We start from the raw sequence: 240,907 nt of genomic DNA, 5'->3' as shown, positions 1-240,907 counted from the left end.
AGCACCTTGAAACTCTTTATTCAGACATCACAAACGCGAAGTAACTGAGGTTTTTCATAAAACATTGGCAGCTCTCTCCCAGGTCGAAGTGGCCCCAGCATCTCAGTCCAGTTCTGTCCATGGTCTTAACCACGCCCACCAGTCTCGGCATCTATTAAATAACATGTTCCACTGATTTCTAAGCTTTTACGTAAATCGTACTGCGCTCAGTCACTGAGGATTCATTCAGTGTAGGGTTTTTTTAAAAATCCATGTGGCTACATCTAGGTCCAGTTAATTTGCTTTAATTTCTGTACAGCACAGATCGCGTGAATTAACCACAAGCGGCTGATGGACTGTGCTGGTTGAGGACGCAGGTGGGTTTCAGTTCTGGCTGGTGAAGCACGCTGCCCTGCCCTCGCGGGGGCTGCAGCTGGGCAGGATCTGGAAGCCCCTCCACTCCCCCTTCCCACCTCCCTGCCAGTCCTCAGGTGCTTTCCTTGTTGTTTTTCTTAATCAGCGTCCATGCTTATTTTCACTGTTTTCGTTATGAGGTGCTTACAGAGAAACAGAATGTCACACCACGCCTTACTCATGGACATTCAGGGTGGTGGGCAGCAGCACCTCCTCCCTTCCTGGCCCTGGTTTAGGGGGGCCGAGGGCGTGGCCGAACGGCGCTTGTGGACGATTGCGAACATCCGCCCCGCGCCCCCTGCCCTCCCGTGACCTAGGCTCCTGGTTGCGGTCGCGTTCGCCCGCTGCCGGCAGGTCCTCTGTGCACGCCGGCCCGGCCCCGGCCCCGCAGGCATCCGGGCGCGCAGGGCGTGGCCACAAGGAGGAGCGGGGCTGTTGTGAGAGCGTGGACGGCGGCAGCTGACGAGCCCACCCCCATCCGGCGGCCCTGGCGGAGGTGATTAGCGTCCAGGTGGACCAACGGGGTCAGGTGAGGGTCAGGTGAGCGCGAGGCCGCGCTGGGTGGGCTCCCCGCCCGCAGCAGGACCCAGCAGCCTGGGGCCTGTCCCAGCGGGGAGCGGTCCTGGGGCTGCGGGGTTCCAATGACGCCTGAGCGGACCCCGTGGGAAGCCGCGTCCTGGCCCCGCGCTGCACCACCCCGCGGCAGCTTCGGAAGCGTCGGGGGCGCTTTATTCCAGAAGCTGGAGGGGCGGGGGCAGGCGTCCGGGGTCTTGCCCTGGGAAACCCGGCAGCGACTCGGTGAGACGGCGCGGTGGGGAGAGCGGTCCGGACGGGGAACCGGGGAGCCCCGGCCCACGAGAGTGAGCTTGGTGTCACCTCCCTGCACGCGAAGCGGCCCAGCTGGCGAGTGCTCGTACCCTCCGCCGGTCGGGCTCGGGGCCCCTAAGACTCCGGGCTGTCTTGTCCTGGTGGGAGGGACCCGTCGCTGTGGGGCGGCCCCTGTCCCCAGCTCACCCGGCCACCTACCCACTCCAAGTCCCAGGCACTAGGCCCCCTGCCTGCCTCAGGGAGATCCCCTGCTTGGCACCTGATTTCAGCTGCCGATTTCCTAGGCCTCCAGGAGTCCCAGAGGCAGTACCCCCCCAGCACCCCAGACCACGGCTCCCTCCACCGCTGTCCGCTTGCCCCAGCCCCCAGCGCGGGCCCCTTTCTGTCCAGGTGTGAGGTGGCCCAGCGGGCCTGGCCCGGGTCACGCTTGCCTGGGCTCTGCTTGTGCAGGGCCTGGGGGGAGCGCGGTAGCAGTTGGGGGGGAGTCGGAGCCAGTCCCAGCACCCGCCCCCCCGACACATGATGTGGGGGTGGTTCTAGGCCCCCTCAGCTGGAATCCGGTTGGTGACCACATACGCCAAAGGCCCAGCCATCACCAGGCGCCCCAGCGGATGTGTCACTGCTGAAGTCGCCATTGCTCCCAACCCAGTCCCTCCTCGGGCCCCCTCCTGTGGTCACAGACCTAGAACCCCGAGAAGCCTGTCTGACCTAAGCAGGGCTACAATCCATCTGCTGCCCCCTGCTCTGTTGCTTCACACCTCTGAATCCGCTGCCCCTCCCCTCCTGCTGCCTCCACACCCTCAGCTTGACCTGGGAGAGCCTGAACCGCTCCAGCCTGTTGCATGGTCCGTGGCTGCCTCCTGCCCCAGGCCTGGCCCAGGGACCTGTGTGGTCACCCTTTTCCCGGGACTCACCCTGGAGTGCTTCGGGCTGCAACGGCTGGGGCCCAAAAATACAGGGTCTTGCAGGTGCTTCCTGACCCCAGGTGGCCCAGCGAGGCACCGTGACAGGCAGGGCAGAGTCCTTCCTCAGGCCACACCAACCTCCAGCCCTACTGCTGACCTGCTTAAGTACCTGTGACAGTTGCCCCATGGCAGCTGCTGCTGGAAAAGGGGCAGCACCTCGTGGGCTGACGAACCTGAGATTGACCCCGACACACCATTCTCAGGTCGGACAGTCCTGGAGGCACTGCCCTGGGGCAGCTGACCCGTCAGCAGGCATGTTCCTCCTTGAAAACCCTCAACCCTGAGTCACAGGAGCTTCCGGACAAGTGAGGGAGGGGCTTAGGTCTGCATCCCGCCCACTTGGGAGGCTCCCAGGAGGCCTCCAGGCCACACCTCAGACTGGCACCCAAAGGAGCCCAGGTGCCCAAAAGGCCCAGGCGACCACACGGGGCCGCTGGTCCATTCCAGCCTTGGAGCAGTCTGCCAGAGGTTCCTGGGGGTGGGCTCATCTGTCCCTGGAGGGCACACCACTCGTCTTCTCAGACTGGAAGCCCCTGACGTCTCCAGCTGCCGTGTTCACCGCCGTTCCCAAGAAAGTCTTGGACCTTAGATCCTGGTCCTGTTTCTGGGCCTGGGAGGCTCCCTGGGATTGGTCGAATTGCCTCTCCTCCCGGTGGCACCCCAAAGATGCTCCCTCAGAGCTGTTTGGAAGGTGACCCACTTCCACCACCCCATGGGGTCCTGGCAGGAAATGGCCCAAGAACTCCCGTAAGCTGTGACCTCGTCTGACGAGGGAGCCCCAGCCTGAGGGGGCAGGGCTCTGCCCTAGGCCACCACTGACCCTCAAGAAGAGGGAGGAAGCTCTCTCCCCACCCTCCAGAGGCTGGTGGCTGAGTGGGGTGCGGGCAACTGGGCCCTCTCCTTCCGGGCCAGAGGGCCTCGCTCACCCGCGTCCATGGACATGTGCTGGGGGCTGTGGCACAAGCGTGTGCACGTGTGGGTTTGACTGATTCTCTGGGAGCCGGTCAGCCTCTAGCTGGACTCAGGGGGGCCCTCCCAGGAATGACCTAGCCCCTGCCGGCTCCTCATGAACTGTTTGCCCCATTTCTCACCTGGGAAGATCGGACTGGACAGAATGGCATCGTCCCCACCTGAGCTGGCCCGGCCTGCAGCAGCCTCCAGGCTCCAGGCGCACACACAAGAATGAATGAGTGAATGGGGGCCCTGGAGATGTGGGAGAGGGTCCACTCACCAGGTTGGGGAGGAGAGGCCCCTCCTGCTGACGTCGGCCAGTGTTGCTCCTCTGACCCTGGTGCCCGGCCACCTCTTGGATAAGCTCCCGCCTTTATCTGCTGTCCTTGGCCTGGCCCCAACCCAGTGACTTCCTGTCCCCGCCCCACAACACGACCAGCTTTTCCATGACATGGCCTTTGTGAGTTGGGGGAAAAGGAGACCAGGGGGGCAGGAAAGGGGCAAGAGCTGGGCTGCGAGGCGGAGGAGGAGGGAGATTGAGGGCATCTGCCAGCCCCACTGCGGCAGCCCAGAGTGCACACCTAGCCAGGCCCGCCAGCGTCCTTGCACTCGCGGGGTGCCCTCGCCCAGAGCAGTGACGGCAGGGCCGGACGTTGTTTCTGACCCTGAGCAGTGTGGCTGGCTCACTCAGGCCCTGGCCAGCTCCCCTGCAACTAGGGTTCCTGCCGGGGGCCAAGACCAGTTCCTCACTCCCCCTACAGCCGCCCATGCGCCGATTTCCGCCCCCACCCCCATGGGACAGACACGTGGTGGTGAGGAGGGGGAAGTGGCTGTGGAGGCTGCTGACATCTTTTGAGACCCGGAGCCCAAGTTCCGGGCTAGCTGGCCAGGAGCAGAGCCCGGAGCTGCAGGCCCTGAGCCTGGGCTGCAAGGAGTCAAATACAAGACCAGGAGCATCTGTCGTGCTGGGAGGAGGGCAGGGCCCAGCAGAGGCCAGGCTCCTCGATCCCTCCCTCCCCACGGTGGCCTCACAGCCCTAGCGGGCACTGCAAGCCCAGGTCCCAGGCAGGATAGCACTCCAGGGCCCCAGCCAACCCATCACAGCTTCACTTTCAACAGTTTTATTTCACAAAATGTATAGACAAGCTACATTGGCAACACCTTTTTTAATTAAAATAAGTCATCTCTGCTCTGTAAGCTCCAGGAGGCAGGAGGTGGGTGGGTGGGTGGGTGGGGGTGGGGTGAGAAGGCTCCAACGGGGCACTAACCAGCGGAACCCCCTTCCTCCTCATCACTGCCGTCGGGGACGGCGTCAGTCCCGAAGTAGCGGTCGCCAAAGTTCCCTGAGGGAAGAGGCAGGTCCTTGTGGTGGGGATGCAGCCCACCCCCCCGGAGCGCCCCTGCCTGGACCGGGCAGCCTCACCGATGCCAGGGATGATGCGGAAGAGATCGTTGACACGCTTGTCCACCGCCGTGGTGATGATCCTCACGCGTGGGAATGCGTAGGCCACCGAGTGGACACCCATCTCCGCCATGAGCAGCGACAGCAGGAAGATCTTGTCCTCAGGCACGTCGTGGTCCTGCGCAGCCAGGGAGTGAGCCCCGCCCAGCTGCTGCCCAGTCCCCCTCCCCCTCCGCCACTCACCAGGAGCACCCGCACCGCCATCATGGCCGCAGCGCCGGTGGACACGGTGCAGTCCATCAGGATAACGTGGTCATCGCTAATGTCCTTGGGGAGCCGCAGGTAGTGGAGCTGCGGGCGGCCACAGGGTCAGAGCCCAAACCAAAGGCCGCACCTTGGGCTGCCAGTGCCCCTACCCCCTTCTCTTCCCCGCCCCTGCCATGCCCTCATGCCCAGGACCACAGCGCCTGTATGCGGCCCCACCTCGGGCTCCCCGGTGAGCTGGTTGGTCTGGATGAGAATGGTACCGATGCGCACATCCTTGCACACGGCCCGCAGCGCGGGTTCCATGGTCTCTCCCGCCCGCAGGATGGACACACCTGTGATCTGGGGAGCACGGGGCTGAGCTGGCGGACCACCCTTCTTGCCTCCCCAGACCCACCCCCAGGCTAAGCCGCTGGTACCTGCTTCCCGGCATAGCACTTGCCCGCGTAGTCTTGCCCTTGTGGGGTCTGAACCACGCAGTCCTGCAACAGAGCGGAAGGAAGTGGTGAGCCTGGAGCGCACTCCCCCAACTCCCGGAGCCCCCAGCGCCTCCCGGCCCCTGCCTGCCGCACACCTGGAAGGGCAGGAAGGAGAGTGCGTGCTCGATGAGCAGCCGCATCAGCCTCTTGGAGTAGAAGATGAACTCATCACGGCTGGTCTCCTTGTCCCTGGGGGCCACCATGGGTTCAGCGAAGGGCCAGAGCCGCCCACCCCGCCCCGCAGGAGGGCCCTCACCTGATGATGGTGTGCATGCCCCGCACCTGCGGCGTGCTTTTGAGGACACTCAGCGTCCGGGGCAGGGGGTGGCACTGGTGCGCCGAGGCTAGCGCAGCCCTGGGGACACAGACCGATGGGGAACTCAAGAAGGTATGTCTTCTCCCCAAGCCCCGTCCTCCCACTGTGGGCTGTGGGGGGTGATTGTGGTGGGAACAGCGGGTGTGTGGCTGGTCTGGAGGGAGGGCCCCACCCCGAGATGCTCTCCCCCTTAACAGCCAGGCAAAGGTTAAAGGACACAGTGGGAGACAGAGCAGCTGACCATTAGACAGAAAGCAGGGGCTGTGGTGTGAGCCTCCCCTCTCCACCGGGTCCAGATCCCCTCCTGCAGGACTTGGCAGTGGGAGGGCTCAGACGTCGGATGAACCTCAGCCCCCAAGATGGGCAGCTGGTCCCCACCTCAGGACACCTCTCCCTGGGGAAACAGCTGAGCACTGGGGCCAAGCCCCACCTACCCCTTCCCCCCAGGTGATGCTTGAGCCCCTCAGGAAGGGGCAAAGCTGGCCTAGTGCCCCTGCTGCCAGGGCCTGGGGGGAGCAGGAGGAGGAGCTGGGGGTGGGGGGGAGGGGCCTGCAGGCGAGGCCAGGCACACAGCGCAGGGACAGGCAGGCGGCACCACGACCAGAGCACTCTGTCCTCACATATCCCAGCGCAGCTTCCTCTGCTCGCCAGGTGAAGAGATGAAGAGGAGGTTCGGGGAGGGAACAGGGCAGGAAACCCAAGGGTTTACAGAAAAGAGGAAAGAAGAAAGAGAAAAGACCATTCAGCAGGGAGCATCGGTGGTCCCCGTGGCCACTGCCGGCCTGAGGAAGAGCAGAGCAGGTAGCAGGTGGCGGGGAGACGCCTCCAACCTTGGCCCCAGTGGGCGCCAGCGAGCCGACACCACGCTGCCCAGCGGGCCCCCGCCCGCCCACCCGCCAGCACTTCCGGGGGCTGAGCGGGGCGGGTGGCCGCTGGTCACCACTTCCTTGGCTGACCAGAGAAAGGAAACTGAAGCTGGCTATGTGGAGGTGTTTTCTCGAATTTGAAACCCTGGAAATTTTTTCTCAGAACAAAGGCTTCCAGAGGACCTGTTGTGACAAGACTTGCAAGTGCCCTGGTCTGGCGAGAGCTGAGCAGGGACTCATGCCAGGGCAGGTAGCTGGAGGGGCCGGCAACCGGCCTAGAGGCATTTCCAACACCGCACGAGCTCTGGGGCTCAGTCTGGCACTTTCCAAGTCCACAGAGGGTGCCGGCTGAGGGCAGGTCACTCATGCTGACCTCCGTGTGGGGACAGGTGCTCACCCGCCTCGTGGCAGGACGTAGATGCAGCCCCAGGGCTCCGAGGCCGCCCTGCCACCCACAGCTCCTCCTTGCCTCTGCGCCTCAGCTCCAGGGCCAGGGCGGCCAGGAGGCCTGTGGCTAGGGCCTCACCACCGCCTGGGGGAGTAAAGACTGGCCTCTCAGACCAAGTAGAGTTGCTGCAGACCCAGGCTCTCTGGCTACTGATAGACATGCCTGTGGCCACCACCCTGGGGACCCAGCAGTGCTGGCTCAGGGCAGCTGTGCCCTCAGGCCAGACCCCATACAACCAGCCCCAAGTTAGGCAAGAGCCTTCAAAGAGATCCCACCGGGCTAGGGTCAGGGTGCTATGTGACCTCAGGCAAGTCCCTTAACCTCCCTGGGCCTTAATTTCCTCAACTGCTGGCAAGGACAGGTGGAAGCAGTGGTGGAGGGAGTAGATGTGGTGGGACGGGAATTGCCTGCCTGCCTGCCTGGGTGACAACCCAGACTCTGAGCTCCCTGTGGACGTTGGAAATGCCTCTGTCCATGTGGACAGGTGTGGGAAGTCTTACCTGACACTGAGCTCACGCTGCGGCAGCAACACAGGGAGACACAAGGGAACGGGGCGGGCATCAGTGACGGCAGCACTGCTCACCTCACGGTCACCAGACAGCACAGCCAGTCGCCACCGTGTGCCTCGGCCAGCCAGGCCACCCCCACCCAGAAATGGACAAGCCACAGCCCCACGGGGGAGCCAGGACCCCCGGGGCTGTATTCTGCAGGCCGCAGGCACCCCATGAGGAAGCCTGTCCAGAGCAGTGGGCAGTGCCCATGGCTGGCCCCGGGTGTGTGGCCTCCCAGGATGCTCGAGACATGGGACTCAGCACCAAACCCAACCGTCGCCCAGAAGGGCTGGGAGGGACAGGGAGGACAGGGAGGACAGGGGCATACCCCCCTGCACAAGGCCCAGCTCAGGCTGGGAGTGCAGGAGACATCTCTGTGCCCCCTGCTTCCTCAGGCAGCCCAGCAGCCTCTGGCAGCACAAAGGGCCAGGGGCCGGCACGTAACAGGGCTGACAATGGAGGGCCAGCCTGTGGCAGGGGACAGTAACTGCAGGGGCTGCATGAGCCGTGTGGCTATGGGCGGTGACAGTAGGGGGGTGGGCCACAGCGGTGGGGGGACTCGGCGACTGGCTCACCTCCTCCAGCTGGCTGTGCACATGCTGCACAATGAGGTCGATGGCCACCGTGTTTCCGCTCCCTGAGGCGGGGCAGGATGGGACGGGGTGGGGGCGGTGAGGTTTGGCCCCACCCCACCCCCCGCACCCACACCGGCGGGCCCACAGCTCACCCCGGGGCACCACGATGTCCGCCACGCGCATGGTGGGCTGGATGTACTGGTCAAAGGCTGGCTTCACAAACTTGTTGTACTGCTTGATGACACCCTCGATGTCCCGGCCCCGCTCGCTGATATCTCGGCGCAGCCGCCGCACAAGGCGGATGTCAGAGTCCGTGTCCACAAAGATCTTCATGTCCAGGAGCTGGAGAGGGGCGAGTCACTGGGGGCCCGGCATGAGGGGCTCCAAGGCCCTGACACCAGCAGGGCCAGCATGGGCCACACGGGACCCCCTCCTGCAGGGCTGGCTGTGATGGCCGGGAGCAGACTGGGCCCCCGGGGCACCTCACAGGACTGGACGGTGCTGTCTGCACGTGTGGTGTGGACAGTGGTGGCTGTGCGTGGTGTGCCTGGGTGCTGTCTGCAGGGGCTTCAGTCAAAGAGCACCAGTTGTACGCAGGCTGCCAGGACACTGCTGCCTGGGGAGCTGCCATCCGTGTGAGTTCACTTGTGGGCGCTCACAAACTCCAGGGGTCTGGGGGCCTGGTCCCTCCCACCACACCCACAGGGCAGTTCTCAGGCCTGGTGAGCGCAGGGCCTCCTGGCCCCACACTCAGCACACGGCAGGTGACGCCTGAAGGGGCCGTGTCGGGCGGCAGGGGCCACTGTGCCTGAGCACAAACTCAGAGCCAGCACAAGGAACGAGAACAGGAGCATGGCTGGCAAAGGCCTCCCTGGGGCCTCGGCGGGGCCGGAGAGGGCGCCTCCTGGGGCATGGCCTGGCCGGCAGCCTGCCACACCTGGAGCAGCTGCCCAGAGCCTCGCAGGGGACAGGATGCCCGCAAAGGCAGCATAGACATGGGAGGCCGCTCCGTCCCACACAAGAACGCATGCGTGGGCAAGTGAAGCCTCTCCCACCGACATCGCTTTGACCTTGGTGACCACGCTGACCCCAGGAAACAGCAGCAAAAACAGGGATGAGAAGGGGTGAGCGAGAATCAGGAGAGGCCACTTCTCACCTGACGCTGGGACGACAGCACAGCACAGGGACAGGACACGTGGCTGGGGCCCACCCGCAGGAGGCAAGTTTAGGGCGAGTCCTACAGGAGGACCAGGGGCCAGGCAGGACCCACCTCCAGCAGCGTCTTGTCAGCAAAGGCCATGATGCCCTCAAAGATGATGACATTTGCACCGTAGAGCGTTTTCTGCAAAGGAACCGCGTGTGTTGAGGCGGCTGCGTGGCCCAGCACCAGCCCCATGCAGCCGGGCCCACGGAGCCTACCCAGTCCTTCTTCCGGCTGTGAGTGGTGAAGTCATAGATGGGCACCTTGACACTCTTGCCCTGCTTCAGCTTCTTGAGAGTGGAGATGATAAGGTCGAAGTCAAAGGCATCTGGGTGGTCAAAGTTGAAGTTGTTGTGGGCGGCCTGCTCCTGCTGCTGCCTGGTGAGCACCTGCGGTGGGGGGGGAGGCCAAGCAGCTACAGGGGGAGGAGCAGCAGCTGGAGGAGGAGGAGCACCTGCAGGGGAGGAGCAGCTGCAGGGGGAGGAGAAGCAGCTGGAGGAGGAGCATTTGCAGGGGAGGAGCAGCTGGAGGAGGAGGAGCAGCTGCAGGAGGAGGAGCAGCTGCAAGCTTAGGCCCCACATGGGGGCAGGAGCTGTGGGCCTCAGGGGCAGAGCTTGCCCAGGCGGGACATCCTCACCTTGTAGAAGGAGTCCATGGACAGCAAGACCACCCAGGGCACATCCAGGGCCTCGATGATCATTCTAGCTACAGTGGTCTTCCCAGAGGCACTGCCACCTCCCAGGCCTGTGGGAAGGGAGAGGAGACCCTGAGCAGAGTGTCCCCGGCCAGCCCCACAGACTGGTCCCAGGGGTGCCCGTCACCCAGCATGCTGCCTCTGCCCACAGGGACCAAACTGCCCTTTCCAACTAAGCCGCCAACCTCCCTCCCTCATGCCCCGGCCGACATCTGACCGGGGACCCAGGGCAGCGCAGGTCAGCAGAAACACTGGCCAGGGCGTCAGACAGTGGGCCCTGCCTGACCTGTCCGCTCAGATGTCAGGGCCAGCGGCAGCCTCAGCCGCACCCCCACCACCCGTGCTCACCGATGGCGAAGGCCTCCTTGGACTGTGTGCCATGCTCGTTGTACCAGGGCGGCCGCCCCGCCGTGTAGATGGTGCGCTTACTTGTGCGCAGCAGGGGCGGCTCAGACTTGCACTGGCTAGTGGTGCGCTTCCGGGGCGAGCGCCCAGCACCCACGGTGGGGAGGAGCCTGTCCAAGGATTCTGCGTTGCTGCTGCAGAGGAGGGGTACACACTCACCTTGACCCTGGGCCACCAGCCCACCACCACCCCATGCTGGGTCTGGTGTGACCGGTTCAGGCAATGCCCCCGCACAGGCACTGGCCTCGGCCAAAGTGAGCTGACCCAACTGGGGGCACAGGAACCCGGGGCTACCCAACCGCAGGGCTTATGGCCTCGGACTGTCACTGCCCACAAATCCAGAGGGACAGCAGTGACAATGGGGACACAGGGGGACTGGGCATCAGCTGGGCTGGGTAGGGCCCCTGCTGCCCCAGGAGACGAGAGATGGGCGCGCCCAGGACAGTCAAGGCCCCTTCGCACACAAGGACTGTGTTCCGTCCCAGCACACACTCTGGGCGGCCCTTCCGTTTCATAAGATCCAACCCTGCACCCTGTGGGCATGCAGGGAGAGGGGCTCCTGGAGAGAGGGGCCGCTGACAGGAGGGCTGAGCAGGCGGCAGCATGGACAGACCAGGAGGGAAACTTGGGGCTGGGAGACCAGGAGCAGCGCCCTGTAAACTCCAGGGAGAGGGGCAAAGGCCCCCAAAGGCCAGAGGGTGGGAAACAACATGGGAGAAGACCCCACCCGCGCCTGCACTCCCCATGCTGCATCACAGCTGAGCTGTGCTGACTCCTCTGTCAGTTTCTACCCCAAAGGGCATGGACGTGATTACCAGCCCAAGGCCTCAAACCCTGCAGGGACAGCGGGCTAAAAAGCCGACAGGTGGGCTGTGCTGGGAGGCTGGGACGCAGAGCTGGGCGTACAGGTGGCCGAGGGCCAGGGCAAGCTCAAGCAGCAGGCACTTCTAGCTGCCGCCTGAGAACGAGACTGGGCTGGTCACAGCATCAGCTTGCAGACCTGAACCAGAGGGTCCCCAGCAGGTGTGGCCACCACAGAGCCCCCGCAGGCTAGAAGACTGTGGGGAACCGGGGGGGCACCAGACAACCCTGGCAGGATGTGCATCCACCCACAGCTGCACGGAACACAAGCAGGAAAGCCTGAGAAGGCCCCGCACACAGGTGTTGAGTACGGGCAGGTGAGGTGCGATCCCGTTTACGTAAAGACCAGCGAGTGAAGGGTGCGCACCTGCACGCACGTGTATCTGAGTGCCTGTGAGAGATGGCTGTGCACGTGGAAGGCCAGAGGCAGACATGCCAGGGCCACCTTGGCTGCACAGACCTGGAACCAGGATCTTTGCCGTGTCTGAGTATTTTACAAGCACACGCCCCTTCATCACCAAAAACCAAAGCAAGCCTCCGTCTGTCCTCGAAGCTCCTTGTCCCGCTGTCACCGCAACAGCCTGCAGCTGCAGCCAGGGCACCGGCTGCTTCAAACTTGACCTCAGGCAGACGCCCCACCAAAGGCAGGGCTAGCTCACCCAGGGTGTGACAGGCGCCTGGGATGGCCCGGGGACACCGATGCCCCTGCAGCACAATGCTCCCAGGGCTCCTAGCGTTTCCAAAAGCTGGGAGGAGGGTGTCTGTATGCATATGTGTGTGGGGCGGGGAGCGGGGGCAGCAGGAGGAATTAGCTCAGGTCTAACACGTGACAAGTCACACCAGCAGCTCTCGAGGGCACGGAGGGCGATGTCAGCACAAGTGAAGGCAGAGAAAACCAGCCGTCCCGGGGGACAGAGGGCACTCGGCGGCCCGTCCTCATCATCGGGGCAGCGTGGAGAATAATTAGCCCGTCTGTGTGCTCCGCTTTGCCTCTGCGGCTCTGGAGGCAGCAATTACTCTACCGCGGAGCCAAGTGCAAACAACAGAGGGACACCAAGATGACTGCCACCCGCACCCTCCCTCCACCAAGCAGGAGGTGGACCGGGCACAAGAAGGGGTGTCTTCAGGCCGGGATGCACTCATCCCCCAACAGTGAGTCCCCCGCCAGTGACCGCAGAAGCAGGGGATCACTGCTCTGCCCCAGAAGCCACAGTGAGCAGGCAAAAAAGGACAGGACAGGCCTCTCTTCTGCCTCCTACTCCGGGAGGAGACACCAACACAGAAAACCGGGTTTGCAGAGGAGCCAGACCTCATCACCCCCACAGCCCAGCCCTTGTGCTGACCACACTCGCGCACAGTTGGGCTGCCCTGCAGGACGACGTGGGACCCAGGAGGCCTGGGGCTGGCGCTATTCCCGACCCCTGCTTTTCACCCGTCTGCAGGCCTGGACCCTCATGACGGCTCCCGGTCCTGCTGAGGTAACGACCACCGCCGCCACCAAGGACAGACTGACAGCCTGGGACAGACACCTTCTCAGAGAAGAGTGCCGAGCAATGGTGAGACTTGAAAGTAGGCGAGGAATGGCTTGAACAGAAACCCGCCCACTTGGGGCTTGTGGTGGCCCTGACCAGCATCAGGCCAGGTCTGCGGACAAGCCTAGCTCCACTGCCTTCTCCAAAGCCTGGTCTCTCTCCAGGAACAAAGCCACCCCGTGTCCTCAAAGTGAGCCTCTCCCCACTTTCATGAGACCACCTTCGAGATGGGAAAGTCACACAAGACCATGTCTCCCAGCTCACGATGCACAGGGTGCTGCTGGCCACGACGACAAAAAGTAATTTCAAACCAGAGGACTACAAGCACAAGGGACACAGGTCCGCCAGCACCTGACAGCCTCAAGCAAAGCCAGCCTTGCAGGCGGCAGGCCTGCCTGGCCCCCACGAGCACCTGCCCGTCCTGATGTCCACTAGACACAGTTCACCAGGCCGAGGCATCCTCACCGGGTGACAGCAGGCCTGCCACTCACCTGCCTTCTGTTCCAAGGCTCCAGCACCCCGAAACCCTGATGCCTGGGTAAGCTGGGGGACTGCTCATGACTGGGACGCCGGGGAGACCAGGACGGAGGAGCAATCCCAGGTGTGTGCAGGGGCATCACCACGCTGCCTCTCAGACCCACAGTGGCCCCGCAGGACAGCTCGGGAGCTCCGTTGTGTGGAGGAACCCTGTCTGGCAGAGAGTGCCTGCTGGGAGGCAGGGGGCCAACAGAGGAGAGGCCCCAGGAGCCCCTGAGCCGAAGGAACAGCACTTGGTGCTGGCCTCAGAGGCCAGGGCACAGGCATAAGAGGATCACCAGCGGGGGGCTGTGCGCTCGCCCGATATTAATAGCACTGACCCTGCTGCAGAGAATAGCCAGGCAGCCCTCGGGTGTGAACTGCCTTCCTGTGCTCGGGCTGGCCCACTGCCCGCTGAGGACCACTATGCCCCCTCCCAGAAAACCCTGGAGAAACCTCCAGGCCCCTGGCCTGCCAGCTGCAGGGCCAACCCCCCAGCCCCCACCAGTGGGACAGGGGACAGGGAATCTGAGGTGTCTCTTGGCCAAGCCAAGCTGAGTATCAGGGCTGAGCCGGGCACCCCCCTGCCCCCAGGTGCCTCCTAGAGGCATAAACAACCTGAAACTCTACCCTCTCCAGCCGAGAATAACTGCCTGCCCCACCCCCTCCACGTAAGCTCCAACACGTCCCCCTCCCCCAAGGCCTCCAGGCTCTGTGTTGAGCTGGGGACACAGCCACGCCCTAGTCTGGCCGCAGGGTCTGGCCGCAGGGTCTGGCCGCAGGAGGAAGAGCAGGTCCTCAGGGTGGGCCGGGGCTGCAGGAGCTCCCCTCAAGTCCCAGGTCCCTGGCCCCCTCCCGTGATCAACCCATCCCACACGCCAGCTTCTCTTCGCGGCTTCCAACAACACTGAGATGGCTGGCAGGGGCTCAGGGGAGAAAGAATTCCACTTGAGTTTATACGCGGGAGGCACTCCTGGGAGCAGCCTCCCTGGCCGCCCAGGTAACAGGTACCTGGAGGCAGGACAGCCCATGGGAGCCTCTCCCCACACCCCTGGCCCTGGGCAGATGAACAGCGGACAAAACCTGTCCAGGGCAGGCCTACAGAGAGGGGCCATGCAGCTTCTGCCTCGGCCTGACACCCAGTCCTGGGTTAGGGAAGTTTACCAGGTGAGTAAGATGGGGCCAGAGGGAGGAGGGAGGAGGGAGGAGCTGGCCCACTGGGGCCTGGGGGGGTGGTGCGTCCCAGACTGGCTCAGGGACAGAGATATCAGGGCAGCTTTCTTAGAGCAGATAGAGAACTGGGGCTAGGCAGGAGGGGTGGGGTTGGGAGGCTGGAGCTCTCAAGGGGCTGAAACTGGCTCCAGGTACTTGCACTGCCCCCACCCTACCCCTGAACCGCCCCCCCCCCCCGCAGGATCCTCTCCTTCTCATTGCCCTGGGCAAATCCAGCCAGCCTCCCTTCACATCCACAGCGGGGTCTACCTGGACCACAGCAGGAGACAGCCTGAGGGGTGCACTGTCACCACCACTAGGTGCTCCACCAGAGCATCTAGTGCAAAGGGAGTCCGAGGTCTCTGTCCTCACGAGACTGACCTTCTAAAGGGGCCAGCAAACAAGGAACCAAGCAAGGTGGACTGACCATACCAGTGTGGCTGCAACCGCAGTCAGAACCGCAGCTCAGAGGCAGCTGCACTGACACCTGGACACTGACTGGAGCCGGCTCTGGACCCTTGGGGGCAAGCCAGGACTGTGAGAAGGGAGGTCACGTGCTTGAGAAACATGGTGGAGAAGGCAGGGAACAACGTGTGGGAGATTTTCCCAGGACATCCTGAGGCAGTTCCAGGGCAGGCCTATGGGCCTCTGCAGAAAAGTGCTGTGGTCTCCACACACTGCCCACGAGTCCTGGCTCCCCACCTCCATCCGCTGGGGACCACGCTCTGAGGAGGGGATGGCCTCTGCCTCCCCACAACCATGGGGGCCCTGTGCCCACTAAGTAGCCTGTGCACAGGGCAGGGCCCAGACTGTAGCTGCCACCAGTCTGTCTTCGGGGAGTGCTTTTCTCAGGAGCTTATCTGGTCTCCAGCTCAAGCAAAGATTCTTTGAAACTGGCAGGTGTCAGACTCAGGACCTTCCTCTTCCACGCTGTCGCCTTGCGCCAGGCTCCCAGTCAGACTGGGGCTCACCGGAAGGGTGTGAGCCTGGAAGAACTCAAGACGCTCCTTCAGGCCCAGGGAGCCTCTTCCTGCCCGCAGCTCCTGGGGGAGAGCCGAGGCAGCAGTGCACCCTGCGATTCCAACCCCCACCATCCGGCCTCTCTGTGGGCGGGCAGCACTCAGAGTCCAGGCCAAAGCATTCACCAGGCGGGCTGGAAAGGTTTCCTTTGGCCCTACTCTGCAGCCACCACTGAGCCTGGCCTAAGGGACAGTTCAGATCCGGAAGCGAGGAGCCAGCCCTCACCTGAGCACTGCTCCGCGTTACCCTCTGGGGCCGAACCCTAAATGCTGCGAGCAGGAGCCGCCATCCCCGCCCCTTAACAACCTCACTTTTTTAAAAAGCCCCCAGGGCCTCGAGGGTCCCCGTGGGGCGGGCAGTCGGAAGGCACGGAAGGCGCCGCCCAGCATCACAACCCCTGGCCTCGGGTGGGGCAGGGGCAGGGGCAGGGCCGAGTCCATGCGGGTCCCGGAACAGACTGACCACTTGGGAGCTTCCGCCGGGCGCCCAAACCAGTCCCGGCGCTCACCGGCCCAGCACGCCGTCCGCTCGGGACAGACCAAGGCCCCGCGCAGGGCCTGCTCACGGGCCCCTTCCCACGGCCGTCCGCGAGGGCCGGCCCCTGCCAGGCCCTGCGGACCCTCCGCTGGTCCAGGCCCTGCTCATGGGGCCGCCCCTCCCACAGGACGCGAGGGGCGCGCCGCGCCTACCGGTCCTCGCACGCGGTCTCGGTCTTCCCCTCTGGCCGATTCGGCCCGTCTCCAGCCGCGGGGAGCGGCGAGGCCTGGCGGGGGGCGTCGGCCGAGGCCGGGGGCGCAGCCATGAGCTCGGGGGCCTCTCCGCGGGCGGGGCGGGGCGGGGCTCGGGGGCCGGCCGCGCAGGCTGCCGGGAGCTGTGGTTCAGCGCTCCGCGCCGAGAGCTCGCCAGAGGGCCCCGCGGACTACAAGTCCCGGGAGGCCGCGCTACGGCCATGGGAGAAAGGACCCCCAACCCGCGCTTTACCACAAACTCAGACGTACAAAACCCCTGGAAAAAAAATCAATAAACATTTATTTGATACAGTCATTTTTAATACATACAGGTGATGGCCCACCCCCGCACCACTTGGGACCGAGGGGCGGGAACGAGGACCGGGGACAGATGGTCACTAGGCGGGCAGGGCCCGAGCTCACCGTCAAAACATCTTGCAAATAAACACTTTGTAGATAGAATATATATGTATATATATGGTTACAAGTGATAGCTGGAACCTCTCTTCGAAATGCACTTATTACGGAGAACTGGCATTAGAAAACCCAAAGTACAGGATGTGTGGCTGCCACGCTGGAGGTGCTGGCTGCCCCCAGGCCCTCAGGGTAGCTGCCTGGGGCCCTTCGAGGGGGCGCACGAGAACAGGCCCCCTCCCCGAAGGCCAGGGTGCACCCATTCTTTCCCTTCCAAACAGAGAGACAGGAGGGGGGCGACCACTGCGAGGGCCACCAGTCACACCAGGGGACACTTGTCTGCCCTTGCACAAGCAGAAAAGTGCATCCTATTTGTGTGAAGTGTCGGTCTCTTGAGTCATCCCTTTCCTGTTCTCAGGGCAAGGGGGTGGGCTGGGCCAGAGGTAGATCTTCAGAAAGGGACCTGACATTGTGCCCTAGGCTTGGGTCTCAAGCAGAGTCCACGCCCACCTGGTGAGGGGGGTCTGCCACTTGGGTCCCTCTCGCTGAAGGTGTCAGTCAAGGGCAGGTGGCTACCTGGCTGCATTCCCACCAGTGTGGGAAGTGGGCAGATCCCACTGAGCCACCCAGGGCTCTGCCTCAGTGGGAGGAGGGCTCTGCACACCAGCGAGCCACTGCCACCCACCAGCCAGAGCAGGGGGAGCAGGGAGGGAAAAGGGAGGGAGAGCCCACTTTTGGCAGCAGTCCCCATGCCCACTTTAAAGACAAAGAAGAGGGTTAAAGTGCTAAACATTAAGTTACCCAAGATCCCACCTCTTCCCACACATCTCAGAGGGTTCCCGTGCCAGGGACCACACGTGGACTTCAGGGGGTGACAATGAAACTCATCCCCCAGCCGAAACCAGCCCCTGCTCTCCAAGGGCCAACAAGTACCTGAGAGGCCAGGGTGGGTGGCTGTCCCTAGCAGAGGTGTTGAGGTCCCACCTTCTCCAGCCCTCGGTGACAAGGACAAAGGGCACGTGGGGCTCCTGCCAGCACCTGCTCCCCGGCCCACAACGAGGCTGCTCCTGCAGTAGCTGCCCAACCCACCTCTACCTCCACCAGCTGCACACCAGTGACACCCAGGAACACAGGAAAGCAAGCCCTCTTGCCCCAAAACCCACGCCGCTTGCCTAAGCTTCGATGCTGGACCAAACCTCCATCTGCCCAAGCCTCCACCCATGGATCTCATCAGGTGCCAGGGAGTCCACGTCTCTCCCCTCCCCACATATCAGGCCAGGACGGCCTTAGGTCAGAGCATTCTAACCAAAGGAAGAAGCCGGAGACGGGCAGCATGGCAACTCAGCCCTAGAGCCCTCCTGGAAACTGTCTTCCGAGTGCAGGGTGAAGAGAACTGAGCCCACACTGGAGCCCCTCCTCTCCAGGGGCTGGGGGCAGAGGGCTGCCCAGTCAGCACTGCCTCCCTGAGCAGGGGAGGGACCCCAGCCCGGCCCCCAGAACCACCGTCGGCACCAGGAAACCCTTAGCACCAAAATGTCAGATTGTTGTGAATTTTTGTATAAAAAACAGAATAAAAAAAAGGTTGTCACTTGTCACAGCCACAAGACTGGCATCCACTACACCCAGGAGACACACGCACACGGGCAAATATCAAAATTCACATCATCCAGGATCGGCAAGGCCGAGCCCTCAGCCCACCCCCACCCCCCAGGCTCCATTCAAATTCAGCGGCTCTGAGCATCCCCCGTCCCTGCAATGCCACATCGGAACGTGGGGCCCAGGCAGGAGCCCAGAATCCATGGGGCTGCTTCCTCAGGGTGCCTGGACTCCACCTGAACCAACCTGCAGACCTCACCATCCTTGGGGCAGCAGAGGGAGCCAGGACAGAGCCCTGGAGCTGCCACCACCCTGCTGTGACCTTGGCCAAGCTCCCTTGCCAGCCTTCAGCTCTCATTTCAAAAGGCCACACAACCAGAAACGAAAGAGCAGGTAAAAAGGGTGCAAGGAGGCGCCCATGGGAGCTTGGCCATGGGCCAACCCAGACCAGCAGGCAGAAGGCTGCTTCCCACAGTGGTCACTACTCAGAGCCAAGCCCCCATTCCCTGCCCCACATGGCTGTGGGCCCCACATGACTCCAGAACCCAGCCTGGCCCATCCCTAACCCAGCAGGCTGCCCAACCTAGGCCAATGGCATTAGCAATGCTGGAGGCTGAGACCAGAGATGGCTTCACGGGGCCCCTCACCACTGCTCCCGCGGCCCTGCAGTGGGAGAAGCAGAGCCGCTCTCTTGCCTCAAGCAGGGAGCACTACTGGGGATGGCAGAGCAGGGCTGCCTCCCACCACCGGGCCAGTGGGACAGGGGCTCGGGCCCAGCAAGGGTTGTACAGCAGGGGAGGGTGGGCCCAGAGAGGTAGAGAGAAGTGCAGGAACCAGAAGATGGCTGGGGGAATGTGGGGGGGTCATGGGAGGAGGGACCTTGGTGGGGGGTTGGGGGGTCGGGTAGGGCTGGATGGGGCGGGGCACAGTTGAGGTGGGAGGTGGAGAGTTGGGAGGGCTGTCAGATCAGCACGGCAGCTGTCAGACTTGGGGTCTGTCCTGGGAGGTAGCTGTGGGGTGCTGGGGTTCCAGTGTCAGGTCAAGAAGTGAGGCAGCCCAGAACCACAGGGCACCAGGCACTCCCAAGCCTTGGGCCCAAGGAAGCAGGTAGGGCATGAAGCTCACACACCAAGGGCCAGAAGGCCATCTGCCCGCTCCACGCTGCCCCCAGGGCACTGAGACCCAGGCCACAGGCCCTCCTCCTGGCCATCCAGGACCAGACTCTGCCGGCTGGGAACGTCCCTGCAGACTACTGCACCGGGAGCCCCTGCCCGGCAGCCCCAGCCCAGCGTGCCCTGCAGTGGCCTATACAGGGGAAGGGCCACCTTCGAGGGAGAGAGAGAATGGGCTGGCCGCCCCCACTGGACAGATGAATAGGCAGGGGTGGGGGGTGGAGACCTGGAGGATGGGAGGTTCCAGAGCCCCACCCTGGACACAGGGGCTTGGCCAGCGTGGGGACTGGGCCCCACCCACCTGCCAAGCTCCAAGCTCACTTCTCAGGTGCCTTGCTGGCTCCCACCTTCCGGCCAGCGGAGCCCCGGGCCCCCTTGTCTCTGCCTCCTGGGGGCCAGTCGTCCTGGCGAGGAGGTGTCCTGGGTGCCAGCTCCTCAGGGGGCCGTTCCTTGGGCTTGCGGCCCCGCTTCTTTCCACCAGCCAGACTCTTCTCCTCCTTCTTGGGCACCGGAGAGTCCAGGCCTTTGTGTCTGGGAGGCGGGTCTGCCGAAGTCCGGAACCAGTTCTGGGAGAGAAGAGCAGTGATGGAGAGACTCTGTGGCCGAGGACACCGAAGGGCTGAGTGGCCGGGGACCCAGGGTCTGGGGCTCCCAAGCCTCTCAGCACTTCCAGGGAAGCCAGATGCCACTTGCTCTAAGACCACACGAGCTGCCACCCGGACACCCCTCACCCAGCCTGGCCCCTCCATGGGGCCAACTGGTCTAGCCACAGGCCCAGCAGGGCTCTCACGCCAGGACCCCGTCCCTGCCCCACCTCCGCGTGGGTCTTGAGGATGTGGTACTTGACACCGCTCTCTGAGCCGAACTCCTTGGGACACAGCAGGCAGCAGTACTTCCCCACCAGGTGGTCCCCCTGGAAGGCAAGGGGCAGTCTGGCCCCAGAGGTTGGCGCCCACCCCAGCCCTTGGAGGACCAGAAGTACCCAGATGTAGCCAGGACCCCCCACCTACCCCTTTGGCTACAGGATCAGGGGCAACTGCAGCTTATCTGGACAGGTAGCCAATGGGCGGGCTTCAGGGACCCACAAAGCCACTCTGGCAGGGCCACCAAGTTGCCCTGATGCGGGGGAGGAGAGGGACGAGGAGAGGGTAGGGAGAGGCAGGTGTCCCAGGGAATGCCCTCACCCCAAGCCCAGGTCGGTGTGCCCACCTGTCCCGGTACAGACAAGGAACCCCCATGGCGGGACAACAACCCAGGACTGACTGGCCAACAGCTAGGGCTCGGGGTGGTGCGGGTCCTGGGCTGGGTTGGCCATTAGCCCCACAGGGGCAGGGCGCACACCCAATGTGTGGGGACCCCAGGGGGAGCTGGGAGCACTGAGGACACATCGTGCCCAGGAGAGGGCCTGTGGACTGACCTTGCTGCAGCTGGCCAGATGGGCCTTGAGGCCAGACACACTGGAGTAGATAGCTTCGCAGCACTGGGGGCAAAGGGCAACCATCGGGGAGGGCCTTCCTGGAGGTACCCCCACACAAATGGACACTCCTTGCTCCAGCCTTTGGGACCTGGGGTCCCTCTGGGGCAAGTGGCAGGCTTGACCCCAGGAGTCATGAGGTGTGGGCAGGCCAGGCTATGAGGACTGAGGTCGAGGCCTCTCAGCCTGCAAGATTCCATCTGAGGCCCCTGTGGGGGCCACGTGGAGGGCTCCCCTCCAGGCCACATCTGGGCCCTCCATCCCAACTCCCAGTGTCCACAAGCCCACCCCAGCCTCCCCAGCTCACATCATTGGGGCAGTTGACATGGCCCTTCTCCTTGACCTCGTTCTTCCACGCCTCCAGCAGCTGGGGGTTCAGCACAGGGAGGCCTGGCCGAGTGTAGTTGAGCTGCAGAAGCCAACGGGCACCAGTGTGAGCGCCAACCGACATGTCCAGCTGCTCTGAGAAAGTCCTCAGCTGGGTCCTCCATGGACCGGAGGCTTGCCCAGGGGGTGAGCAGACAGCCCAGTCACAGGGGGCTTCAGGCTGGGGCATGTCCTGCTCAGAGACCAGGAGGCTGTGGCTCACCCTCGCGGTCTCAGGCACCAGGTCATCCTTCATCCGCCGCTTGGTCCAGTCCCGGGCCAGCTCATCCTCCGCGATCTCCTGCAGGTGGAACACGGCAACCTGGGCCGACGTGCGGCGGATGCGGCCACTGGGGGTCCGCTCGACACCCAACAGGTCCTCAGCCTCGGAGGGCTTGTCCTCGGGCTCCTCAGGGGGCTGCAGGGTGAGGAGGCCAGGTGAGCCACAGGAGCCATGCGCTTGGAGGTGTGGGGACTGGGGGCACATGCCACAGAGAGGGAACACATGAGCAAGCATGCTGGGGACACGGGGGCCCATCCAGGCTCACTGCCCCGGTATAGGTGGCTGGCAGGAAGGGAAGGGACTGCAAACGCAGCAGGCAGCAGATGGACATGTCTGCCCAGTGCCCGAGGGATGGGGGAGCCGGGCTGCGGCCGCTCACCGGGGCCATGTGCTCTGAGCGCACGTGGTAGTCGTGGCCAGCCTTGGAGCGGTAGGTCTTGCCGCAGTGGGCGCAGGGGAAGGAGGGGCTCTCCACCTCACAGGGCGGTTTCCCGCAGCGTCGCTGGTGGTACTGGTAGCCCATGAGGCTGGAGAAGGCGGCCCCGCAGCCCTAGGGTTCCGGGGTCAGGTAAGTGGCCAGTGAGGGTCGGCCGCATCCTACACGGTGCCCACACCCGGGCTGCCCACTGACCTCCTGCGGACAGCGCAGCCGCCCCATCTGCTTCAGCACCTTCCGCAGCCGCTCCCGCTCCTCCTGCTCGCTCCCCTCTGAGGCCTCGGCATCCGAGGGCTAGGGGGCAGGCCCAGCCTCAGTGCCCCCTGCCCCCACAGGACCCCTGTCCCGCGGCTGGGGCACGGGCATCCCCGGTCAGGTATGGGAGCCACTAAGCCCTGCAGTGGTGTGCTGACGAGAGGTGAGTGGTCAGTGCTGGGCAGGTGGGTGGGTCGGAAAACAGCGGTCAGTGGGCGGGGCTGGAAGGCAGCTGGGCCCACTGGTGTACCTTGGCGCTGTGCTCAGCCATGGTGTGGTAGTTGAGGCCGGCCTTGGACTTGAACTGCTTCCGGCAGTGCTGGCACTTAAGTGCATCCTGCAGCTGCAGCCAGGACCCACCTGTGAGAAGCTGGCCCCGGGGTGCCCCTTCCCGGCACTCCGGGGGCAGCCTTACCTTCTGGCACACTTCCATGTGCTTTTTGAGCCCCACGAGGGTCTTTCGGGTGACCACATTGCAGGTGGGACAGACAGCCTCACCTCGTTCGTGGATGGCTCGTTGCCACTGCTCCTCAGGGCCACCTGTAGGGTCAGAGCCAGAGCCTCAGGGCCCACACTCAGCCTCCGTCCCTGTGGTTCAGGATCTGCCCCACAGTCGAGACCTGGCCTGGGCCCCACCACATGGCAGCCCCCACCTGGGGCTGGGTGGGCCACAGGGGCCGGCACCTCCTTGCTGACAGCGCTGGTGGGGGCCGGCACCTTCTTCCGCATGTCCTCGGGGCCCGGCCCCTCCTGCTTCTTGGCACGGTGAATGCGGGATTTGTCTTCCGCCTTGGCTAGGCCTGTGTGCACATGTAGGTGGAGCAGGTGTGGGCCAAGGGTGCCGGCACACCTGTACATGTGCTGAACCCCGCAGATGCCTGGCTGGCCTGAGGCCTCACCTTTGAGTCCGAAAGTCCCTGAGATGGACGGCTGCTCCCCTGTAAACTTCTTGGGTGTTTTCTGTTTCCTTCCTGACTCGGGGGAGAGAAAACAGGGACCAAGACTCTGGTCAAATAACCATCGGGAGGCACCGCCCCTGTCCCAGCCACTGGCCCCCGCCCTCATCTTACTGTGCTTTGTGCGCTCCGCACCCTCCTCAGGCGGGGACACAGAGCCCGAGGCCCTTAGCGCCTCCTTGCCTCCCAAGGGCCTGCTGCCCAGAGAAAGGGGGCTGCTGCTGGATTCTGTGCTCTGCTGGAGGGCCGAGCTCTGGCCGGTGGTGGCTGGGCCATACTCCCCGTTCTCCGGCCTCGCCTGCTTGGGTGGAATGGGGCAGGCATCCAGGCCATCTGCAGCCCTGCAGGGAGCAGGGAGGTGAGGGACAGGAGAGTCCACTCTGGGCCCTGTGACCCCCAGGCTGCAGCTGGAGGCACCAACCCCAACTCAGTAGGAGCCCCCGTACCTTTTCTTACCGCTGCTCCTCCCCGCGGCTCGAGGAGCCTTGTTCTCAGACTTGGTCAGCAGCACCATCTTGCAGGGCGGTGTGTGTCTGCTGATGGCAATAGGTCTGCTGACCGTCACTGGCTTACTGACCACAATGGGCCTGCTGACCGTCACCGGCTTTGTGACCGGCATGGGTTTTGTAACTGTCACGAGCTTTGTCATCGGCACTGGCTTGTTGATGGTCACCGGTTTGGTGACTGGCACCGGTTTGGTGACTGTCACTGGCTTGGCGATTGGCACAGACTTGGTGACAGGTATAGGCTTGTTGACTGGCATGGGCCGGCTGACCGTCACTGGCTTAGTGGCTGGCACAGGCCGGCTGACCGTCACTGGCTTGGTGACTGTCACAGGTCGGCTGACCGTCACTGGCTTGCTGATGCCGATAGGCTTGCTGATAGTGACAGGTTTGCTCACTCCAATGGGCTTGCTGACCCCAACGGGCCGACTGACGGTGACCGGCCGGCTAACTGGCCCAGGCTTGGGGGCAGGCAGAGGCCGGTCCATGTGGTTCCAAATCCGGTGCTTCTCTAGCTGGGTCTTGGAGGTGAATGCGGCCTCACAGAAGGGGCAGGGAAAGGTGAGCCTTTCTGAGATGGCACCCTGGGTGGAGAGGGCAGGTGTGGGGTGGGGTGCCCAGGCCTCTGCCCAGACACCCCTGAGCCCACAGCCAGGGCAGGGCAGGCCCCAGGCCTCCTCTTCCCCAGCCGCAGCCCTTACCCCTTGGCACCGCTGGTAATGGTACTTGAGCCCGTAGATGCTGGGGAACTCCAGCCAGCACCCAGAGTTTGGACACTTCACCCTCGAGTGCGCCTTGAACTCATCTTTCCACTGGTTCATCAGGGAGAGCTGGGCGTGGGAGAGGCCAGGCTGCTGACCCCACAGCTGCCCAGGCCTCTGCAGCGCCCTCCCCAGGCCAGAGCCCTGCAACCCTGGATTACAGTAGGAGGCAGGCCCCCTGAGGAGCCTCAGTGCACCAGACTGTTCCTTGAGCCCCACAGACACGATCCACTAGGCCCCAGGCCCTGCCCTGAAGCCCTGACACACAGAGCGGCCGGCTGATGTAGGCTGAGGGCTCGCTGCTGCTCGTGCAGGAGGCGAGGCAGCGGGCGTGCCAGGCAGACCCCCCAGGAGCCCCACCCAGCCCTCAGGGAGCTCACAGGAATGTCTCGGAGGGCCTGGCTCTCAGCTTTTGGACGCCCCTTTTTCTTCCCTTCTGTCCTGTCGCTGGCTGAACTTCCGGAGTCAAGGCAGAGTGGGCCCTGACTGGGCACCGTCTGCCCACCCCGGACCATCGGCAGCCCTGCAGCACACAACACACCGAGGCTCAGAGGCTGCATTCCCCACAGCCTCATTAGCCACCCAGGGGGCTAGTCAAGCCTGGAGCAGGGCATGGGGGGCAGGAGGCCACAGGCAGCCAAGGATAAGAACCCAGGACCCTGGGCTGCCTCCACCCTGGGAAGCTTCTTAGGAGCCCAGGCGGCCAGCTGGGCACCTAGAAGCTGACATCCACGGAGGTGCAGACCCAGCCCCGCTGCCCATGACCACCTGGCCTGACTCTTCTTACCTAGCTTTGGAGGGTCGTGGAGCATGGGAAGTCGGACCTCGTTCCGGCTGCCATCCTTCCCAGGTCCAGTCTTGCTGGACCCTGGAAGCCGGCGGCCTCCTCCAACACAAAAAGGATCGGTCATCTCTGCAGAGCAAGTGAACAGACCTATGAGGCCCATGAGGCCCAACTCAGGACTTGAAATGGGCTGTTCTTGAATCCTGCCCCCAGGTAGGTCCACTCTTTGGCCCAAGGAAGGGGAGCCGACCTACCTGTGCTTTTGGCCACAAGGGAAGCAGGTGATGGAGTGAGGGGTACTTCTGGTTTAGGGAAGGGGCTGCCCAGCCAAAGTCTCCCCAGACCCAGATGACCCAGGAGATACCGTCAGCTTGGAAAAATCTAACCCTCTTCTGAGACCCTCACCAGCCCCACGGGACTCCCTCTGTCTCCAGACACACAATCCCGGAGAGTGCGAGAATCAGAGAATCACGTACCTCCTACCTAGTGCTGGGCTGTGGGTGGCCCCGGGAGAGGTGCGGTGCCCTGGAGGAGGGAGGCCAATAATACCCCTCTGGGGGCCAATTATTACACCGGTGTGGCTGTTGGCCTATAGGCTGTGCTGGCCCGGTACCTTGGGACACCTTCCCCCACAGCCCCACCCAGACCCAAGGCAATGCCCCTGGACAAGAGCGGGTACCCTTGTATCCTTCTCCCCAGAACACAGATGGAAGGCAGCCAAGGTGGGCCCTGAGGGCCCCAGCCCACTCTCCAACTGCACACACACCCCTCCAGGGGGAGCAGACCAAGGACCCCGCAGCACCTGGTTCTAGTCCCTGTGCCAGCTGCATCACCCTACCTGACCCTCTTCTCGGCCCTGTTTCCAGCTGGGGGCCCTCCCACCAGAAGGAGGCCTCACACTGGACCCCTCAGCCACCCTCCACCTGGCTGACCTCCTCCTCATTTCCACCCTCAAGAGACTATCCATCCCCAATCTACAGGCCCCCCAAGCACCACTCCATAGACCACCAGCCACTGGCCACAGGGAACATTCCACTGCCCCAGGCTGGGCCTCTGTGGGCCTGTTCTGCTGGGGTCCCTACACCCTGAGAGCTGGGGGACTCTGAGTTCACTGAAGAAGGTAGTAGTGGTGGGGGTTCTGTGGGCAGGTGACCCCTCCCCTGGTGGTTTCCAACTAACATATCAGAGGGGATGGGAAGGAGCTGGTGTGCCTAGGAGGGTCCAGGGGCCATCTGGGCAGAGATCAGGAAAGTTACTGCCCACGGCCATGGAGATGCCTATACCCTGAGCCTGGGGGAGGTCTAGAGGGGTCGAAACAAACTTCTTTGAAGTCCTCACACTGCTGCTTCTGAGGTGACATGCTAGCATCAGTCACCCCAGCCCCGTGACGACCCCAGCCGTGGGGGCTGAGGGTGCCTGCTGAGCCCACCTTTCCAGTCTTTCTCCAGCTTAGGTGGAGAATTCAGAGTTCCCGGGCCTGGGGCAGAGGCTGGACTAGGAGTCAGAGACCCTCCTTCTATCTAGACCCTGTGACTGGCGCACCAAAAAGAGAAAGGACTTCCACCCTCCCAGAGGGCCCAGCAGGGTCGTAGAGGTGGGACCCTCGCCGAAGGGCTGGGGGGAAGGGGTGCCACGCGCTGACAGCAGGCGACGCTGGCAGCGGGACCGCGGCCAAGGCCGCTCGGCCCCGGGACCCCAGCCCAAGCCTGGGCGCGCAGATGAGGCGGGCCAGGGGACGCACACCTGGAGACTGGCCTCACCACCCACCTGTCACCTGTGCCGCGTGCGGGCCCGGCCTGGCTCCGGAAGGGCCGATCGCGGGCGCCTTTGGGGTGGGGGGGCCCAGAGGCAGTGAACCAAAATGGCGACTTTTTCTGGAGAAGGAGAAGGCAGGGACGCGGCGCCGGCGCCGGGCGCGGGGCGCGGAGCTGGGGTACGGGCGCGGCGGGGGCGGCAGGCTGGGGCCCCGGGCTCGGCCCCACGACCTGCGCTCGGGGTCAGGGTCGGGGGCGCGGCCGGCGCGGAGGCGGCCTGGGGGCGCGGCCGGGGGCGCGGCCGGGCGCTTACCTGCGGCGCGCAGCGGGCCAGGGCCGGGCAGGGGCCGGGGCCGGGCCGGGCCGGGCCGGGGCGCAGGGCGCGGGGTCCGGGCGGCGCAGGCTGCGCGCCGCGCTGCGCACATGCGCGCTCCCGCCCCTCCCACCTTTGACAGTTTTACTGTGGGGGGGAGGGGGCGAACTCTCGCGGTATTCCTGCAGCCGCTCCGCGACGGGGAGAGACGGGTCGGGGGAGGGGGCCCAAAGGGATAGCCCGCTCGCCCGGCTCCCGATCCGTTGCCTGCATGTGCTGAGCCACCAGTGCATGGTGGCCAGTTGTGCCGCTCGCAGGGCAGGAGGCGTTTTCCAGGCAATGGGGTAAACTGAGGCACGATAAGGCGCTGGGTACTGCCCCCTAAGCCCAGCGCGCAGGAACTGAAGGGACTGAATGTCTCTGAGTCCTGGCCCTGGGAAGGTGCGGCTGTGGCAGCCGCTGTCCGTTGGGACCTTGAACTCTTGGTCCCCACCGGCCTTCCCCCTGCAAAGCAGGATCTGGCCTCTTTTCCAACCTGTGACCATGTCTTCTTGTGGCCACCCTCAGGGAATCGCCTGGCCCCTGGCAGTGCCGAGGCAGTTTGAGGCCGTGGGCTTTATTGGGGTTACTGACCATTGGAGCAGTGTTTGTCTACTTTTGGGGGGGTAGTCCAAAATCAGCGGCCAGCACCTTGCTCCTCTGTGCCCCAGAACTGGGCTCTTGGCCAGGAAGGTCGTTTCAAGTCTAGGGGTGATGGGGCACCAGCCTCACCGAGACTTGAGAATGAATGAAGCAAGGAAGGAGTTGTAGTTGGGAAACAGAGGCACAAGGTGCACCCCTTCGCTGAGCCCCTTCCACCCGCTCTGTCCACACTGGAGCAGCTTTGGCTACACAGCTTGTGGGCAGGGCACAAAGGACAGGGGTAGATTTGGGGCCTGCTTCTTTCAAGGGACAAAGTGCCCACAGTGGGGCAAAGGCAGGGTGGGGCCCTCAGTGGGGAGGTAAGTTAGTCCTTCCCTTGGAAATCAGAGCCAGAGAGGCCCATGTGATCCTTCCCTCATCCCTGTGCCTGGGGTCAAGACATGCAGGACTTGGGGAGAGGGGTCAGTGTGTGTGCCCTGAAGTGCATCCAAGGCTGCCAGCTTTCCCTGTGTAAGTCATGTATGATGCATCTGTGTGACGATGTGTGTCAAGCAGTATTCTGTTTGGTGTCAGGGTATGTCTGTGTGTCCTGTACTAGGTGAGAAGGATGCCTATCGTGTTTTAGCATTCAGGTGATGTAGTGTGTAGGAAGGTGTCTGGGTCTCAGCCGGTGTTTGTCCAGGCAAAAGCGTGTCTGGTGATCAGGGCATCGTGTTATGTCATATGTGTTGTATATGGGGTGTGCTGCACCTGGTGTTTTTCTGTCTGTTAGGTGATCATGGGATGCTGGGACACTGTGTATCAGGTATGTTGTGGGTCTGGATGCTGGTGTCATTGTCTCTGTGTATGAGCGTCTGTGTGTCCAGACTGCAGCGGTCAGTTTCTGCCTCTGTGTATTTGCTCGTCTGGTTGCTGTGTGGGTATGTGTATCAGTGCATGTGCTGCCACACGTGTGTTTCTTATCTAAGTGCATTGCCCTGTTGGGGTGCTAAATGAGGACCCCAGGAGATAGCTACTTCAGATCTCTGAAACCTGTGAATGGACTTTATCTGGAAAAGGGCTTTTGAAGACATAATGAAGTTAAGGATCTAGAGATGAAGAGATCATTCTGGGTTATCTAGGTAGGCCCAGTGACAAGTGTCCTTGTAGGAGGGTGATGATACCACGGAATCCAGGGTGGAGTGATGGGAGAACCCGGGATAGGTAAGGAAGTGTTTTCCCCTGAGCCCCGGCGGGAGTGCTGTGCCGCTGAATTTCAGGCGTGCGGCCTGAGGAACAGTGAGGAAGTCCATTTCTGGTGTGTTAAGCCTCCCAGTTGTGGTCATTGGTTACAGCAGCCCCAGGAACCTAACACACCTGTGTCCGAGCGTCTGGGTGCGGTCCACAGGGCTGAGCCCTCCTTCTTAGCCTTTGCCAGCTAGCCTGGCAGGTCCGGGCGTAAACAGGCACCCCGCCAGGATGGAACACCACTGCCCCCTGGTGGCCACAGCTGGAGACAGCTGGTCCCTGACTCCCTACCCCACATGCCTGGTTGGCCAGAGCGGGACACCACACTTAGGTCGCTTGAGAACCGGGTTTATTTCTGGTCTTTTTGTCAGAATGTAAAAAAGTTAGCACAGAACAAGGAAGACAAGACAAGCATGGTGGGGCCAAAGGGACAAGACAAGGAGGGGGAAGGAGGGAAGGGAAAGGGCTCCCGGAAAGGGAGCTGTCCTGATGGCAGGAGGTGGCCAGGGGCACTTGGGGCAGCCAGACAGTATAAGGAGCTTCCCGTGGGGGACACAAGGGATGGGAGGCACCAGGCGAGTTGTTCGAATTCCACTTGGGACCTACACACCCAGCCTCCCATCCTGAGGCCAACTCAGAGCACAGAGAAGGGGCTAGAGGCTCAGCCTCATCTGTCCCTGAGATTTTCAGAGTCCCCTAGGGGAGTAAGTGGGCAGAGGAGCAAGAGGGTGGGGGTGCCAGGACCACTCTTGCTATCCCTCTGCTGGGCAACGCCAGCTAGCCCCAGACCTGGGACTTTCTGGCCCACAGGGCAGTTGCTCAGATGCTGGCTGGGTCTCCAGTGGGTGGGGCATGGGATGCAGCCATCAGGACAGTTCTTGTGTGGACCCGGGATTTCCTGGGAAAGGGACAGTGGGAATGCCCACCCATGACTATGCCTCAAAGGTGATCTCCGTGACCCTGGGAGGAGAGGGATGTTTCCAAACCAAAGGCCAGGACACGGCTGAGCCCAGTGCTGGGTATGGGGTGTGGGGTCCTCACTGTGCCACTCGGGTCTCGGGTGCGTGTCCCAGTTCCCGCAGGTAGCCGAGAGTGTGGTGAGAATTTATGAGAATAAATGAGTGAAAGCACTTGGCCCGCTGCCCTGCCAGGCCAACACTGATGCCCATCCTCTGGGCCGGGGAAGGGGAGGGCACACACCAAAGGGAGCCTTGGCAGTTTGTCCCACCTGTGCAGGCAGTCCTCTGGGTGCTTGGGGAGGGCCTAAACAGGGGGCAGACCTCCAGCCCTGGGAGAGAGCAGGATGCCTAAAGGACATGTGACTTAGCAGGCGATGGAGGACAGACATTAACGGGGTGAAGGGAACATAAATAAGCAGGCTCCCTGGGAGTCTAGGGGACGTCCAAACCCTCTCTGGCTCCAGGTGGCTGTCCTGCATGCTGCCAGCAGCACCAGGGGGTGGGCCTGGGCTCAGGTCCTAGGACGAAGGGCCACACTCAAGCAGCCCCTGCCCGCCCAATCCCAGGCACAGCCCAGAATGCACAACCAGAGGTGGCTGGAGGTGGCAATTCTGGTCCCACCTGTCCACGGGACTGGCCTCAGCCCCTGGGGCCTCCTGCAGGGTCCCAGAAGGGCTGCGCAGCCAGCTCTGCCTCGTCCTTGTCAGGGGCTCCGGTCACAGTGCTGAGGTCTGGGGTTCAAGCCTCAAGCAGCAGCTAGGACATGTTTCCAAAGGAAGCTACGGGGTGGATGGGGGTAAGGAGGGTTGGGGATCTCCAGCATCATCCACTCTGCCCTGAGTGCCGGATGGACCTTACTGGGGTCCCGCACTGCTGAGGTCAACTCACCCACCCTACTCTGGGACCTCAAAGCCCAGCCCCTCCCTCCCTGCCCCCCCAGGCCTTTCCAAACCTCTCCGGCACTCCTGGCCCCTCCCACTGACCTTGGCTGAGCAGCTGCAGGCTCCGCCCCTCCTCGCGCACCTGCAGGCGCAGCACCTGCTGCAGCACCTCCTGCCGTTGTGCCTCCTGTGCCAGCCCCATCCGTTGCAGCTTCTCTGCATTCAGCCGCAGCAGCGCCCGGCCTGGGGGGTGGGGAGATGGGTCGAGCCAAGGTCAGCATCCAAGGGGCTTCAAGGGCAAAGGCAGAGAGAGAGAAGGGGGAGGGGGACACAGAGAGACTCAAAGACAGGGAGGGAGGGAGAGAAGGAAAGATGGGGTGGGTGGGGGGAGGCAGAGACACAGAGGGTGACTCAGAGAGACAGGGAAAGAGAGGGAGACAGGCAGAGGAGGACAGGGATGAACAGAGACTGGCCAGAGCAAAGCCGGGTGCAAACTGAAGCAGAGAGACTGGGAACAACGATGAAGATGATGCTGCAAAGAGACAAAGACCCAGAGGAGAGAACGACACAAAGAAGACAGAAGCGGGGAGGGGCAAGGGGGCTCTCTCTCTAGTGCCCCTGGGTCCCTGGGCCTCCTGCACCCCAGCCCCTGGAGCCCTCCAGCCCCCAGGCCCACACCGGTGATGGCGTGCTGAGAGAAGGCCTCCACGTAGACGAGGTAGTTGTGGGGACAGTGCTTCTTGAGCCACTTGCAGACGTCCTGCTGACTCCACAGGACCACCGGCCTCGTCAGGCCACCCAGCGAGGGACTCGTGTGGTATAGGCCATAGTGGTCAGAGTACCGGCCCTGTGGGGAGAGGGGTGGCTGGTGGAGCAAGGTGGTGAGGAGGGTGGGGGCTCAGGGGGGTGTAGCAGGTGGGTACCTGGGGGGCCTCTGTGCCTGGCTGTTGCAGGAGCTTGACTGGCCGGCCGCCAGCTGCCCTCTGGCTGCGGGAGTCGTGCCATGTGAGGCTGGTGCCTGGCGTCCGAGGCAGGTGGCAGGGGATGCTCTCGGCAGACACCGTGTGCTCCAGGAGGGTCCGACAGAAGCTGAAGTGGGCAGTGGCTGCAGAGCAGGGGTGCTAGGTCAGAGTGGTCAGGGCCAGGCCAGAGGCTCCTTGCCCGGAGCCAGCTTCCTGCTCGGCCCACTTTCCCTCCGCTGCTTTCCCACTAGGGGTTCCCAAGCCCCCAAAGCAGATGGAAGCTTGCGAGAACTGTCCTGAGGACTCCACCCAGCCCAAAGCTGAAGAACTGGAAACACCTCTCCCAGTTAGAGTCCACAGTCTGTGCTCTGGGGAAAGGATAGATTCTGTTTAATTAGAGAGAGATATGCCCACCAGGAAGTCCAGCACTCAGAGCCAGGCGAGGGGCTACCCTGAGACAGCCCAGCGCTGCCTTGTCTTGGGCTGGCACGTGCCACATCAGACCAGGGCCCGTGCACAGGACTTGCCTATGAGGAAACTCTGGCCCCATAGTCCTGGAAGACCCTGTGTGGTGGGGAGACCCTCATGGGTGAGCTACCCACCCCTTGTCATCAAAGGCACTCAGTCTATGCCACCAGACCTGGCGTTGGAGGCTTGGCCTCTGTCCTGTTGTGCTCGCTGGCTGTGACAAGAAGCCTGAACTTTGGGCAAGCTGACGGGGTTCCTGCTCCCTTACCTCCCACAGGCCCCTGGCCCCAGGGCAGCTCCTGTGCATGGAGGGTGTCCAGAGGGCATGGGCTGCTTCGTAGAAGCGGGCAGGGTGCAGCCAGGTGCTCAGGGACCAAGGGTGATGCCTTGTGCTTTATATTCCAATACCAACTTCATTACATTCATCAAGTTTTGGTTTTCCCGTAATTTCTGTGCTGGTTGCTGACATGACTCCGGGGAGGGCAGGCACCTGGATGGGCCCCTCCCAAGATCTTGCACAGGTCTTGGTACACAGGAAGTGCCCAGAAACATTGTGAATGAATGGCTGGATGCAGGAAGGCTCTGCTTGGTGTCCACAAGTCAACAGAGCCCTAGGGAGAGACAGGAAGTGGGACCCAGCCTTGCCCCCATCTTTATAGCACATAGGCCCACCAGCAGGATCAGGCTCCCCTTCCAGGGTCCTTGACCTAACCCATTCATCAGGAGAGTGAGAGACCTTCCCCCAACAGATACAGCTCACCCCCCCCACACACACACACACTGAGGGCAGGGTTTGGTGATGTGCCCAGGAGGTCTCGGTAATGGGGGAAACCCACATCTTACTCCCCCTCCTTCCACCCCATAAGATGCCTCCTTCCTCCTCATATTTGCAACTTTGTGAATCAGAAATTTGAGGTCTGGGGTATGAGACAGGGTGTGGCCAGTGTGGCGGCACGGAGGTGGCTTCTAGTACCATGGGAGAAGACTTGTTCTAAGCCAACACCGGTCAGGGGACAGGCGCCTGGGTGACAGGGCTTCGCCTAGCTGGGCCTCATACCAGCCAGGCCCAGGCCAGAGAACCAGTTGGACGCCTCTGCCTGTGCCGCACCTGTCCCGGGCCCGCCAGACCCCTCCCATTTCCTGCCTGCGCTCAGGGGGGATCTCCATCTGTTCAACAGTCCGTCGCTCCCTCCCAGCCCCAACCTCAGAATTCCAGTAGGAAATGGGGTGGGGGCTCCTGAGACCGGCTGTGGCCTCGGCCACCACTCTGCTCCACTGCAGGGGCTGGGGAAGATTTTCTCCGCGCAGAGGAAAAAGTGACCGCAGGGTGGTGCTAGCCTGGGGGACAGGAGCCCCCGCAGGTCACCTCCCCCTAAGGCGCGCTGATCCCTAAGGCCTGACCGCCGCCCCTTCATCCCCGCCCCAGCGCAGGACAAAGACACCAGGGACCCTGTTCGGCCAGGACGCACCCACGACTCCGAATGCAGCCGCCGTTCGGAGTCCGCCAGGACCCGCCCCTGTCCCTCTAGGTCCTCAAGCCCCCAGCCCGCGATATCCCCCGCTCCCGGGTCCAGTCCCGCTCACCGTCCACATCCCGGCGCTCCCCGAAGCCGGTGCGCACAGCCCCGGCTCGGCCTCGCGGGGGGCTCAGTTTGGTCCTCAGCTCCGTGAACATGGGGCCCGCGGGTCCCCAGCCCAGCCCGTGCACACGCCCCTCGCCGGGCGCAGGGCGGCCCGTGCGGCCAGCGGGGAACGCGCGCCGCCGCCCCGCCCCAACCGGCCCCGCGCCCGGCGAGTCTGCGCGGCGAGGCACCTGCCGCTGAGCTTGAGAGCGGGGCGCGCTCCGGGAGCTCCGAGTTTTGTCGGCGGCGCGCGGACCTGCGTACGCGGAGGGTGTCTGCCGCGGCGAGGGGCATCCGTGCGCACCCAGGCATGGGACTGTGCACCTACAAGGGGTCCAGGCTCTGAAGGATCTGAGGCAGGGACGTAGGGGTGCATTAGTTCCCTGTGTGTGTGGAGGGTGGGGGGGTATCCTACCTGCTTCTGGGACCCTCTGCCCACTGGGACCCAGGTCGAGGGCCCAGACCCCTCCACCCCCATGTCCCTCCATTCTCCCACGTCGGTTTACTTACTTATTCCTTTATTCGTGCATTCTCTGGGCCTCTCCGGAGGGCTCTCCTTCAAATAGCCACTCACTTTCCTAGAGAAGCCAGTTTGACCCTCTCTTGCCCCCCACCACACTATGAAGGTCAGGAGGGCAGCTGGGGTCTCTCTCTTTCCCTCTGTAGCCCCAGAATCTGACTCAGTGCCCACGGTGTCACTCCAAGGGGCTCAGCTGGGAAAAGGGAGGAGAGAGAAACTCGGAGGAGGCCGCAGCAGACAGGAGGGATGTGTCTGGTTCATGACCCCTGTGAGAAGTGTTTGGGTGGGCTGGGGGCTACCTGGTCCAGCAGAAGACCAGACTTGTGACTAGCTTTTTGCCTGCTCTGCCAAAGAGACCGAAGGCTCTCCCCAGGTGTATGTGGGGGCCAGAGGATGTCCTACACCCACCCCAGCAAAGGTGCACACGGACAGGCAGACATGCATGCATAGGACAGTCTTGCGTATCCACCTAAAACATGAACACAGATGATCTGACTTGCACCAGTGCCCACCAACACACTCAGGTAGATTTGCACTGAATCCACCCACATGCTGTGACCGCCTATGCCCACACACTGACTTACTCTGTTGCATTTATTTATTTTCATCAATTAGCTGCTTAGGGTCTGGGTTCCCACCGTCATCGGAACCACCAGAATCACCGGGATGTTCAGGGTATGGTGGGGGTGTGAGTGGGGCTTGTATAGGTACCAGCGCCAGGACCGAGCCCAGAAATCTGAGTGCGAAGAGCCAAGGCAGCAGTCTGCACATGGGGGCACCGCAATCACCGCAATACACACCGCACAAGCTTACACACTGGCTAGGTGTGCAGCCCGCTCAGATGTGTTAGGCCCTGCCCCAAGCCAGGGCGACTCTGAAGGGCAGGGTGGGCGGCTCAGGGGTCCCTGACGACGGGGCTGGCTTAGGGTGGAAGGGGACCCATGGGTCCTGCTCGTACAGGCACGTCTCGGAAATGCATCGAGAACAGGCAGTGAGAAGGGACGCCCCAGGCTCAGCGCCGAGGTCCTGCGGAGCTAGTCCAGGAAGATGTCACCAGCCCACCGCGCCGCGAGCAGGCGCTGCCGCGCGAGCGCTCGCCGCATCTCGGCCTCTCGGTAGCGTCCAGAAACCACTGGAAGCCGCGGGAAGTCGCGTTTCGGGAACTTCCGCCCGAGGAGTCCGTGGTGGGCGGGGCTCCGCTCTGCTTCCGGGGCGCGGGTGACGCAGGCCGGCGGCCTCTTCCTGCGGCGGGGCCTGGGACAGCTGTGGTCTTTCGCCTCGGTCGCGGCCTCTGTCCCGTTCCTTCCCGGTCGTCGGTATCACCAGCGCCATGAACAAGAAGAAGAAGCCGTTCCTGGGCATGCCCGCGCCGCTCGGCTACGTGCCGGGGCTGGGCCGGGGGTGAGGCCTGGGGCGGGCCGCGCGCTGGGCGCAGGGGCCCGCGCAGGACCCGCCGGAGGCGGCCGGGTCGGGGCAGCCGCCGGCGGCGCGGGGAGGGCGAGAGTAGTGCTTGCGTGGGGTCTGAAGGGTGCCGGGCGGCGTGGCGCGGTCCGTGAGGGAAGACGGGCGCTTTGGGTTAGGACAGACCCGAGGGAGGCGCCTGCCGCCAAGGGGGGGAAACCTGGACTTCGCGCCTCGGCTCCGAGCCCGGTTTTCGTCTCCGAGGTGGGTGGTGACACCGTCTTGCTGTCGCAGGGGCGAGGGGCCGAGTCCCTGTCACGTAGTCAGAGCGCCGGGGCCACCCTCCCCAGGCCGGGCAGACCCCCGGCCTTGTCGTGAGCATACCTGATTCTCTCCCCACCGCCCCGGCCACTCGCTGTGCCGTGTTGGCCGTCATGCACTGCTTGTCCAGACTCCCAGCTCCCCAAGGCCGGATGGCATGTGTGAGGCGTCAGAGTCCCCCGTGCCTGCCACACAGATGACTGCCATAAATTGAGTAAACAAGCAGTCATTGTCATCCTGTTTGTTGTTCGTTTGGTTAGGAAGGAAGACGGTTGTTTCTCCCTTTGGGCATATTATGGGTGAATTATGTTATGGATGTCACAATCTGGGGTACACACAAGTCTAAGATATTGACACCATCTTCTGAGAACCTGTAGTTTACTAGGAGAGATGTGGTATTTGCATAAATAAGTACACAGAGGAACAGATTTAGAACTCGGGTTCTAGCAATCAACATTTGAGCCAGTTTGGGGTAAGATTCAAGGTTAGGAGACACTGATGTTTTCTATGTTGGGCAGTTGAGGAAAGATATGAGGCATGGAGGAAGAGGAGGGAATTGCCAGGAGTCTCTGTGAGTAGAATGTGTAGTGGGTGGAGGTCACAGGAGCCAGAGCTCCTGCAGGCACTGGAGAGGCAGAGCTGTGCTGAAGCAGAGGAAGGTTACCTGCGGGGGAGCTAACTTGGTTGCCAGCTGTGATGGGAGGAGGGATTTTGGAGGTAGACCCGAAGGACTTGGTGATGGCGGGGAGGAGGCAAAGCTCATGCCGTGGTGCCCAGGATGCACCGCCACTGTCAGCTGAAACAGCTCAGAGCAGCTGCAAGGTGGTCACAGAAGAGGAACTCTGACTGGGCCAAGGGGTCTGAGGTCCTGCTTGGATTTGGAGAGGAAGGTGATTAGCAGGTTGTTGAAAACGGGAAACTGGGACTTGGATGAGGAGAGGGTTCTGGTACCTTGGCGAATCTCTGTCAAGGAGGTTGGAGGGTGGCAGAAGATGGCCTTGGTAACCACCTCAGGTTTCCCTCCTGAGGAGAACAGATCTTTGATGTTTGGGAGCACGGCCTTGTGTGGTTCCTGCCACCGGCACCTTGGGAGGTTTCCCAGAGGAGTTGGAGGTGCTGTCACATGGCTGCCATGGAGGGAAGAGCCCAGGGACAAGGCCAGCCAGATAATCAAGCATCTTGGGGTCTCCTGCAGTGCCACTGGCTTCACCACCCGGTCAGACATCGGGCCTGCCCGCGACGCCAATGATCCGGTTGATGACCGCCATGCGCCCCCGGGCAAGCGGACGGTGGGGGACCAGATGAAGAAGAGCCAAGCTGCGGACGATGATGACGAGGACCTGAACGACACCAACTACGATGAGGTGACCCGTGCTGGCTGGCTGGCCGGCGCCCACTTGCCCCACTTCTCACCCTACTTCTCACCCCACTTCTCACCCTGTGACCCTGTGCGCTGCGGGCACTGGGGGTGGCGGGACACTTGCTATCTCAGCTGCTCACGGACTGGGGGGCTCGCTCAGTGTGAGGGGGAGCAGGAAAAGTGGAAAGAAATATACACTGTCTTCAGAAGAGGTGCGCTTGCACATGTTAGAGCTGCTGTGTTGGGTTTTGTCTCGACCGGGCTTTAATAAACATTTTAAGTGGAATTGGTGGTAATATCTGCTTTCTTTTGCTTTAGCAGTCATCTTCTTAGTTGGTATTTGGTCAGCTGATGTTTTTTACAGGCGTGTTATGACAGATGGCATTTCTCCCCAGAAGAAAAGATTTTTAAAAATTCAATTCTGAAATAAATTTTTTTTATTTTGTTGTTTGGTGGGGGAGGTAGTTAGATTAACTTATCTGTCAATTTTTTAGAGGAGGTACTGGGGATTGAACCCAGGACTTCATGCATGCTAAGATGTGCTCTGCCACTTGAGCTATGCCCTCCCACCTCAGTTCTGAAATAATTTTAAATTTACAGGGACTTCCAAAAGTAACATGAAGAATTTCTGCATCCCCTTCACAAGCTTTTCCCCATCTCACATGACCCAATACTAGTCTTGAGGGAGGTTGAAACTGATGCAGCATTGTTAACTAACCTCCAGATCTTTTCTGAATTCTACTGGTTTTTCCACCTCTGTCATCATGCTTCTGGCCCAGGACCCAGTCCAGGATCCCACGGTGCATCTGTGTCCCCTTCTGTGTCTCTTCTGATTGGTGCGGATACTCTGCCTCTCATGCCCTTGGCTCTTGAAGAGTACTCATCAGCTCTTTTCTTATCCCTCAGTTTGGGTTTGACGATTTAAAAAAATGCTTAGCAAGCATTTTGCAGCCATACGTGCTCTGTTTCTGCTGGTGGGGGCTGTGCTGGAGGAGAGGCTGATCTCTGTTGTGTGCTTCTCAGTTTAACGGCTATGCTGGGAGCCTCTTCTCAAGCGGGCCCTACGAGAAGGATGACGAGGAGGCGGATGCTATCTACGCGGCTCTGGATAAAAGAATGGATGAAAGGAGGAAAGAGAGACGGTAAAGCTCTTCACACTCTATTTATCCAACTTCTAAAAAAAGTTTTACTTTGGTTTATTTCAGACTTGGAGAAAAGTTGCAAGAATAATATGTGTGTCTGCTCAGCTTTGCGGTCACCTGCGTCTTTCTTTAAGGCAGTCACACTTGGAAAACCCTGGGCTGTTGCAGAGTAGCCTGGGGACTGGAGTGGAGAGCTTTCTAGAAGTCAGCAGAATTTGGGGAATTAGTCTGACTACACGTCAGGGTTACCATCTTCGAAATGTGTGTGGTGATGTTGGTCACTGTGTACTAGGTAAATTAGAGGTTAACTGAAGATGGCAGGTGAACATTTCAGTCCTTGTGGGCAGGTGCTGTGTCTGGAGAATCTCGGTCCACACAGCAGGGCTGGGCTGGGCTGGTGGGGACAGACTGCGTGAGCCTGGGGGAGCGAGGCCCAGGCAGGCCGAAGGAGGATGTGCCTTGAGTCTTTGGGGGTCTGTTGAGGGAAGACCGCTCTCCCGCAGGGGCCCTCGGGTGGATGTGCTGCATTGAACTTAGTCCAGCACGTCTGCTGTGTTGATGTCACCTCCGTGGCAGCTTTCTGATTCCTTGTCCTTTCTGGGGAAATTTATGCAAAGTCAGCACAAGGTCTTGCAAACTATAATAAGTTTTATTACTTTATACTTTTTTAAAATGTTTTATTACAGAATGAATACATTCTTATTGTAGACTATCAGGGCAGTGAGAGTAATTGTGGATAAGAGGATAACACTTACTTGTAAGTCTGGAATGTAACGGTTAACATATTGGCTCACTTTTTTCTTTCTGTTGCTCATCATACGTACAATTTTGTTACTTCCCATAATATATGTAGAATTTTAAAAATTTTCACGGTTTTTTTTCAAGATTTTTTTTTTTTAGAACTTTTTTGGTACTACTTAATTAATTAATTAGTTAACCAATTTTGGGGAGGAGGTAATTAGGTTTATTTGTTTATTTTTTAATGGAGGTACTGGGGGTTGAACCCAGGACCTTGTACATGCTAAACATGTGCTCTACCACTGAGCTATATCCTCCCCTCAAGATTACTTTAGAAAAGAGAAATACTGCTTTTCAGTGGAGGTTTAGAAAAATGTTATTAAATCAGTGTGAGTGAATTTATATATGTATGTATACATACATATATAGTAATTAAATGTGCATGGTTCGTGTATTAAAGAAGGTTTGATTCCAGTCTTCTGGCATTCATTCATTAACACATAGAAAGTTGTCGTATTAAGTGGTTTTAGGGAAGTGTAGTCTTTTGAGAAGTTTTTGCGGGACAGACAGGTAGAGGGAGCAGTGGGGCGGACACGCATGCCCTGTGTGGTCTCTGTGCTGCACACAGTTTGCACATTTGCTTCTTCTGCATCCGCAGGTGGTCTTCGCTGGGCCCCTCAGGGTGTCTTCACTCCAGCACCGAGTAGTCCGTCTTTGTTAGCCAGTCCACATCCCATTTTCCCTGCTTGTGCCCAGAACAGCATAGAACTGCCTTTTCCGGGCCAGGACACAGTCGGAGCCACCCCTCAGCGTGTGTCCCGCCTCCGCCCATCTCCTCAGGGTGCCCTTTTACTTGTTACGCTTTCAGCATTTCCTGAGGAATGGAAAATTGGAGCCTGAGGCTTGATTAAAATCTTCGGCCAGAAACGGAACGTCTTCGGCCAAAAAACCTGGCGGGGATGTCTGTGTGTGCTTTCTGTCAGGAGCCATGATGTCAGACTCATCTCCAGCCCACAGAAGGGTGTTTGTCTTTTCTAGGCATTCATTTGTCGTAATACTTTCACATTCCCACCTGACCTTCTAGAGGAAAGTGTACATCTCAGTGTTGGGAAGTCTTAGCTGCTGGGCTCATGTCCACTCCAGTTTACCCTGCTTGGTTGATACTTTGCCAGTTTCCCACTGCTCTTTGTGTTCACATCTGACCTGGTCCTAAATCACCAGCAACCTAGGAGCTCTCAGTTCCTGGAGGCCAGTTAGCATGTGGGTGAGGATATAGACCATTAGTTCTGGCAGACGAGCAGTGGACAGCTGGTTTGTTGCAGGTGACTTGACTTGGAAGGGTGGGAGACAGTGACAGATTGAGCAGAGAGTTGGATGGACAAGTGGAGCAGTGGTTCAGATTTTCTTCTGAGTTGAGTATTCATGGGATGGCCCTACGGAGTTTTGTAGAATTTTAAAGCAGTAAACACACTTGTGTTCAAATGCAAGTATTTATCAGAGTAAGACAGTGGTTTTTTTTAGTGAATTTCTGCATGTTTTCATTTGGTAGAGAATTGAATTATTTGTGAATATATCCATTGTTGCCTTAAAATATATTTGATTTAGGTGCTGAGTGTGTGGAATTACTCTTTTGGTGATTTAATTAGGATTAGTAAAATGACTGTTTCAGTATGCACATCCAGTATTTATAACCTATGCACGGATTTTACTTCCTAGGGAGCAAAGGGAGAAAGAAGAAATTGAGAAATACCGTATGGAACGCCCCAAAATCCAGCAGCAGTTCTCAGATCTCAAGGTGAGCAGATGGGTGGAACTGTTGCTCACACGCTGCCCAGCAGAGAGCAGACTGCTCTGGGGTGAAACTGATGAGACTGTGCTAACTTTGCTTTTTGTTCAGTTCACATGGAAGGAAGGTCCCTTCTTTGTGTGTTTACTTACACGTATATGCAGGCAAAAGCCTCTCCTCACCAAAAAAGTTGGGATAAATGAGTTTACTTTCTTTGTAACTTTAACTCCATTTAGATGTAGGGTTTTCTAAACTGTGTCTTCTGGGCTTTGACAGTTTGCGTCTGAGTGAAGTAGAGCTGGTCCAACAAGTTGATTTTCCAAATGAAAGAGATAACTGTCTTTACATCAAACTCTTTTCTAGGGCATAATGATTTGGGGAACAAGGGTCTGGGAAAGCGTAGTTTTTCTTGTGCATGTGAAATTCTGCCAGAGAATTAATGTTTTGGGGGCCGACGCTTGCAGAGGAAGTTGGCAGAAGTCACGGAGGAAGAGTGGCTGAGCATCCCTGAGGTTGGCGACGCCAGGAACAAGCGCCAGAGGAACCCACGCTACGAGAAGCTGACCCCTGTTCCCGACAGCTTCTTTGCCAAACACTTACAGACTGGAGAGAACCACACTTCGGTGGATCCCCGACAGACTGTGAGCATCTGAGGAGGGTGGCTCCTTTCTGGTGGGAAAGATGAGTGGTGGGAGGGGCGTGGGGTGCTGGAGTTGGAGGAGGTGCTCCTGCAGGTCAGCAGCTGTGCTGCGCAGCAGTTCCCGCATCAGGCTACATGGAGGGATTTTGGAAAGATGAGGTTCTCCCATGTGAAAACACAAGCCAGCATCTTATGCTTTCTCCCCTCAGCAATTTGGAGGTCTTAACACCCCCTATCCGGGCGGACTGAACACTCCATACCCAGGTGGAATGACTCCTGGACTGATGACACCTGGCACAGGCGAGCTGGACATGAGGAAGATTGGCCAAGCCAGGAATACCCTGATGGACATGAGGCTGAGCCAGGTGTGGTTTGTGTCCCGTGTGGGTTCCTGTAGATCATATCAAAAGGTTTTTTGTTTTGATTCTTAAGCGGATATATATTTGTGAAAAGTTCATCTTTTGAAGTGCTTTGTCACAAGTTAAGCAGACCAATGATGACATACTGGTCCTTGTCCCTTTAGGAAAAGTGGCAGGACTCTGCACTCTGGCCGGCCTGTGTAGCCACCTATGGGGTGGGCGCAGGGGCAGTGCACTGAGTGCCAGCAGCGGAGGGCCAGCCCCCGGTGTGGTTCTCCTGCTCCCTCAGGCCTCAGGCCGACGCAGGTGATGGAAGGCTGCTTGACGGGCGCCAAACGAAGGCCACATGGCTTCCCACTGACATACCAACACCCTTCCCACTCCAAAAGCAGTGATTGTGCATGCTTTCTTCCTGCACCTAGCAGTTGTGCTGGTTCCTAGGGGCGTGCTCTTTGTTCAGTGCTCGTGAAAACCCTGTCTCATCCTGACGTGCACATCAGAAACCGTGAAGGAAGTCCTTTTCAAATTTGACTACGTGCAAATTACAAATGTTTGCATAATAGAAAGCACCATAAAGTCAAAGGAACCAACACACTGAAGAAGAGTCATCATGCACATGAAGCCCAGAGGCAGAGCAGCGTGTGTGTAGGGAAGCGTGTCCACCCAGAGGCGTTTGCACACGCCAAGGACGTGTCCAGGGCTCCACACCTAAGCCACCAAGGAACGCTTTGTGTAAACATTTTTAAGGAAAATTTTCACACATACTTAGAAGTAGAAATTAGTAGAGTGAGCTACTCAACCATTACTGTTTGATGCAGTGGTAAATTTTTAAATTTTTATTGGATTTTTGCTGTACTACTTGAAATTTTTATGGTGAGCAAATGTTTTGCAGTAAAAAGAGCTTAGAAACTTACAGATCTGAAAAACTACATTTTCATGTTACTAAGTATGTATTTTATAAATGGGAGAGCAGTTCGTTGTGTGTGAGTATCATGGTTTAATGTTTGATGGGCCTTTTGGGTGGTTTCTATTTTTTTTTTTGCATTTTTGTATGGTCAGTTCACAATGTGTCAATTTCTGGTGTACAGCACAATGTTTTGGTCATATATGTGCATACATGTATTCATTTCCATGTTCTTTTTCATTATAGGTTACTATAAAATTCTGAATATAGTTTTCTGTGCTGTACAGTATAAACTTGTTGTTTATCTGTTTTATACATAGTAGTCAGTATCTGCAAAATCTCGAGCTCCCGATTTACCCCTTCCCACCCAGGTTTCCCCTTTTCCTGTGATCACAGACCCTGTTTTGGTGAGCTCCTTGTTTTTCTATCTTTGCAGGTGTCAGTAATCATTTTTATAGTATCTTTAGTGAAATTGTTGGATCTGCATATTTTCACTTAAGTGCAGAATTGTCACTCAGAGACAAGACATTTCACACTCAGCGTCATGGGTGAGCATGCCTGGTCACACCAGGTCATGGTGATCACATGGTGGTCACACCATTGGCAACCCTGGTCAGAGGGATGTTGTCTTTGTCTTGGCCAGTCTGAGGGGCACATCCCTCCCACAAGCCCCCCACTCAGTCTGCACTCCTGTTCGGGGTGGAGCTGAGCCTCTCTCGTGTGCTGGTCCCTGGCGCCCCTTCTGTGAAGTGCCTCTGCTGTCAGTTGCCCGCTTCCCTCTCGACATTGTTTTATTGCCAGTATCATTTATGTTTTCGTGTGTCTTTTTTAGTTCATTATTGCTTTCACACTTTTGTGTGGAATATAGAAATACTTTCTGTAAAAAAAAACTTTATTATGGTACTTTTTTTTTATATATAATGTAAAGTTTACATTTTTAAGTGTATAGGTCAGTGGCATTAAATGCATTCATATTGTGCAGCCATCGCCACCATCTGTCTCCAGAACTTTCTCATCTTCCCAAACTGAAACTCTGTCCCCATTTAGACACGAACTCTCCATCGCCTCCCCCAGCCCCTCGTAACCCCATCCTGCTTTCTGTCTCTGACTTGACTTCTCTAGGAACTTCAAATGAATAGAGTCGTACAGTGTTTGTCCTTTTAGGACTGGGTCATTTCACCGAGGCTCACTTACGTCCTCAGGGCTCGCCCACGTTGCAGGACATGTCAGGATATCCTTCCTGTTGAAAGCTGAACAGTACGACACTGTATGCCTGCACACAGCACATTTTGTTTGTTCACCTGTCACGACGCTTGGGTTGCTTCCACCTTTTGGTGGGATTTGGGGTGGCTGCGAGCCGTACTGCTGTGAGCCTTGGTGTACAAGTGTCTGACCAAGTTCCTGTTTTCAATTCTTTTGAGTATATACCCAGAATGGAATTGCTGGATCGCGTGACAATTCTAGGTTTAATTTTTGAAGACCCACCATACTGTTTTCCACAGCAGCTGCACCGTTTTAGATTTACAGCATGGCAGCGCTGCACAGGGGCTCCAGCTTTTCCACGCCTTTGACGACGCTTGTTGTTTCCCGGCTTTTTGGTGGTAGCCGTCCTGATGAGTGTGAAGTAGTGGTTTCCATTCGCATTTCCCTGCTTGGTGATTTATATCTCTTCCTTGGAGACGTGTTTGTTTAAGGCCTTTGCCCATTTTTTTTAAAGGACTTTTTTCTTTTTAAGAGAGCTTTTAGATCACAGCAGAGTCTCGAGGAAGGTACAGAGATTTCCCACATGCACACACACAGTCTTCCCCGTGGTCAACATCCTCCACAGAGTGGTGCGTTTGTTAAATTCATAAATCTATGTTGTATCTCATCATCACCCAAGTCCATAGTTTGCACTGGGTGTGAACATGATTCACGGTGTTGTGTGTTCTGTGGGTTTGGACAAGTGTGCAATGACACGTATCCACCATTACAGTGTCACACAGCCGCTTCACTGCCCTCAAGGTCCCTTGTGTTCCGTCTGGTCCTCCCTCTCTTCCTCCCTCTCTTCTACCAACTTCTCATCTTTTACTATGTCCATAGTTTTGCCTTTTCCGGAGTGTCGTATGGTTGGAACCTTTTCAGACAGGCTTCTTTTACTTAGTTATATTCATTTAAAGTTCCTCCATGTCTTTTTGTGGCTTGAAACTTACTTCTTTTTAGCTGAACGATATTCCACTGTCTGGATGCACCCCAGTTTATTTATTCATTCACCTGCTGAAGGACATCCTGGTTGCTTCTGCGTTTTGGCAGTTGTGAATAAAATGCCTGTAAATGTATGAGGTTTTTGTATGGATATGAGTTTTCAGCTCTTTTGGGTAAATACCAAGGAGCGCAGTTGCTGGATCGTGTGGTAGGAAATCGCCAGACTGTCTGCAGAGTGGCCGCTCTGTCCTGCATCCCCGGCAATAGCGAGCGAGGGTTCTTGCTGTGCCACATCCTCGCTGGCACTTGGTGTTGACAGGGTTCTGGATTTTGGCTGTTCTGATAGGTGTGTAGTGTTATTCCATTGTTGTTTTAACTTGCATGTCCCTGATGACGTGACGTGGAGCATCTTTTCATGTGGTTTTTTGTCATCTGTGTATCTTCCATGGTGATGGGTCTGTTAAGGTTTTTGACCCGTTTTTTCATTGAGTTTGTTTTCTTGAGTTTTAAGAGTTCTTTGTGTATTTTGGATACCAGTTCTTTATCTGATGTGTCTTTTTCACACGTTTTCTCCTGTCTGTGACTTGTCTTTTCATTCTCTTGACAGTGTTTGTCACAGAGGAAATTTTAAATTTAATGATGTCCAGTTTTTCAGTTTCCTACACGGATTGTGTCTTTGCTGTTGTATTTAAAAAGGCATTGCCAAACCGCAGGTCATCTAGATTTTCTCCTGTGTTGCCGTCTGGGAGTTTCAGAGTTTCGCACTTTACCTTTAGATCTGTGGCTCGTTTTGAGGTAACTTTTGTGAAGGGTGTGTGGTTTGAGCCTGTGTTCATTTTTTTGTACCTGTGTGTCTAGTTGTTTCAGCACCATTTGTCAAAAACTGTTCTTTCTCCATTGCATTGCCTTTGCTCCTTTGTCAAACATTAATTGACTGTATTTATGTGGGTCTCTTTCCAGGTTCCTTATTCTGTTTCGTTAGTCTGTTTCTCTTTTTCGGGGGTGGGGGCAGCAATACCACGCTGCATCGGTGCAGCTTTATCGTACGTCTTACAGTTGGGTGGTGTCCTCCAGCCTTGTTCTTCTGCTTCAGTGTTGTGTTGGCCTCCTCTCCGTGTAGACGTTAGAATCAGCTGGTGTGGATCCACGAATAACTTGCAGGGATTTTGATTGGGATTACAGTGAATCTTCAGGTCAAGTTGGGAAGAACTGACTTCTTGACGATGTTGAGTTTTTCTGTGCATGAGCATCTAATCTTTCTCTGTTTATTTAGTTTTTCTTTGAGCTCACTCATTAAAGGCTTGTGGTTTTCCTCACATATACCTTGTATGTGTTTGTAAGGTTAGTACCCAGGTGTGGGTGATGTTGGGGGCACTGACCCGTACGCGACGGAGGGTCTTCGCGTCCTGGGATTCAGCCAGCAGCTGATCGTTGTAGTGCTGCAGTACGTGTTTAGTGAAAAATTGCAAGTGCGTGTGGACCCACGCAGTTCAAAGCTGTGTTGTTCGAGAGTCCAGTGTTTCACAATTTTGGGTGCTAATGTAAGAGCTGTGTTTTTAATTTCAGATTGCTTGTGTTCGTTGCTGGCGTGTAGGGCAGTTGTTGACTTTTGGATGTTAACCTTGTGTCCTGCAGCCTTATTAGCTCTTGGAGGTTTTTTTTGTTGATTTTTTCGGATTTTGTACATAATCAAATCATCTGCAAACAAAGGAAGTTTTATTTCTTCCTTCCCATCTGTATGCCTTTCATCCTTTTCTTATCTTGTGTTTTTGCTCATTTTTCACTCAGGTTTTTTTGTTGTTGTCACAGTAACTTTAAGACTCACAACTAGAGAGAATGATACAATGAATTGCTACGTGAAAACTTAAAGAACGTTAACTGAAATAGTCTTACTTTATGATTTCTGGGTTTCACTCATTCTCAGGTGGACCTTTCTTATGTGTTCATTTTAGTTTTTTCCCCTAAGACTTTTACGGTTTCAGTTTTTGAATAGAAATCTTTGTTCTGTATGGATGAAATTTGCATATTTCATTACAAACTATTGTTTAAGTTAAAGTTGTTTTTACTTTCAAAGTTTCCATATCCATTGGTAGTCAGGACTGCGGGAAGGGGCTCCTGGGACCCTCTAAGGACTTTGTTTCAGGCATTCCTGGCTCTGTCTGACCAGCTCTGCCTGGCCTGTGTTGCAGGTGTCTGACTCAGTGAGTGGGCAGACTGTGGTCGACCCCAAAGGCTACCTGACAGATCTGAATTCCATGATCCCGACCCACGGAGGCGACATCAAGTGAGTGCCTGCAGAACCACTGGCCGGCGCAGGCTCAGGTCTCCTGGAACATTTTGGATTTCATTTGAAAAATAAGCAACCAAAAGAGGATGTGGATGGTCTAAGAAATACATAGTGGAGTAGTTCAATTTTCTGTTTAAAAGTATCTGTGTCCATGTCCATTCACTGTGGACATTAAATGTGTTGAAATGACACTCCAAGTCTCTGCTCGCTGAGCTGGCGAGCAGCTTGCTAGTCGTGTACCAGGCCTCTGACCTCGACCTGGTGCTCAGGGCCTGTTTGCGTGTGTGTTAATAAGCAGGCTTGGAAGGGTGCTGATGGAGTTTTGAGTTGGTTTTATCACTGGGGCATCAGATTTGCTGGTTCGGAAGTCATGTCTGTAGTGGCCCCTTGGTGGGCCAGGCACACCCTCAGCAGGTGGCGGCCTGACCCTGTGCTTTCTTGCCTCTCAGTGACATCAAGAAGGCGCGACTGCTCCTCAAGTCTGTTCGTGAGACGAACCCTCACCACCCGCCAGCCTGGATTGCATCGGCCCGCCTGGAGGAAGTCACTGGGAAGCTGCAAGTAGCTCGGAATCTTATTATGAAGGGGACAGAGATGTGCCCCAAGGTAGGGCGTCCTCCTGGAGGGAAGGCTGCCCAAGCCCCCGAGGGACCCTCAGTGTCTATGCCACATGGGCGCCTGTGGGAGTGAGCTTGGCTTAGAGTCAGCTGCCTGCCTTTTGGTGTTTAGGCTGCAGGCAGGTAGGGCAGGCGAGGGAGGAGGGAGAGTGGGAAAGGGTCTCTCCTGCCTGTGTTTACGCGGAGTGAGTGCTTGACTGGGCTAGTTTAGTAGCAAGATAACCTTAACCAGAAAGAGCAGAGTCGGTCAGCCCGTCTACCTCCCCTGACGTTAGAGACCTAGAGGCGAGTGCTGACGCTTAGGGGCCCACCCCAGCACTTTTTCTTGGAGCGGCGTGGTTAGATAAGCTTCAGAAGGCCCTGTGAGACCCTCTGAATGACCGTGTGCTTGCTATGAAGACGGGGGTACCCTTGACTAAGAAAGATGCCCCGTGGACCCCGGCCCAGGACATGAGGCGTGTGTGGGACCCCCACGGCCACCTGCCTGTGCGTCTCCACCTGGTCCGTGGGTTGACGTCCTATCCTGGAGGGCAGGCTCTCCTTTCCTTTCAGTGTTGCGGCACGTCTTTCCCCACCGGACACAGACATGTCATGGCCACGTTCCCATGCGCTGGTGTTATAGGGGGTCTCAGGTGCAGGCCTGTCTGAGGCTGAGCTGATGGACTTCCATTTGACTGTAAAACCTGGGTGCCGTGGATCTGATGAACCCAGCCCTCCTGTTTCCAAGGCCTCTGTGTGCGCTTCCGGGGGTGCCCGCTGCTCTGTTGTGGCCTCCAGCCTTGGACACTTACTGTTCTGTCCTTTACTCTACAGAGTGAAGATGTCTGGCTGGAAGCAGCCAGGCTGCAGCCCGGGGACACCGCCAAGGCTGTGGTAGCCCAAGCTGTCCGTCACCTCCCGCAGTCTGTTAGGATTTACATCAGAGCAGCAGAGCTGGAAACAGACATTCGTGCCAAGAAGCGGGTTCTTCGGAAAGGTGAGCCCCGCTTAGGGAGGCCTGTCAGGAGCGATGCGCCTGTGCTGTGTCCCCATGAAGAGTGTTGTGTCCTCCACTCCAGTGCTGGGCTCCTGGGGGCAGCTTCTCTGCTGCTTCACTCAGGCTTCTGCTGGACAGCTCAGGAATGGTTAGCGTTCTCCAGGCCTTTTTCTGGGCTGGGTGGCTTCTGCCCTTGGACCCTCTGTCAGGGAAATTTCCACCCTGACTCGGGTGCTTGGGTTGAGATCACACTCCTGCCTTTTCCTGCCATGCAACCCGCAGTGAGTTGGGCAGTTGCTCTGGCCCAGTTCTTCCTCAGGTGCTGAGCTTGGACAATGCTCGTCCAGGGCTTGTTTCCTGGGCCTGATGAGGTGGTGTGCAAAGGGTGGGCAGAACCGCACTGAGCAGGATGTTAGTTAAACTCCTTCCCATCTCATGACATTCCTGCAAGGCAGCGCACTGGCAGTATGTGCCACTGGCTCATGTCACACTGAACGGTTTGCATGCCCAGGAAACGGAGTCGACCCAGGAGTACCTGCCACGGTGGAGCTTTCGTGGGCAGTGTGTTTTTTGTGCCTGTGGAATTGAGAGCAGAAGAGTGTCACTCCTTCCCCAGAGCTGTGTACCAGGCGCTGCTCGTGATCTCTGGTCTGCCGCAGGTGCTGGTCAGAGGGCTGCTGTGCAGTGAGCCTGTGCAGGTGGCTGTGCTGCCCGCGTTTGTAGCAGGGGAGAAAGAGGTGCATTTTGTGGAGTTGAGGGCCGTTTTCCGGGGGAGGTTTCTGGCTCTTGTTCTTAAGATGTGTGTTTGAACCATCAGAGAGAGGCGTGTGCCCTCAGTCATTCAGGGATTACCGGCGACGTCTCTGACTCTACTGTCTGTTTGATAGGGGCCAGGTGTTGGCCACCTCACATGTGACCCTGACTGTGCGTGAGTGTGTGTGTGATTTCAAGTGTGTTGTCCTCTCTCGGGTCTGGTTTCTTGATTGTAACCCTGTTGCATGTTAAGTGCTCAGAGCCAGTCTCAAAATGAGGCCAGAAGCAGAAAGTTAGCGCCTGTCTTGGTTTATTAAATCAACTTATCTCTTTTCAGCCAGGAAAATAGTTCTCTAATGACAAACACATTAAACTCTGGGTAATTAGCAATATTTATTTAGGAACGCTCTACTGAATTTTCCCTGCCACAGTGTGATGAATGGTCGAATGTCTTTGTGGCCACTCCGCCTTCACCATTTCCAGTTGGCTTCACATTTGGAGAGGGGATTGGGCATGAAGGTGGGGCCTTCAGGGGAGCATTGAGTGCCTGGTTTCTGGGCTGTCCTGGGCCTAGAAGGGAGAGGGCCTCCTGGCTCTGCTGGCTCAGGTTGGCCGAGGTGGGGACAGCACCCAAGTGTCCTCCCCTTGGGGCTGGGCTGGAGAGCACAGTGGCCTCTGTCCACAGGCTGTCTGGTTCAGACTACTCTCGGCCTCTGGGGACACCTTGGCAGGAGCCAGGCTGCTCAGCTGAGGTTGGTTGTGACACTAGCCCACAGGCTGTTGATGAAGTGCCCCGGAGGAGTTCCCAGTCTTTCCCCAAAAGTGGAGCTGGGGTCCTGGGCATCGTGCCCGCTGCTGGGTGAGGTTAACGGGCCCAGCTGAGTGTTCTGTGCCTTAGAGACTGAGCTGTGCCGGGTGGGGAGTGCAGGAAGAAGATGGGTAGCTCTGTGCTGGCTCCCTCCACTGGCGCCCTACCGGGTCAGGCTTCTTTCTCTGGACGTTTCTCTGAAGGCGCGGTGCCTTCAGTGGTCTTGCTCTCTTGGGTTCCTGTTAACTTTAACTCCGAGAAATAGGGATGTTCAGTCAGGACTCTGGGCTCCAGTCGTGGTGTCCCCTCCTGTACATGGTGGCAACTCAATCCCCTGTGGGAGTCAGGCCACTTCTGCAACCAGGGCTGGTCCAGTGGCCCCAGGAGGCCTGGGATCTGGGCCCGCCTCTGCTTTCAGGGCAGTGGACCCACGGCCGTGCGCCTTCGTGGACACATCTGCCCTTGGCATGAGAACTCTCAATGGCAGAGTTCAAACGTGGGGATGGAGTCAGGCTCTCCCAGGGCTGGTGACAGGCAGCCCAGAGCCACTCGAGCATCAGCGCTCCTCTGTGGACCTGTGTGTCCTGTCTAGGGGAGGGCCCAGCTGCAGGAGGTTGTCTGTCATGGTGTCTGTAGCATCCTGTTGCTTCAGGGCGCTTCTCTTGCTGGTGCCCTGCGTGCTCAGCAGATGGCCTACAGCTCTACTGGGCGGTGGACTGGATGGTGAGGTGTGGTTAGGTCGGGGAGAATTGGGGGCCAAGCCCTTTGCTGCACCTCTTTTGCTGTGAAGTGAGTTCTTAAATACGTGGTGGGTAACTCCACAGACGGTGGTGCTGGCAGAGCCCTGCAGGCAGGGAGGGCCAGTCCGACCCCATAAGAACCAGCGCCTGCCCCTCCAGATGGGACAGGTCTAGGGTGTCGGCTTGGTCTGGCCTGGGGTGTACTCAGCTCAGTGGCCGGCAACGTCAGAGCCTTGTGAGGGGATCCTGTGTGGCTGTGACCCTGTCTCCATGGCGCTGTGCGCGGCCCCACAGAGCAGACGGTGGGCCTACTGCACCAGGATGTGAAGCTTCCTCCTCAGAACCCAGACTTCCACCGGCTTCCTTCCGGCTCCTGGAGGCACAGTCAGACCTCTGCTGCTGCCTGAATCAGCGTAGGTCCGTCTTCTAGCCCTCTCGGTTGATCAAGGGGACAGTTGGGTGAACATTGGATTCCAGGTCAGGCAGCTGTGCTGGTGCGCCGTGCAGAGCCCTGTGTAAGGCGTGCCGGTGTCTCCTCCTTAGTCCTGAGGTGATGAGTGTAGGGCCGGGGGAGGTGCAGTGGGTCAGCCAGTGCTGGAGCATCGGCCCCAAGGCCCGGGCAGCCCACCTGGCGCCGTGCCTACCTCCGCTCTGCCTGACCCAGGCTGCGCCGCATCTGCTCTAGCTGTGTGCTGGTCTCAGAGAGTGACCAGTCAGTTGAATGAACCAGGTCACTTGTCACTCAGCGTCCCTAAGCCAAGGGTCTGGTCTCTGCCTGGGCCCAGCAGCCAGCCAGGGGCTGCCAGTGTCTGCAGGAGAGAGTAGCTTTGTCCCACAGTTCTGGAGGGGCTCTGACTCCCATTAGGCCTCCCCTGAGGCCCCTTACGGTGCCCTGGCTGCCCCTGGGAGACCAAGTGTTGTTGGATACGTGAGGTCAGAAGCAGCCTGGCTGCAGCCTGGACCTGCTGCAGAGCTGTCTGCTGCCCTGCTCACCCCCCACCTGCAGCAACCTGAGGTTTTCAGGAAGTGGGTAAAGGGACACCCCGAGGCACTGTTGACCCCTGCAGAACCCTGCCCCTGCAGGCTGGGGCATCGCCCACCATGGCAGGTGGCTCTGGAGTGGCAGCTCATTGTGCATCATAGAGGGAGGTCCCTGTGAGCCCTGAACCATGGGAATCTCTGAAACCCACTGAGGGTGGGCCCCTGGGCTTCACGGGGTGTGTCCCCACCTCTGGCCCACTTGTGTTGAGCACCTGGGTGTGTCCTGCTGCTTGCTCACCAGCGTGACGGCCGCCAGCCAGGGACTGGCGTGGTGTGCTGTGCCCTGGGTGGCCGCTGACTTGTTTGGCTGTTGGGGAGAAAAGGGGCACCCTGTTTTCATAGGGCCTATGAAAGGGAGAAGCCCCATCTCCCTAGACACAGGAAGCGGGCTGTTTCTGCTGGACGGACTCTCAGGGTGTCACACCCTGGCTTTATCCAAGTCCCCCAGTTGGCCCCAGTCTTTGCCCAACTTCACGTGAGAAGCTTTGTGGGTCCGCAGATTCTGCAGCATTGAATCTGAGGTCTGCTTTCCCTAGCCTGGCCCATGTGTTTTCAACAAAGAAGAGCTCTGTTGGAAGCTGCCTTAGAGGTGTTCTGGTGTCGTGCCGTCATCAGCTCTGCGGTCCCTGTCCCTCTGCCCGGGGCTGACTGGAGGGCTTGCTTCGCCCTCCCTGGTTATCCCACTGCAGGGCTCCGCTTATCTGCCTTGTGTTTGGGGCTTTTCAGTTAGTTCATCTGAAGGCTCTGCTGCTTAAACAAAGGTTTGGAAGCTTCTGGACTGCATGATGTGGTAGCCTCTTCTGAGAGTGGGTCCCCTTCCCCGGTGTCACTGCGTGTGCCTCTGAGGCCCCCCTGCTGTCAGCGTGGAGCAGCTCCTGGTGCCTTGGCTCTTGTGCTCCAGGAAGGAGCCTCAGATGCACACAGCCTGGGCAGGTACAGACCCCAGAGCCATGTCCGCTTTCTGTTCTGTGGTGTCGGCACGCCCGCGCCTGCAGTCTGTGCAGTGGGCCTTCCCCGTGCGGGGTTGCCGTCTCCCATCTGCACTGTTGTTTGTCATCGACTGTTAAGTGTGGGTGGGCCTAGAGGTGACACACAGCCCTCTCTGCTGCCCTTGCTGACTCAGGGTGTCGGCGCTGGCCTTGTCTGTGTCTGTCCCAGACCTGAGGGGTCCATGTGAGGCCCCGGCCTGTCACTCAGGCCAGAGATCATCTGGCCCCGCCGGCAGCAGCATCCTCGGCGACACAGACACGGTGTGTTGCTTTCGCTTCCCCTGTTCTGTGACCTGGTTTCTTGTTGGCCCTCTCCCAGCCCTTGAACACGTTCCAAACTCGGTTCGCTTGTGGAAGGCGGCCGTTGAGCTGGAAGAGCCTGAAGACGCTAGAATCATGCTCAGCCGAGCCGTGGAGTGCTGCCCCACCAGTGTGGAGGTGAGTCCCCGCCCCGGGGCCTGTGCCTGAGGTCAGCGTCCAGAGTGGCCTCAGCTGGGCATTGAGCTCCGCGAGGCTGTGGTTTCTGGATGGTAAGGCGGTGTGAACCCACGGGCTACTGCCCTGTCTCACGGCTGCTGGGCAGCGTGGTCGCTCGAGCTCTTGGTGGAAGTGCGGGGGCAGCATCCCAGCTCACCCCTCCCACTGCAGAGAGTGCTGGGCTGAGCTCTTTCTGGGCCTTCCAGTTCAGCCCAGAGTTTGTCAGTGGGACCTGGGGAGGGAGGGACAGAGGAGACCAGTGGGTCTTGCTGCCAGCCCAGCGTGGGGTCAGCTCTGCCTCAGAGCTACTTGGATTACTTTACTTTTAAGCTTTCTGGTTCACAGCATTCTCTGCAGTGATTTTTAGTTTTCGTTTTATGATATCCAGTATGTCTTTAATTATCCTAAGGGGTATTGTGAAATTCTCCAAACAAAATCAATCTTAAGTTATTTACATAAAAATAAATAGAGCCCATACACATTTTTGGTGATGAAATATCGTGGAGTCAACAGCTGGGGTGTGAGAGTTCCAGACGGCTGAGCACCCCTGTCCTTTTAGCTTGTGAAGGCAACGGGTCCTGCTCACTGTCCTGACACCTGCAGTGAGCCTGGCACCCTGGGGACCTTTAACCAGTGCATGGAGCGTGTGACCGAGAATCTGTCAGCTGTTCACATTAATCAGTCACTAGATAGTCAGAAGCATAACCATTGAATAGTCACCAGAGGAGGTGAAAAGTGCTGCTGTGTGCATTAATGGGCCCTGTTTAAATGGTCAAGAGCTTTTACAGAGAATTTGTGCAAGTGTGGGAGGCCTGTTGGGGTCCGTGTGACCTGGCAGGTTGCAATGAGTGCTGTCCCTTCTCCCCACACAGCTCTGGCTTGCTCTGGCGCGGCTAGAGACCTACGAAAATGCCCGCAAGGTCCTAAATAAGGCCCGTGAGAACATCCCCACAGACCGGCACATCTGGATCACGGCTGCCAAGCTGGAGGAAGCCAACGGGAACACTCAGATGGTGGAGAAGATCATCGACCGGGCCATCACCTCCCTGCGGGCCAACGGTGTGGAGATCAACCGGGAGCAGTGGATCCAGGTGAGGTCGGCACGGGCTTGGGAGTGGGGACTGCGGGATGTGACAGATGGCCCTAGAGGAGGGCCTTCCCTGGCTGACCACACGATGGCTGAAGCGGAGGGCAGGAGGGCGCGAACATCTGCAGAGATTCCCCAGCCGCTGTCTTCAGAGAAGTCAGGAGACAAGCAAGCAGGCACAGGTGTGGCCTTTCCTCACGTGATCACATGTGGCTCTGCATGGAGTTAAAACCCAGAGTGCGTCCGGGGGTGGGTGCTGCTCTGAAGAGCTTCAGCACACAGACGCTTGCAACCGGCCCCGCTTTCTGAGTAGAAATAGTAGGATCTAAAAGAGAACGAACCTAGGGCTGCTTTCACTCTCCCTGTCTCCTGACTTCTCTGCAGACAGCGGCTGGGGAATCTCTGCAGATGTTCATGCCCTCCTGCCCTCCGCTTCAGCTGTCGTGTGGTCAGCCAGGGAAGGCCCTCCTCTAGGGCCATCTGCCACATCCCGCGACTGGGGCGCTGCAGGGCAAGCCCCTGCGCTTCCCCCAGTGCTCCTCAGGCTCGGAGGACAGCCCAGGCCTCCTGCGCCCTCCCTTCTTCCTGCCCATGCTGCCATACTCCCCTCAGCGCCCCCCGGCCCCCGCTGTCTGCCCCTGAGCTGTGTGGGAGGAGGTGGCCCCCCTGTTCTGTCCCCTTCCTGGGTCTGGGCGCAAGGCCTCGTGGGCACCTCCACAGTCTGGTCGTCTGGGCTCAGCCGCTTTACCTCCTTAGTGTTTGAACCATGTTCCCATTTTCGATGCTCTCATTCCTCTGTGTGGATCCCGGTGTCCAGCTGGTTTCACCCTCCTTCTGCCTGAAGGGCTTTCTTTAACATTTCTTACAGTGCAGCCCTGCTGGTCAGTTCTTCCAGTTTTAAATGTCTGGAAACAGTCTTTATTTCATCTTTGTTTTTGAAACATACTTTCTCTGGGTGTGGAATCCTGGGTTGACTACTTTTTTCTTCCAGTGTTTTAAAAGCAGTACTCCCCCACCCTCTGACCTGCATTACTTTTAGCAAGATGTTTGCTGTCACCTTTTTGCCTCTTTATATAGTATCTTTTTTCCTTTAAAAATAATTTTAATTAAAAAACTAAAAAATTTCTAAGTTAAAAAATTTCTAGCCTGTTTTAAGATTTTTTTCCTTTATCATTGGTTTTGAGCAGCTTGTGGTTTGCTTTAGTGTAGTTTTTTGTAACGTTTCTTGTGTGTAGAGTTTGTTCAGTTTCTTGGAGCTGTGAATTTATAGATTTCATCAAATGTGGAAACTTTGTGTCCACTGTATTTTTATTTATTAGAATCAGGCTTACCGTCTAGTTTCATTTATGTTGCTTTCTGTGGAATAGTCCTGAACTACATTTTTAAAAATTAATATATTTGGAGAGGATGGGAGATAGCTAGGTTTATTTATTTATTTTTGGAGGAGATACTGGGGATTGAACCCAGGACCTCGTGCATGCTAAGATGCGCTCTACCACTTGAGCTATACCCTCCCCCCACCGCGAGCTATTGAGTTTTAAAATTATCTTTGTTTCCTTTTTTAAAGCAGTTTATTAAGCTATAGTTCCATAAAATGGAACTTTTATGGAACTAACATTCCATAAAATGTACCCATTTAAAGTATACAGTTCAGAAGATTTTAGTGTATCACAGGGTATGTGGTCGTCACCGTGATCCAATTTAGAACTTTCTCATCACCCAAGAAGAAACCCTGTACCTTCCCCCTAGCCCTAGGCAGTCATTGTCTTTCTCTGTATATTTGCTGCTCCTGCTTTCCCTGTGGATTTTAGTTTACTGGACACTTTATATTAATGGAGTCATACACCATGTGATCTTTCGTGACTAGGTTTTACTTAGTGTAATGTAGCATGGATGTGTTGAATCTTCTGTCCATTTTAAAATTGGGCTTTGCTTTATTATTTATTATCTATTTTTTACTGAATTGTAAGAATTCTTCATGTATGTTCTGGATGTGAGTCGTCTGTCAGATTGTGTGGCTTGGAGACTTTGTGGATGGTCTTTTCGCTTTCTTGGTTATACTGCTTGTGGCACAAGTGTTTTAAAGTTTGATGTAGTCCAATTAATTTTTTTCTTCTGTTGCTCATGCTTTAGGTGTCCTACCTAAGAAACCTTGCCTAACCCAAGATTATGAAGACTTGCTCCTATATTTTCTAAGATTTTTATTTTTTTGGTACTTACATTCAGGTCTATGATCCATTTGAGCTAAAAGAGTTGGACTCCATCGTTTTTCATGTGCGTGTCCAGTTGTCCAGGCACCACTCGGTCTTCCCCACGGAGTGGTGTGGGCACCGTTGTGGAGAACCAGGGGGTCATAAGTGTACGTGTTTTCTTCTGGGTCTCCGTTCTCTTCCGCTGGCCTGTATGTCTGTCTGTACCAGCGTCAAGCCACCCTCCTTACCGAAGCTCTGCAGTAAGCTCTGAGATCAGGATGCGGGAGTCCTCCTGCTTTGTTCGTTACAAGATTGTTTTAGCTCTGCTTGGTTCTCTGTGTTTCCACGTGAATTTTAGGAGCCAGCTGGGGTTTGGACAGAGATTGCATTGAATCTGTAGGTTGTTTTGGGGACTGTTGCCACCCCAACAGCAGTAAGTCCTGCAGTCTGTGAGCATGGAACATCTCTCCATTTATTTAGTTCTTTAAAAAGGTTTTCAGTAGTGTTTCCGTGTACTGGTGTTACACTTCTTTTGTTTTACTTATTCTAAAGTGTTTTATTATTTTTGATGCTGTTATAAGTGGAATTTTTTTAAAATTTCGTTTTCAGGTTGTTCATTGTTAGTATATATATATATATTGATCTTATGTTCTGTGACCTTGCTGAAATGGCTTATTAAATTGTAATAGTTTCAGTGGATTCTTTGGGATTAACTGTATACAAGATTACGCCGTCGGTAAATACAGTTTTGCTGCTGCTTTTCCGGTCCGGTCGCCTCTTAACTTCTTGGCTTCTCGCCCTGTTAGGACTTGCAGTCCACGCTGAAGGGCAGCGGTGAGAGCGCATCTCTGCCCATTCTTGGGGGATGACTGGTCTTCCCTGTTGGCTGTGGTGTCAGCTCACACAGCTCGCCAGTTCTCTGGTCAGTTACAGAAGTACTTTCATTTTGGATAATTTCTATCACTTTGTCCTTGAGTTTCACTAACCTTTCTTTCTGTGATGTGTAACCTGCTGTTTATCTACTGAGGGCATTTTTCATCTCGAACCTTGCAGTTTCCACTTCTAGAAAGTTTGCTCTTTTTAAAAAGCTTTTCTCTCCCTACATAACATTCTGAACACATCAGCTGCAGTTACGATGTGTTGTCTCAGTGCCCTTGTCTGCTCACTCTAACGCCTGAGTTAGTTTGGGTTGATTCTGATAGTACTTTCCCCTCGTCATGAACTGTCTTTTCTTGTTCCTCTGCGTGCCTGGTCATCCCTGATTTGTTGCAGACACTGTGCGTTTTCCTTGGGTGCTGGACGCCTCTGCGCCCCTGCGAGTGTTCTGGGCCTTGGTGCTGGAGTGCAAGTCATGTTACTGGAGACACTCTGCCCCTGTAGATCTTGCCTGGACGCTTTGCTGGGTGGGGCCGAGTGGTGGAGTAATCCCCTCTGAAGGCGGGGCCTCTGGGTTCTGCCCCGGGCCCTGGCCCCCGGGGGTCTCCATTTCTAGCTGGGGGACCCGTATCTCCAAAGGTTGTTCCCACTAATCCTTCTGGATGATTCCTTGTCAGGGGTCATGCACTGGTTTGCATCCAGTAAAGGCCCGTGGGACCCTCTGCAGAGCAGACGTTGGGGTTGTCACTGTGCTGCGCTCTCTTCTCGTGCTCTGTCCTACTCTGTCTTCCGGGGCTCTGAGCTCTGCCTTCTTCTCTGGCCCCCTTGGGCTCAGCAAGTGTGGCCCCGGCTGTTCCAGGATCTCAGTCCTCACTGCCCTTTTCTGCCGCTGTCTGGTGTCTTGAGAGCCACCGTTTCACCAACCTGGTCTGGGTTTCCGGGCTGTGTGCAGAGGGAGGAGCTCGGCTGCAGCAGCAGTGGGTCCTGAGTCTTCCGAGAGCTCTTCGGATGTGGGCTTCCCACCCCGCAGGCCTCCCTGAGCACCCCCTCGGCCTCCAAGGGGCTTGGGGGAGGGCTGTGCTGTGCTCGTGCACGTCCAGGAAGCTCCAGCACGTCCACCTGCCTCTGCCTTCTCAGTGGTGTGCTCGCCCTTCACCCTACTGCCTGGCCGACTTAGGGGGTCTCTGGTCGATGGAAGCAGCAGGGGGGGGCTTCCATTCCTTCCCACTGCAGACAGCACCCGGTATCCCAGTGCACGCACCGTCGGGTGTACCCCCTAAGGGGCATTGCTGGCTCAGCGTGTGTGCGTCTTATTCTCATAGAGAACTCAAAGTTGCCCTCCACAGAGGTTGTCCCCACGTCCCTGTCCGCAGCCACGTACAGATCCTCTGTGCCCACCTTGACCCCGCGAATGTGTCTGCACACATCTCCAGGCTGTCCGTCTGCCGGATGTGAAGTGAGCATCTCCTGCACTGTTGCTCCTTCCCACCTGGTGTGCTGGAGGCCTCCCTGGCGTCTGTGTGTCGTGCTCTGGAACCACCACTGTCTCTTCTGCGCAGCCTGAGATTTGCTCTCTTGAAGTCAGGAGGTTTTCGCGGGTCAGCCTGCCCCTCTGCCTGATGGAGTGCCCTTGTGACTGGCCCCTCCCCAGGTTTCTGCCTCACCTTCCATGTGCCGGGGCCCCCTCACCCCTGACAGTTCGTGTGTCAGGTTCCGAATGGCTCTTCCTCTTGTCTGTCTTGAACCTTGAGCTCCAGGCTGACAGCATGTGTAAGCATGTCTCACGCCCACTGGGTGTCTTTCCGTGTAGGAACCTTGTATGGTCCCCGAGTTGCCTCCCATTGTGCTGGGACACAGTGGGTTCTCACGTGATGTTTGTTGAGTGGGTGGTGCGAAGGGAAGGCACATGAATGAATGAGGCAGACATGGCAGGTCCTTGGGGTGTCAGGACCTTGGGAGCCCACGTCACCTGCAGGCCTCGCCGTCCGGGCCTAGCAGCCCCTCATCGGGCACTGCAGCTGTGGGTGTAAGCCCAGTTTTGTATCCCTGTTTCAGGATGCCGAGGAGTGTGACAAGGCGGGGAGTGTGGCCACCTGCCAGGCGGTCATGCGAGCTGTGATCGGAATTGGGATTGAGGAGGAAGACCGGAAGCACACGTGGATGGAAGATGCCGACAGCGTGAGTTTGGCTGCCGGGGCTGGAGCCTGTGTTTTGGGGGAACAGGTTGTGGTTTGATGGTCTTGCTGATCTGCTGATTTTGAACGTGGCTGCAGCTGTCAGGAGGGCGGTTTTCTGTGGACCCAAGTCTGCGTGCAGAGCTGGAGTCTGAGCCGTGCCGACCTGCAGAGCCAGCAGGGCTCCAGCTCACACGGCTCACAGCCGGTCACCTCTCGACGTCTGGGCTGTCCCCACCCCCGTTTCTGCTGTCAGTTGCACTTCAGAAAGCGTTTGCACGTGAAGCCCTTGCCGCCTTTGAGATTATTTCTTGGAGTAGCGTTCCAGGGAGGAGACGATGGGGTCAGAACCGATGCGCACAGCTGAGGCCTTTAATCCCTTACACGTGGGCTTCTCTTTTTTAGCCTTTTATTTTAAAATAACTGTAGACTCACAGAAAAGCTGCCCAACTGTGTGGGGAATTCTTGTGTGCCCTTCACCTAGACTCCCCCACATTTACCCACTTTGCCGCATTAGACGTGCGCACACGCCCCTTATTTCTCCCGAGCCACTTGAGAAGGCGCTGCAGGTGTGTGAGGCTTCTCCCTCTGAGTGCCACCATGCGTGTGTCATTAGAAGAGGACATTTCTCTTCACATGCACAGCACGGCTCGGATTCGGGGAGTCCGTGCTGACGTGGCGCCAGGCTGTGATCTGCAGTCCTGGCCCAGATTTCGCCAGTTGGCTCGCTAAGTGCCTTCTGGCCAAAGGAGAAACCCAGCTGTGTTCTGGCTGAGTGGATGCCAGGGTCACGTCCTCAGGGCTCTGTGGCCCTGATGGTCTCAGGGAGGGCTTTGGTCTGTCTGTGTTTGCTGTGAGGCTGATTTTTGTGGGGCCCCTCGGTTTGTGCTCTGGTCCTCCAGAACCCTGCTCTGGTGGGCTGTGGGGGGCACATCCAGCTCCGACCAGCTCAGGTAGTGTCTGGAAGGCTCCTACTTTGCCCTTTCTAACTAGGCCGTGTCCTGGGGGAGACACAGACTACGTAGGTCTCACCAAACTCTGACGTGCCCGTCTGCAGGTCTATTACTGACCTTTTTGGCCTGTTATTACTGTGCTGTTTGCCAAATGGTGATTTTCTGAGTATCGTGCTTCTGCATCTGTTAGAGCTGGTGAGCTGGACCTCTGCCCTCTGGAAGAGCTCTCCTTTCTCCCTGCTCATGTGGACGGGGGGTGCCCGCAGGGTGCTGTGTGACCGGGGCCTCCTGTGCACTGAATGTACTCAGATGCCAACCGTCGTGGTTTAAAGGCTTTTGTTACGTGGGATTTAAGACAGAGAAGTACCAGCAGTGACCCGGCAGGCTCCCACAGTCTGTGCCCTGGGAGAAGGTCCCCAAACACGCAGAAGAGCCCAGCTCCCTCTGGTTGTTGAGCCCTTTTAATTCTGAGTGTGGCCGGGAACGCTGCTTCTTAACTCCTCGCTCTAGATGACACTTGGGCCTCGGTGGGCGTCACTCTGCGGACGACAGGTTGTGGGGGCAGAAAGCCCCGAGCCCTTCCAGACTTCCTCTCGCTGTTTGTCATCTCTTTGGTTAAACCAGACAAGCACAGATACCCTGAGTGCTTGTGGCTCTGCAGTGAGAGCTGAGGCCCCTTCTGTGCTGGGAGGTGTCAGGCAGTTCCTAGTGCCCCTCCCCCGGTCGCTGTCACTTGGTCTTGTGGGGCCACCAAGCCTTTGTTTCTGGCCCCCAGGGCGTCAGGCAGGAGTCAGGGAGGGCACGTGGCAGCTGGGACTGCGTCTCAGCTGGCGTCCTGCTCAGGCCTTGCCCCCAGGGCCCTCCTGGTTTCTCTGGCAACTGAGTCAGATCGAGGCCCTGTGACCAGGGAGAGGGGCCCAGCTCTCTTTCCCTCTCTGTGCCCACCTCCACGCTGGAGGTGCTTGAACAGCACACTGATCCTCGGAGGGTAGCTGCCATCTGGGAAGTGGCCCTGGGGGGCTGCCCCACTCGCTTCGTTCCGGGCCGTTTTGATGCCCACACCTGCAGAGCTTTGTTCTGACACTGTGTTCCTAGTGGCCTTTCCCTCACCTCAAGACCCAGAACCCTCCTCGGCTCGAGAGCCCTTTCAGCGTCTGCTAGGGGTGGTGGGGGCAGCCAGCAGGCACCCAGCACTGACGTCTGTGCTGGCCATCGCCGTGGTCCCGAGTAGGGTTCGTGAGAACAGCTGTCGGCCTGCCCTGGCGGTGTCAGGGGTGGTGAGCACCCAGGGGTGATCTCACAAGGAGAGACAGGCTTTTCTGTCGTTCCCTTGATGCAGACCAGGGAGGAAAGTCGTAAGGAGAAGACGCCTAGAGGAAGCAAGGGTGTTTATGGCAGTTCTGTTGGAGTGGAGGGTTTTTTCTTTCATCTTTGCGTTTTACACGTTTCCAATGATTGTTACTTTTAAAATGGAAAACACACTGCACCTAATTGTACAGAGGAGCAGTGTGTGTGGCGTTCGTCCCGCCCATGGCTGGCGCACCTCTGTCCCAGCCCTGCTGCTGGTGGGGCCTGTGTGCGTCTGTTTTGGTGCTGCTCTGCTCCTCCACGGGGCCCCTGCTCCTGGACTGTGCATCTCAGGAGACTGTCCCGTGCACGGTTTCTGTCTGGGCCACCCCTCCTCACACCGTCTCTCTGCTTTAGTGTGTGGCCCACAATGCACTGGAGTGTGCCCGTGCCATCTACGCCTACGCCCTGCAAGTGTTCCCCAGCAAGAAGAGCGTGTGGCTGCGAGCCGCCTACTTCGAGAAGAACCACGGCACCAGGTGCGTGGGGCCGCCGCCCTGGGTGCTGGGCGCCAAGTTCAGGCCCACGGGGGGATGAGGGCCTAATTCAAGGTCCAGCCCTCTGCAGTGAGGGCAGACCCTCCTGTGGCACTTGGGACTCTGCCGCCGGGGCTGTCTTTGTGGGACCTTCTGCGACAGTATTGCCCCACTTGCAGAGTTGAGAGACCAAGGCACCGAGGGGTCCTGTCTGCCCAAATGCCTGCAGCGGGGCTGGGGGTGCCTGGTGGTCCGCGGGGTCCCTGGGGCGAGGCTGGAGCCTGAAGTCCCACGTGTGTGCTGGCCTGGCCGGGACAGTGTGGGTGGTGCAGGCGTGTTTTTCATTTAAGCTGTGCTGCATTTGGGTTTGGACTGTTTTTGTGCTCTGAGGAGGTCCTTGACAATTTTCTTTAATTGTACTCCTTAATTGAAAAAACCTTTTTGGTCTGCCTCGTTAGCTGTAACTGCTGATTAAATTTGATGTTGCAACGTCTGGAGTCCGGTGGGCAGCCTCTGCCCAGCCCATCTGCTGCCGTTCCCTGAGCTCGGGCCCTGCTGGTCCCCGGTGCTTTGGCTGGGCGCACTGAGCCCCTGTTCTTTCCTTTCTTTTCCTTTTGTCAGTTGTGGCCTTTTCAGGGTGTGTTTGAAGGCTGCTCCCTCCCCACTCCCACCGGCTGCCATGGTGTCTGCAGTTTGCTCCTTCGGGGACGTTCTCAGATGACCATGCTGCCTCACCCTGTACACGTTCACCTGGACAGTCGAGTCAGGAGCAGGGGCCTCTCCTCAGGTGTGGCCTTGGGGGTCCCCCTGCCCCGCTTTGGGGGCCCTTGTGCCTGCCACTCACGGAGTGATGCAGCGAGTCCGAGCACCCAGGACCTGGGGGTCTCGGTTCCAGCGTCGGGCTGCACTCGGGGCAGTGGCTCCGTGCACTCGCTCTGTCTTGCTGCAGAGCCCTGAGGAGGTCGGCTGTGCGGGGGTCATTGCAGAGGGGTGCTGGGCAGCTCAAGAGTTGGGGACTTCTCATGAAACCCAGGCTGGAGGTCTTGCTAATCATGACCTAAAAGAACTTTCTTCCAATGAGACAGTTTCTCTGGATGCCAAAGAATAGAGTCAGGGCATAATCTTTATTGGCGGATCTTGGTTGGAGATGAAAAGGCCCCGTCACCCAGACTCGGAGTTATCTTGCCTCCGGGACATGCAGCTGTGAAAGGCTCTCTTGAGAAGTTCCTCTGTCGGGCTCTGCTGTTTGAACAATGCATTGCTTTGTAGCACCCTCTTCAGTAGTTGATTTTAGAACCTTTATGGAGAGGAAAGATTTCCCCACACTGTCCCCATTGTGAAAATCTGGTAAATCATTTATGGTGTCGAACTTTGAAGCAGTAACTGTCTCTTTGGCGCCCAAGGTGCGGCTATGAGTGGCCTGTGTGCCCTGGTGGTGACCGAGCCCTCTCTCTTGCAGGGAGTCCCTGGAAGCCCTCCTGCAGAGGGCCGTCGCCCACTGCCCCAAAGCAGAGGTGCTGTGGCTCATGGGTGCCAAGTCCAAGTGGCTGGCAGGGGACGTGCCCGCGGCAAGGAGCATCCTGGCTCTGGCCTTCCAGGTGGGTGAGGGGCCGGCCACGCTACGAGGGGGCGTGGGCACGCGGACCCCGCCCTCAGTGCTGCCTGAGGCCCGACGGCTCCGGTGTCACGTGCTCTCCTCAAGCCCTCCTGCCACTTGTAGGGAGCTGACCTGAGAGGGAGGATGGGTGTGGTCAGGACGCGTGGGGCTCTGGCTGCTCTGCAGGCAGCTGGTGCTCTGAGGGGGCCTGAGAGTAGGAAAAATGCCTCTTGTTTGCCGCTGCTCAGTGTGAGCACAGGCTGTGTGTTCCAGAGCTCGGAGCACAGGGCAGCAGGCGGGCCAGGCACCAGGGGGAGCATTGCAGCCCCCGTGATGGCACAACGACAGCCGTTCTCCTGCGTGAACTTCGAGGTGTCCAGGCCCGCGGGAGGAGGGCACCGGCACGTGCATGGGGTCACCCATGGGCCACCTGGTGCTGCCCAGGCCCCTCAGGTGGGCGGAGTTACATTCAAACAGTTGCACCAGGCTGGCTGTGGTGCCTTGAGCTGTGTGTTTTTCTAAGGACCTGACTTTTATTGTCACATCTAATATCCTGACGCTTTATGACAACACTTTATGTGTCAGTGGTTTGCAGCATCCTTTTTTATATATTGTAGAGTGTTATGTGAGTGTTACCCAGGCCAGCATGGTAACATGTCCTTCCCTGAGTGAACACCGTGGAAGGGACAGGCCTGGGTCTGGCCTTCTGCTCTGTCTGTCGAGGGCGCCCCATATTGAGGGCACTGCCCTCTCAGGCAGTCACGGTGCTCTCCCCCCACCGCTGGGGCAGCGCTGCCCGTCTCCACTCGGAGGTGGCTCTTGTCCCCTTACCTGTCACCGTGGGCTGGGCTGGGTCTGTGACGTGGTCAGGCTGACTGTGGCCAGCAGGTGGCCTTGCTTTCAAAGGGTGCGAGGGCACCGCCCATGTGTCTGCTGGACACTGGGTTATACATGGCCCAGACCTGACCCTGGTAGCCATCTCCACACCACCAGCGACACCCTGGGCTCATTTTGTCCTACTCATGTGGACACACTGGGACGGCCAGTTCCTCATCACCAGGCTTGGGAAGGAGCAGGCCTGGGTGTGGGAGACCCACAGGCGGAGGACGTGGGTGACCGCCTTCAACAGGCTTAGGGTGGACCTTGGAGAAGGTGGCTCTGCCTGAGTGTCGTGGGGACCTCATGTCTGGACTATTGAGGTTCTGGCTCGTCCTCAGGCAAGTCAGCGTATTGGCGCTGGACTCTGCACTGCTCTCAGCCCAGGACACACTGGGGTTGGCTGCTTCTGCCCCGGGTTGGCTGCTTCTGGCTAAGACTAGTCTGGCCCTGGCCATGCCTGCCCTGAGCGGCCACGCCTGCCCTGAGCCGTCTTGACGCTGCTGTGCTCGTCCTCCAGGCCAACCCCAACAGTGAGGAGATCTGGCTGGCGGCCGTGAAGCTGGAGTCTGAGAACAACGAGTACGAGCGGGCCCGCAGGCTGCTGGCCAAGGCGCGGAGCAGCGCACCCACCGCCCGGGTGAGCAGGGCTGCGCGCCCACGCGGCCCTGGCCCGCCCCACGGTGTCAGGAGGGCAGTTTGAGGCCACAGCACTCGAAGCTCCTGTGCACACTAGGCTGTAAGATGTATCCACAGGGTGGGGCACAGCTCAGTGACAGACCACGTGCTTGGTGTGCGCGAGGTCCTGGGTTCCATCCCCAGTGCCTCCGCTAAGGGAAAAAAATAAAGTGTATTCGCGTATGTAGCCCCAGCTTGTTCCAAAAGGTGGGAGGCGGCCTCCAAGAGTCCATAGCGTGCAGCAGGGGAGCCGCTGCAGAGGTGAGCTGTAGTGCGAGGCTGGGCCAGGGCTGGGCGGACCTCGTCCCGTCCTGACACGCCTGCCCCCAGGTGTTCATGAAGTCTGTGAAGCTGGAGTGGGTGCTGGGGAACATCGCGGCAGCCCAGGAGCTGTGTGAGGAGGCCCTGAGGCACTACGAGGACTTCCCCAAGCTCTGGATGATGAAGGGGCAGATCGAGGAGCAGCAGGAGCTGGTGGAGAAGGCTCGCGAAGCCTACAGCCAGGGGGTGAGCCTCGGCCCCGGAGGTCAGCGCCCTGGGGTGGGTTCTTGCCCCTGACGTCTTACAGGAATCAGAGGCCGGTGCTCAGCGACCTGCTTAGGCCTAAGCCAGAGGAGCGGTGGATGCGGGGCAGACCCGTCCCATGACTCAGTCCTGTGCTTTTCCCTTCCACAAAGCAGTGTGCTCGTGAACTTATGCCCCATACATGTGTGTGCACAGCACAGCCACGCATGTAAACACGGCTGGGCCTCTGGGGGCACGAGCAGCCCTGGCTCAGCCTGAGGAGCTGGCCACAGCTCTCAGGCTCCCAGACACCAGCTGACCCTCTCACTTGTGTGTCTTGGCCGCAGTTGAAGAAGTGCCCCCACTCCACACCACTGTGGCTGCTGCTGTCCCGGCTGGAGGAGAAGATTGGGCAGCTGACCCGAGCTCGGGCCATTTTGGAGAAGTCTCGTCTGAAGAACCCCAAGAACCCCGGCCTGTGGTGAGTCCCCTCACGCTCTGAGCTGACCTTACCCCCTTTCTCAGGCTGCGTCTGGGGTGCAGCGTTTGCACCTCAGGCTCTGTGGGAGAGTGGCAGGTGCTCGCCATGAGGAATCCTGGCCCCTGCCTTGGGCCTGAGGAGAGCTGGAGGCAGTGTAATTTGTGCTCTGATGGAGGGTGCCCATTGGAGCCAGGAGTTAATGGTGGGGCATTGCGAATGGACGAAGCCGAGAGAGTGGACTCCACAGAAAAGGTGTTATCTGGGAGAGGCCTTGAGGGATGAATAGGAGTTTGCTTGGTGAAGATGGCATTCTGTCCATAGGAAACTGCCCACAAGGTGCAGCTTTGGGCTCCTGGGTGTCAGCACCCGGCGTGCCCATCCGTCTTCACCCTGCCCATCTTCACTTGACCTGAATGACACCAGGGTCCCAGGTCTCTGCTCCCGTGGCAGCTGCCGGTGGGCTGATGGTGGAGGACACCAGCGTCTCACTTCCCTGATAGATGAGCTCTGCCTGGCAGGGCAGGAGCCTTCAGAACTGCAGCTGGACTTGTCGAGCTGCCAGTGGACGGTGCTTGACCTCCCTTGTGCAGGTTGGAGTCCGTCCGGCTGGAGTACCGCGCGGGGCTGAAGAACATCGCCAGCACGCTCATGGCCAAGGCGCTGCAGGAATGCCCCAACTCTGGTAAGGGCCCCCCGGCTCCCAGACTTGCGGGCAGTGTGCTGCTTGGGCCCCAGGTTCAGACAGACTGAGATGTTTGTTTGTGTGAGTCATCTTACTCAAAAGTTTCCATCATACTTGTTTTTTTAGACGTTTGAACTCGAGTCTCTGTGTGAGGAGTTTGACCTCATGTTCTGATGTGCTACTATTTCTTGTTGTTTTACTTTTTATTTTTTTTAAATAATTGCCTTTATTATTTTTTTTTGATTTATAATCATTTTACAGTGTTGTGTCAAATTCCAGTGTAGAGCACAATTTTTCAATTATACATGAACATACATATGTTCATTGTCACGTTCTTTGTGAGCTATCATAAGATCTTGTATATATTTCCCTGTGCTATACAGTATAATCTTGTTTATCTTTTCTACAATTTTGAAATCCCAGTCTATCTTTTCCCACCCCCCACCCCCTTGGCAACCACAAGTCTGTATTCTATGTCTGTGAATCTATTTCTGTTCTGTATTTATGTTTTGTTTTTGTTTGTTTGTTTTTTTAGATTCCACATATGAGCGATCTCATATGGTATTTTTCTTTCTCTTTCTGGGTTACTTCACTTAGAATGACTTTCTCCAGCAGCATCCATGTTGCTGCACATGGTGTTATGTTGTCGGTTTTTATGGCTGAGTAGTATTCCATTGTATAAATATACCACATCTTCTTTATCCAGTCATCTGTTGATGGACATTTAGGCTGTTTCCATGTCTTGCCTATTGTAAATAGTGCTGCTGTGAACATTGGGGTGCAGGTGTCATCCTGAAGTAGGGTTCCTTCTGGATACAAGCCCAGGAGCGGGATTCCTGGGTCATATGGTAAGTCTATTCCTAGTCTATTGAGGAATCTCCACACTGTTTTCCACAGTGGCTGCACCAAACTGCATTCCCACCAGCAGTGTGGGAGGGTTCCCTTTTCTCGACAGCCTCTCCAGCATTTGTCATTTGTGGACCTTTGAGTGATGGCCATTCTGGCTGGTGTGAGGTGATACCTCATTGTAGTTTTGATTTGCATTTCTCTGATAATTAGTGATATTGAACATCCTTCATGTGCCTATTGATCATTTGTATGTCTTCCTTGGAGAATTGCTTGTTTAGGTCTTCTGCCCGTTTTTGGATTGGGTTGTTTATTTTCTTCTTGTTGAGTCGTATGGGCTGCTTATATATTCTGGAGATCAAGCCTTTGTCGGTTTCATTTGCAAAAATTTTTTCCCGTTCCGTAGGTTGTCTTTTTGTTTTACTTATGGTTTCCTTTACTGTGCAAAAGCTTGTAAGTTTCATTAATTTGTTTATTCTTGCCTTTATTATTTTTCTGTTTTGTTTCACTTTTTTGGAGGGGGGAGATAATTAGGTTTATTTGTCTATTTTAGAGGCGGTACTGGGGATTGAACCTAGGACCTCGTGCATGCTAAGCATGTGCTCTACCTCTTGAGCTATGCCCTCCCCCCATATCTTGTTCTTTTAAAGTTTAATTTTTATTATCTTACCCCAAGTCTGTAAGGAGGAGCGAAAAAGAGGATGTGGAAATCACCTGTAAGCCCACTATTCGGAAAAAGTTACACTCTGTGTTTAGTTTTATGCTTTTTTTAAAAGTTGATAGTTTTTGTGAGAATTTTCCATCATCATTGAATCTTTATGGTTGTAAATTCTTCAGTGGCTTCACAGAACTATCTGTGTGTATGCCAGAAGTGCACCGCTTCCCCAGTGGTCAGTCTGCAGTCTGGTATCAACCCCAGATTGTCTTGCTGCCTGAATCCTTAGTAGCATTTCTGATTGTTTTGTTGCAAAAAATTCTTAGACATGAAGTCACTAAGTCAGTAGGAATGAAACCTTGAAGGCTGTTGGTACTTTCACCTCCTTAGCTCCCAGAAAGTCGTCCTGTCTGTGCCGGCGGGGCTGCTGTGGTTCCGAGCGGCACAGGTGGCCTCTCCCGTTCTCCCCAAGCCGACCTATGAGCAGATGTGCGGGAGGCACGGCTGAGGTCTGTGGACACCCGGGTTAGAATCCTCAAAGGCCGTCCTCGGTCAGCCGGTGTGTGGACGGGCACATTTCTGAAAGCAGGGGTGGGCGTCTGAGTGGGTGTCTCTGTGTCTGAATTTCAGGGGTCCTGTGGTCTGAAGCCATCTTCCTGGAGGCGAGGCCCCAGAGGAAGACCAAAAGTGTGGATGCCCTGAAGAAGTGTGAGCACGACCCCCACGTGCTCCTGGCTGTGGCCAAGTGAGTGGGGGTCTTCATAGTGTTGCTGACCCTCTCGTGGGCGTCTCCTGGTCCTGGGAACAGGGTGGGCTCCCCGGTCCTTGGCCACCACAGCTCCCTGACGGGGCGCGCCTCCCAGCAGAGGCCACGCGGACGTGGGCTACCTGGATTGCCCGCGCAGTCCCGGTCCCCTGGGAGGGCGGCCTCTTCTGGGCCACTGACCTTCCTTCCCCGCATCCTGGTTCCTTCGCATGGGTCTGCTCTGTCTCTGCCACTTTCTAGTGTATTCCTGCGTGTGCCTTGGGTTGCAGGATGGACACAGGCTTGCTGATGTTGGTCCATGCATAATTTGTTATAAGCAAACCTCGTTTGGATCAAAGGGCTGTGAACAGGAAAACTGTCATCCTGTTAGGGTGAGAAACCAGACCCTCTGACACATGCTACCCCAGGAACAACCCAGGGCCTAGTCAGGGTGCCCGGAGGTGCAGAGGTGGACGAGCCCTCTCCCTCAGGGTGCGCAGCCCCACGTCGAGAGGTGAGCACGTGGCCTCCCGCTGCGAGCTCGTGTGGGCACTGGGTCTGGGAGGCGCGAGGAGACTGGCTGAGGTTGTGGCTGGTGCGTGGAGGGTCTCTGCTCCCTTCTAGAAGCAGGACGGCAGCCTGAGAGGAGCAGGGCCTTCGTGCAGGGCCGGGGTTGGGTGTGGTCGGGCTGGGAGGGTCCTCGGGATTCTCACCTGGGCGAGGGGGCGTATGGGGCCCAGGAGCTCCCATCGCTGTTGCCGCCTGGGCAGAAGCCTGGCCCCCCCCCAGGATGCACCCGGGCGCCAGGGCCCCTCCTCAGGTCCTGCCCAGCACCTCCCCCGCCGGCTGCTGTGGGGGCTTCCCATAGGCACTTGGGGCCCAGCTCTGGCCGCCAGGGCTCCCCCTCTCCTGCCTGTGCCTCCGCCTCCACGGGTGACTTGTGTGTGATGCTCTGATAGGGCTGCCATAAAACCTCGTAAAAGGCTTTGTAAAGTAAACAGGACCCTCCTTGCTCTTCCCAGGCTGGGGCTCTGTGTGCTGCTATCTGGGCTTTGTGCTCTTAAATCACAGTTTATCTAACACTAAGCAATTAAGAATACCACAAGGCTTAAAAACCAATCAAGCTATCAGAGTAGCTGAGACCAGCCCTACAGCTGCCTGGAGGGTCCGCGGTGCACACACGTCCCTGGTGCTGCTGGCTGCGGAGTTGCGTGGAGGGGGCAGCCACCCCGAGTCCCGGGCTGTCAGAGTGCCCGCTGTCCTGCCCCAGGCCCCCGCCGGCGCCCCCGCCGGCCTCCCTGCGGGCCTACGGGGGAGGCTCCGTGAACCCCTGACTTGGCTCTGCTCCTGGGCCTGGTTTTCCGGGGTCTGTGTCTGCTTGGGTTCCTGCTGGAGCCACCTGATGGGGTGGAACGTTCCAGAAGGTGAACGTTGAGGAGCGGGCAGAAACTCCCCTTTTCCTGATCAGTTTTTGTTGGGTTTACTTTCACCTCCTAGTATTTTACTCAGAAGAAAGTAACAAGTTAAAGGGGTTTGAGGCTCTTGCTCAGCGTGTGGTGTTTAAGACACGCTTAGGTCAGACCTCGAAGGATGGTCTCGGGTAAGCGGCCGTGAGTGGTCTCCAGGTGTCCAGGCCTCGTTCCTCGGCAGCCCTGTCGGGAGCCCAGGCCCTCTGGGGAGAGGATGAAACTGGTGGTGTCCGAGCCCAGTTCTGAGCCGCCCGCAGCCAGTCACCAGGCTGGCTGTCCGGCCCACACGTGGCCAAGCTGTGGCCCGAGGAGGTGCTGCTCCCGTGGCTCCTGACAGCCCCTCAGCACTATCTTGTGGCTGCTTACTCTGGGTTCCCGGCCTTCTGCTCCCTGGCAGGCTGTTCTGGAGCGAGCGGAAGATCACCAAGGCCAGGGAGTGGTTCCATCGCACGGTGAAGATCGACTCAGACCTGGGGGACGCCTGGGCCTTCTTCTACAAGTTCGAGCTGCAGCACGGCACGGAGGTGAGGCCTTGCTGCCTGCGCCCCTCCTCTTCTGGGGAGCTCTGAGGGCTGCTTCCTGGCTGTCGCCTTGTGGCCTCCCAGCCTGAGACTTAGAGTTCTCGCCACTTTGAGTGGCCTGTTGGCATCTGTTAATGAGAGGGTTGTGATGGGGGTCGGGGTCATGGCAGAAGTAGGACTGGAGCTTGAGGCCTGGGGGCCGTTCTCGTGCTTCGGTGGTTCTGTCTTGGCAGGAGCCCTCACGGAGCCCGACCCTGTAGGAGGTGTGCACACGGGGTGGGGCAGCCAGCTGTCCTGGGGTCCCCACAGGATGTGGGAGCCATCTCGGGAACCTGGCCGGCTCCTTGTTAGGGGTGGCGGCACTGGTGTGGGCTGAGGGTATGCAGGGGCGGCCTGCGGGCAGCCCTGCCTCATGTGCCACGGCCCCCACCCAGGAGCAGCGGGAGGAGGTACGGAGGCGCTGCGAGCACGCCGAGCCCAGGCATGGGGAGCTGTGGTGCGCTGCGTCCAAGGACATCGCCAACTGGCAGAGGAAGATTGGGGAGATCCTGGTGCTGGTGGCGGCCCGCATCAAGAATGCCTTCTGACTGCAGGGCCTCGGGGTGCACACGGGGGGAATCTGGTGGGGAACAGGGGCTGAGGGGCCCTGAGCGGTCCATCCTGGTCTTTAATTAAAGGTTTTCTAGGTAGTTGTGGGGTGAGTGACCTGCTGGTTTTCTCTGAGTCCCATCCCCCCCCCCCCCCGTGTGTGCTTTGGCCACTCCCCAGTGTGGCCTGGGCTGTGCAGGGCTCAGGCTCACTTTCGAGGAGGCATCCTGCAGACAGCCTGCGCCCCACGGAGGACGCCCAAGGGAAGAAGGAGCCTCACTGAGGCTTTGTGGAGAAGGTGCTGGGGTCACGTTCTGGGGAGAGGCCGTGCCTTGGGGGCAGCAGGTGGCTGGCCCTCCTGGCGACTCCAGTCCGTGTCCCCTCCTCCCCCCGTGTGTGTGCTCTCCCCAGGGCGGGCAGAGGGCCCCATATCACAGGACTGCAGATGTGGGGGGTTTGCAGCCTCACTGAGAGCAGACAGGCCTGGCTCCCCGCAGTGCTACTGAGGACGTGAGTATGTGGGGAGTGAGTTTCTCCCATTTGCAGGTGAATTCATTTTTGCTAACTTATAATCAGCAGTTTTACCCTAAAGCACTTGTAACTGCTTCTCTCTAGACTGAAAGTGTATTCGTTACTTGGGAGCCTTGAGTGTGTTTTCATCATGTAAGGATGAGACTTTCTTGGGCTCTGGATCCTTGCATGTGTGTTTGGTTGGAAATAGCCAGTTCTCTTGGAAGGGCTGTGTTGGCCATGGTTGGAGACATGTGGCCAGAGGTCAGAGGTGGTCCAGAGGCTGTGGGCCACGGAGAAGAGGCGTAGATTGTCATGTGTGATAACAAGAAGGCCAGCTGGCTGTTGTTCCCACACATTCTCATAAGGAAAGGTCCCAGGGGGGCCCCTTGGTGCCTCATGGTGGGGTGAGCTCTCTCGTGGCGGCCAAGGTTGGGGTGCATACCCCTCCACGTCAGCACCTGGGGTGTGGGCATCTGTCCGGAGAGTGAGGGCCCTGCTGGGTCCACCTCCGATGTTCTGGCAGCCCCAAGGACAAGGCCAGCCCAGGACTGGACCAGACCGCCCTGTGTTGGGGTAGGAACTGCTGTTGCCCAGGCAGGCGACCTGGGCTGGGCCCCGCTCATATGGGCCGACTCTGGGGGTCCGTCCTGTCCTCACCCAGAGAGGCCAGTCCTGGGGAACCATGCTGGAGGGTCTTAGGTGTTTTCACTGAAACTTGGGAGTTTCCTTTGATCTCTGGTGGTGGGGGGAGGGATCCCGCCCCTTACACTGAAGAGTGAGCCCTGAAGAGTTTAGAAGCTTGAAAGCCAGCCTGTCCCTATCAGATGTGGAAACTGAGGCCTAGGAAGGGGCAGTGACTTGGCTGCGGCCACAAGGCAGCTGTGCCCTGAGTCGGGTGTGGCTTCTGGGGGCACTTCCTCCAACCTCCAGTCAGGTGAGGCCACCCGTGGGGCCTCTGAGAAGTTCCTGAGCATCTGGATTGTCCAGGGAACGTCTCCTTTCTCCTTTGCCTGGGGTGCTTCCCTCAGCACCTTGAGGTGGCGGTTACATCTCTCTTCTCCCTGGGAAACACCCCTTAGCTTTTCTTCGGCTGCTGCTTTCCAGTCCCAGCTCAAGGCGAGCAGGTTCCTCGGCTTCCTTGCTCTGAGGCCTGGGGTGGGGAGGTTGGGGGGTTGGCTCCCTGCAAGCCCTTTTGGGCCAGTGGCCATGCCCACCTCCCCAGTGATAGACCCCTTAGTCCCTGCAGGGGTGAGTAGCAGGAGGCACCTCTGCAGTGCTGGGCCAGCGGGGAGCCTGGGAAGTCCCACGCCTGGGACCTGCTGGGGCAGGACCCCCCCCCCCCCCGCCCCATGGCAGGGGAGGGAGCTGAGGTTGGGGGGTTAAGTCCTGCTCACCTGGTTCTGCCTGAGGCCAGGTTCCTGGAAGAGACAGCACCTGCTGACCACTGAGGAAGGCCCCTGCCTCTCCTCCCCTCCCCCAGCAGCGGGGCCCTGCACTGCCCTCTGCTCACCCAACACGCTCCCCCTCCTCCCCCCTGGGCAGAGCAGATATCCCGGGTCTGATGGCTTAATCCAAGAGCCACTGGGTGGGAAGACAGCCCAGTGGGGCTGGGCTCCAGGGTCAGGTTAATTGAAGAAGCGATTGGATATGGGGTGGGGAGACGTTGGGGGCAGGGCTGGGATCCTGGGGCCTCCCTCTGCTCCCTCCCTTCTTTGCTCAGAGGAGCCAACTTCAAAAGCCTTGTCTGCCTGCCGCCCATCTGCACGCTTGTAGCCCGCCAGGGAGCCCTGGTGGCCCGGCTTGGAGCAGGACCTGGAGTGGCAGCTACACTCCCCACCTGAGGACCCCAGGTCATGTGCGAGGCCCTGTGGTGGGAGTGAGGGAGAGCCTGACCCTGAGAGGCCCATGGTGAGCAGCTGCGGGCTACTGGGGAGGGGGCTTACTCCGGCCAAGGGGCAGGGAGCCTGTGTGGCTGGGAGAGGCGCCCCACTGGGAAATCCCCCTGGGTTGCTGTCACTGAAGCCTGGCCCTGGGGGCCCTGGGGGCCCCTGCCTGGCCTTCCCACCACTGTTGAGAAGACTCCCTCCTGGTGCCAGACAGGCCTCCCCAGGACTCCCTGGTCAACCAGGCTGCCCCACTTGGACAGCACCTCCAGCATCTCCAGCTCTTGTCCTCACTGTGACCTCTGACCCTCAGCAGGCAGAGGGGCGACTCAGGGCGGGGGTGCGTGGGTTTCAAGACCTGGCCACAGCCAATTGCATCTGCTCTTCTGGGTGCCTCAGGCAGAAGCCCCCCCGCGGACTCCCAGCTCTCGTCCTGTGAGGTCAGGCTCCCCAGCCAGGGCTGGGAAGCAGAGTCGAGTCCTTGCCTGAGTCCTGAGTCTCACTGGGTTCACATGATTAATGTTCTGGTCACTGTGGAGTCCAGCCTGGGTGCTGGGAGCCGGGGACACGTGGCTCTTTCTCTTTGATGTTTGGGCTTGTGCTGAGGGTGGGTCTCTTCCCAGAGAGCCAGTTCCCTCCATTCTGGGGGAGGGGAGGTCTGCAAGTGGAATGTTTGGTGAGGCGTAACATGGCCCCTTCCGCCCTTAGCCTCGGGCTTTCCCCAGGCCTTCCCCTTCTGAAGGGGTGTGGCCTTGAGCTCTGAGCCCTCACCCCTGTCCTGGTTGGGTTGGGGGTGCTGCCCAGCGGTAGAAGGGAGCAGGTCTGTTCTGCTCTCCTGCAGCGAAGGCAGAGCAACAGCCGTGCAGCCACTGCCCAGGGCACCCAAGGCCCCGCAGTGTGCTGGGGATTAGGGTGCTCAGGGCCCAGCTCCGGTGGGGGTGGGTCAGGGCATGGCCGGGGCGAGGCTGTGCTGAGGGTACTTACTGCTATGGCTACCCCAGACCTAGCCAGCCCTGCCCTCCACAGGCCTGTGGGCACTAGAGCCCTCACACCTGTGCAGACCAGAGGTCCAGGTGCTCCTGCCCTGGGAAGCCTGTCTCTTTCCTGACCCCCAGCATTCACCCTGCGATCTCTGCATGAGTTGAGCTGTCCAGCGTGCAGACATTGTCCATCCTTCCCTAAACCTGCCAGACCCAGACCCACACCCAGAGCATTTGCTGCATGGCATGGTGATATCTCCATACCAGCTCACAGATTGTTCTGGGGTGGTCGGGGTGGGGTGGCCAAAGCACATTGCCTGGGGTGTTGCAGGAGGGAAGCCCCCTTCCACAGGCCTGGGTGCCCCACCCTGACCCGGTGTCCCTTGCAGGGGCCCCCCAAGCCTGCACTCTGGGCACTCCTGCTGGTGCTGCTGGGGACCACACAGGGCCGGGCCGGGCTCCGCACCTGCAGTGTCCCCGACGTGCTCCGCCACTACCGGGCGGTCATCTTCCAAGACCTGCAGGCCGCAGCGAGGTGGGTGGGGCCAGGGGCCGAAGGGACGGGGCTGGGCTCCAGACACCTCCATTTCGTTCAGAGAAACCTGACTGGAGCTGCGGCCTCCCGACGGCGGGGCCGGGTGGGAGCCTCCTGTGGGGCCCAGAAGGTATGGAGACACCCCCACCCAAGCCCTCCGTCCCCCTGAGGCCCCTTCACAGGGCTCGTCCTCCAGTTGCTTATTTCCTCCCCTCCCAGGAGCACAGCATCCTACTGTCCATCCTGTCCCTGGGTCGGACCCTACGTGGGGCGGTGGCCCGGGGCCGCCGTCGGGCACTGGAGAAAGTGGCATGGACTGTGGCCATGCGCACCGAGGCGGTGATGCAGCGCTACTGCTGGACGCTGCGCCAGGTGCGCGTCCCCGAGACCCCCATCCCATTCGCTCCCGCAGCCCCATGGCCTCACAGCCTGGGGGCGTGAGTCGGGCCCACACCGTGCTGCGACTCCCCCAAGGGCTGGACTAGAGGGCGGGTGGGCCTGGGGACCCTGCCCACTCCCTGACCGACGCGTCTCCGACAACAGAGCTGGCGGCCTCAGACGCGCCCTTCCCGGCGTCGAGGCGGCCGGAGGTGGCTCCTGCTACACGCCCTGGACGCCATCGCCACCTGCTGGGAGAAGCTCTTCGCACTGCGTGCAGCGGCCACGCAGCAGGGTGAAGAACGAGCGAGGCTGAGAACGAGCCTGACGGGGGCACAACCAACGCATCGAAGCCTGTGCTCCCCACAGAGCCCATGACCAGGAGACCCGATCCCACCTGGCCATGCTGGTCCCAGAAGGGCCCGCCCCCCTCGCCCCAAGGAGGCTCCGATAAATTGAGCTGGTGCTGCGGTCTGGTCTTCCCTTTCTTCACCTGCTCCTGTGGGGCCAGGCGGGGCTGGGCCGCCCCAGATCTGCACCTTGGTGGGGAGCGGGCCCTGGAGCCACCGACACACGTGGCGGGGGCCTGAGGAGACACTTTTCCTCCACACCTGGGCAGGGGCGGGAGCGGGGACAGTGCTCCCAGGCTCAGGCAGCAGGGGGCAGCTCGGGACCCTGGACGCGACTCCTGCTCAGTCCACGCCTCAGGCTTGGTGGAGGGGGGGTTCCCGCCACCCGGGGACTCCTGCCGCCCTAAAATGTGGCATATCCGGCCTGCTCCACTCTGGAATGGGGGAAGGGGTGGAAATGGAGGGGAGGGGAAGGCTGAGCTTTGTGCATTCAGAGCAAAACAACCGGATAAAGGAAATGGGCCTGAAGGGAAGCTGGGCCAGGCCGTTTCCTGCAGCCCCGGGAAGGGTGGCGGCAGCCCCCTCTGTGGGACTGGACAGGCTGGCCAGGGACACACTGGCTTGTGTCCTGGGACCCAATGTTTGCTTGGCGGGGTTGGGGGTCGCTAATCCCTGGACTCCCCCACGTGCAGCTGCATAGGCCTGGAGGGATGGCCCCCCTGTAATGAAAGCCTCTGGAGGAGAGGAGACAGTTGAGCAAGCAGAGCACCTGGCCAAAGGTGGAGGGCCTGGTGGACACAACACCTGTCATCACTCTTCTCCTTGACAGGTGGACGTACCCCGGAGGCACTCAAGCAGGCCTTCCCTCTGGGCTACCCCGCAGAACGAAGGCAGGCAGGAGGTGCAGAAAGGTCTTCCTGATGGAGCTGGCACAACTGCCCCGACCCAGCCCTGCTCTGTGTGTCAACATACGCAGTCTGTGCAGCAGGCATGACTGTTCTACAGACCAGGGAGCTGAGGCTCTGGGAGGTCACAGGACAGCCAGAAAGCTAAGAGCTGGGATGAGAGCCAGGCCCCAGCAGCGCTACACCGCACATGTGCCCTGGGCACAAAATGGGGTCCTCAGTGTGATTCAGTGACCTTATAGGCTCCCAGGCCACGAGGTACAGCTCACCTAGGGGGCCATGCTCTCTGAATGTGAGGGTGACGCCTGTGGTACGTACGTACGTACACACACACACACACACACACACCCGCACGGAGCATTCTCACAGCACTTGTGCTCCGCACACTCCCTGGTGTGGTCAGTGGGCTGTGGGGAAGGGCGCGCTGTGGGGGCTCCAGCTGGGGCTCGAGCATGTGAGGGGGGAGCTTGGCAGTGCCCGCCCAGCAGGGTCTAAGCCGAGGAGGGACGTCAGAGGCAGGGTTGAGTCAGATCCCTGTCCCTGCACTGTGCGTGGAGGTGGCGTGTGCAGGGGGCCTGTGTGGTGAGGTGGGGCTGAAGGAGGTGGGCCTGGACACGAAGGGGTGAGGGGAGGTCCAGCCAGCCCTAAGGTCCTGGCCTCAGACTCCACTTGGGAAACCCTGATGAGTGTGGTGAGGGGAGCAGGCCCATGCCTGATGGGCTACTCCCCTCGCTGGGCTCCCGCCAGGCAAGCCTTGGGGTGCAGTCAGGTGTCCAGCTAGGAGGTAAAAGGCCCACTCTGGTTGGGGCACAAGGCATGGCACAGCTGAGCTGGGCCTGGGGAAGGTCAGTAAGAGTCCACAGGCCTGGGTGCAGGGACTAGCTCCTGGCACTTGGGCCTGCCCTAGCCCGAGGGCCTGGGGGGAAGAGCATGCCTCTCCTAACAGCATCTGGATGTGGCTTCCAGGGCCGCCCCTCCATCCACCCATGCCTGAAGCAGGTGCAAACCAGCCACAGTTTTGGGGCAGCTGTGGGGAGGGGTGGGGCCTCAGAGTTATGGGTGGACAATCCCCATCTGAGTCCTGGGCTGCAGACACATGAGTGGACAAGATACTCCTGCACCCTGGCCCCACTGTTCCTTCCTGGGGGCTCCTGCCAGAGCTGCCCTAGAATGTGGATGTGAGTGAGTGTGTATGCGGCGTGTACGTGCAGGTGTGTGCAGGTGTGTGTGCTTGTGTGCGTGCACACACGGGTCCAGGCTCCCTGACCTGGCGCAGCCTCCTGCCTCCCGCCTCCCCTTGCCTGGCTGAGCTTCCCTCTCAGGCAGCCCCTCCTGATTTGTAACCCTGGTCTGCCCTGGGTGTGGGGGCTGGAGGCCTGTGGCCTGAGCTCTCAGAACCCAGTGTCCCCCACCCCCATCTCACTTCTAAGTTGTTCTCAGCACAACACCCCCCCCCCAACACACACAGTGTCCACCTTCTGCACCTTTTCTTGAGGCCTCAGTGCTGGGCAGAGGCTCTGCACATCTTGCCCAGTCCTGCTTCTGCCAATCCCCAGATGAGGGGCCAGCCTCTGTCCCCACATCTCAGAAACCATCTGCATCAGTCTCCTAGGGCTGCTGTATAACAAGCTGTGTGGCTTAACAATAGAAGTTTCTTCTCTCAAAGTTCTGCAGGCCAGACGTCCAGAATCAGGATCACTGACCTGAAATCTGGTGTTGCCGGGCTGTGCTCCCTCCAGGGGCTCCAGGGGAGCATCTGCTCTTGCTTCTTGCAGCTTCTGGTGGCTCCAAGTACTCCCTGGCTCGCAGCTACATTGCTCCGATGTCTGCCTCTTTCTTCTCTCTCTTACGAGCATCTTTGCCACTGGATTTAGGGCCACCTGGATGATCTCCTCACTTCAAGATCCTTAATCACATCTGTCAGGACCCTTTTTCCAAATAAGATCCTGCTTACAAGTTCTGGGAGGTGGATGTATCTCTGGGGCCGCCATTCAACCCACTTCAGCATCTTTCTTCATGCAGTTGGGAGCAGGGTGGGCTTCTGGCTTCTGGGACAAAGGTCACTTGTCCAGGCTGGGGACAGACCCGGTCTGGGGCAGGCGCAGAGCCACACTGAGCTGCTGAGAGACACAGAGACATGGGATGGGGGGGGAAGCTGGGGCCGCCCTGCTCAGACCCCATTAGAGGACTCAGAGGTGCCTGCTCCTCAGACTCCGACACCAGGGCACCCCGTGAGCTGCTCTGATGTTCACTGGCTGAAACTGACCAGAGCCGACAGACATGGAAGGAGACTAAACCGTAGGGACAGAGCCATTGGCCGTGGGGCCACGCAGGCCAGACTGTGGGGGTTGTGACCTGGTGGGCAGGCCCTGTCTTTCGAGGAATCGAGGCCTCGAGGCATCTGCCAGGCCTGGGTGCACTGCCCTCCCTGTCAAGAAAGGGGCCCGAGCCTGGTTCTTCCTCCGTAAAACGCTGTTTTTGGGGCACATGCGTGGTGGGGTTGTCCTAGCCCACACACGTGCCTTCTCAGCTGCTTCCATGGAGGTGGAGGGGTGGGGCCCAGAAGGAGGGGCTGTGCCAGGGTGGCAGATGGGGCCGCAGGGCACTGGCCAGGGAGCCAGACCCCCCATGTGCAGTGCCGCAGGGAGGGGCCAGGCAGGCTTTGAAGGGTAGTCTGGGTCCCACGACCTCCCCAGACTGGGAGCCTTTGAAAGAACATCTGGAACACGGGCGACAGGCTAACTAGTCTCTGGATTTGAAAACCAAAAAGTGAATCCCAACTTTGCCACTTGTGTGTTCCCCGTTCCTCACCCTGCTCCTCTCTCTCCCCACCCCCACCTCCCACCTCCGCCCCTTCCCAGGCTTCCAAGGGGCTGCAGGGTGGGGTCTGTGCCAGCCCAGAGTGCTGGCCCTTCTGAGGGCTGCAGACTGCCTTTGTCCTGCCCTAGGCCAGCTCCTGGGCTCCCCGGCACCTCCCCCTCCCCTCCCCCCTCCCCTCCCCCACTGGCCACCACCCTAGCCCCGCTGAGCACCAGGAGGTGGTGGGTGGTGGAGGGAAGGACCTGCCATGCCAGGCCCTGGAGGCGCACTTCCCATTTTCACGGAGCACGGCTGTGGGACAGGACGTGAGTTAGCCAGGACTTGCATCTGGTGCCGGGTGCTATGCGGGCCCTGGAGGAAACACCTGCACCTGACCTAAAAGGGCATCTGGCCCTTGCCTGCGAGCCCGAGTGTGGGGTCCCCCAGCCCCGCAGGCATGCAAGGAGGCGCCTGCCCCAGCTGTGGCTGACGCAGAAACAAAGAGGCTCCCACTCCAGGAAGCAAAGCAGAGACTCACGGGAGGGGGAATACCAGGTGTTGGAGACCATTGTCCCTGCCAGTGGCCTGCGGGACCCTGGGGGGCGTCCAGGCTCAGTCCCCATCCTGCCCCCTGCCTAGGAATAGACCCAGCTTTGTAAACACAGAAACAAACAACCAGTGTGCTCTGCCCCCCCCCCCCCCCAGTTAAAGTTGGGAAGAAGCAGCAGGGATCCTGCACCTGCTGAGTGAAATGAGCCCTTGTCTGGGGGGAAATGAGGAGGTCAGGACCTGGAGGCCGGACTCCCTGGGGTTGGGCGCTGGTCCTTGGGTCACCTCCGGCCTGGAGGGGCCCAGCTAGGCCTCCCTCCATGGCTCAGTTGTGGCTTGGGGGTGAGGCGGCCAGGACGCCCCGCCAGGTGAGCAGGCCTGTCCTCCTCAGCCCCAGCGTCCCCTCCCCTGCCCGGCCTGCGCGGGGCGCGAGGCCAGGGGTTCGGCTGCGGCCGGAGATAAGCGCCGCACCAGCCGCTGCTTCCTGCGCTTCCTCGCACCGCTGCTGCCGCGGGCCCCTTCCTGTTTTCTCGCGCGGGCGGGCTGGGGCGTGGGGATGGGGCGGGGTCGTGGGGAACAGGGCGGGGTCCTGTGATACTGGGCAGTGCCGGACTGAGCGCGGGACTGTGGGGCACACAGGGCGGGGTCGTGGGAGATAAAGCAAGGCTGGGCTTCCCTGGGAGGCTGAGCGCCGGTGCAGAAGTAGAGGGGGTGGGAGGAAGCTGAGCGGGGCCGTGCTCTGAAACACAAAGGAGGAATCCCAGTGCTCCCCCCTCCCCCCCGCCCAGTTCTGGGCAGGGAACTCGCACACACTTGGCCAAGACCCTCTGTGGACTGGACTGGAGCCTGCTCCTTGGGGCCCCTCCCCAGTCTGGAGTGAGCTGAGGATTGAGTCTTGGTGTTGGGGGCCTCGCTGGGGTTAGAGGTCAGCTGCTCTGACTTTCTTGGGTAACTGCTCCAGCATATGGATTTAAGGTACTTAACCTGTTTGCTCAGACTTAGAGATACGGATTTATGTTACTTTAATGAAAACACATCCACATAAAACCTTGCACAGGAATGTTCATAGGAACACTAATCACAGCAGCCAAAACGTGGAGACAACCTAACTGTCCTTCAGTTGACGAGTAGGTAAATGCAGTAAGGTTTCTCCACACAATGGAATATAATTCAGCCCTTAAAAGGGACAAAGTAGTGATTTATGCTACAACATGGATGAACCTTGAAGACATGATGCTCAGTAAGAGAAACCAGACTCAAAAGGGCGCTTACTGTGTGATTCCATTTATGTGGAACGTCCAGAACAGGCAAATCCACAGAGACAGAAAGCAGATTAGTGTTTCCCAGGGGCTGGGAGCAAGGAGGATGAGAACGAACAGCTAATGGAGATGAGTTTCTTTTTGGGCGTGATGGAGAAGCGCTAAAAACTAGTGGCCATAGTTGTGCAACCCTGTGAATATATTAAAACCTGATGAATTGTCCACTTAGAAGTGTATGTACGGGGAGAATGCAGCTCAGTGGTAGAGTGGGTGCTTGGCATGTACAAGGTCCTGGGTTCAATCCCCAGCACCTCCATGAAAAAGAACAATAAAAAAATAAATGAATGAATAAACCTAATTACCCCGCCCAAAACGAAGTATATGTAGGGTTTGTAGGATGTGAGCTGAGTGGCTGGACTGTCCAGTGTTTGTCCAGTTGAGTGGACAGTTGGGTCCCTCCTTACCCACCCAGCACAGTGTTACTGGGGTCGGTGTATGAGTGCAGCCTTGGTCCTGGTGTGGTGTGTGGCTGGTTGTGTGTGTGGTATTCCTGAGGGTGTCTGAAGTGATGACTGTGTCTACTAGGGAGAGAGGTAGACCCTACCTGCTTTCAGCAGCCCCTCCCTGACTTCCTCCTCAGGGTGGCTTGCTGGGGAGGGTTCAACACCTCAGCTCAGGTCACTCCAGGGCCAGGCTGGGTCCTGGGTGTGGGAGCTGGGGCTCATGCCAGGCAGGGCTGCTAGAACTTCCCGCCAGGAGCTAGGTCGCCTGGGTCTGTTCCTGGCGGGCCTGACTCAGCGGGAGCTGGGGGTGGGGACTTCCCTTCTCTGACCCTAAGGGAAGCAGGTGGGTGGAGCCAGGAGGGGGAGGGGGGGTAAGGGGACGCCTGACCCAGGGCTGGAACCAGCCAGGCCCTGGGGCCCTTGGTCCTGCCCAAGAGGGCTGTCCAGTCCAGCAGGGGTAGAGCCAGGTCCCTTGGGGAGCTCCCCAGGCAGGGTGTCCTGGGAGGGACCTACTGAAAACAGCCACCCTCTGTGAGTGTGCACACGTGTCCTGGCCTGATCCTGCTCCTGGATGCCCCTAGCCCCAAATTGGGCCCCCCTGGGGGAAGGGCTTCTGGAGAGCAAGCCACTCTGCCCCTCCCTACTGGGGCGGTGCGGCCTGTGCCAGCCTGAGGTACCTTGTGGTCCCCATCCCCCAACCTGAGGGTGGGGTGAGGTGCTCAGAATGATGTTAGAAGATTGACCCACGAGAGACAGACAGCCACGTCTGCCTGTCTGCTGCCTTTCTCTGGGTGTGTCAGTGGGTGTCTCTGGGCTGGGGGCACAGGTGGGTCCAGGCAGGGAGGCCGTTCACATGGCCTAGGCTGTAGGAGAGGCTGGGCTGGTCCTCCCTTCCCCTGGCCTTGGCCTGGGGTTGGGTGGGTAGGGTGAGGGGATGGGAGGATCCACACCTGGGGCAGAGGTTCCTAGACTCTGGCTGTGATGGTCCCATCCTGCAGAGGCTGTCCCCATGGCGGTGGGGGGTGGACCCCCAGGATCCAAGGAGTGGGTCACCCAGCCCCTCACCAGGGGCTGGCCCAGAGTGGGAGTTGGGGGCCCTGAGCTGGGTGTGTGCACTCTTGAGTGCTGGGGGCCTTCATGCTCGAGTCCAGGACTCAGCATTGGTGCCTCAGAGCCCCCCATGACGGATGTGGCTGGATGGACCACCCTCATCCCTTTGTGCCTCATTCCTGCCCCCTCCTGTGGACCAGCCCTGTCCTTGGTGTCTGTGGGCTGTTTCTGTCTTTCCCTCTGCCCGCCCAGGACTGCTCTCTCCACCTCCGAATCCATATCCTGCCCTCCTCAGCTTGGTTGTTTCTGTCCCTGTATGTGTGTCTTACTGTGTCCCTTTGTCTTTGAGGTTTCTGGGTCCTGCTCACAAAGGGATGGGGGATAGGGGCCCAGGTGCCACTCGCCACTCTCCCACTCCGCCAGCTGAGGTGTGGGGCTTGTGAGTTAACACAGAGCTGATGTCACCTGGTCTCTGAGAGGCAGGACACCTATAGAAACAGCCCCACACCCAGTTCACCTCTCCACACGCTCAGGCAGCAGGCCCACGTGCATGGACATCCAGGCTTACACACAAGCACTTGCACACCCATGTGCACACACACAGCCTCAGACACACTCGGTGTCACACGGTCACCCTGATGGCTGGGCATGATGAGTCACACGGTCACACTGTCGCCACAACACAGCCATGCTTGGAGCCTCATGTGCTCACACGTGTCATCAGATTCAGGCTCACTGCGGGCCCAGAGCAGCACACAGCACCTCCGTGTCTCAGTGACCCAAATCCCAGGGGAAAGCACTGCACATCGGGGTTGTCAGAGGTCAGCTGGACCCCATATGCTATGGGGGGGTGGGAGCCGGGACTGAGGGACACATGACCCCGCCTCTTGGCTGAGAAGACCTGTCGGGCCCTGAGACATGTGTGAGTGTGCAGAGGGCTCACTCAGGACCCCGTCCCAGGAAAGAAGAATCGCCCAAGATGATTGTTGTGAACTTCCCCTGTGCCCACGGGCTCCCTAGTGAGGGGGACCAAGGAGGCACGTGGAAAGAGGGTGTCCAGTCCTGCTGGGGGGGTGGGGCCAAAGGGCAGTGTGATGTGTTTCAGGGTAGGAAGCTTGAGATGTGAGGCCTGAGCCCCTTGCTCTGGTCAACGACTCTGTGTCTCTGGGCAGAGCCTGGACAGATCACCCTGGGGAGCATCGTGGGTTTGTCATGGTGCTGCCCTCTCTGGGGACACTAGGTTGAGACTGATGGATGGGGGCCCTAGGATGTCATGTCTACATACAAGGTCAACCCCTCCAGCCTCCTTGGGAGAGAAGCACTGTCAGGGCAGTAGGGCAGAGGGGCAGTCGCTGGGCTTGAAGGAAGTTCTAAGGAGGAGATGAGGAGAATGAGACCTGGGTAGGGGGTGAAACAGGAGGGGAATGAGGGCTGGGAGGGTGCGGGGCGGGGGCCCACAATTCCTGCCTCCCACCCACTCTGTCTAGGGTAGAGTCCTGTAAGGATGGAGCAGTGCGTGGTCCATGCTGGGAGTTGGGCTCTCTGAGGGAGATCTGGAGGGAAGGACACGTACAGGGCCCTTGGGGGGAGTGTTCCTCCCTCCCTGACAACCACAGACACGGGAGTTCAGAGGAAAATGTGGCGCTTTATCGTGGCCGCGCCTGGCCCCAGGGGACCCAACTCCCAGCTCTTGCTTTACAGCAAACGTTATTTTAAAAGCCCCGCTACATTGGTGCTTTGGATCACTGAAACCTCTTGGGAGAAAAGGTTTAAAAGTTTAATTAAAAATTAAATATATTGTTTTCTGTATATAAAAAAAGTAAAGTAAAAAATACAGCCTGGTTCTGGAAAATACACTGCAAGAAAAGGATGAGGCGCTTCAAAAACTTAACCTGTCCTAGGCCTGGGCTTCCTGGGAGAGCCCTGGGACAAGTGGGAGCCACCCCTGTGGGCCGCCCTGGGCGGGTGGCCAAGCACCAACCTCGCTGGTTCCCGCGGGCCTGCTACAAGCAGCGGCGTTAGACACCTGTGAGAGAGACAGAGTGGTGATGCACGGCGACACCAGCGCGCGCCGGGCGGCCGGCGGCCTAGCCGGAGATGCACGCGCTGTAGTAGACGGCAGAGCTGGCGTCGGACAGCGCAGCGATCAGGCTGCTCTCCTCCGGGCAGGACATGGCGCGCGGGCCCAGCTTGGCCAGCGCCACGTGGTACGGGAGCCCGGCGGCATCGGGTCGAGTCCGGCTGCAGTTGAGGTACTGGTCGAACTCGGTGAGGTCCACGTCGGCCCACAGGTCGGCGGTGGGACCCAGCGGCTCGGCGCCCTCCAGCGGCGGGGCCTCGGGCGGCGGGGACAGCGGGCCGGGGTACGGGCTCGGGCCGGGCGCGCCCAGGGCGCCGTAGTAGAGGCCGGAGAGCGGCGCGGCGGGGGCGGGCGCGGTCCTGAGCGCCTCGGCCAGGGGCGCCCCGTAGCAGCCGCCCGGGTCCCGGGGCAACTCGGCGGTGGCGTAGGGCGCGCGGAAGGGTCGCAGCGCGCAGTCCTCGGGCACCGCAGGCGGAGGGAAGAAAGCGGCGTCGCCGGGCTCCAGGCCGTCCAGCGGCGAGCGCTCGGGCGTGGGCAGCCCCAGGCCGTCGAACTCAGCGCCCAACGGGGGCAGCTCGCGGAAGGCACGGGCTGCGCCAGTCGCCACGGGGAAGGGCTCGGGCGGCGGCGGCGGCGGCGGCGGCGCCAGGCCCGGGAGCAGGAGGCCGGGCTCCGGCCGCCGGGCCTTGCGCGCCTGCTTCTTGCGGCGCGGCCGGTACTTGTAGTTGGGGTGGTCGCGCAGGTGTTGCACACGCAGCCGTTCCGCCTCCTCCACGAAGGGCCGCTTCTCCACGGTGCTCAGCTCCTTCCACGCCTTGCCTGCGGGCCACCGGCGCGGGTCAGCAGGCTGCCGTCGGGCGGGCGGACGGCCGAGCGCAGCGTGTGCCCTGGCCCACCCCCGCGCGAGGTACCCCCGCCCAGCCTGCCCGCCCGCGCCACTCACCTAGCATCTTGCTGAGCACCGCGTTGTGCAGGTCCGGGTTCTGCTGTGCCAGCCGCTTGCGCTCGTCCTTCGCCCACACCATGAAGGCGTTCATGGGCCGCCGGATGCGTGACTCGTCAGCCGCCTGGCGCTCCCCGCGGCCGGCCGGGCTGAGGCCATAGCGCCCCGGCTCAGGGCTGCGCGGCGGGCTGCGCGGCGGGCTGGGCGGCGAAGCGGGCGCGGCGGGCGCGGCGAGGGCGGCGGGGGCGGCGGGGAGGCCGCGCTGCTCAGCGGCGGCCCCGGATCCCGGGGCCCATGCACAGTCGCGGCGGGCTGGCGGGTCGTCTTGTGCGCCGTAGCCGGGCGGCGATCTCTGCATTCCAGCTGGGCGCGGCTTGGTCGGAATGGAGCGCGGGAGCGCGGAGAGTGGGCGGCGGTCGGGGCGGCTGTGGCGACGGCGGTGGCCTCGCGCCGGGTGGGCACCCAGATATAGCGGCGCGGGGCCAATAGGCGGTGGGGCGGGCGGGCGGGGCGGGGCGGGCCGGGCCTAGGCTGCCCCCTCCTCCTGGGGGCTTCCTTTCTTCTCCGCCCGGTAGGATTCCGCTGTGGCCTCCTAGGCACGGCGACCCCAGCATCCTCCCCAAAGGAGAGACCCCCGAGTGGGAAAGGGCGGCTGATACGGCCTGAAACTTGGAAGGGGGTATGTTCATGGGGCTGTCAGACTTTCAGAGACGAGCTGCCCCCCACCCAGAGTCAGACCCCCGACCGGTAACTGGGGGAGGCTGCCTCCCCAATAGAGTCTAACTCCGAGGGCAGGACGCCTTGGGAAAAGTGCCCTGTGTCCTGGGGGAGCTGCCCTGGGGGAGCTGCCCTGGATAACCCCAGGGCGTCATGCTTCTCCATCCTCCAGCCACACGTGGAACTTGCAGCACTGGGGGCTTCGAGCCCCCGCAGGCCTGTTCATGGGGTTAAAGGGAAAGATGGTCTTGGCATGCCCCCGCCCCTACTCCCGAACTGATGGGAACCAGGTGGGCCACAGCTGAGTACCACTGGGAGGGAGAAGGTAGATGCTCTGGACCCATGCCAGAGCCAGAGGGGAGGGATCTAGAGTGGGTGGAGCCCCAGGTCCCACCCTCCTCCCCAGGGCCGGTTGGGACCAGTAGCAGCTGGGTTCCCCTGTGCAGCGGGGCCAGCGCTGCTGCAAAAGAGCAGGACTGGACCCCGGGTTCCGGCAGGTGGGGGGAAAGGGGCCATCAGACGTGGGAGGGTGTCCAGAGGAGCTTCCAGCCTCCTTGCAGTTGCCTCCCCACCAGGAGTCTGGGCTCCAGAAACTGCAGGGTCTCTCCTGGGGCAGTCTCCTTCCCAGTCCCCTCCTGCTGAGGGTGGTTCTGCTAGAGGTGGGACGAGTGCCCTCAGCAGCCCTGGGGAGGGATCAGTTTTCCCTCCCGCACATCCATTGGTAGCCTGGGAGGAGCCTCACCCCTCAAGTGCTGGGAGCTCCATGGTGCGTGGCCACGGGTGTCGGTGACCCTGGGTCTGTGTGGCCAGAGGCTCTCAGTACTCTGTCCCTGGTAGTCCCTTAAGGCCACATACAGTCAGTGCTTGTGAAGGGGGTGAGTCCCCTGTGGATCCTACAGCTCCCCCCTCCCATATCTGCTCCTGAGCTGTCCTGGGGAGAGGCCAGTGCCCCACAGGGGTTCTCACACGGACGCTGTTGGGTGTGCGCCCTGTCCCCAGGTCAGGTGTTTCACGTAGGGTTGGTCCCAGACTAGTTTCCAGATCTCCCAGGCCTGAGCGCCTAATTCACTGATTCAGCCCACGCTGGTGTACTGGGGCAGTCAAAGTGGCTTCTCTTGGGTCTAGAAGGGAAGACTGACTTTTTCTGGGAGGCAGGCAAGAATGGGGGGCCCTTGGGGACAGGTGTACAGGCCTCTGCCCCGGGGCCAGCTCCCCTTTGACCGCTGTGGGCGGCTGGGTGGGCCGAGCAGCCTGCAGGGATTGTGGGGAGACATGAGTGAGGAAGACTCATCACCCAAGGGGCGGGTGCTTAGCAGAGGTTACTTCTCCCTGCAGTCTTCTGGGTGTGGCCTGGGGACGCCAGGGACTGGTTCAGCCTGGGCAGCAGCTAACCTGGGATGAGGATCACTGGGTTTGGGAAGGAGGCCTCCAGGGTCCTCCACTGCTGCCCCCTACCGTGGGATGGAGTTTTGGTTCCCCTAGGGGCCCCTGACAGCCCAGAGTTGTTCAAGCTGGGAGCCTAGTGGTGGGCAGTGCCCAGAATTACCTAACCCCAGATGGCTCCAGCCCTCTTGGCTAAGCTGTGGGACTCAAGGGTCTGGCTGTCACGTCCTGTGGGCTGGGGCTGGGGCTGGGCAAGGCAAGGGCGAGCCTCCTGGGGTAACTCCTCATCTCTAGGTCAGGTACCCTCCCCTGTGTGCTGTCTGGCAGGGGTGCTAATGGTGGCTCTAGCCCACTGTCCAGACAGGAGAACGACGGGGTGGGAGCTGCAGTCAGGGTGGCCCTGACCTGGGAACCTCAGGGCCAAGGGTACTCCCCAGGGCTGCAGGAGGGCTGGCGAGGGTGGGGCCGGCTGTGCCTCAGAGGTGTGTGTCTGCATCTGCGTGTGGTCTGTGTGTATGTATCTGCCTGGGTGTGAGGGTGAGACTGGTCAGAGTCCCACTAGGAGCAGAATGGAGGCTGTGGCTCTCAATACCCACCATGGGAGGGTTCCCACGATTTCTCTGGCTGCCAAGCTGTGGCCCCCACTTCATCCACAGTGGAGGTGATTCAGAGTCTGGGGTGTTCCTATGTCTTCAGGATCACCTCAGGCTGGCCTGGTCCAGGTCTGTTGCCACCCACCCTTGAGGAGGCCCTGTCTGCAGCCCCCATCTCCCTGGACAGAAGGTGGTATGGAGGGCAAGCTTGCGCTGTGAGTGAGGGCTGGCCTGGGTGGCCAGTGGACACTGCTTTCCTGGCCCTCTGCCTACTGCCTCCCTCAGCCTAGACCAGACCCCCAGGCTCCAGGCAAAGCCCACAAAGGATGCTGGGAAATCCCTCAGTGACTCTGGGTGGGGGATTGGCTGGGCTCTGGGGGTGGCGGACCTCCCAGGCGCTGCCCGGGGCATAGACCTCACAGGATCCCACCCACCCAGCCCCGGCTGCTGCCGGAGTAGCTGGGGCTGGGACCAATTACTGAGTCCCACAGGGCTAGACCCTCCTGCTCCCAGAGGTGGGGGTGGGGTCCAGGTGGAGAGGACTCTCTGGTCTCCTGACACCTCAGCTCTGGAGCCAGGCTGCCCATTTCAGACCCTACCTTGTGGTCCTGGAGGCCAGGGCTCCAGGCCTAGCCTGGGTCCTCCTGCTCATCCTTGAGGCTGCGCCAAGGACTGGAGGAGGGCGGGGTGGGCATGAGGATTCTGGGGAGGCTGTCCAAAGGCCTAGAACCAAGCTGACACAGGTTTGTGCACAGTGCAGGCATGTCTCACAGGGGCAGGCCTGGTGCAGGTGGACCCTGGGGCTCGTGCCTGGGGACAGCGGACTTGCCTGGCCCCATGCCTTCCTGCTCTCAGTCCTGGGTGCTGGGCCTGGTGTGCAGAGAGCCGCTGGGCTTCCCAAGCACCATGGGCCTCACTCCTGGGAAAGAGCAGCTGGGGTAGAGCTGGAGAAAACTGGCACGGTGCCCACACTTGCCAGGCGGTAGCTCTCAAGAGTGCTGGGATCAGTGCACAATTTGCCCCTTTCCTGTGACCTGGGGGTCCCAGGCAGGGCTGGGTGTCTGTGTGCTCAGTGGTGGTCGGGCTGTTACTGTGGGCGTCTTGGCTGCATGGAGAGGACAGCGCAGTTGCAAGTATAGGGGTGTCGTGCAGGGGTGGGGTCTGCCTTTTGTGTTTGGCTAGCAGGACCAAGAATGGGGCTTCTCTGTGTGGGAGGGCACAGGGCCTGGTGGGTGTGGAGGCCCTGAACGCAGCATGTGTAAGGAGGCCCCCCAGTACGGTGGCCGCAGGGCAGATGAGCTGTGGACTGTCCAGTTCAGTCACTTGGGTGGGTCTCAGGTGTCACAGAGGCTGTTTCCAAATGCTGAGGATACTGTGCTGGACAAGAGTTGGGGTGTCCAGCTATGTGAGCCCCGGGGTGTTGGGGCCATGCGTGTCCTCGGGTGTTGCTGCGTCCTGTGTGGGCTCCGCTCGGTGCTCAGCGGGGGCTCCGTGGGAACAGGGGGGGGGGCCCAGGCTGCCCTAGGTTTCCACAGCAACAGCAGGGAGGAGCCAGGAAACACCAGCTCCGGAAGGAAGGCCGCAGCTGTGAGGAGGGAGCCGAGGGCCAGCCTGGCTGAGCAGGCGCCAGACACTCTGTCTGTCTAGTTGTCCGGCCCGGCTGGTCGGCCAGGCCCAGTGCCCCTGCCCCCACTCTGCCCCCCAGGCTCTCAGTCTGGGCTCCGGGGCAGCTGCTGGTGAGCCTGTCTTTATTCAGGTACCAGTGCCCGGGCCTGGGTCTGCAGGGGTCCTGGTCCCGCTGGAGTTGTGCCCTGGTCCCCCTTGGTGGCTCTTGGTGGAGCAGATGTGGCTCTCTGGGTGCCCTGCCTGGGGCCTGTGTTGACACACTTGGGTATCCCAGCCCCTACCCTGCCCATGCTACCCTACCCCTCCCTCTCCTGCCAGGCTCTGCTGACAGTCTGCATGTGCCCTGCAAATCCTGGGAAGAAGGAGCAGAGACCCCTTGGGGGGGGGGTTGTCACTGGCCCAAAAGGCCCTGGTGGGCACTGCAGTGTAGGGTTTTTTTGCTGGTGCCCTGGCTTTGGTAACAAATGGCTTTGATGACCCAAGCAGTTGGGGCTGCCAGATGGGCTGGGAGGCAGGCCTGTGTTCTTGGGGACCATCTACCCCTTCTCGCTTGGGGACAGGAATCATCCATCCTTCTGTTCCTCCATCCACTGGACACTGACCCACCACGGATTGGGCCCCATTCCAGGAGGTAGGGATTTGGCAGTGAGCAGAACAGACCCGAGTCCCTGCCCCTGCCCGTGGGAGAGAGACAATTAACACGTCCGCAAACAGGCCAGGATACTGGGTGCCAGGCTGCTGCCAGCTGTGGGGGAGAGGGGCCGTGTCAGGGTGCTCACTGCCTGTCCTTTCTTGAGGGGCTTGTGGGCCAACCCTGAAGGAAACATGTGAAAGAGATGAGAAGATACACGGGAAGTGTGTTTTTTTTGCAGGGGGAGCAGCATGGGCAAAGGTCCTGGGGCAGGGAAGTTTGCAGAAGGGAGGGGACGGCTGAGGGGCTATGTGGGGCCTGGGAGGGTCTTGCTTTCTGACCTGAGGAAGACTCTGACTCGAGTGGGTTTTGAGCAGAGCAGGGTATTCTCTGACTTAGCTCTCTACAGCTTCAGTACAGCTGCTACGTGGGGACCCTGTGCAGGCTGTAAGGGTGGACTCACCAACTCCCTGCCAGGAGAGAAGGGCAGGAGTCTGCTCTGGGATTGAGGCCTGGCCAAGGTGACCTCCCAAGGTCTGGCTCCTCCTTGGTGATCCGCCTCTCCCAGGAGTTTTCTTTGTCTCCCTCCGGAGGTCAGGGCCGGTGTGCCTGGACCCCTGGGGAGGCACTGCCTTAGGGACCCCTGTGAGTCAGATCGCCTGCTTTCACCGCAGCCCCTGGCCCTGCTGTCGCCTGGGGGGGCCCCTGGGGAGGGGGAGGGGAGGGTGGAGTGGCCGCCAGGCTGGCGGGCTGGCAGGGCAGGGAGGGCGGTGTTTCTGGGAATTGTGCAGGGGGAAGCGCATTGTTAGAGCTGCTGCTGGCCTCAGGGGGACAGGCCGCCTGCCTCCCGCCCCCAAGCGCTGCCTCTAGGGGAGGGAGCTGGGCCTGGGCCAAGGCTGTAGGCTGGGCTGGGGACTTTCCGAGAGGCTGCCCTGGGCGGGCCATTCTCCCCATTCTGCAGGCTGGGAGACTGAGGCCCAGAGAGAGGGCTGCTGTGCTGGCACATGGGACAGGGACTCTTGCTGGATCTAGTCCCCGGGGTCACTGCCCTGCCCGACCTCAGTGGCTGGGATCTGAGAGAGGCCTCAGTGGGGTTGGCTGGGGCCAGAACCCCACAGAGCCTCTGTGGTGGGGACCTGCAACCTCAGGGTGGGCTGGAGGGTCTGATGAAACGGGGTGCAGAAACAGCTGGGGGCCTGGGTTGGGGGACAGCTGTCCACGGGGTGGCAGGGGCTGGGTAGGGGTTTCCAGGGCTGCAAGAGCTCCCTGCCCCTGGGGCCAGGGGAAGAGGGGGTGGGGGCTCCATGTGAGTTTGGCAGCACTGGCCTTCCCACCGAGCCCCTTGCCTCAACCAGAAGGGAAGCATGGGTCCGACCTGCTGGGGTCACGGCTGGCTTTGGGCAGGTGAGCAGTCGGGGACACAAACAGAAAAATAAATGGCCTGACCTTCCGACATTTCCACGGACTGAGGACTGGGGAGGTGCTGGCCTCTGGGCTAAAGGTGCAGCCAATCCCATGTGTGACGGACCCCGAGGGTGTTGTTGGGGTGTCCCCAGGCCCCTGTTGGGGCTTTGTCTGCCCCTTCAGAGCTCCCAGGAACGGGCCAGGTCCCCTGCAGAGTGGGGCTCCTGCCAGCAGCCCCATATATCTCTCTCCGTAAAGGGGTCAAGTATGGAGGACCCTGCGGGAGGGGACACCACCCCTAAGGAGGCGCTGGGGCTGGGCGTCCACCCTGGGGGGATGGGGGCAGGAGTGGGGCTTCTACCAGTGCTTCTCGGACCGGTGTGGGAATGGAGGGGGCCCCCTGGCGGTGGGCCTGGGTGTGTCCAGGAGGGCTTGCTGGCAGAAGGAGACTGGTAGGTCTGGGAAGGTAAACTTGGCTGCCCAACCCCCGCGCCCCTGACGGCTCAGCCCCTGCTCCTTGCTGATCCCTCTTCACTTCTGACCTCTAATCGGAAGGCCCACCCCCCCCCCCACATGCTCATGGCTCAGTCTCCAAACCCAGCCTGGCACCTGGCACCTCCTCATCGGGTCCACTCGCACCCACTCCTCTGCCTGGGCCCATCTCAGCAGGAGGTGGAGGACCTGGGGGTCCCAGGGAGAGGGCCCTGCCTGGCTCTAGGAGGGTCTGTGTGTCAGGTGTTTAGCCCAGAGCAGCGAGCGGGCCCTCTCTGGGGATGGGTATGGGGCTCGTCTTTGGGGCTCCCCTACTGGGTGGTGGCCAGTATGTGTTGGTTCTTTCCAGCTCCACCACCCCAGTGCCATGTTCCTTCTTTCACCTATTGGGTGTCTGGGGGCCAGAGACACGGCAGAGGAAGGAACACAGGCCCTGTTCTCCAGGCTGAGCAGTTCGTGGGAGACAAGACACCTCACAGGCAGTCCGTCTGTGTCTGTGTGTGTGATCTGTCCTGTGCCCAGTGTGTGCACACGTGGGTAGCTTCACGCATCCCCATGTGACTCGGGTTGTATGCCTGTGCACACCTGAGACACAGCAAAGAGGAGGTGGCGTCAAGTCGGGTCTGTGGGTATGGCCAGGTTCACACAAATGCCCTAGAGGAGAACCCCATGGTTTCATGTCATCCTCCAGGGTGGCATAGGGGGGTCTGTGTGCCCAGGCAGCTTGCTGGGGGGAGTTCCTTGGAAGAAGAAGTTCCCAGGGTTGGGTGGGGTCCACGAGGGGCCTTGAGTGGGCCATGAGCGTCCTGAGCAAGGTTCCGGGGTCGTGAACTCATGAGGGGCCCTGGGACCAGGAACTTCTAAGGTGGGAAGTGGGTCAGTCAGTGCTTCTCCAGCTTGAGCCCTGGTGAGGGTGGGACCTGCTTACAGCCCCCACAAGTGAGGACCACTCTCCAGGACTGACCACAGTCCCACTCTGGCTGATTCACGGTTGTGGCCAGAACCAACCGGCCCTCCTGGGAGGAGTGGTGGATGCCTAGCCGGCAGCCGGTCTGTGGCTCACTCCCACCACCTAGAGGCTTCTGCGCAATGTGGGTACTGCAGGTTGCAAGGCAAGGTCACCCCGCGGGACTCCCACTTCCCACTCCCCCTGCAAGGGGTCACCTCCCCCCGCCACGGTGGTGGCTTCTATGCAGGACTGCCCTGTATCAGGGTTCAGGGAAGGGCTACGGCTCCCAGGTCCCCAGCTCAGAAGCACCCTGCCTCCTCTGCCACCCACCCCCACCCAGCCGTCCTGTCCATTTGCTCTGCCCTGTCACCCGTCCTCCCCAAGCTGGGACCTCCTCCCACAGGGCCCATTACTCTCGAGGGCCATGGCGTCCCTTTGTCTGCAGCCTCGGGGCTCCAGCCGAGGTCCACTGAGACATGCGAGGCTCCCGGTGAGCTGTCTCTGTGGCCCTTGCCAGGGACCTCTGAAGTCAAGGCTTCTCCTGAAGGAGGGGGGCCCAAGGTGGGTGGCCTGGATTTCCACTCTGGCTGGGCAGTGGCAGGGCCTGGTGCTCAGCTGACAGCACCTCCTCGCCTCTGTGTCCTCGCTTTGGTGCCCCATCACGGGGCAGTGCTCAAAGCGAGACTCAGTGTTACCAGAAGACCAGTTACACGGACACACAGTTATCATATTAGTTCCTAAAACATGTGATGTAGAAACTGAGGTGCCTCTTACCACTGCAGTCCCAGCAGCACTGAGTGACAGCAGGACGTGGGGGTGTCAGCGGGATGACCACGGCACAAAGTGGCTCGAGTGTGTGCTGGGCTCAGTCCCAGCACTGTTACTGCTTCCTTTGTAACTGAAGGGACAGTATCCCCCACCTCCCGAGATCAAAGCAAAGGAGACGGAGAGACCTTCCCACTGGGTTTCTTTTCTGATGGGAAGGTTGGTCCCTGACTCCCTCTCACCCGCCCCAGTCCCCCGCAGTCAGTCCCTGTCCTGCGACTGGCTCTGTCCCTCTCAGCAGCCTGGATACGGGCACAGGGGCTGGGGTACAGACTCCTGACCACCACTCACCTACCTACCAGCTCTACATTCTCTGCACTCTCAGAACACAGCTCCCAGCCCCCTTAGCCCCCGCCCTCCTCTGGGTGCCCGATGCTCAGTGCTCAACCAGGGCACTGGAGGCTGGAGGCCTGTGCCTCTGCTTCGTGTGGTCAGAGGACAAAAGCCCCAGGGCCCCACCCCTGGGGATACAGAAGGCAGGGGGTCTTCCTTGTTAACCAGCTCCCGGGGTCATGTTTGAGAGTCTTTGTGGTTTAAAACACCCAACCCAGCCACACACAGAAGCCTCCCTTCCTCAAAGCCCTGGCACTGGATGGGGGCAGCCCCTCGCAGGGTGGTCTGCCCAGCACGGGAGGGGCGAGTTCTCAGGCTGGTTTTCCCAGGTGCCTGCACATCCAGACCTTTCCTGAGCACTTTGTCCTCATCTGTCCTGTGGAAATCAGGTTGGGATTGGCCTCAGGGCTGGCTCCTGAACAGTGACCTGCTCCCGGGGGCTAAGCTGACCGACCAGACCCTGCCCTAACTGGTGCCTCCACCGGGGCCGGTCATGTGGCTCAAACCCTTCCACAAGCCCCGGTGATGCTTCTGAGAGGCCTGTCCTCATCCTCTCCTTTCTGACTCCAATCTTAGGGACTGGAAGCTGTTTGAGGTTTCTCGGACATGTATTTGCCTGCTCCGGAGGGCCAAGGCCAAGTGTTCTGCTCCATGTGGGTATCCCTCTGCTCCAGCCTTGGTCAGAAGCCATGGCTGAACTCAGCATTTCACAGCGCCCTGTTATGGTGCTAGAGGGTCTCCCGAGGGGAAATTACCGCCAATCAGTCCTTCAATCAACTTAACCCTGTGTGTCAGGGGGGGCCTAACTGGGCAGCCTCCATGTATACCTGCCTGTGTGGGGGCTCCTTCCTCTGGCCAGTGGTCCATTGAGAGCAGGGTTGAAGGGTGTGTGCCTCCCAGCTTCCGTGTGTCCCTGGTGTGGTCAGAACCTCAGAGGCTGCAAACACTCAGACCAGGGGATTTTGGCTATGGAGACTTGTTTGGTTGGGCTGGGCTAGAGCTATGGCCCCAGTTTACAGTGACGGGCAGGATCAGAGCTAGTGTGGAAACTGGTGCTGTGTTCACCCATCACAGGTCTTTGCTGCCTATGAGAAATTCCATGATTTTTCTTATGATTACTAAGGAATCTCATAACTGCCCATGTTTCTCTTCACTTCGGCTGCTGGGAAGCTGTCATGTCTAAATGCCACTGGGAGTCCAAGGCATGGTCATCTGGACATCTCATCTGCCACCTGGTCTCAGTTACTTGGCCTGAATTTCAGTGACTGTGGGGCCCACAACACTAGGCATCAGTCCCCTGGCCTCTACCCTCCACCAAAGTTGTGCCCCTTCTGGCAGACCACCTAGCTTGTGCATCATTGAGGAGGTGGCAGACGTCTGGTGGTTGTGCTGGCCGTGCCCCTCTACCCAGCCTTCCCGAGGCAGGGCCATCCCTCCAGTTGAGTGCAGTCTTGTCCTTCCCAGGGCCTCCACCAGCAACGGGGATGACAACCCAACTGCTCGTGCTCTGTCCCCTACCCGCTCTCAGTGCACGACGTAAATCAGCTCTCATCATCCTGACAGCTGCCCTGTGAGGCAAGCACTACCACCATCCCCGTTTCACAGACGGAGAGGCCGAGGCACAGAGAGCCCGGGATTCGCACCTGGTAGCTGACTTCGGAGACAGGGGCCCTGCGCACGCCTCTTCAGGCCCCCTGGCGCCTTCCTAGCCTCAGCCTGGGCGTCTCCCAGACCCAGCACCCCGCGACTGCCCCCTCCACCTCCCTGTGCACGAGGCCCCGCGGCCAGTATCCAGGCCCGGAGAGAGTAAACGGACTCCAGCGTGCCTCTGACGCCCCGCGCAGTCGTACCCGGGCCTTCCCAGCTAGGAGCGCCGGGCCCCGCACCACCGTCCCCAGGCCCCTCTGGACCCCGCGCTGCCTCAGCGCCCTCCGCCGGCTAAGCTGCCCGCGCGGGGGCTTGTGGGACTGCGAGGCCTCCGGCCTCGGGGGCCTCCGGCCTCGGGGGCCTCCGGCGGCCGTCCGTTTCAGGACTACACTTCCCAGGAAGCTGTGCGCGCTCGCCTGGCCCCTGGGGGTTGTGGTCCGCAAAGGGGAGAGCGCGCGCAGGGTGGTCAGGCGCGGGAACTACGTGTCCCAGGATGCAGCGCGGCGTCGCGGGGGTCGGGGGTTTGAACGGAGGGTCTCCCGCCCGCGGCAGGGCTGCGTCTGCTGCGGCGGGTGAGGGAGGCGGCGGCGGCCGGGACTGGGGTCCGGGCCGGGAGGCTGAGGCTGGCGCGGCGGGCGCTGGGGGCGCTGCCCCCGAGGCGATGATGGGCAAGGAGGAGGAGATTGCGCGGATCGCCCGGAGGCTGGACAAGATGGTGACCAAGAAGAGCGCGGTGAGGGGCGCGGGCCGCCAGGACCCCGGGACCCCCGCCCGGCCGAGCCCCCGCCGAGCCTCCCGAGCCCCCGTCAGGGCCGGGGCGACCACCTGAGGGGCAGGACGAGACCCCACCCCGGCAGAGACTCCCCGGATGCGGGGAGACCCCCGCCCTGGGCTAGCCCTGCCCTTCACCTCGCACCCACGGCAGAGGCCGCGATCCGGCCTGGACTTTGTCCCGGGAGCCACCCGCTCTGGACTCAGACCCCAACTGCCAGGCTCAGACTCTGCAGGCCTGGGATCCGCCCGCCTCCCTGTCCTCTCACTCCGGACCCCCTCCGGAGGCCGGGCTGGCGGAGACCCTCCTCGACCCTGCCCCTCCAGACCCTGCGGAAGCCCTGTCCTGTTCAGCCTTTTCTCTCTGGCTGCCCCGCCCCCCTTGCCTTCCTTCTCCCGGGCCTGGGCATCTTCGCAGGCCCCCTCCGCCCAACTCCCCACCAAGCCCCACCTCCGACTCAAGAGCCCTCTATCCCACCCTGGGTTTCCCACGCCGTTTCTCGGCCTGCAAGAGTTTGGAGTGTGAGATTGGACACCCTTTTCCCCCTGGAGCTACAGCGCCTGCCCCTACCTCTGGCTGGCCTGGGGCTGCGGCCCCCATCATCCTATTTTCGCAAGCCGGCCAGAGGTCTTTCCTGGTGGGAAAGCCCTTTTTCTTCCTTGTCTGTGCAGCTCCCCTTAGAACCAGGTTTCCCTAATAAATTTTTTCCTTAGCCAGGACTCAGCTAGCAGCAAGTGGGGAGTGGTTAGACACCTTGGGGTAAGAGCCCTAGGAGGACCCTGAGCCTGGCTTGGGGAGGCCTGGGTGTGAGACCCCCTTGCTAATTGTGCTCACTGACCTGGCCGGTCGTTCCTCGGCCAGTGAGCCTTTGGAGGAGGCTGTGCCGCGGCCTTTGAGAGGGGCCAGGCTGCCGGGGCTCCAATGCCAGTCCCCCTCAACCTTGGGACCTAGGCACCCTGTGTACCCTTACAGAAAGCATCTTTGGTGGCTAGTACCTGCCTCCAGAGGGTGGAGAGGGGTCCTGCTGGCTTTGAGAGGCTCAGTAAACATGAGTAAACATGACCTGCCCTTTCCCCAGACTGAGCTTCTGGGCTGGGGTGGAATCACCCCAGGGCAGTGTGCCTGCACTGGTGGTTTGGGGGTGGTGTTTTAGGCTGAGCATGGTTGAATCTGGGTCTCCGTTGACCTGGGTTCTAAACAGGGTTTTTCACTGGGGCTGGTAAGGGGGCTGGCTACAACGTTTTCGTTCATCCATCAAGCAGCAACAACCCCCGTCCCCACGATGTTCATCCTCCTCGGAGGCTGTGGGCAGCACAGAGCAAGGGTGTGGGAACATCTATAGCTGTTTCTAGAGATGACCACAGAAAGAAGCTGCTTCCCCTCAGGAAAGAGACAGAACAGACATCCCCCAGGTGGGGGCAGAGATGCATCATGGAACCCACAGAGGGCTGGGTGGGGTCAGGCAGGACTGGGGTGGGGTGGGGGGAGGGAGGAATCCAGGTAGATGCCCAGGGGAGAATGGGGCAGGGGGGCAGGTGTGGACTGGGAGGGAACTTGGGGGCTCAGGAGAGTTCCTGTGGTTCAGGCAGCCTCTCCCCAAAGCTGAGATGGACAGCCCAGGAAGGTCAGTGGGGGTGAGAGCCAGCAGAGACTCCTGGTGGGTCTCAGCGCTTCTGAGGCCCCTTGGGAGAATGGGGTCCACCACTGGGAATTGTGTTTATGTCTCTCTGGTCCGGAGGCCCCAGAACGCGGGTGTTCTGCACCCTGAGGCTCCTTGGGGAAGATGATTGCCAAGGGGCACTGTGCCCTTGGCTCTGGTGACCACACGTCCCCTTTGAGGAGGTTACCACAGGACTGGACTCTGCACAGCCCAGGGGCAGGGGCTTGCAGGGGGGGATGAGGAAGAGGCTGCAGCTGGAGCAGAGACGCCACCTTGATTTGGGAGGGGGCAGGTTTGGCCCCTCCCCAGGCCCAGGCTGCAAGACGTCTGAGGCTCTCACCACCTTGGGTGGCCGCGTCAGATCCTCTCTGCCTCCTTCATGTCCCTAGAGACACGCACATGTGAAGACACATCTGTGGGTTAAGAAGTGAGGCTTCTGCGGAGGAAAGCAAACGGGGAGGGTGGGGTGGAGCCTGGGCTGCTGGCAGCCTTCAGTGGGAGAGGCCTCACTGAGAAGATGTCATTTGAACATGGAGGGAGGGTGGGCTCAGGCGTGTCGCTGGCAGTGGGAGCAGCAGGTGCAGAAGCCCTGGGGCAGCCAGCTTGGCCCCTGGGGAGCTGAGCCTGTAGTGGAGAGGTGTGGCCACCTGTGCGGAGCCTCCCTGAGCAGGCCCTGAGGAAGCAGGTGTGGGGCGTGGGTGCGTGGCAGGGGAGGGTGCCTGGGGCTCTGTTGCAGTAGTCTAGGTGAGGTGGTGGCTGGCCCCAGGTAACTGGGCTGGAGAGACCAAGGAGGGGTGTGTGCGAGGCAAGCAGAGGTGCCTTGAGGGTTTGGCCTCAGCAGGGACACTGACCGTTCCTGGGTTGGCTTGTGGGGAGGCTGCCTGGGCCATGTGGGCAGGGGCTGCGGGCTTGGGCAGTAGCAAGTGCTCCTGAGGCTGCACCTTAGCCTGGTGTGGTGCTTCTGCCGAGAAGGGCTGCAGCCCTTTGCCCTGACGAAGGTCACGGCCTCTGGGCTTGGACTGAGTGGGAAGCCGCCTCCCTTCTCGTGCTTGTCCTCCCTGGGCATCTGCCCCAAGAGGGGTCTCCGAATCATCACTGCCTGTGTCCCCCCTAACCCTTGTGTGCAGGAGGAGGTGGGGCTGCCCACCAAGATCTCAGGCTTTTTATGAAGGTTCTCCCCTCTCCTTCCAGGAGGGCGCCATGGACCTTCTGCGGGAGCTGAAGGCCACGCCTGTCACGCTGCACCTGCTGCAGGTAGGCCGGTGCCCCCCCAACCCCCGCTCCCAGCTCCCAGGCGCGTGGCTGGGCTTTCTGGCCCCTGCCCTGGGCCTTGGTGGGCACGAGCGCCTGTCCTTGAGGAGACTGTCCCTGCCTTTCTCTGTTACTCCTCTGTTGCTCAGTGAGGCAGGGAGGGGCGTTCAGGGGTAACCCACTGTGTCCCTCACTGAAGCTCCTGGGTTCCAAATGGGACAGTCACCCTTGGGAAGGGCTTCCACCTCCCCTCGCTGATCCCAGCCCTGCCCTGTGGGAGTCCCCGAGGGTCTGTGGGGACGTTCTGACCCTCACCCCAAGCCCAGCTGCTTGCCTTGCAGTCCACCCGGGTCGGCATGTCCGTCAATGCCCTGCGGAAGCAGAGCTCCGATGAGGAGGTTGTCACGCTGGCCAAGTCTCTCATCAAATCCTGGAAGAAGCTTCTGGGTGCGGGTCAGGCAGCCTTGGGCTGAGTGCTGAGGCAAGGGGCACCCAGGATGCACTGGCCCCTCGCTGGTCAGCACTGGGTAGGGTGCTGGTGGTGCTGTCCCTGAGCCAGGGACACCTGGGAGTGGGGAGTGACAGAGCTGGTCCAGGAAGCACTGACTCAGAGAGTGGTGGGAGGGGCTGGGAGGGGTGGAGTTGAGGGTGGGGTGCTGCACCGAGCCCTAGAGGGACCCAGTAGGGCTGGAGGAGGTCACATGGGGGCGGAGGAGTGTCTGGGCAGCTGGAGGTTGGGGACCTAGCGGGGGAGGGTGGTAGGAGAGGAGAAGGGAAGGGGAGGGGGAGCAGGGGGTGGGATTGAGAGGGGACAGTGGGGTGCCTGGGGGTTGCAGAAATGCCTTGAGGTTCCTGTCCCTTGCAAGCTCCTCCTGGACTCTGTCCAAACCCTTGGGAAACAGCTGCATGTCCTGTGAGGCCATTGAGCTGTGTGTTGGATGAGCACGTGTGTTCTAGTGGCAAGTGGGACGCTTCTCGTCCTGTGGGAAGGGCCCCAGTGCAGGCAGGGGCTGACTCCAAGGCTTGCTGTGGTGCCTGAGGCCCAGCTGGGGTGGGCCTGGGCCTGGCCTGCCTGCAGGGAGCGGCCTTTGTCCAGGTTCAAACGCTTCATTGTGGAGACCATCGCTCTGGGGTGAATTTCATTCTCAGGCGTCACTTGGTGAATGACAACCCCCTCTGCCAGGACAGGTGGTGGGGTGGACTCCGGAGAGGCCCCACAGGTGGCCTGCTTGAGTGAGGGTGTGAGTGGGAAGTGGGGGGGGGGGCCTTCCCAGGCCCTTCCTTGGCTGGGGGAGGGCCCTGGTTCTGAGCAGGAAGCTGTGGTTGGATGCGGGGTCTGTGGGCTGGGGCTGGCGGTCTGGCTGAGCCTCAGTGGGGATCTGCTCCCCTCCCTGGCCCGGCCCTGCCCTTTGGGGTCTGCCTTCTCCTGGCCAGCCCTCCCCTCTGTCCTGGTTCCTGCAGATGCTTCAGATGCCAAAGCCAGGGAGCGGAGGAGGGGTGGGCCTCTGCCCACGTCGACGTCCTCCAAAGAGGCCTCTGAGGCTAAGGATCCCAGGTAGCCCACTTGGAAGGCAGGCGCGCACCTCCCATGGCCCTACCTTCTCGGCAGAGTAGGGTGCTTGAGTTCCAGGTGCCCTGGGGGGCTGAGGCCATGAGAACGCGTCAGCCTTTTCAGCTTCTTGGAGGGGATTCTCCCCAGGAAGCCATGCCCAGCCCGGTCAACCTCTTGCCGGACACTTTCTCTCCAAGGCTTCTCTGGATGCTGGGTCTTTTCAGCCCCAAGCATCTTAGGGGGAGGCCGTGTCCACCTGGCTACAAGGCGCTGACACACACCCCGAGCGGGCCTGTGGGAACCCACTGCTCATGTTCCCCAGCTCCAGGCCCCCATCCTGGGTCTGGTTCTCGTTGGCCAGCTCTGGCTGCCCCGCTTTGGCCTGCTGTCTCGCTGCTGGTCCCTCCCTCCCTGTGAGTGCCCCAGGCTGTGGTTTGGTGCAGGTTTTGGGGCCACTGAGGTCTCACTGCTCTGGCTGCCCCCGGGAGGCGGTCATAGGAATAGGCTGTATCCGAGAGGCTGATTTGCCCTTGACCTCTGGGCAGCAGCGGCCAGGGGCCAGGGAAGTTGAGCTTTGGATTCATGGTCTGGCTGTGCCAAGACAGGGGCTCATCCGCCCAGTGGCACGCCTTGTTTGTTCTCCAGTAAGCCACCTGCTTCCACTGACTTCGTGGAGGTCACAGGGTCACGAAATGCAGGAGTGTGAGAGAAGGGATGGGTGGACACAGCCTGGTGGTCAGGCAGCCTGTGGGGGTGGCCAGACGTGCGAGGGCATCCATGCCAGTTGGCACAGCCTACAGAGTGGCACCTAGGCTTGGGTGACCCCCAGCCCCATCTGCCTCTCCCTGACCTGGCAGTCTGTGTTGGGCAATGTGGTCCCGGGTTCCAGGCCTCCCTGAGGGCAGGGACCCTCACAGGTGGTGCTGCCCCCATTGTGCCCCATCTGGGAGTGTGCCCCTCAGCCAGCCTCATTGCCTCTAGCTGGCTGGGCAGACCCCATGGACATGCGGGCCCGGACTGTGGATGGCCAGGGTTGTGGGGCGCTGTCAGGGTGCAGCAAATAGGATTTGGGGACACTGTGCCTGTCATGTTGGCTTTTCTGGGGACTGGCATATCGTGGGGGTTCATGTGGCCCATGTGGGCCTGTCTCTCTCCAGCCGCAAGAGGCCGGAGCCACCTAGGATGCCGTCGACCCCGAGGATCACCACGTTTCCCCCAGTGCCAGTCACCTGCGATGCTGTGCGCAACAAATGTCGTGAGATGCTGATGGCCGCCCTGCAGACGGGCCGTGAGTGCCCAGGCCCGGGCCCCACAGCACACCTTGGGGTCCCGATTGCTGCAGAGGCCTGAGTCCAGGAAGTCCTTGGGGACGGCCCTCTCCGCAGCTGATCTCTGCTGACGTCGGGTGGGGGAAGGGGGTCTTTGGGATGAGAGTGCCTGGGGTCCTGAGTTCTGGCTGCTGGTAGCTGGGCAGCTGAGGGGCAGCTCGTCAGGGCTCCTTCTTGCAGATGACCATGTGGCCGTTGGTGCAGACTGTGAGCACTTGTCAGCCCAGATCGAGGAATATATCCTTTGTACCAGGGCTCAGGGCTGGGGTTTCTGGAGGTCACGGGGCCAGCCAGGCCCAGCTTCCCAGTGGCCACTGCCCTGGTGCCTTTGCCAGGTGCTGGGCGGTTGGGCGAGTTCACTCCTCTTGGCCAGGAGGGCCCTCCCAGACCCGCTGGGGCACTGTTTGTGCCTGCACTGGGGCTCAGGTGTCTGGGCCTCAAGCCTGCAGCTGAGGCTTAGCTATGGGCGCGCTTGCCCCTAGGCCCACCTCCGACATGGCTGCCACAAGAGGCCCTCGCTGGCCTGGCGGGGTGGGTGGCGGGCAGGGCATCGGCCTTTGGTCTGGTCCTTAAATGCTTGCACGCATCTTTCGGGACGTGGGGAACACGGACATGAAGTACAAGAACCGCGTGCGGAGCCGCCTCTCCAACCTCAAGGATGCCAAGAACCCCGGCTTGCGGCGCAACGTGCTGTGCGGTGCCATCACGCCCCAACAGATTGCTGTGATGACTTCGGAGGTGAGCCTGCCGAGGGGCGTGGGGGGCTGCCCCGAGGGGCTGCGTGCTGAGCACGCGACACGGACCCTCGCCCCAGGAGATGGCCAGTGATGAGCTGAAGGAGATCCGCAAGGCCATGACCAAGGAGGCCATCCGCGAGCACCAGATGGCCCGCACGGGCGGCACGCAGACCGACCTGTTTACCTGCGGGAAGTGCAGGAAGAAGAACTGCACCTACACGCAGGTGAGCCCGCACTGCCCCCAGCCCATGCCTGCCCAGCATGTGAGTGGCGCTAGGCCACCGTTAGCCTTTTGGTTTCTGAGTGGGCTGGGGAGCAGTGGTTCCCCTGGGGACCTCCCCCCTGGCCGAGGACCCCAGGTCCCCAGTAAGCAGGGTCTCTGGTGGTGGGTCCCCTTGCTTGCTCTGAGGCACTCAAGTTGGGGGGCCTAGCCCAGGTAACCCAGGGGGCCCAGGTGCTGTGAGGCCAGCCCTGCCTGAGACCACGGGTGCGGCCTCCCCGGGTTGTGACTCCAGGGAAGACCCACTACTTGGGGCCTCCAGCTCCTAGTGACTGAGGCCCTGGGGCTGGGGCCCTGCCCACCACCGCCCTCCCGACAGGTGCAGACCCGCAGCTCCGATGAGCCCATGACCACCTTCGTTGTCTGCAACGAGTGTGGAAATCGCTGGAAGGTAGGTGGTGAGCCCAGAGCCCGCCCCCTTGCTCTCTAGAGGTGGGTGTCTCCAGCCTGTGTGGGGTCTGTGGTGTGAACAGGGGGACAGCCATGCCACCAGCCTCCTGGGAGCTTTGGAGATGGTGGATGGAGACCCTTCTGCCCTGGGGGAGCCCCGTGGCTGGACCCTTCCACCCCACCTGTTTCTTGCAGTTCTGCTGAGCCCCTGTGCACCTGTGCCTGCAGCCTTGGGCCGAGGCCAGCACTGGCCACCACCTCCCCCATTCCCTGCCAACAGATGCAGCTTCTCTGGAGACCTGCCCTGTGCCCACCTGGCCTTCCTCAGAAGGCAGCACATCCTGCCCCACCCCACCACTCGCCTGCAGTGCACCTTGTCTCTTTCCCCCAGATTATTAAATGTTTCTTTTTGCCACCGTTTTGTCCCTAGCCCTTGGGTCCTGGTGGGCCACGCACAGGCTTGGGCTTTGAGCTGGGCCCCCTATCCCCCACATCTGGTCTAACACCCCACCTCCACCTGGGCTGCAGGGGCAGCCCTCCTCCCTGGGGTCAGGGGTCACTTGGCCTGGTAAGGCAGGGCCTGGGAGGCCCCATGTGAGGCTCATGTGGGAAGGGCCCTGGGCACACACAGGACCCATGGTCTCATGACCTCCCCCTACACTGAAGCTCAGGGTCCAGGGATTGTGGGTGGGAGGCCAAGTCTGGGCCCCTTCAGGATCCCCTCCCTGGCTCGTTGAGGCAGTGTGGATGGGGGTGGACTCCCGACCAGAGTCTCTGGGCCCTGGTTGCAGCTTTGTGAAGTGCTTCACCGACCTCAAATTAAGGGTCAGGGCGGCAAGCGTGTGCCTTGTGTGGCCTGTACAAGGCACGGTACAAGTGACAGTGCCTGGCACCCAGGGACGTCACCCCCATCAGTGTCCTGCCCTAGCTGGCCAGCCTCTGATACCCTGCCCACCCATCGCCTGCCCAGTGCTGCTTGTATCATCAGCCTTGGTGCCTTGGTGTTGAGAGGCTGTGGTGCCCTCGCGTGGGAAGGGGTGAGCACAGCTGCCCTCTGGGCTCGTTGCTGACAGGTGGGCCTGGGGCAGAGCACACGGGACCAGGCCCCTTCCCTGAGCAGGGCTGCTCCCCTGCCGGGGGTCTGGGACAGCTCGTCCTCTAACCCCCCCACAGCGTGGACAGAGGAGAGACTTTGGTTTAAAAGCATCTTCAATAATAAGATCCTATTTTAGGGGGGAGAGGGGTGGAGTTAAATATGAAAACAGTTTTCTTTTTTTTTTCATAAAACACACAGTGAGGACCATGTTTCCTGGTTTAAACTCTAAAAACACATAAAAGAGATACTGGGTCCTGCTCCCTTGAGCCTGGTTCTGAGGTTCTGGTTCTGGGATCCTGGGGTGCAGATGGCACCAGCTGGAGGTCTCATGTCAGAGAACTGGACAGTTCAGAGGTTCTCTTCCCCACCAGGGCATTTCTTGGGGCCCCCAACTGCCTGGGGAGGAGGACCCAGTGAGGTTTGTGGGTCCAGGGTGTTCCCAGGGAGGGTGCCTCCTCTTACCACGTGGGACCCCAGCAGGAGCACTCTGCCGGCCAGTGGGGGCTGGTGCGGGAGGGGGCGCTAGGGCCCAGAGGCCCTCACATCTGCCTCTCAGGAGGACTTTGGGGCACTAGGACCCCTAGGCAGGGAAGGGGGCTTCTGCCCTGCCCTGCACCTGGAGCTCCTACCTGGGACTGCCCCAGGGGTGCTGGGCCCTGCAGGTGTGCCCGACACCTGCTGACATTCGTGAGAAGTCTCTGCCCACGGGAGAGGGCCCTAGTCTGGGCTGCGAGAGTGGGCAGCCTAGGCCTCGCTGGAGGACGGGGAGCCCCCCCGGAGCAGCAGGGCACGGTAGGCAGGGGAGCTGAGGAAGCGGGGGTAGGAGTCTCGGTGCATGAGTGTGTAAATCTGCAGTTGTGCGTCGTCGAACGTGTGTGCCGACGGCTCCTGCATCTTCTTGTTGATGCCCTCCCGCACCCGGGAGTCCAGGCTCACCTGTGGGTGGGACAGGGCACCGCGGTCAGAGGGTCTGGGAGGCCGAGGCCCCCGCCCCCGGCCCCGCGCAGCACACCTCCTTGGGGGACAGGATGGACACGTAGTCCTCATAGATGAGCCGCGCCTTCTCATCCACCACGTGCTGGTTGGCCTCAGCCTTGAGCTCCTCGCAGGCCAACCAGAAGAGCATGTTCTCCTCGCTGTACTCCGTGCGCAGGAACTCCCGGAACACGCTGCGGCCAGCCGGGCTGTGCATCAGCTTGTCGAAGGACCGGGCCCAACTCTGCACCTCCTCGGGGCTTGGTGCGGTGCTGCGGGCAGCCGCCACCTGGCCAAGTCAGGCCTGGTCCCCTCAGCCCGGTTTGGCCCCCTCCCCGCCCTGGCAGACGTGCACCCCCGGGCCACTCACCAAGCTTCGCAGCTGGGGAGGGGCTGTAGCCTGCTGTCCCGCGAGGCCCGCCATGCTCGCCGCCGCTCTTCGTTCCTGGTGGCAGAGAGAAGGGTGGCACTGCCGTCCTCTGCACGTGTGTGAACGCAGGATGTTCAGCACACAGTAACACCAGCACGTGTAAACCCACTGCAGGTGGGCAGCCCTCGGGTCTGCTGCTTTCCCAGCCCATCTGGTCCCCGGGCCCAAGGCCCGGCCAGCAGCACGACTGCCTGCTCGCCTTTGGGACTTCACGGGGCCCTGATGTGCCCCTCCCTCCCTGGCCTGGCCACGGCACCCCCCTGCTTTCTCCCAGAGACCCCAGCTGCTGCGGTGGAAGCCCCCAGCCTGTGTCTGACCCCTGACTCTTCCTAGGGGCCCTTCTCACTCCCTTGGCTTCTAGTACCCCATCATTGTGGGCTCCCAAATCCATACCTCCAGCCGGACCTCTCTCCAGGGCCACTAGGATGGCTAACAGACAACTCAAACCCAAAGGTCCAGACAGAACTCTGTCCCTACCCTACTGCCTGCCAGACCTCATACTGCCCACAGCTAAACTCTCAATGAGTCCTGACTCTTCACAGCCTCCCGGCTGTACCCCAGGCCACCCCTCTCCTGTTTTAGGCCTGGGCTCAGGCCTCGGTTGCTCGCTGGTCAGCTGACCCCCTCTTTGGGGCCCCTCAGCGCTGTCTGCTCAACAGCAAAGGCTGGAAGCCTGAAAAGAGCCAGGCCTCCACAATGAACCAAAAACCCACAGGTTCCCGACATGCCTAGAAACCAGTTACCCCCTAGACACCCCATGCCCACCACCTGTACTGTCCCAGGGCCACATCTCTGCTAGAAGCGACCCCACCTGACACAGTTTGTAGGACGTCCTTCTGTCTACGCCTGCTGTAGGTTCCCAGAGTCAGCCTGGGCTGGCTTATGCTGCGTGCGCACACGCGCACACGCGCGCACACATGTGCTGGCCAGGTGCCTGCACGTGGACACATCCTTGAACACACCAGGCATGAAAGTCACACACACACAGGGGCCTGGGCACGGGCTGCTGGTCACCAGGATGCTGGATGAATGCTGTGGGTGGCAGGGTGTCCTACCTGCAGGTGACACCTCAAAAGCCACTTGAGGGGCTGGGAAGTGGGATCCTGGGTCCCAGGTCTGCTCAGCCCACCCCTCCCCACCAGGCACCGCATGCATCCCCAGGCCCACGTACCAGGAGCAGCTGCAGCAGCAGCACCAGCACAAGCAGCAAGGGTTGCGTCTTGGGGGAGCCGGGGGGGCCGCATCATGACTGGACATTGAGGGGGGCTGGTCCGCCTCCTCTGGTCCTATGTGCTGGGGGAAGATGGGGCTGCCTCAGCCTCCAGGCCAGAATCTGTCGGAACCACACGCCTCTCCCCACCAGACTGCCCGCTGGTGGCGACGCTCGTTCCCAGGGGCATGGCCTTCTGGCCTCCCAGGTGTTTGAGGATCTCCCAACTCCCTGTCATGCCCCCTCCAAGTTCCTCCAAGGGGGCAGAGGGGGCGCACCTGCTTCTCAGCCTCATGCGGGGTGGGCATGGATGGGAGGAGGTCTTTGGGGCTCCGTGGTGCCTGCTCCAGGACCCTCACCACAGCCTGGGGGTCTGAGAAGAGAGCGTGGGTTCTCACTGAGAACTGGACACCGGCCCCTGCCAGCCCCCCACCTCCAGACCACTCTGCCCAGGCTCCAACCCCCCACCCCAGCCTACACCAGGGCTGTGAGGGGGTGCAGGGTCAGGAAGGAGGGGGCCCCAGACAAGATCTCTGTAGGAGGTTCTGGGACACCCCCATCTGCTCAGTCCCTGGGAAGCCGGAAGCCTGGGTTCCTCTTTCTTGGTTTCCGGCTCCTGGCCCCTCCCAAGGGGGCTGGGGGCCTGCAAGAGTCTGGGGCTGTCAGGTTGGTGCACGGGTGATGGTCAGACCTTTAGACACCCCCTAACCCAGCTTCCTCCATCCCAGGTTTTCTGTGGGTAGGGCTGCCCCTGACCAGGAGGCCAGATTGGCCTGCTGGCCCCAGAGAATTCCCACCTGCTCATGGGGACTCAGCAGGGCAGCGGCCTAGGCCTGCAGCATGGAGGATTTGACTAGGATGTGGGGCGGGATGTCCTGAGGGGGTGGGAAGTGGAACAGGGCATGGGTGAGGAGGACCAGGAGCTGCCAGGGACTGCTGGCTTCTTAGTCCCAGACTCCTCCCTTGGTACCCCTACCCTTGGCTGGCATCCTACCGCGCCCAGGGTCTCCCGGCCTCCCTCCCCCCTCCCCCCACCAGGCTGCGGAAACCACTGCGGGCCCGAGGCCTCACCGCAGGGCGGGCGCGCCAGGCGGGGAAGCAGGCGGCAGCGGGGGCGGGGGTGCGTCCTGCTCCCAGGTCTGAGCCGCTGGGTCCCTTCTGCTTGCCGTCTGAGCGCACCTTCCCAGTGGTGCAGGGGTATGGGGGACGCCGAAGTCCCAGCCGGCTGAGCAGCTCCGGCCTGTAACCCGCAGAACCAAGTGCGCGCGGGCGATGCACCGGCGATGCGCGGGGCGGCCAATCAGTGTCCGGGAGGCAGTTTTGAATACCTCCCCACCTTCGCCTCTGCCGGCGCCCTCCTCCGCCCAGGTGAGGGCCCACAGGGCCTGGGGCGCCCCCCTGCATGTCTGCAGCACGGGCCTTCCTGAAAACCCGCTGCCGGTCTGGCAGCCAAGAGATTCACGACTTGGTTTCACTTTATTTTCTCATTTAATTATCATTCTCCCTGCTGACCCGCTATCCCTCTGCTTTTGGCCTTTGAATGTCTGTTCGGTCCATATTGGCCTCTCGTGGTCTCTGATGGCAGGAGAGGAGGGTGGATGCCCTAGGCAGTCACCAGGCTAGGCAGCGCCTGCGTTCCAGCTCCTGGCCAGGTGTGGTGCTCAGAGGTGACCGCCCGAGTTATGCACACTGAGGGCACCACTGCCTCCAGAGGCCCCTGCCCTGACCCGAATCTAGGGGCAAGGTGTAGGGTCCCATGGGGCCTTGGCCCCTCACCACCTGCTTGGCTTCCCCTGAGATCATGGTGGCGGGACCCTCAAACTGGGTCCCACCAGCTTCCAACAAACAGGTGGGGGAAGCAGTAGCCCCACAGCATGCCTTCCCTCAGGGGTCAAGTTTCTAGGGAAAGGAAGGGGTGTGGCAACCTCTGAGGTCTGGCAGCTGTACCCCAGACGGGCTGTGACTTCCCCAGGCAGAGCGGCTCTTCCTCCTCTGCACCCCCACCCACTGTGAGTCGGGGCAGGGCCCCAATCCCCTCCCTCACCCTCTAGCACCCTGAAGACTATACCTCCTCAAGGCTGCCTTCTCCAACTCAGCTCTGAATTGGAGGAGGGACCTGTCTGAGTGCGCAGTGCTGAGGTGCTAGGGGCCAAGTCTGGGGCGGGGAGGCAGTCCCTTCTGTCCTGGTTACAGGCCCTGGATCTGGTCGCCCATCCCTGGACCCAGCTCCTTGCACCCTCCTCAGGCTGGTTGGGGCCACCTGTGCCCCCGGGGGCACCTGCTCTCCTTCCTGGTGAAGGTATAGGGTCTGAATTAAGTTTCCTTTCCTCTCATCCTGGCATTCGACAGGGGACTCCCTCCCCTTCCCCAGCCCTGAAGTCTGGGATGGGAGAAGCTGGATAGGAGGCAAGTCTGGCCTCTGGGGACAGAGGCTCCCTCGGGAGCGGCTGCTGCTCTGCTCCACAGAAGGAAAAAGAACGTCCCCGAGCCCGCCCAGTCCAAAAAAAGAATAAGAATATGTGACAATCCCAGGAAAAAATGCCATAACCTTTGGGAAGGAGGTTGACAGAGGGGCTCCATTCCTTTCTTCTCATCCGACTCAGTACCTTTTCTATTTGCTGCCCCCCTCATTTGGCTAGTGGGAGACTCCCAGCCTGGCTCCTCCAAGGCAGGACAGGTCTTCCCAGCCCTGGTGACCCTCGCCCCAGCCCACCTCTGCAATGGTGGTGGCAACTCACTCCTCTCTCTCTCTCTCTCTCTCTGCTGGTAGGGTCTGGCCTGGAGAAGTCTGCCTCCTTCTTCAGGGTCCCTTCCTCCAGCCTTGACGCTCCCACCCCTACCTCAAGGAACTCCCCACGCGACCCACTCACCAGCGACCCAAAGGCGAGGTGGGGGCGGGAGGGGCCAGGTTCGCTCTGGGCCCCACCCTGGCTCTGCCGAAGGGGCGTGCACTGCAGCAGCAGGACTCGGGTCAGACGGCAGGAGGTCCTCCTGCACGTTCTAGAGCGAGGCTGGCGCCAGGAGCCCCCAGTCGGCTTGGGCTGGGGGCGCAGCGCCTCCCCTGCGACTCGCAGTGCTGAGCGGCTGCCAGATCCAACGGGGTGGGGGCGGGGGCAGACCCGCTGTCCCGCCTAGGGCCCTCCCCACCAGGCTGAGGTGGGGGCGGGAGACGCGGAAACCTGGGTTCTTCCGGCCCCCCCACTTTGAGCAATCACTTCCCCAGGCTTAAAGCTGCAGAAAAAGGGGAACCCTGTTGCAACGCCCCCTCCCCCACGCGCGGGGACTGGCTTCTGTCCCGCCGCGGCCCAGGGTCCACGTGGACCCCGCGGCGGGAGTCCTTAGGGTGCCGATCCCGGCGCCGGTTTCCGAGGCTCCCGCCCCGCGCGGTCCCCGGGCCAGGGGCAGGAGGGACCAGGCCGCCGTCCTCGGCGCCGCGCGCGCGCACTCACCAGCCGCGCTCCTGAGTCGCTCGCGGCGCAGCCGCCGGCCCGCGCGCTCCGAGGTCCGACCGGATCGTCGGGGAGGGGGCGCAGGGTGCAGTGCGCAGGCGCTTCGGCCGCACTTCCCCAAAGCGCGGGGCCGGGACTTCCTCGAGCGGGGAGGCGCCCGGCCCGGCCCGCCCTGCCCGGCGCGCCCCGCCCCGCGCCCGGTCGGCTCCGCGCCCCACACGCCCCCTCCCCATCGCCCTGCGCGGTTCCGCGCGGCGCCTCGGTGCCCACCGCCTCTTAGGGGGGCCTGTGGAGCTGAGGTGCTAATAATGGGGCCTCTGGCCCCCTGGGCGGCCTGAGCTGGTACCGTGGTAGATGGGGGTGTGGCCATGCCCCCAGCTGTGCTCAGTCTGGGGCCATTTCAGCTTTGCCTTTACGGTGGGGCGTCCGCGAGACTCCAGCGTCCCCATAGGCTGCTTGCCTACCCCTCTCGAAGAAGGGAGAGACCTCTGGAAAGGGCTGCCTGGTGGTCATTCGCGGCCCAGCCCTAGCCTTTCTGACCCTGGGTGTCCTCACCTGTAAAATGGGGTTAAAAGCGCGCTCTCACCATGCTGTAGGAGCCTTCCCGATGAGGGGGGTTCCTGTGCTGCGGTGCCAGTGGATGCTGGGGATTTGAGTTCTTATATCTGGGGTCACCAAATGTCCCTGTGCGTGGAGCCTGGCTGAGTCCCTTTCAACCCCTCTACTTGCCCCAAGATGTTCTAAAGTTCAAAGTCACACCCTCCCCTTTGCCACGAATGCCTGTCCCTTCTCTATGGCCAACTCTCCCCAGATTTTACTACGCTGTACAGCTGTGAGTTAAATTCCTTATCCCAGCATGCTTTGGGCCATTGTCTGGGCGGCCCTGACCCTGCTCTGGAAGTGGTCTGCAGAGTGTCTGAGTCCCCCGGGCCTTGGACCATGTGTAGCTGCTGTCCCCAGTGCAGGCACTCAGCCCTGTCGGCCCTCAGTGCCTGGGTCCTGCTCACAAAATGCCTTCCAGTCACACAGGTTGTGTGTGCTCACGTTTTTCAGAGCTCTTGGGGGAATGAAGGGAAGTGAAGGATTTATACAAACTCTTCGTTCATCTTGTAAATATCCAGGTGTCCCCCGTGTGCCAGGCGGTGGGACGTAGCTGTGACAGGACACAGCAGCCCTGGAGCAGATGAAGTGGACTTGTAGACTGGGTGAGAGTTGAGGAGGGCTACGGAGAACCAGAGAGCGAGGAGGGAGAGGTGGGAGGTGTTAAGCACAGAGCTGGAGCCAGCAGGGCAGCAGGACAGGGGCCTAGGGGGTGGAGGCCAGGCTGCAGGAGAGCGAAGGGCAAGTTCAGGGAGTTGGGGGGCCCCTGGAAGCCAGGGTGCCCAGGGGGCCGGGTGACATGATGAGAGACCTGTAGGGCCGCCATGTTGACAGGCTGGCCAGGACAGGACAGATGCGGGAAACCTGCCCAGAAAGGAGGTGGCTGCTTCTTATTTAGCTGAAGATAACAGTCCTGGGGCGTGGGGCGTAGGTCATACAACTTCGTCAAGGTCTCAGAGCCATGCTGATCCCATGGTGTGCGATGTGGCATCTCCATCCACCTCCTGAGAAGTGTGTGTGGCAGCTGGATGTGGGTGGGGGTCAGCACAATTCTCTCCCTCCTTGGGCCACTCTATACTCCCTCCCTCCCCGCCTTCCATACCCTGTCCTTGCTCTGGCCACTCTCCCACATCCTCGGGCCACTTGGGCCTCTCTATTCCCCTTGCCTCGCCCTCCTGAGTCTTTTGCACCTCCTCTGGGGAGTCTCTCCCATATTCCACGGGAGGAACAAGGGGACTGGGCAGGGACTCATTCAAGGCTATGCAGCAGGAGCTGGGGTTTGAACCCAGGGTCCTCTGTCCAGAGCATGAGCTCTGGGCCACAGGGACCTACCTGATTCCTCACAGCCCCCAGTGCACTGGGCGGTGGCCCAATGCATTGCTCTCCCGTAGTAGAAGCCTCCTCCAGCCCCTGCAGATATGTCCCTGGCTACTTTCCCAGGCCTTCTCAGCAGATCTAGGACCCCTCCCTGGGTGGGGACCAAAGGATGCCCTGTGTGCCAGCCCCACACCCGGTGCAGAGATATCTGTGAGGCCACCATCCTGCTGGCTTCCTCAGGGCTATGTGTGCCTGTCTCACCCTCTGTCCTCACGTGTCTGCCTGATGCAGAGTGACACCATCCCCCATGGAGTTCTCACTGTGTGGGGCCGTGGCACCAAGTGAGACCATTGAGACTTCCTTTTTAAAGATAAAGAAATGGTAGCTCAGAGAAGTGATGAAATGAAATGTGCTTTTACTAAACGGATGAAATCATCCTAGCACTCAGTACGTCCCCAAGAGACAGAATGCTGGGGTTCAAGTCACATGAGCTTAACCAGGGAGCCAGGGCTGGCTGTCATCCTGTGCTTGTCACGGTTTATGTGCTGCCGCTCCTGGACAGAGGCACTGCCTCCCTTTCCCTGTCCCTCTGTCCCAGGCCACAGCCACCTTCTCTCCCCCTGTTCCTTGTCTCCTCTCCCTGCCTGAACCTCCGACCACCATCGAGAGCCTCCCCTCCCTCCTGGAACTGCCCCAGACTCCAGCTCCAGATCCTGGGTGTGGATCAAAGCCAAGGGTGCAATGGCCCAGAAGGGGCGAAGGGTCTTGTGTGGGGGAGGAGCTTGCTGAGGACACAGAGGGCCCAGGTCCCCATCCAGAGCCTGAGCCTGATCCTGAGGATTCCTTGCTGGACCCTAGCTCTGACCTCTACTGGTAGAGGACACACCCCTCTGGGATCAGTTCTCTGCTTTGGGCAGTGACGCTGCAGGAGCCTCCTCGCAGGGGAGTGCCTTGTCTGAGACCCCCCTCTGCAGCCTGGTAGATGGGCCGGGAGGGAGGAAAAGGGAGAGGTGGCCAAAAGAAGTTGGGGAGAATAGTAAGTTCTCAAAGGGGAGATCTGTCTGAAACTCGGGAGGCTCTTCAGAGTCCAGAGGGTTGGCAGGACGTGGATCTGTCAGAATGGGACAGGGGCAGTGTCTCTCCTGTCGTGTGTGTGTGTGTGTGTGTGTGTGTGTGTGTGTGTGTGTGTGTGTAGTCTGCTAAGGGGCAAAGGAGGACAATCAGGATGGAAAGGAAAACCAGAGGGTTTCTGTCTGGGTGGCAGGGGCCTGTTTGAGGGGCTCCCCTTCTCCAGTCTCTCCATCCTCTGGTGGACCTCCTAGGCATGGCTGACTTGCCAAAGGCCAGCTTGGGCTTCTGCAGTCACTCTTCTGCCCAGAGTATCACCTTCCTCTCTGACCCCCTGATGGAATGACCTGCTGTCTATGGTCCTATTTGGGTACCACTCTCTCCGAGGCTGCTCGCTCTTCTTGGGGCGTGACTATTGCCAGGCCAGGCTCTTGCTCCTGTCACAACCAGACTAGGGGCCCCCATGGATTCACAGGGCACCAGGTTACGTGATGGGAGTAGCATGGGATCTGGGGGATTAGGAGTGTCCCTGCCCCCTGTTAACCTGACATATGCCAACTTGCACCTTCCTACTTTGTTGGAGGAGCAGCATGCTGTGTACCCCGATGTCAGTGACTCGCATGTGGGAGAGGCGGCATCCACACTTCCCCACTTCCCTCCCAGGGGACCTAGAGAGGGAAGCGGAGAGACCAGAAGGGGCTTGGAAAGTGAGAACTTTATGTCCGACGGTGGGGAGCGGCCGGCCGGGCACTTCGGGATATCCGTCAACGTGGGAAGATGGTGCCGTCGACTGTCTCCTCCAGGATGGTCTCCACGCGCCTCCGCTGCAGGGAAGAGGGGCTGGGGCACGACGTGCGGGGAGGCGGGCGGGCGGGCCCCCTCCCCTGCCTGCGGGCACCTCTTGACGGTCCAGGGGATCCGGGATTCGCGTGGGCTTCAGCTGCGGCGGCAGGAACAGCTCCAGCCGGATGGCGGCGCGCGCGGACTTCTGCCGCAGGATGAGGAGCGAGATTTCCTCGGCCTGCGGGTCCCGGGGTTGGGGCGTGGGGGGAGGGGGGAGAGATGTTTCAGAGCCAGTGCTACGTGGCAGAGCCCCAAGCCGGGTCGCGACCCCTCCTGCCCGCCCGGAGCCTCACCCGCATGCGGGCGTAGCGCAGTCGTAAGGCGCGGACTCGTCCTCGGGCCTCGGCTGCTTTGAGGACGCCGAGGAGCCGGTCCTGGCGCTCCGCCGGCCGCTCGAGGGGCTGCGTCCACGCGCGCGGGTCAGGCATGCGGTACCCCAGCTCCAACGAGTCGCACGGGAAGACGGAAGCGGCCGCGCCCACGTCCTCAAGCAGGTCGCCGAAGAGCAGGTGGCTGTGGCGTTGCCCGGGGCCCATGGCAGCCAGCCCCTCCAGCGTCAAGGCCCAGCCCGGCCTGGGGGGCTCCGCCGCGGCCGCCCCTTTGGCGCGCTTCTCACCGGCCCCTGCGCCCTGCGCGCCCTTTCCCGCTCGCCCCCGCGGGCCCCTAGGCCCGGCCTCCTTCTCCCGCGGCTGCTGCGGCGGCGCCAGCGTTGGTTGCATTCTCCGAGGGAAGGGGATGTCTGTTGGTGCCTGAGCGGTGTCCGTTGTGCCCGCTCCTTTGGCCTGACCTGGCCCCACCGCGGGCTTCCAGCTCTGGCCCCTCTGGACTCCCTGCCGCCCGCCTTAGGCCCCGCACCTCTGGCCTCTGCACCTTTGCCCAAGCCTAGCACACGTCCTGGTCAACTCAGCTTCCCTGCTCACTCCTGCTGTCAGCTAGAACTTTCTGATCCACTCCCTTTCTGGAAATTCCCTTCCTGCCCACCAGCTGTTTCTCTGTCCACTGAGAAAATGCTGAGACCCCTGAGCTGACCTCAAGCACTACCCAGGGGTGGAGACTGCTGAGACTGCCCTGGGTGAGGCTTGGTGGACAATTCCCCACGATGCTGGGACCCTCGCTGTGTTCAGTCCCCCAGGTCTGCATTGGCCCCAGGCCTCTCTGTCTTGATGTGAGGGGCTGGAGATGGAACGGGTGGGCCTTCATTATATCTTGGGCAGAGAACTCATGCTTTTCTGGGAGGGGTGTGTGTGTGGGGGTCAGTTTGTATGTCTGTGGGAGGTCTCACGTGTGTGTGTGGGAAGCTCAGAGCCAAATGGACAGCTGGCTTGCTACAGGGGAGACGTCCTCCTCCTAGCCTGTCCCTGCTGGGACTAGATTGAGTAAGGGAGAGGGGAGCCCAGGGAGGAGGTGATAGAGGGGAATAGGGCCCACGAGGTGGAAAGGGAAACTGCCCTAGAAGTCCTAATTCAGTCCTGCAGGGCTCTTTCCCTCTCCTGGCCCCTTTCCCACAGTATCCCTGACCCCAGACCCTGGGCTGAGTCCTGGCCCACTGTGGGACAGGCAGAGCCACAGTCTGGGTGTCTGGTAGCATCCACTCCCTCCCCTGCCTCATTCTTGGCTGCAGTGGTCCAAGGGCCCGGCCCTCACCTGCCTTCTGCACACCCTTCCTACCTTCTGCCTTGCTGGGTCTGAACCTCCAACTCAGCTGGGACTCTCTGGGGCTTGTTGATGTGGTTGCTGGGCAACCAGGAAGCCTGCCCCTCCCCCAAGCCGGCCGGGGTGGGGCAACCCCTCCGGAGGTACATGGGCAGAGCTGTGCCCAGAAGTCCCAGGCCATATGTCCTGCCAGGGGCATCCCAGGCTGTCAAGGACTGGGAAGGAGGTGACCAACAACTTACAGCCCGGTATGCTTTTTCCCTTTCTGGGGAGGCCTAAATGCACTCTTCTGTGGGCACAGCTTCCTGGCTGGAGAAGTCTTTGGGGGCTAGTTTTGGAGTCAGGGGGCACAATCGTGAGGAGACCTTCATGAGTGAGCCCCTTTCCCCTCTGCATGGCCAAGAGGCCTCCCACAGCGGAACTCAGGACGCTTCACCTCTTCTGGGGCCAGTTTGGAGTCCCAGGGGTGGTGCAAGACCAGACTTGGGTTTTGATGAGCCCTAAGTCTCTGGGTATTGGGTCCTAGATTTCTGTAATTGACTTGTGCATTTGTTAGTTAGCTGTAATATTTTATAACGGATTCACTTAGTTAATTCTTTAATTTGTTCATGCATTTGTCACTGTATTCTAGATTCGTTAATTCATGTACTGATTCCACAGTTTATGGTAGGCCAACATTAGTGCATTGAGTGCATTGAATTATTCATGTACTGGTGGCTCCCACAGTACATACGTTCCACTCCCCTTCATTAGTGGATGTGCCGGAGGGCCAGTGTGGGCGCTGGGATCCATGGATGGCCTGCTTTGGGGGTTCAGGGCCTAAGCCCCTGGGAGGATGGACTGTCCTGGCTTTGGGGGTGAGGTCTCTGCTGAGGTTCTGCCTTCTGGACAGAGGCTGTTGAGTGTTCCCATTGTTTTTGGAAGCTTGTTCTGGCCTCCTGGTGAGAGGGAAAGCTATGACTCTCCGCCCTCCATGTCCCTGGAGTCTGCACGCCATCCCCCTTCCCGAAGCTGCGTGGAACTGTTCATCCTTCCAGCCCCTAAGCCTTTGCAGGAGCTGCTCCTTCCTGCCCTGCTTGTGCCTTTAGGGTGGGTCTGGGCCTTGAGATTTAGCATCAGCCTTGGGGCTTGTTGAAGACAAAGGTCTCTGGGCTCCAGAAGAAGCAGTGAGGGCTTAGGAAGGATGATCTGGCAGGCCACCTCCTTCAGGCAGGCCTCCTGGATTTACACAGCTCCAACTGGGGCCACCTCTGACTCTAATTCTGTGCTCCCACATGAGTGAGTTCTACAAGACAGGGATCTGGGCCCTCCTCTGAGCTTCCCCAGGGCCCAGGACAGGGATAGGCAGTGGGGGAGTGGTTAGGGGGCATTGTCTCCAAGAAGAGGGGACTTGTAACTTTCCCTCTGCTTCTGTAGGATTGAAAACCTTTGACACCTTCTCCTCCCTAATTCCCAGAGGGCCTGGTGTCCACACAGCTCACATCCCTGGGCTTGGTTTCTTTCTGCTTCTCCACACACCCCTGGGAGGAAGGTGCTCCCACATGTTTGGGCCCAGCCACTGTGAGACAGCAGGCCACGTCCTTCACCTGTTTCTGTGTCCAGGATTCATTTTATTATTTTTTTCTTTCTTTTAAAAAAAATTTTTTTAATTGAAGTGCAGTCAGTTACAGTGTGTCAGTTTCTGGTGTACAGCACAAAGTCCCAGTCATGCATACACATACACATATTTGTTTTCATATCCTTTTTCATGAGAGGTTATTACAAGATATTGAATCTGTATTCCCTGTGCTGTGCAGAAGAAACTTTTTTTTTTTTTTAAGGATTCATTTTCGAGGGCTGATGGAAATGCTGAGGTCCAAAAGCACGTTGATCTTGTAATAACCTTTAATGAAAACGAATATGAAAATGAATATATGTATGTGTATGCAGGATTGGGACATGATGCTGTACACCAGAAACTGGCACATTGTAATTGATGGTACTTCAATTACAACAAAATTTTTTTAAAAAGCATGTTGATCGATGCCAAAGGCTGAAAATAAAACTTCAAAGTAAAATGAATAAGTTATTAAATGACTGCAAAATTTAACATTATATTGAAAATCTACAACTCAGTTCTCTGTCACTGTATTTAAATAAGAAGAAGTTAAAATCACAAGGAAAAAGTAATTTTTTATGAGGAAATCATTTTGCTTTTTAGCAGCGCTGCTGGCCTGGTGACTGAATACCCTGGTGGATAGATGTCCTGGGTGAGCTGCCTACGACTATGCTTCGACTCCTGTGCCCAGCTCAGAGGTGGTGGAAAGTGTGGAGACTGAGGGGGGCAGACAGCGGGCCTGCCCCAGGCAGTTAGGGCCAGTGCGAGCCTGCCATCTGGCCCTGATGGGCCCTGAGTCACTGGGTGCAAGAGTGAGGTGTGTTCTGCGCAGCCTGTGAGTGTAAACGGCCCTCAGGGCCCTGTGTCCTGCCCCAAATGCCTGTGACCTCCAAGTGCAGCCCTTGTGTGGCTTTCACCGTAATTTGTGGACATGTGCTCTGCCCTGTCATTCCCATAAGCTATGTGTCTTTGGCTGCCCTGGCACCCCACATGCTTTGCTTTGCCTGCATATGACATGTGTGTTTGAGGTTGTTTTGCTTTGACACAAGTGCTCACATGTGTTCCCCGCTGACCCGTGTGTAACCCATGTTTTCTGTGTCTTACCCTTCTGTGCCGGGTGGAGAGAGGCCTGGGCCATTTCCTTGGCCAGCCCCCTTTGTGGGAAATCTCCAGGGTCCAGGACTGGGTGGCTGCCACCCCCAGGGAGTGTAGTCAGCATCCCGGCCTGACCACCCACTGGCCTAGCCACCCACTGGCCTGTCCTTGGGCTGAGACTGCCTGTGAGCGGCCAGGTGTCTGCCTCTGGGCATCCTCTGCGCTGGCTTCATCCAGTGCGCCCTCACAGGAGATCTGTCCAGACCAGAACTCATACCCAGCCTCAGAGCAGCCTTCTAGCCCAGGCTTTTCCTCAGACTGAGGCCTGGGCTAGGAGGCAGCTGAAGGCCATTAGGAAACACAGCTTAGCTCAGTAAGCTGCCCCCAGGCAGCAGGGGCAGGAGGGACTGGGGTTGGCTGCTCAGACCTTGGGGAGCCAGCCTGGGGAGGCTGGGGGAGGGTGAGCCTCCCTGGGTTGCTGGGCTCCTGAGGTCAAGGCAATGGGGTTTCGATCTTCACCTGGAGAATGTGGTGCACGTGTGTGTCCCCTGGGTGTCTGAGTCTGCGATCTGTGTGTCTGCCTGCTCTCTCATGCCTGCTACCTGTGTGCCTCACATGCACCTAAGTGTGTCTGCATGTGTGTGGCCCATGATTTTGTGCATCCCTTCAAGTGTCTGCATTCCTGAGCATGTACTTTGACTGTGTGTTTATCCTTGTGCCTGTTTGGGCATCTTTGTGTGTGTCTGCAGTTATGTGAGTCTTTGTGTCCTGAGTGCCTTCTGTGGATGTGCCTCGTGTCTCCCCACGTGTCCCTGAGTCGACTGCAGTGAAGATGCAGAGATAAGTCCTGGGGGACAGCTTGGGATGCTGAGTCCTAGGGTATCTGCCTGCTCTGTCCTCTCTTGATTTGCCAGGTATCCTAGCGACGCTGCTGCCAGTTGCCTAGCAACAATGTCTCCATCCTTGGAGACAGATGCACAGAGCAGGGTCTGGGCTGTGTGGGCAGAGCCCACGTGCAGGAAGAACGACCCCTTGACTGGGTGGGGCTGGCGATTCAGCTCAGGGGTCACCCACTTGGCATGTGACCCCAGTGCTGGGAAGGAGGCAGCTCTCTGTTCAGCTGCATGGATGCTGGGGGCCCAGGCTGTAAGGGAATGAGGCTCAGATGTTGTTCTGGGGCAGAGATGTCCCTGGTGTGTCTCAAAGCGACAGAGAGACCTGGGTTTGAACCCAGTCTCTGCCACTTTGACATGTGGCTTCACAGCTGTGAGGCTTAATGATCTTGTTGGCGCTGAGGTGATGCTGATGGCAACGGTGAAGTGTAGTGGGGCTGGATGGGCTTATGCTCAGGATGGGCTTGGCACACAGTAGGCACGTGGGGCACACAGTGGGCACACGGAGTGCACAGGAGAGCCCAAGCATCCTGCTTGTTTACTGCGAGGCTCTGATCTGCTTAGGGCGGGCTGGGCAGGGGCCCTGCTGTGTGTCCACCCACCCGCTGGCCTGCTGTGGCTCAGCTTCCCTGGGGCCCAGCCGAGGGGCACTGCTCCGGGCACGGAATGCCAGCTCAGGCAGGTCTGAGTCCGTCCAAGGCTGCGTGTCTGTGTGTGAGATGTGGCTCCGGTCTGTCTCAGCCTGTCCTGTGTGTATCTCTCTGAGTCCCTGTCCCATGTCTTTGTGTGTTTCTGTGTGTCCCTGTGTGAGTGTCTGTGTCCACATGTCTGAGTCCCTGTGAGCATCTGTGTCCCTGTGTCCGGGCTCTGTGGGTCCAAGCCTGTCTCTGTTCTTCTCTAAGTGTGTGCCCTGGTCCTCGTGTGTGTCCGCATGCCGCCTGAGGACTGGCGCCCCGTCCCTGCTGCCCCCTCCTCCAGCCTGCTTGGCCCCTCCCCCTCTGGAGCTGCAGCCTCCTCCCCCTCCCCCGTGCACCAGGCTGCGGCGTCTGGCCTGGTGTCTACTGAGGAGGAGCAGCTGCCGCTGCAGCCGCAGTCCCCAGTCCTGTCAGACCCGGTGCTGAGTCGGGGAGGGGCTCCCCGGCCTGCTGGCCAGCCAGCCGTGGGTTCGGGTTCCCCGGTCTCCGCTCCCACAGAGGTGACTGAGGTAAGGCTGGAGCTGCTGGGGTGGGTGTGGAGGTGACCCAGGATGGGCTGCAGCGGCCGGGCAGGGCTGGGGAGGCACGGGGGGTTGCCGGGTGTCCTGGGTTCCAGGTGTTTCTGGGTATGCGTTGGTTGGTCCTTTTCGTGCCTGCATGTGCATGAGGGCAGGTTTGGGCATCCGTGTGTGTGTGTGTGTGTGTGTGTGTGTGTATATGTATGTGCACGGCTGTGTGTCCACGAGTCCCCGTGGGTGGACACGTGTCCTGGTATGTGACTACATCTACACAGCCCATGTGGGAGCCTGCAAGCTGAAGGGGACTGTATCCCTGTGTGTGCACATATGCCTCTGTGTTTGTGTGTCTCTGTCTGGATATATGTATCTGCTTGTCTCCATGGCCCCAGCATGTGTGTGTGTACCTGTGTGTGCACAGGTATGCGCCTGTGTCCCTGTGCACGTGGCGGTCTGGGGGTGCGTGTGCCTCCGGGCCATGCACACTGAGCTTGGAGGCCGGGGCTGGTGGGTGTTGGGCACTGTGCTCACATGTCCCTGTGCCTTCCCAGGTACAGGTGGCTCTGCACGTCAAGCGGTGGCATGGAGTCCCTCTTCCCTGCCCCGTTCTGGGAGGTCCTCTACAGCAGCCACCTGCAGGGAAACCTGTCCCTCCTGAGCCCCAACCACAGCCTACTGCCCCCACATCTGCTGCTCAATACCAGCCACGGCGCCTTCCTGCCCCTCGGACTCAAGGTCACCATTGTGGGGCTCTACCTGGCTGTGTGCATCGGGGGGCTGCTGGGGAACTGTCTCGTCATGTACGTCATCCTCAGGTAGGCTGGCCCCCAGCTACAGGGGGAATGGAAGCAAGACACAGGGGCCATTCTGGGCAACCTGGCGCTGGGCAGGGTCAGGCCCGAAGCCCTGGCTGCTCAGCTCCTCAGGGTGGGGCACTTGGTTGGGGGAGGGGCCATCCTGTCCCAGATGGAGCGTCACCCTGACTGCTGACAGATGACGTTCAGTCTGAGCCGTGGGCCAGGCTCCCCGCCAAGCTGCCGCATGGTTATCTGACTGGTCCCACAGCGACCCCGAGAGGCAGCTCTTGTCAGTCTGTCCAGGGCTGGTGCCAGGGCAGGTCCCCTTCCCTCCAGCTCCAGGACTCGTGCTCTCTGCTAATAACCTGGGCTGATTCCAGCATTTGCTGTTGCTCAGAATAGGAGTGCTTGTGGGGTTGAGGGGGGCAGCCAGGCTGTTGGGGGGAACATTATAGGGGAGCAGTGTGGGTTAGTGTGGGGACACCTTGGGGGACAGAGGGGAGACAGCGTGGTAAGACAGCATGGGGAGAGAGTGGGGACATGCATGTGTGTGCAGGCATGTGCAGGTATGTGTGTGCACTATGTGAGCATGTGCATATTTGTGTGTACACAAATGTGTGCGTGCACACGTGTGAATGTGCACATGGATGTGTTCACACATGTGGGAGTGTGTGCACGTATGGGTGTGTACATACACGTGAGTGTGCACTGCACCTTGAACAGGCCTGTGTGTGCATGCATACAATGCATGGAGTATGTGCATGTTTGTACACATATATGAGTGTGTACACGAATGTGTGAGCATGAACACGTATGTGCGCACATGGGCACATGTGTTCATGCCCGTGTGTGCACTGTGGGCATATAAGTGCGTACTGCACAGTGTACATATATGTGTGCATGTACACACGCACTTGTGTCTGTGTATGTGTCTGTACACGTGTGAGCATGCACTTGTCTGTGTGTATGTGTTGGTGTGTATTATGTATGTGTTTGGACAAGGGGCTGGAAGGAGCAGCTGCCGCTTCCCCAGTGCTGACCCCCAGGGGACTAGATTCATGTGCCCCTTTGTGGTTGGAGGGTGTGTTGTGGGTGAGAAACACAGCAACTGGGGGTGGTTCTGTTCATCCTTCCAGCTGTTAGAGCTTCTCTGTGTCTCTCTTCTGCCCTGGGGCATCAGAACTGGCAGAGTCACGTCTTGGATCAGAGCAGACAGGGAGGTGGTCTTGTCCACAAGTGGTCCCCAGAGAGCACAATGCGCAGCAGCCGCTGGGACCACACTGGCCTGAGAGGCAGCACAGTGTATTCCAAGCCAGTGGACTGGGGTGGGCTGCCTCATGCACCGGAAACACCCAAGTTCCAAGCCCTGCTCTTGTTTAAAGACTGTTTTTTTTTTTTTTTTTAAAGAGCAGTTTTAGGTTCACAGCAAAATTGAGGGGAAGGTACAGAGGTTTCCCATTTGCCGCCTGCCCCCCACCTTCCACAGTCTTCCCCATGATCAATCTTCCCACCAGAACAGGACATGTTTTACAGTTGATGAACCTACACTGACTGTCACAGCCACCCCAAGTCCATAGTTTACATCAGGGTTTCCTCTTGGTGTTGTACATTCTGTGGGTTTTGACAACTGTATAATGACACGTACCCACAATTACAACATCACACAGAGCAGTTTCACTGCCCTGAAGATCCCCTGTGCTCTGCCTGTGCACACTTCCCCACCTCCCAGGCCCTGGCAAACAGTGATCTTTTTTCTGTCTGCATAATTTTGCCTTTTCCAGAATGTCATGTAGTTGGAGTCACACAATCTAGCCTTTTCAGGCTGGCTTCTCTCACTTAGTTAAATTTTTTTTTATCGTTGAGTAATAGTCCATTTTCTGGATGGAAAGTTTATCCATCCACCTACTGGAGGACATCTTGGTTGTTGCCGGGTTTTGGCAATAAAGCTGCTGTAAACATCTCTGTGCAGATTTTTATGTGGCTATAAGTTTTTAACTCCTTTGGGTAAATACCAAGGAGTATGATTGCTGGATCTTTTGGTAAGAGTCTATTTTGTAAGAAACTGGCAAACTGTCTTCCATAGTGGCTGCACCATTTTGCATTCCCACTAGTCATGGATGGCAGTTGCTTGCTGCTCCCCCTCCTCACCAGTGCTTGGTGCTGTCAGGGTTCTGGATTTTGGCCATTCTAGTAAGTGTGTAGTGGTGTCTCGTTGTTGTTTTCATTTGCGTTTCCCCGATGCTGCATGATGTGGAGCATCTTTTCATGTACTTACTTGCCGTCTCTGTATCTTCTTTGGTGATGGGTCTGTTAAGGTCTTTGGCCCATTTTTAACCAGGCTGTTTGTTCCCTTGTTGAGTAGTAGGAGTTCTTCGTGTGTTCTAGGTGGCAGTCCTGTGTCCGATGTGTGTTTGGCAAATCTCTTCTCCCATCTGTGGCTGGTCTTCTGGTTCTCTTGAGCCACTCACTCTGCTTTTTGCTCGCTCTACGGCCCTGAGAAGGCCACTTAGATCCTCTGAGCTTGAGTGTCCTCCTACATGGAATGGGGATCAAAATAGCGTTTTTGAAATCTTAAATGAGATAAAATCCAAGTGAAGAGCTTGGCACAGGTATCTGCCACTGTCACCGCCATTGTTACTGGGTCATAATTAAGACCTCTTTGTGCTTATTCTTAGTCCCTCCCTAAGAGGCAGAACTAAATTGTAGATTCCTTCCTGGCAGCTTAATTGACATGGAATACTGTCATCTCTAGCATTGCCACTGCCATCACCACCACCACCACCACCTTCATCATCATTATCACTATCACCATCATCACCACCTTCATAACCACCAACAATCACCACCACTACCGTCACCACCTCCACCATCACCACCACCTCCATCATCATCACCACCACCATCTCCATCATCACCACAACAGTCACCACTGCCACTATCATCATCACCTCCACCATCGTCACCACTGCCTCCACTGTCACCATCACCACCACCGCCACTTCCACCGTCATCACAACCACCACTACCATCATCACCTCCACCATCACCACCACCTCCACCACCACCATCACCACTACCCACCACCTTCATCATCATCATCATCACTATCACCACCACCTTCATAACCACCACCATCACTACTACCGCCATCTCCACCATCATCACAACAATCACCGCCTCCACCATCACCACCACCTCCACCACCACGATCACCCACATTCATCATCATCATCATCATCATCATCACTATCACCATCACCTTCATAACCACCATCACCACCACCTCCATCATCATCACCACCACCATCTCCATCATCACCACAACAGTCACCACCACCACTACCATCATCACCTCCACCATTGTCACCACTGCCTCTGCCACCACCATCACCACCATCTCCACCATCATCACCACCACCATGTCCACCTCCACCACCACCTGCAACACTATCACCACCAAAACTACCACCATCGCCAACATTATCATCCCTGCCATGACCACTGCCATCACTGCCACCACCTGTTACCTCCACCATTACCACCACCACTGTCAGTACCAACACTCGCCACTACCACCATCACAACTAACAATCCAACAAATATTTATTAAGCACCCACAATTTCCCCAGCCCTGTTTCAGGTTCTTAGACACAATCAGACACCATCAGCACCCGTCCCATCCCTGTCACCACTTCCTGTCTCCATTGGTAGATAGCAGTGAGGACTGGTTTGCTGTGCTCTTACAGATTCTGGAGCCCTTGGGAACCTCTAGCAGTGGTAGGGACAGCATTTTGGCCCATAAAGGGTCTTAACAGATATTTGAAAGGGAGGAGGGCAGGTTCTTTTGTCTTATGAGCCCTGCCTCTTTGCTTCCATGCAGGGACAGGCATATGTTCTGCTACCCGCCATACCCATCTTTTCCAAGGCAGACCAGTCTTTAGGTTTTGAACCCTTTTGTGTGTCCCAGAAGTATCTGAAGAATTTTTTAAAATGTTTGCCTTCAGGCTCCATGTCCTTGGGCTGGGACCAGGAGCCTACATATTAATGAGGGGTCAGAGTGGGTGCCCCCGTGATGGCCTTTGCTGGAGGCCCAGCAGGGTGGCCACATGAAGCCTTCCTCCTCCCTGTCCTCTGCAGACACACCAAGATGAAGACAGCTACCAACATTTACATTTTTAATCTGGCCCTGGCGGACACTTTGGTGCTGCTGACCCTGCCCTTCCAGGGCACAGATGTCCTCCTGGGCTTCTGGCCATTTGGGAACGCCCTGTGCAAGACAGTCATCGCCATCGACTACTACAACATGTTCACCAGCACCTTCACGCTGACCGCCATGAGCGTGGACCGCTATGTAGCCATCTGCCACCCCATCCGCGCCCTTGATGTCCGGACGTCCAGCAAGGCACAGGCAGTCAATGTGGCCATCTGGGCCCTGGCCTCTGTTGTTGGCGTTCCTGTGGCCATCATGGGCTCAGCTCAGGTTGAGGATGAAGGTCAGTGGTGGCCCCTTCCATGGTGCCATGCTCCCCTGGCTCCCTGGCCACCTGCCCTGACCCTGCTTCTCTCCCTGCAGAGATTGAGTGTCTGGTGGAGATGCCCACCCCGCAGGACTACTGGGGCCCCGTGTTCGCTGTCTGCATCTTCCTCTTCTCCTTCATCATCCCCGTGCTCATCATCTCTGTCTGCTACAGCCTCATGATCCGGCGGCTCCGCGGCGTCCGCCTGCTCTCAGGCTCCCGGGAGAAGGACCGGAACCTGCGGCGCATCACGCGACTGGTGCTGGTGGTGGTGGCTGTGTTCGTGGGCTGCTGGACTCCTGTCCAGGTCTTCGTATTGGTCCAGGGGCTGGGCGTTCAGCCAGGCAGTGAGACTGCAGTGGCCATCCTGCGTTTCTGCACGGCCCTGGGCTATGTCAACAGCTGCCTCAATCCCATCCTCTATGCCTTCCTGGATGAAAACTTCAAGGCCTGCTTCCGCAAGTTCTGCTGTGCCCCTGCCCTGCGCCGGGAGACGCAGGTGTCAGATCGTGTGCGCAGCATTGCCAAGGACGTGGCCCTCGCCTGCAAGACCTCGGAGACAGTGCCGCGGCCTGCATGACTAGGCGTGGACCTGCCCATGGTGCCTGTCAGCCCACAGAGCCCGTCAACACCCAACACGGAGCTCACCCAGGTCACTGCTCTCTAGGCTGACACATGACCTGAGCATCACCAGCCTCCGTGGGCTTCCCTGTGGCCTCAGAGGGTCTGCTGACACCATGGGACAGGTTAGAACATTGTGCCCCTGCGGCCCAGGTCATACTGAAGCTGCCCTCCCAGTGCAGGGTGGGGAGGGGGTGCAAGGACTCACCTGTGAGCACATGGGGCCAGAGCCATGCTGACACTCTGAAGCTTTGTGGACTCTTCTGGCCTCTCCCTTGCTGCCCTTGGCTCTGGTGGGCACACACCTGGCATTGTGACAGCAGCTGTGCAGTCCCATGTGCTGCATGCCGTCATTATGGAGCCCTGTGGCATCTCCTCGAGGCAGCTGGATGAGCTTGGCACTGCCTGGAGAGCCCAGCAGACATCTCTGGGCTGTGAGACTCACCCTGAGAGTGGCACTCCCTTCAGAGGATTGTCAGTGAGCCTGTTTCCTCCAGGAGGACAACAACCCATTGCACTGCAGATGTGGCCATTCAGGTGTGTGAGGTGGCCAGGAGGACCTGGGGGGCTGCATGACCACTGCAGCCCACTTCATCATGTGTGAAGCAGCCCCATGTGTGTGATGTGGGGAGGGCTTTGTCGTGCCCCGTCTAGGGGTGCCTGTGTCCCCCTCGGGCTCCTCCTCCCAGTCCTCCTTCTAGACTTCCATCAGAGGTTCTGTAGCTGGCAGGACTCTGTGCCCTGTTTGGGTCCCAGTGGCCTTGGAAGGTGGCAGTTGGGACAGGTGCTGCTTTGCATCCCCAATTACTTTTACAAGCCTCCAGGTGTCTGTGGGGGTGGCCTGAGCTTTCTGCTGCCAGGACTTGTCTAAAACTCCAAACCACAGGATGGTTTCATGGGGAGAGCAGGTATGAGAGGTGGGGTCTGGCAGGTTCTGCTTGAGCAAGGCTACAGGGACCATCTGGGATGGGGGACCCTAGGCTGGGGGTGTTGTTCTGTTGTGGCCACCCAGAGAGGCCCCCTCCCAGTCTGCAGACAGAAGCTGAAGGTTGGTGACTTGGCAAACATGCTTTCTGCAGACGAACTATTAAAGCACCTGCAACACTGGAGACATCATTCTGCCTCCACTTGTAAGCTGAGCCGCAGACCCCGGCCAGGTGACCTCAGCACCTTTAGAGAACAGGAGGCACTGACTCTGGACTGGCCTCTCCTGCTCTGGGGAGCCCTGGCCCTGTGGGATTGGTCCGGGGGAGGACGGGGCTCTCTCTGTGCTGCCTGCAGCCAGAGGCTCTGAGGACCAGAGCTGCCATGGCTGTGGCATTTTCGTGCCAAAGTTGAAAGATTTGTGACTCTGTGCCAGTGAAGCACGTGTCTTCTTGTATCTGTGCATGTGAAGCGTGTCATTTCCCCTGCATGTAACCAACCCTGAATCTGTCTCCAGGGGTCCTGATGCAGGGCCCATAATAAACCCCTGCACACCGGCCAGGGCACTCCGCCCATAATGGGTGTTTCCTTGGGGGGATGTTGGGGTAACCTCTCTGGGATGAGCATGTGGGCTGTAGGTTGACTTATCCTCCCATCTGCTCTGTGCTCCTCACCTGACCAGGCTCTGTCTTTGGCAGATGGTCCCCCCGGGAGGCTCCCACTTTGGGAAGCAGTCAACCTGGCCGTGATGTGCTGGGGAGCTGTCGCCTTTCTGTAGCAGAGTTTCTCCCCAAACATCAAACACTGCACAGCCTGCCCTTGCAGCTGGAGGTTCTCACCGATCCAGTGGGCCGGTGCTCCCCCATGGCGGGTCATGAATTTTCTTCACCCCGTTTAGTCTTAGCAGACTGCCCCGCCTCCAGCTCTTTTCTGCCTCCTTGAGCCTATCCGAGGGACGTTTGATGACAGATGAACAGAACAGCCTCCTTTGGCGGCCCTGGGATTCAGATGTCCTCCTGGCTCCTGTGTGGGACAAGTTCTGCCCGGGGTTGAACCTGGGGCAGACGACCCTGTCAGAGAGGGGCTTTGGGTGGGGTAGGGGGTAAAGGGAGTGGGCTTGGTCTCAGTGTTTGGGCACAGGCAGATGGGCCAACGTCCGGTTTCATGTACGTTTTAATGACAAGCAAATTGTTAACCCAAACAATTTAGCATCAAGGGAAGGCCGGGGTGGGGGGCACTCAGTGGCAGTTAGCATGGGGGGGCGCTCAGGGCACGGTGAGGTCCTGGCGGAGAAGGCGGCTCAGAGTGGTTTCCTGGAGGCTGTGATGATCCCACCGACCAGGCCGACCCCACAGCGAGTGTCTGCGCTCGTCTCTGTCCAGGCTGGGCTGAGGGGCCGGCCAGCAACCCGGGGACCTGGGAAGCAGGACCAGGGCTCGCTCCCTCTCCGCATCTGCGCGCGGATCCCACGGTTCCCGCCTCCGGCCCCGCCCCTCCAGGCCCCGCCCTCGTCTCCGTCCTCGCCCCTAGCCCCCTGCCCCGCCCCCACCAGCTGGGTTGGGTCAAGTTCCCCGGCTTCTCTGATCCTCGGTTTCCTCTCTTGAGCGAAAGGGACACTGAACCTCCCTTGCGGGGTTGCTGGGGAAGGCCGGGCGATGGGAAGGGGTCAGCGGATCCCTCGGCCTCAGGGAAACTGCCGGCTCACCTGCGCTTTGGACTTTGCCCACCAGGGGCGCTGTGGCCCTCGGGAGACCCCGCCCAGGGGCTGCGCTGGGCGGTGCTGGGCGGTGCTGGGCCCGGGTCCGGGGCAATGTCCGTGAGATTTGGGGACTGGAAGTAGAGCGCCAGCTCTCCCTGGGAGCAGGAGCCCAGAGCAAGGAGACACTCGCTGCCCGCTCCCCACCCCGTGTCTGGAAGTCACGGTGAAGGCGGGGCATTTTCCTCGGGGTCTGCAACTCACTAGGGCAGGATCCTGGTGAGGCTTCGCCTCTCTCCTCCATCTTGGCTCCCTCACCCTTGGGGTTTTGCGGGGGTACCCGCCCTCTCGGATGTCGGGGTGGGCGGGGGTCTGTGCCTCATCTGCCTCGGTGTTCCCAGTGCAAGACTGCTAGGCTACTGATGGGGCAGCAGCCACCCCGCGGAATAAAGGGTGTGGGGTCTAATGAGGAGCCTTGGTCGGCACCTTCTGTGCTGTAGGGATGTTCTGCTGGGGCCAGATGGCACACTGGGGACCGGGTGGGAGACTTGCCCTGGCGCGGCGCCCCTCCTCCGGCGTTCCCGGAGGCGTCTCGGCCCCCGCCGCTCGGCGCCTGCTCGCGCCGCGTTTGCACCGCGCGCATTTACACCTCGCTGCGCTGGGCCCGCTGCGGGCGTAGCTGGGGTGTGGGAGTCGCAACTTCCCCTCTCAAGGAGCTCTCAGGGCACAGGATGAGCGCTGACAGGGTAATTATGGCTGCTGTTGGGAGAGGTGTGACTGCTGCGCGGCAGGAACAGCCAGTTCTTCCTGGGAGAGAAGCAGGTGCAGGTGGGGGTTTAAGTGCCCACAGCCCCTGAGTGTGGGCTGGCCTTGGGGGCTGCTTCTGAGGAGCAGGCTGTGGCCGAGTGGCTTCAGAGATAGGCCTTGAGAGGTGTTGAGGCTCCCCTGCTCTCTGTCCGATGCTGCCCTGGGGACCTGTGCTCTGTCCTGCAGACGCCCAAGCAGCCCTGTGGACAGTCCACGGGGTGAGGAGCTGAGGCCTGCTGCCAGTGGCCATGTGGTGGACCGGCTTCTCCAGCCCCAGTCCAGCCTTCAGGTGACTGAGGCCTTGGCCGGGGTCCTGACTGAAATCTTACAGAGACCCTGTGCCAGAGGCAGCGGAGAGTTGCTCTAAGATTCCTGACGGACAGGAGTTGGGAGATAGGAAATGTCGTTCTGAGCTCTGAGTTGGGGGGAAATTTGTTATACTGCAGTAGCTTGCTAATAGGTGGTTGTTGGGAAGATAACAGGATGGAGGTAGTGTCTGAGTTGTTTCAGGCTGAAAGCGAGGAGGGAGAGTGATATGGGCCTGAGCCATTGGGTAGGGGAGGCGGCCATGCGCCCTGGGGGCCACCTCACCTGGTGGGAAAAGGTGGGTCCTGCTTGTCATCTGGACAGACTGGCCAGAACCGTGTCACAAGGACTGAAACCAACCAGGGGCCCCGTAAGCTTAGAAGGGTTACTGGATGCTGGGCAGGTGGCTCACGGGACAGCACAGCTGGAGCTCCGGGTGTGGAAGCCACTGGGAGCCATGGGGCCAAGAGCAGGGGGCCTGGCAGAGCCCCACCAAGGTGGTCTTCAGGGGCCTGGCCCTTGCCCCTCCCAAGTGGCAGAAAGCGGTCTCTGAGCAGCCGGCATCTCAGTGCCCTGCCCAACCCCTGGAGGCCTGGCGTGGAGGCCCTGCCATCTGAGTCTAGGCCCCAGGCCACACAGAAGCCAGGGAGGAAGGGGTCCAGATGCCAGCCTGTAGAGTGACAGATGCTTCCTCTAGACTGTGGGGGTCCAGAGGTCCTGGCAGAAGGGCCCTGGGTCCTAAAGCAGGACATGGGGCCACAGGCAACGGCTTGGTGGGACAAGGGGGCATGGGCCTCCTCACTCAAGGAGCCAGGAGGGGATGTGGGCACAGGCCTCCTGGCAAAACATCACCTGAGTTTCGGCCGTGAGAGTGCACTTCGTGGCCTCAGTGGATGGGCGTCTTTGGCATTTCAGTGGCGCCTGCCTTTGCTGCCCCAGGGGTCCCACTTTTGTCACCTCCCAGTCCTGTGTCAGGAGGAACCCAAGGGACCCTGATGGTAGGATGCAGAGCCGGCCCCAGGGCGAGACCACAGCTCAGGCTTCTCTCCTCCAGACCGCGGACGTCAGGGAGGATGAAGAAGGAGCTGACCAGGGAGGTGGTCTGTCTGTCCCTCTGTGGCTGCATATGGCCAGGATGTCTTGGTGCTGGATCTTCTGTCTGGGTCTGCAGGCGGCATGGGGGGCCAGGACCTGAATCCCCGCAGCTGACCACCCAGGGGCTGTCCAGGGGGCAGAGACATGTGTTAAGTCCATGTCATCTCTGCAGGTCCAATGGCCAACTTTCGTGAGTCTTTATCTCTCTGCCTAGAGAAGACAGTGACGGGATGTGAACAAGTGGGAGTGTTCAGGAGAACAGGAGAGTGCTTTTCACGAAGTCTGGGCCATGGCAGGAGGGGTGCTCACGGCCCTGGGCACCGGAACATGGCACGGAGGTTCTTTCGAAAGGTGTTGTCCAGGAAGGCGTAGAGGAAGGGGTTGAGGCAGGAGCTGGCATAGCTGAGGCTGGTGATGACGTAGGAGACAGTGATGACCAGTGGTGTCTGGGGCAGGTCTGTGGCCAGGGCCACGACAGAGGCCAGGTGGAAGGGCGCCCAGCAGAGCAGGCCCACAGCCAGCACGGCCAGGACCAGGATGGTCACCTTCCTCCTGGCCTTGCCTAGAGCTTTGGCCCCAGAGTGGAGCCGCAGGGCTCGCAGCCGCCGCAGCAGGTCCACATAGAGCACACAGAGGGTGCACATGGGCACCGCGAAGCCAAGGACCAGCGTATAGATGCGGCTCGCCTGGAACCAGGCGCGCTCTGGCCGTGGGAAGCTCAGCCCGCAGCTCGTGACCTGCAGCTCGTTGCTGTAGACGCCGGCAAAGGTGAAGAAAGGCAGCACTGCCACGGTGACGCCCAGCCAGACGCACAGGCTGGTGATCTTCGCCCCCCGGAGGGTGCGCCGGGGCACGCGGCGGGAGCGCGCCGTGGCCAGCACCACCAGGTAGCGGTCCACGCTCATGGCAGCCAGGAAGTAGACGCTGGAGAAGATGTTGCAGTGGTCGATGGCCAGCACCAGCTTGCAGAGCAGCTCCCCGAAGGGCCAGCGCTGCAGCACATGCTCGGTGATATTGGCTGGCAGGACCAGTGTGAAGAGCCCGTCGGCGACGGCCAGGTTCAGGATGAACACGTGCGTCACGGTCTTCATCTTGGGCGCCCGTAGGATCACACAGATGACAATCGTGTTGCCCATCAGCCCCACAGCACAGATGACAGAGTACACTACTGGCAGGAGCACGTAGAGGGCCGGCAGGGGCTCTGGGAAGGTGATGTTGTGTCTGGTGCCATTGTCCCAAGAGAGGCTGGCGCCTGGCATGCCTGCGAAGGGGGAGGCTCTGCTGTCCAGACCCTCCGGCCCACTGGCTTCCATTGTGAGTTGGGGCTGTTACTAAGTTGTGCCCTGGGCTGGTAAGAGGTGCTTCAGAGCCGGGGATCTGGGCAGGGGCCTCCTTGGGCTGGATTCTGAGAAAGAAACAACCAGAAACTTTGGGATCTGGCTGTCAGCTTAGAACAGCAGCTGCCTCAAGTTCTCTGGCAGAGGCTTAGGTCACTTTGCCAGGGTCAGGGACGCATGGAGTCTCTCTCCATCCATCCCTGTCCAGTGACCAGAGAGAGCCTGGTGGAGTGCACGGGGGCCTCCTCCAGGGCAGCATTTTTGACTGGTCAGTTTCCTTCCCCCGGCCCCCCTCCATCTGCAGAGAGCATCTGCTGACCTCCCTTCAGGGAAGGGAGGGCTTAGATTCCTCCCCCCAGCCCCTGTCCCGGCCACACCCCAGAGCACAAGCTACAGAAAGTTAAGACAGCCCTTTCGAAAATGCACCTTCCAGCATATCCCTGCCCACCTTGGAAACCCGGAGTCCTGGAGAGGTGCCCTCCCAGTCACACAGCAGACCCTCTGTGTGTGGCTACCTGCTGTTTCCCTCACTGACCTGTCTGGAGACACGTGACCAGAAGTTGGTGGCCTTGGTGGGCATGTGGCGGTGGCCAGATCAGGCAGTGGCAGGGGTGGAGGTGTGGCCTCCACCGACAGGCCCCCTCCAATCCGCTCTCAACCCCCTGCGGGCCTTCTAGGACCTGCTCGCCAGCCAGCAGCTCTGCAGCTCAGCGGGAACTGGCTTCCCCCCCAAGGTCTCCAGCCTGGTGGCAGCGCTATTGCCCGTGAGGGAGGGAGGGAGGCGGGTCCCACTGGCTGACGTGGAGTGGAGCCGGGAGGAAGGGGGCGGGAGCTGAGGCGGCGCTGCAGTCATCCCCAGGGCTGCTGCCGAGCTCACTTGCCTGGCTAGACTCTCCAGTGGGCAGCCCTGGTGCGTTTCTGTGCGTGAGTGTGCCTGTGTTGGGAGGCATGCAGTGCAGGGGCCTCTGGGTGAGCCCGGGCTAGGGGGCAGCCTGCGGGCTCCACTGAACACATTTGGGCCTCTGTCCGTGGGTCTCTATGGACCTGGGCACACTTATCTGCGTGTGTGGGTTTCTTGGAGGACCTTGTGAGTGTGCATGCGTGTGCATGTGTGTGTTCCCGTGTACACGTGTATGCACACGTGTCTGTGTGCAGTTTCTTTGGTGAGCTCTGTACCTCTGTCTGGGGGGGATCTGTGCAGCTCCCTGTCTGGGTGTGGTGGTCGGGGTCTCTGTATGCCTTCATGTGGATTCAGAACCTGTGGCCCACATACAAGCCAACTTCTTCTTTTTTGTTTTTCTGAAAGAGGAGCTCGTACATGTAAAAACTCACACAAGTGGTGGAAGACCCTCCCTTGGTCCCGCTGCCACTGCGATCTCCAAGAACTCTGCGCTGGTGGTGAGAACGCATTTCACTCTGCACTCAGTCTTCACTTTCCTGCCCAGCTCCGCGTTTTCTCGGTCTACTGGACACACATGACTTATTTAACCCCAGTGGGTGGACGGCTGGGCTGTCTCTGGCTGGGCTGTCTCTGGCTGTGCTTTTGCAGGTGACGCTGCAGCTAGTGACAGTGTCTGGCGCCCTTTTCGGGCAGCAACTCAGGTGGACTTCCAGGTCAGAGGGTCTGTGTGCTTCCAGCCTGGGGAGACGTGGCTGTTCACTGCCCACAGGGTGTCGAGGCTGTCATTGCCCTCACAGGCCTGCTTCCTTCACTAGAGTTGTGGTCCCTCTGCCTGTGGCCTGGGCCAGGACAGGAGCCCGGGCACTTTCCCAGGCACCCTGAAGTCACCAGGCCTAAGGCTGCGTCCAGGGGCGCTGGCCTCCCCTTCTGTGGGCCCAGAGGTGGGTGTGGCCTGCTGGCTCTGGGAGGCTGAGGGCTGTGAGCCTTGGCCTGGAGCTCCAGCTACCCACCAGGGCTGAGCCTTCATCCAGTGGGCCTCCCCCAGGAGTGACCCTCCACGCCCCTGGTTCCCCAAGAACTCCATGCCTTCAAGTGGTCTTTATACACAGGCTTTCATTTCTGGTGTGTGTGGGGCACTGCGGCCAGGACTTCCCTGGGGACCTTCACTGTCCCCTAGGAGCACCGCAGACCTTTGTAGATTTGAATGAGGAAATTCTTGATGAGAAGCAGGGTGACTGGCTGGGCACTGCTCTCCTGGTCTTGCTTCTGAGAACCCGTGGGCCTGGGAGGGAGGGAGCCGCCCTTTGGTCTGGATGGGGCAGGTTCTGGACTGGTCATTGGTGCCCCAGGCTGAGGCCCAGCGAGGCCAGGGGATGGGCAGTCAGGGAGTGTTAGGAGAGGCCCCTGAATTTAGGGCTGAATTTCGTGATTTGGGGGTTTTTCAGGGGTGGGAGGGGTGCTGGGTCAGTTCACAGGTCCTGGACCCCAGAGACAGGACAGAGAGCAGATGAAGTCTGGTGTACGGGCTGCCTGTCCCCCTTGATCGTGCAACCTGCATGTGGACAGGCTTGTGGGCCGGGCTGGGCTGGGGAGGGAATGGCTGACCACAGCCAGGTGCTGGACCTGTAGGGAGTGGCCCAGGCCTCCTGTCACTCAGCTGTGTCCCGAGTGTGGGGCAGGGCTTACCCCTCTGGGCCTGGTTGTGGGCCTCCCGGGGGATGGATGCTGGGGAGGGTTCCCATATCCTGAGCATCTTGGCGGGGGGGGGGCGGGCCAGAGCTCTGTCTGCCCGCCAGCCAGCACGTAACTGACTAGTCCCCCCTGAACACGGGCCTGGGGTGGGGGCTCTTCGCCCTTAGGCCCCTCCTGCCCTTTGTCCCAGCGCGGCAGGACACCAGATGCCACCCCCAGACTTTCTGCAGACCTGGCTGCTCTAGGAGGTCTCCCCTCAAGCCCCCGGGGGGGCAGGCACAGCAGAATTACAAGACCCCTCGAGGGCATTTTCCACCTTGGCCCTGGCTTCCTCTGAGGCAAACTGAGTCTGGGGCCCCCCTCACCCCGCAGTGTCAGACTGGGAAGTCTCATCTCTGCTGTTCCTAGTCTGTCCTGAGGGCTGCCTGGCTCCCTGCCCAGCCTGTCACATCGAAGTGGAGAGAGGAGGGGGGCCCAGGGCAGCAGGGCTCAGGGGGCTGAGGAGGGGCTGACGCCAGGCCTGCAGGTGTGGGGATCCGCAGATGCCCCTCGTTCACCTCGTCATCCGCCCTTGGGGCAGCAGGGCGCTTTGTCTGCCCATGGGTCAGGCATTGTGTGAATGTTGCTCTGTGGAGAGCAGTTCCATTTTCAGGTTTGCAATCAGCCCATGAGGACTTTCAGGCTGTGGAGCGGGTGGTGGAGGGGAGGGGCCAGGGTGGGGTGCAGCACGTGAGTCTGCGTGGCCTGAGTGTGCATTCACGGGCTGTCTCGTGCAGTGCTCGCTGTGGGGAGAAGCAGATCCCAGCAGCCCAGTGAGCCCCCCGTCCCCAGGTGGTGACTGGCCCTGCCCAGGGGGCTGGCAGGCAGTGAGAGCCAGGACCCAGACTGTAAGGCACGAGCAAGCAAGAGTGACAGTTGTGTCATTCACCTGGCTTGGCACCACCTTCTAGCTGACCCTGACAATTGTCACACACACATACACACATGCACACCATACACGCAGACACAGGCAGACACACAGACACTGCAGATGCATACAGTTAGACACACACTTACCCGGACACACGTGCACACACTCAGGCTGGCGAGCGTTGCTCGCTCACCTGTGTGCCTCTGTGTGTGTTTGGCCACCTCAGCTCCGTCAGGCTGGCCTGATGCAGGGGGCAGGCTCTCTGCCCTGCAGGCTGGATTCCAGGCCTGCCCACTGTCCCGCTCTCCGGGCGCACTCGTTCAGAGGACAGGCCCAGCAGGGTAAGTGCCTGGGCCCCGGCTGCCGCTAAGTGGGTAGCTGGGAGGCTTAGCTTGCTGCATAGAGGCAGGCGATTCAGGTCCCATCTCCAGGGAAGCAGAACGAGAACTGTATTTGTAAAACCAAGAGGGGCCTTTTCAGACGTGTCAATTCAGGACTCCTGGCCCTGCCTGTAGGTCCCCAGCCACCTCTCTCTCCGTTAGCACTGGTGGGCACCAAGCCCTCCCTGGGGGAGGTCATGGCTTGGGGGTTCCTGATGTTTTCTGACCTCCCTGTGCTCAGGGTGGGTGGGAGGGGCCTGGGGCAGCCAGACTGGGGTCCCACTGGGGCCTCCGCTCAACCATCTGGCAAATATCCTAGCCCTGAGCCCAGGGTCATTCATCTGCCCTGCAGGTGTCTGTCCAGGAACAGAGTGGTGAACAGGGAGGGGAAAACGCCTGCTTTCCTGGGGCCGACCTTTCAGTGGGGGAGGTAGTAAACAAGGTAACGAAGTACCACGTGCAGTGTGCAATTTATCCAGAGATGAGGAGTGCCTGGGAGAGGGCAGAGACAACCCGTAGTCCTCGCCGAGAAGGACACTTGTGCTGAAACCACAGAGGTAGGAGAGGCCTTGTGAGTGTGTGGGGGCCAAGAGCCTCAGGGGAGGGAGGGGCCTCCAGGGGGAGCTGGTCCACCCTTCCCAGGACACTGTCTCTGGCTTTCCTGAGAGTTTTGAGGAGGGGAGGATGGGTCTGCCATGTCCTCAGACTGTGGGTCTGTGGGGTGAGGGGTGGGGGAGCAGGGAGGCTGGGAGAGGCCTTCACTGGAACCCTGACATTGGGGTCTGTAGGGGCAGGAAGGTCGGAGGTCAGGATGGTGTCAGAGTCCAGCTGGCCAAGGGCAGCACCAACCCCGTCCGAGGCCTTTGGGATGCAGAGATCTGAGGGGCAGCCTGGGGCTTGAGGCTGGTTGCTCTGAGGCCTGCCCTGCCCATGTGCCCCCTCCCGCGTGCCTGCTAAGAGGCAGAGAGCAGAGGAGGCACATGTCTTCCCCAGGCGCCCAGCCCTTCTCAGCCTGGGAGTGTTAAGCCAATGTCCAGAGAGCTCACTGCCTCCCCTCCCACAGAAACAGGAGGGGTGGGGAGTAAGGCTGGCCACCTGGTGGTAGCCGCTGTCCCTTCCTTCCTGTCCAGGCGCCAACAACCAGGAACAGGACCTACAGAGGGCTTCACTGAGGAGGTGTCCCTGCCCTCAGCTCTGGGCATGTCTCCTGGGTGGGCTTAGTGCTCGGGGAGTATTTGTGGACAGGGCCCCTGTGGTGGCTCAGGTGCCTCTGTCTCCAGTGAGACGGGTCACAGACATGTCTGGGAGTGTGGACACACATTGGGTGGGGGTGTATGTGCCCTGACACCCTCCACCTCCACCTGGAGCGGCCTAGGAGGAGATGGGCCCAGGGAAGAAGCGTCTTTCGCCCGGTGTCCTGGTCAGGCCACGAATTCTCACTGAAGGTGGGTGGACAGGCCAGGCTGACTCGTGCTCAGGTCAGGAGAAGAGGCCAGGCCTCCCAGTGGCCCCGGGGTGGGCACTGATTGCCCCTCATGAGGGCCTCATGGCCACAGCTCCGCTGGTTTCTGGGCCCAGGGAGCCAGGCCTTCTCCACAGGCCCAGAGGGTCTTTCTGCTTGTTGACCTTGAACCAAGAGCTCTGTTTGTGGCATGGGGAGGGAGACCGAGCTGGCAGCTGGTAGGGCCAGGAGGATGGGTCCTGCTGGGCCAGGGGTCTCTGGCCTGCTTGTTCCCTCCCCTCTTTCTGTCTGCCCGGCACCAGCCCCGCCAGAACCTGCCGCAGAACCTGGGGTTGCACACATGTCCTCACCGCAGACGTGGACCTCAGCGCCCCATCCTCAGCCCCCCGTCCTCAGCCCGACACTTTCATGAACTTCCCATTACTTCCAGGTTGTGCACGGCGGTGTCCTGACTGCCGCTTTTAGGTCCATCTGAGGTGGGGAGGGGCTGTCCAGGCTGCTCACTGAGAGCCTGGGCCTCGGCAGGGAAGGCTAGGCACAGGCCAGGGGCTGTCTCTGGCTGGAGGGCCCGGGCGGGGGATGGGGCGGCCAGGGCAGGCCGGCGCCCTGCGGTCACATGCCTGCTGCTCGTGTGTTGTGAACACACGTGTGTCTCGTGCCCGGGGTTTGCAGCATGCTCCCCCCACATCGTGTTTACACACCCGTGGCATCCGTTCTCCCTCAGGCTGATACACACTCACATGGCTTGCTGATGCTCTTCCGTGCCCCACCTCAGGGCTGCACGCGGAGCAGCACGAGCCCTGCCCTGGAGCCTCATCTGCATGCCCTGAGGCACCCCCACAGGTTCAGAACTGGGGAGGGGCCTTCACCAGGGGCACTGCCCATTGCCATGCTGTCTCTGTGGCCTCTGTGACCAGCAGGTCCGGCTGTGGTGGGGCCCTGGGAAGGCTAGTGTCTGCATAGCTCGGAGGGGTCTGTGAGGGGCCAGGCCTGGCGCTGGGGGAGGCAGTACAGAGTAGGGGCAGTGGTGGGAAGGAGGTAGAGCTCAGCTGGGGCCCCACGGAGGCGGTGTCCTCAGCTCTGAGCCTGTCCTGGCCTCTCCCTCGTAACCCCTGTCTGCTGCACAGGGCTGAGCATTTGCGGCTCAAGCCAGTACCTGGAGGAGGGGTGCCCCTCAGCCCTGGGACCTGGGCCTCCTATTGGTGGGCCTGCCTTGGGCTCCCCTCGCCCCTCTGCTGGTCCACGAGACAGATAGGGTGCCAACACTGTGGCAGGTCCCGGTGGAGACTCTGTCCAGGGCTTGTGGGAGGCCCTTTTGTTATCAGCAGTCAGGAGAGGGGGCGGGGGCTGGGACCTGCTGGCCCAGCTGGGGGCTGCAGCTCTACACAGCCTGGAACCTCTGGCTTGGAGCTGGGTGGGGGCTGTGCTTCCAGAGTGCTGGCTTCTGTCTGAGGGACTGAGCTGGATGGAGCTGAGGGTGGTGGCTTGGTTCTCAAGGCTGTCTGTCCAGGCCCTGTTGGTCGTCTGTCCTGTGGGACACATGTCTCTTTTCCCTGCCCGACCCCCCCTTGGAGCCCTGGGCTGGGGTCTGGGACCACCCTGTCCCCACCATAGTACGCCCAGCCCTGGGCTCAAGGGAGTAGGGAGGGGGCCCCCGGATGGCTCCTCTGCTCCATCCTCAGGGATGGAGGGTGGTGGGAGTTTCAGCAGGAGAGGAAGACCTGGCAGGAGCGGGTTTTCAAAGTCTTGGTGTCGCCGCAGCATGGCAGGCCTTCCGCTGACAAGGGTGTGTTGTCCATGTGCCTGTGCGGGGTGTGGTGGAGGCCACGAGGGTGACTCCAGGCTGGTGCTGTGGTGCAGGAGGGGCCTGGGGCCTGGCCAGGGCTCAGACTTCCTTGCCTGGGGCCTCAGCCCCCATCCAGCCCCAAAATGTGGGTCTGCAGTGGGGGTAGGGGGAGCAGCCCCGCTGACCTGCTTGGCCTGGCAGGACAAGGTCGTCCGACAGCACCTGTGGGCAGAGTCGAGTTTCACGGGCCCCTGGCCACTGTTTTTTGTACTGGGGGAGGACAAAGGTCTGAGCTGAGCAGAGCAGGTCCCCTCAGCTCGCCCACCACAATTTGGCTTCTGTTGGCCATGCAGGTGTGGCATCAACTGGGAACTCAAGGGTGGGGAGGCAGCACACGTGTGGGGACGTGGCCGGTGCAGACGGTGCCTTCGTGTTGTGCTGTGGAGTTACAACGGTGAGGAGGAGGTCAGAGGCCAGGCCAGGCGAGGCATCTTGGGAAGGGCCACTGTGGTCTGGGCGGCCTGGGAGGGCCCCGAGGGGAGAGCAGGCTCGGGAGGGCCCGTGGACACAGAGTTCACAGCTCCTACCTTAGAGCGGAGCAGAGCCCAGGCCAGCCTGCGACGGAAGACGGAGGGCGTGGCGGACGTGTGGGAGGTCAGCCAGGACCCAACTTCATGGTGGTCTCTTGCCCTGGTCAGGGTCACCTTCTTGTGGCCGGAGGCCCTGCAAGCACTTTGTCTGGGGCTCCTGTCTCCTCACCAGCTGGAGGCCTGCAGTGTGGTCAGCATGTCCTCCGAGCTGCATCTAGAGCCCAGGATCTGGTGTCCTTCCTTTTCGAGCCTCTTCTCGAAGCTTCAGGAGCTGCTGGGTCATGGAGGAGGCTGTGGGCCACACACCTGGTACTGGTCAGCGGCAAGGGCCCCCTGCCGGTTTGGGTGCTCCTGTCCCCACAGGTCTCCCTCAGGGACTTTCCCAGTATCCACTTTGTGTCCTCTCAAGAGCTCCCCCACTGGAGCCCCTGTGACCACCAGTGTCCCCTTTATGGGAAGGATGGTAGCCAGCTGCCCCAGTTTACCTGTGACTGTTCAGGTTAGCACTGAACACTTGCATTCCAGGAAACCCCTTGGTCCTGGACAAACTTTAGTGTGGGCCTCCCCTGGGGGAACACAAGAGGATACTTCCCTTGGAGGGAAGGCTGCCTGGTGTGGCCAGGCCTGGGCTCGGCCAGAAGATAGCCCCGTCCCCTCATCTCCACCCAGGGCTGAGGCACTTTGCTGGTTCCCTTGGTCTGTTTCCTCTGGTTTGTCTGAATATCCGCTGTGTGCCAGGCACTGGCAGAGCCACCGTCACGCTGTGCTTTCTCCATCCCACACTGACCCAGGAGGCGGTTCTGCTGTTTCCCCATTTGCAGCTGAGAGCAGGAGGCTCTGATGGAGGCTTCCCTGGTAAGTGCTCGCAGTCCTGGGTTGGGACATGTGCAGCTTCCCATAGGGCTATTGTCGTCAGCAGTGTCCGCGGACAGATGCCCAGCAGCTGGGCCTGGTGCCGGCCCCTGTGGTGCCCCCTAGGGAACCTGGCAGGTGCTGGGCGGCTGGAATCTCAGAGCCCTGTGCTTCCTTCCTGGAGGTGCAGGAGTGTGGGCTGGAGCAGAGCTACGGCTCACGTTGCGGAGACAGGTGTCACCTGGGGTCTCCACCCACACCTCCGGGTGACCGTCAGAGTGCAGTCTGGGGCCAGCTCTGTCCTTGCTGTGTGACCCATCTGTCAACCTGGAATCATGATTTTCCTGCCTCTGAGTGTGGAGAGGGTGAGGGTGAGATGCTGCAGGTGGAGGGCTCTGCTTGCTGCTGGCAGAAGTCCCGCGAGTGCCTTTGATGCTTGAAGGAGCCCCGTCCACAGTCTCGCCTGCTGCTCTGGATCTAGTCTGGGGTTTCAGCCTTGGGCTCAGGCAGGTCAGCTGGATGCTTGGAGTGAACACTGGCCTGACAACAGCTGTGAGTGGTACAGGAGTCTGCAGAGAGCTGCAGGCAGAGAGAATTTCCTGGAGGTGGTGTGTTGGGGCATCATCAGCCTGTGCAGGGAGCTGGCCCGAGGTGTGGGGCTCTGCAGTGGAGGGGAAGCACCTCGGATCCCCCCTGTTCCAGGAGGCCCTCCAGATCAGTCCTATCTAACCACAGAGGGGTGACCATTTTCACCAGGGCTGGGGTGGGTGGGCAGGGCCCCTCCATCTCCCAGGCTGGGCCACGTTCTGCACAGTGCAGCTCAACCCTGACCCCCAGCGGCCAGTCCTGAGCACTGCTGCAGGGGATTTGGGACAGTGGGCTTAGGTTGTGACCCAGGAGGGTGTCCTCTGACCCCAGCCCGGGCACCTCACCACCTTCCCTAAAGTTTGGCCTGGACACACCCATACCACAGGCTTGGTGACGGGGCTTCATTCAACATGTGTGTGAACTCCCGCTGGGAGACAAGACCTGAGGGTTCTGGGACAAATAGGTCCCTGCCCCTAAGGAGTTCCACCTGGGGTTGGTCTTTATTGAGCTGGAGGCTTGTCTGTGACTGGCTAGCCTGGAGAGGCGGCCTCCGAGCTGTGTGCAGGGAGGGATGGAGGAGTGTGGGGGGAACGGGAGAGGCTGTGGGGTGACTGGGTGTGTCAGAGACGGGTGAGGCTGAAGGCAGGCGGCCACGCTGGGAGGGGACCACAGGGGGCTCTGTCTGCAGACAGTGGGGCCTAAGAGGGTTTGGGGCACAGCAGCATGGCCATGTGTGTTTCAAACCAGTCATTCTGGCTTCTGGACGGAAGGTGAACAGAGGGTGGACAAAGGGTCAAGGCTGGCAGTGGCCGGCGGGAAATGCAGCCTCTGAGCCCCCAGCCTGTGGGGAGGAGGGCACTGTCAGGTGGGGGCTGGACATGGGGGCGTGGGGGTGTGGCTTGGAGGGACGTTATGGATTCCAGCATCCCTGAGGGCAGAAGGATGGCGAGACCTGGTGTGGGGAGACCTGGGCCAACTGCCAGCCGGTGCAGTGGTGGAGGAGGCGCAGAGACAGCTGTGGGGAGGGGCTTAGTGGTCTCCAGCACCTCAGACTCACCTGGGCCCCGGGGGAGGCTGGGATGGGTTCTGCCCAGTGCCTCGGGCTGCTTCCTGCTCAGGTGGGCAGGACAGTGCTGGGTCCTGAGGGCAACACTGAGGGTCAAATCCTACATCTCCAAATAGCGGAGGAGAGGGACCAGGGCTCTCTGGAGGGTGGAGAGATGTCTGCTCAGCGGGAGGATGCCTGGAGCCCTGGAGCCTGGGGCAGCTGTGGGGCTCAGGCTGCACAGCTGGAGAGGCTGCGAGAACCTGGTGTTTCTGTGCTCAGGTGCGGGGGGCCGCACAGTGTGTGTGCGCACACGGACCTGGGGTGTGTCCACACATGCGCGCGCATGTGTGCGTGATGCTGGGGGCTTCTCCTTCCCTCCCTGCTCATCTCTCCCCTTAGTCCTTCTTTACTTTAGAGTGGTTCTTCTAAAGTGCTGTAGGACCACGGGGGAGGGCCCCCCAAAAAACCCACAAAAAACCAAAGTGCAGCAGGACCATTTCTCTCTCTGAAAGCCTCTGGAAACTACTCACTGAAATACTTATGAATGAAGCGATGTGGCCGTGTTTGGGATTTGCTGCACGAAGACCCTGTGGACGTGGGTGTGGAGTAGGAAGTGGCCCACTGATCTTGGGGCAGGGACGCCCACATGGGCGATACTTGTTCTCTCTACTTTTGTGTGTACTTGAAATTTTGTCCGGATGAATTGCAAAAGACTTCAAAATGTCAAAAACCCTGAACCTGGGATGGGGGTGGGGAGTGCCCTGGTCAGGATGGCATCCTCCCCAGACAGGTTGTCCTGGCCTCTCTCTCCAGTCCTGTGGGGCCCCTCCTCCTTGCCCACCGTGGCCCCAGCCTGAGCTCCATCTCTGCTGGTGGAGCCCTGGAGGCTGGTGGAGGCTGTCAGGCTGCCCCCGGGTCCACAGCCCTGCTGGGAGTGGCCCTTACGGCCAGCTTCAGTGTTAACCTTAGAGCCCATCCCACTGCCCAGGCAGGTCGGGGAGGGGCCTGGCACCTGGGCTTTATTTCTGTTTTAACTGAAGCACAGCAAACACAACGCGAAGTTCAGATCACAGGGTACTCCCGCCAGGACCTCACGGTGACCCACCACACAGAACCAGTCCTGAGCTCTGCTGCCCCTCCTCCCTCCCGCCCCGGCCCGGCCTTGCCTCCTCCATTACCGGCCAGAGGGGGGCAGCCTCTCCTCACATCTGCCTTCAGGACTGCTGCCTCGGATTCTTGGTGGGCCACCTGTCGGGTGGACAGAACACTCCCGTTAGGTTCTCGGTGGAGGCGGGGGCTGCTGCCCCCAGCCCCGGCCCCATGACACTTCAGAATCACCTGGGGGTCCCCATCCCTAGGCCCCTGGGTTGGAATTTCTGGGATTGGCTCCAGGATTTGGGATTTTAAAAAGTACATTGAAATATTTTATTTTGTTTTTACTTTGGAGGGGGGAGTGGGCCATACATGCAGGTAATTCAGAAAGAAAGCGGCACAGTGAGGAGAAGCGCGGTGGGAGGGACCCCTGGGATCTCAGCCCCTGAGAGCGGGGCTCTGTGCACCACACAGGACACGTGGTGCAGGGCCGTGGCATCCGCAGTGTGGGCCAGCCCTTACCGATAGACATTCAGGTGGTGTCTAACCCACTTTGCATGCACAGTTGTGCAAAGATGTCCTTGAACACGTGGTTTCCTGGCAGTGGGCATGTTTGAGGTGAGGTTTCTGTACGTGCGGGGCGGTCTGAGCTCTGAAAGGCCTGCTGCTGAGCTGCGCTGCATGGAGCTGGCCCTGAGCTGGACCCGCTTGCGATCTGCCTTTCGTGTCCAGGGCTGTCCCTGCGAGCCGGTCTTTGGGGTGACAGGGGCTGAGGCTGGGGCGTGGAGCTGAAGGGAGCAGAGTCTGTGGGGGTGGGGAGTGTGAGGGAGACCGTCAGTGTGCGCAGGGTCCCCAGCCTCCTCACAAAGGGGGCCGTGAGTGAGGGCACTACACCACAGCGTTCGTTCATTTGATCGCCTGTTCGTTCAGCACGTGTGTCGAGCCCTTGCCAACACATTAGGATGCTCCTTGGCATAAAATCTGACATAAAAACATTACGCCAGAAGTCGGTGTGACAAAGTCCTGAACGCTGATGATTTTGCCCCAGGATGACTATTTGGACACGTTTGGGAAAAAAAGCCAAGTTCCTCTTAAAACAATTGTTCTTGGTTCCCTGCTTTGATAATTCCCTAAACACTGGCCCTGACTCTTAGAAATGCAGTGGGGTGGGGGATGTGAGGGAGGTGGGTGGGGTCCCCATGGAGGAGACTTGGCCGCAGATCTGGGAGAAGGAGGAGGAGTTTGGGTCCAGTGCAGGCTGCCCAGAGAGACGGGCTTGGCTGTAGTCCTCCTGGAGCTGCTGATGGCGGCACCCTGGTGTTGGGGGCAGGGGGACCCCGGGGCTACTGAGGATGGTGGTGAACAGAGCTGGGGCAACGTGGGATGGGGTGTGCAGAGGGTGCCCCCACAGTTCGCCACCAGGTCAAAGGAGAAGGAAGATTCCTCTCAGGGCACCTCTGGGACGGGTCCAGGACCCACAGGAGGCCCTGCCCTGTTTGGGGAGGGGGACCTGAGGACAGAGATCGGTTCTGCTGGTGACAGTTGGACTTGGGGAACCCATGGGGGCCCCAGGCTGTGCCTGCAGGGATAAGGTGACGTAGGAAGCTCTCGCAGAAGACGGGCTGAGGGGCTGGCCCCATGGCCTCCCACCCTGGTTTCCCAGGATGTGGTGTTTCCAGGACTCTCAGTTTTAACACCAAGACAGTCTGGACAAATCTTTATGAGCTGACTGACCCCTTGTAGGTCTTTGTTCCTGATGTGGCTGAGCTGAGTGGCAGCTGCCTCTGTGTCTGAGGGTCCAGGGCCCCACAGGAAAGAAGCCAGGTCAAAGTTCAAGCTGCTTCCCCAACCCCGAAACAGGACAGCTGTGGACACAGAGGGCAGCCGTGCCCAGGGAGCCGCCGGCTCCCAGGTGAGGTATCTGCTCCCATTTGCAGGGCACTGCTGCCCCCTGGGACCTCTTGTTCTCCTGCTCCAGACAGAGTCCTCTGCACAATTGGCCTTTGCTGCCCTGTGATTTCTGGTGTTTGGGGACGGAGGGTGGGTCACCTGTGTGCTGTTGACCTGGATTGTGGCTCACTCCTCCTTGTTGGTACCAAGCTGACTGCTCTGCATTTTCATGGTGAATTTGTTTCCTGAGCCGTCATTGAAATTCTGGAAGCAGGGAAAATGCATTTGCTCCATCACCTTCCGGATGTGACAAGTCCTATAAAATCTATTAGAGCTTTTAATGAAATCCTTGCTCAGAGCTGCTCTGTGAATGAATGTGGAATCGGAATTTAAATTGAAATGTTGTTTTTGTAGTCTGGAGGCTCTGTCTGGGAAGAAATTAAAGGGACAGCCCACCTTTCTGCCGTAATTCTCAGGCTTGATGGGTGCCTTGCTTGGTGGCCCTCTGACCGGATGCTCACGGCCTCCTCAGACCCTCCGGCCGCTGGGGAGAGACCCTCCCCACGCCCAGCTCACAGAAGATACTGTGCAGAGGAGAAGGCAGGTGCACCTGTGGGCCAGGTAGCCACTGGGGCCTGGAGATGAATGTATTTACTTACAAGCAGATGCAGGTCCTGCACTCTGGTGACCCTGCAGGCTGCCTCTTCGTCTGGGCAAGATGAAGAAGTGGTGCTATAGGAGCTGAGCTGAAATTTGCATCCCTTCCGGGGGACGAGGGCGACATCGGCAGTGAGTGTGAAAGGCCGCGTTTGGCACAGAGCATGTTCCAGGCCCAGGACAAGCCTCTCCTGACCTCTTGACTGTCCTGAAGTTCTGGGTCCTTGGCCACCAAGATGGGAATTTGAGTGTGTCGTCCCTCCCACCCATCTGTGAGGCTCTCTCTACAGCTCCAACGTCACTAGTCACCTGGGAAACACGTGAGGCTGGCAGAACTGAAAACTCAAGATTCTCCAAGCGTGAGTGAGTGGGTGTGAGTGGTGAGCTTCATGCAGCAGCAAGAAGATGACCAGCAGAGGCCCCAGAGAGCCTCACCTGTGCTCCCAGGGTCACCCGTGCTCCCAGGCCACCCAAGGCACCCAGTGGCAAGGAGACAGAGTCATTAAAAATGCATTTGTCATGACAAGAAGTGGACTTGGTATCCGTCAGCAGGAAGAACACAGAGGTGTGGTTTATTTATGCTGTTTGGGGCCACACTTTTAAAATCAGCTAGACTGCCTAGTTCTGATACACCTGAAAAATACTCACCTGTATGATCCTCTGCTCTACCAGCTGAGCTGTCGAAGGGTGCGCACCTCAAAATAGCACTGAGTGATGAAAGCAAGTTGCACAGGGTTTTGTTCCACATGATCACATCAACGTAATCTTCAGAGAACGTTACGAGCTGTTCTTGGATGTGTACGTAGGTGGTAAAACTATGAAAACACGCAGAGATGGCACAGACCAGTTTCAGAGATGCTCCCTCTGGGGAGCACGGCAAAGGTCTGAGTGTTTATTGTCGTCGTCTCTGTGTTTGAACACTTTCCTGCTTAAAAATTTAAAAACAAAGATTATGGGGCATGGGACGAGGAGGCAGGCTGAAGGAAGTTCATCCCCAGGTGGCAGAGGGAGTGATCTGGCAGTGGGAGACTGGACAGAGGGGGTACGTTGAGGATTCCGGGCAGAATTTTGAAGGAAGAAGACCTGAAAAGAAGGAGAGTCCCACAGCAAAGGGCAGCTGGGGGGCCTGGGGGAGCTGGGGGCACCTGGGGGGGAGCCGAGGCGGGCAGGTACTCAGGTTCTAGCCTTGAGGTGGTGCGGGGCAGGCAACATGGGGTCATAATGATACTTCTGGGAACCTCGAGCCCAGGTGGGGACCTGTGCCAGCGCCACACCCAGAGTCCGGGGTGGGGCGCAGTTCCTCCCCATCCAGACTTCAGGGTCCACGCGGGTCAGGATGGGGGGCGGTATGGAGATATGGGATGGAGGTGGCTGTGGAGCTAAGGAGTGAGCCCCTTCAAGGCTGAGAGCACATGTAATTCCGCCTCCAATGGATGACGATCACGGGCTGGCCTGGCCATGGAGAGCAGAAGCGTACAGTGTAATGCTAACCTTTTATTCACGGCGCAGCTGCTAACCGCACCACAAACAAGTTTCATCAGCCACTGCTGCTTACTCACTTGCAAGTCAGCTCGTTACCCTCCTGGTGGGTCCCCCTCCTCTCCAGATCCCCCTGAGCCCACCTTGTCCTGCCATCCCTACTTGGAGATTCTTTGGTGCTCATGACCCCCAGGATGGCACCCCCGCTGGGGCTCCTGAACCTCACGGTGCACGTGCAGGGCTGGCCTCTCCTCTCCCCTCCCTTATAACAGTCCCCCAGCTTGTCCCCCCACCATCTCTTTACAACACCAGTAATGACACAGACCTGGAACTTGGCTCCCCAAGATCCGAGTCTTCCTTGGACTCAGTCCTGCCCCTCTTCCCAGGAGGCGCCTCCTAGGGGGCCGAGGGCTGTTCATATCTTCATTCATTCCTTCCTTGGGCCCTGACCACCCCCCTGGTTAGGCCTGCCTCCCCGGGCCCTCTGCAGGCTGGCCCCAGAGTGAGCCCAGGTAGGGCTGAAGCAAAGTGAAGCCTGAGCTGGTCGGTCAGCACGCAGACACAGTGACTCCTGCCCCTAGACAGCAGCGGGCCCTGGTTTCTGAACACTCTGACAGTGACCTTCTGGGTGGGATTTCTAGAGTCCTCTTCAGGCACCCTCAGGACGTAGACCCTGGCTGGGTACTTCCTGTGGGCAGAGCCTCCAGCACCTTCCCCTGAGGCTTCCCCTCCACGCTGGGGTCCAGTCCAGGCTTGGCGGCACACACTTGCGTTGGAGCCTCTAGTGGGGGAAGGGAGATTATTCCCATCCCACCAACCCATTCAGTTTTTAGATCAAACGTTAATAGAGCCACGTGGGTGGGTTGGGAGTGGCCAGACTGAAGCAGGCTGGTGGGAATGGACACTGGGGTCCGTCCCCGACAAGGGCTCACTTTGGGGAAAAGGGTCCAGGTTCAACACAGGGCCTGGAGATCGGTGGTGGCACATGGTGGAGTCATGCGGGGAGTCCCCAGGCTTGGGCTCTGGGCCATGCTTAAGCTGATCAGAGTCGTGACCCCTGGCCCTCCAGTGGCCTGGGGACAGGGATGCTGGGTGGCAGGATGCCTCCCTCCACCCAGTTCACAGGGCCGGGCCCCCCAGAGACACCTGGTGTCTATGACTGGGGCTCACCACCTTGCATACGGGGCTGGACTCCTCCACCCAGGCCAGGCAGGACCCGTCCCTGGACTGGGCAGGACGGCAGAGGTTTTGGGCCGCTGAGTGTTGGAGGAGAGGCTTAGGAGGGAAACTGTAGACTCTGTGCTGACAGTGGGTCTGGAGGCTTACACACTAATGAGGGAAACAGAAACCATGCTCCTGTTTGTACTCTGAGCTGGTGAGGGATCATAGTACCCACTCCCCTTCCCACATTTCCTGGACCCTTCTCGTGGAGTCCAGGGGATGGTCTGGCCCAGGCTGTTTTTTGAGTCTTCTGGTTGGGCAGGGGAACAGATCTGTCACAACCACACCAAAGTGCTGTGGTGGACAGAGGGATGTGGGGCCTGGGGTTCCAGGAGCCCTGACTCTCAGACCTGGGCCGGGGCCAGTGGTGACTGATGGGTGGCAGTGGACCAGAGGTCCGGCTGCGTGCGGCCCAGGGCCTGGTGAGGCGCCTCAGCCCACTTGTGGATTCTGCCCATGTAAGTAAGGGAGACTGTGGGCCCTGCCGGGGACGGGCACTCCCTGAGTTTGAGCCTGGCCCCTTCTTCCTGTGTCCACCAGCCCCAGCTCCAAATCTGGCAGGGCTCGGGCTAGGCCCAGGGTCATGAGACAAAGAGCAGCTCTGGCGGAGGCCCTGGGCAGCTGAGGGGCTTCAGCTTGGCCTGGGGGATGGGCCACTGACTCCTTGCAGAGCACCCTCCCCCCTCTTTCACCCCTAGACTCTGTTTCCAATCAGTTCAATTAGCACAACTTTGAAGCAATTAGGGAGACTCTGCTGCAGGCAGTGCTGAGCGCACTCGGCCCCCTGTCCTGCAGCCTGCCAGCTGCTGCACCAGCCTTGCCGGTCCTGCTTCCCCTGACCCAGCTCAGGCCGCACCTTCTTTCGAGGCTCTGCAGAGGGAAGGGGGCAGCCTAGGGGAGAGACCCAGAGTGGGAGGGACGAGGAATAGAAAATCCGTCTCCCTTGGGCCCTGGGCCTAGACTTGCAGAGGAGATGAAGTAAGGATGCTGGTTAGAAGCTCAGCCGCTGAGCCAGGGTGCTGGGTGCAAATTCAGGGCCCACTCCTGAGAGCTGCCTCTTCCTCCCCCTCCCCCTCCCCCCTGCAGAGGGAGGAGGAGGACTGGGTAAGTTTGTGACAGTCCTGATCATCAATGCTGCTCCCATTCTGTGGTCCCTGGCTGGAGGGAAGGAGTCTACAGCAGTTTTCTGGGGAGGGGGAAGCGTGCCACTCTCTGCCCCTACACCATGGCCTCCAGGGACCCCCAGCTTGGCACCTCTTGGCAGGGCAGCCTTTGTTTAGGGCTCTGGCCTCTTCACTCTGCACACCCGGGCAACGGGGGCCCAGGCCTGTACCCTGCACTTCGTAGAGGCCTTCTGGGCCAGTTCCAGAGCTGCCGGGAGGAGGTGACCTCTCTGTGCTGCAGACGCCCTTGCTGGAGCCTGGGCTTTCTCCTCCAGGCGCGTGGATGCGGCAGGGCAGGTGCAGGGGCTGACTCTGCAGACAGAGCCCTTTGTGTCAGGACCCACGTGCCACCCCCTCCCCAGGCCTTCCGGCCTGCCCCTCCTCATTCCCCCAGCCTCTCAAAGAAGGCCTGTTCTGGGAGCCTCCTCTGGGAGACTTCCCTCCCCCAGGGTGGCCTCCCTCAGATGTATGGGGCCTGCGTCTGCCCTGTGCTTCCTTCACCATCCACACTGGCCAGAGCCTGGGTAGGCCCTGAGCTGGGCACTGGGGGGACAGCCCCATTATGCCCCACCCTCCCCTGAGGACTCAGGTGCTGGACAAATGATGACCTGATTACTTGTGCTGCTCTGTCTGTGAGGAGAGTGGCCCAGAGGAGGGGGCCAGGGCCTAGAGACTCCCAGGACACCCTGACCTAATCTGGAAACTCCAGAGAGGGGGTTTAGCAGGAGGACCAGGGAAGGAGCTGGGTGGGGCAAAGCCTGGGAGATGGGAGGGAGCAAACCCTCCTGAGTGTGGCTGAGCTCAAGGGAGGGGCGGGGCTGAGGCCTGAGGGGGTCTGGAGGGCAGAGGGCAGGAGGAGGCCTGTGCTTTATCCTGCAGTGAAAGTGGATGCAGGGAGGTTCTGGGCCTGGGCCGGAGAGGGGTGGGCCCCTCCTGTTCTCCAGCTGAAGAAGGGGCTTGCCTGACTCAGCGGGGACCGCCTCCCTGCTCTGTTGTGTCCCATGGCCTAGCAGGGCGAGCCAGGCCGGCCCGTGGACAGCTGAAATGGGCTGGGGTGGGCAGGGGACGTGTTTGCTCTCAGTGGCAGGAGACGAAAGGAATCAGCACCCCCACCGTTGTTAAACTGATACTGTGTCCAGCTGCCCGGTCCACACCCACGCCTGCCGTCAGTCTTCCCTGGGGGCCCCATCACGTAGGGCTGGGGCACAGGCAGGTTTCCATGCCCTGTGTCCCCACAGCTACCACTGAGCAGGGGTGAAACCCTAAGGAGGGTTCCCCAAGGAAGGGATGCTGAGGGGTGCAAAGCAGCAAGCGGATCACCAGCCCAGGAAGTTCCATTAGAAAGAGGGCACCACCCACAGAGCTAAAGGAGGGGACCACCCACAGAGCTACAAGCTACTTCACTGTCACTTCAAAACGGAACAACCTCCCTTCTGACCTTGTGTGTCTGTCCCTGGGGTTGAGGGCCTCCTGGTGGTCAGGGGCTGCTTCCTGGCCCCTCCCTGCCTCCACCAAGGGCTCCCGAGGGATCTTGGCGACGCCTAATGCCCTCTCCCTGTGCTGGCTCTTCCCATTTCAAATTCTCCACTTCCTGATGGACAATTTCCAACATAATGGCCCCACGTTGCAAGATAAATGTGAAAAACCACCAAAGAGAGGCCAGGGGATGAGATGCTTCTTCGGAGCGTCACCTGCAGAAGGCAGTCTGGCTGCCGGCAGGGCCTCCGTTCAGGTCTAGGGGAAAGACCTGGAAGACACTGACAGGCACTGGTCCTGAGCAGAGCAGACCAGAGGCCTGCATGGCTCCCAGCCCAGTGGGAGAGGCACGCACGTGCAGGGGCCACACCCCAGGGCAGGTGCAGGGCTGCAGGTCTCTGGAGAAAGGGTGCTTGGGTGGAGATGAGGTGCAGCCTGTCCCACAATGAGGGCAATCTGAGAGCGTCCCTGCTGTGCCCAGCAGCTGCAAAGGCCCTTAGGAGTGGAGACCCAAGAGACCCTGGTCTGGGGGAAGCATGCGGCCCACCTCGAGGAAGGCCTCCTGGTCTGAGGAGAGGGATCTAGGCCACATGATGAGCCCTGGGTTGAGTGGGAGGTGGACACCAGTGGATCTTGGCCTGAGTCTGGGTGGCCACCCACTCGATGGCAGCTGATGGGGATTGGTCCGCACGTGGCCCTCTTCTGGGTGCCGAGTGAGACCTGTAGCTTTTGTGCTTTCTCCAGCCTCACTCCCCGTCATGGGGGCAGGAATGGTGTGCACACACAGACACACACATGTGCAAACCCCAGTGTGCATGTGCACACAGACCCACATAACAGACAGGCGCACACACGTGCATACACACTGCACAAGATGTGCATGCAGATGTGCAAACGTGGACTCAGACGTGCACACAAACATGCTCGCATGTGTACACGTGAATGCATGCATACCCGCTACAAGACGTAACCACAGATGCGCACACAGATGTACACACACGAGTACACGTAGATATGCACACACGCACAAGCACAGCACATTTCTTCTTCGCAGCTCTGCCTCTGCTGCCAGCTGTCACCTCTCCCCTCTGGCCGTGTGTCCTCCCTTCAGGATGGTGGAGCTAAGGGACAAATGGGGCCTGGAGGCAGAAGGCCTGGCGCTGGTGCCCTTCTACGGGCCTTAGCTTCCCAGTCTGTGGCTTGGGGATGCTGGGGCGTCACCCTCAGGCTGCTGGAGGGAGTTAGTGTACCAAGGCGAGGGGCTGGTGCCTGGTGCTGGGTTACGGTTCAGAGGGTCCAAGCGAGCTGAGAACTTTCACCTCTGAACCCTGGCTTGAGGACAAAGTCTGATGACCCTTGAAGGTCTGGATGGGGCTGTGGGCTCCACTGTGCTTGGCTGGGCTCTGAGAGCCCCTGAGACGGCTGATTCTCTGCACCTTCATAGGGTGATTTGCTGAGGCCACCAAGGGCGCGGGCCAGTGGTCGGTGCTGGAGGGTCCCCAGCTCGGGGACGCCGCACGGCCCTCCCGCGGCTGACAGGTACTGGTGTTTCCCCGCCCCGTCCAGCCCTGGCCTGGCCCGGCGTCGCTGCTCTGTGCCCCAGGGGCTTGGGCCAGGGCTACCTCTGTGGGAGCTCTGGGAGGGACGCCCAGAGCCCTGTTCCTGTTTCCAGCTAGAGGAACTTGCCTGCTGAGACGTGGGTGCCCCGGAGCGTGGGGGTCTGCAGACCTCAGGGCGCTTGAGGACAGCTGTGAGAGAGCCCCCGGTCTCGGGCTGTAGAGGTTCCTGAGTCTGGGCGTGGCTTCCTCATCCCCCCTCTAGGCTCCGTGAAGGGCACAGAGACCAGAGGGCTCACAGCGGTTCAAGGCCAGCTCCCCCAGAGGAGCCCTGTGTCCCTTCCTCTTCTTGTCTTGAGAGCCGTTCATTCAGGAAACACACAGGGTGCCCGATCCTGTGTGGAGAACAAGAGAGTGCTGTCCTGGGTGCGAGGGATGCCTTCCCCAGGAGGTGCCGGAGGACGTGGACCCTGCTTTGTGGAGGGGTGCCAAGGGAACAACTGGGCTGACACCCACATCTAGGTCACCAGGACTGGGGTGCCCGGGCTGGTGTTGGGGGGCCCCTTGGAGGAGGGGACACCTAGGCGGCTGGCTGTGTGGCGAGGAGTGTGTCAGCACAGGACTGCGGCCAGAGAGCACAAGTGGAGGCGGGCCACAGAGCCACAGCAGGATGTCAGGTCCAGACACTGGAGGAGTGTGGGTTAGGGTCTCCGTGGGCAGCTGCCAGAGGGCCAGAGAAAGCCAGACTGAGCTGCCACGAGAGAACTCAGAGGGCCAGTTGGGCCATTCAGTGTTTGTTCGTTCACTGGACAGTCATTTCATGAGTGCCCCAGAGGTGCTGGGCGCTGCCCTTCTGTGGGGCTTGTGTCTCAGTGGGTGAGAGCCAGCCAGGTTCGAGGGTGGGAGGTGTGGCATGGCCAGCTGGGGTGTCTGAGGTGCTCAGGTTGGTCAGAACCAGTGTCGCTGGATGTGTAGGGAGGAGGCTGGTGTGGCTGCTGGGGTAGGCCGAGTGCAGCAGGCATGAGCCGCACTGCCCCCACCCCAACCCGCCGCCATGACTGGCCTGGGCTGAGGATGAGCCCAGAATGGGCCTTGGAGCTGAGCCAAGAAGGGGACGTGGCAGCCCCTTCCCTGCACGAGGTGTGGGTCTGAGCTTGGATCCTGCACTGCTCCAGCCTGCTTCTCTTCCGTGGGATGTGGCTTGGCTGCCAGGAGCTTCCCACCCATCATCATCCTTCCAGGAGAAGGTGGAGCTGGAGGTGGCCGCAACCACCTAGGGGCATCAGCCACAGGTAAGCCTCTGCTGCTGATTTTCCATTCACGTCCCCATGGCACTGGAGGACCCTTCAAACAGGATGGCGTGTTCAGTCACACGAAGGGTGCGGCATTGCTGGGACAGCACAGGCTGCGTTGTTTCCTTGGAGTCTCACGTGGTGTCTGGGGTCTTCCTTGGTTTAGAAACAAGTGGCAGGACAGTCCCCATGTTTCTGGAGACCCCGTGGAGTCAGGCTGTGGGACGGGAGCCTGGGACAGGCGGCAAGGATGCAGGACAGGGTTGTGGGGTCCTTCTCTGCCTTGCATGTGCAGCTGAGCCTCAGCCACCTTGCACCTGACCCCAGGGCTTTGTGGGGTCTCAGGACTCTGTGTGTCTGTCCGGCACCCACCTCCCAAGCTCCGTGTGTACACAGTGTGCACGTGAGTGTCTGTCCCATGTTCTTGTTCTGCAACACTGGGGGTGGTTTTCGACCTTCCAGCAGGTCTGTCTTGGCTGATGCAGGACTGTGCGCCTCTCCTCCCACAATCCTGTTTATCCCTTCTGGGGCGGGGGCCTTTGGCCACCCCATGCAGGTGGCTGTTCCCCCAAGGTCACTGGGGCTTCCCTGAAGCCGCCCTCTTCCCCTGCCCTCCCCTCCAACACCCTGTGCTTGGCTGGTCCCACTACCAGCCCCCACCCCACCTGCTCTCTCTGTGGGATTTGCATACAGGTGCCCCTGCTGGTGGCAGCTGAAGGGTTGGGGGTGGAGCCAGGGCCCATGCTGGGAGGGCGGCAGCACGGGAGCACAGGTGCTGGGACAATGGCCACTTGGAAAGTGGATTTTAGTCCCTTGCCACCTCCTGAGAGCTGCAGCCTGGCTCCCGTGCCGTGGGGGGAGGCAGGCTCTGGTGTTTGGGGCCCCGGGGAGCCTTTGTGCCACCAGGTCTCTCTGGAGCCTTGTCACATCAGCCACTGTCCAAGCCTCCATTCCTGGTCTGTAGCTTTGTGGGGGACGGGGGTGCCTGCAAGGGTTGTGTTAGCTGAGGCCCTGTGACTGATGCAGCTGGATGGGGTTGGGGGTGTCCCTTCAGGTGCAGGAGGACTCTCAGCCCAGGCTGCACGCTCACAGAGCCCTCCCATGAAGCCTTCTGGGCTCCCTCCCAGTGGGGCAGTGCCCAGCCAGCAGGACAGTGAGCCTGGCAGGTCTGTTGACAGACTGAGATGTCGCTGTGTGCCTGAAATGTTTATTAACCCAGCAATTACAGTGAACATGCCAACCATGGAAGGGTTGAATTTTAAATGCAAGTGTTGGACACGCACCCTGATTTTTGTAACACAGCTTCAGCATTCTTTGTTTCCTAACAGCCTGAAGCCCTCATGGATGGGAGGTGTCCCACCCGCCTGATTACCACCTTGGTGAAGGTCGGGGATGGTCCTGGTCTCACAGCACCTCCCCTCCCAGCCAGCTCTGGGCCCTTTCCCAGCAGCCTCCTCCACACCCCCTGCCCTGCCTGTGCTCCTGGGGCTGGGGGGGCCGGGGTCTGTTGGCCTGCCCCTCTTTCCTTCCAGACTCAGGGATGTCTAGCTTGTAGGGCTGGGGTCAGTGTTGTCCCACAGGCCTCTGGCTGGACACTGGGTTGCCTTGCCTGTATGTGTCTAGGACTCTGGAGGTGTGTGTGGTGTGGTGGGGATCAGGTAGGTAGGGGGACATGGGCTCTGGGCTCCAGGGGCATTGTGGATGGTCACACTTGTGGCCCCTAGTGAGCCCTGTCCCCCGTGTCTGAGACTGGAGGTAGCCCTTCCCACGTGTACTGATCTGCACCAGCAAACCTGATGTATCCACCTGCTCATTCGTCTGCCTCCTCTGTGCACAACCCTCCATCCACCCACCCACCCAGCCATCCATCCCCCACTTCCCCACCCACCCATTCATGCACTCGAGGATGGCAGAGTTGGGGTGTGGGGAGGTCAGGGCTGTTAATGGACTCATTGCAGCTTCATCCAGTAGGTTCAAGGCTCTGCTTCTGGGTGTAGTGGGGACTGGAGGTCTGCACAGGGTCTGGAAGGTTCCAAGCCACTCTAGCCTGCGAAGGCTTGAACTGGGGCAGGGCCCAGGGAAGGTGTGGCCTGGGCCCTGGGCAGCGCTGCGAGGCCTAGCCTGGCTCAGGCCCACTGGTGGGCTGGGCGGTCCTGGGCTAACCAGGCCTATGCCCTGGAGGCCCTGCAGTCAGCGTCTCGTGGCTGTCCCGGTGGGTGTGTCCTCCAGATACCTGCCTGGAGCCCCTCAGTCATCGCTGCTGCCTCCCGTCCTTCTGCTTCACTCACGTTCCCTTTGGGTGCCTCCTGCTCACTCCAGGGCTGGGACGAGGGTAAGGCCTCAACACCCCCCGTGCCCGCCCCCAGTCCTGTTCTCCCTTGGAAGCCCAGGGTGGGGCCCGTCCTCACCCAGAGGCTTTCACCAGTGAGGCCTCCCCTGTGGGGAGCAAGGCCCAGATCCTGGGTTTGGCTCCAGTCCCGGCCCTGCCCTGGGAACTGCGGGCCCTTGCCCTCTTCAGCCTTGTCTGCAAGGTGGGACCCATGCTGTTGGCCCTGCAGGACCCCCACGTAGGGGGACCCGCCGCCCTCTCAGGGCTGGACCCGTCTTGCCGCACCCTCACGGGGTTGGTGTGTTGGGGGAGGGACAGGAGAGCTGGCACCAGGGCCTGTCTTGATGCTGGCTCTGTCCAAGGCTCCGGCTGCCCTTTCTCCTTCTGGGCTTCAGGATCCCCGCTGTTGAGAGGGCCCCAGGGCACTCCTTGACTCCCCCCAGGAAGCCATCCTGTTATACGGGAGTGTGGTGCAGGCTCCAGTGCTGGGTACGGCTGGAACCACCCCCGATCAGTGTGTCCTGGGCTGCGGCCCGGCGTCTCAGGACTGAGTCTTGGGGGAGAGTGTTGTCTTTGAGCCTCAGCATGTGGCCAGCCAGTGCCCACCTGCTCCACCAAGCTCCGTTCTCGCTGCGGTGGGGGCTGGACGTTCAGGCAGGGATGTTTCCCTTCTGGGGTCCTGCTGGGGCCTCCCCTCCCCAGAGCCTTGTTGACGCTTGTGGCCATGCTCTCATGGCTGCTGTGAGCAGAGGCCAGCAGCCTGGCCTCCCATGGCAACCGCCGAGCCTCACTCCCAGTCCAGGCGCCTGGGCTGCTTTATCTCCCAGGCCATCTGTTCGGGAGCAGAATTCCAGAGCCGTTTGAACGGAGCCTGGAGCCTCTGCCCTCCACCTCCTGTGCACACACACGTACACGCAGGTGAGCGCGACCCCTGCCGGCACGAGGCCTAGAAAAAGGACTAGACCAGAGGGGGCTCCAGTCCAGCCCTCACTTTCTCCTGGGGCCTGCGGGCCCACCTGCCTCCCTACCTGCCTCCTTGCCCTCTTTGGGCCCCTCCGTCTCTGGCCCCTCCCCTCTGGCCCCTCCCTTTGGGCTGGAAGCCCTCTGACACCAGCCTGGGGTTAGGGGGGATGTGAGGCCTCTAGGGGTCAGACCTTGATGCTGTGCAAGGCTCTTCTCTTCTCTTGGATGTGCTCCCTCCACCCCGGCTGCTCCTGGCACCAAGCTGTTCCTAAACCCGCTGAGAGATGCCTGCAGACCCAGGACCACTGGGCTCAAGCCTCCACCTAGAGGCCCGAGGGCCCCACAACGTGGGTCCAGGGAGTGGCTGCCATCCCCGACAGCCCTGCGCTCAGAACCCAGCAGGCAGCCGCTCTGTGTGACCCCTTGCCCCAGCGGTCCTGCAGGACAACTCCTTCCAAGGTGCTACCTGCTTCTGGAGCCCTCTCTGGCCTGAGGAAGGCCAAGGGATGCGAGGCGGATGTGTTGGGCTCTGCGGGCTCCTGGTGGGGCAGGGTTGGCAGGGGAGCCAGAGGTCAGACCTGAGGGGCTTCTGGGTGCACTGGTGAAGGCTCTACTAAGGCACCACCGGAAGCTGCTGTCAGCCTGACCTGCCGACGGGCACGAGGCTGAAATGCCCCCCAGCCCTAGTGCCCCATGGCCCTGGGAGCCCACAACCGGCCCCTGGGGCGGACTCTGCTCCGGTGTTACCTCAGTCTACAGCGCTGAGGGCTGGGGCCTGTCTGAGTCTCAACTGGGAACACAGCTGTGGCAGGTGTTGTCCGGAGGGCTTTCCTCAGGGCAGTGCTCAGCACTGATCTGGCTCTGGTCAAGGAGAGGGAGGTGCCACAGCCACACAGGACCACTGCCCTCAGCAGCCAGAGCTAGTCCTGCGGCTGGGGCCTCCCAGGGCCGCTGGGCCGAAGGGAGTGCTCACCTCCAAGGGCTCACAGGTCACCTGGGGTCTTGAGGAAATATGGATTCTGACTCAGCCATCCATGCTCTGGTCCCATCTCTGTCCCGCTGTCCCTGAGCACACTTTGAGTCGGGGTGGAGGGGGCAGAAGAGCCCCCGGGCCTTCAGAAAGTGCACTGACTTTGTCTTACCTGGCTCTGAACTTGCTTTGTGCTTTTGTCGTGTGATGGGTTGTGAGGCCACTTGGTTTTATTAAATAGGGGAGCAGCACAAGCGTTCTTGGATTGCCCGCTTTGTTACTTTCAGTAATCAGTCTCAATTGACTCTATCCAGAGAATGCCTGTCCCCAAGGGCAGGGAGCCTGGTGGAGTCAGGACTGCTCACGCAGGAACCTGGAGTCTGCTGTGCCAGGGGGGAGACTCTTGGGCTTCCTGGAGGTCCAAGGTTGGGAGGCCTGGGGTGTGAGGCGATGGGCTCAGCAAGGACTCTGGACCAGCCAACTGGGGTGGCCCCATCTGGGGACCCACGAGAAGGTGTCCCTGGCGCCTCATTCTGCAGAGCAGAAAACTGAGTTGCAGAAGGGTTGGATAACTCCACCTAGGTAACTTCTCTGGTAAGTGTATCTGTCACTGCATTGGAGGGACAGTGACAGAAGTGGAGGGGACCTTCCACTCAACTGCAGAATCCCTTCCCTGTGTGCCCCTGGTCCGCCATCTGCCCCTGATATTCCCCATCTGCCCCCTCTGCTTTTTTTCCCCCCTCTGACCCTGTCCTCCCCCCCTCCGCCCCTGTCCTCCCCCCCTCCCCTGCCCTACCCCTCTCCCCTGCTCTCCTCCTCTCACTGCACTCTCACCAGCCTCTCAGCACATTTCCTCCACACCTCGATGTCCTCTAAGCAGGTGACTCACAATTTCTAGTCTGACCTTGGCCCTGAGCACCATGTCAGGGGACAACAGGCTGTCAATTCCCACAAACCTGCTCTCAGGCCAAACTCTGGAGTCCCGTGTGTCCCTTCGGGGACTCTCAGCAGCCTGGCCCTTCCCCCAGCCTGTATCCTAACCTGGCCTTCCGCCTTGGAGCACCCGCTTGTCCATTTCCTGCCCAGCTGTCCTCCCTGGAGGCCTCCCTGCAGGCATGGAAACATTCAACCATTTGTTGGCGGTCACAGGGATGTGAGGGGATGGGGGACAGCCTGGGTTCCGTCCAGATTTCTTGCCTCCTGGCTCCAGGACAGTGAAGCCTGATTCCCCCAGCACCCATCCCTCCAGCTTGCAAGGCAAGCTGGGGGTGTTGTGACTCCCTCTGGCCTGAGTGCATGGTACGCACCACCGTCAGGCTTCATTTAAGGGTGGGTCTGTGAGGACAGGACCTGGCATTTCCTTTTCTTCACCCCATGGTTCCAGGGGCCAGATTTGAGACCTTCTGCTCTAGAGGAATGGGGGTGGGGTGCTTGGTCCTCCTCTGCCCCTAACCACCTCCCTGGCCTGAGGGAGCCCCACCCAGCCCTATCTCCCAGGCCTCCCAAAGAACCAGTGAGTTTAGAATTTCTGCTATAATCTTAGCTGCCACAGGCTGCACAAGCCTCACTTGCTGGGGGGCAGACACCTGCACACAGTCAGCTGAGTACCTAAGCTGAGGATGGGATGGAGACCTCCTGGGAGGTGACACCTGAGTTGCCTTAGGGGTGAGTGGAAGCTTCCTCCCAGCATCAGGAGACGCCAGCAGTGTCCAGCCATGTCTGGTTTATTTCTCCAAAGGCCCTGTTGGGCACCACAGGTTCCTGGACATGGGGTGGGGCGGGAGGGCTCACCCGGAACGGCCTAACCCATCACACTCACACACACACACACACACACACACACACACACACACACACACACACACGCCGCCACCTCCCATGCCCCTTCCTGACCCTCTGTCCCTAAGGGAGCTGGTCCTCTCCTCACCTTCCCTGGCCCATCCCCCAAAGCTTCACACTTGAGTGGGGATTACCACAAGGGCCTGCCTCCTTGGCAGCCAGTGTTTGTGTTGGGAGGAGGGGCTCCAAAGGCCTAATCCCACCCCAGTCGTCCTGACTGGCCTGACCAGGTTTCTGGCCTACTTGATCTAGAGTGATGCGGGGAGAGAGGGGAAGTGGGAGGGAGAAGGGGAGAGGGAAGTCGGGGAGGAGGGGGGTGCGGAGGGGAAGGCTCTCTGGGGAGCGAAAGGCCCCTCCCCTCCCTCACTTGTTCGCCTATTAGTGAGAAGGGGCTGTGTCTTTGCTTCCCCCCACCTGCAGGCGGGGCTCATTGTCTGGGGCCTGGGGCCCCTTTGTGTGGGGAGGGAGCCTCATTGGCAGGGCATCAATTTGTGTTTATCTGCTCCCTGGCCCCGATTGGCTGGATGAGAAGGGAGCTTTCCAGGGCCCTGGGACACAGAAGTTCGTGAAGCAACTTTCTGCACCATGAAGTGACCGTGTATACAAGCTTTGGAGTGGAGGTGTGCCTGCCGGCCAGGATGATGCTCTGCGGGACCTTCCTGGGTGCGTACCTCTCCGCTCCCTGCTTCAGCACCCCTCCCTGGGCCTGTTCACGGGTTTCTGCCAAGACGCCAAAGGGGCTAATTAGCTGTGTGTCCCTACCGCCCTCAGTGCTCTTTTCTGGGCAGCGGAGGAGGTGACAGACACATGCTCTCTCTAGAGCAAGGCCAGGGCCCTCAGAAACTGGCCTGCTAATCTCCCCTTCCAGACGCTCAAGCCGCTTGCAGAACCCTGTGGAGGCTGTCCTGTCTGTGGGCCCGCCTCCCAAGACTGGAGGTGGGGAGGGCATCTTGTAGGGGTGTTGTGTGACCGGCGTGCCCACCTGGGACTTACTGCAGTAAGATGCTTTGCTGGGGCCACTGCTCCTTGGATTTCCATCACATGCAAAGTTGCTCTGTGTGTGTGAGAAACATTCAGTGTAATACTCTCCCAATCATATGTGTGTTTGTGTGTGTAAGTGTTCACACAGTGCCAAAGTGTTGGTGTGTTTGATGTTTTAGCATGAAATAGTCTCTCTATATGGGGTGTGTGTGTGTGTGTGTGTGTGCGTGTGACAGGCACACGGAGTCAGTCCAGGGTGCTGGTGAGAGTGGCTCTCGGTTTTGTTTGCTCCATCTGCCAGAGCCTGCCTGGGGCAGCGCCCCCCCTCGCCCTCAGCTGTTCGTATACAATATTAATGCTGACCATCGCGGCTCCACACACAACGGCCCTAATTGTCGTCTGCAGCTTTAAGGCGGGCGCCCATCTGCAGGGAAGCTTTCAGAAGGAAACAAGAAAACCCTCACCCCCAGCTGGTCACCGGAGAAGGTGGTGCCAATTACAGATGCAGAAAGTTTAGACCAAAATTACTTGAAAGAGTTTTTATGAAGCAAATGAACTGACACTTGGAATGTCTGTGTGCAGATTTGCACAAGTAATTACACTTTATTTGAAATGATCTTACCAGCTAGGCGGCCATTGGGCCCGCCTCCCCAGCTCCCACAAACCTTCCTTAGCAAGTGCTGCAGCTTCCAGTCTGGTTTTGCAAATCTCCCCATTTCTCCCATGTGGCATTTGAGGACCCCCCAATTAGAAGTTGCTTCCCTATGGATCTTCCCAAACTTAAGTCACAGGCAACTTCCCCACAGATTCATTAAATGAAATAAAGCTTAAAGGAACTCTATGCTTAGTTATGGAAATATTTTATGATTTTTAAGAAATCCTGACAATTTCCCCCTGTGTAGGAAAGAAAGTTTTCAGTGACATCTTGCTGCTGTCACTTACAAGCAAGGCTGGGAGCCTTGGTTTGGAGCCGGCTCTCCCCACCAGGTTCAGTGACTGCCTGACTGCCGAGAGCCTGCCATGACTCTGTGCAGAGAACAAAGGCCTGGGCGCGCGAGGGAGCGCTGTCCAGCGTGCTGATCCGACCCCACCACTCTGGCTGAAGGGAGCCGGCAGACCCTGGAGACTTGCCGGCTGAGTACCTTCCCCGCTCCCTTCCTGTGGCTCCTCCTTTGCTCTCCTGACGGCGTTGGAGAAAGGCTTTGAACCTTTACTCATCAAAACCTGTCTCTTCTGAACCGGCTCTTTCAACTGTGACCCCCGAGTAGGGGCTCCCGGGGCTTCTCTCCAGGCGCTTGAAACAGGCACCCACTTGAAGTTCTGAGCATGTGAACGCTCCCTGGTGAGCCTCAGGTGGAGTCCAGGGGCCCCATCCCAGACCACTGGGCTACAAGCCTGGGGAAACCTGCTGACTGGTGGTGGTGGTGGGGGGGTTGGTGTGGCAAGCACCACAAATGTAGCTGGTTACCTGAAAAAACAGCTGTCATCCCGGTCTTCTTGTTGCATGCACTGACGTTACCTCTGCTTGCTGTTGTTTCCTGGGTTTGAGTGTCACGCATCTGAATTAACTACTTTGAAACACTGGGTATTGTTGGAGAACATGGCTGATTCAGCACCGGCCCTCCCTGTGATTCTATCTTCATCTGGAACAATGGTGCTGTCTGCGCCTGCAGCCTGCCGATAAGAGTTTAATAGAGTTTCTGAATGCCAAAGGTTTGGGATGTAAAATATCCCAGCACTTGCAGTGTGTCCAGAGGAGACAGAAAATGGCTTTCAGGAAAGCTCTTAACTGAACACGCTCCCTGTGCTGATGGGTGTGGGCTTAGGGGAGAGTGAGGACAATGTTCCGCAGCCATCGCGTGGCCCAAGCTGCTCTCATCTGGCTGATTAATATTTCATCCTCAGTTTGACCAGTGAGGGCTTGCCTTTATTTCCTTTTGCTCAAGCTGAGAGATCGCTCCGAGTACAGTTTGTATTTTACTTGTGGATAATAACGTGTACGTATAAAGACTGAACATCTTTCCTTTTAGGACGAAGCTCGTTGGCTCACTTGTAATGTGGGCAGCAGCTCTGGAAGTTAAAAACAGTTGACTGTGGAAGAGTTTAGCTGATCTTCAAAACTTGCTCTCTTAAAGAAAGCTAAATGTTTTAGTTCTGTCTCATGTGTGCTTTTGGTGGCCTGAGCCCTTCAGCTTTAATTAACTTGGCGGTGCTGTGTTCCTGCATAACTTACCAAGGAGTGATATTTACTGTCTGCTGCAATCTCCGCTCTGAACTCCTGGGCCAGGGGTCATGCTGGCCTGTGACAGTCCATTCTTTGCAGGTGTCTGAAATTCAGCTTGTGTCATGTTTCATAGAACAGCTTCTGACAACCTGAGTACGGTAATGGACAATTGTTTGCCTGCTTTATCAGTAAGAAAAAGGAATTTGAACAGTAAGCCAGAATACCCTGGCTCCTGGGTGTGCCTACTGAGGAAATTTCTGCATTTGTCCCTGAATGTAGAAAAAAATCACAAGCCAACGCCAAAGAAAGCAGACAGCGGGCTGCGTGGAGAGTGGGTGGGCACTGCTATTGTGTGTTACGGACTTTCGCCTCTTGACTTTCACTGGCTAGCTCCTTGCAGGCAGTTTGAAAAAGACTCAGAAAGACAGAGAGCTGAGTGGTGTGCATCCCTCTGGCTGGGATAAGCGTAGTGGTTTCCAGGTGTAGGATACTTGTGGCTTCAGGAGGGCTCAAGCCCTCTTTGAGAGGGTTTTATTATTTTAAGACTTGAAACAAAAAGGAAACATGTGATAAAAGAAAATATCTTGCAGAGTATCTTCTCCTGATCTATAATTTGTGTGTGTGACTTCTATTTATTTGTTTTTTGGTCTGTGGCCATAGGTACCTTTTACACACTTAAAAAACACGTACGTACATACTTATCCATTTAAGTCACTGATACTTGAATATGCAGACGAGCCGCTGTGTGACCCTCCTGGCTCATCTGAGTAATAAATTCTGCAATCCGTTTTTTATGACGGTAGGTCATATTCCCAACCACCAATAAATATTGTGAAGTACTTTCGCTGCAGCCGCGCTAACCCAGGGCATCTGTCATTCCGGTCGCTGCTATTAGGAATTATTGGACTGAACCACTGGTGGAGAAAGCAGAGGGGGGTGAGCTTGGTGGTTGTGACGCTCTCTGCCCTTCTGTGTGTTTTGCAGTAAAAAAAAAACCAAACCGTGCTGCATATTAATTATGAATCCGTGTGGGCAAACGCAGGCACCTTCTGTTGGCTGAGGCTTGGAGCAGGAGACAGAGGCTGGGCTGGCCTGGGCACCTCTCGCTCCCCGTCAGCAGATCCATCTTTCTGATGCTATACTGTAAATTTATTTCACCTCGGAGAGTAAACAGATATATTGGAGCCCCAAGGGTTCATGGGTAGCGTATTTACAAAGGAGCCTCTCCGCCAGCCCGTGCCACCGCTGCTAATGAGAGCGGTCATTAAGTAAATGAGACGTCGCCTTTAGCTGGCTTAGGAGTTCGCACACTAAAGGGAGAAGATATTTAATTGAAACCCGCACACAGGCTCCCCACATGTGACCGCTGGGAGGGAGGCAGCTGCCTCGCCTCTCCACCCCGTCCACCCTGCACCCCCATGTAAATTTCATGATTGCTTTCCGTGATGTCATTTTGAAGGAGGACAGACAATAGCTGTGGGGAAAGGTAAGTCAATGTTACGTTCTTTCGCTGACAAAGGCAGCCATCCAGAGCTTGGCTTTTCCCCTCGGACGGAGATGGGGAGAGGGCGTGAGCAGAGCTGATTTCTAAGATGAAGGCTTTCTTTGCTGGAAAAGCAGGTCTGGGGATGGCTTTTTAAAGCCGCTCTGTTGGACTGGGGATTTTTCTTCTCCTGGGTCTGCCTGTGGCTGTTTTCCTTGGCTTCCTCTGTCCGTCTCTGGCTTGTTCACGCGCTCGGCCTCTCTGAGTGTCCAGTGGGTACACTGTGCGTCTGACAGAAAAGACATTTGGGGACCTTGTGTCGAGATGAGAAACTTTATGTGCATTTCTGGAAGAGGAGCACAGACATATCCGCAGCTGTGGGACCCAGCAGCTATGTGCTCGGGGAAAACACTGGCTCCTTAAAGTGGAAGACCTCTCAGGAGCGGGGAACGCAGTCAGTACCGCGTGGGCGACTCCCACCCGAGACACGGCGTAGAGATGGTCATGTGAGCGCTCTGTCTTTGCGTGTCACGTATTTCTAAACTTACGGAGCAGCATCTAGGGTGCGTGTGTCTGAGGAATAGATGCACTGAACTCAGTATTGCTGCTCCTCGGGCTCCTTCTCCTGCTGTGTGATCGGGGTCACGAGCGTGGTTGTTTATGGAATTGGTGTAACTGGGTCTTCATATTTAAAACTAGAAATCAGATTTAGCCAAGAAGTCAGTGTGAGCTTTGAACGATGTGATGCTGTTGGCCGTAGGGTGATGTGCTCCGGGGCCGTGGACTTTGTCTGCTGGGTTCACTTTCCTCTTTGTGAATCAGGAAAATAAACGAGCTGGCGGTGGCTCTTGGGTTGCGGTGCGGTGGGTCCTCATCACGAGAGCTGCTCTTTCTGAGTCACCCAGGGCTCTCTGGTCTCAGCATCACCTCTGCACCAGTGGATGCCATTGGCTGGTAAAGTTGGGCTTTAATTTCTGAAACAACCTCCAAGTGGTAGGCCTGGAAGCGGGATGTGGGCTCGGTCCTGGGCCGTCTGATGAGGCCGTTACAATGGCGATAATGACGGCGATTATTATCATTATCCTTTTGGGAAAGGGGGATGAGGAATTTTGCCCCAGTGGTTAAAAAAAAAAATCAAAGAGACCTGAGGACATCTGTGAGGCTAGCGGCGGAGTGAACAAAAGGCAGGAGAGTGCTGGGCAAACCCAGAGGAAGTGAACCCTCAGCCTTGGTGCGAGAGGACGTACTTGGACTCTGCCTCCTCCAGACGCTGGCATGGTCTGCCCTGCCCTCGCTCCGGCCCAGGGAGGCCCAGGCTCCTCACCATCGGGGGGGGGGGAGGGCTCCCCTCCCATTGGTCCTTGGCTGTGATTTTCACCTCCTTCCATATGGCTCTGCTAATTAATGGTAAACAAAAGAGAGAGGGAGCAGGGATTGGAGTTTTGTGGTACCAGAGGGGAGGGTGTCACCAACAGGGCTGGACCCAGGGCTGTTTGCTATGCAGAGGAGGCCAGCTTAGGGCTTACAGGGCAGTTTGCTTGCAAAGAGAAGGGAGCAGCTTCACGGACCCTTCTGTCCTGTGGGGCTGGAGACTGAGGCCCCTGCAGGGTGTCCTTATCTCCTGGGAACTTGGTTAACACTGGAACTCACAGGGATGTCTGCTGATCCAGGGGGCAGAGCAGGGGCCTTGGAGAGTTGGATACGAAGGCCTTCAATCTTGGAACCCCCTGGGTTTTGACCCTTTTGGACCATGGACCCAGACGTGGGCCTGGGAGCTCACCAAGGGCAGAGGGTTTCTTCTGTCTAAAGTGTAACCCAGGTGGCCTATGTGACCCTCAGGCATTGCCCATAGGTCTGGAGGCAGCCCAAATAGTCAGAGCCAATGCCCCAGACCCTCTCGGAAGATTCTGGTTAAGGCAACAGTCACCCATTGCCCTGAACACTCTCGGTGCCTCAGGGAGGAGGACCTGCTCTGAGATGACCCCATGCTGTGGGCAGAGCCTTTGGGGTGCAAAGTTGCTCTGTCCCTGCAGTCATGGCCGCTTGTACTGGAAAGTCCTATCACTGCCCAGTGGCATCAGGGAGAGGCTGGCAGAGTATATGCTGACACAGGAGTGTTCTCAGACGCCTTCCAGGCAGCTGACCTACAGCAGTGCCCCTTCTGGCTGAAGGGAGACCTGTCCTCCCCTTGGCTGTGGTGGACGCTCTCCCTGGTGCTGCCCAGAGCCAGGGCCCCTTCTCCCTGGGCCTTACTGTCCACCTCTGGCCTGGGGTCGCCAAATGTGGCCGTGAGGACATGGATGACTCTGGGTGGTGCGGGTGGTGCATGTGAGGTGGGGGCAGAGGGACCCGTACTAACTCTGGGAGTTGGGTTGGGGAGCCCAGGGGCTGTGTGCCGCCCCTTCCTGTGGTGGTGCCCAGGCCTGGGTGACGGCCGCACAGGTTGGATGCTGCTTTGCACGGACCAACACTGCAGACTGACAAGTGCCTCTGGTCCTTGCACAGCTGCTCTGAGGGCAGTGGGCAGGCTGGTGCGGGCTGGGCTCCTCCTGAAAGCAAGAGGCACTTCTGCTGTGGTGAAGAGAGAGCGAGGAGGGCTGGGAAGGGGGACCAGGAGTGACCAGAACTCCTTGGTGGGCACTGGGCCCTAAGTGGACAGAGGCAGGGAACTGGCTGCCAGGTGGGCAGGGGCTGCCTGGTCACCTGACCCTCGGGCCGGCAGGGCACCGAGCGACCAGTCAGACTTGCATGTTAGAGAGATCAGTGCTGTGCCAGTCCAGCCCTTGGACACCCACTCCAGATCTGCTTTTTGTTGGCTTTTCTCTGGTGGAGAGCCGGCCTGGGAGCCAGGAAGGGGCTAGCCCAGAGGGCCCTCCCCCGACTCCCTCTACTCCCACCAGCTCCTAGATCCTCCCATCTGCTCCTTCCTTGTGAACTCCCTCATGAATAAGCTAGAAGTTATTTGTCTACAGATGTAATTTTAACAGGAATTTTATGGTGTGAGTTTACAGGAGAACAGTCTTTGGGAGCCGGCACCATCAAGAGATTAGTCAGCCCGGAAAATGCTGTTTCCCAGAAGGGAGGAGATAGCTGCCCCCAGCCAGCTCTCCGCTCCCGGAAGACACCCCTCCCCCCACCGCCCTCCCCTGGGGACCCCTCAGGGGCCACCGCTGTGCAGGCCAGAGTGCTTGCCAAGGGGGCTTTCGGGTGGCGTGTTTCCTGTCTTTCACAGATGGCTAAATTTCCCCAAATACTGCTTAGAAAACCCTCAGGACAAAATGAGACTTAAAACGCTTCTGCTCTGAGTTCCCTTGAGGTTGTTTCAGAGAGAGGATAGTAACCAGCACCTGCCGGCAGAGACAGGGCTCCGTCCTGCCTGTCTGCTTGGAGCCCACCTGGCCCCTCTGGCGGCCGGGCAGCGAGGAGCTCCTGTGAGAAGAGGCTGCACCCACCCTTTCTCCCTCTTTCCTTTTTAAATTTGCTCTTTAAAAAATGCAGCATTGTTTTATTCAGATGGAATGAACGTGCTCAGAGGACATTTTAATCTGCCCCTGCCGGGCTGTGACCACATCTGCCCCCGCTGTCAGGATTAGTTCGGTAGTTGGAGAGGGGAAAAGGGTCCAGCTCGCGGCTCCCCTCGCCTGGGCACTGCCAGCTCTGCATCCACAGGCCCCCCCTCCCGGTGCTCAGGCCACTGGAGGGGCCCCTTGGATTGGTGCCGACACGTGTGGTGTGTGTGCCCAGGGGTTCGTTTGGGATTGCGGCCTGGGAGTAGGGCCTGCAGGGAGGGTGCCTGTGGGGCAGGCCCCAGGCAAGGTGCGTGGGCACGTCCATCCAGACCTCGGAGGCAGAGCGGATGGGCCATATGGCCTGAGCTGCGGGCAGCTTAGCCCCTGGCTCCCACCTCCCCCTCACGCCTGGCTTCACACCTTGATCATGTTCGACATCGGTCTGAGGGCTCTGGCACAAGCCATCTGGGTCCTCTCCTTCTTCCCCATTTTGTTGCCTAAAATCTCCACTTTACAGCAGCAGCTTGAGTGAGAGATCCCCGGAGTCGGGGCTGGACAGACTGCCTTCGCCTTGGCCCTCGGCCCCTCCGGACCCAGGGTGGAGCTGTGCCTGCTGGGAGGGAGCTCGGTGCTCCGTTGTCCCTGCCTTACAAGGTCCCTGAGGGCCGGACACCCCTGAGCTTTGAAGCCCCTGGCACATCTCTGCTGTCCCTGCACATCGTGCTGAGTCCACCTGTCAAAGCACCTCTGCTGCACCCGCAGGGCTTGCTGAATTCCAGAAATAACACAGCTCAGCCACAGTTGTGCTCTGGGCAGCCCGGTGGTTCCTGAGTGAAGGTGCAGCCACGACATGTTTCACAGACTCAGAGCTTCACCTTTGCTCTAAGCAAGGTGCCCTGGGGACAGGGGCCCCCAGCCTCAGTGACTCTGCTGGGTCACCAGGCTGCTTTATGTGTAACTGTGCAACTTCTCACACATTCTACCAAGGTTCTGTGGGGTAAAACCAGGGACTTGTGATGGGAAGGGCCACATTTAGCACTGTTCTCATTGATACTGGGCCGTTATCCCACAAAACACATGCAACAGGACCAGAGATGTCTGTCGTGAGGGGCAGACAGATGCACTTGATGCTGTTATTTCACCTGTGTGGCCTAAGGCTGTGCTGACCGATTTGATTCCCCCTAACACGCCCAGTGGGTAGACACCGTTGCAGCCCCATTTCACAAACAAGGCCCTGAGGCTGGGAACCGAGGTGAGAGTGCAGCCTGGTTTTGAAATTCTTCCGGAATAGCCTCTGATGTTGGCCCCGCCCAGGCCTACGCCTTCCGGCTGCCCCACACCCTAGACAGCCCAGGAGGTCGTCCTCAGACCATCGTCTGAACCTCACTGCCCTCTTGGGAGCTTCCCCCCGGCCTGGGAGACGTCTTAGTCTGTCTCCAGCCTGTCTCCCAACCCGATTCTCCATCCCCGAGCTGTCTACCCCGAGACCCCTGGTCCTCCTCCCAGCTCCCTTCACCTCCTGCTTCTCCTTCAAGACCTCACACAGATGCCACCCTGGGTCCCTAGGTGGACCCCCCCACAGGTGTCACCCCCTTAGGTGTCTTACCCTTGAGACATCTCTGTTACACGTTGTATCAGCCCGTGAGTGTCCCCACTTCCTTGGAGGAGAGCCTGCAGGCTGCCTGGCGGGGTGCTGCCCCTGCATTCAGTTCTGGTACTGACTCAGGTGCTGGCCCAGAACCCTTGGGAACACAGGCAGTGCGCTGTCAGTGCCGGGCTGGACGTGGGCAGGGAGGGTTCTAAATCGAAGCGGGGAGAGAAGCTACTCTCTCTTGGGGCTTGGTTGGGGAGTTTTCCCTCCACCGCCTGCCTTCTGGGGAAGTAAGACCACGTTGGCCCAGAAAGAGGGTCAGACTGCGGTCCAAGCTGAGAGCTGTTTCTGTCATGACTTTCCAGTGGTCTGGTTACGCGCTGGCTGGATTACTCGGCTGTTTGTGTGATCTCCTTCAACTTCCTGAAGCCCACGCCCGACCTCATTTCTTCCTGAGCTCTCGTTTTCACCAAGCAGGTTAGCTGTGAGGCCCCCCACCCTCCACACACATAAAGCAGGAGTTTTCATGATGTGTGAGAGTTGTGAACGGCTGTGAGATCATCCCACGGGTCTGGTGTTTCCGGGAAATGTCGCTAGGGAAGCTTGTAGACCCTGAGGCCAGTGCATCAGCACAAAGAGAGAAGAAAGGCGGTTTGGACTTGAAATCTGAATTGCATCAGCACAATTTTTAGCCCCCTCGAAGGCTGCTGGGACACGTCATGAGAACCGGCTTCTGAGCCCTGGTTTGCTTGCCCAGCTGCAAATCACACACTCAGCTTCTAAGTTCAGAAACTGCTGCTGGGGGTGGGGTTCCCTTCATGCCCAGGGTCTAAACTCTTGTACTTGGCCTGCAGCCAGCACCTCTGACACCTAGGGGACCCCAAAAGGGCGCCGATGTGAGAGTCAGAGTCCCACTCTTGCTGGGACAATTCCCAGAGCGTCCTCAAGCTCCTGGAGCATGTGTGTCAGTGCAGGGACCTGGAAGGGCTGTCCCCCACCCACCAGGCCCCACCCCTGCTGGGATGGGCCCTTACTGTCCAGAGCCACTGGGAGGCCGGCTGCCTCTGATCTGTGTGGTTTGTGTTTTTACCAAACTCTGTTCTGTGTTGGTGCTCTGCGTGTTGAGCTCGCCCGTCTAGACTGGGAAGCCAGCATGTGCGGCCCCCCAATATTTCTAAGCTTAAAAGGCAGCAGAGTGGGTTCTTGCTGGGCAGTGTGGGAAGCTGACAGGTGGGTCTCTGCCCACACTCCGGAAGAGGAAAGTCAGCCACCACATGGGGGCCACTCTGAGCCCTGGGCCGGGGCTACAGTTAAACTCTCCAGGGAGCAGCTGCCTGATGCCAGCCTCCTGGGGCTCACCCCTGTCCCTCAACAGGAGTGCTTCCACTTCCTGGAGTTGGAGGGACTGGGGAGGGAGGGGGAGGGGGGAGTCCGAGGGCTTTGAGGCCCCAGAGCTGCGTGGACCTGGCAGGAGGTGCTCCCCGATCCTGCCTGGTTCCCTCTCCTGAACTGGACTGGAGCAGGGGCACAGACAGACCTAAAGGGACCTCCGAGCGGCTTAGTTTCTTCCCTTGATACAAGAGAGTGCTACCTCAAGAGCAGAGCAAAGTGTGCTTTCAGGGAGGAAGGAAATGGCCATTTGTCCTCTTGGGCTGGAGAATTCTGACTGAGAAAGTTGTTTCTGGGGCTCCCGCGGGGACCCTGGGAGCTGTGGGTGGGCACAGGCGGTAGAGTGGATGCCTTCCCTGGCTCCTCCCCTGGACTGTGTCCAGACTTGGTGAGTTGGGCGGGTCGGGGAGTGGGAGGGAGGCCCCACCCAGTGCCGTCTGTGCCCGTGGGATCCCCACCTATTTCCTGGTCTTGGGCCTCCTGGTCTCTCCTGTTGGCCTGAGGGGCTTGAGGGAGGAGCTGCCTCCTAGTGCTGAGGGTGGAACACGTTCAGGGTCACTGGTGTTGAATTCCACCTGGAGTGGGAACGCTCTCCGTGAAACCCTGGGCGTCTGCCTGGAGGAAGCAGGACCTGCTGAGTGTCTGCTGCTGTTGCCTGTGGTCCTGGCACCTGCCTGGGTGTCGGAGGCCTGGCCTGCATGCCTGACAGAAGCAGCTCTGCTCTGTTGTGCCCTGGGGCTGTGCCACCACCACCCCTCGTCATCCTGAGGCCCCCTCCCCTGCTGGCAGGCTCCCTGACAGGCCGCCTGGAGAGCCAGTCCTGTGATTTGGTTTGGAAAGTCATCATTACTGCCCGGCAGTTTAGCTGTTGTTTTTACAGCGTTGGTAAGGTTAAAAGAAATAATAATAATGGTATAAGAGAGACTCAGCCGCAGTAACTGCCTGCAACGTGCTATTTGCATTTTTAAGGAAACACTTCTTTGAGACAGCCTGGGTGAAAGGTCACTATTTGCATATAAATGGAAAAGAAAGTGTGTGATGCTGGAAGTTACATCTGTATTATTTTCTCAGCAGTGAGCTGCTGTTGGGGAGATTAGGGGACGTGGCTTGCGTTTGGCTTTTACTGAAAAGAGAAGGCACCGGCGAGGCTGATTTAGAGGCAGAATAATGAGGAGCGTGCAAAGCGATGGAACTGCTCCCCCACCCCCCATTTTCACCTAAACTCAGCAAAAGCAGGTCTGTCTTTGCTCCGCTCAGCAAGTCTTCATTTTACTTCTCCCTGAATTCCATCTTAAAAAAATAATAATGAATTTTTTTTAAAAAGGGAAGGAAAAGAGGAAAACTCACCCTCATTTTCCCATCTGTTCTGTTTGCACTTCCTGCCAGAAGCTGGTCCAGCAGGTGGGACACCAGCACTGCCTCTGGGCCCCCCAAACCAAGTCAGAAGCCCCCACGGCAACTGTGCTCTTCAAGTCCTGGAACAGGGGAAGGACAGGCACCCAGGTCTAGGAGCTCCGGGGGCTCCAGGAAGATCTAGGGGAGCAGGTGGGGGTCTCGAAATGACCTGCCTGCCCCGAAGAGTCCAGGGCATGTGTACCGCACCCTCTTCTGGACTTGCGGGCTCTCAGACTCTCTGAGGGCACCCCCACCTGCCCCGCCAGGAGGTCCCGTGGAGCCTGCCTCGCAGTATGTTATTTTTTAAAATATTTTTGGAAACAGTCTCCAACTCACAGAAACTTTTCAAATACAGGACAAACTGTTTCCAGACCCACCTGAGAGTAGCTTTGCCCAGTTTGAGCCTGTCGCCCAGACCGCTTGTTTGGGGGTTTCCAACGAAGCACAGGTTCTCCAGAGCTACTGTCTCAGAGGGTCATCTGGCCCTCCCAGCATCCAGCCTTCTCGAGGGTGGGCTCAGGACACACCCTGCATCAGGCTTACTCAGGCGTGGCCCTCCTTGGAGGGCACTGGGTGTCCTCGTGGCTGGACGTGAGCTGTCTGGGGACACCAGGTGTGAGCTCACTCACTGGGTAAGTGGAGCCATCCCAGCATCTCTGGCTGCAAAGAAACTTTTCCCTTTTGCAATTAATAAGGATTTTGGGGGAAGGTACTTTGAAACTATGAAAATACCCCATTCCTCATTAGACTACAGTTACTCATTTATACTGCTATCTGCAGAGGCACATGACTTGTTTTGTCCAGTCACAAGCATTATTCTGATGCGCAGATTGTCCATGCTGGCCCTCTGTCCTTCTAATGCCTCTCCGTCTCTCTCCTGCGCCTTCGTGCTATCCCTGCCCTGGGCCTGGAGCCACCCCAGCCCCCGGCTCCTTTGGCTTGAGGGCCCAGGGTGAGTGTGCTCCCAGCCTCTCAGTGGACACGCACACATACCTGGATTTATTTCTCCATTTTCTATACGTGTTGAAAACCACAAGTTCACATTATACCTCTGAGTCCAACTGCCCCCAGGATACGGTCTAGACGTCTCCCTTTCTGTATGTGTAACTTCTTCCTCCAACAGTGGGATACCTGGTTTCCTGAACATACTTACTTGTCAGATCAAGGCCCCTCCCCTCCACCCTGGCACCCAGCTCCTCACCCTTCCCACAGGGGCTCCCCAGCCTGTGGGCTCTGACACCCCCTCGTCGTGGGATGGCCCCACACTCCCCTCCGGCCAGGACTTCTCCCCTGCTTGGGGTCTGGCCTGGTTTGCCCAGGTCACAGGGCAGGGCAACCTGGAAGGACTTGTGGCCTCAGTACTGGGTTCTTCTCCCACTTCCAGTCAGGGCGGCTGTGGCTCCCTTCACAGCTCCCTTCGCGGTCCTGAGCTCCGCCTCCATGCATCCGTCTTCACGGCTAAGCCCTGTCACGTATGAAAGATGATTTCCTGTGCAAGCTTTGTTTTCCTCGTGGGTAATTTGCCCCGTCCCCTCCCCCGACCTACCTGGTGTCCAGAGGTGCTTTTGAGACTGTGTCTCTGGAGGTGTTTTTATCCTACCATGTTCCTGGACTGGTGTTTTGTCTGGGCATGGTTCGAAGGCCTTGCTGCACTGTGGGTACGCCACTCCAATGGTCGCTTCCGTCTGTGACCTTTCCCCCGGGGAAGCTTTTTGGACCTCTCACTACTCCTGGTGTTTTAGAATTTCACAGTGCTTGGCTTGGTTGGAGCAGGTCTTTTTTATTCACTGTGTTGGGCACTTAATGGGCCTTTTAATCTGAAAATGTAATTTCCTTTGGTTCTGGGAAATTATTTTTTATTATTTAATTCATACTTTCCCCTCTCGTTCCCTGGTCCTCTCTTTCAGGAACCCTAGAGTTGGCCCTTAGGTCCTGCTAAGCTTTCCTCCTCATCGTTTCTCTCTCTGTCTTTTCCTTCTGTCTACTTTTCTGGTATGTTTCTTTGACTCTACCTCCCAACTCCTCTGCTGGATTTTTCGTTTTGGTTTTATGTTTTATTTCCAAACCGGGGAAGACAGACGTGATGCTATCAGGCCTTCTCAGATAACTCTCGTGCTAATCTCTACCTCTGCTGCTGCCTGGCCAGGCCATGTCCGCTCTGTCCAGCCGCCGCTGGCTCTGTCCGTGCTCCAGCCCCTAGCCGCTGTCCACAATGCAGAGGAAGGGAGCTTCCCAAGGCCCACACTCACTCATCCGACAAAGATTCCTGGACGCGCTCCCCACCCTCGGTCCCGCCCAAGGTTCCGGCCCACAGATCTGAGGGAGGCCTGGGACCTTCTCTGGACTTGGAGGAATGCCAGGCTTCCTTCTGCAGCCCTTGGGAGCCTTGGGACATGGCCTGTGTGTCCTCCAAGGGCCTGTCTCCCCAGGTCTGAGAGAATGGTCTGCACCTCAGGGCTTTGGAGTCAGAGGTTCTCTGGGTTCAGAGGGCAGAACTGGGGGCTGCCGTCCCTCCAGTGTCTACTGTGACTGTGGTCGGTTTTGTGTGGGCCTTAAAATGGTTACTACAATTTTATTCTAACCTTTCTGCCTCTCTGGGCTTTGCTTTAAACCCAAACAGCAGCAAGGAGAGGATGAATGAGGACGGAGATGAAAGCAGGGAAGAATTTTTCCTTTTAAATGGCAGGATTTGTTCAGGTAGTTGTCCTTGGGTGTCTGCAGGGGACTGGTTCCAGGATCCCCCCAATACGCTCTCCAGTCCCTCACACGGAACGGTGATGTATTTGCATCCCCCCACTCACATCCTCCACAGACTTCTAACACCTAGGACAGTGTAAATGCTGCCCAAATAGTTGCCAGCAAAGCCAAGTTTTGCTCTTTGGAAACTTCTGGAATTTGGGGGGCGTATTCTGCATCCGCTGTTGGTTGTATCCGTGGGTGCAGAACCCGCAGATGCAGAGGCCGACTGTGCTCCATTCCAGGCCCAGTGTCTCAGAGGTACGTTCAGTCTATGGCTTTGAGGTGGAGGGGAGCAGAGGGAGGAGAATGTGCCCAAACTGCCCCCGTGAGGAGGCCTGGCCCCCAGGGCAGCCGCACAATGCTTGATGCTGGAGCACAGCCGACCCGGAACCGGGTGGTTGGTTAGTGATGGGTGGGGTTTGGAGGGGAGGTTGGCTGCAGCCCTGACTTGAGATTAGCCACTGACATGTCTTCTGTGGCAGAAGTGGGCGCCGTCTGTGCTGTTCTGGGTTTCGGAGCCTCCTGCTGCGCAGGGGCCGTGCCTTCACTTGGCTGGAGTCCGAGCTGCTGCAGGTGGGGGTGGGGTCTGACCCCCAGGGCCCGTCCCACATCCCTGCCTTGGCCCATCCTCTTCCTGCACCCCTGGACCCAGCCCTCCCTGGCCTCCAGGCAGCACCAGAACCCAGGCTTACAGAACCCAGCCTGGGAGAAGCAAAGGCAACTTGCTCAGACTACTGCCCTGTGCAAGAGGCCCTGGGCGGCTTCACTGACCTGCCTGTAGTCCAGGGGCTCACACACCACGGAGGGGGCAGTTCATCTCTTGTCTGGCAGCTCCAGTTGTCAGAAATTTATTTTTGATGTGAGCATCTCCTAAAGCACCCAGAGCACACTGAAACTCCTCTGGCTGATGGCCCCTGGTGTTTGAAGCAGCCCTTGCCCACTGCGCTCTGGCGTGGACAGGAGCGCCTGCCCTGCCCCAGTTCCTCAGGTGCACTCCTGAGCTGAGCAGGACACTGCGGCCTACCCGCTCTTGAGGGCTGGTATCCTGCCTGGGCCGGTGGGTGGGGGCTGCAGCGGCCAGGCTGTGTGTCAGGACCTGGTCCGTGGACTCTCACTGCTGTGCTTCCTCCCTCTGTGTGCTGTCGACTTTTAAAAAATAGCTTTATTGAAATATAATTTACATGTCACATAATTCACCTGTTATAAGTATAGAGTTCAGTGGCCTCAGCCAGTTCACGGGTTGGGCATCTGTCACCACAGTCTGACTTGAGAACATTTTCGGCCGCCCCCTCCCGAAGAGACCCCATGCCCACTGTTGCCCCTCCCCCCAGCCCGGCGCCGCTAATCTACTCTCTGTCTCTTTGGATTTGCCATTTCTGGATGTTCCATAAATAAAGAACCGTACAATCATACGTAGTCTTTTTCGTTTGAATTTTTTCACTGAATGTGATGTTTTAGGTTCAGCTATGCTGAACCGTGCGCGAGCTCTTTAATTCTTCTTTGTTGTCAAATACTGTGCAGTCGTATTTTGTATCGTCCATTGAGCAATCGATGGACTTTTGGTTATTTCCACATTTCGGCTAGTATAGATAAACCTGTGACAAATTGTTGTGTGCAGGGCTCCGTGTGGACGTATATTTTCATTTCTCTTGGGTCTATTCCTGGAGTAGAATTGCGGGTCCTACAGTAAATCTACGTTTAGGATTTTGATGACCTGCTGATGGTTTTCCAAGTGGTCGTGCCATTTTGCTCCCCCGTCAGGGTGGCCAGGGCCCCAGTTTCCCCACATTCCCTCCAGCACCTGCTGCTGTCCGTTGTGTTGGTGGCTGTGTGGTGGGATCATGCTGTGGTTTCGCTTGCGTTTCCCTGATGACGAGGTGTGGAGCATCTTCATGTGCTTAGCGACCACTTACATGTTGTCCTTGGAGGAATGTCCATTCAAATCCTTTGCCCATTTTGAAGTCAAGTTATTTGCTTTATTTTGGAGTTGCAAGAGCTGTTTACGTGCTCTGAGTAAAAGCTCCTCCTCAGGAACGTGACTTGCAAATGCTTTTTCCAGTCTGGGCTGGCTCTTCATTTAATTGATGGTGTTATTTGATGCCCCCAAATATCAGACTTTGCTAAAGCTCAGTTTACCCATTTTTTCTTTTGTTGCTTGTGCTTCCGGTGTCATATCTAAGAAACCATTGCCTGACCCAGTCAGGAAGATTAGCTCCTATGTTTTCCCGGAGTTTTAACTCTGATGTTTAGATCTGTGACCCCTCTGTTGTTTTTGACTTATGATGTGAGGTGCATCCAGCTTCGTTTTTATTGACTATTCTATGTCCCTTGATCTGCCATATGAATTTTAGTATCAGTTCATCAAATTTTGCAAACAAAACAAAAGAGCCAGAGAGGTCAGAAGTGGTCAGATTCTGGGGAGACTCAGAAAGTAACAGTGGCAGGACTTGGGGCCCAGGACGGTCCCCCGTGCTCACACCCAGGGAGTTCACAGCTGAGAGCAGGGGGAGGGAAAGCTGTGGGCAGGGGTGGGATCAGGAGGTGGCAGGAAGGCAAGTGGAGCAGAAGGAGCCTGCCTGGTGGCAGTGGCAACCAGGAGAGGCTTGAGCGCAGGGGGGTGGGGCACCGCCACTGGAGCAGGGAGCCAGTGTGATGATGGTGGCACTGGCGACCTGGCAGGGACTGCTGTTTTGGTGGCGGGCTGTGGATAGAGGCCAGCAAGACTGGGGAGCAAGGAATGGCGTCTGCAAGTTGGAGACCCTTACAAGATATGGTTATGAGGTGGGTGGAGATGCAGAGCTACTGGGGCTGGGGTGTGGAGTCCAGCCAGATAGTGTTTTTCAGATGTGGACACCTCAAGCTTGTTGAACAGCTGAGAAGCCCCAGGAAGGGTCCAGTTGAGGGGGAATGATCACAGATTTGAGAGGAGTATCGTATATGGTTGAGGCTCCCGGGACACTTTAATTGGCAGTGGGAAGAAGGGGATATCACGCCCCTCGCCGTCATGCTGGAGAGGTTGTCAGCCGGGATGCAGCTCCTCCTCCCTTTGTCTGGGACAGAGGAGGACAGAGGAAGCCTGGGGCTGAGGGGCTGACCTGTCCCACTGGGTGGGCGCACGGGAGAGCCAAGATGTGGGCTCTCTCCAAGCAGAGACCCTTCCTCCTTTGCTTGCCTGGCGGGAGGCAGATAGTAACAGCTCCTGGCTCCAAAGACAGGTCACCAAAGACAAAAAATCTAGTGAAGACTCGGAAAACATTTTGACAGGAGTTTCTTTTGAGCCCACAGGGTCTCTACTGCCTTCAGAGCAAAACAACCCTTCTGCCAAAGTGGCACCTCCTGGGCTGTCCTTAGGAGAGGGATGAGCCCAGCTGTGGCCTCAGTCAGGGCTCTGCCCGGTGGAGGAAGGCGCCAACTGACCTCCCAGGAGACTCCCCACCCTGGGGACCCCTGACCTTATCCACCTACCTGAGTCCTGTAGATCTGAGTGTGGGACCTCTGTGGGTCAGATGCTGGGGGCAGCACGGAGCAAGCAGGGCACGTGGTGCCAGGTCCCACGGAGGGGTCGTGGCCAGGGCCGTTGACCTCACTACCTGCTGCCCAGTGGCTTGTTTGCCATGTGTGTCTGGGAGCAGGGGCTCAGATGAACCTGTTAGAGACCTCAGAGCCCAAAGAAATGGTTGGTCTTGAGGAAAGCCTCGTCCTCACCTCTGACTCCTGATAAGAAAGGCAGAGCTCCTTCCGCATTCACTGTGTGCTGGAGGCTCTAAGTGGCTGTCCCCAACTTCATGGGTGAGAAAGGTGGCTTGCAGGGCAGGGGCAGAACTGCCCCTCCACCTCCATGGGCTGAGTGTCAGCCCCTGGCATGACTTCTGGACGGGGCATCTGTGAGGCCCTCTTTTGTGCAGGGCCTGCCTTTGGCTCGGGGGCTCGGCTGTTGTTTGGGGATGTGGGGGCCTCATGTGCTGCCTTTGTGGCAGCTCAATGCGTCCAGGCAGGAGGGGTCTTGTCTGTGGTGGAGACACATGCAGGTCCCAGTGGGGACCAAGAGGGCCCCAGGTTGTCCCCCAGCAAAGGAGAAGGTAGGGCAGGACCCTGGTAACGTGGTTCTGGTCCTGGAGAGGGAGCTCGCGTAAATCCCTCCGCATCCCAGGGCCAGCGCTGCAGACCTCACTGGGGTGCTGTTTGGAGGCAACGATGCCAGGGACGGCCTTTAGGCCCAAGTGTTGCCTGAGCAGCTGTGAGGCTGCAGAGACCAGAGCTGACCCAGGGAATGCAGGCGAGGGGAGAATTCCCCTCAACAGGACTTCGCTTTCAGACTCCCCAGGCAGGCGAGCGGGGAGGCATTGTGAGCTGGTTATCTCTCATCAAACAGAAAACCAGTGGCCCCTTCACACAGAGTTGCACCGTTCACCCCCGCTGGGCTTCTTGGGAGGCAAGCGGGTTGAGGGGAGAAAGAGCTGAGGTGGTGCTTCCAGGACACCTGCTGGGATGACGACTGATGCTCGCAGCACAGACTTAGGGTCCTGTGTCCTTCCCGCCAGCTGTCAGGGAGACAGGCCCTAGTTACCCCATTCACTGACACGTTGCCGTGACAAGAAAGTCTACTGGAGCCTCGTAGATCAGCCCAGTGTGCAGGCTTCTGCGGCGCCTTCTCTCACGGGAGGTACCTGTGGGAAGTGAACCCCATTTATGGCCGGGGGTCTCCCAGCTTTCATTGTCGCTGTAGATGCAGAACCCTCATACCATCTTCAAGTGTGACACACACGCTGTGGCCAGAGCGATTCTTGGCGATTCCTGGTGATTCACCTCCTGAATTTCCTCCCTCCATCCCCTTCGAGGAGGCTGTCTGCTCCCTCCTCCCCACTGGTGGTGTGAGTGGCACCCTCCTTTTGCGTTTAGGATCCTGGGCAACTCCTGTCGTAGGTTTGGGAATTTGGGTGCCCAGTGGTTGAGCCTGGTTCCTTGTGGAGCCTGCTGGTGTCTGCTGGTGCCCAGGTGGGAGAAGAGTTGCATAGCTTCCCACTCTCCACTTGAGTCAGTCCTCACGGGGGCCCTGCAGGTGACCCATAGCCCAGAGGGTGAGGCACACAGTAGGAACACACAGTAGGTGCCAAATTCTGGTGGTATTACCCATCCCTTTGAAGACTTTGCATCAGGCTGTTTCCTTGACAACCTGTCTGCTTCCCTCTGTGTTTGTGTTCCTGGGGGTCACCAGAGGCCCTTTAATGGGGTGGAGTCATTTCCAGACAAGAGGACACTGTGGCCAGAGCCACAGAGCTGCCCGGGGCAGAAGTGGTGGAATTATAGAAAAACAGCATTTGGGGACACATGTCAAAGATGTGAGAAGAAGGATAATGGGTGTGACAGCAGTGCGCCCGACCGGCCTCCAGCAGAGCCCAGATTCACTTCCAAGGGGAGGCAGAGAGCAGAATGCAGGAGTATTCATTTCCTGTTTTTATTGTTGGTTACTTCACGACCTTCCTTTGAAAGCTGCAGTGGTAGAAAGCTGGTTGTCATGGAGACAGGGAGTGCCGTGCAGGGAACAGGCACACAACGCCTCTCTTTGTCAGGTCCAGCTGATGCCTTTAGCCTCTGCTTCGCGACATGTGAACTTACGTGACGAATTAAATATCAGCTGGAGGCAATGCCCTGGAGAGAGGCAGGCGCACAGGCAGAGGAGGGACCTGGGAGCCAGGGCCCAGGGGAGGCCGAGCGTGGGGCCGCACCCGACTCACATCAGCGCCCGGGTTGGAGGGGCCGTGGGGGCGGAACCCCACCCCAACTCTAAGTCAAGTTCCACACGACAGTGCCAGAGCTGGGATGCCGGTGAGGGAGTGTGCCCCAGACAGACTGAGGTCTTCCTCAGAGAGCTCCTGTGTCTTGTCCCTGAAACGGCCGTGGGGCCATGACCCTGGATGTCTTTCTGGTGGGTCCCTGAGAAGGGCTGTACACCTGCTGTGGAAAGAGTGGCCTGAGTTCCCCAACTCCTCCCCTGGAGCTGGCACAGCGAGCGTTTATTAGGTTTTCTTTTTCTGACCCTCAGAAAATGAGTTCCGGGGGGAGCTGCTGAGTCAGAGGTGGACGCAAGGACACAAAGCCAACGACTGCAGGACCTCAAGACTCTTCCTGGGTGGACGTGGCAAGGTGAGGTACTCAGGGGCAGCCCCCGCCCCGGGCCTGGCCTGGCACAGGACTTCCTCCCTCCTCGACATGGGGCACGGAGGGACTTTTGATACCGTGGTCGTCCGTCTAGATCAGGCAAAGAGTAAGTGGGCTAGGACCATCAGTGATCTGGTCACTTTAAAATTAGAGGAAGAAAAATAACTGAGTGGAGTAAAACCAAACTGTGGCAGCAGGGGCTCACATCTGCCAGGTCCCTGCTCTGGGTCCAGTCACACCAGGGCTCCATGACTCCCCTCAGTTCCTGTTCTCTGTTTTCCCTGCTGCTTCCGGCAGCCTGAGGGTCCTGGACTGACGTTGCCACAAGGACTCCTGAGTTCTGCTGACTTTGTTTATTTCGATCTTCCCAAGTAGGGGCAGATAGTGCCCAGTTCCTACCTGCCTGGAACTCGCTGATGGAGGTGCCTCAGGCTCTCCGCCTCCCTGGAGGTGCTGCAAGCCCCGGATGTCGCATGCACTTACTGCCACCCCAAGTTTCTGATTCTAGAGCTTCCATGACTTGTTCTGGATAGAGCCAGGCCCCCAGGCTCAGGGGACCCCCAGAGATGGAGGTGGAGGTGATAGCAGGCTTGGTGGGCATCCCTTCCTGGATCTCAATTCTGATCTCTCATTTTCTTTGACATGTGGATGCTCTCCACCAGGGATCCAAGCCATGATCCAGGGCAGGGCCACCAAGTCGTAGTGACTCAGGGTAGAGATGAGGTGGTCATGGAGTTTTAGGCGGCGACCCCACTCAAGGTACTTGTGTTTTACTCTCGAAGCCCAACATTTTTCTTTTGAATGCGGTGGCTGGCCGTGATTGTACAGTGGTTAGTACTCTGCGTTGTGAATCCGGTGGCTGCAATGTACATTTTAACGGGCCTGTTCTAACACCTTGTGAAGCATCTCCACTCACACTTTTCTTGCTGTGTGATTATCAGTGATTTGCTGAGCCATGTAGGAGCCTGAGGCAAAAGGAAAAGCCAATAGCTGGCTCAGTCTTTAAGTAATTTTTGCTATTTTATTCACCATGTAATTTGGGCATTAATTTAGGTACTTCAAATATTGCATTAAATTATTATTTATCTTGATCACTTGGTTTTGTTCCCCCCTTAAGTCTGCACCTGGCTAAATGCCTCACTCGCCTCACGGCTCCGGCCCTGAGCATCCAGAGATCACGAAACCAAGAAGCTACAGGGTCTCTGGGTGATGTTCACACACAGTGGCTGGCACTGGGTGAGGGTGGGTAGGAGGGTTGCTGTCCCCCTGTGGCTCAGGTGTGACAAGCCTGGAGGATGAGGGACCTGCTGAGAACCAGCCTGGTGGCCTCGCTCAGCCTCTCCCCAAGCACCAGCTGTTTCACAACTGCTCCATTAGGGAGTGGTTTCCTCTAGTTTGGGCCTGAGTTACTGCTCTGAGCAGAGGCACTAAGACAAAGAGTGGTACAGAGAAGGACGTTCCTGTGAAGAGGACAGGACTTGGGGGCTGGCGCCAGTGGTGGCTTCTCGTGGTGGGGGCTAAGACAGGTAGGGGCACCGGAGAACGGAGTGCACCCTTAGACAGGAGGTGGCGAGGTGGGGAGCTCAGTGCCTGGAGGGCCGTGGGAGCAGAGGAACCCTATGTGGGAGGTGGTACAGCCTGTCTGCCTCCGAGTTCAGCACCGGGCATGTGGACAGCTCAGAGACGAGTGGGATGGGGCTGTTGGAAAGAGTGGGTGGTTGTGTGTTTGGTGGACGTGCTGGACATTGGGCTTTTTTCCCTTTAACTAGAGGAGAAAAGGAGTAAGCATTGATGGTAGGACCTTAAACCTCTTTTTGACCTTGAAGAATGAAACATTAGGGCCCCAAATCATATAATGTTCAATAGATGCAATCGAAAAGCAGGGTGGCTGCATGGACAGTCAGCAAGCAGGGCCTTCTTCCTGCTGCTGACGTGGATGCTCCCGACGAGGGACGCCTGCCTCACTTGATGTGGTTAGATTTCTCCTCCCGGATAGGTGGAAATCCCATTTAAGTTGATGTTTTACACAGATGGACACCCAGACATGGCTGCTTTATCAGGGTGTCTATTTCATAGCTAAATTTTTAATTTGGGGGTTGGAGCGAGCCATGATCCCATGCTTAGAGATGTCAGGAGAACCCCTCCCAAGACACATATTAAATAATGCTCCTGAGTGTCCTTTCTGCAACCCGAGGAGAAGGCTGGTCTGTTCAGCTGCCAGTCAGCTGGATGATGGGTGGCGTGTCAGAGAATTTCAGACACATGGTGGGACATCCCCTAGGGGACACGACTGTCACTGCCAGGAGCCAGGGGAGCCATGATGGCTGTCAGGAGGTGCTGGAGTACAGGCTTGTGGCTTAGCCTTGGAGACCAGTGCATGGGAGCAGGATGTGAGCTGCAGGTCCTGAGGCAGCAGGACTTCTACCTCTCCAGGCTGACTTGCTGCGGCCTGCAGGTGTGTGGTCAGGTGAGGGGAGCTGGGAAGGCTGTGCAGGCAGCAGCAGCAAGCAGGGCAGAGGTTGGGGGCTCTGTAAGATTCCACTGGGGTGCTTGGTGGGGGTAGGGAGTAAAGGAGCATACTTGAATACTGCTCTTAAATCCTTAAGGGGAGCTTCTCCCAGGAGTGAGAACATGGATCTGCCACAAGGCTTTGCAGCAGCCATGTGTGAGCTGCCTTGCCCTCACCTGTGCACAGGTGAGAGGGTAAAACTAGCCCAGACCGTGCCACTCCTCTGCCCCTTCCCTCCCTGGGGAAAGGGGAGACTGGGCAGATGCTGCCCCTCCGGTTATGTCCCCCTGCCCCCCTCACTGTTTCCTTTACTGCCTGGTACCCCCCCCCCCCCGCCCCGACCCGCCTGGCATTGGCAGATGCTCCCCAGCCTCAGCTAGGGCTTCCGGGAGGAAAAACACCTCAGACCTCCCACAGGGACCCTATCATCAATGTAGTCTTGTGGATTTGAAAACTTGACCTAAGTCCATTCTAATTCCTCAGCTTTGCCAGCTGTTGGAATGTGTTCTGAATAAAATGGAACAATAATCTGTCTCCTCTAGCCCAGGCCAAGTGAGTTCCCTGGGAGTCTGGACCCCCCTGAGCAACTTGTGGCTCTGGTTTCTGCTTTGATGGCTCCTGGTCACCTTCCCCAGGTCTAGGGCCTCAGAGAGGTCAGATTGTCCCCATTGGTCTGTCCATCTGCCTGTTTGCCTGTCCTTACATAATCCCTACTGAGCAGTGAATGAGGTCTCTGTAGGAGAGACACTGACCTCAAAAACATGAATGAATGAGCTTATTTCAGATGGTGGTGAGCACAGGGTGGAGAGAGGGTGGGGGCTGGGAAGACGGAGGGAGCAGGCCTGGCCACCCACGGCTGCACTCTGCTCCCCAGGTCTGGAACACCCCCACCCTGCGGCCATCCTCCCTGATCCACGGAGCCTCCCCACACCCACCCAGGCTCCCATGTCCAAGCAGCCCCTATCTCTCAAGCTCTCCCCTGACATCCTCCCTTCCCTGGAGTGAGGGACCTGTAAGTCTGGTGCTCCTCAGGCCAGGACACCCCACAGGGCCAGAGTGGCAGGACGGCGTCTAGAGCTGCTGGGGTCAGGCTTCAGTACGGACTCTGATTTTTGTCCAGCCCTCAGCCACCTCTTCAGCTGCGAAAGCCCCAGAAGAACCAAGAAGAAAAGAGAGTGACAGAGACAGAGAGACAGAGATAGAAACAGACAGAGATAGAAACAAAGACAGAGAGAGCAAGGATGACTGAAAGGGCAATAAAGAGAAGGGGGCCACCCCTCCTGAGACCACCTAAACTTGGTCTCTGAACTTGGGCAGGGCTTGGGCAGAGCTGGATTCGCCGGTGAAGGTGAAGATTGGGACAAAGCCTGTTGGGCCTCTAACTGGACACTTGCGGACACAGAGAGTTCACCCTCTCCTCTTTGTTACTGGCTGTGTGTCTGGCAGCCTTCTCACAACCACACCCCAAGGGTCTACCAGTTTCAAGATTGCTTAGCACGTTCCCATTTTTGGAGTTTGTAAATCTCCAACTTAGGGAACTCAGCTTCGTCAAGGGTGCCGGGTGGATAGGCGTGAAAGCGGCTGATCTTTGTAACATGTCCTGTGAGAAGTGCTCACATGACCGACTTTAGTGAAAATACAAAATGGAACCAAGCAGTGACACCGTCCTGGATGAGACCATGGCCAGGACACTGGTGAAGCGAGTTCAGGGGAACAGGGAGGGACGGCGGGCCTCCCTGGTTAACAGGAGCAGCAGAACGGGCTGCATCTGCGTGAGTAGATCCCTCTCCTCCCTGTAGTTTCCTTTTGGAGACAGAGCTATCTAAGTCTTAATTGGAGCGAAGAGCTGGTTAGGGAGCCCAGGGCAGTTGTGAGTCATGCTCCTGATGGCAGAATGCGGTTGGCGTCTCAGAAATATTGTGGGCTTGTGCTTGAGAGATGGGGTAAGGGGCTGAGGTTGGCTTGGCTGTGACGGGGCCTTTCACCCTCAAGATGAGAGGCCACTCATTTTCTGTGGGCCTTCTGGAAATAGCCTTGATTGGTTTGTGCTCAGAACAGGTGGAGAGTTTTAAAAATAAGTCAGTGGAAGCTTGGGAAGTGTCTCATTGTCTTTGCACTAGGAAGTGTGTTTTCTGTGGTGCTGGGAGGTGGGGGACTGCCAGCAGGAGAGTGGGGTACAGGGCTCCCACCATACGCACGCATAGCACCAGTTGAGGGCATGCGGACAGCAGAGAACCGCCTCCGAGAAGGAAAACAACCAAGTCCAGCGGGGCAGGTTCTGCCAAGCCTCACCCAGTGCTTCCGAAGGCAGCCGCCACGCCAGTTCAAGCAGTTCGGGAGTCAGATTTCCCTGCTTCACTGTCGATGCCCAAGTGGTCCACCCGGCTCTTCCCAACTCATTCTCATGTTGAAGCACTAACCCTCGCTTTTCCTCCTGTCGTTCCATGTCTTCCTTTTAAAATCGAAGCTTCCGGCAATGAAGAGACCATCTCACTTACTGACCATTGGATGCAGACAAATTGCAGGTGGAAAGGTGCTCGGCAAAGGGAATGTGCAGCTGTAGCTCCATTGAGGGGAGCTCGCGGGCTGCAGCCCTCTCCACTCTCTGCTCTTTGAGTAATTGATCTGCGGGAAATCCAAATTGCCAAGGCACGCTTTAACCTAGCAGAATGCTTGCCAATTTCCTCGGGAAAACTGACAAAAAAATTTTTTTTTAAGAAGAGCTGTAGATTGTATTTCAGCTGAGAGCCGCATGGAGCAGTCGGACTCATCAGCCCCTTTGTGCCGCTGCACCGGAAGCCGCTGGGCTTGGGCTCCGCGCAGACAACGTTTGAAGGCTCATAAATGTAATGAAGTCCCTTTGACACCTGCTCCGCTCTTCACTTGAAATGCAAGCCGTTGGTCCAGGGGGAACCTCCGCTTTAAAAATTGTCTTCCGTGCTGCTGGAAGGCTGTAAACGCACAGCTCAGCTCTGTGGCTCTGCAGCCGCGACTAGACAGGCTGCATAAATTATTCCAGATTTTGATGTTTCTTCCTTAACAAACCACATAAATCTTTGTATATTCGTGCTGCCCAGGGAGGGGCTCACTTTGCAAGTTCCATCTTACTAATGGGGGGGGGGTGTTAATGGGAGGATTCCCTTTCTTTTCTTCCTGGGTGGAGCTTCGGACACCGGTCTTGAGCCGGCTTTTGGGAGCTGGAGCCCCCTCTTGCTCCTGTCCCACCGTCTAGCTGTGACTTTGATGGCCTCAGCTGTGGCCCAGGACAGGTGGGAAGAGTCCTCTCCCATCTCTAACTCACTGTCACCTGCCTGCCCAGGTTTGTCCCTGGAGACCCAGGAGGAGGATTCTGTGTGCTGACCTGTGGCCCTTGGGGGCGTCCCTGTCTGATCCTCGTCCCCAGGCTTTGCCCTCCTGGGGGCTCTCCCTCCACTCCCTTGAAGGACCATGTGGGTAACATCCCCAGTGGAAGTGAGTCTGGGGCAGAGCATGTGGGGTGGGAGCTCTGATGGATTCAGGTGGGGTGGCCAGAGGACATGCAGGGTCCCCCTCAGGAGGCTCCACTCATCCTTCCTGGGAGAAGTGTCACCTTTGGGAGGGTGGCCCGTGAGTCGAGCCTAGATGACCCTTGGCCTGCATTCCTGCCTTAGCTTGGCTCTCACCCCAGTCTGCCTCCCACCTCTGGAGCCAGCGTAGTGGCCACAGGTACTTGGCATGTGGTTGGTCGAACTCAGATGGGCTGTGAGTCCAGGAGACATGAGGAATTTCTAAGAGTTGGCACGAAACAAAATCTCATTCATAATTTTTATATTGATACTGTTGAAATTATAATGTTTTGGATAGGTTGGTCTAAGTAAGGTTTAGAATTAAAATTAATTCCACCCATTTCTTTTTACATTTTAATGTGATTATTAGAGAATTTTACATGATGTGGATGACTTGCACTCTTTTTCACTGGGTGGTGGTGCCTGGAGGCCCCTGTGCCTGCAGGAGCTCACATGGGGGGTCTGGACTCATGTGGGGATGGTTGGGTCTCTGGGCTCAGGCTGCCCCCCCTTGGGCTCTCCCTGGTACAGTACATGGTAGAAACGGAAGCCATTGACCTCTGGATGCTTTGCGGAGGCCCGCCCGGGTCCCAGCCTCCTGTTGCTAACAAGACAACCCTAGTGTGCTTGGGTCAACAACTCCCAGGGGAAGCTGGGCTCTGGCGCACAGTGTGGTCAGAGTTAGTGTTGGGCGACCTGCCCTGCCCTGCCCTGCCCACTGTGAGCAGAGGATGGTGTCGCCAGGAGACCACGTGTTACCAAACCTCGACACTAATGAAGGTCTGGTGGGTGTAGCTTCCTCCTCGGATGTGGACCTGGGGCAGCAGTAGAGTCAGATCAGGAGACGGGGGATCGTCTAGGGCTGGTGGTCTCTGCCCTGAAGTCCCTCCTCCCTGCCTGCTGCTCCCAGGTCCACAGGCCTTTCTTGCCTTGTGAGCCCATTTCTTGTTCTGGGTCACAGATTCACATGTACCCCAAAGCCTGAGCCAGGAAACCACCCAGGTGTCGCCATAGCCTCCCAGGGTGGTCCTGCTGGTTTCCGCTGACAGCTCTGTTGTTTTCACTTGCAGATGAGTTTGGAAAACGAGGAAAAGAGAGCTCGAACAAGATCCAAGGCCCTCCGAGGTGAGTTCTGCACCCCTCCCACCAGGGTCTGGCCTGGGTAGCCCAAAGCCCAGCTCTGGCCCAGAGACCCAGGTCCTGAAGCTGTAAAGGCCATGTCCCCCAACAGTTTTCCTCAGGAAGACAGACCCCACAGCCGTGCCTAAGGCCCCAGGACACTGCCTCCCTACGCTGGGTGCCTGGGGTCTGAGGCGCCTGGAGGCCTCAAGCCTCTTCAGCCTCTGGGTGCCTGAGAGGGCCGCGGGGTAAGGGTGGGGGCCGTCTTGCCAGACACACCTGCTGGGTTGGAGATAAGGAGGCAGAGCCTGGTTAGACCTGTTCTGTCTGGAAAGGAGAGGCCGCCAGCCTCTGCCTCCTAGGATGTCAGTCTTGGTGCCGGTGCCGGGAGGTTGGGGCAGTGTTGAGTCCAACCAGCAGTGGGGTGGGGAGGGGCCAAGGCCCTGTTTGCTCTGCAAGGACGAGCCTTGCCCCCTGCACCACAGCGCCCAGCTGGGCGAGGGTCTTGTGCTCTGAGCGCCCCCATGGCCCCATCACTGAGGGACCAGCTGCTTGGACCCCCATTCTCTCCTCTGTCCAGCTCTATCTGGTGGGTCCTGTTTCCTGCCAGGCGCTGACCCCTGCCTGCAGTCAGAGGAGGAGACAGTGCCCTGGCCTGAGCGCCCAGGGAGCCTGCCTTGGGTGGGCCATCTGTTCCAGTCCACAAAACCACCAGCCCCCAGGGGAGGGTCTGGCAGAACATGGGCTTGGAGAGAGGCAGCTGGCGCTGGGGGCCCTGGAGGACATGCTAGGAGGTCAAGGATTACTTGGGGGGCAGGTCCTATGGGGGGCGCCTCCATTTTTCACTCTACTTGTGCTGCAGGGCAACGTGCCTTTTCAGTTCTAACTCCCACATGCGTTTCCCTGTTTCTCTGTTTCTCTCACTCAGCTCCCCTAGAGCCCACAGGTGCTGACCTCAGGTAAGAAAGGCTTTTTGCCAGCATCAAGCATGGTGCATCCCTGGGACCCGGACATCCTAAATGTCCCACACTAGGCACTTGGAATTGGCCAGCTGCGCCCGAGCCTGTTTCCCTAAGCAGGCCCCTCTCTTCCTTGCCTGTGTCCAGTGTCTGCATCCCGCCTCTGTCCTGGCCCCACCGTGCGGTCGAACTTGCGCAGGGATGCCCACACCTGGTCACCACCAGGACCTGACAGCCACCACTGTCAGGTTCCCAGCCAACAGCAAGGCTCTCACAAATGCTTGTATGTCAGATGGTCTGAAGCCCCGTTCGGGCAGAGACGAGGGGTCAGGCTGTCCCATGTCCTGAGTCTTCCACTGACTCAAGGTGCAGACAGTGGTCTGTGTGCTGGCCGAGCTTGATGACTTTCCAGATTCCCGGTCGGTCCCACAGGGACATGCACTCCGAGGAGGAAGGAGGGCAGACACATAGCAGTTTGCTGGGTTGAGACAGGAGGGTCTGGGCCCTCCTCCCCAGAGGTCGACTTGCCCTCGCCTGCTGGCTTCTGCCCTGGGCTTGGCCAACACCTTTGTGTGGGAGGCTGGGGGTGCTGGGAGGCCAGAGAGAAAGCCACTCCAATGTCTACGACTTGGGGCTGCCCCAGTACCACTCCACACAGCCTTCCAACTGCAGGCCTGTGGGCCTGGGCTCTTCCTGGGGTCTCCACTGGCAGCCTCGGGTGCCGACTTGCCCAGGCAGAACTCCAGTGAATGGTGTCCAGTGACTGGCAAAGAAAACCAGGCCCTCACGCCCCCATTTTCTGAGGAAGGGTGCCACTGCGTCTGGCTCAAAGCACTGGAGGAGGAGGGAGGGGGTGCCAGGTGGGCACTGGGTGCCTCATTTAATTTTTACAAATTCTTGTGAGATGGGGCCAGGCTTGAACTGTGGTTGAGATAACCTGCCTGAGGCTCGTCCTTGGAGGAATGAAGGGGCTCGGAGCCCACCCTCCTTCCCCTGTGGCAGCTCTGGCTCTGAGTACACCATGGTGCCCGTCACCCAGTGCCCGGAAACAGCTGCTCTGCCCACGCTGTGGGGTCAGGGTGACACGAGGGGTTGAGGGTGACAGCCACATCTTGATGGACACTTCTGTGGGCTTGCAGGCTCGTGGGTGGAGACAGACAGAGCAGTCCAGTTACTGAGGGTGGATGCTCCCTCTGCCCCGGGCCTGGAACAGCTCTGGCCACATAAGTGCATGATTCTGGGGTATCTGCTGCTTCTAAAATTCTTAGGGGTGACGGTTCTCACTAAACAGTGAGCACATCCGGGGCTGGGACCGTCTCATTCTCCACCAGAGAGACTGTTGCATGGATGGTTTTTGCCAATCAGGAAAACAAGAGGACCCCAGATCACTCTAGCGCGCCTCCAGCCTTTGAGGCTGTAACTTGGAGATGGAAGGGAAGCGCGCAGGAGGGATGCCCGGAGCCCCGGGCACCGGGCAGCTCTGCAGTGGCTGCGAAGTGCTGTCTGATCTCAGGGATCCTTACGGAAGCTCTGCCGGGTGGTGGTATTGTCTCTCTTGTGAAGGGGGAAACTGAGGCTCAGAGGGTTAAAGTTCATGCAGCCGGAATAGCTGAATCACAGGGCGGGAGGGTGAGGGTGGGGCAGCAGACAAGCTGGGCCACGGCGGGTCCACAGAGCACTGTGGGGAGCTCCCTGTGTGGCGGGGTCCTGTGGGCAAACCACTGGAGAAGATGCTGCGTGGTGCTCAGAGAGGCCATGGCATACAGGGTGGAGAGAAGGCTTCCAGGAGGAGGTGCTGCTTCTCCATGTGACGTTCACCTGGGGACATCTTGGGGACAATAAGGGGAAGGAGGCTGTGCACAGGACTCGAGTTTTGGTAACAGCAGTTAATTTTGGCTCAGGTGAAGTAATGGGGGAAGTTGGAAAGGCAAACCCAAAGGGCTAGGTTTCTCTTGAAGCTTTGAAGCAAAAATAACTCTCAAAATAGATTTGTTTTGAAATATTCTGAGAGAGGACCTGATAGTATAAGTACGGGGATGACGTGGGCATCTGGACTGTGTCCACCTTCATTAATCTTGCGGTCTCAACCTGTTTACTTGGCAAGAGTGAGACCCATAAGTTTTGATGGAGAAACTGGGCACAGAGGCATTGACATGTTCTAGAAACAGTGTCTTCAGCAATTCTTCAAGTTTTTGAGAATCAGTGCTTAGAGGAAAATGGATCAGGCTGTGCCAAGGAGCACATGTACTCTGCATGGAAGGTGCCCCTCACTCCTGTGTCACAACCACCTGTTGTCCACGAGGTGCATGTGGGGTGCAGCCCGTGGGAGGGTTCACGCTGTGGAAAGGGGCAGAGGCTGCCTGCAGGCTCCTCCCCTCAGCACACCAGGGGCTGTGGTCAGACAAGTGGACGAGACCCTGTCCTGGTGGGGCGTACGCCCCAGTGTCTACCCAACCCTGGTTGAGACCCACCGAGGAAACTCACCGCTGTGACTCAAAGGACCCATTCGGACCACCTGAAGGGAGGAAGGGTCATGGTGGAGCCGCCTGAGCAGGACTCAGTTCATGGACAAGGGACTTGCACCCGTGGTCCCAGAGGCTGCAGTCGGCCTCTCACCCCTGCCCCTTCCCCAGCTCAGCCACGTGCCTTCAGCTCAGTGGTTGTGGGGGGTGAGCTGAAAGCGGTCACTCTGGAACAGGCAGGAATCCCAGCTGCCCCCAAGCCCTGGCCCCCTTCAAGTCTTGCTCTGACTTTCACATGATTCCTGAGATAAAACAAGTGGGTCTGGGCCTTTCCCTTGGCACCAGTGTAGAACCACAGACATCTCTGCTGGCCCCCTGGGCCCATCCGCTGTCACACAGCTGCTACAGCCACTGGAGGCGGGTTAGGTGGGGGTGGGGTGGTGCCACCCTTCTGTGCAGAAGGAAGTGGGCAGACCCCTCTGGAGTGTCTTTGGGACATCTCCAGGTTCTGGGAGGGACGTCTGCCCTCCTGTCCTCACCTGAGGGCTTCTTCCTTGAGCCGGCGGCCAGCTCCCACCTAGGGGTCAGCCTGAGTAGGGAGTCCTCTACCTGCCTCCAGGGGCGGAGGGGTGGGAAGCCAGTCTCTTCCAGGGGCTCCCGCTGGGATGAGCTCCTCCTGGCCTTGGTCTTGGGCCCTCAGAGCAGTCACCTGGACCCTGCGTGGTGCTACCTGTGGGCAGGCCCTCGGGGAGCTTACCTGCCCACTCCTGTCTCTGCCACACTCAGAGCCATGCTGGTGAGTCGGGGGAGGGCTTGGCTGGGTCTTCCTCCCCCAGCGATGAAAGAGGCTCCAGAGGCCCAGAACCAGGGCTTGTGCCTCACCCTGCCCTCTGGCCCCGCGCACTCAGGGAACCATTCGAGCACTGGGGGTCCCTGTAGGGTAGCCTGCGGGTGCTGCCCTGCTGGGGCCAGGGCTGGGTCTCATGTCAGTGATGCTCTGGGCCACCCTGTGGGGAGCAGGGGATGTCCGGCTTCCTCTCCCAGAGTAGCCCTAGCCAGCTCTGAACATGGAGGCTCACAGCACGCCCGCTGTCCCCTGAGGGGCTGGAAGCCAGGACCCCTCTGAACTGGTGGGCGGAGGTGGGACTTGGAGCAGGTGACGTGTTTGGGGGCAGTGCCAGTGCCCCACAGGCCTCCACAGCAGCTGGCACCTAATTGCCTGATTAACTCAGTGATTAATCGACTAATTGGGACCTCAGCTTCAAATCCCTGATAACAAGGAGCTTTTGTGAAGAGTCTCAAACTAGTTCTTGAGAAAGTGACAGCAAGTGTGGGGCGTAGATTCCAGAATGGAGAGGCTGTGGGCAGCAGGGAGTCCTCTGGGTCTGGAGAGGAAACAGACAGCAATGTTTGCAAGTCTTCCCCCTCCCCCTCCTCCCCTCCCCTTGCCCCCCAGCCTCCCCCCCCCCCACACCGTCTGCCCCTGAGCTTTCCTCTCCTCCTCTAAACACCAGGAGCATCAGCCCTGGGATGAGCCCTGGTGGCCGCACCGTGGAGGGCTGTGGGCTGTGGGAGGAGCTGGGGGCCGGGCTCTGTCCTCAGACTGTTCTGTTCCTCCCTGGCAGGTTGGGTCAGGTCGGCGTGTTGGTGGGTGTGGCCTTCCAGCCGGCTGCACCCCACAGTCATCTGCGGTCAGGCTCATGATCAATCAGATTAGAAACTGTCGGGGTGTCTGGATACAGGTCCCGAGTGGTGCCTCTTTTGGGGTCCCAGGCGGCCACAGGTGTTGGTGGGGCAGCACAACCCTTCCTTCCCGGGTTCTAGGACAGCCTGATCTGAGGTGGGGAGCTCAGACCCCATGATGTTCACCCCGTCACAGGGTCATCCCTTCTTGGATGGGGGCACCGTGGTGCCCCCTTCCAGGAGGAGCTTGGGCTCCCCTCCCCCAGGCTCTCCGTCTCAGCATCGGTCTGCCGCTCTGTAACACGAGGTGGTGCCAGCTTCCCGCAGTCCTGGTCCATGGATGTGCCCAAAGGCCCGAGCTGGGACCCTGGCCTTGAGCCCCACGTGGCCCCTTGGGGAGCTGACTTCTAGGGAAGTGGTTTGAGTGGTCCCTGCCCATGATCAGAAGTTTCCAGAACTTACCACCATTTGGTTCTGTGGGGAGACAGTTGATGGTGGGGGGAGAGGAACTCCTGAAGTCTTACCTCTGTTGCAGTGTGGGAGCTGCCAGAGGCCAGGCATCGCCCTCAGCCAGGTCTCACGGCAGCGCCTGGATTGTGGGCCCTCCTGGCCTCACCTGCCTCCGCAGGAAGCTGGAGTCACAGCAGGGTGCGGGTTCTGGGGTGGGGTCTTTGCCGCCGAACCACGCCCACCTCCAGCTGGGCCCTTGGCTCCAGCCGAAGCTGCAGGTCTGCAGAGCTGTTTCTGCCTGGGGGCAAGGGCTGTAGAGACCCTGTCCTCAGTAGCTGTGGACCTCTCAGCTGCCTGACGGCCTGGAGAATTTGTTTGTGTTCTGTCCTTGGGCTTCAGGTGCTGGCTCTGGGGCCACATCCGAGGGTCCTGGTCCCTGCCCCTTGAAAGCCTGGTGGCAGTTTGCCTGCAGTGGGAAAGACTCACCCGTGAAGAAAGGAAGACGTCCAGTCTTGATCTCATGCATACAGATCTTTAATTAAACACACTCATGAAATTGTAATGAGCCATTCATTTATTTAAATGGGGTGAATTATTTCATTAATTTTTAGCAAACTGCAAGCAGCTGTTCTGAGATGAACTATTTAGAGACAGGGTGAGGGTCTGGGGTGGGATCCCCGATTCGGGCCCTCTCCCCGAGGTGACGGCTCCTGCTTGTCTCCCCCTAGCTGTCCTACCCCAGGATGCACAGGCTCAGGACACATCCGGGGCAAGTACTCCAGGCACCGAAGGTAAGGAGGCCTGTGGCCCTGACCAGGTTCCTGCGGAAGAGGTTGGGCTGCTGGGGGCCTTTCGTGGGTCTAGATCTTTCCGTCTCTGCTCTCGGCTGCTGAGCCACGCTGTCCTCGCACTTGACCCCATTTCCGTGAGGCCAAGCAGGGCCATCCGGGAGTCTCCCCACAGGGGTTGCTGTGAGGCCGGAAGAGTCCACGTGGGAATGCTCAGAGCAGACCCAGCACACACTGTGGTGCCTGGCTGAGCTGCCCCCGGGCTCCAACTGTTGTTGCTCCAGGGGTCAGCATGCCCTCAGGGCCCCCGTGTGCAGCACCAGGTTCAGAGGATGGGTGAGGGTGGGAAGAGTCTGCAGGTGGAGAAGGAAGGGCCCAGGTGCTCCGGGCTTGCTTGTGGGGAAGTAGGCAGGGTCTGACCAGGGCATGGAGCCAACAGCCTGGGCCGGCCCCCCGACCCCAGCCACCCCGGGGGAGTGACTCTGCATGGACGGGACCCACTGAGGTCTTCTGAGACAAGCAGGAAGTGAAATTTCAAGCCCAATCAGGTGCTTTTTAATGTGGACAATTAATGTAAAATTTTGAACACATCAACGTGCCAGGCATGAGTTTGGGGCTTCAGGCTTCGGGGCAGTGACGAGAGGCGGAGAGAACTTTCCCAGCAGGGAAGGCGGCTGCAGAGGGTGAGAGCAGGAGGGAGGGCCCCGGGAGGTGCTGACGGGGCAGCCCGGCCCTGTCCCCCCCAGTTTGCAGAGCTGCCCTCTGGCCAAGAAGAGGAAGCTGGAGGGTGCTGAGGCTGGGCACCTGGGGTCCAAGCGGAAGGCGCACCCCCTGAAGCTGGCGCTGGACGAGGGCTACGGCGTGGACAGCGACGGCAGTGAGGATGCTGAGGTGAAGGACGCCTCTGTTTGGGACGAATCGGAAGGAACTGCGGAGGAGGACGAGGCGGAGACGTCAGGACCGGAGGAGAGTCATCGCCCCGAGCCAGCTGAAGGTGCTGTGTCGCTCTTTCTCCTCCAGATAAAGGCTTAGTGTGGCCCTGGAGAATTGCGGCCTGTGAAGGGGCAGCGCCTGCGAGCGGGAAGGCCCTTGCTGAGAACAAGCGACTCTTGTGCGACTTTGCGGGGCTTCCTGGGGAGGGGCCGGCGTGGGGGCCGGGGGGCCCAGGGCTCATCTGTGTGTGAACACTGTGTTCTGTGGATGTGTGTCTGTGTGCGCGTCAGAGACGGATGAACAGGTGGACGTGGGCTGTGTGTGTGGGGATTTCAGACAGGCCCTGCCGGACCCGGCTTCAGGAGAGCCGCCTGGGGCTGTGCGAAGGGTCTGTTTGGAAACAGGGAGACTGTGGGGGGTGTCCAGGGAAGCTGGGGGGGGAGGGGAACTGAGGGGTCTCCCTGCTCGCACCTCCTCCCCTGCAGGGCCCCCAAGACTGGCCAGGTTGGGACCCTCAGCCCTTGGCAAATGCTAGTGTGAAGGTGGGAAGTAGCCGTGTCCCCTGAGACCTCGGCAGACCGTAGAGTCCTGAGGGTGGGACTGAGGCCCAAGGTCCAACCCCACCCCAACACTTCCAAGCTTCTCGTGTTCTCTGACTTTGCAGGGTTTTTATTTTGTTTTATTTTGAGCCAAACCGGGCAGGGTCTTGCACCTGCCTCCCTCCTGGGGATCCCGCTGCGCTCGACGGCGTTCATGGCCCTGGGGCTGGCCCTGGTGCACCTCTGGGAGTGGCCAGACAGGGGCGGAGCGGAGAGGGCTGCTTCTGTGCCCTGGGGGCCTTGTTGGCGCTCCAGGGCACCTGCGTGTGGGGAGCACACCTGCAGCTTAGTCCTGGCAGTTGAAAGACCTAACCTTTAAAACAAATTCCACTGCTTCTGAATTATGAAACAGCTTCTGAAACCCTGACGTATCCCTAACCCTTAGGCTCCGTTGTATGAAGTGCAAGTTTGCCTGGTTTAAGAAAGTGCGCGTAATAGGGAGGACCTTTAATCAACAAAGCAGAGCAATTCCTAGTTTCAGAAATACAGCAACAGTTACTCCATCTACCTCCTTAAGTAGGCTCACTGTGATCTCAAGATCCAGGCAGAGGGGCTGACACAAATGCCCGCACTGAACCCACCCCCAGGGGTTTCTGTTCCTGCTGCGGTGGGCAGAGTGCAGGAATCAGAGGCCTGGAGCCCTGTCCTCCCTCCCCCTGTGCCCCTTCCACCTGGTGTCTCTGGTTCTGTGCAGGAAAGAGCCCTGCCAAGGCTCATTTCGGGTCCAATCCCATCAGCAGCCCCACGGGCTCCTCCAAGGGCAGCTACAGCAGCTATCAGGAAATCATTGCAACTTCACTCCTAAATTTGGGCCAAATCGCTGAAGAGACCCTGGTTGGGGAAGGCTCTGGCCAGGCAGCCCAGCCAGGCCCTGGCCCCGTGCGCGAGGAGGAGGCTGAGGAAAGGGCTACCAGTGACGCGGGGGAGAAGGACGTCTTTATCCAACCGGAAGATGCTGAGGAGGTCATCGAAGTCACCAGCGAGCGCTCCCAGGAGCTGTGTCCCCAGTCCCTGGAGGGTGTGGTCAGTGAGGAGTCCAGCAATCAGAAAGTGGGCCTGAGTAACGAGGAGGAAGAGGAGGAGGACGAGGAGGAGGAGGAAGAGGAAGATGAGGAGGACGAGGAGGAGGACGAGGACGAGGACGAGGAGGCCCCCCCAGACCTGATCTGCCAAGAGGACCCCCCCTGCACCCCCACCCCAAAGGCCCCTGAGCCCCAGCACCCACCACCTCACAGTCCCACGCCCGAGCGCTCTGTCATAGTGGAGGTGCACTCAGACGAGGACTCGCGCTCCCAGAAGTCCACGGTCACGGACGAGTCGGAGATGTATGACATGATGACCCGCGGGAACCTGGGCCTCCTGGAGCAGGCCATCGCCCTGAAGGCAGAGCAGGTGCGGGCTATCTGCGAGCCGGGCTGCCCAGCTGCGGAGCGAGGCCCGCTGGGTCCAGGGGAGCCAGGGAAGTTGGCCAGGCCCCCGGATGGCGTGCGGAAGGACTACTGCAGCAAAGGTAGGCTGCTCATACTGACACCGCTTGCTCACGCTCCCCCTGCCTCCAGGGGCCACAGTCCTGAGGCCTTTGCAGGCTGGGCAGCAGGTGGGGTGGTGGGGGTGGTGGGGGGCAGACCGAAGCAGACGGGGGGACAAATACGCACATGGAAGACTGGGGTCATCGATACTGAGGAAGCGGGCTCACCTGCTCACACAGGGTGGTCTGGAGACACACAGCTGAGGGAAGCCAGGCCGGGGGACGAGGAGGGGTCTAGGGACAGCGAGCTCAGCTGGGGGATGCGCACCTGGGTTGAGGGGGCCTTGAGTGAGCTGTAGCTCCCGGTCATAGTTGGTGGTAGGTAGAGACAAAGGGCACAGATGTTCTGGGGACACTCACTCACATGGGATGGGCTCGGGGGCAGATACTGAGGGACATGGAGGACAGCTATCAATAAGATACCCTCTCAGGGTGGCACAGACTTGGGGGATAGCTGTCTGGGGGCTCCAATGAGACCAGCACAGGCCTTGGGAGGACATGGACTCTAGGAGATGAAGGGGCACAGGTTCGGGAACAAGTGCTGGGCCTGTGTCGGGTGTCAGCCTGGGGGCAGCAGTCTTGGGGCCTAGAGATCAGGGCCAATATTGATGGGATGCTGTCGGGGAGCGGAGAGGCGTAACGGGGATACGCGTGAGCACAGACAGAGTGACGGGTCCGGTCCCGAGTGTTTGGGGCCACAGACCTGTGGGGTCTCAGAAGTGCTGCCCTAAGGCATAGAGTTGAGGGCGTGGACCCAGGGGACAGAGCCTTAAAGGCAGGAGGCCAAGCTGGGAGCCCTGGGCAGCCCTGAGCAGGCCCGTGCTGTGAGGACCGCGGCTGGTTCCAAGGGAATGACACTTGGTGTGGATGGAGCGCAAGTCCTGGACAAAGGCCAGCGGCAACAGTCACGAGCTCAGGAAGCCAGCCCTGGGGAGAGATGTGGGGGCCCCTCGGGGTGCGCCCTGGGGAGGGTGCCCCTGCCTGCCTGCCGGTGGAGGTGCAAATCCCCCCTTTTGAATCAGAGGCAGAGCCCCCCATCCCATCCCAGGATCCTGTCCTCCCCTAGTGGGCATTCTGAGCGTGGTCTGTGACCTCTGCGTTCTCCCAAAGGGCACAGCTGTGCTCTGGGGACCATCTGTGTCCTGACAGGTGTTCCCTCTGCCCCCACGCTCATAGCGACCTCTCTGGGCCTGCAGAGGCCAGATGCGCCCAGTGACTGAGACTTGGATTTAAATTTCTGCCCAGGCATTTGTTAGGTGCTTTGGGGAAGTTACTTAGCTCCTTGTTCCCCTCTTTTCTCAGTTCAAAGGCTGTGTCCTGGCAGGGACTTGTCACAAACTTTCACCTCTCTGTGTGGAGGCCTGTCCCCCACCCTGAAGCCAGGGGACCTCGCATAATTTCAGTGGGAGAGAGGGCAGAGGACATCAGCCGCTGATCGGGTGGTTCCCCCACCCCTCCGCCTTGCATGTCCTGCTGTTTGTGGGTTTCCACAGTCTGTGGGCTTCTTACCCCAGACCACCGGTGTGGGCAGTTTCTCCAGCGTCCCCTCGCCATCCAGCCCCTGGTCCCTCTCAGGCTCTTGGGCAGTCTGGCCACTCTCCTCTCTGGACAGCCAGAGTGAAGGGTCAGGAGATGTTCTGCCCGTGCCCTGCTTGCCACCCCCGACCCTGCTCCCCTCCCGGCTGTCCTTTGACAGTCTTATGTGTTTAGATCCCTCAAGAGCTGAGAAGCGTGAGATCAAGTGTCCGACGCCAGGCTGTGATGGCACTGGCCACGTCACGGGGCTGTACCCGCACCACCGCAGCCTATCTGGTTGTCCCCACAAGGACCGGATCCCCCCAGAGAGTGAGTAGCTCTGTCCGCTCAGGCTGCCTCTGCTGTGTGGACGGTGTCCTCATATGGGAGTGGCCACCCACGGCCCTGTCCTCTGGGTGGCACTGTCCAGAAGCCCAAACCCAACCCTACAAGTGTGGGGACACAATCCACGCAGCCTGGACAGGGCCCTGGAAGACCGCCACAGACTTGCTGGGGGGCTGAGTCCTGGAGCTGGGGAGGGCCTATGTCTGTTCCGAAGGCTCAGGAGGAGAAAGCCTGTCCTCACCTTTAGACAAGGGGCAATACTTGTGGACATTCCATTCAGAGGAGTGAATCACAGAACAGCTGGAGGTTTTAAGGCTGTGTTGGTTTCTGTCCCAGGGAGGCAGAGGGCCACAGGGGGAGAGGTGGCCTTGACTGAGTTGAGCCTGGACTGTGCTCACCACCCCCTCCCTGTTCCCTCGCAGTCTTGGCCATGCACGAGAACGTGCTCAAGTGCCCCACCCCCGGCTGCACCGGCCAGGGCCACGTGAACAGCAACCGCAACACCCACAGGAGGTACTGGGCCAAATGCGCGGTGAGGGTGGTGGTGGGGCCTGCTGTGTGCTCCTCGGCTGGGGGCTGCCTTGAGGGCCAGTGCGAGGTCAGCGCAGATGTGTGGTGGGGCAGAGTGGCACCCAGATGTGCGGTCACCTGGTGGTGTTACTGCCTGTGTCACTGTGAGAGGGGGGTCCCGAGAGACCAGAGGGTGTCAGGAGGGTGCAGGCGCGGTGCAGAGCCAGGTGGAGATGGTGTCCTGCCGATGTTCAGGACCCATCTGGACACTAGTGCTCGCTCAGCAGGCTGCTGGAGCCCTGGGCTGCTCCGTGGGAGCTGAGACCCTGGGAGAAGCACGGCTTCCAGGGTTCAGTTGTCTGCTGTCTTCCACGGGGAGAGGTTAGTGTATCCTCCCCACTCCCCGGGGTGCCTGGATAGCTGCAGCTGTGACGGGATGGCCTCTGCTCCAGCGGGTACACACAGCCAAAACGGCTTTAAGAATTTTGAAGAAGAGGCTAAACTCCCCAACGCTTCTGTGATGATGTCACCTCTCCGGGCCTCTCTCCTCTCAGGCAGTTATTCAGTTCTGACAGCTGCACCCGCGATGTCTCAGATGGGCTGCTTTCCTGGGAGGGCATGTGCCCTGCTGGTAGGAGCCTGCTGGTCCATGTCTCGCAGGGTCAGCAACCAGTTCATAGCCCATGGGGCCTGGGGCCTCCCCAGGTTGGCTGAGCAGATCTGGTTGGTGGTGAGGGGAGCGGAGGGAGGCGAGAGGCAGATTCCTTGTCCAGACCCACCCCCAGGATGTGCCTTTGCCCAGAGGTTGGAAGACCTTTAGGATGCATTTTGTCTTTGTGTCATTGGCTTAGAATTTCCGAAAACAGAAACCAACTGAGCTGCTGGTACCCTGAGGGCTCGAGGACAGAACTAGGGGAACCCCTGCCTGGAGGAAGGGCTCAGCTGTCCTCCTGTCCTTTCTCTAGCTTGTCTGGGTGTCCCATTGCTGCTGCAGAAAAATTAGCCAAATCTCACGAGAAGCAACAACCACAGACGGGAGACCCTTCCAAGAGCAGTTCCAATTCAGATCGGATCCTCAGGTGAGTAAAACGAGCTACAGACCGGAAGGGGTGTTACTGGACCCAAGTTCTAATGTCCGACGCTCGTTGAGGCCAAACAAACCAAAACCAGAGTCAGAGTTTGGAGCAGAGAGAGGTTTATTGCAGGCCCAAACAAGGAGAACAGGCGGCTTGTGCGCCAAAGACCCGAACTTCCCAATGGCTTTCAGGCGAGGGCTTCTAAAGACGGTGTTAGGGGAGGGTGGTGGGATGCATGATCAGCTGTGGTCGGCTGGCTGTGAGGTAACAGTGTGCTGTTTCAGGAGTCTCAGCTTTCTAGTTCCAGCCAGTCTGGGGTCTAGTGCCTATGGTCAGCATCCTCCCCTGGGTGAGGGTTCTTAGCCTCTGCAGAACGACTCAAAGATATGGGTCAGATTGTTACCCATGGCCCTTCAGGAGGAACTGGGAGTCCTGGGACTCTACTGTCCAGATCATTAACTGCTTGCACCTGCTCTTTGAAACTCTGGGAACGCCTAGGACACTTGAAGCCTTTTTTCTCTACAGACAAGAAACAGGGGACGTGGAGGGTTTTTTGTACCAGGAAGGACCCGTAGGGTCCTGCTTGGTGTCAGGGGCTGCCTCCTGAAGTGTCCACAGGGCTGCGTGTGCACATGTGCGTGTGAGTGTCCGTGCTTGTGTCGTGTGTGTGCTCGTGCCCTGAGTTGCCCTGGAGGCTCCCAGGGCAGAGCTGGAGGGTGGTTTCGGGGCACACAGGACAGAGTCTTGTGTACACTGCATTGTCCAGTGCCTCTGCCCCTGTCTTTCTCTCCCCGAGGGTGTCTGATCTCTTTGCTTTGGACTGCTCAGGGATATTTGCGGAGATGCTGGCCCAGTTTGGAGAGAGCAGGCTGCGTCAGCTGAGGGTCACCACCATCCAGGGAGCCCTGGGAGCCACTCCTCCCTGGCTGTCCTGCCTCCACCTCCCTTACCCCAAGGATGGACCCTGAACTCGGGAGAGGAGCCAGTGTAGACGGTGCTCTCCAGAGTGCTGCCCCCTTGTGGCCCCTGAGGTGCTGAGACAGCAGTGGGCAAGTGTGTGTGCGCGTGTGCAAGTGTTTAGGTGCATGTCCATGTATGTGAGTGCGTGTGCAAGCATGCGTGCCTGTGTGTGAATCTGTATATGTGTGTGTAGACCATTAAGAAAGAATCTGCTTAGTGTGACCTCCAGCCAAGTGACCCTGTGAGTGCCACAAATAAGGCCAGAGGCTCAGGAACCACCTCCAACCCCGCCACCGGCCTGTCCCTTTCTGGGCACAACCTCAGCCAGAGAAGCTGGGACGCCCACTTGGCCTGCTCTGAGTTCCGTGAGAGGGGTCTCTGGGTAGGGCGGGGGCTTCACCCTCCCACCTGGGCGGGCAGGCTCTTGCAGGCTGGTCCGTGGGCGCCTTCAGTCCTGCACTCGAGTTGGCTTATTTCTACTGGGTAGCTCTCGTGATGACTGGAAGCAGCGCCTTTCCTCCAAGTTATTACTGGTCCTTCCAGCTTCTTGTCAGTTTTCTTGCCTTGATCCAACTTACTGATAAAATGTCAAACCACAGGCAGGTAAGGCTTGGTGAGGCCAGGGTGGAGGCCAAACAGGTTCCAAACATGGAGATTGTGCCTCGGGAGTTCCACTTCAGTCTGTTTGCCAGTACAAGTGGGACAGCAGTGTTATCGACTTCAGAAGTTTCTCATGAGGCGTGAATGAGGCAGTGGCATTGTTGCCTCCCGGACCCTCAGCGAGGAGCCCAGGGTGGTAGCAACTGGGGCCCGGATGAAGGAGCCTTCCATTCGGACTCTGTCTGGTCCAGGGGCCGTGCTTCTGAGTGTTGCATCCTGGGGTGTGGGGAGAGTCTTCAAAAAGCTTTGCTGGCATCACAGACACTAAGTCTGTGCTGCTGGCTGAAGCCACCAAAATGTGGTCCTGATGTTAAGTTTAGGATTTGCTTCCCCCGGGGTCCCTGGTGCTCTCCAGCATCTTCTTCAGATGCTGCTGGCCGGTGCGGAGAGCCCTCAGCCCTTCTGCTCATGCTCTGGTGGTGCTGGTTTCCTAAGGCCTTCAGAGCTGGCCTTACCGTGGCTACAGCATCTTCCTGTCACCAGTCCCCAATTTCCAGGCCACATTCAGGTCTTCAGTGCCCAGCACCTGGGGCCCCACACTGGCCCCTTCTTGGTTCCACTGACCCACCCTTTCCAGATGAAGTCACCACCTGGCTCTCCAGGCCCCTCCTCTCTTTTCCTTCTCTCTGAGCGGACGGTATACAAGCCCCTTCCTCCACGGAAAGCACAGAAGCCCATGGCCTTGCTGCGGCGCTGGCCTTCCTGCCCCGGCTCCTGTGCTGTCTGGGACACTGTCTTCACTGGTGTCTCCTGCTCATTTAAAACTCTGAACGTTTCCAAGTGCTTTGGTGACAATGAACTGAGTGCTTGTGGTGGTCCTTTCCGGCCTGTCCTTCACCCTTGCAGCAGCCCCCTCCAGGGGCATCTCAGCCGACTTCAAGCGGGAGGCAGGGGAGGACAGGGTCACCCTGTGAAGGGCTGAGTGGCCTGCCTCTGGGTGCCCTGCTCCCTCCGCCCTGGGGAGCTGCAGAGCTCTGCCTTGGCCCCCGCCCAGCAGTGCTCCTGTGGGGCTCCCTGCCAGGGCCCCGCGCGTGTTGTCACTGAGCTGCTTGAGACCTGCTCTCCGACTTCCCTCCTCTGGCTGACGCTGTGCTCAAGGGGACATAACGCTTGTTTCTCCAAGTGTCCCAGTGCTTCCTCCCTGCTGGCAACCCTTCCTGCAGAGCAGACCCAGACACCCTTTAGGGGTGGACATGAGGAGGGGCTCCCTGGGTCTCTGTCCACGCTGGGCTCTGAGGGGTGGCTTGTCCAGGCTGTGGGATGGGGCCCTGGGGGTGGGTAGTGCAAGGCCACTGGAGCCTGTCCTCACAGGTCTCTGCCCTGCACCCCAGGCCCATGTGCTTCGTGAAGCAGCTTGAGGTCCCTCCATATGGAAGCTATCGGCCCAGCGTGGCCCCTGCCACACCCAGGGCCAACCTGGCCAAGGAGCTGGAGAAGTTCTCCAAGGTCACCTTCGACTACGCAAGTTTTGATGCTCAGGTTTTTGGCAAGCGCATGCTTGCCCCAAAGATTCAGACCAGCGAAACCTCACCTAAAGCCTTTAAATGTAAGTTGGGGAAAACGGCTTCTGGGAGGTGTAGGGTCTGAGGGGCAGTGGAGGAGGAGCCCCACCCCCCAACCAGGAGCATGTAGGAATCTCCACCCTGGGGGTACCGATGGGATGGGACTGTAGCCCAGGCCCTAACATCCCTGGCATCCGTCGTGGGAGCTTTCTCAGGGTCTGTGTCTCACCGACATTGCCGCCTCCATGTCCACCATCAAACTTGATTTATCTCCTCACTATACGTGAAACAAAACCCAGGTCCATTATGGTGTCGTGTCCAAAGGCTTAAGAACAGCTTCCTTGACCTGGCTCACTGGGAGAGAGTGCCCTCTTTTGGCCCCCCTTCCCAGCCAGTTTACTCAGCTCAAGGGGTGGGGTCTGGGGAGGGTCAGACAACCGCTGTGCTGAGCTGGGTACCTGACAGGCCCTTCCTACATGGGGACCATCTTGCTGGATACAGTGTGCTATTTGTGATTTTAGCAACAAAGTTTCTGGGTGCTGGCACCAACAAAATTCATTCCTAAAAACCTTTGAGAACAAGCACCCCATCAATTTTTTGTCACTTATTGTACTAATTTGTGGGTTGCGAGCCCATTAACCCTGGAAATGCACCTGGAATGTGAAACGGAAAAGCACCCCTGGTGACCATGAGATTGGAACTGGCATCTCCTGGTGGATGCCCAAATCGTTAATAATAGAAACTGATTGAAACGATTGCTGGCTGGAGTGGGAGCATCTCTTCAACCTGTTAGGACTGGGGGCTTCATGCCTTCACCAAGGTGCCCACTTACACTGGAGCAAGAGGTCAGACCTGAGAGTGATCTGATCTCTGCAGCACAATTACTAGAAAAGAGAACATTTTATGCCTTCGTTTGTCATGGTTACTTGAACAATAATGCTCCTTATTAAAGCTGTGACTGCTGGGGGGGGACACCAAAGTCATCCGTCTGAGAGACTGTGACAAAACTTTCCTCCTTGAGTGGCGTTCCAAGTACTCATCCTGTCTGCAGACTCCTGCAGTCTCTCAGTAAGCACTCACTGGTAGACAACTTGCTTTCCATGAACTATCAGGGGCGCTAGGAAGTCTTTGGAGGGTTTTGCCCTTTCTGCCCAAATGTTGGTCAAGCCAGAAATGGCCTTCTCCATGCCTGATGAGAGCAGGGGGTTGAGGGGCGTGTGGGCACCCCTTCATGAGGCTGTGCTCTGTGTGCTTCTAGCCCCCTAGGCCCCCATGTGTCTGCATGGCTGCCTCCTGTTCAAGTCGTTTGTCAGCCTGGTGTTGTTCCCTTTTTGCAGCCAAGTCTTTCCCAAAGGCCTCTTCCCCCAGGCACAGCCCCTGCGCCTCATCCTCTTCTGCAGGCTTCGACTACACACACGACGCAGAGGCTGCCCACATGGCTGCCACCGCCATCCTGAACCTCTCCACGCGCTGCTGGGAAATGCCTGAGAACCTCAGCACAAAGCCGCAGGACCTGCCCAGCAAGGTTGGTGCGACCCCTGCGAGGAGCCCTTCTCAGGCAGAGGAAGGGTGGGATTTGCAGTCAGGACCCCACGCCAACAGCGTGAAGAGTGCTCAGCACACCCAGTGTCTGTTATTCCTCTTCCTCGTCTCCCTCCTGGCGTCACCCCGCTGACCAAAGACACTGACCAGAGACGTTGGATGGGCACCCCCCGAGCTCTGTGTGCTCTGTGTGCTGGGGGTGCCAAGCGGCTGTACACTCGTGTGTTCTCAGCTGTCCCCCGATTCTTAGGGTCCTGCACACCTTCTTGTGACCACATGAATGGCCTTCTCTTCTCCAGGGTCTGGTTATAGCGTTGGGAAACTCGAGGGAGTGAGTCGAGTCTAGTCCGTGTGAGTTTCAGGCCTCTCTCTTCTCAGAGACTCTTCTGTTCTTGTTTGGTTCTGCTTCCTTTGGAGGGAGACACTGTTCTGGCTTCTGAAAGCCGAGGAGTGGTATTCAGCATGGGAGGGTGGGCTCTGCCGCAGATCTCGCCTTTCAACGCAGGCTGTGGACATCGAGGTGGATGAGAACGGAACCCTGGACTTGAGCATGCACAAGCACCGCAAGCGGGAAAACGCCTTCCCTGGCGGTGGCGGCAGCCCCAGCGTGAAGTCACCAGAGGCCTCCCAGCGCCAGAGCAGCACCAGCGCCCCCAGCAGCTCCATGACCTCCCCCCCATCCAGCCACGCCTCCCGCCAGGACGAGTGGGACCGGCCTCTGGACTACACGAAGCCCAGCCGCCAGCGAGAGGAGGAGCCTGAGGAGGTGGGTGCTGGGGTCCAAGCTAGCAGATGAGCGGGTGATGCAGGTTGGCCTGCTGGCCTGAGGGCTGGTGTAAATGTGGTCGCTCCTCCAGGCAGAGCCTCCCCAGGTCCTGTCCCTGCAGCCCTGAGCAGCCAGGACTCATGCCACCCTCCTGGGGCAGTTTTCACCGTTGGGCCTTGACCCCTCTGAGAGAGGTGGTCTTCTCACCTCTGCAGACTTGGTGGTCAGCACCAGCACAGGCCCTCTGGGGGCACGCAGAGCAGAAGGGCTTTTACTCAAATCCCACGAGGGAGGATTTGGGAATGGTTCTGAATTCCTTGGTTTTGTGGGCCTGCCAGCAGCTTGCTGTCCAGATCAGGAACGCACTGTACTCTGGCAGCAGCCCCTTCACACCGTCCTCAGGATACTCCAGGCCACCTGGCTCCTTGGACAGATGCAGGAGGAAACGCCTGGCCTCAGGAGCCCCTGGGTGGCCAGTGGCCTGAGTCCCAAGAGGGCAACTACGTAGTGGAGAGCAACAACCCAGGCCCTGGAGCCTGGGGGCAGTGGGCCCTTCCTTCCCAGTCCCTCCACCCGCTGTGGATGCGGGCTGTTGAGGGCTTTCCCCCCGGGGAGGGGAGCCTCCTGAACAAGAAAGCCCAGCTCTGAGGACCGCACGGCTCCAGGCAGCTTCCACACAGTTTGGGCAGGTCTGTGGGTGCCCTACCCACCTGCCGCTCCCTGCCAGCCCACACCCCCAGGAGGGGTGGCAGGTCCCTGTGGAGGGAGGCAGGACCCTGTGGCCCAGGGGGGCGGGGCGGGGCAGGTCCCTGTGAAGGAGGAGGTGGGCAGTGTGAGGATTCCTCCCTGAGAACTTGGCACCTCCACAGTTCTGTCCCGGTCAGCCAGGTTACCTCTGTCTACTGGCTTCGCATTCACCCCCACTTTACAGAGGGCAGACGGGGCCCCGGGTGAGGTCATGGCTCAGTCACATGGCTGCAGCCTCAGAAGAGGGGCACCTGTCAGAGTGAGCCCGCAGCGGAGGGCAGCCGGCCGTGGGTGTCTCCTGGGGCTGGCAGGACGCTCTCTCCCTGGTTGGTAGGAGTCCAGTCTGGGGCCTGGTGGGACTCTCCTGTTCAGGGCCACCAGGGCAGGGTCCCCAGATCTGCTCTTATCCTTGTTCCAGTCCTGCCCTGTGACCTTACCCCTCCTCGGCCCCTCCATTGGCTACGTCCCTTTCCCTGTCCCTTTCCTTGACTCCCAGCGCAGGCTGGTCTCTCTGGGCACTTTGTATCCGCTCCCTGGCCCCCCACCCTTGTCCATTCACAGGCCCTCTGACCATCCTTGTCCCCTCCCAGGACTGTCACGACTATCTGTGCGGTGGTCCCCGGCCATGGAAGCCCGCCCCTCTGTCCCATGGTCGACAGTCTGCTTTCCAGCAGGAAGCCCCAGCCCATCCCCAGACCCGTCCTCTCCTCCAGCTCCTTCTCCTGGGTACAGGTGCCCACGTCCTGTTGGATCACACCAAGAAATGCCTCCTGGATCAGGCCTTCCCATCGCCTCTGCCACGACCCTGGACTCTTGACTCAGACTGTCCTAGCCCTGCTCGAGGCTCCCTGACCCATCCCGGGCAAAGCTGCTGCCCTGGCTCTTTTGCCTCACCTCTCACCTGACTCTGGCAGCAGCCCCCCTCTCTGCTCCCCAAACACCCCAGGACCCTGAGTCCACAGGCCTCTGGGACGTGCCCCCCCCCCCCCATTTATCCTGAAGACTCAGCTTAAGTTGAGGAGTGTCCTCCGTCTCGCTCAGGCGAAGGAGTCCCTTTCCCTGGGCCACGTTCAGTGACAGTCATGGTACAATATCAGTGAGATGCGCTGGTTTATCGAGACCCTCGTGGTGCTTCAGGGCCTCCCCTCACTCCATCCCCTGATGTCCTGGGAGGGGCTGCTGTTACCTCAAGTTTGGAAGTGTGGGAGGTTGGACGGCTTGCCTAGACACAGCGAGCACCAGCACTTGGGTTTGAACCGTGAGCCGCCACAGGGGGCTGGGTGCCTGTTACAGGCTGACCTGCAGGGCTGGCGCTGACCTCCCCACCTCTGTGGACTCCCCACCCTTGCCCCTGGACGGAGGGACTATCCTCGATCCCCCTGTGTCCAGAGCACCTGCCCTTGGATGGTGACTGAACACCTCCAGATCCCACATTTGAGGTCAAAGTGCTTATTAAGTGCCTGATGCAGTCAGGTCATCGTGCTGGGTGGGGGCCAAAGAGCCAGGTGGCCCCAAGGTCACTGTGATTAGTTTGATCATACTTTGTGCCTTGTGCCAACCCCTCATCATTGCATTTCAGGAAACTCGTACTTGGGCCCCCTGTCTACTGAGGGCCTCCCGAGCCCTGGAGGGGCTGAACTCTATGTACACATTTGTGTTTAGAAGGTGGCCCAGGGCGGTTAGTTGGAGGTGACCTCATGCCCGTGGCATCAGAGGCAGCCGCCGGGGCAGCACCCAGGCCTCCTGGTTCCTGAGGCCGCTCAGGAACCGTGGCTGAGGTGGGGGTACTCCGGCTGCTCAGGGCGCTGCTTCCTGTATCTGGGGATGGGTAATCCTTCCACTCCTTGTCCAGAGGATGGGAGCCTCCAGAAAATGCTCTGTGGACACTGTTCTGAAGGGTCCCTCTCCTTCCGCCCCGGGCTGGGCGCCCGGCCCCGCCAGCTGGTTAAAACGTCTCCCTGCTGGTTTTTTGCAGTCAGAGCCAGCAGCCCATTCTTTTGCTTCTTCTGAAGCAGATGACCAGGAAGTGTCGGAAGAGAATTTTGAGGAGCGGAAGTACCCTGGGGAGGTCACCCTGACCAACTTTAAGCTGAAGTTTCTCTCCAAGGACATAAAGAAGGAGCTGCTCACGTAAGTCCCCACCTTGGCTGACAGGACTCTGCGGGGAACCTCCATGGCCTGGACAGGAGAGCGTCCTGGTGGGAGCCGGAATGACCGGGCCCTCCCCCTCCCGGCCCAGCTCTGCCCGTCCTCCTGGCCTGACCACCTTGGAGGGCAGAGGCTGGGCATCCTCCACTGGGACTGTCCTGAGCCAGAATGGGTGAAGGGTTTCCTGTCAGCTCTGCCCCATGCTGGGCTCTAGCACGCTCCTTTAGGGTGCTGGACAATGAGGACGGGACCCTGTTCCGGCCCGCAGAGCCCAGGCCCGAGGTGTGCTCTGCCTTAGGACTGAGTGCCCTGGGTTTAACCAGATGTCCCCGGAGAGTGGGGAGGTGGCTGGTAGTGTCCGCCATCCTGTAGCCTCTGGTCAGTCCCCACTGAGACCGGCCTCTCCCAGGGGACTGAGAGAGGCCACATCTGGCACCCGCACCTCAGGTGATCCAGCCCTCACCTACGCTCAGACTTTGTTCCTGGGGTTCTCACCCTGAACCTCACCAGATTCCTCTGGCCCCGTAGCTGGCCTCCCCAGAATGGCCGATTCAGTGTCAGGTCTGGGGCCTTGTTCTCAGGGCAGGCCTTGCCACCTCAGGAAGGAGCTCCCTGCACACGTGTGCCTGTGCAGCACGTGGGCTTCAGAGGCACCTTGACTTCAAGCTGAGCATGAATTTGGTTCCCTTTTCCTTCTGAGTTAAGTTGTGTGGGAGAAATTTGCAGTTGGAGAGGTCAGGGCTGTCCTCTGAGGTGAGCCAGGAGCAGGGCCAGCTCCCTCCCCGCATGGGCTCAGCCTGGGGCAGGCCTGGCTGGTGTGCCTTGCTTTCTGTCTTGACGCTCTCTTTCCTTTGTCCAGCTGTCCCACCCCCGGCTGTGACGGCAGTGGCCACATCACCGGGAACTATGCCTCCCACCGCAGGTTCGTGCCCCGCTTAGGTCTGGCCTGGCCTGGGTGCCGCGTGGTGGGTCTTCCTCCTCTCCACCTCTGCTCCCCCTCTTTGCTCACCCCATATCCCATCTCTTCTCTTTCAGCCTCTCTGGTTGCCCTCTTGCTGACAAGAGCCTCAGAAACCTCATGGCTGCCCATTCTGCTGACCTCAAGTATGTCTGCCCTCCTGGCCTCCCACCTCTTGGGCGGCTTCCTTGCTCTGCTCTCTCCTTCCATGAGGCGCCAGCCAAAATCAGCCTTCTCCAGGGCTCCAGCACCAGGGGGCAGAGAGGCAGGGCTGTGGAGGGGCTGATTCTACTTGGCTGGGGCTTCCGCCACTGCTGCCTGTGCCCCTGCTCTGAGTGCTGCTTCCGCCTGCTCCCTTGGGAGGCTCGCCTGCTGCCCTTGGCCCTGCCAGCCTCTCTGAGGGCCGAGGTGGGGTAGGACTTGCCTCTGGCTCCTGGTAGCCCAGCCCATCCTCTCCTTCTCCTGAGGACCCCGACGGGGCTGTCTGGGCCTGCTTTCCTCGCTGCCCTTGAGGTGTGAGAGAAGCCCAGACTTGACCTTGGCTTGCAAGTCTCGCCAAGGCTCCGAGGGCTGCAGGCTGTGCAGCTATTGCTCAGTGGATGGGTGCCGATGGTGGCAGAGAAAACTCTTGCCTTCTCCTGCAGCCCCTTCATCTCCTTCTGTCGTGGCCCCTGGTGCCTTCCCACACATGCCTCTCCCCCATGCTCACCCACTCTTTTTCCTGAGCCCCACTCTCTGCTTCTGCTCCTCCCACACCTAACACACAGGCAGGGCAGCCCTGCGGCACCGGCTGTCCTGCTTGACTGTCCTGCTCAGATGAGGTGCAAGCACCTGAAGGCCTCCCAGCTCTCAGGGTCCTCTTGGGGCTGGAGTTGGGGGCTGAGATTGCCTTTGGTTTTGGTGCCCTCAGCTGAGCTGTGACATCACAGCTGGTGTGACCCTGAGCCACGCAGCACTGGTCCTGGGCTCCCAGGCTGGACGGAGGCTGTGGAGGGAGGTCCCACCCCTCTCCCAGGTGTTCCTCCCTCCCTGGGGCCCTGAATCCAGGCCACTTTCTCTGGCTCACTCTGTTCAAGGGCCAGAGAGGGGCCGGGGCTCTGGCGCCTCTGAGACGAGGAGCCATTGCTGCTGAGGCTCCCGGGGACCCAAGCTGACCGAGAAACAGGGCAGGAAGCGCCAGGTCTCTCAGTGAGTCCCGGGATTGCCAGCCTCGTCTTCGTGGCTCTGGGGAGGGCTGTCTGGTCCGAGCAGCCAGAGAAGCGTGTCATTGCCCATTTTACCAAGGAGGCCTTCCGTTCCCGCAGACAAGGCTGGGCAGGACTCACGACTCAAAGCATCTTTCCGGGAATTAACGGTTTTGACACAAGCAAGTGCTGGGGCTCAGCTCCCCTGGCAGCCTCCCCGGTGTACCCATCGTCCTCTGTGTCCAGCTGCAGGGGTCCAGTGAGACCTCCCCCAGCCTCCTCTTCTCTCCTTCCTTCCTCCCTTCTTTTACCATCTCTCTCATGTCCTTTCTCCTGTTTTCTTTTCTAGTTCTGCTTGCTTATCTAACTGATCAGTTTTCATGATTTTCCAGTTTGAGGGCTGGTTGGTTTCAGAGGCCTGGACGCAGCCACATGCACTTAGTAGCCCTTTATTCCCACAAAGCTGATGGTCAGGGCTGCCGAAAGGAAAATGAGGACTTAGTCTGGGTCCAGAAATGTGGCCAACTGGGAGGGTTGGCACCCTTCTAGGACAAAGGGCCTGTGAAGAACTGTAGCCCAAATCTTGATTCGCAGTAAGCAACAGAGTCTTCCTTGTGTGAAAACACATCATTCCCCAGCTCCCTCCAAAGCTCTTCTCTCCCCCAGGGGTCTTTCTGCAAGTGTGGACACGGCCTGGCTCCAGCCTGTCCTGGTGTACCGCCGCTCTTTCTACCGCCCAGTCCAGGGGCGTCGCACCCTCATCAGCCTTGGGGCAGCGTTGAGTGAAGATGAGTTGTCCACAGGGGGGCAGAGACTCCTGTGCCAGGCCTTGCAAATGAGTCTTTTTTGGTGCCCCCCCAGCACCTGGGTGCAGTGACAATCTCAGATGATGTGTTTTCTGTGTTTTAATCAAGTCCCCGTTGTGGGGATTTGGAGTGCAGCCACATACCCTGCAAGCGAGCGAGCGGGGACCTCTGCACAGGCTGGGGGACAGCCCTCCATGGGACAGGGACGGGGCTGAGGCAGGGCCTGGTGTGCGCCAAGCCACGTGGTGTCCCCTCGACATGAATCCTTCTCTTGCCCGGACAACTCATTCAGAACAGGTGGTGGGAGGGTTCCTGAACCTGGCCCCATGGGTCCCTGGGACCATAAGAGTGGCCAATATTGCCAGCGCCCAGTGTGGACACCTGCTTCTCTAGCCATATGAGCACCATTCTTTCTTGGACGTGACTCTTGGGGAAAAAACATCACATCAGGCTGCAGGAGGAGTATGGGATGGGCCCACCTTCCTGGAGCAGCACTGTTCCCCGTCCCACGCCCCACCCCCCGCCCCCGCTGTGCGTCTGGCCTTCCAGAGAGGGACATTCAGGGAAAAATAAGTTAAGGAAAGCCGTGCTGGTGTATTAAAATGAAGTTTTTACCTTCTACAGTGATTTGTTCATCAAACATCTTGGGTGTACAAAGCTGGGCTTTCGTGTTTTGTGTCCCCCTCCCTGCCCTCGGCCAGTGCCAGCTACCCCTCCAAAGCTCCTGTCTGAGCGATCTCTGCACTCACTAAGTGGGAATCACACCTGGTGTGGCCAGTGCTGTGGACGGCACATCTCAGGGGTTCGGTGGATTCTGTTCATTTGCGAGGGTCAGCCACAAAGCTCCCTGAGAATAGTCCCTCTTTCTCCAGCAGCATTGAGGAAGGACGTCTTAGGTGCTAGGTGGGCCGTCCTGAGTGGCCGTGTGAAGGCCCATACAGTTTCTGAACCTTCCAGTCCAGTCTGGCCCTCTGCAGGGGCCCGTCGTCCTGCATTGGAGATGTGCTTCCGTCTCTGCCCTCCCGGGCCCCTTGGGGAGACTGGGTGGCCAAGTCCTGCGGCCTGGAGGTCATGGCAGCAGGCCGGCAGGGTGTACATGACCTTTTCTGAGACCTTAGTGCTGGCTGGTGGGTGGGCCCATGTGGGGCTGAGTGCAGAGTTGTCTTCTGTGGCCATGCCTTCACTGGCTCTGGTCCCAGCTCCACTGTCCTCCACAGGTGCCCCACGCCTGGCTGCGATGGCTCTGGCCACATAACGGGGAACTACGCTTCGCACCGGAGGTGAGCCTGCCACGCCCTGGATGCCAGGCTGGTGCGGGTGGGGGTGGTCTCTTCCTCAAAGTGCAGGACTCCAAGTGAGACACTAATGTTGCTGCATCAAGAACCCATTTCATGTCTTTAATCTGAATTGCTGATGCTCCCAGAGCCTGGACAGCTGGCCTTACAGCCAGATCTGGGGCTCGTGGTGATGCCTCCTGCGGTGGCCCTGCTGCCGGGCAGGGTGCTCCCCAGCGGAAGTCTCCCCAGAGCTTGTGGGGCTGGTGTGAGATACTGCTGTTCTGGGACAACTGTGGCATTTTTTTCCTCTTTCAAAACCAGCCTGTCAGGCTGCCCCCGTGCCAAGAAGAGTGGAGCCAAGGCGACGCCTGCAAAGGACGACAAGGAGGACCCTGAGCTAATGAAGTGAGTCTGGGTCTTGCCGGCCGCTTCATGGTGGTGCAGAGTTGGGGTTTTCCTGCATTTGTAATCTTAAAAGCCCCTTCTGGATTCCCTTTGCAGTAATATAGCTGATCAGTGACAGTGCCCATTTTGGGGCACAGATGTGCTCGTGCTATGCACGTGGACACCTATGAGGGCACACACATGCACTGGCTCCTGTCTGGGCTTCCCAGGTCTGGGCTGTTTGACAGGGCTGGGAGAGGCAAAGCACCCTGCTGCCTGGGCACCTAGGGTACCTGGTGTAGGCCTCAGGGTGTGGATGGCCCCCCAGGTCACGCAGGAGCTTTGCAATCTGCATGGCTTCTGGTCTGGTGGGAAAGGTCAGTGCAGGAGTCAAGGAGGAGAGGAGGTTAGAAAGCGGTGAGTCTTTGAACCGTCTATGTGTCTGCATGCTGCCTCATCTTTGAAGGGAGCTGATGTGTTGCAAGCTGGTCCTTCCAGAGGTGTGGGCAAGGCCACTCCCCACTTGCAGGTGTGGGCAAGGCCATGCCACAGGTGCAAACGGGGTGACCCACCATCCGGTTTGCCCAGGACTCTCAGAGCTGACGCGGGCAGAGCAGGCAGTGGGTCCTCCGGCAGGTGAGGAGTGGCAGGGGTGGCGCTGGCCCTGGGGGCCCCAAGGCCTCGGGGCTGGCTTGGCTGGGTCAGGGCCCGCAGGTCCACAGGAAGCAGATCTGCCCTGAGTTACCTGCGGGCCACGAACACCTGGATGCTCACCCCACATCTGGCCCAAGATTCGGTTGCTCCTCTTCGGACCTCACCCCAGCTGCCCCAAAGCATCTGTTCAGCCACAGAGGAGGGGCCTCACTGACCTTCAGAAGGGATGGCCCACCAGCTGCTTGGTGTAATAAGGCTGCGGCTTGTTTATTTAATTTATACAATAAAACTGTAACAAGTGCTGAATCAGAAATGCAAAACACATGGTTGCTGGTACTGTGAATGCTGCCCACTAAATGGGAGGGCGGTAAAGGAGTATTTTTCCTTCTGAGGATCCAGGAATTTGCCTGTGATCACACGAATGCAATGCTGTTACGGATTTAGCAAGGATCCTGCTGAAAGGGATTAGAAGTGAATTGTGCTGCATTTGCAAATGGGTCAAATCAAGATCAGCATTTTTCAAGTTAACTGGGAAAAATGACTTTCCTCTTCCTAATGTGCTGTCAACTTTACTTTTAAAAAAACAAGATTTCCGCAGCCAAGTGGAGAATGTGACTGTCAGAAGCAGTTCAGCATTTACAGGATGGGTGAAGTTTCCAGTGGCTCCTTGGCCAGGAGAGGAGGCTGCCCACTTGGTGCCTCCATTTTGTGGGGCTTCCTACAGCCATAAACCTAAACTGTGTTTATAATTGACTACCGTCTTTAAACAAGTGCAGACCACAGCAGACACTTTAATAGGTGCTTCAGGTCCTGCTGCGGACAGGATTTCGTTAGCATGCACGAGCTGTGATTTTGGAGGGGTTGGTGGAGGAAGAGGTCCCTTTTATGAAGTCTTGTGTCTGCACCATTTAAGATTGAGCCAGGTCAGCATTTTGTGGTAAATCCTTTTGGCCACCACCAAATAACTGACCATGAGAGTCAGTGGAGGTTCCAGAGCTTAATGTGCATTGTCTGTGGGAGGACCCCAGGTGTCCCTGGCCATGCTGACAACTGACCGCGCAGAGATATGCCTCTGACCTGGGGCGCTGGGTTCACCTGGGAGCGTAGAAGCCGCCCCACTTGGGTCCCCACACACGCCTTAACGTGAGGCCACCTGACAGCTCTGAAGACTTGGACCCACCTGGGGTCCAAGTGGAGTAAAAGAGAGAGAGGCCGTTCCTGCCCACACACCTGAAACATCGTGGATGCAGTTCCCGGGAGACAGAAGCCGCCCCTCCTCAGAGTGCCAGGTCCAGGGTTCCCCTGAGACCCCATAGTTGGGAATTGTCCAGGTTTGGGGGAATGGACACAGAATGGACCCTCCCCACAGCCACTGCAGGGCCTCAGCAGTGACACTGCTCTGGACTGGCGTCTAAGGTGACCTGGGGCCGGCTCAGTGGACACCCTGACATCTGGGGCCCACCTGGGTGGGATGAGTGCCCAGGGGCCCATGAGGACAGTCCTGGCTGAGGAGCCTGGGAACGCGTCCGCAGCGGCCACCTCTGAGATGAGGCCAGAGTGCAGGGGCCCCCAGGCCGCATGGCCTGTTCCCCAACTCTGCTGCCCTTCTGAGGGCTTCCTGCCTCTGACTTCTCTGTACCCCAGGGACCTCTCTGTAAGCGGGTCCTGTGAGTTTGCTGGGTCTGTGGCATGTGGAAAGTGGGTGACAAGCAGCCTGGTTTATTGGAAGAAGGAGACAGAACCAGCAGGTGGAGGGGCTCGTCCTCTGGCTGTGAGGATAGACCCCCAGAGCCCTCTCCTCGTCCTGTTCTCTGACTGCATGGATTCCAGCGGCAGCATGAGGGGCAGTCACTCTGAACCCTGCTCAAGTCACCTCACCTGCTCCTGGTGTGCTTGTTGCCTCTGCAAAGGGTTTACTCCCTTTCCTCGAGCAACCCGAACAGAGGAAATGCTGCTCCAAGGGCCTTGGACAGGAGTTGCCAGGGGCAGTCGGAGCTCTGTGGACAACCGATCTTCCATCCAGGATACACGTTCCAGATGCGGTCAAGTTGGGACATCATGGGCATCATGCCACGGCCAGCCTCACTCTGGGATGCTGTGGGGTGATGGGGACCCTGCTGTCCCCAAGCTGCCTGTGACCCCCAGGTCCCCTAGGCCCCGTGCTCAGTGCAAGCTCCCAGCAAGTGGCCTCTGGGGTAATACAGAAGCGATGCTGGCAGCAAGGTCTAGGTGTGGACCTAGAGGCCACCAAGAGCCAGCCCCAGGCCCCAGGGGTCACTGTTGCAGGGGGTGGGGAGAGAGGGTGGCTGCTGGCCTTCTTGCTGCGCAGGGGACACGAGGCCAAGACTAGAGGGGAACCACGATCCCTGCTGCCCTCACCTCTGGTTGGGAAGGCCCAGGTTCTCCTCCAACCCTAGGAGATTAGCCAGGAGCTCCCGGAGTGTCTCAGGGTCTGGCTTGGGAGGGTCTCTGGGCTTCTCCTCCCACCTCCGGCACCTTGTGCTCACCTCTGAACTCTTGTGTCTAGGTGCCCAGTTCCAGGCTGTGTGGGGCTTGGCCACATCAGCGGCAAATATGCCTCTCACAGGAGTGCTTCGGGCTGCCCCCTGGCTGCCCGGAGGCAGAAAGAGGGCTCCCTCAATGGCTCGTCCTTCTCCTGGAAGTCTCTGAAGAATGAGGGGCCCACATGCCCCACTCCAGGCTGCGACGGCTCTGGCCACGCCAATGGGAGCTTCCTCACCCACCGGAGGTAACTACCCTCTCTGCCATCCACGAGGGACCCCAGCTTTGGGCTGGGGCAGGGCTCCCAGGGAGGGAGACTGAGGTCAGGTGTGAACCGTAGTTTCTTGAGGAAAAAGTAAGACCCAGTTGGTAGCCAACTGGAGGAAGCCATAGAGAGTCTGTGGGACCACCTGAAAGCTATGGGACTTGCCAGTGCAGGTGTCTCCTGTGCTCAGACCCCTTCTACATCCCTCTGGCAAGAGCGAGGCCAGCAGGCTGCCTCCTGAAAAGCATTGTCACAGCTCACGCCCTGCCCCTCCCGCTGGAACCTCCTCTTTGAAGTTTGGGCCTAGGCCTCTGCCTGCTTTACAAGGGACCCCTCCTGCCCAGGCAGTGGGCCTGCCCCCGACACCTCCCTGGTCCTCTTCCTCTCTGTGCCAGGAAGCCAGGGTGAACGGAGTCACCACCTGGTCCCATCAGGAGCCTCATTTTTCTATTTTATTTTTTTGCTGTTGTTTCTCCACCTACACGATTAATTAGCTCATTCATTCCATAAACCAATACAGATAGTTCATCAAAGACCAGTCTCTGGAGGTAGATAGTCTCTGGAGAACAAGACTGGCCACCGGCCCTCCTGGAGTTGATTTGGGCAGAGCAGCAGGGGAGCCAGACTGCAAACAACAGATACACTTAATACAAGTTTGGTGAAGGACGGTCGCACCGGGGGATGTAGTGGCAGGGAGTGGGTGAGGCGGTCCTTTCAGAGGAGGCGAGGCACCGTCTGGGGGATGAGCCATCGAAGTGACGTCTAAGAGCAGTGGCCTGAGCTGAGAATGGTCTGGGCTTATGGAGGGGTGAGGAGGATGGAGGGCTGGAGCTGGGGAGAGAGGGGCACAGTTCCAAACAGGACCCTACCCAGCTGCCAGCTAAACCTGGTTCTCATTGTTACATGTGACCTCAGATGGCCTCTGGTGCATGACCTCGAACTTGCTTTTGATGTGTGACCTTTGCTTCCAGCTTGTCTGGCTGCCCTAGAGCGACCTTTGCTGGAAAAAAGGGAAAACTCTCAGGGGACGAGGTTCTGAGCCCAAAATTCAAGACAAGTGATGGTAAGGCTGCCATCTTGCCTGTGATCTTTGCAACCTGAGTGAGTGAGCAGTACCAGTGGGCGGGGGTAGGTGGCTAAGCCCCACCTGGAGAGAGTCTTGGTGAAGACTGAGTCCTCCAGCTGAGCCAGTGGCTCTTCTGACCTGGGCTCAGAGCTTCTGGTTGCCTTGTGTCCGAGAGTGGCCGTGACTGCTCTGACCTGGGTGTTGGTGAGTGTTGGCACCAGAGAGCCCTGCCAGCAGCACTGGAAACCGTGTTCTCAAGATGTATGGATTTGCAAACCCATTTAGGCTCAATGAAGAGGGAAGCTGAGGAAATTCAGCCTCATCTGGAAAAACTTCCATTTTTATCTTAGCAATTAATATCTGCCAAAGAAGTGTGTCTTCTCCCACATAAGACCCAGGGCCAGGAGGCAAACAGCTGACACATGGCCAGTAGTCCCCAAGGCCGACTTTCCCATCATGGAACATGGGACACCAGCTGGGTGTCTCTGCTTGGACGGGGTCCCTAGTTGCACCTGGAAGGCAGGCCTCCACTGCACCCACTTGCGGGCTGGGGCTTGGCCAAGCCACGACCCGGTCTCTCTCGGGCAGTGCTGGAGACCGATGAGGAGATCAAGCAGCTGAACCAGGAGATCCGCGACCTGAACGAGTCCAACTCGGAGATGGAGGCAGCCATGGTGCAGCTGCAGTCCCAGGTCAGTGCTGCCGCCTTCCCCTCCCCACCCCAAGGAAGTCCCTCCTGTGCTCAGCTTCCTCTTCCCAGGGTGGGGGTGGGGGAGCCAAGCCCGCGCCCCGCCCAGTAGTGTCAGGAGTCCTGGGGGTCTGGTGCTGTGGTCCCTCCAGGGCTACTGGTCCTGTCAGTAGGAGCAGAACCAGTTTGTGGGTTCCGAGAGCCTGGCTGGAGCTGGGTTCCACCTGGCACTGCTACACACTGGAGGACTGGTCACCAGTCTGCTCCCGGACGCCCTCACAGGTGGGCGGGAGACAATACCAGGACCTGCCCGGTTCAGCGGTTGTGAGATGAACACAGTGAGTTCAGGCGTCCCAGCCAGAAAGAGCACTGCTGCCAAGTGATGGGGTGACAAACTACCCTAAGTGTGTGTGTCATGTCTCACTCATTTCCCCAAAATGAATATTTGCAATGAGAAAAAAAAAAACAGTAAAGGTCTTATTTTAAAAAGAAGACCATGTCCCTCCCTTGGCTGCTGAGCGGGGGCTGGAGCGGCCACACTTAGCTGTGTCCCCTATGGCTGGAAAGACAGAGGGATGAAGAGGTGACCTGGCGCCGCAGGGTCAGAGGGCAGAGGGGAGAGTGGGAGGTGTGAGGCACTGGGCCCCGCGTGCTGCTCCTTCCCCATCGACAGGCTTGCACGCTAACCTCCTATTGCTCATACACTGGCAGAAAAGCAGCATCAGCCTGGAAAGGTCGGGATGGGTTTCATCCATCCCGCCATGCAGCATCTTCCCCGGGGTTTCTGGGCAATGGAGGCAGAGAAGGCGTACAGGGACTGTCTCTGGGCACCGAGACACCTCACGGGCAGCTGTCACCCCCGTCCCTCCCTGCTCCTTTCCTTCTCAAAGTCCAAGGGCCCTCCCAGAGCCAATAGCCTTGGGAAGCACCTCTGACTTCTCTTGGTTTGCCAATGCCTACCTCGTTCATAGACAGATTACTCACTATTCAGTGTCCTTTCGGAAGGACGGAGGGGTCTGGAGTTGAGTGCTCTGCAGAAGGGTTCATGCAAAGACAGTGTAGCTCCCCAGCCCTACTCAATCCTTTTAAAGCCAAAGGCTTGTCAGTCAGCGATGAAGGAGGGATGTGCCCAGCCACAGGTCACAAAGCTGCAGCCCCCTCGCAGGCGCTCACCACCCGCACCTAAGGGACGGCTCCGTGTACCACACACACTGTGTGCCTGCCTCTGCCTTCAGGTTCCCTCAAGAGGCGGTTGGGCAGGGGCTGCCTCCCAAGCGTGTCTTCTCCAGGCCAGGCCCTGGGCAGCCTTCCCAGCTGCCTTCCCCACTGTGAGCCTCTGCACAGGGTTATGTGGACCCCAAGCCAGCCAGCCCTGCCCACATGTCCTCTGCTATTCTGGTGTGGAGCCCTCAGAGCCCCTGGGAGGAGCTCCTGGGCTTCTGCCTGGGACTCCCTCCTGGCATTCTGCTGGGTCCAGAGGAACAGGGTTTGTGCTGGAAACCCTAGGATGCCCCCAGGGAGCTGGGGAAGCCGTCGGCCAGGCCTGTCCAGCCGCAAGCTGCAGAGAGAGACGCAGACCTGCTCCACTTGCCTCCACAATGTTTTGGTCTTTCTGATGCGGGAAACCCCACAGGCCGGTGGTCACCCTGAGGTGGGTGTGTTCCCATCACAGAAGAGGAGTAGGGAGGACGGCCACACTGGTGGCACAGCCAAGTGGCACCTCCGTCTGTGCTCCTCTCCACCCCGTAGGACCCATGAGGCACAGAAGGCTGTGGCCCTGAAGCCCCTGGCTCAGTCTCCGCATCGCCTCCTCCACTCAGGGCCCAGGCCAGCCCCTCACTTGCAGCAGGACCCCCAGGGGGCAGGGTCCCTGCCTCCACACCCTCTCACAGAGACGTGAGGTGTGGCCAGCGGCGTGGCTGGCGTTCTCCCAGCAGGGCGTGCCAGGAGGCAGCTGCCTTCTCTGTTTGCGCAGATCTTGTCCATGGAGAAGAGCCTGAAGACCATCGAGGAGGAGAACAGGCTCATTGAGGAGCAGAATGAGGCCCTGTTTCTGGAGCTGTCGGGCCTGAGCCGAGCCCTCATCCGAAGTCTCGCCAACATCCGCCTTCCGCACATGGTGAGCAGCAAGCGGCCCTGCGGGCACCACAGCTGAGCTGGTACCTGCCCCCGGGGCTCCAGGAGGACGAGGAGGGTGGGGCGCTCCCCTGCCTCTGGGGTCCTGGTGGAAGGCCCCGGCCCAGGAGTTCTGCTTGGGCGGGCCACATGGCTGGCCTGTGCCCCTGGGTGTTCCAGCCCGAGGGCTGCCCAGGGGATGCCCGGGCTTGTCTCCGGGGGCGTGGGCACGTGGGTCTGAGGTTCACCCATCGATTTCTATTTCCTTTGCTTCTGAAAACCACACGTCCGCGGCATGGACGGGCCTCGCGAAACTGCTTCTGTTCTCTAGGAGCCAATATGCGAGCAGAATTTTGACGCCTACGTAAGCACCCTTACCGACATGTACTCCAACCAGGAGTGCTACCAGAACCCGGAGAACAAGGACCTCCTGGAGAGCATCAAGCAGGCTGTGAGGGGGATCCAGGTCTAGGCCTCCCTGTTCGGGGAGCCACCATGCTGACCCCGGGGCGCCGGGGCACCCACTCAGCTCCACTGTTTACCTCCCTTGCCCGGCCCTCCCGGTGGAGATTTCCAACTTGCAGTGACTCCCAGCTGGCAGCCCCGGGCAGCCTCGGTGGCCACCCGGAGGGGCTGGGCCTGGAAACCCGTATCTTCCTCGATGCGATGCGCTTTGCCAGGCCGGAGCCTGGGCCTCTCCACGCAAGTGCAGGTGCACGAAGGGTTACAAAGTGATTTGTTTTTGCTTCTGGAGTCTCCAGTGGAAGCTCATGGACAAGGTTCTCAGGGAAGTTTTGGAGTTCGCAACCACAGTATTGCTTTGTCTGTCGAGGCGGGAGGGCAGCCGTGGGCCGGGGCGGGTCGTGCGTGTGTCATGTCAGCCTGGAGCGTGCCCGTGTGCCTGCTTGGTGCAGCCACTGTGGCAAGTGTGTTTTCTGTTGTCCTTTAATTCAGTTTTATGTTAAGGATGGAAAAAAGCAACGTTCCAGAGGTTAGGTTAGGAATATGCCTGCAGCCCACTGTCGGCTCAAGGAAGCTAACCTGGGACCCTTGAAAGTTCCAACCGGAAGCTCCTCTGTCTGGGCGCTGCGGCCCGAGCCCGTACAGACACTGTGGCTTGGGGTCATGCTCTCTCTTGAGGTCTGGGTCGGGGCCAGGGCCTCTGGCTCTGCATGTGCCCGCCCAGACCCAGACCCAGACCCATCACTGCCACGTCCCCCGGGTCACAGCTGAGCTTTACCGAGGGGGGCGCAGCGTCAGCAAGGTCAAGGGGTAAATTCCTAACTGGAGACCACCAAGGTTTCTCTTCTTTTTAGATCCATTCAAGATTTGAGAGAAGGTAAATTTTAATTTAATGTGTTAAAAACACAATGTTCTTAACATGTAAATAGAGTCCAAATCAATTGTGACTGCAATTCCAAGTTAGTATTTAAAAGTAGAGAAATTGCACTTCCTGGAAGAAATAAGAAAGTAGTTAGTTTAATTATTCTGTAAATTATTTAATTTTGTCAAAATGTAAGTATTTATATTCACAACCTCTTATGTTAACATTTGCTATTTATTTGACATTTTTATTTATTGATTTTATACTATTTTACCTAGACCCACACCAGGATGCATGAGAGGAAAATAAATGAAATCAAAGCAAAATTACCCATTGGACTATGAGATAGGCCACAAAAAAAAAATCTCGCTGTAACTTCTAGTTGTAATTTTAATGCAACCAAGTTATTTTTATATATTTTGTTATTTATTATTTTAATAATGGAATTGTGAAAAAGTATTTTGTAACTGAGGAGGTTTGATAATTTGGGGACACTCTCCCCTGGTCCACTGGAAAGAGGGACTTTCTGGTTTTCTTTGCCCCTTTGGCTCCTTCTGTTCCAGGCACGGACAACAGCAAACAGAATCTGTATTTATTGTTTATTTAAGTGTAGTGCAGATGTGTGTGCCCTGGCGTGTTTCCCATGTTGCGTCTGTGTGCAGGTTCTCGGTGGCCGAGTCCTGTTGCTGTGGGGGCACGGGCCCAGGTCGCCTGCCCTCCGGCCCCTTTCCTTCGACAGCTCTGATACTGTGACCCTCCTTCCTCAGGAAACACATGGAACCCACAGCACAGCACTTCTCAGTGTGTTTGCAGGGTGATTTCCTAATAAAAGTCCACTCTGACTGTGAGCGGGAGCTTGTCTGTGGTGAGGACGCCGTCTCTGTCCCGATGGCTCTGACGAGTCACCTTCCTGGGGACTGGGTGGTGGGTGGACTCCTCCATCTCAGGCCTCTCCCTGATGCCACATGCAGAACCCACATCTCCTCCGTGGAACTGCCCTTTCCCCTGAGGTCTAAGTCGCAGACCGGGTATGTTTAAATCAGAGTTTTCCGGGGTCAGAGAGAAGTCTTTCTGCTGGGGTTGTCAGTGTGTGGGGCGTGAAATGGGGGCTGCCCCAAGTCCTCTCTCCTAGCCACAGGAGGAAGTACCTGCAGGAGGAGAGTATGGACAATCTGGAGAGAGGCAGAGCTGAGCAATAGAGAGAGAAAGGTAGAAGTGAGAGGGGGAGGAAGAGAGCGCTCTCCAATGGCCTTTGCAGAGCTCCTGGGTTCAGCCATACCTGAAGGCATCTTACACTTTTGTGTCAGGTGGGGCTTTATCTCTCCCAGGTGGAACTTAGGTTTGGGCTTCTAGACACTTCAGCCTGAACTGTCAACACACTTTGACTTCCCTGGGAATGCGGCCCTTGAGGCTAACCTGGAGCTTCCATCTGACATGTGAATGAAGGAAAATTCTTAGAAATTCTGGGCCTCATTTCCAACTGCTATCTGGGTCGTACCCAGTCATGCTGGCACACAAGTGCTGGGGTGTGGGCAATACCAACCCTGCAGTGTCCCCTCTGCAAGCTGAGGTGACACCATTCTGGGGAGCCGCTCGAGGCCCCTGCTCTGGCTGCCTGGAGAAGAGGTAGAAGAGGCCAGGGCTGGGGGAGAACAAGATGCTCAGAGTGAATCGCCACGTCCGTCTCTGCGTGGGACCTCCTGCCTTCACCCTCTCCTGGGGTCTCTGCCCTGTTTCCTCTGAAGATTCACTTGGCCTCTCGCCCTTTCTGACACCGAAACAGTACACATGGAGGGAGCCTGGTACACCTGCACCAGCTCAGCCAGAAGCCCCCCCCCCCCCTTTTCCCCCAGTGCACGCAGCACGGCGTCAGGACTCATTTTCAAGGCTGCCAGGTAATTCCCAAGAGCAGCCATGCTGAGAGGCACGGATGCCTGGGAAAGTGACGGCTGGTGCAAGTGTGCTCGCCTGGCTGGTCTAAAGAACCACAAGAGTAACATGGGTGGGAAGAGGGCCCTAGAGGTCAGCTTCAAGTGCAGGTGAGTGTGCAGGTGGTGAGGGAACCGAGAGGCTTTGGAAGGTAGGCATGAGGTGGTGCAGGGCCCCCTCCACGGGCCACATCTCAGGGAAGACCTCTGTTCATGGTTGGGGACAGGTGGGCAACGGCCGAGAGAGCTGCCCTGGGAGAGACAGTTCCAACCCAATCCCAGGTTGGCCCTGGGCAGGGCTCCAACCAGGATGGACTCAGCCTTGCCCTTAACAGATGTGTGTGGGCTGCACTCCCTGTGGAGGGCCATCTGCTGTGGGATTTGGAAGATGTCTCAGGGAGACCATGTTTGGGATGTGGCTGGTGGTCACGGGAGAAGGGACATCCTGGAGTGGACACGCTATGCTGGTGTGAAGGACCTTGATGTTGAAGAACTATGAGCTCTAAGGAGGTTGCTCTGATCCTATAAGAACTTTAGGTTTTCCAGATTCTGCCCTCTGACCCGAGGATTCTGGGAGGTACGAGGGAGCCTGGCCTCAGAGTTCTGGGTCCTCAGTACCTCCATGAGAAGCTTCCATCTGCCACGATGTCCTGGGCTGTTGAGGGTTTGTCCTCTGTGGGGTCAGCAGACCTGAGCTGGAACTGGCTCTGCATTTACCAGCTGGTGTCTTAGTCATGCTGTGGACGGAGGGACCCCTGCAGCCCCGCTGGCTTCAAGATGATGCGGCGTTACTGTGACGTCAGAAGGCTGCACAGTCCTGCAGTCTGATGATGACACCAGTTGTTTGCCCCCCAGGAGACGCTCCCACGTCTCCTGGGGTCCAGGGTAGGGGCAGGACCTTGGTGTCATAGGCAGATGCTCTCTTAGGACTTATTTGTGCTTTGGGAACCTCACTGGGTCTTCTCTCCCAGCCTGCAGATCCTTCTTTTACTCTCCAGAGACTAAAACTCAAAGCTTTATCCAGAGGGAGGGGAGTGTTCCCTGGCTCTGAGTCAGGACAGGGGTCTTGAGAATCTTCTGACGTCATAGACATACTTTCCACCAGTCATTCTTGGTACAGGACCCCTCTTCCACCTCCAGCAGAACCTGAACCTGCCAGTCCCCGGGGTTCTGAGGTGTGGACTGCCTCCATCCGGAGCTTCCCACACTCTGGCTATAATTCCGGTTTTGGGTCTGCTGAGTCATTCATTGCATATCTGTGTGTTTTCTGGCTTCTAATCACATTGTTGTCTCTTCCTCCATCTTCCCATCCCTGTCAACTTACACCCTAAGAGCTGTCACTTTAGCCAGGTTTTGAAAGGGTGCCAAGGTAGATGGGTGTGTATACCAGCACGCCTCGCCTGGACCCACAGGTAATGACCCAAGGGGATGAGCACCTGACTGTGTGTGGATGCTGCGTCGATGCCACCCCATGGGTGCAGGAGAAATTAACCACTGTGTCCCTAAGGCTATTGGGTAGAGGTTGTGTCAGCTGTGGTTGGGGAGAGTTCCCTAACTGTCAGTAGATTTCTAACCTGGTAGTATAGTCAGCATCTCTTCCAGGTGTTACAGGCTTGTCCTTTCTCTTTGCTCCTCCTTCAAATAAGGAGGTGGAGTGTTGGCTTCTCCAACAGAACCCCAGTCCCCACCTCAGCAAAGTGGCAATCAGATTAAAACACACAGGAGTGCCCTTTTCTGTGGGCCCAGGTGATCTGTGATTGTGGGAACCCTGCCAGAGCTGGGCAGCTGACCCGTGGTAGAGCCCCTGTAGCCTTCACTGCACCCCAGCCTCCCACCCGTCCCCACTTTCCCCTCACGGAGTTCCTGCCTCTCCCTTTCCTCTCAGGGACTACAGCATGCCGGCCTCTGACTTCTGTTCTTCTGGAGCCTTTTACGGACCCCCTCCTCCCCTCCCCTTCTGGGTCTTCCTCCAAACTGGCCCTCGCATGCTCCCTGGAGGCTGCCCCCGCACACATCCTGGCATCTCCACTCCCTTTCTTATCCCGTCTGCAGCTCGTGTGTGCCCACAGTGTCCCAAGCCTGCCTCTCCCAGTCTGAGCACCTTCTGGGTCTCCACTTGGATGTCCCGCAGGCCTCGGGACACTGCTCAGGGTCCCCCAGAGGACTGGCTCTGTAGCTGGGACACATCCTCAGATGACCACTAGCATCCACTGGCTGGTCCCAGCCTGACTCACCCAGATGAGGGGATCAGGCCATGTGCAAGCCACCAAGAGAGGCCACAGCTGTGCCGTGTGGGTGTGAATGCCGTGTAGAACACCAGCCTAGGGGTGTGTATGCCCCAGATGGGGCTAGCCATGTGCAGAAGCACAGACATTTATTTGAGCCATACGTGGATCTGTGCAGGGTTACATGTATGACAGCACAGCCATGCCCTGCCCACCACAGGGGACCGTGTGGACATGGTGGCTCCTGAGCTCCACGGGAGCCTCTCCTGCTAGCCGAGGTGTCTACATTGGGTTGTTCTGGCCCCAACCCTGGCAGCTTCTTGAGCCAGGGGAGGTCTTGGGGGACACACTTGGAGCCCCACAGAGCTGGAGGAGGCCGCACAGGCTCAGCCCCATGGGGCCGTCCCCGAGCACCCATCACTTCCAGGACGAGGGACCTCGTGGGAGGTGCCAACAGATCAGCCCTGCTTCTCTCACTGGCCCCCAGGAGGCTGAGGAGGAAAGGATAGGCCCCTCCCCTCATCCTGCCCATGAACATCTCCTTGGCGAGCCCGCTCATCTCTGCTCTAAGGAGACCTTCTGCCAAATTAGATACACTTCTGCCAGTTTCTTTCACACACTGTCAAAAATGTTTTCCTTATCTTTAGTTCTGACACGGCTCTCTCTGTAGAAGTCGTCAAAACAGCAGAGGAGAAACCCGGTGGTGTTTATGACTAAAGACAGTGAGGAATGCACCCAAGGTCCACCTGCCACATTGTGAAGACCAAGCAGAAGGGCTTGCGAGGCCCACATCATGCCCCCTGGGCCACTGCCTGAGACTCCCAACCAGAGGTTGATAATTCGGGACCCCACCAGCTACCAAAACTAGAAGGGCTCAGTCACAGCTGAGTCACCTCACACAAAGCCCTGCCTGGCTGATTCCTGAGCAGGTGTAGGAGAGAAGTGATGACTGGCAGTTCCTAGGTGGCCCTGAGCCCTTTGGTCTCACGTGGGCTTCTCCAACCTCTCACTCTGGGGTGCAGGCACTAGAAATGTCCCCATCATACAGATGAGGAGGCTGAGGCCGAGGATGCTGCTCAGGGGCCCCAGAGGACTGGCTTTGCAGCCAGGATCTCCCCCAGGACTAGAGGCCCTCCTCAGGAAGAGGAAGGAGGTGCCAGCTTGGCCGGACCCCACAGAGTAGTCAGGCCCAGTGGATGCTGAGGAGCCAGGGGAGAGGGAGCTTCTGTGGCCCTGAGGCCAGCAGGAGGGGAGGGGCTCCATGGAGAGGCCGACCCTGCAGCTGGTTGCCCCAGACTTGGGAGAGTTGGCCAGGCAGACGCCACTGCTTCTTGGGATGCTCTGACCACTCACCAGGGTACGTAGGCCTGGCTAGAGACCCCTCAGTCTCCTTTGGGTGGAAGTAGACCCTCTGGTGCTCCTCTGGCTCCTCCTGCCTGTAGGTGGAGCAGGGGGACCCATCATCAGGCCAGAGTGGGGAGACTGTGGCTTCGTTAGGCAGGAGGAGGGCCCGGAGGACAAGCTGCGAGTTAGGAAGATCTGGTTGTGTCCCCCAGCACCTTGGCTGGGGCAGCCCACAGACAGGAGCCACACCTGGCAGGAGCCCCAGAAGTTGTGAAGTTCCTGAACCTGCTTGGAGTGTTTAGCACAGGACCCCCAGCCTAACCCTCCCTGACAGACGGCTCCATGGTGGACTCTAGACCCAGCACTCACCCTCTGGTCCCTCCTTCCAGGGAACTGGAGCTCCCGAGAGAAAAGCAATCAGTGCTTCTGGTTTCTAAGTAACATCGATTTAAACCGTGAAGTGGCTACAACGAGAAAGCACTTGTCTCCTTTCACCTTGAGCTAATTACAGCCTGGGCCTTTTTTCCAGTGTGAGGACAAGGCTACTGCAGACCAGGGTGTCTGTAATGTGGCCCCAGGTACCTGGCCACTCCACTGGCAGTGTGGGAGCCCAGCAGAAGCTGGCCTCTGTGTCTGGGGCAGAGAGAGTGATGTAACTACAGGCGGCCCCACCTGGACGCAGGAGGTCTGCGGCTACCAGACCCAGAAAATTTGCTTCCTCTTGATTTGGTTTCGAGGTTTACACACCCCACATTCTCCAATGGGAGAAGGGTGGACCAGCCACATGCCGTGTTCTTCTGTTTCTGGATCACCCTGGAGATCACATCCTTCACTGTGAGCTGACGGCAGTGGCAGCCCCCAGGCAGGCCAGATCAGCTGTCAGAGTGGCCTTGTAAGCAGGAGGGCCCTGAGAGCCTGGGGAATCAGTCCAGCCCCCAAAAGCCCCGCTCCAGTTGTTCAGCAAGGATTTACCGTCACTAGAGCTGGCCATGCGTTTTCCATGGGGTGGCCAGGCTTGTGCAAGATCCCTTTTCTAGACTCCTAAAGGCAGTGTCTTCCGATGCATACATCTGCAGTCAGAAGCAGAAAGGAGTAAGACGTGGTCCTTGCCCTGGAGCACATTTTCCAGAACACTCCTGACTGTTCTGGAGCAACCATCACATGTACCCTCCCTGGGGGGCCCCTCGTGTTCTTACTGTTCCTGGAGAGTTCATGTCTCCCTGGCTTCATCCGTGTGCTGACCCTAGGGAAGGGGATATGCTCCCAGTAAACTCCCCCAACCTCAGGTCTGGGTCACGACCAGACAGACCCCCAGGCGCGTTTCTTTCTTGAAGTGCTGAGTCTAGGGGCCTGTTGGAGTCAGAACAACTTGAAATTGAGGAATCATGGGTGCGTGCTCAGAGGGGGACTGCTTGCCCTGGTCCGCAGCCCTCCCTGCATTCTGTAGGGCAGCAGGGAGACCCCCAGCTCCCGGTCCCCAGGTGTCCTGTGAGTACGTCACTCAGAGCGCGTTCCGTCTGTAGCTACAGACACATGTGCGTTGAGAGGCGCTTACTTCAAGGACCTGGGATTTCAGTCTTCGCTCTCAGGGCCTCACCTGGAGGGTAATTTGCTTTACTCAAAGTTTAATGACTGAAGTGTTAACCACATCTAAAATATACTCTCACAACACCACCTAGACTGGTATTTGACCACACATCTGAGCACCACAGCCTAGCCAGTGGACGCATGAAATTAATCATTGCAGACTCCTTCCCTGACCCAGGCATTGCTAGCCTCTTACTAAGGTGGTTCGTTGTAAGATGAGAAATTATTTTTGAGACACTTTCCAATCATTTTCCGTAAATGAATACATTTGAGTTCACCAGTATTCTTAGATCAACAACAAATCGCGGCCACCTGTACAGTACAGATAGCAGAGAAGATTTTGCGCATGTCTGGAACTGTGGTTAATTCGACTTTCTGGCTACAAATGGCTTAAAGTGAAGAACAAAATTTTTCTCTCTTCAGACCACCTCAGCTGGATGCTCTCAACACAACAGCTGTGCAGTAGCGACGCCTTGTGGTTAATTTTGCATCTTGTCATTGCTGTGGCCTCGACCCTGGGATGAGGACCCCCCCCCCCCCCCCCCGGCTAGTCTCACTGATGGAGGCAGGAGAGAAGGTCCAGCTCTAACACCTTTTACTTGGGATGCTGCCCCTGCCTTAACCCCTCAGTGGTGTTTGATGTGTCTGTGGGCAATAATCTCAGTCAGAGGCCCAAGACACGGAGAGTGGACACGACACCTTCCCCCTCCCCTGGGGGAGACGTCAGAAAGCAGGGGTGGGGTGGGGGAGCAGGTGGAGCTGAGGACGCCCGTGTGAGCGGGGCTTTGGGCAGCCCTTCCTGGCTGACACAGGGTGGGGGCGAGGGGCTGTGTTTCTGACTGGCGAGTCTCTTTATCAGCATCCCTGCATCAGCTCCCTGACCATGGTCTGGGGTTTGGAAATGGAGCTCCTTCTCAAAAGCAGAGTGCGGTGGGAAGACTCTTGGAGGACAGAACGTATTTTTGTTATTGTAATTGTAAAAGCAATTCTTGCCCACAGTAAAAACAGTCAGACAGCACTGCAGTGAACAAAGTGAGAAGAGACACTCTTATCCAGGGCTGAGGCACACTAAAAAATAACCTTATACCTTTACCCACATAGTTACAGTGATAACCAGTGTTCTTCATCCTTTTGTATAGATCCAAATTTCCATCTGTTATTATTTGCTTTCTGCCCGAAAAACTCACTTTTTAAAAAAATGTATTCTGCTCTATTCTTTATTCTCCTTTTGATATTCCCATTACATACGTTACACCTTTTCATTTCATTTGTTTCAAGATTGTTCATCAACTGCTCACTGAAGTAGTTTCATTACTTAAAAAAAAACTTTGTCAGATAGCTCTTTTTTTTTTTAACATTTTTAATTGAGTTATAGTCATTTTACAATGTTGTGTCAAATTCCAATGTAGAGCACAATTTTTCAGTTACACATGAACATACATATATTCATTGTCACAATTTTTTTCGCTGTGTGAAAAACTCGCTTTATCATTGCATGTTGTGTGGGTCTGCTGCTTCTTCTAGTTTCTGTATGTCTGAAAAAAATTTCATCTTCTTTAAAAAAATCTAGTACACTTTATTTCTGAGAGGAGTTTTAAGGGACTAGTACAGAGAATTCCCATATACCCTCCCTATCACGAAGTTTCCTCTGCCATTAACATCCTGAGTTACTGTGATACATTGTTACAACTGATGTACCAGTATTGATACACTATTTTTTGATACACTATTAATTAAAGTCCATAATTTACATTAGGCTTTACTCTTGGTGTTGTACATTCTGCGAATTACGACAATGCATATGTCATGTTCCCACCATCACGGTATCACACAAAATAGTTGCACTGCCCTAAAAACCCCCTGTGCTCTGTCTCTTCTCTTCCTGCACCCCCGTTCCTAGCAACCACTAATCTTGTTACCGTTTCTACAGTTTTGCTCTTTCCAAAATGTCACATCATACAACATGTATGGAATCATACACTATGTAGCCTTTTCAGACCGGCTTCTTTCATTTAGCAATAAGCATGTAAGTTTCCTCCACGTCTTTCTGTGTGACTGGACAGCTCACTTCTTTTTAGTGCTGAATAGCATTCCACAGTTGGGATGTACCACAGTTGTATCTATTTACCTGTTGAAGAACGTCTTAAGTGGCTTCCAATGTTTGTCAATTATGAGTAAAGCTGCTATAAACATTCGTGTGGAGATATTTGTGTGAACATTAGTTTTCAACTCCTTTGGTTAAATACCAAGGAGTGTGATTGCTGTATTTAATGATAAGACTGTTTAGCTTTGTAAGAAACTGCCAAATTGTCTTCCAAAGCTGCTGTGCCATTTTGCATTCCCACCGGCCATGCATGAGATCCCCTGTAGCTCCACATCCTTACCAGCACTTGGTGTGGTCAGTGTTTGGGGTTTCAGCATTGTGATGGGAGTGCAGTGTGTGTATCTTGTTGTTTTAGCTTCATCTCCCCGATAACAGGATGTTGAACATCTTTTCTTTGCTTACTTGCCACCTGTATGTCTCTTTTGCTGAGGCATCTATTCAGGTCTTTGGCCCAGTTTTTAATTGGGTTGTTTGGGATTTTTTTGTTGTTGAGTTTTAAGAGTTCTTTATATATTTCAGATACAAATTCTTTATCGATTATGCATTTTGTGAATATTTTCTCTCTGTCTGTGGCTTATCTGTTTATTCTTTTGATAGTGTCTTTCACAGAGGAGAAGTTTTGAATTTTAATGAACTCTATCTTACAGATTTTTTTTCTTTCATGAATCACCTCTTTGGTGTTGTATGTAAAACATCCTTGCCCAGCCAAGGTAACCCAGATTTTCTTCTATATTATCTTCTGGAACTTTTATGTGAAAATTGTGAGGTTTGTGTCTAGATCCATTCTTGTGTATGTGTGTGTCCAGTTGTTCCCGTATCATTTGTTGGAAAGACTATCCTTCCTCCATTGTATTGATTAGCTCCTTTGTCAAAACACAGTCAACTATATTTGTGTACGTCTTTTTCTGGAGTCTGTATTCTATTCTATTGATCTACTTGCCTAGTCTTTCATTGATACCACACTGTCTTGATTACTGTAACTTTATATTAAGTCTTGAAATCAGGGAGTGTCAGTCCTCCAACTTTGTTCTTCTCCTTCGATATTGTATTGGATGCTCTGTTTTTTTGCCTTTCAACATAAACTTTAAATCAGTGTGTTGATATCCACAAAATAGCTTGCTTGGATTTTGACTGGATTGCATTGAGTCTACAGATCAAGGTGGGAGGGACTGACATTTAAATAACATTGAGGCTTCCTATCTGTGAACATGGACTATCTATTCATTCATTTGGATTTTCTTTGAGTTCTTTCATCAGTTTTGTAGTCTTTTTCATATCCATTTTTACTTTTTTGGAGTTAGATTTATAAGTGATTCTAAGTATTTCTTTTTTTTTGATGCTAATGTAAATGTTGTGTTTTTAATTTCAAATTCCAATTGTTCACTGCTGGTATATCGGAAAGTGATCGATTTTTGTATATTAACATTGTAGTCTGAAACCTTGCTACAACTGTTTATTGGCTCAGGAGGTTTTTGTTTATTTTTAATAGATTTTCGGGGTGTATTCTATGTCATCTGCAAACAAAGACAGTTTATTTCTTCCTTCCAAATCTGTATACCTTTATCCTCCTTTTCATGTCTCATTGGATTAGTACGATGCTATACTAATCTTCCAGTTCAATGTTCATCAGGAACGGCAAGAGAGAACATTCTTGCCTTATTCCCAACTGTATGGGAAAATATCTAGTTTCTCACCACTAAGTATGATGTTGGCTGTGGGGGCTTTGAGGATATTCTTTATCAAGTTGAGAAAGTTCTCTATTCCTAGTTTGCTGAGAGTCTTTATAATGAATGGATGTTGGATTTTGTCAAATGCTTTTTTGCATCTGTTGATATGATTTTAAGATTTTTCTTCTTTAGCTTATTGATGTGATGGATTACACTGATTTTTTAATTTATTGAAGTATAGCTGATTTACAATGTTGTGTCAATTTCTGGTGTACAGCATAGTGGTTCAGTTATACATATACATATATATTCTTTTTCATTATTGGTGATTAGAAGTTATTGAATATAGTTCCCTGTGCTGTACAGTAAGACCTTGCTGTTTTTCTGTTCTGTATATAGTCGTTTGTATCTGCTAACCCCAAACTCCCAATTTATCTCTCCTTCTACCTTTCTCCTTTGGTAACCATAAGTTTGTTTCCTATGTCTGTGAGTCTTTTTTGTTATGTAAATGAGTTCATTTGTGTCTTTTATTTATTTATTTATTTATTTAGATTCCATGTATAAGTGATAGCATTGATTTTTATTTTTGAATGTGGAACTAGCTTTGCATCCCTGAAATAAACTGCACTTGGTCGTGGTGTGTAATTCTTTCTATATATTATTGGATTGGATTTGTTAATATTCTGTTGAGGGTTTTTGTGTCTATGACCATGAGAGATATTGGTGTTTACTTTCACTGTCTTGTGATGTCTTTGTCTGGTTTTTGTATTAGGGCAATTTTGGCCTCCTAGAATGAGTTAAGAAGCATTCCCTAGCTTCTGTTTCCTGGGAGAGATTAAATAATTAGTATCATTTCTTCCTCCAGTGTTAGAACTCACCAGTGAGCCCATCTGGGCCTGGTGCTTTCTGTTTGGAAGGTTATTCATTACTGATTTCTTTAATAGATGTGGGACCACTCAGATGATCTGTGTAACCTTGTGTGAGTTTGGATATTTGTGTCTTAAAGGGAATTGGTTCATTTCACCTAGATTATCACATTTGTGGGTATAGAGTTGTTCACAAAATTCTTAAATTTTTTTTTAATTTTATGGAATGTTCATATATATATATATATATATATATATATATATATATATTATTATTATTGAAGTATAGTCAGTTTACAATGTTGTGTCAATTTCTGGTGTGCACCATAATGCTTCGGTGATACATGGGCATACATATATTCATTTTCATATTCCTTTTCACCATAAGTTACAAGATATTGAATATAGTTCTGTGTACTACACAGTATGAACTTGTTGTTTTAAAGTTCTTTTATTGTCCTTTTAATATCCATGGGATCATATTTCATTTCTGACAGTTAATAATTTGTATCTTCTCTTTTTTTCTTGGTTGGCCTGGCTAGAGGTTTATCGATTTTATCAGTCTTTTCAGAGAACTACCTGCTGGTTTCCCTGATTTCCCCTATTGGTTTCCTATCTTCACTTGCATTGATTTCTGCCCTCACTTCTGTTATTTCTGTTCTCCTGCTCACTTGGATTTAATTTGCTCTTTGCTGTGCCACTCCCAGCTTGTTGATGGAGTGCCTGGGACATTTTCTAGGCCTGTATTATTGTAGTGAGCCTCGTAGACACCCCCACCCCTGCTGCTGGGACTGATGCTGTGGCTGGACCGGAATCTTGTGGTTCTTACTATGACCAGAGGATGCACTTCAGCAAAACCATGAGGGAATGCTGAGGAACAAGATTCATTACTCACAGTTCCTGCAGGGTAGATGGCACACCCCACGGCCACACAGCAAGGTTGGAAGGGGAGAGGGAGAACCTGGGGCTCTGCCTTTATCAGGGTCTGAGGCGGGGGGGTGTCTGGGGCTTCATGCTCATTACTGGCAAGCTTGCAGCATAAGGGCGGGAATTAGGATGTAGGCTGGGTCATTCAGGTGCTCAGTTTCCTAGGTCACCCAGGGTTTTCTGAAAGGGGGGCTCCACGCTGGGGGAGCAGTTCCCTGCCTGGTTGTTTTGCTAGTAGCTGTGTCACATGGCTGGTGATATGTTTATTCACGAGCAGTATCTTCTGACGTGGGTGCCTTGGTAATGAGAGCTTCGTGCCAGGCACTTACACTCTTCGCCCCTTTGTCTTTGAGAGATCTTTTCACTGGGTGTAGAGTTCTAGGTCGACAGGGTTTTCTTCCCCCTTTGAGGATTTTAAATATGTTGCTTCCCTGTCGTCTTGCTTGTGTTGTTCTCAACAGGAAATCTGCTGTCAGCCTTATTTCTATGCCTTCGTATATAATGCGTCTTTTTCCTCTGGGTATTTTGTCCTATTTTATTTTTCTCTTTATCGTTGGTTTTGAGAAATTTGACTATGTTGTGCCTTGGTGTAGTTTTCTTTATATTTCTGTGCTTGTGGTTCATTGAGTTTTATAGTTTTCATCAAATTTGGAAAAATCTCAGACTTTGTTTTGTCAAATTACTCTTTCTGTCCCAAACTGTCTTTCCTTCTTCCGGCGATACTAATTACACATGTATTAGGACACTGGGAGTTGTCCACATCTGTCATTGAGACTGTTAACTTTTTATTCTCTTTTCTCTCCATGTTTTATTTGGGTTAGTTCCTACTGCTGTGTCTTCAGTCTTTTCTTCAGCAGTGTCCAATTTGCTGCTAAAACCATCTGGTGTATTTTTAAACTGAGATATTGTAATTTTCAATTCTGGATATTTGAGTCTCTCTTCTCTGCTTAACTGTTTTCAACACTTTATATTCACTTTAACAGCCGTGTCAGTGTCTTTGTCTCCTAACACTGAGATCTACATCAGCTCTCGGGCCAGTTCCAAGTGCCCGATTTTTCTCCTCAGTGTGAGTTGTCCTTTTCTCCTCCTTTTCTCCTGATAATTTTAGATCAGATGCCAGATTTTGTGAATTTTACCTTGTTGAGGGTTGGATATTTTGCATTCTTAAAACTATTCTTGAGATTTGTTTTGGGGCACAATTAGAAGGATATAGTTTGATTCTTTCAAATCTTTTTTTTTAATCTGTTAGGTGGGGTCTGTGCAGTGCCCGGTCTGGGGCTAATTATTCTTCAATACTGAGGCAAGGACTTTCTGTGCAGTCTACCCAATGTCGCCTGAACCAGGAGGTTTTCCAGTCTGGCTGATGGGGGCCTCACCACTTCCTGCCTTGTGACTGTGAGCAGCATTACCTCTAATCCTTCCAGGT

The 240,907-nt window shown here is 58.4% G+C and overlaps 12 protein-coding genes across 44 annotated transcripts; 5 read left to right on the top strand and 7 right to left on the bottom strand.

Annotated features, from left to right (window-relative positions):
- Positions 1-4,242: 4,242 nt before the first annotated feature.
- UCKL1 (uridine-cytidine kinase 1 like 1) lies at positions 4,243-16,305 on the bottom strand. Of its 8 annotated transcripts, none has more exons than XM_064496868.1 (15): positions 16,169-16,305; positions 10,282-10,472; positions 9,877-9,983; positions 9,458-9,628; positions 9,309-9,380; positions 8,191-8,380; positions 8,039-8,100; positions 7,413-7,429; positions 5,539-5,637; positions 5,378-5,471; positions 5,223-5,285; positions 5,023-5,145; positions 4,783-4,890; positions 4,561-4,717; positions 4,243-4,480 (listed from the first exon to the last, which is right to left on the bottom strand). In XM_064496868.1, the coding sequence occupies exons 1-15, from the start codon at positions 16,279-16,281 to the stop codon at positions 4,401-4,403; spliced, it is 1,647 nt and encodes a 548-aa protein (XP_064352938.1). In that variant the 5' UTR covers positions 16,282-16,305; the 3' UTR covers positions 4,243-4,400. The 8 variants fall into 8 exon arrangements, with proteins under 8 accessions (XP_064352938.1, XP_064352937.1, XP_064352940.1 ...); XM_064496867.1 differs by lacking the exon at positions 7,413-7,429 and adding an exon at positions 6,219-6,238; XM_064496870.1 differs by having other exon boundaries at positions 10,282-10,469.
- Positions 16,306-16,485: 180 nt separating this feature from the next.
- On the bottom strand, positions 16,486-27,341 carry ZNF512B (zinc finger protein 512B). Of its 3 annotated transcripts, none has more exons than XM_031433379.2 (17): positions 27,275-27,341; positions 25,211-25,336; positions 24,804-24,946; positions 24,364-24,492; positions 23,606-24,246; positions 23,274-23,500; positions 23,103-23,174; positions 22,857-23,003; positions 22,619-22,743; positions 22,454-22,546; positions 22,144-22,242; positions 21,892-22,062; positions 21,453-21,647; positions 21,171-21,272; positions 20,807-20,869; positions 20,204-20,302; positions 16,486-19,955 (listed from the first exon to the last, which is right to left on the bottom strand). In XM_031433379.2, exons 2-17 carry the CDS (start codon positions 25,332-25,334, stop codon positions 19,707-19,709), a joined length of 2,679 nt encoding a protein of 892 aa, XP_031289239.1. In that variant the 5' UTR covers positions 25,335-25,336; positions 27,275-27,341; the 3' UTR covers positions 16,486-19,706. The 3 variants fall into 3 exon arrangements, with proteins under 3 accessions (XP_031289239.1, XP_031289240.1, XP_010995300.2); XM_031433380.2 differs by lacking the exon at positions 27,275-27,341 and adding an exon at positions 25,684-26,812; XM_010996998.3 differs by lacking the exon at positions 27,275-27,341 and having other exon boundaries at positions 25,211-25,674.
- Positions 27,342-29,426: 2,085 nt separating this feature from the next.
- SAMD10 (sterile alpha motif domain containing 10) lies at positions 29,427-34,161 on the bottom strand. Of its 2 annotated transcripts, none has more exons than XM_064496866.1 (5): positions 33,998-34,161; positions 31,907-32,088; positions 31,662-31,830; positions 31,126-31,226; positions 29,427-30,881 (listed from the first exon to the last, which is right to left on the bottom strand). In XM_064496866.1, exons 1-5 carry the CDS (start codon positions 34,086-34,088, stop codon positions 30,819-30,821), a joined length of 606 nt encoding a protein of 201 aa, XP_064352936.1. In that variant the 5' UTR covers positions 34,089-34,161; the 3' UTR covers positions 29,427-30,818. The 2 variants fall into 2 exon arrangements, with proteins under 2 accessions (XP_064352936.1, XP_031289236.2); XM_031433376.2 differs by having other exon boundaries at positions 29,428-30,881; positions 31,086-31,226; positions 33,998-34,160.
- A 1,604-nt stretch (positions 34,162-35,765) lies between these two features.
- On the top strand, positions 35,766-72,926 carry PRPF6 (pre-mRNA processing factor 6). The gene is made up of 21 exons (XM_064496865.1): positions 35,766-35,956; positions 37,473-37,641; positions 38,661-38,779; positions 41,234-41,312; positions 41,768-41,944; positions 42,153-42,308; positions 47,580-47,674; positions 48,127-48,283; positions 49,108-49,270; positions 53,921-54,039; positions 54,951-55,169; positions 60,289-60,411; positions 63,065-63,186; positions 64,643-64,781; positions 66,177-66,296; positions 66,665-66,841; positions 67,186-67,319; positions 67,910-68,001; positions 70,133-70,247; positions 72,114-72,240; positions 72,672-72,926. Exons 1-21 carry the CDS (start codon positions 35,886-35,888, stop codon positions 72,822-72,824), a joined length of 2,826 nt encoding a protein of 941 aa, XP_064352935.1. The 5' UTR covers positions 35,766-35,885; the 3' UTR covers positions 72,825-72,926.
- A 2,194-nt stretch (positions 72,927-75,120) lies between these two features.
- C18H20orf204 (chromosome 18 C20orf204 homolog) lies at positions 75,121-77,584 on the top strand. The gene is made up of 4 exons (XM_031433375.2): positions 75,121-75,246; positions 76,591-76,866; positions 76,956-77,108; positions 77,280-77,584. Exons 1-4 carry the CDS (start codon positions 75,244-75,246, stop codon positions 77,490-77,492), a joined length of 645 nt encoding a protein of 214 aa, XP_031289235.1. The 5' UTR covers positions 75,121-75,243; the 3' UTR covers positions 77,493-77,584.
- An 8,700-nt stretch (positions 77,585-86,284) lies between these two features.
- On the bottom strand, positions 86,285-94,451 carry SOX18 (SRY-box transcription factor 18). Its single transcript, XM_031433357.2, has 2 exons — positions 87,553-94,451; positions 86,285-87,428 (listed from the first exon to the last, which is right to left on the bottom strand). The coding sequence occupies exons 1-2, from the start codon at positions 87,908-87,910 to the stop codon at positions 86,617-86,619; spliced, it is 1,170 nt and encodes a 389-aa protein (XP_031289217.2). The 5' UTR covers positions 87,911-94,451; the 3' UTR covers positions 86,285-86,616.
- A 4,222-nt stretch (positions 94,452-98,673) lies between these two features.
- TCEA2 (transcription elongation factor A2) lies at positions 98,674-106,537 on the top strand. Of its 7 annotated transcripts, none has more exons than XM_031433359.2 (10): positions 98,674-98,885; positions 101,776-101,838; positions 102,162-102,282; positions 103,297-103,390; positions 104,545-104,675; positions 104,896-104,952; positions 105,299-105,453; positions 105,530-105,676; positions 106,052-106,123; positions 106,318-106,537. In XM_031433359.2, exons 1-10 carry the CDS (start codon positions 98,814-98,816, stop codon positions 106,324-106,326), a joined length of 921 nt encoding a protein of 306 aa, XP_031289219.1. In that variant the 5' UTR covers positions 98,674-98,813; the 3' UTR covers positions 106,327-106,537. The 7 variants fall into 7 exon arrangements, with proteins under 7 accessions (XP_031289219.1, XP_031289220.1, XP_064352926.1 ...); XM_031433360.2 differs by having other exon boundaries at positions 98,676-98,885; positions 102,177-102,282; XM_064496856.1 differs by lacking the exon at positions 98,674-98,885 and adding an exon at positions 100,180-100,336.
- A 776-nt stretch (positions 106,538-107,313) lies between these two features.
- RGS19 (regulator of G protein signaling 19) lies at positions 107,314-113,396 on the bottom strand. 9 transcript variants are annotated; one of them, XM_031433366.2, is made up of 8 exons: positions 112,704-113,242; positions 110,905-111,073; positions 110,631-110,708; positions 110,112-110,206; positions 109,795-109,916; positions 108,564-108,638; positions 108,231-108,465; positions 107,314-108,154 (listed from the first exon to the last, which is right to left on the bottom strand). In XM_031433366.2, the coding sequence occupies exons 4-8, from the start codon at positions 110,139-110,141 to the stop codon at positions 107,963-107,965; spliced, it is 654 nt and encodes a 217-aa protein (XP_031289226.1). In that variant the 5' UTR covers positions 110,142-110,206; positions 110,631-110,708; positions 110,905-111,073; positions 112,704-113,242; the 3' UTR covers positions 107,314-107,962. The 9 variants fall into 9 exon arrangements, with proteins under 9 accessions (XP_031289226.1, XP_031289231.1, XP_064352932.1 ...); XM_031433371.2 differs by lacking the exons at positions 110,905-111,073; positions 112,704-113,242 and adding an exon at positions 113,283-113,363; XM_064496862.1 differs by lacking the exon at positions 110,631-110,708 and having other exon boundaries at positions 112,704-113,243.
- A 3,606-nt stretch (positions 113,397-117,002) lies between these two features.
- Positions 117,003-117,867, bottom strand: LKAAEAR1 (LKAAEAR motif containing 1). The gene is made up of 3 exons (XM_031433356.2): positions 117,404-117,867; positions 117,166-117,288; positions 117,003-117,091 (listed from the first exon to the last, which is right to left on the bottom strand). The coding sequence occupies exons 1-3, from the start codon at positions 117,827-117,829 to the stop codon at positions 117,032-117,034; spliced, it is 609 nt and encodes a 202-aa protein (XP_031289216.1). The 5' UTR covers positions 117,830-117,867; the 3' UTR covers positions 117,003-117,031.
- Positions 117,827-131,043, top strand: OPRL1 (opioid related nociceptin receptor 1). Of its 3 annotated transcripts, none has more exons than XM_010996990.3 (5): positions 117,827-118,242; positions 120,964-121,177; positions 124,110-124,373; positions 128,493-128,848; positions 128,929-131,043. In XM_010996990.3, exons 2-5 carry the CDS (start codon positions 121,146-121,148, stop codon positions 129,450-129,452), a joined length of 1,176 nt encoding a protein of 391 aa, XP_010995292.1. In that variant the 5' UTR covers positions 117,827-118,242; positions 120,964-121,145; the 3' UTR covers positions 129,453-131,043. The 3 variants fall into 3 exon arrangements, with proteins under 3 accessions (XP_010995292.1, XP_064352925.1, XP_031289215.1); XM_064496855.1 differs by having other exon boundaries at positions 120,964-121,195; XM_031433355.2 differs by lacking the exons at positions 117,827-118,242; positions 120,964-121,177 and adding an exon at positions 121,220-123,552.
- Positions 131,044-134,626: 3,583 nt separating this feature from the next.
- Positions 134,627-135,634, bottom strand: NPBWR2 (neuropeptides B and W receptor 2). Its single transcript, XM_010997019.3, has one exon. The coding sequence runs from the start codon at positions 135,632-135,634 to the stop codon at positions 134,627-134,629; it is 1,008 nt and encodes a 335-aa protein (XP_010995321.2).
- A 28,731-nt stretch (positions 135,635-164,365) lies between these two features.
- Positions 164,366-227,674, top strand: MYT1 (myelin transcription factor 1). 7 transcript variants are annotated; one of them, XM_031433348.2, is made up of 23 exons: positions 164,376-164,457; positions 185,149-185,249; positions 192,389-192,443; positions 193,366-193,396; positions 198,720-198,782; positions 199,526-199,773; positions 201,006-201,821; positions 203,550-203,684; positions 204,122-204,212; positions 205,175-205,288; positions 208,237-208,451; positions 209,745-209,932; positions 210,455-210,715; positions 213,438-213,592; positions 214,470-214,532; positions 214,646-214,714; positions 217,776-217,838; positions 218,157-218,240; positions 221,401-221,622; positions 222,612-222,703; positions 223,295-223,398; positions 225,370-225,513; positions 225,841-227,674. In XM_031433348.2, the coding sequence occupies exons 1-23, from the start codon at positions 164,433-164,435 to the stop codon at positions 225,979-225,981; spliced, it is 3,480 nt and encodes a 1,159-aa protein (XP_031289208.1). In that variant the 5' UTR covers positions 164,376-164,432; the 3' UTR covers positions 225,982-227,674. The 7 variants fall into 7 exon arrangements, with proteins under 7 accessions (XP_031289213.1, XP_031289208.1, XP_031289214.1 ...); XM_031433354.2 differs by lacking the exon at positions 164,376-164,457 and adding an exon at positions 168,211-168,485 and having other exon boundaries at positions 209,808-209,932; XM_031433351.2 differs by lacking the exon at positions 164,376-164,457 and adding an exon at positions 168,211-168,485.
- Positions 227,675-240,907: the final 13,233 nt, after the last annotated feature.

Source organism: Camelus dromedarius, chromosome 18, assembly GCF_036321535.1.
Source record: "Camelus dromedarius isolate mCamDro1 chromosome 18, mCamDro1.pat, whole genome shotgun sequence".
NCBI lineage: Eukaryota > Metazoa > Chordata > Mammalia > Artiodactyla > Camelidae > Camelus > Camelus dromedarius.
The sequence above is the reverse complement of the archived record's forward strand: the minus strand, read 5'-3'. Positions and strand labels throughout refer to the sequence as shown.

Coding starts and splice junctions, on each gene's coding strand:
- LKAAEAR1 (XM_031433356.2), bottom strand. CDS start 117,829: ATGCAACCAACGCTGGCGCCGCCGCAGCAGCCGCGGGAGAAGGAGGCC. Junction 117,289..117,403: donor TGCGCTACGCCCGCATGCGG/GTGAGGCTCCGG, acceptor CGGGACCCGCAG/GCCGAGGAAATCTCGCTCCT. Junction 117,092..117,165: donor ATCCCCTGGACCGTCAAGAG/GTGCCCGCAGGC, acceptor TCTTCCCTGCAG/CGGAGGCGCGTGGAGACCAT.
- RGS19 (XM_031433365.2), bottom strand. CDS start 110,141: ATGCCCACCCCGCATGAGGCTGAGAAGCAG. Junction 108,639..109,794: donor TGCTGCTGCAGCTGCTCCTG/GTACGTGGGCCT, acceptor CTCTGCCACCAG/GAACGAAGAGCGGCGGCGAG. Junction 108,155..108,230: donor CCATCCTGTCCCCCAAGGAG/GTGTGCTGCGCG, acceptor TCCCACCCACAG/GTGAGCCTGGACTCCCGGGT.
- MYT1 (XM_031433348.2), top strand. CDS start 164,433: ATGATGCTCTGCGGGACCTTCCTGG. Junction 185,250..192,388: donor TCCTGGGTGGACGTGGCAAG/GTGAGGTACTCA, acceptor TTTCACTTGCAG/ATGAGTTTGGAAAACGAGGA. Junction 210,716..213,437: donor GAGAGGAGGAGCCTGAGGAG/GTGGGTGCTGGG, acceptor GGTTTTTTGCAG/TCAGAGCCAGCAGCCCATTC.
- SOX18 (XM_031433357.2), bottom strand. CDS start 87,910: ATGCAGAGATCGCCGCCCGGCTACGGCGCACAAGACGACCCGCCAGCC. Junction 87,429..87,552: donor GGTGCTCAGCAAGATGCTAG/GTGAGTGGCGCG, acceptor GGTGGCCCGCAG/GCAAGGCGTGGAAGGAGCTG.
- TCEA2 (XM_031433359.2), top strand. CDS start 98,814: ATGATGGGCAAGGAGGAGGAGATTGCGCGGATCGCCCGGAGGCTGGAC. Junction 98,886..101,775: donor TGGTGACCAAGAAGAGCGCG/GTGAGGGGCGCG, acceptor CTCTCCTTCCAG/GAGGGCGCCATGGACCTTCT. Junction 105,454..105,529: donor TTGCTGTGATGACTTCGGAG/GTGAGCCTGCCG, acceptor CCCTCGCCCCAG/GAGATGGCCAGTGATGAGCT.
- C18H20orf204 (XM_031433375.2), top strand. Junction 76,867..76,955: donor CCTCCTGTGGGGCCCAGAAG/GTATGGAGACAC, acceptor CTCCCCTCCCAG/GAGCACAGCATCCTACTGTC. Junction 77,109..77,279: donor ACTGCTGGACGCTGCGCCAG/GTGCGCGTCCCC, acceptor CTCCGACAACAG/AGCTGGCGGCCTCAGACGCG.
- SAMD10 (XM_064496866.1), bottom strand. CDS start 34,088: ATGTTCACGGAGCTGAGGACCAAACTGAGCCCCCCGCGAGGCCGAGCC. Junction 31,831..31,906: donor CAGGCACAGAGGCCCCCCAG/GTACCCACCTGC, acceptor CTCTCCCCACAG/GGCCGGTACTCTGACCACTA. Junction 31,227..31,661: donor CTCTCAGCACGCCATCACCG/GTGTGGGCCTGG, acceptor CCCACCCCCCAG/GCCGGGCGCTGCTGCGGCTG.
- NPBWR2 (XM_010997019.3), bottom strand. CDS start 135,634: ATGGAAGCCAGTGGGCCGGAGGGTCTGGACAGCAGAGCCTCCCCCTTC.
- PRPF6 (XM_064496865.1), top strand. CDS start 35,886: ATGAACAAGAAGAAGAAGCCGTTCCTGGGCATGCCCGCGCCGCTCGGC. Junction 41,945..42,152: donor CGGTGGATCCCCGACAGACT/GTGAGCATCTGA, acceptor TTCTCCCCTCAG/CAATTTGGAGGTCTTAACAC. Junction 72,241..72,671: donor AGCTGCAGCACGGCACGGAG/GTGAGGCCTTGC, acceptor GCCCCCACCCAG/GAGCAGCGGGAGGAGGTACG.
- OPRL1 (XM_064496855.1), top strand. CDS start 121,146: ATGGGCCCTGAGTCACTGGGTGCAAGAGTGAGGTGTGTTCTGCGCAGC. Junction 121,196..124,109: donor AGGTGTGTTCTGCGCAGCCT/GTGAGTGTAAAC, acceptor GTGCCTTCCCAG/GTACAGGTGGCTCTGCACGT. Junction 128,849..128,928: donor AGCTCAGGTTGAGGATGAAG/GTCAGTGGTGGC, acceptor CTCTCCCTGCAG/AGATTGAGTGTCTGGTGGAG.
- UCKL1 (XM_064496867.1), bottom strand. CDS start 16,281: ATGGCTGCGCCCCCGGCCTCGGCCGACGCCCCCCGCCAGGCCTCGCCG. Junction 8,101..8,190: donor GGACATCGTGGTGCCCCGGG/GTGAGCTGTGGG, acceptor GCCCCGCCTCAG/GGAGCGGAAACACGGTGGCC. Junction 4,718..4,782: donor TGGCGGTGCGGGTGCTCCTG/GTGAGTGGCGGA, acceptor CTGGCTGCGCAG/GACCACGACGTGCCTGAGGA.
- ZNF512B (XM_010996998.3), bottom strand. CDS start 25,370: ATGGGCCTCATAGGTCTGTTCACTTGCTCTGCAGAGATGACCGATCCT. Junction 22,243..22,453: donor TGGCTGAGCACAGCGCCAAG/GTACACCAGTGG, acceptor CCTGCCCCCTAG/CCCTCGGATGCCGAGGCCTC. Junction 20,303..20,806: donor ATCTGGCCAGCTGCAGCAAG/GTCAGTCCACAG, acceptor CTTGCCTTCCAG/GGGGACCACCTGGTGGGGAA.